The sequence below is a fragment of the Cervus elaphus genome, chromosome 33 (assembly GCF_910594005.1).
Source record: "Cervus elaphus chromosome 33, mCerEla1.1, whole genome shotgun sequence".
Taxonomy (NCBI): domain Eukaryota; kingdom Metazoa; phylum Chordata; class Mammalia; order Artiodactyla; family Cervidae; genus Cervus; species Cervus elaphus.
The window spans coordinates 6,635,458-6,922,665 of NC_057847.1; the positions used below are offsets into that span (position 1 = coordinate 6,635,458).

General features: G+C 46.5%; 5 protein-coding genes, 1 long non-coding RNA gene and 1 pseudogene across 15 annotated transcripts; 3 read left to right on the plus strand and 4 right to left on the minus strand.

Moving 5' to 3' along the window:
- Positions 1-13,075: 13,075 nt before the first annotated feature.
- LOC122688196 lies at positions 13,076-20,696 on the minus strand. The gene is made up of 3 exons (XR_006339388.1): positions 20,252-20,696; positions 13,897-13,964; positions 13,076-13,415 (listed from the first exon to the last, which is right to left on the minus strand). It is a non-coding gene; the product is annotated as an uncharacterized LOC122688196 (long non-coding RNA).
- Positions 14,149-57,789, plus strand: LIMS2 (LIM zinc finger domain containing 2). 5 transcript variants are annotated; one of them, XM_043894006.1, is made up of 10 exons: positions 14,149-14,297; positions 39,470-39,629; positions 41,681-41,747; positions 41,954-42,074; positions 54,016-54,165; positions 54,693-54,843; positions 55,682-55,774; positions 56,357-56,405; positions 56,567-56,642; positions 56,975-57,789. In XM_043894006.1, the coding sequence occupies exons 2-10, from the start codon at positions 39,474-39,476 to the stop codon at positions 57,120-57,122; spliced, it is 1,011 nt and encodes a 336-aa protein (XP_043749941.1). In that variant the 5' UTR covers positions 14,149-14,297; positions 39,470-39,473; the 3' UTR covers positions 57,123-57,789. The 5 variants fall into 5 exon arrangements, with proteins under 5 accessions (XP_043749941.1, XP_043749939.1, XP_043749938.1 ...); XM_043894004.1 differs by lacking the exon at positions 14,149-14,297 and adding an exon at positions 19,653-19,810; XM_043894003.1 differs by lacking the exon at positions 14,149-14,297 and adding an exon at positions 34,157-34,420.
- On the plus strand, positions 19,164-19,760 carry LOC122688195 (putative histone-lysine N-methyltransferase PRDM6). The gene is made up of 2 exons (XM_043894008.1): positions 19,164-19,182; positions 19,400-19,760. The coding sequence occupies exon 2, from the start codon at positions 19,407-19,409 to the stop codon at positions 19,758-19,760; it is 354 nt and encodes a 117-aa protein (XP_043749943.1). The 5' UTR covers positions 19,164-19,182; positions 19,400-19,406.
- GPR17 (G protein-coupled receptor 17) lies at positions 45,312-50,425 on the minus strand. The gene is made up of 2 exons (XM_043894007.1): positions 50,148-50,425; positions 45,312-46,466 (listed from the first exon to the last, which is right to left on the minus strand). The coding sequence occupies exon 2, from the start codon at positions 46,436-46,438 to the stop codon at positions 45,419-45,421; it is 1,020 nt and encodes a 339-aa protein (XP_043749942.1). The 5' UTR covers positions 46,439-46,466; positions 50,148-50,425; the 3' UTR covers positions 45,312-45,418.
- A 561-nt stretch (positions 57,790-58,350) lies between the features above and the next one.
- Positions 58,351-170,091, minus strand: MYO7B (myosin VIIB). Of its 2 annotated transcripts, XM_043893997.1 has the most exons (49): positions 169,855-170,091; positions 158,558-158,659; positions 135,693-135,734; positions 129,316-129,429; positions 128,104-128,256; positions 127,189-127,373; positions 120,401-120,522; positions 119,266-119,408; positions 116,997-117,110; positions 115,348-115,501; positions 112,878-112,954; positions 111,326-111,445; positions 110,893-111,035; positions 106,920-107,130; positions 106,205-106,340; positions 101,750-101,913; positions 99,731-99,868; positions 97,768-97,920; positions 97,106-97,204; positions 96,611-96,705; positions 92,741-92,825; positions 91,255-91,473; positions 90,020-90,190; positions 89,006-89,206; positions 88,705-88,872; positions 84,815-84,892; positions 84,539-84,666; positions 83,128-83,254; positions 81,566-81,685; positions 80,178-80,351; positions 79,323-79,550; positions 77,839-78,006; positions 68,491-68,608; positions 68,278-68,404; positions 66,827-66,993; positions 65,686-65,867; positions 64,630-64,760; positions 64,236-64,393; positions 63,887-64,040; positions 63,302-63,457; positions 62,647-62,752; positions 61,574-61,687; positions 61,299-61,386; positions 60,659-60,765; positions 60,016-60,201; positions 59,693-59,809; positions 59,427-59,510; positions 59,132-59,251; positions 58,351-58,721 (listed from the first exon to the last, which is right to left on the minus strand). In XM_043893997.1, exons 3-49 carry the CDS (start codon positions 135,708-135,710, stop codon positions 58,620-58,622), a joined length of 6,423 nt encoding a protein of 2,140 aa, XP_043749932.1. In that variant the 5' UTR covers positions 135,711-135,734; positions 158,558-158,659; positions 169,855-170,091; the 3' UTR covers positions 58,351-58,619. The 2 variants fall into 2 exon arrangements, with proteins under 2 accessions (XP_043749932.1, XP_043749931.1); XM_043893996.1 differs by lacking the exons at positions 158,558-158,659; positions 169,855-170,091 and adding an exon at positions 151,255-151,470.
- A 127-nt stretch (positions 170,092-170,218) lies between these two features.
- On the plus strand, positions 170,219-219,344 carry IWS1 (interacts with SUPT6H, CTD assembly factor 1). Of its 5 annotated transcripts, XM_043894000.1 has the most exons (15): positions 170,220-170,503; positions 172,960-173,078; positions 190,881-192,030; positions 193,049-193,238; positions 193,794-193,851; positions 199,144-199,241; positions 201,558-201,708; positions 203,574-203,656; positions 204,663-204,792; positions 205,682-205,799; positions 208,178-208,289; positions 208,863-208,919; positions 213,525-213,636; positions 214,100-214,258; positions 218,980-219,116. In XM_043894000.1, exons 1-14 carry the CDS (start codon positions 170,470-170,472, stop codon positions 214,226-214,228), a joined length of 2,541 nt encoding a protein of 846 aa, XP_043749935.1. In that variant the 5' UTR covers positions 170,220-170,469; the 3' UTR covers positions 214,229-214,258; positions 218,980-219,116. The 5 variants fall into 5 exon arrangements, 4 of the variants coding, with proteins under 4 accessions (XP_043749935.1, XP_043749936.1, XP_043749933.1 ...); XR_006339387.1 differs by lacking the exon at positions 218,980-219,116 and having other exon boundaries at positions 170,219-170,503; positions 208,178-208,303; positions 214,100-214,118; XM_043894001.1 differs by lacking the exon at positions 214,100-214,258 and having other exon boundaries at positions 193,052-193,238; positions 218,980-219,344.
- A 35,407-nt stretch (positions 219,345-254,751) lies between these two features.
- LOC122688782 lies at positions 254,752-254,870 on the minus strand (annotated as a pseudogene).
- Between the last annotated feature and the right edge of the window lie 32,338 nt (positions 254,871-287,208).

Genomic DNA, 287,208 nt, shown 5'->3' on the forward strand with positions numbered 1-287,208 from the left:
CTGCTCTGAAGTGCGGGGTGCGTGGCCTCTGCCCCGGCCTTCTGTGAGCAAGTGAAACTAGACTAAGCACAGATGGGGGAAGGCTCAGAAATTTGAACCCCTCTCATTGCTCTGCTGTGGTTATCATGTCCACATTCAGTACTGACCCCCTCAGTGTCTTCTGGCCTGTCCCCATCCTCACTGCCCTTGTTTGGGCACAGTGTCCGCTGCCAGAACAAACACATCACTCAGTAACTGCCCTTCCTTCCTCCTGGATGGTCCTGTCCAGTCCACCCTCCACAGACTTTGAAACTCTCCTGTCTGTTGCTCACTTGTCCTCCATGGTGTTTGTATCACTTATGATTAGGTTTGGCTGCTTGTTACAGAAAACCCTAAATCACAACTGCTCAGGCACTTCATTGCTGTCACTTTCAAGGAGTCCAGAAGCATCCATTCCAGGGATGCTGCCAGGCTCCATGGTCTGAGAAACCCAGGCTTTTTCTACATTATTGCCCTGCCACGTGTGACTCCTCATTGTCCAATATTGCTGCTCAAGTGCCAGCAGAATGTAGAATGTATCTACATTCCAGTCAGCAGGATGAAGGAAGGGGAAGACTCATTCCTTCCTTTAAAGACCCTCTCTAGAAATTGCACAGGCAACTTCCATGTATATCTTTCAGGCCAGAATTCAATCCATTGTCACACATAGCTGCAAAGGAGGCTAAAGCAGGTATAGCTTACCCCAAGCAAAGTATATAGCATGAAAGATGTGTGCATGTGTCTAGACTTGGGTCATCACATCCAAAACCGCGACAGAGACCCTCAGTGCCTTCACAGACTTCTTGTGTGGCTCCCAGTTTTGAGACCTCCCCCAGTTCTGCAAATTTTGACAAATCTGTACAGTCCTGTGGCCACCACCACAATCCAGACACGGAAGTTTCATTATCCCTGCTTCCCTTTGTGGCCCTTTGTGGTTGGCCCCTCCCCCACTCTCAGCTCCTGTCAACCACGGATATGTTTTCTGTTCCCCACGGTTTTATCTTATCTATTAAGTCATATAAATGGAATCATGTAGTTTGCAGGCTTTGTCACTGGCTCGTTCCACTCAGGGCAATGCCTTTGAGATTCATCCATGTTGTAGGAATCTCCATAGTTCAAACCTCTTCAGGGCAGAGTAGTGCTTCATTGTATAGTAATTCATTCTCCAAGTAAAGGACATTTGGAGTGCTTCAGGTTTTGGGTAATTATGAGAAAAACCACTTTAAGCATTGTGTGCAAGTTGAAGGAAACTAAGTGTTTGCTTTTCTTGGGTAAATTTCTGGGAGCGAGATTGCTGGGTCATAGGCTTCACTGCAAAATTGTTTTCCTTTTGTGACCCCTCCAATGATGTTGCTCTGCATCCTCATCAGCAGTTGGTCATGTCAATTTCTTATAAAAATTAGAGTCACTCTTAAGAATTCCCTGGTGGTCCAGTGGTTAGGACTCAGCGCTTTCACTGTGGTGGTTCCAAGTTCGATTCCTGGAGAGGGAGCTAGGATCACACTAAGCCTTGCAGTGCAGCAAAAAAAAAAAAAAAATTTTAGTCATTCTAATATGGTATTTTATTGTGGTTTTAAATTATCTTTTCCTAATGACTAACGATATTGAGACTCTTTTCATGTGCATATGTACCATCCAATATGTCTTTTAAAATGCTTGCCTGTTTAAAAATAGGAGGGCTGCCCTTGTGGCTCAGTGGTAAGGAGTCTGCCTGCCAACACAGGAGACAGGGGTTCGATCCCTGATCTGGAACCTCCCACATGCCAAGGGGCAACTAAGCCCACAGCTGCTCAGCCTGTGCTCCAGAGCCCAGGAGCCGCATGCCTGAGCCCGCGGCAGCCCTGTGCCTCGGAGCCTGTGCTCCTCAGCGGGAGAAGCACCGCGCGGAGAAACCAGTGCCCAGCAACTGGAGAAACGCCGGCACAGCAACAGAGACCTGGTGCAAGTAAATAAATAAACAAAACTATTAAAAAAAACTTTAGAAAAAGGAGTAGTTTGGATTTTCCTATTGCTGAGATCTGAGAGTTCTTTATAAGTTCCAGTTAAAGATCCTTTATCAGATGTATAATATTATAGTTATTTATTATAGTTATAGTTATTTTCTCCTAGTCTTTGGCTTGCCTTTTTACTCTCTAAACAGTGTCTTTTTTTAAAGGCTGCACTACACAGTATGTGAAATTTTCTCCAACCAGGAACTGAAGCCTCACCTCCTGCATTGGAAACTCAGAGTCTTAATCACTGGCTGCACTGCCAGGTAAGTCCCAACAGTGTCTTTTAAAGTGCATAAGTTCTTCATTTTGATGAAGTCCAGTTTGTCAAGGTTTTTTTTTTTTAATGGATTGTGCTTTTGGTGTCACATCTAAGAAATCTTTGTCTAATACAAGGTCCTCCAAATTTTTTCTGATGTTTAGTTCTAGAACTTGTATAGTTTTAGCACTTACATTTAAGTCTATGATCCATCTTGAGTTAGTTTTTGATTAATGTGTAAGGTAGTGACTTTATTTTGATGGTAGTAATACATGTACAGATTTGAAAACACCACGTCTTAAAATGAAAGGCAATTGCATGCCCTCACTCCACACTGTTCCTCTCAAAGGCAACCATTATCAACTCGTTTACCTTTTTCTTCCGGTGTTTATCTCCATATAACATGCTCATAACTTGATTTTTAACGTTAGACACTTTCTGAGTCCCTGTCATTGCAGATCAGGTTCTTTCTTACACTTCCCCACACATCCCCTCCCCGATCCCATCACAACCCCAGTGTAGCTGTGTAACAGTTCTGGTAATTATTCAGTTCAGTGCTGATTTCATAATGACTGTATACACACTACTCACAGCTAAGCAGACAGTGTGTTATGATGCCACCTCTCTTCTAAGATTCTTTTTTCTTTTCTAGTAACAGTTCATACATTTTCACTTGTTTGATTTTATAAGTGCTTTGTAAGTGCTAAGTTATCCCTGTGTTCTTTGACAAGTTCTGTTAGACCTCTCCACACAGTACGATAAAATCAGATCATCTCTTAAGTGTTTCTGCTTCTTGTTTCTTTAGATTTGCCTCTTGCTCCTTTGGACGGGCACCCTGCAGGCCTGCCCCTTACCTGCCCTCCTGGGGCTGCTACCCACCTGGGAGGGCCCTTCATGTCTCCTTTCTCAGACACTCGTCCTCCTCTTTCCTGGTTGGTTCCCTGGTTTGGGTGGATGCTTCACTTCCTCCAGAGCATCCTAAGGCAGTGCCCCTGGGACCCCATGTGACTGAAATGTCTTTATTCTGCTTTCACCCTTATGTAAAGTCTGGTTGCTGTACAGAAATCCAGTTTGGGTATCCTTTTTCCTCGAAATTTCAAACTTGTCGCCAGTGCTGTTGAGAAGTCTGAAGTCATTCTGATGGCAGATTCCTTGTGCATGTTTTCTCATTTTTTTCCCTCTGGAATCTTTTAGTGGACATGATGTGGATAAGGTGCAGACCCGCCAACCAGGGTTCTGGGAGCAGAGAGGGGGAAGGTGCTGGGGGTTTCATTTTTCACTCTCATAGTCTCTCATAAATTCCCCATCTTCTGCTGGGCCTCAGTGCCCTGTCCAGAGCCTCCTGGTTTATTTTGCCAGGTGCAGGGCTGCCTACAGATGAAATATGGGATGCTCTGGATGCTGGATTTGAATGTCAGATAAGCAATAATTAGTGTTTTGGAATAAGTATGTTCCATGCAATATTTGGGGCATACTTATATTAAAAGAATTGTTTGTTGTTTGTCTGAAATTAAAATTTGGTTTAGCTCTTTTCATTTTCTAAATATGGCCTTCCTATCCAAAATCAACTGTGTTTCTATAAACTAGCAAGAAACACTCTGTAAATTGTTACCCAACAATTACGTTTAAAGTAGCACAAAAATACTTTGGAATAAATTTAACCAAAGTGCAAGATACATGGAAAACTATAAAACTTCACTGAAATATTATCTAAACAAATGGAGAGGCAACTACGTTCATGGATTAGAAGACCTAATATTGTTAAAATGGCAATATTGCCCAAATTGATCTATAGATTCAATGCAATTCCCGTCAAAGCAAGAGCTGATTAATTTACCAAAATTGACAAAGCTGATTCTAAAATTTATATGGAAATCTGAGACCCAGAATAATCAAAATAACCTAGAAAAAGAACAACATTGGAAGATTCACACTTCCAAATTTCAGAACTTACTGTGATGCTACAGTAATTAAGAGTATGTTAAAAAAAAAAAAAAAAAAAAGAGTATGTTACTGGCATAAAGACAGACACATCAAAAGAACAGAACTAAGAACCCAGAAATAAACTCATACATTTGTGGTCAGGTGATTTTCAGCAAAGATGCCAAGATAACTCGATGGGGGAAATAAGAGTTTTTTCAACAAATGGTCCTGGGACCACCAGATGTCTGACAGCAAAAGAGTGTAGTTGGACCCCTCTCATACCGCATATAAAATTTAACTCAAGATGGATAAAGGACTGAAATGTAAGATCTAAAACTTTAAAGTTTTCTTAGAAGAAAACATAGGTGTAAATCTTCTTGAGCTTGGATTGGACAATGGTTCTTGGATATAACACCTAAAGCACACAAGAGAAAGCATAACAAGAGAAAAAAAATGATAAGGGACTTGTGTCTAGACTATATGAAGAACACTTAGACAAATAGTCCAATCTTAGAATGAAGTATTTGGGTAGATATCTCTCTAAAGAAGGTATATGAATGGCCAATAATTTCTTGAAAAGATGCTCATCCTCAGGAAAATGCAAATTAAAATCACAATGAGAGACTTCCTTGGTGGTCCAGTCATTAAGAATCTGCTTTGCAATGCAGGGGACATGGGTTTGATCCCTGGTCAGGAAACTGATGTCACATGCCAAGGAGCAACTAAGCCAGGGCACTGCAACATCTGAACCCACATGTTGCAATGAAGAATTCACATGCCACAACTAAGACCCTGTGCAACCAAATAAATAAGTAAATATTAAAAAAATAAATAAAAACAGGAGACACCACTTCCCACAGATTGTTGTTATCAGTCACTAAGTCATGTCTGACTCTTTGTGACCCTGTGAACTGTAGCACACTATGTTCCTTTGTCTTCCACTATCTCTGGGAGTTTGCTCAAATTCATGTCCATTGAGTCGGTGATGCTATCTAATCATCTCATCCTCTGCTCTCCTCTTCTCCTTTTGCCTTCAGTCTTTCCCAGAATCAGGGTCTTTTCCAATGAGTTGGCTCTTTGCATCAAGTGGCAAAAGTATTGAAGCTTTAGCTTCAGCATAAGTCTTTCCAATGAATGTTTAGGGTTGATTTCTTTAGGATTTTCTTTAGGATCTCCTTGCAGTCCAAGGGACTCTCAAGAGTCCAACACTACAATTCAAAAGCATCAGTTCTTTGGCACTCAACCTTTTTTATGGTCCAACTCTCACATCTGTCTGTATGTGACTACTGGAAAAATTATAGCTTTGACTAGATGGACCTTTGTTGGCAAAGTAACGTCTCTGCTTTTTAATACACTTTCTAGGTTTGTCATAGCTTTCCTTCCAAGGAGCAAGTGTCTTTTAATTTCATGGCTGCAATCACCATCTGCAGTGATTTTGGAGCCCAAGAAAATAAAGTCTGTCACTGTTTCCACTTTTCCCCCTCTATTTGCCATGAAGTGATGAGACTGGATGCCATGATCTTAGTTTTTTGAATGTTGAGTTTTAAGCCAGCTTTTTCACTCTCCTCTTTCACCAACATCAGGAGGCTCTTTAGTTCCTCTTCACCTTCTGCCATTAGAGTGGTATCATCTGCATATCTGAGGTGGTTGATATTTCTGCAGGCAATCTTGATTCCAGCTTGTGATTCATTCAGTCTGACATTTCCCATGATGTACTCTGCATGTAAGTTAAATAAGTAGGGTGACAATATACAGCCTTTCCCAATTTGGAACCAGTCGTTGTTTCATATCTGGTTCTAACTGTTGCTTCTTGACCTGCATACGGGTTTCTCAAGAGACAGATAAGGTGGTTTGGTACTCCCATCTCTTTAAGAGTTTCCTACAGTTTATTGTGATCCACACAGTCAAAGGCTTTAGTGTAGTCAATGAAGCAGAAGTAGATGTTTTTCTGGAACTCCTTTGCTTTCTCCATAATCCAAGGAATTTTGGCAGTTTGATCTCTGGTTCCTCTGCCTTTTCTATATCCAGTTTGTACATCTGGAAGTTTATGGTTCATGTACTGCTAAAGCCGAGCTTGAAGGATTTTGAGCATAATCTTACTAGCATGCGAAATGAGTGCAATTGTATGATAGTTTTAACATTCTTTGGCACTGCCCTTCTTTGGGATTGGAATGAAAACTGACCTTTTCCAGTCCTTGTGGCCACTGTTGAGTTTTCCAAATTTGCTGACTTATTGAGTGAAGAGCTTTATTTAATAGCATCATCTTTTAGGATTTTAAATAGCTCAGCTGGAATTCCATCACCTCCACTAGCTAAAGTGTGTGCAATTTCTGTTTTTCTAAGAAGTATGAGTAGGCTGATTTTATTTATTATTATTAATTTAATGGAATATAATTGCTTTACAATTTTGAGTTATTTTCTGCTGGACAGCAAAGTGAATCAGCCACATGTATACATGCTGCTGCTGCTAAGTCGCTTCATTCGTGTCCGACTCTGTGCGACCCCATAGACGGCAGCCCACCAGGCTCCCCTGTCCCTGGGATTCTCCAGGAATGAACACTGGAGTGGGTTGCCATTTCCTTCTCCAATGCATGAAAAGTGAAAAGTGAAAGTGAAGTCGCTCAGTTGTGTCCGACTCTTAGCAACCCCAAGGACTGCAGCCTACCAGGCTCCTCCGCCCATGGGATTTTCCAGGCAAGAGTACTGGAGTGGGGTGCCATGGCCTTCTCTGCATGTATACATATATGCCCTCTTTTTAAAATTTCTTTCCCATTTAGGTCACCACAGAGCACTGGGTTGGGTTCCCTGTGCTGTATAGTAGGTTCTCATTATGCACAAGTTAATTTTAGACAGTACCTATTTGTATCAGACAATGACAAGGAGGAGCTGAGATCTGTGATTAATTAATCAATTCTCTTCATCCAGATGTCACAGTCCCAAGTGTATTTACAAGTTATTTCCTCCTATCTTTGGGATTTCTTTTTGAGGTGATAAAATGTTCTAAACTTGGTCGTGGGGACTTCCTTGTTGGTCCAGTGGTTAAAACTCCATACTTCCAATGTAGGGGGCATGATTTCCATTCCTGGTTGGGGAACTAAGATCCCACATGCTACACAGTGGAGCCCAAAAGTAAAAATTAAAATAATTAATTAAAAAAAAATTGCTGTGGTGATGGCTGCACAGCTCTGAGTAGTATAGTATAAATAATTGAACTGTACATTTTAAGTGGGCGAACTTTATGGTATATGAATTTTATCTCAAAAAAGCTGCTATATGGCAAAAAACCACAAACAAACATAAACTACCCACAAAGGAAAACCCAGGACCAGAAGTTTCACAGGAGAATTCTACCAGATGTTTAAAGAAGACTTGGCACCAAAGCCTTTGCAAGTTCTTCCAAAAATAAAAGAGGAGGGAACACTTCCCACCTCCTACCACGAGATCAGGTACTTGGTACCAACACCAGAGAAAGACAGCACAGAGAAAACTATAGACCAATATCTCATGACTATATAAGGGCTTCCCTGGTATCTCAGTAAAGAATCCACCTGCAATGTAGCAGACCCGGGTTCCATCCCTGGATTGGGAAGATCCCCTGGATAAGGGAAAGGTCACCCACTCCAGTATTCTGGTCTGGAGAATTCCATGAGCCATATGAGGTCACAAAGAGTTGGACACGACTGAGCATACAAACAAATTCTCAATTGATTATTAGCAAACCAAATCCAGGAACATGTACAGTGGATTACACACCATAATTAAGTAGAATTTATCCAAGGAATGTAAGCTTGGAATAAAATATGAACATCAATGTAATGCACCACATTAATAGAATAAAGAACAAAAATCCTTTCAATAGATACAGGAAAAACATTTGACAAAATCCAACCACCCCTCTGTGATAAAACATAAACAACTAAAGATGGCACAGAAATTGCTCAACATGATAAAGGAGGTTTACATTAGCTTATAAGAGCTAATATATTTCATGGAGAAAGACTATACTTTCAGTCCAACAGCAAGAACAAACTTTCTATTCAGCAGTGTACTGGAGGTTCCAGTCAGAGAAAATAGGCGAGAAAAATAAAAAGCATCAAGATTGGAAGGGAAGAAGTAAAACCTTCTCTATTTGCAGATGACATCTAGTATGTGGAAAAACTTAAGACATCCCCTGTGAAAATTTGAGGATTAAAACACAAGTTCAACACCATTATAGGATACAAGATCAGTATACAAATCTTAATTGTATTTCTATACACTAACAATGAAATATCTGAAAAGGAAATTAAGAAGGCAATTGCATTTGCAATCATATCCAAAAGAACGAAATGCTTTGGAATAAACTAAAGAAGTGCAAGACTTGTTCACTGAAAACTATAAACACTGTTAAATGAAATTAAATAAAATCTAGATAAATGAAGACACAACTCATGCTAATTGATCAGAAAACTCCTTTACAGTCACACTTCAGTTCAGTTCAGTCGCTCAGTCATGTCCAACTCTTTGTGACCCCATGAACCGCAGCACACCAGGCCTCTCTCTCCATTACCAACTCCTGTAGTCCACTCTAACCCATGTCCATTAAGTCAGTGATGCCATCCAACCATCTCATCTTCTGTCAGCCCCTTCTCCTCCTGCCTGCAATCCCCGCCAGCATCAGGGTCTTTTCAAATGAGTTAGCTCTTCACATCAGGTGGCCAAAGTATTGGAGTTTCAGCTTCAGCATCAGTCCTTCCAATGAACACCCAGGACTGATCTCCTTTAGGATGGACTGGTTGGATCTCCTTGCAGTCCAAGGGACTCTCAAGAGTCTTCTCCAACACCACAGTTCAAAAGCATCAATTCTTCAGCGCTCAGCTTTATAGCCCAACTCTCACATCCATACATGACCACTGGAAAAACCATAGCCTTGACCAGATGGACCTTTGTTGGCAAAGTAATGTCTCTGCTTTTTAATATGCTGTCTAGGTTGGTCATAACCTTCCTTCTAAGGAGCAAGCATCTTTCAATTTCATGGCTGCAGTCACCATCTGCAGTGATTTTGGAGTCCAAAAAAATAAAGTCAGCCACTGTTTCCACTGTTTCCCCATCTATTTGCTGTGAAGTGATGGGACTGGATGCCATGATCTTAGTTTTCTAATGTTAAGCTTTAAGCCAACTTTTTCACTCTTCTCTTTCACTTTCATCAAGAGGCTCTTTAGTTCTTCTTCACTTTCTGCCATAAGGGTGGTGTCATCTGCATATCTGAGGTTATTGATATTTCTCCTGGCAATCTTGATTCCAGCTTGTGCTTCCTCCAGCCCAGCGTTTCTCATGATGTACTCTGCATAGAAGTGAAATAAGCAGGGTGACAATATACAGCCTTGATGTACTCCTTTTCCTATTTGGAACCAGTCTGTTGTTCCATGTCCAGTTCTAACTGTTTTTTCCTGACCTGCATACAGGTTTCTCAAGAGGCAGGTCAGGTGGTCTGGTATTCCCATCTCTTTCAGAATTTTCCACAGCTTATTGTGATTCACACAGTCGAAGGCTTTGGCATAGTCAATAAAGCAGAAATAGATGTTTTTCTGGAACTCTCTTGCTTTTTCAATGATCCAGCAGGTATTGGTAATTTGATCTCTGGTTCCTCTGCCTTTTCTAAAACCAGCTTGAACATCTGGAAGTTCACGGTTCACGTATTGCTGAAGCCTGGCTTGGAGAATTTTGAGCATTACTTTACTAGCGTGTGAGATGAGTGCAATTGTGTGGTAGTTTGAGCATTCTTTGGGATTGCCTTTCTTAGGGATTGGAATGAAAACTGACCTTTTCCAGTCCTGTGGCCACTGCTGAGTTTTCCAAATTTGCTGGCATATTGAGTGCAGCACTTTCACCACATCATCTTTCAGGATTTGAAATAGCTCAACTGGAATTCCATCACACCCACTAGCTTTGTTCATAGTGATGCTTTCTGAGGCCCACTTGACTTCACATTCCAGGGTGTCTGGCTCTAGGTGAGTGTGAGTGATCACACTGTCGTGATTTTCTGGGTTGTGAAGATCCTTTTTGTAGAGTTCTTCTGTGTACTCTTGCCAGCTCTTCTTAATGTCTTCTTCTTCTGTTAGATCCATACCATTTCTGTCCTTTATTGAGCCCATCTTTGCATGAAATGTTCCGTTGGTATCTCTAATTTTCTTGAAGAAATCTCTAGTCTTTCCATATACTCTCTCTCCAACCATTCCTAACGCTTGTTGTTATTGGTCAGTTGCTCAGTCCTGTCCAATTCTTTGAGACCCCATGTACTGCAATGAGCCAGACTTCCCTGTCCTTCACCGTCTCTTGAAGCTTGCTCAGACTCCTGTCCATTGAGTTGGTGATGCCATCCAACCATTTCATCCTCTGTTGTCCCCTTCTCCTCCCGCCTTCAATCTTTCCCAGCATCAGGGTCTTTTCCAATGAGTTGACTCCTCGCATCATGTGGCCAAAATACTGGAGCTTCATCTTCAGCATCAGTCCTTCCAATGAATATTCAGGGTTGATTTCCTTCAAGATTGACTGATTTGATCTCCTTGCAGTCCAATGGACTCGCAAGAGTCTTCTGTAACACCACAGTTCGAAAGCATCAATTGTTTGGTGCTCAGCTTTCCTTATGGTCCAACTCTCACATCCATACATGAGTACTGGAAAAACCATAGCTTTGATCATACAGACCTCTGTTGGCAAAGTAATGTTTCTGCTTTTTAATATGCTGTCTAGGTTTGTCATAGCTTTTATTTGCAATTTTTAATTTCAAATTTGTTATATGAATCACACAGTATGGCATCTTTTAAGACTGGCTTTTTTTCCCACTCAGAAAAATGCTCTTGAGATATGTCCAAATTGTGTATGTATCACTCCGTTTAATCATGCTTCTCTATGTAACCCTTGAATGTTTTTTTTAGAATTCCATGTTGCTTCATCTATAGTGTTTTTTGGTGTTATCTCTTTGTATAGATGTTTTAGTACTTGTATATACAACAAAAAGTTGTATATACATAACTTATCATGGTCTACTAGTGTCAGTATTTTACCATGTTGTGATAGTGTTACAGGCTCCTAGGGGGCTCTGCATTGTTGTCAGTGTAACTCTCCATGTTCAGTTTGGGTAGTTTACCCTCCTCCACCCTGGGATTTCTCAATCTGCCTGCTGGGAATAGGCAGTCCTCTTGGCCCCATGTGGGTGCCAGGCACTGTTTCTGTGTACTCTTTTGGGTGTTTCCCCTCCCCCCCAAAGGAGCTGTTCTCACATGCACGTGCTTGTCAGCACTCAGCTGGGTACTTGAGGGGGACCCTCTGACCTCGGAGTCCTCTGTCTGTGCAGCCTTCTCCTCCCCAGGGTCCAGCTCCCCTTGGGCTCTCCACTCCATCTCGACGGGAATCCTCGCGGCTCTGCCTGGGCTCCTCTTCTCCTGGCGTGGGTTTGGGAGCACTCTCCAGGCAATAACCTGGGGAAACCCCTGTCCACTGGTCTGTTCTCCTGTCCACTATGGATCACCATCCTTTGCTACCTGCTGTTCCGTTTCTGGAAAACAGTTGTTTCATATATTTGGTCTCTTGTTCTACATATTTTGCCTGGTTCCTGCTACTTCATCTTGGTTGAGCATAGATCTTAGTGATTATTCTTTGTCTTGGAAAACATAGTTTTTATAAACATATATTGTGTTAATATGTAATAATGTTCTTATTGATTTTAAATGAATTGGTAACTAATCACAAACTTTCATTTTCATTTTTAATATGGTAAATATGGATGGACATGACCCACATAAATAAAAGTATCCTTGCTATACCTTGGTATATCCAGGCTACCTAAGTATGTTTGGTATCCTCAATACTTTGGAGAATCACTTCCACATATGGGTTTATTTAATCCCCATGACATCTCTATCAGGATTATTGTTACTAACCCTGTTTATAGATGAGGAGACTGAGGCCCAGGGCAGGGAAGCAGTTGTCCATCATATGGCTAGTTAGTGCCAGACAGTATTTGAACCCATGTAGCCTGATTCTGTGGTCTGTACTCTTCAAGTCACTAAGCCACACTGCTCTTAAGAGCATGGATTTGTCCACTTGATACAACATTTCTAAGCTTCAGAGTAACCATTAGATGCAGGCTTTTCCCTACATCCTTTCCCTCCAGGTGTCTGCACCCTTCTTGCCCAGCAGAATCCTTGGGCTCCAAGTGTCTTCATATGAACATTTTTCGGGTGGCCCTAGGGAAAAAGATGTACAGTTGACTTCTGCTTTGCCCTCATGCTACCCCACATTAATGGACTCAAACCTAACTGATAGACGTGCAGGTGGAATTATAGTTTCTCTGCATGGCACTGGTCAGAGGCCTTGCCCCTCCCTGTAGCTGGTCAGTCCGTGAAGCAACATTAGTGCTGGTCAAAGTTACTGTGCCTTATTCAGAGGGGGGAAGGGGGGAGTGTCCCCAGACCTGCTTCTCCTGGGGCAAATCTCAGACCAGTGAACCGCTATGAAAATCCAGCATATGTAAGATGAATTTGAGCATCAACTGCATTTTCAAACAGATCCCAGTTTTTAAAAAATACTTTCTATCAAGACGTCTTCAAATTACAGATTCACTTAGGTGTAAGTACACTTTTTAATTTATACAAATTCAGTTCAGGAATTTATGTGTTGAGTAAAATGGTATCTGAGATGCTTCCAGCAACAGGAGTGTGATACGCAGTTTACAATTAGGCAGCTTATCATGTATGTACAAAACTTACCAAGAATATTTAAAATAGTGTTAATCTAACTACTGAGCAGCTTCTCTGAGTAGAACCCTGCCCTTGGTTCAAGGGATAGAGCAGTGAACAAGGCAGGAGTTTATCTTTGGAGAATTTACATTCTGGTGTATAGCACATTTATAGCATGAAGACAAGTCATTCTAAACAACACAGCAACACGGCATAACATCGCTGGTTCTAGTGAATAGCTGAGTGCCTGCTCTGTATCTAGCCAGCTCTCTGTTGGGTGCTGTGTTGTGTAAAAGTTAAATGGTTCCAACCTTGAGGTGTGTAACATTTGACTGGAAAATGAAAACCAGTTATCCTCATAAAAGTCGTGCACATAGCGCACATGAATGCTGGCCCACCCCTTGCAAGCAGCACAAGTCCAGGGAGATCCCAGGGCAGCATTTTTGTACCACACAGTGTGACGAATGCTCAGTGCCGGACAGCGGGGCAGCCAAACAGTGCAGACGTCTGCCATGAAGAAACAGAACGTGGGACTGGGAACACAAAAGGATCACAAAATAACTCTGCAAAAGGATCACAAAGTAACTGCAAAGGGATCACAAAATAATTCCACCCAAATAAGACTGGAACCAAAGTATCCTTCTCATCTTGGGTAATGCAGCTCAAGGTAAGTTTTCTTCTTCCTGCCTCTGGGCGGTTCCCGATACATGAAGTTTTTATAGCAGAAAATTATAATTAATTTGATGTGGTAGACCTAATCCTAAGAATTCCCTTCTTTGGGGACAACAATAACTGACACGGAGGTGTCTTAGTAACTTTTCTTAGGTTACTCCAAGTGATTGCAGATTCTCTCTTCTCATGTCCTCGAAGGGGGCAGCTTCAGGGAGTGTACCTGCTCTAAGTATCAGGCTTCCCAGGGGCTCATGAACCCAGTTTAGAGAACGCTCAGTTTAGTGGCTGCACGTGGAGGCCACCCTGGCTTCTGTACCTTTGCCGGCTCCTCCAATTTCAGAGGGCAGCTGTTGCTCCGTTTGTCCTGCAGCCCTGGCTCCTGGCCTGCAGGGGAATAGACTTTCAATGGCCCGCCCAGCAGGCACCTCCCCAGGGAGGCTGGCCCTTCCTTCCTTGGCTTCCTCCATCCTCTCTGGACCCTCGAAGGGCCTCTGGCTCCACCTCCAGCTCTAGCCCAGCCTCCTGTCCAGGGAGAGATGGGCCAAAATGCCTGGGTACCTGGTGGTGGCTGGACACTCCCAGCCGCTGCCCAGGCTTCTCCACGTGGCTGTGCCAAGAGGGCCGGGCAGCTGCTGTTCCCCAGAGAAGTGACTGGCAGCACTCCACTCGGGTCAGGAAGCAGCAGGAGGAGGCCGAGGGGCAACTCAGCCCTCTGAGGTAGGGACATTTCACAGTGCCCATTGAGTGGTGTTTGTCGCTCTCGAGATGTGCGTGGGGCCCAGTCCTGGTTCTCCCCGTCATTGTCTCTATGGCTTCTAAGTGGTCATGCTACTGTTGGGGTAAAGGACCAGCTGCAGCGGGGATGTCGAGCTCATCCTGGCTGGATGCTGGGCCTCCTGCAAGTCTGGACAGGTTGGGGGTGAGGGTGGAGAGCACCTGATCTTTGTTCTAGACACAGGCTGGAGATGCTCCAGTGGGAAGGTTAATGATTGGTTGTCCTCATGAGAAAGGGGAAGCAATGCGAACCTTAACGTGTGGAAGAAAGGTGGAAGCAGGGGAGGCTGGTGAAGAACTCTGTGGTCACTGTGCACAGGTGGCTTCTTGTTGGGTAACTGAGGCCAGGATGCTTTGAGGTGCAAAAATGTGGCTTTGCTGAATGCCAGCTAGAGGCCTTCTGGGTCCAAATTCGGCCACTCTTGGTCCAAACCTGGGGGTTGAGTGAAGTCTGTCCCAGAGCTAAGGTAAGAGTGAAATACATTTCTCTCTTCAAAGTTCAAGGCAGGCAGTCTTTGGAAAGGAAGCAGAGCCATGAGGGGTAAAGCTTCTTGGCTCAGCTCCACCCCTGAGTAAACCAGACTCTGAATAAAGGTCCTGTGTTCTCTTTACATTGAAAAACATCTCTGGGTCTCAGTGGTAAAGAATCTGCTCTGCCATTGCAGGAGACGTAAGAGATGTGGGTTTGATCCCTGGGTTGGAAAGATCCCCTGGGTCGAGAAGATCCCCTGGAGAAGGAAATGGCAACCCACTCCAGTATTCTTGCCTGGAAAATTCTATGGACAGAGGAGCCTGGTGGGCTATAGTCCATGGGGGTCACAAAAGAGTCCGACATGACTTAGCAACTAAGTAACTTTGTTTTTCTACAAGTGTTAAAAGAATTAGTGGGTTATGATACCACCAGCTTCTTTCACTGAGTTCTGCATGGTCCAAGAAGTAAGTAAGTACATTTTGTGCCGGTCAGCCGCTGTGTTCTGAGGGCATGCTCACATTTTAAAATAGAAAAACTTAGGAATTCCCTATGGTCAGAACTCCATACTTCCACTGCAGAAGGCGTGGGTTTGATCTCTGGCAGGGAAACTAAGATCCTGCATGCTGCGTGGCACAGCCAAAAAGAAATATGCATTTGTTAAAATGACAGATGTCCTGGTGTGTGTGGGTGCACAGAGGTGGGTGTGAGAAGTGGGTGTGCCGCCCACTGTTTGTTTCTCTGCCTGGGGAGAGGCTCCCGCTGGAACAGGCCAGGTGCTTCCCTGCCCTTCCCCAGGGATTCTCACAGGCCTCTTCAGAACAAACTTCAGGCTTGAGGCAGCTGGCTGATTTGAGTTATGCATCCCTACTCTACGAGGCTCAGTGTTGGACCATCCCCAACACCCTGACAGGGAAATGCCCAGACCAGTTCCAGGGAGGGGGAGCCGCTGGGGCCCTCACATCACATGGGCCACTGTTAAGTGGGCATGACACTGGTCCTGCCCGCTGGGAAGGCACTCTGCTCCTGAGGGGAACCTGAGACCTCCTCCTCCTCCACCCACACCAAACCCCCACGTGGCTCTGGGGAAAAGGCCGTTTGCTCAAGGCACCTGGAGGCCCCAGCTCTCACTGCTGCTGCCACGCTGGTCCAGGGCGGCCCAACCCCTCCTTTGGCCCCCAGGACCGCCTCCCTCTCCCCCTGCCACGGGACCTCCAGGGAACTGAGTTAGCTCTGCTGTGGCAGTGGGCGGGAGTGGGGAGCGAGAGGGTGGTGTGGGGCAGCCCAGGAAATCCTCTGGGATGGGGGTGCTCACAGAGAGCCTGAGACCCAGATGTCACGGGGCCTGCCCCTCCCGGTCTCCGCTAGGACAGCTGTCACGTCGTCCACTGCTTGCTCTGTGGCCCAGCCTCGACCTCTGACATCCCAGAGGCTCATCTGTCCTGCTCTGAATCATCACATGCAGTGGGTGATTCAATCCTCACTTCTGAGTGTCAGCAGCTCTCCCCCTGTCAAACCCCAGCCTCCGAACTGCACCCTTTCCTCCTCCCTCCCTCACAGGACAACTGCCCACTTCTCTGCTCTCTTCAGGGCAGGATTTCTCCAAGCAGTTATAAAATTCTCTGCCACCTCCACTGCCCGCATCGGCTGCGGTGTTCCCCACCCCAGGGAGCGCCATCCACAGGACCACAGGACCCTGGGAGAGGGCACTGCAAGGCCCTGCCTTACCCAGGTGGTGCTAGTGGTAAAGACCCTGCCTGCCAATGCAGGAGACAGAAGAGATTCGGGTTCAGTCCCGGGGTCAGGAAGATCTCCTGGAGGAGGGCATGGCAGCCCTCTCCAGTAACCTTGCCTGGAGAACCCCACGGACAGAGGAGCCCGGAGGACTACAGTCCATAGGGTCGCAAAGAGTCAGACACAACTGAAGCGACTTAGAACACACGCATGCCTTATCCTTCCAGCTTGTTTCCTCACTCCCATGGGTCTCCTCCTGACACCAAACCCAGGTCCCTCCCTGACCTGCACCCGAAGCAGCTTGCACAAGGGGGCAGAGAGTAGTCGTGCTCTCTGGGCTTCTGTGACACCTCACCCCCACCTTCACAACCTGGCTTCCCTCCTTTACTGGGACCCCTGACCTCTCATCCTTAGAGGGCTTCTGACTCAGCACAGACACCTTCAGTGACCTCATGAGCCCCAGGGTTGAAACCCTATCTGCACAAAACCGTCCACATCTTTGCAGAGATGGGACCTCGCTGAGTACCAGGTTCATGGCACCCTACTACCTTCCCTGGGATGCCCAAAAGGCTCTTCAGTGTTACATACCCCTCATCTGACCTACCCCAGCTGTCCTGCCACATTGCCAACAAGCAGGAGAGAAAGAAAACCTGGCAATCATCTGGACTCTAACAGAAATCACATCCACACCTGCCACAAACACCCCAGTCAAGCATTCAGCAAAGCTCAAAGAATTATACCACGAATGCTGAGATACCCGGTCTTCCCTGGTGATGTGGGTTCAATTCCTGAATGGGGAAGATCCCGTGGAGAAGGAAATGGCAACCAACTCTAGCATTTTTCCCGGAGAATTCCACCTGAGTCCACGGGGCCGCAGAGTCAGACTCCAGTGAGCGACTGACTACAGCAGAAAAACTAATCGGTGGTGGAAAAATTTGAGAATTGTGGCTACCTCAGGGAGCTTCAAATAATGCAACAGGCCTCTTTCGCTTAAGGCTTCTCTCCGAGTAATGTCTGGAGATTCACCCACGCTGGTGTCAGAGTGTTGTGTCCGGCGCTCAGACTCCGAGCCTGTGCTCCGTCCCCGCCCTCTCCCTTATTTCCGACGCCCCGCCCTCCTGTTCTCCTAATCACCTTCTTGATGACCTCAAGGCCCCCGCACTTGCTAACTTTTTTCCTCATTCAGTCGTCACCGCCACTTGCCTCTCCACTCTAAAGCAGCCCTGTACACTGCCTTTTCTTTGCGATACTGTTCCTGACTGAAACCGTATTTATTTATTGCTTGCCGTTTGTCCTGCACCCCAGCTAAACTCAGTGAGAACCCGGCCCAGGTCCTCTTGTTCACAGCTGAACCCCCAGTGCTCATAAACCATAAATAGTCTTGAATGAAGAAGTGATGAGTGATTCAACATCTGAATAACCATTGCCAGGCAACTGCCAGCTCTTTCCTGCAAATCTGACCTGTAGCAGCACTGTAGGAGGCTGGCAGACAGCTTCTTGAGGCTCCATCTCTCTAGCAGGGCTGAATGATGGCACAGTCGCCACCCAGTTCTTGCTGAGTTTGCCCTGGCCCAGGGAAGAGGCACTCTGAGTGACAGGTGAGCAGCAGAGAGCTCTGGTTTGGCCCCAGGTGGATCTCCTCCTGCTCAGTGAACATACGAAGCGGGGCCAGAAGGCTGGAGGGCAGGCATGGGATCCCCAGGTAGGGAGCAGGTCCCTTTAGTGTTCTGCTCTCTACTTTTCATCCCCTTTGGTTCCCACAAAACCCCAATATTGGATTAAGCATCCAGTCCATTGCTGCTGCACAACCTCCAACACATTTGCGTCTCTGTGTCGGCAATTACAAAAAGCATTTCTCTATCAACAGGCAGATGACCCAAGAAAGCATCCATACTTTTCACTTAATCATCAAATTGCAGTTAATCAGAATCAGCCAAGACACATTTGCAAAAAGAACTGCAAACTGCAATAGTTTCAAGATACCAGCACTTAGGAACAGGTGCCTTTTCCAAGCTTGCTCTGCAGGTATAATGCTGCACGTTACTATCAGTTCATCGTTCTGAATTCCACTGTTTATTTGTGGGTTGCTACTTGGCATGGCCATTTCTAGATAGTTTTTGTCTGTCTCCAAGAAGTAAGGCAATGTTCAGTTGGTTTAACAGACCAGGCTGCTCAGTTTCATCCCAGTCATGGTATTTGGGCTGCCTTGAACTATGAGCTACACTCCACTGCCTCGCTAGAAATTTCTGCCTTTAGGTGGAGTAAAGGTTTTGTTTATTTCACATTTTTATTCAGAATATGTTCCCTAAATTTTTATATTTCTACAGGTCAGTTTAATGACTCCTCTCTAGCTTTCCTTGGTTCTCCTCAACTTCTGCGTTTGGTTCATCTTTTTATAGAGTAACTTCTGCTAGGTTAGGGGGCTGCTCACAGACTCGGATGACTTGGGTATCTCCGGGGGAGGGCACTGGCCTTGTAAGTATGCAGAATCAGGCTCCTGACTCAAAGGGCGCGCCCCTCGACCTTGACTTTCCTGGAAGCCGGACTTCGTGGACTGGGAGTCCTCAGTGCCCCGGGAGGGAGTCGGTGTCCAGATACGTCTGTCTGCAGAATTAAAGCGTGAAGGTGACCCCTTCTCCTGCCCGGGGCCGCAGCGGGGACTCGGGGTTGGGGACCAGCGAGGAGGTGGCTTCAGCATCTCTCCCCCGTTGCTCCCTCCCCCGCACGTGTTCGCGTTCCAGGGCAGCCCGGGACAGCCGGGGCGGGGAAAGCTCCGGGCGGGGCGCCCCCGCGGGGCGAGGGGGCTTGTTCGTGTTTATTTTAACTTCACTCCCTTTTAAAGGAAAGCTATGCCGGGAATCCGGGAGGTGGCAAGCGAAGCCGGCGGGGAGGACGTGACCCGCGCGCTCCGCAGGCCGTGTTCGGGTGTCCCCAGAGGCGAGGCTGCGCGGGTGGCGCGGCGCCCCCTCCCCGCCCTCCAGCGCACTGTGCCCACCGCCTCGCCCCCGCCTCCCGCACCCCCACCTCCGGGGCACGGCGGGCCCACCCCCCGCTGCGCTCCAGAGCGAGCCCCCACCTCCGGCTCGGCGGGCTGGGCGGGGCGGGCGGCGGGCGGAGCGGCTCCTGCCTTTTTTGGGCGTCTCCTCGCTCTGGGCGCGGACCTGCCGGCGGGCGCTCGGCTAGCTGCGGCGGCGGCGGCTTAGGGGTCCCGAGGCGGCCCGGGTTCGGCGTGCGCAGCCATCATGACTGGAAGGTAACTGCCCCTCCCCGCGCCCCTGGGTGGTGGGCGCCGTGGGCCCGGGAGGGGGCGCCTGGGGTTCCAGGCTGGGCGGGGCTGCGGGACAGGACCCCGGCCAGCCCAGACCCCTGCGGGCACCCCGGCCTCACCAAGCCCCGGCCCCTCCACCTCTACCCCTCCCCGGGTGGCAGCGCTGGTCAGGTCAGGGACGCCCGCCCCGCTCCCGGGCGTCCAGCCCTCTGGCCGGCCCCGGGCAGCAGCAGGTGAAGGGTCTGTCCTTTCTCGGACGTTGGAGCCATTACCACACCCGCCCCCTGCTCCAGAGAACCAGCGCCCCGAGGGGCCAGGGACTTGCTCAAGGTCACTACCAACAGAAAGGCACGGCGTCAAAACCCAGGCGGTCGGCTCCCACCGGCTTCCCCGCCCGCTAGCTGGGTGATCCTGGTGACAGCTCACCTCTGGAGCCTCTGTTTCCTGCTCTGTAAGATGGGGGTGGTAAAAATGGTAAACGGTCGGTCTGGGGGCCTAGCCAGACCTGCCCCCAAACACAGGCTGCACAGGGATGGGTTGAACCCGAGAACCTCCCCCAGGCCTGGCCCGGTTTCCACTTTTATATCCCATGTGGCCATTTCACAGATGAGATGACTGACGCCCCATAGGCCAAGTGACTCACCAGGCCAGTCACACGTCCACCAGTGTCTGGCCAGTGCTGGCCCCGGCAACCCTTTCTGGAACCTGGCTGGGTACACATGCATGACTCAGGGGTGGGAGGGGCTGGTCTCTGAGGCCCACAGGCCCCCTTTTAGCCAAGCCCTTGGAGGAGGATGCTCTTCTTTATGACCCCTTTGGCTTGGGGCTGGAGGCTGGCGGGGACCCTGTGGCTTTGCTGGGGAAAGGAGCTTGGAGAGGCAGTACCCAGAAATGGGGAGCAGCCACAGAGGGCAGAGAGGTGGCCCCAAAACTTAGGTGATGTGCAGGGCAGTCACCCAGCCTTCAGGGTCACACAGATCACCATGAAGGCTATGGCCTGGAGTCCTAGGGCAGTCCCAGGAGCCAGCACAGATCCTGTTTTCTGGGGAATCCTGTGCTTCACATGCGGTTTACTGCCCACATCCCAGACCTCCCGCCCCAGCCCAGGTCTGCCGACAAAGCCCGCTCCCAGTGCTCACCCTCCCGAGTGTGCCCTTGCCTTCCTGTCCCTCGCAGGGCACCCCTGCCAGCTGCCTCATTCCCCACCCTGTAAGCTCCCGAGGAAAAAAGGGAGAGAGAACAGGGACAGAATCAGGAGTAGCGACAGAATCAGGAGCAGCGACAGACAGGTGTTGATGTGGGGCTGGGATGCGTGACAGGTGGTTTTCCAGGCACAGCGGAGATCGTGTAAGGCCAAGCTGCAGGCTGTCAGCTTCCATAGTAGCTTCAGCTCTGATGCCCTGGGGTGGGGAGAGGCAGAAACCCAGACGCAGCTCTGTTCCCTCAGCAGGAATTCTTTCCCCCCTGAAGCCCGGGGGTCTTCCAGGGAAAGGGGGGGATCAACTTGGCCAGAGGACAGCCCAGCAAGAGAAGCTGGGAATGCAGGCAAGGGTGGGAACAGGGGCCAGCCTGCTCCAGCTGCTGCCCAGCTCCAGTGGGCACCCTGAGCCCGAAAGATGCTAGTCATCAAATGACACAGGGACTGCAGTGAGCCTTGGAAAACACTGAGTTGGGTTAAAAGTAAAACTGCTCATCTTAGAGAGTTAGGGGCTCCCCTGGTGCCTTAGACAGTAAAGAATCTGCCTGCAATGTGGGAGATCCGGGTTCTATCCCTGGGTCAGGAAGATCCCCTGGAGAAGGGAGTGGCTATCCACTCCAGTATTCCTGCCTGAAGAATTCCCTGGACAGAGGAGCCTGGTGGGCTACAGTCCACTGAGGTTGCAAAGAGCTGGACACAATTGAGCAACTAATACTTTCATTCCCTCACTAGGAAAAACCCAGAAACAAAGAGAGAATAGAAACATTAAAAGAAAGAAAGGAAGAAAGAAAATAGCCTGTGGTTCCATTCTTCAGAAATGCCCTCAGTAACATTTTGGTGGTTTTCTTTTCTTGGGTATTCTTCTGCTCTTTTGTTTTTCAAGAGCTGTGAGTGGTCTGTGTGCCCATGTCCCCATCCTCCTTTGAAGCTGGCCTACCACAGGTAGCACCCATGCCAGGTCTGGCTGACCCCTCTTCCACACACAGGCACAGGGGCCAGCCTGGCAGAGGAATGGACACCCGACCAGTTGTTGGGGTGGGTGAGGTTTTTCCTGTCCCAGAAGCTGTGGAGTTTCATTTTCATTCTGTTTCATGACACCATTCCCTCTACACATCCACTACCCCCATGAGATGCCAGGGCAGTTCTCACACCTGGATGCTGGTCTTCCCCACATCATCCCTTACTGCCAAGACCAGACTGATTTTTGGAAATTACGCTCTCCTTGTGTATACCTCCTGCACCTTCTGGGCTCTCCCTGCCAACGGTGTAAAGCCCCGCCCTCCAAGCAGGCAAAACAAGAGGGAGGTCAGTGGGGGAGCCACTGAAGTGACCTGGAGTGACATGCGTGCCTGGGCACTTTGGAACTACTCCTCCAAGTACCGTTAGCAAAGGGGCTGCTGAGGAAGAGACAGGGAAGGAAACGAAGCCTCTCCTTGGCAGCCATGGGGCTAGAGAAGAGGAGGGGTATTCAGGGGGCCTGGGAGGGGCAGTTTGGACCCAGGGCAGGTGCCCAGTTTGTGGGGGCAGGTGTGGGAGCGGATACAGAGCTAGTTGGGCCATGAAGCATTTGGAGAGCAGTGGTGAGTCTTGGGGGAAACCCTGAGACTGGACGTGAGGGCCTATAGCCCAGGAGAGGGCTGAGCTAGGCCAGAAGAGTGAGTGAGCCTGGGACATGGGCGTGGTTATTTAGGGAGCCTCCATGCTGTGGGAAGAGGCTCAGCCCTGGCTGCAGCCCCAAGAACTCTGGACTTAAAAACACTGTGTCTTTGTCCCAGTTGAAGGGACCTTTGACGTCAATGTTTTCCACCCTTGGGCGGGTTACCTCCCCTGCCCAGGGACCTGACCTGTCAGTGGCTGTCCTCTGGAGGGAGCCTGGGGCACGGTGTGCACATCTGTGACTCGGTGGCTTGGCCTATTGGAGGGGAGTCCCACCTACCACATGACTGACACCCACAGAGGCTGCCAGCTCACAGCCGGGCCCATGCTTGGTACAGTGCAGAGTGGAGCTGCTGCATCCCTGTCCTCACACCTGGCAGCCCCCTCCCCCTGTCCACCACATCCCCCCACCTGTGCCCCCAGATGTTCCCCACCCTTCCCAGGAATATGCCCAGAGGAGCCTGCCAAGGAGCAGCTAGGGTGGCAGCCAGAGCCCCTGGGACAGCACAGGGGGCTGTGATGGACTCAGGGGTTTAAGCAAAGTGTGAAGCAGGTGACAGGGGATGTGCAGCTGGGCCCTGAGCCCCAGACTGGGCCTGATGGGGGTGCCCCGCCCAGGGCCCTCACCTCCTCCCTTTTCTTCTGGTGGAGACTCCCCTCTCTGGCTGGCCATGGGAGTGCTATGGGGCCTGATCTATAGGGTATGCGCAGTTCCGTGCTGTAACACCTCTTACTTGGGCTCACTTCAAGCTACCCAGGTGATGCGAACCAGTTCCTGGAATTTCTGAGAACTGAGCACTCAACACTTGTGAGCTGGCATACTGCTTGGGGAGGGACTGGGCTTTCGCTGCACAGCGGCTGACCTACCTCTCCAGTCACACGGCCACTCTCTGCTCCCACCGACTACGTGCAGTCACACTTAAACCATCCTTAGGGCTTCATTTCTGCTGGGGGCTGGGGGAGGGAGGGAGGGAGGGGAGCAGAGGGAGGCACCTGAACAGTCCTTCTTGTTCTGTTTATTCAGATCTTCTGAATTTTGGATGATGACTGTTTATTTGAGATGACCTAATAAGATGATCTTAATGAGATGCTAACGTGAGATGACTGTATCTCACTAAGATGAGATGTCTCATATATGTGTGTATAAAACCAAACATACATGCACAGTAAGAAAATACAATCACTCAAAATGTCCTGTGGGGTAAGAAGGTTGAAATTATCATTCATCTCAGCCATGCCAAAGGATCTGGGCGAGTTGTCTTCAGCCCCCCAGTGAGACTGGCTCTGGCAGAGAGGCTGTGGTGGTATCACTGGCTGCCTTGGGGATGGCACTCACCACCCAGAAAGAGATAGCAACCCCGCCTCCTAGCTTCCTGCTGCTTCTGGGGCCCTTGTCTCTTAGTAAGCAGCACATTCTTCCCTATGTGTGTGCTGCTTTAACATTTGAGATATGAATCCCGTACCATGAAATTCACTATCAGAGTGTGCAGGTCAGTGGTTTACAGTATATTTACCAGGTTGTGCAACCATCACCACTAATTCTGAATATTTTCATCACCCCCAAAAGAAATCCATTTGCAGCTAATCCCTTCTTCCCCCAGCCCCTGGCAATCACTAGTCTGCTTTCTGTCTCTACAGGTTTGCCTGTTCTGGATGTTTCATATAAATGGAGCCATACATTAGGTGGCCTCTTTTTTTTTTTTTTCTGCCTAGCTTCTTTCATTTAGCATAATGTTTTCAAGGTTCATTTACATTGTTGTATGAATCAGTACTTTGTTCCTTTTTTGACCAAATAATATGCCCTTATATGGATAAACCACATTTTATCTGTATAATTCATTTGTGGTGGAAATTTTGTTTCCACTTTTGGCTCTTATGAATAAATGCTGCTGTGAATAGTCCTACATATATTTTCTACTATCTGGAGAATATACCTAGCAGTGGAATTTTGGGGTCCTGTAATAACTTTATGTTAAACTGAGGAATTGTCAAGCTGTTTTCCAAGTAACTGCATCAATTTTACATTCACATCAAGAATGTCTGAGGGTTCCATTTTCTCCACTTATCGTTATCTGTTTTCGTAGGTGTAAAGTGATACCACATTATGGTTTTGACTTTTATTTCCCTAGTGACTTGTGATCTTGGACACTTTCTCGGGAGCTTATTGGCTCATGTTTATCTTATCTGGAGAAATGTCTAGTCAAATTCTGTGCCTGTTTTAAAATTGGGTTCTTTTTATTGCTGGATTGTAAGAGTTCATGTATTCTGGATACTAGATATTTATCAGATATATAATTTGCAAATATTTTCTGCTGTGGGTGGTCTTCATTTTCCTGGTAGTGTCCTTAAATACACAAAGGCTCTAAATTTTGGTGAAGTCCTATTTATTTATTTGGCTGCCTAGAGTCTTAATTGCAGCTCTGGGATCTTTTGCTGCTGTGTGTGAACTCTCTATTGTGGCTCATGGGTTTAGTTTCTCTGCAGCATGTGGGATCTTACTTCCCCTAACAGGGATGAAACCTGTGTTCCCCACATTGCAAGGCAGATGATTAACCAGCAAGTCCCTATTTATTTATTTTTGATTGCTTGAGTTTTTGGTGTCATATCTAGGAAACATACCTAATTTATAGATATTTACACATATGCTTTTTTCTCTGGAGTTTTTAGTGTTAACTCTTTAATATTTCAGTTTTCAGTACATGAGTCGGTTTTTATTTTTGTATTTTATGAGTCAGTTTTTATATATGACCTGTAGTAGAGGTTTAAAATCATTCTTTTGCATGTGACTATTCAGTGGTCATTTGTTGACAAGACTATTCTTTTATCATTGAATTGTCTTGTCAGGCTTGTCAAAAGTCAGTTGACCCATAATAAAAGCCATATATGATAAACCCAGAGCAAACATTATCCTCAATGGTGGAAAATTGAAAGCATTTCCCCTAAAGTCAGGAACAAGACCAGGGTGCCCACTCTCACCGCTACTATTCAACATATTTTTGGAAATTTTAGCCACAGCAATCAGAGAAAAAAAAGAAATAAAAGGACTCTGTATTGGAAAAGAAAAAGTAAAACTCTCACTGTTTGCAGCTGACATGATCCTCTACATAGAAAACCCTAAAGACACTACCATTGATTACTAGAGCTAATCAATGAATATAGTAAAGTTGCAGAATATAGAATTAACACACAGAAATCCCTTGCATTCCTCTACACTAACAATGAGAAAACAGAAAGATAAATTAAGGAAACAATCCCATTCACCATTGCAATGAAAATAATAAAATACTTAGGAATAAATCTACCTAAAGAAACAAAAGACCTATATATAGAAAACTATAAAAGACTGATGAAAGAAATCAAACATGACACAAATAGATGGAGAAATATACCACGTTTTTGGAGTGGAAACAATCAATATAGTGAAAATGAGTATACTACCCAAACCAATTTATAGATTCAATGCAACTGCTATCAAGCTACCAATGGTATTTTTCAGAGAACTAGAACAAATAATTTCATAATTTGTATGGAAATACAAAAAAAACCTCGAATAGCCAAAGCAATTGAGAAAGAAGAATGGAACTGGAGGAATCAACCTGCCTGACTTCAGACTATACTAAGAAGCTACAGTCATATAGACAGTATGGTACTGACACACAAAGACAGAAATATAGATCAACGGAACAAATAGAAAGTCCAGAGATAAATCCATGCACCTATGGATACCTTATCTTTGACAAAGGGGGCAAGAATATACAACAGAGAAAAGATAATCTCTTTAACAAGTGGTGCTGGGAAGGCTGGTCAACCACCTGTAAAAGAATGAAACTAGAACACTTTCTAACACCATACACAAAAATAAACTCAAAATAGATTAAAGATCTAAATGTAAGACCAGAAACTATAAAACTCCTAGAGGAAAACATAGGCAAAACACTCTCTGACACACAGGATACTCTATGTGGAATCACAGCAGGATACTCTATGACCCACCTCCCAGAGTAATGGAAATAAAAGCAAAAATAAACAAACGGGACCTAATTAAACTTAAAAGCTTTTGCACAGTGAAAGAAACTCGAAGCAAGGTGAAAAGGCAGCCTTAAGAATGGGAGAAAACAATAACAAATGAAGCAACTGACAAAGAATTAATCTCAAAAATATAGAAGCAGCTCATGCAGTTCAATACCAGAAAAATGAACAACCCAATCCAAAAAATGGGCCAAAGAACTAAACAGACATTTCTCCAAAGAAGACATACCGATGGTTAACAAACATATGAAAAGATGCTTAACATCACTCATTATCAGAGAAATGCAGATAAAAACCACAGTGAGGTACCATATCATGCCAGTCAGAATGGCTGCTATCTGAAAGTCTACAAACAATAAACGCTGGAGAGGGTGTGGAGAAAAGGGAACCCTCTTACACTGTTGGTGGGAATGCAAACTAGTACAGCCACTATGGAGAACACTGTGGAGATTCCTTAAAAAACTGGAAATAGAACTGTCATATGACCCAGCAATCCTACAGCTGGGCATACACACTGAGGAAACCAGAATTGAAAGAGACACGTGTACCCCAATGTTCATCACAGCACTGTTTAAAGTAACTAGGACATGGAAGCAACCTAGATGTCCATCAGCAGACAAATGGATAAGAAAGCTGTGGTGCATATACACCATGGAATATTACTCAGCTATTAAAAAGAACACATGTGAATCAGTTCTAATGAGGTGGATGAAACTGGAGCCTATTATACAGAGTGAAGTAAGTCAGAAATAAAAACACCAATACAGTATATTAACGCATATATATGGAATTTAGAAAAATAGTAATGATGACTCTATTTGTGAGACAGCAAAAGAGACACAGATGTAAAGAACAGACTTTTGGACTCTGTGGGAGAAGGCAAGGGTGGAATTTGAGAGAACAGCATTGAAACATGCATATAACCATATGTGAAATAGATGACCAGCCCAAGTTTGATGCATGAAACAGGGCACTCAAAGCCGGTGCACTGGGACAACCCTGAGGGATGGGATGGGGAGGGAGGTGGGAGAGGGTTTCAGGACGGGGGGCACATGTACACCCATGGCTGATTCATGTCAATGTATGGCAAAAACCACTACAATATTGTGAAGTAATTAGCCTCCAATTAAAATAAATAAATAAAATTAAAAAATCAGTTGACCATGGATGTGTGGGATTATTTCTGAATTCTCAATCCTATTCTATTGATCTGTCTGTCCTTATGCCAGTACCTTACTGTTTTGATTACTGTAACTCAGTAGTAAGTTAGAAGATTGGAAAACGTGAGTCCTCTGGTTTTGTTCTTCTTCAAGTTGTTTCCAATAACTATTCTGAGTTCCTTGCATTTATTTCCATGTGAATTTTAGGAATACCTTGTCCATTTCTGTTGTTTTCCTCTATTTCTTTGCATTGATCGCTGAGGAAGGCTTTCTTATCTCTCCTGGCTATTCTTTGGAACTCTGCATTCAAATGGGAATATCTTTCCTTTTCTCCTTTGCTTTTCGCTTCTCTTCTTTTCACAGCTATTTGTAAGGCCTCCTCAGTGCAAAGAAATAGAGGAAAAGAACAGAATGGGAAAGACTAGAGATCTCTTCAAGAAAATTAGAGATATCAAGGGAACATTTCAGGCAAAAATGGGCTCGATAAAGGACAGAAATGGTATGGACCTAACAGAAGCAGAAGATATTAAGAAGAGGTGGCAAGAATACACAGAACTGTACAAAAAAGATCTTCACGACACAGATAATCACAATGGTGTGATCACTGACCTAGAGTCAGACATCCTGGAATGTGAAGTCAAGTGGGCCTTAGAAAGCATCACTACAAACAAAGCTAGTGGATGTGATGGAATTCCAGTTGAGCTATTTCAAATCCTGAAAGATGATGCTGTGAAAGTGCTGCACTCAATATGCCAGCAAATTTGGAAAACTCAGCAGTGGCCACAGGACTGGAAAAGGTCAGTTTTCATTCCAATCCCTAAGAAAGGCAATCCCAAAGAATGCTCAAACTACTGCACAATTGCATTCATCTCACACACTAGTAAAGTAATGCTCAAAATTCTCCAAGCCAGGCTTCAGCAATACGTGAACCGAGAACTTCCGGATATTCAAGCTGGTTTTAGAAAAGGCAGAGGAACCAGAGATCAAATTGCCAACATCCACTGGATCATCAAAAAAGCAAGAGAGTTCCAGAAAAACATCTATTTCTGCTTTATTGACTATGCCAAAGCCTTCGACTGTGTGAATCACAATAAGCTGTGGAAAATTCTGAAAGAGATGGGAATACCAGACCACCTGACCTGCCTCTTGAGAAGCCTGTATGCAGGTTAGGAAGCAACAGTTAGAACTGGACATGGAACAACAGACTGGTTCCAAATAGGAAAAGGAGTACATCAAGGCTGTATATTGTCATCCTGCTTATTTCACTTCTATGTAGAGTACATCATGAGAAACGCTGGGCTGGAAGAAGCACAAGCTGGAATCAAGATTGCCAGGAGAAATATCAATAACCTCAGATATGCAGATGACACCACCCTTATGGCAGAAAGTAAAGAAGAACTAAAAAGCCTCTTGATGAAAGTGAAAGAGAAGAGTGAAAAAGTTGGCTTAAAGCTTAACATTCAGAAAACTAAGATCATGGCATCTAGTCCCATCACTTCATGGGAAATAGATGGGGAGACAGTGGAAACAGTGGCTGACTTTATTTTTTTGGACTCCAAAATCACTGCAGATGGTGACTGCAGCCATGAAATTAAAAGACGCTTACTCCTTGGAAGGAAAGTTATGACCAACCTAGATAGCATATTAAAAAGCAGAGACATTACTTTGTCAACAAAGGTCCATCTGGTCAAGGCTATGGTTTTTCCAGTGGTCATGTATGGATGTGAGAGTTGGACTGTGAAGAAAGCTGAGCACTGAAGAATTGATGCTTTTGAACTGTGGTGTTGGAGAAGACTCTTGAGAGTCCCTTGGACTGCAAGGAGATCCAACCAGTCCATCCTAAAGGAGATCAGTCCTGGGTATTCATTGGAAGGACTGATGCTGAAGCTGAAACTCCAGTACTTTGGCCACCTCATGCAAAGAGTTGCGATTCATGGGTTCGCAAGGAGTTGGACACGACTGAGCGACTGAACTGAACTGAGAGGTAGGTGGCAAGTGCCTATGGCAAGTGCCAAAATTTGTATTTGACAAAATCAATGTCTCCCAGCTTTTACTGAAGGCTCTGTATGTATTCTCAGGCACATTTCAATGTCCAACCAGGCGTTTTCCAACTCTGCCTTAGCTCTCACTTCCTGCTGCACAGAGCTAACAGGACCTGTCAGACGTGGGAGCTTAGGACCTTCTCAGGGCTCTGCTGGGCATACACAGCCCTGGGCATGTGCATGGCTTTCTGGATTCCCAGCGATATGTCAGTTCTTTTCAGAGCTCCTAAGCGCATCTAATTCCTTGGTTTTTCCTTTTAAGCTCTTTAGGTTAGTCATCTGTTTGCCCAACTGTTATCCACTCTCTGTGACGATGATACCATAGGTGTTTATGATCATAATATATTTGAAAAACTCTCCCTAGGTGAGGCTTTCAGCACTGGGTTGGTACAACTGAGGTCACATAAAGAAAAGCCTTCAAGTGTGATCTTCAAGGGAAGACCAGGTCATTCTTTTGGGAATGAAGCCTTGAAAGAATTTCAGCCCTCTTCTCCCCCATTACTGGGAATGTTGGCAGTTACTTTTCTGGGCAGCTATGGAGTTAGGAATTGGGGATTAAGGTACTAAGATAAATTAAAATACCATAAAAGTGTTCTTACCAAGATTCAGCTTTTTTTTTTTTTTTGCTTTTATTCCATCCCAGTTATTTTTTAGCTTATCTATTTTTATTGTGATATAATATTAATTTTAGAAAATTTGCAATATAATGATTTTATAATTGTATATATTGTGAATTGATCACCACAGTAAGTCTAGTTAGCACCTGACACCATAATTATAAAATATTTTTCCTTGTGATGAGGACTTTTAAGATTTATTCTCTTAGCAACTTTCAAATACAAAATACAGTATTATTAACTATAGTCACCCTGCTGTACATTACATCCCCATGACTTATTTATCTTACAAATGGAATTTTGTACTGTTGATTCCCTTCACCCATTTTGGCCCCCACCTCTGGTAGCCATCAATCTATTCTCTGTATCTGACCTGGGCTTTAATTTTTAAAATTCCATATGTAAAAATAAATAAATAAATAAATAAAATTCCACATGTAAGTGTGATCATGCAGTATTTTTCTTTCTCTGACTTATTTCACTTAGCATAATACCCTCAAGTTTCATCCATATTGTTGCATATGGCAAGATTTCATTCATTTTTTTTTTTTTTGCTGCACTGAGTCTTCATTGCTGCTCAGGGGCTTTCTCTCGTTTTGGGGAGAGAGGGGTGTTCTTCACTTCAGTGTGCAAGCTTCTTATTGTGGTGGCTTCTTGTTGCAGAGCATGGGTTCTAGGCCCAGGGGCTTCAGTAGTTGCAGCTCGAGGACTCAGTGGTTGTGGCGCGCAGGCTTACTTACTCTGCGGCATGTGGAATCCTCCTGGGCCAGGGATCAGACCTGTGCTCCCTGTGTTGGCAGGTGGATTCTTAACCGCTGAAGCACCAGGGAAGTCCCTTTGTTCTTTTTTATGGCCAAATAGTATTCCATTTCATTTATATACCACATCTGCTTTATGCATTCATCCATCAATGAACACTTTAGGTTGTTTCCATACCTTGGCTTTTGTAAATAATGCTGCAATGAACATAGGGGTGTGTATATCTTTTCAAATTAGTGTTTTTGTTTCCTTCAGGTAAATACCCAGAAGTGGAACTGCTGGATCAAATTGTAATTCTATTTTTATTTTTTTTTGAGGAAACTCTATACTGTTTCCATGGTGGCTGCATCAGTTTACATTCCCTTGAACAGTATGCAAAGGTTCCTTTTTTCCCACATCCTCACCAATACTTGTTATTTCTTGTCTTCTTGGTAATAGCCATTCTGACAGGTGAGAGGTGATATCTCATTGAGGTTTTGACTTGAATTTTCTTAATGATTATGATTATAATATATTGAGCATATTTTCATGTCATCCTTTTGGTCATCCATATGTCTTCTCAGCTGTTTTCTTTTCTTTTTTTTGCTGTCTGGTTACTGCAAGTCTTTTTGTTAATTTATAGAGTTCTGAAAAAGGTGGCTCTGACAGTTTTTGCTAGTTTTTTCATTGCTTTTGTTGTTGTTTAGTCCCTAAGTTGTGTCTGACACTTTGCGACCCCATGGACTGTAGCCTGCCAGGCTCCTCTGTCCATGGGATTTCTCAGACAAGGATACTGGAGTGGGTTGCCATTTCCTTCCCCAGGGGATTGTCCCAATCCAGGGATTGAAGCTCTGTCTCCTGCATTGGCCAGCGGATTCTTTACTGCTGAGCTACCAAGGAAATCCTTCATTGATTTTACAGAAGGACAGACTTTCAGAAGTCCTTATTCTGCCATTTTTGCTGACATCATTTTTGCTATGTTTTCGCAACTCTGTTCTCTGGAGCCAGAATGCTGGACAGGGAGGCCTGCATGCCTGGCACCCTCACCCTGCAAGAGAGGCTGCACAATTGGAAAACAAGGCTATGCAGAGATTTGGGATTTGGACTCATTCAGTCATTAAACTTCTCTCAATTTCTAGCCTCTGGTGCTCCTTTTACAGTAAATATTTGTTGAATCAATTAGTGTTTGGTAATCTTGGACTTGAACTTCATTTAAAATGATGATGTGCAAAACAGTTGTGGCTATAGCCTCCCTCCCAGGTCTATCCACCACTGTGGACGTGTTCCCTCACTAAATGTAACTGTGACTCTGAGAGCTCTGGGCTCTAGAGATCAGAATTTCCATACGGGTCAGGTTGAATGGAGGCTGGTAAGAGGGGCCTAGGCCCTGGGCCATCAACTTGAAGCTGCCCTAAGAAAACTCTATACCCTAGCTTTCTTAAGCATTCAGCTCTAAATCAGAAGGCAGGAGGTGATCCTTCTACTTGTTGGCTCCAGGCTCAGCTTCTCTATGCCTTTTTAGCCCCTGTTGCCACCTTTAAGAAAATATTTATTGAATTGATCAGTACTTGGTACCTTTGGAATCAAGGTGTATTGACAAACTGTACTGCACACAATGATTGTAGTCACCTGGCTGTGTTTGGGTGTTGACTCCCAGAGTGGTTAATGAGCACTTACTTCATTGAGTTTGAATTTAATGGGTGATGTTCGTTCTTGGATGTGTAGGCCTGGCATCTGAGTGCTGGTGGATCCCCTCTAAAGTCTCCTCCTTCCCCAGTGTCAGAAGACCAGCATCCTGCTGTCTGGAATGATGGAAGGCAGGGGAAGGTACTGCTCATGCTTTCTGACCTCACTAGAGAGGTTTTTCAGGGAAATGGAATCACTGTGATAGATTTCTGTGAGTGCTGTGGATCCTTATTAAATGCTGATCATAGCTCTTCCTTGGCTGTCAGTGGCCACAGTTCAGATGCTGGTCGTGGGTGTTTGCACATAGATCACAGTAGCCCCACCAATAAATACCTTTAGGTAGAAATGCATGGAAACCATGCCTTCCTGGGGGTTTTCCATCAGATCCTGCTGCTTCTGTGCTCCGTGAAGAGCTGGGGGACTGCATGCCCTCTAGGTTTTGGCTGTGTGAACTTCTTTTGGAGTGGATGGTTATTGGTTGGCCAGGTCCAGAGACTAGGCTGCCCTGGTCTGGGTCTCCTGTGCTGTGCCTAGTCGCTCAGTTGTGTCCAACTCTGCAACCATGGACTGTAGCCCACCAGGCTCCTCTGTCCGAGGGATTTCCCAGGCAAGAATACTGTAGGGGGTTGCCATGCTCTCCTCCAGAGGATCTTCCCAACCCAGGGGTCCAACCCAGGTCTGCCACATGGCAGGCAGATTCTTTGCCATCTGATCCATCAGGGAAGCCCAAGAACACTGGAGTAAGGAGCCCATCCCTTCTCCAGAGGATCTTTCTGATCCAGGAATTGAACTGGGGTCTCCTGCATTGCAGGCAGATTCTTTACCAGCTGAGCTATCAGGGAAGCTGGGTCTCCTGGGTCTCCTAGGTGGCTACACTTTCTCAGGGAAGGGACCAAGGCAGAAAGTGGGCACATGTGTGAATCCCTCATCAGCTTCTTGACTGCAGGATTCCTAAGCTGGCTCAGGTCCATACTGCCCTCCTCAGAGGAGGACATACCATCGTCAGCGCTTTCAGGGGGCCTAGGATTTCCTCGGAGACTCCTGGCAGCTCGGAATCTCTAGGCAGCCTGCCCTGCCACTGTGGACTCACCTCTATGCTGGTTGGGATCTTCCCAGCGTGTCGCCTCCCCAGCCCAGACCCAATCCTGCTAGCCTCAGCTTTCACTGCGCTGCCCCCGCGGCGGGAACAATATCCTTTCTATTTGGAGTTGACTCCGCTGCCCTTTGGAGATCGCAGTGCGTAACGTGAGCTCCGGTGCAGAGGGGTGGGTGCCTGGCCGCGGTGTCCGGTCGTTCGTGGCTGCCCGCGGCCGCACCTGCCCTCCAAGGCTGGGGTCCCTCGACCCGGCGGAGCGGGCGGCAGGAGGGAGGGAGGCCCGTGCCATGGCCACCCGGCTGGGCGCTCTCGCCGCGTCGGGGCTGTACCGGCGGCGCCAGCACCGGCAGAGCCCGCCGCCCGCGGCGCCAGGGTAGGTGGCCCGGGGGGCAGGGCAGGGGCACGGGGGACAATGGCCGGAAAGCTGCGGCCGCGGGCCTTTCCTCGGACACCCCGCCTGGCCCTTCCGACGGCGGCGGCCGCCCGGCTGCCCGCAGCCCGGGGCGTGGGGACAGCGCCTGGCTTGGCGGTCACAGTGCGGGCGAGGCGCGGCTTCATCCAGCCGGGGTTACTGATCTGGGATCAGCACTCGGGCAGGGCGCTGAGGATGGGGCGCTCAGATAAGTTGTCGAAGTAACCGCCACTACCGCTTTCAGGCTCCTCCAAACTTTTTGGCTGCTTTCTAGCGGATGGAACTGAGCGGTCAAGGAGCCTGTTGGACATCACTCATCTATAAAAGGGGCTAAGCAGTGACTTGAAGCCAGGTTGGACTGACTCAAAAGCCTGAACTGCTCTATCCTGGGGAGAAATGCTGGGCTAGACCAATGATGAACGCTTCCTTTGGCACTGGGAGCAGGAGCCTCTGGGGCTCAGGATGGACCTCAAGGTGTCTCTGAGGATGAGTTAATCTGGGGCGGAGAGAGTCTGAAGGGCACATAGATAGTGGAGCCCTCGGAGTGAGAGTGGGGCTGGGGGAGGGGGTCCTGGACTCCTTGATTTTGCAGCATCTCAGGGGCCACCTGGGTGGAAAGATCTGCTAGAAATTGGGGCAAGAGAGCAGTGGGGGCTGTGGGTTTGTTGTCTTTTGCATCAAAGCAGCAGGTGGGAACCCTGGGGTGTGGGCGCAGAGTGTGGGGGAGGACTTGAAAGTTGGGAGGAAGGGGGTAGGGATTTAGGGACGAGGCAGAGCAGCAGTCACAGAGGTGGGGTACCTGGAGGACCCGGGGAGAAGAGGAGGTTTAGAGGCTGATGCTCAGCGGTAACAACAGAGCACTTGGAGGTGCATGGGAGGGGAGTGAGCCCTCAGAGACATCTGGGGGTGAGAACGCGGCAAGCGGGAGGCTGTCGCCTGGGGCGTGGGAAGCAGAGGCTGCACAGATGCACCCGCACGACTCCTGCTGCAGCCGGACTTGTGTCTGCACCAGTGTCGCAGGGCTCTCACCAGGGGCCACACCAGGGCAGGAACTGGATAAGCCCACTGCTCCGGTGGGAACTCAGGGCTTGGGAGGCCAAGTGACGTCCCCGAGTGAACAGGAACCCTCACCGGTTGGTCTCTGGATGACCCTAGATGTGAGTGGAGGGAGCCATGGGGCAGGGAGTGGGTGACAGGGTGCTGATGGGCCTTTGTGGAGGCTGGTTTCATAGTATGAATGCAGCACAAGAACTTGGTCTAGAGGCAAGGAGGACAGGGCTGATTGTGAAGATCAGGCGTCAGGAATGGTCCACACATGCACGCATGCACGCATGTTCATATGCTAACCTCAACTTCCTATTGCCTTGAATTTCTGGCTTGTGACCTGGCCTCACAAACACTGACTCACCCTTGAGTGTGGAAAGTCCCCTATGGCTGGCCCTGCCTGCGCCCAGGCCCTTTCGCTGGCTTCCTAGGGTTGGGTGGGTGGGAGGCTGCAATGGAGGTTGGTCTGAGGTTGTAGGAAAAACAGAGTTTTGAATGGTCATGCCTGCGTGATGCCACCAGGAGCTGAGGGGACAAGAGAGCACAGATCCAATCCTGTGTGACTTCAGCAGGTTTCTGACCCTCTTGGTAGGTCACTTTCCTTATCTGGAACCAGCAACCTCCTCTCATGAGGACCTGGCTCAGAAAGGACTCCGCCCACCACACCCTAGGCTAGAGCTCCAGATGTCTTGCATCAAATTCTTTTATGTTGGGTATAAGACTGAGAGTGTTTGGGGATGCTGGGGAGGGTTGGAGAGGGGGACAGGGTGGGGTGAGCACCTACCTCTGGCCCCACTGGCTGCCCCAGCTCGTCTTAGGCAGTGTGCACATCTGTGGGTGAGTCTCCACGCCCGCCCCCTGCACCCTGCCCCCAGCAAGGGGGTTGGCTTCTAGGTGCTGGTGGGGTGGTGGTGTCTCCCTGATGTTAACTGAGCAGGCTGTGCTCCCCGCTCTCAGGCAGAATGTGAAGGAGGACATGGAATGCCTGCCTCCCTCCTTTGCCGTCTTGCAGGGAGCACTGCTGGGCTGGGCGGGAGGTCCCTGGGCTGCTGGAAACAACAGCTCTTTCATCCAGCGCTTGGCCCGCCTGGCCCTGTGCTCCGCGTGCTGTCTGCTGTAGGCAGCAAGTTCTTTACTTCAGTTCTGAGGGGCAGTTCCTGCTTCTCTGGCTACCTCCTCGCGGATGAGGAAACGAGGCCGCAGGGAGCTGGTACCTTTCTCCAGGGGCACAACTGGTGGCTAGAGCTGTCAGGATTTAAACACATGGGGTTGAGCCCGGAGCGACTGCCTCCTGCAGGGGACAGTTGACATCGTCTCTGATGGGGCTGTGATCCAGTTATAGGGCACATGGGCTTGTCTGTTCATCCCCCGTCTTTGGTCAGTGGGTTGGAGTGCTTTCTTCCCAAGCAAGGACTGTGGGGCTGCAGACATGGAAGTCTGGGGCAACCAGCGGGGCGGGAGGTAGGTGGTCTCCCCCATGCCCCACCTACCTGAGAGGCGCGTAGGGGACAGACGGCAAAATTGTTGACCTGAGCCTCCTAGGGCCCCAGCCAGGGTAGACCCAGGCACAGTGCAAAGCCAGCTGCTCTCTTAGGGGCTAGCTGCTGTGCCCATCATGTGGAGATGCTGTCTCCGAATGTCTGCCCTGGGGCAAGGCCGGGGCTCTGTAGGGGAAAACTTGTGATGGGCCTGCTGCGCACTCACTTGGTCAGGGTCCAGATGTCTGGAACAATCTGAAAGCCGGGGGCTGGACTTGAATACATGTTTTGGTTGCATTTTCTGAGTTCTTTGGGTGGGGAATTCCAGGCCCAGAGTCACAGGATTTCCTGTTGATTTCTGACTTCTCCAAGATCCGCCAAGGTCTTGTTCATGGCCAGGCACTGGAACTTCCTCCCAGCTACCTTGGGTGTATGTTTTGGGAAGACAAGGCCTCCAGGTTCACGGTGTCCTTGGGACAGGAAACTGTGCCTGTGTTGACAGAGTCCAGCCCAGCTCCTGGGGGCCTGGGTGATCAGTCCGTGCCCTGTCTGTTCCTGCATGGTGAGCAGCAGTGAGCCGGAAAGGAAGGTGGTGGCCGCTGCGTGCGGAGCCTCCCTGTCGACTTGGGCTCTGCCTTTGTCCTGCTTCCTCGCCCCTTTGGCCTAAATGTGGACATGGGAGGTGGTTTTGGTCCCCCAACTATACCTGAGGGCAGGCGGAGGTCTGCTTGCCTGACAGGGCTTGCTGAAGAGTCTTCTGGCCCTTCTCCTGCCGTGAGGGTCCCTCTGGCAGAGCAGAGAAGAAGTTCTGCCTGGATGCCCCAGCCCAGCTCCCCTTGTGTCTGTGGCAGCCACCTTTTGCTGGACCCACTGTCCACAGTCTACACCTGAGAGGCAGAGCCCTCACCCGCCTCCGGGCTCCTCCTTCCTGGGACTCCAGCACAAGCAGCGTCACTTGAGACTTCTGAGTGCTGGAGCCCTGAGAGAAGGGTGGGGTTCAGCAGGGCGGGAGGCGGAGCCGGCTGGAAAGACGTCCTCCAAAGACGGGCTGTGCCGCTGCACGAGTCTATATGACACGGCCGATTGGTTGCATCCTCCTTGCTGAGCCTGCCCTCCCTTCTGTGCCCACCCTTCCCGGCAGCCACCAACAATCCACCGGAGTTGACAAGAGACAAAGTCTGTTTGCTGCCTTGCAGTCAAGGTCGCGGGCATTAGGGTGCTGGGAATTTGTAGAGGCTCTTGTGGCTGACTGCCAGGTTCCTCCTCCTGTCTGAGCTGAGGCCCTAGGCTGGAGCCAGCGTGTGTCTCTGTGGTGATTTCCCCTGGAGTTCAGTTTGGCTTTCACGCCTCCCATAAGGACAGCCATCACTTGCCCCAGGGACAGCAGTTGCCCACATGGATGAGGAGAGTTGCTCCCCATCCTGCTCCCATTCCCAAACATTCACAGTCTCACCTTCTCCCTGGTAGGGTGGTTTTGTGTTTGGAGGGGGGTGGGGCAGGGATGAATCTAACTCCTGGCGCAGGGGAAAGAGCCATTGCAATCGGTTCAGCCTGAGTTCACATTTGGACTTTGTCACCTGCTCTGTGAGTTTGCTCAAGTTACTCAATCTCTCTGAGCCTTAGAAAAGCAGGGTGGCCTCGGGGATGAAATAAGGATGTGAATCCCAAGCTGCTCCCCTGTGCCTGGATGATGCTCTGTACCCGAGACACTCTGGTTCCCTGAGTGGGAGACAGGAGGCACAGGAGGGTTCCCGGATGTCCCTGATGCCTTGAGAGATGGCCCAGCACCCTGACTGAGTAGCTTGGGGGCCAGGTCAGTGACAATGACAACCACAGCACTGTCCTTTGCAAGCCTCCAGTGGGCCGCGCACCCTGCAGAGAGCTTGTGTGTCCGTCATCTAAAGGCCAGAACACACGGTCATGGCCATGATTAGGGTCCTTCTCTGGCTGGGCGCCTGGGCTTAGAGAGCGCGGGCCAGCCCCTGCTGCACCACGAGTGAGGGCCTGGACTGGACCCCTGGCTGCTCTGACCGGCATGAGCCCAGCGATGGCCTGCCCTGTGCCTGAGCCTCCACAGAGGGCACTGGGGGCTGCGGGATATGGGGAGAGATGGGGCTCCAGGGTGAGCGACTAGTTCTAATCTCGGCTTTGCCTCTGCCCACTGTGGCCCTCGGGGGGTCACTCTCTCCAGGCCTCTGCCTGTCCGTCTGTGAGCTGGAGACGCTGGGCAGGGGTGTCATCTGGGAAGGCCACTGCGTCTTGGCACACGCTGGCACCTGGCGTGTCCTCGGCACACGGTGGCCACAGGGGTGGGTGACAGCCACACGGGGTGACCCAAGCTGGTGTGGGGCAGCGTGGGCCGACTGCATGTTGAGTCTCCACGGTGCCAAGGCCAGCCTGGGGTGGGGATGGTGCTGTGCTCCGCCCCAGAAGGTGTGTCCCTCGAGTGCGGCCTGCGGGTCCTGACCTCTGTTCCTTTCTCCTGCAGTAACATGTCCAGCGCCTTGGCCAACGCCGTGTGCCAGCGCTGCCAGGCGCGCTTCGCCCCTGCCGAGCGGATCGTCAACAGCAACGGAGAGCTATACCACGAGCACTGCTTCGTGTGCGCCCAGTGCTTCCGGCCCTTCCCCGAGGGGCTCTTCTACGAGGTGAGCGTGCTCCCTGACCCTTGCCCCTGCTTCCCGGAGCCCAAGCCCCTGGCCCAGCTCAGGGTCTGCCCTCTGGCAGCCTGCGGGCCTCGCCTGGCCACGGTCCTCCAGTGACAGACGCAGACGTGCCGGGCCTTGGGCCGAGTGGTGCTCCTGCCAGCCCAGAACCTTGCTGGCCACCCCTCAGGGGCCCAGCCCTCACCTCCGTGAACAGTGCTTTCCTGGTGTGCGTGCTGCTGAAGGAGTCACTGTTCATCCTGTCATCTCTGGGAGCCCCCAAGGTCAGACAGTAAACATAACCAACATATACCTGATGCTGCTAAGTGCTCAGGTTATAAGGAATCCTGGGGGTGGGGGTGGGGGGGCCTGAGCAGGGAGGTAACGTTTGAGCAGACCTGAAGGAGGTGAGGGAGCATGTGTGTACCTGCAGGAAGAGCTCTCAGCAGAGGGGACAGCAAGCGCAAAGGCCCTGAGGTTGGGGTGTGTGGGTTTTGGAGCAGTAGGAGGCTGGTGTGATGGAAGCAGAGGAAATGAGAGGGGGCGGCAGAAGATGAGGGAGGGCAGGCAGAATTGTTTAACTCTGCAGGCCTTCATGGGGCCTTAGGCTTCATCCTGGGAGGGGCAGGACCCATACTGTCTGTCTGACAGTAGAAAAGGGCCTCTCTGGTTGCTATGTGGAGGAGAGACTGTGCAGGGGTGGGGACAGAAGCTAGGAGGACAGGTGGGACCAGAAGCCAGTTATTTCTTTGGTAATCCAGATGGAAGGGAAGGGCTGAGCTGCCCTCGGTCCCAAGAGCAGATTGTTAAATTTTCAGCGATCCTGCAGGCTGGTTGCTAAATACAGTCATTATTAAAAGTTGAATGATGTATACATACAATGAGATAAAAGTAGCAGATACTCAAAACTCATCACTTCCTAATTGTTTTATTCCATTTCACTACCTGTTACTGTGCTTGTGTGCTGGAAATGCAGTACCGTGGTGGCTGCTGACATCTCTTCTCAATTCCACGTCAGTGTCATTTTGGTAGCTTCAAATTGACCACGGTGGGAATATTTACACCACAGAAATTGGCAAATGCTGCCAGGCTGCCTCAGGGCACACCATGGCAATGCTCAGAGGCTGGCTAGATTTTGAAGCTGAGGGGATTGGCTGACAGACGGCTGGGAGGTGTGTGATCTGCCTGACTGAACAGGAGCTGCTGTTCCCCACGGTGCCTCCTGAGAATTGCTGGCCAGTGGTGGAGGTGGGGTGAAGGGGTGGAGTGGTACAGGGCTCTGTGGATGTGCCTATGATGATTTAAATTCCCACTGCCCCTGCTGGGTAGGGCTCTAGCCAGGTGCAGCTTAATAAGACACTCTTAGGGAACAGGGGAAAACCAGATAAAATCGTCAAGGGAGGAGAAGGCAGAGGTAGGTGTTGGCCACGCTTGGGGCCAGTGCAAGGGTCCTCCTTGCCCAGACAGATGGGGACATCATGCAGGACTCGGGGTGCTCTGTTGCACCCCATTCCTGTGCCTCTTCTTCTGGGTCCCTTCCCTAGATCTTTTGTGGCCCCTGGGGGAGTGGACCTCTCACACACGAAACAGGGCCAAGGGATACACAGAATTCAACCTTGATCCCTGGGCTTCCTGGCATTAACATCCACCCCGAGCCCTAAGCCTGCCCCTGGGACCAATAAGGCCAAGATCTTCAGCAGACAGCGGTGGCCCTTTGAGGGGCCAGCCTTGCCGAGTTGCCAGCTTCCTCGAGGTCCCTCACTCTGCACTCTCCCCAAGTCAGACAGGGCAATCCCGTCCCGCCCTCAGGCCTTGCGCTGACTGCTCCCTGTGTGGAAATCCCTCTTCTGAGGACCCCCATCCCCTTCCATCTTTCCACTCCTTATCACCTCCTCCAGGAAGTCCCCCACGCAATGCTTCCTGTGGTGGTAGCAGGTGTACAAAGTAGGGTGCTTATCCAGCCTCCCCGAGGGCAGGTCCTCACCCCACTGACCAGTGCAGCTCAGAGGATGACAGTGCCTTCCTTGTCCTTTCTCTGCTGGCCCCATTTGCAGTTCGAAGGTCGGAAGTACTGTGAGCATGACTTCCAGATGCTGTTTGCTCCGTGCTGCGGGTCCTGCGGTAAGGCTTCCACGATATGCCTGGGAAGCGGGGATGGGAGTGTAGGGAGCCCTGTCTCTCTGAGCAGTGGCCTTCGGACCCCTGTGCTCATCACCTTCCCAAGCTCTGGGGAGGGCGCCCTGGGGCCAGGCAGAGCCAGGTGGGCTCCAGTGTGGAGGAACTCTGGAGGGGGAGGGCACAAGGCCAGCAGGACCTCTCTCCTGCAGGCGAATTCATCATTGGCCGCGTCATCAAGGCCATGAACAACAACTGGCACCCTGGATGCTTCCGCTGTGAGCTGTGCGATGTGGAGCTGGCTGACCTGGGCTTTGTGAAGAATGCAGGCAGGTGAGACGGGCCTCACCACAGGCCCAGGCCCGGTCCAGGTGACTCGGGCTGCCAATGGGGCTGCCACCGCTGTCATCCCTGCGAGGTGGGCAGGAGAACTCTGTCTGGTTTACGGGTGAGGATGGGGGCTGGAGAGTGAGGGGTGAGGAATCGAGGCCACCCCAGGCTCAGGGCTGCTCTTGGGAGTTGGCTGACGGTAGACAGCCAGGAGGCAGGGGGCCGAAGTGGGAGCTCTTGGTGCAATGCGAAGATGAGGAGCTGTGAGTTAGGCTCCTGCCTGCCTGGCCACCCAGGCTGCAGCTGACCCCCCTGTCCTCAGACCCCACGTGTGCTGCTGGGGGGAAAGCACTCAGCTGGGACCCAAGGGTGCTCCAAAATTCAGGCCCGGGCTCCCTTAGCAGGCTAAGCTGTCACCTTCCACGAACACCTGCTCTTTTCTCCTCCCCCTCCCTGCCCCTCACTGTTCCAGCACCCCCACCCCCACAGCCAGGACCTCCCTTCCCCCTCCCTTGCCCTGACCTCCCCTGCCCTGCACCTGTGCTCCCCTCCCTTGTCACAGCGGGGGCTGTGTCCCTGAATCCAAAGCCCCGCTCACTCCCTGCTCCTCCAGCAGGGCTCACAGCTCTGGACCTCGCTGGTCCATTTCTAATGGCTCAGGCGTGGTGGCCCCCTGGTTCAAAGCACCCTGTCAGCCTTCGCTCCACGGTGACTCCCTGCAGCCCTTCCCAGCACCCAGCCGGCTCCTCCATCTACTCCCCACTGCCCAAGCTGCTCAGGGCTCCCGCAGCCTTCACTGCCACTCCCGCTTCTCTCCGGGTGCCTAGGAGCCCAGGTTCTGGTGGTCTCCTACCTCATGGCTGTGCTGTCCCTCTCCTGGCTCCATTCCCCTTCCTCCACCCGTCTCTCTATGGCGGGCTCCTTTGGGGCTTTGCATTTGGCCCAAATGGTGGGTCTTTGCTGGGCAATCCAGATGTAGGCCTCCACCCTAGACCTCTCCCTCGGAATACCCCATTGCCCACATGCCATCTCCACAGTGTCTGGCAGGCATCCCAAATGCCACAGAACCCACCCAGCCAACTTTGAGTTTCTCCTCTGCTGGCAATCAGGCCTCACGGAAGCACACACCTGCCTCGTTAGCAACACCTCAGCTGTCTGTCTGCCCCCTGCTTGCTCCCCTGTCTGGGCGCTGGTCACCATCTCTTGCTCTCTCGGAGCCCCACTTCCTAACGCCGCTGTAGTGACCTTGTCCGTCTGTCTTCTCCAGCAGAGACGTGTGCTGTTCATCCTGGTGTCTGCAGGGTGCTCACTAGGCGCCTGAGTGTTGAGTGCTGATATGAGGGGCCACGGGGGGCAGACAGTGCAGCAGGGGTCCCGAGCTGCTCCCTGAGGTCACCTGCCAGGTGTGGGCCTGGAGCTGCAGCTCACGCAGGGACTCCTGCTCTAGTGTTTGCTGGAAAAATCCAGAAAAGGCTGGACTTGCTCGGGAAAATAAGGTATTACTGTGGCGACAGCCAGGTGGGGCACCCTGCGGCCCAGGTTGGCACTCTGAAACCCACAAGGCAGAACGTCAGAGTCTGTGCGGGGTGGGCCGGCTGTGGGGCCAGCAGAAGCACAGTCCACGCTGCTGCCTGTGCCGCCACTTTGCCATTCTTGGGATGGAAGGAAGAGAAGTTCTGGGGAGGGAGTTGCATTAACCAAAGAGAATAACTTTCAGTTATTAAAGTACAGTTATGTTTATGATCAGTATGCATGCATGCTAAGTTGCTTCAGTTGTGTCCAACTCTTTGTGACCTGGACTGTAGCCTACCAGGTTCCTCTGTCCATGGGATTTCCCAGGCAAGAATCCTGGAGCGGGTTGCCATTTCTTTCTCCAGGGGATCTTCCTGACCCAAGAATCGAAGGCGGGTCTCCTACATTGCAGGCAGTCTTCTGCATTGCAAGCAGATTCTTTACCAACTGAGCCACCAGGGAAGCCCTTATGATCAGAATAACCAAGTACATAAAAGGACTCGTGAGGGGCATACAGGCCACCCTCTAAGCAAAACACCTCACAGCTTGGCCAGCCAGGTGAAGGCCTCTTGGGGAGGAGTAGGATCCTGCCCCTGCTGGGTTTGGGTTAGTGGGAGATAGATTCATGGGCCAGGCTGCGTGCCTCCCCAACCCAGCAGTGACAAAGCTGGGCTCCCTGTGATGGCCCACCCATGGTCTGTGCTCCCCCAGGACTCAGAAGGGACAGGGCAGCTGCCAAGAAGCACTGGGGATTGTCGGCACATGCAGGTCTGTGTGTGCCAGGAGGGACAGAGAGCTGATGTGTCCCACAAGCCCTGTGTTGCTGGCCGTCACCTGGAGATCACCCTGAAATGTGCTTACAGTGTTTGGCTCTCATGTACTGCCTGTGTCCCCTAAATGCAGGGGCCTTTGGGAAAGGTGCCACAAAGGGAACTCAAAGCACCTTGCACTTGAGAGGAAATCTTTAGACACCTTCTCCTGACCCTCCACCGAGCCCTGCCCCCACCCGTGCCCGCCTTCTGGCAGGCCGATCCCTTCTGTCTGTCTCCTGTGTTCTCTCTGCCAAGCTTCCCCGCCATGTGTTTCTGTTGTGAGAAGGAGGCCGAGAGCCTCGCAGGGGGCACTTTGGAGAGAAAGACGCTCATTGTTCGGGAATGTTCCTCTGGCCTCCTTGCCCATCACCGGGGGGAGGTGCGGAGGGGGCGGGGTCCAAGTCACTGAGTGTCTAGTGGCTGTGAATGAGCAGGATCAGTCCAGTACCCGCAGAGAAGTGGCCGTCTGGGCCCTTCGGCGCTGCCTCACCAGGGGCTGCTGACAGCCAAGACGGGACTCGGCACTGGGTGATGAGTTCGGGCCTGGAAGCGGGTCACGGTGACCGGCTGGGGTTTCGGTTCTTTTCTCAGGGGAGGTGGACTCCTCCTCGGTGGGTCTGCGGGGTGGTCCCTGTGGGGTTGGGAGGGGGTCCTCGGTGGGTCTGCGGGGTGGTCCCTGTGGGGTTGGGAGGGGGTCCTCGGTGGGTCTGCGGGGTGGTCCCTGTGGGGTTGGGAGGGGGTCCTCGGTGGGTCTGCGGGGTGGTCCCTGTGGGGTTGGGAGGGGGTCCTCGGTGGGTCTGCGGGGTGGTCCCTGTGGGGTTGGGAGGGGGTCCTCGGTGGGTCTGCGGGGTGGTCCCTGTGGGGTTGGGAGGGGGTCCTCGGTGGGTCTGCGGGGTGGTCCCTGTGGGGTTGGGAGGGGGTCCTCGGTGGGTCTGCGGGGTGGTCCCTGTGGGGTTGGGAGGGGGTCCTCGGTGGGTCTGCGGGGTGGTCCCTGTGGGGTTGGGGAGGGGCCGGGGCCCAGGCTCACAGCTCCGACCTGGCGCTCAGCGAGCTCTCGTTCGTCCTGCCGTCGGCACTGGGGGGTAGCCCTGGGAGCCGCTTGCCGCACAGCAGGCTGCGCAGGGCATCGCGGAACTTCTCGGCCACGAAGAAGTACATGACGGGGTCGAGCGCGCCGTTGAGGCTGGTGAGGCAGGAGGTGATGCGGTTGCCGAGCGCCAGCGCGCGCTGGGCGGCGCACGAGGTGCGCTGGCCGCGGTAGCGCAGCACGTAGACGGAGCGGTGGACGTGATAGGGCACGAAGCAGACCAGGAAGATGGCCAGCACCGCCGCGATCATGCGCACCGCCTTGTTCTTGAGGCGCCGCTCCACGCGCGGGCCCTGCCGCAGGCTGCGGATGATCAGCAGGTAGCAGGTGACCGTGGTGACGAATGGGAAGGTGAAGGCCACGGCCAGGGACGCCAGGGCATGCTGGGAAGCCTTTTCCCTGTAGAGCTGCAGGCAGACCACCGTGTGGTTGGTCCGTACGGTCTGCGGGCTCACCAGCAGCGGGGCCATGGCCACGGCCACCACCACCCAGAGGAAGGCGCAGGCCAGGTGGGCGTGGAGCGGCCTGCGGAGCTTGAGGGACTTGACGGGGTGCACGATGGCCAGGAAGCGGTCAGCGCTGATGCAGGTGAGGAAGTAGATGCTGGCATACATGTTGAGGTAGAAGAGGAAGCCCGTGAGCCGGCACGGAATCTCCCCAAAGGGCCAGTGATTCCCTGAGAAGTGGTAGACCAGGCGGGTGGGGAGGACCAGCACGCAGGACAGGTCGGCGACGGCCAGGTGCATCAGGAACACGTTGGCAGGGGTGCTGGACTTGTGATCCCGGATGAAGAGCCACAGGGCCAGGGCGTTGCCCACAAAAGCGAGGATGAAATCCAGGAGGTAGAAAGAGGCGAAGAGGACGTTTTCCAGGGGCGTCTCTTGGCCGCATTGCTCCACAGGGGCCAGGGAGGAGTTGGCCAGTATACCTGGGGAGGCCTCCTCAAGGCCATTCATGCTTCAGCCAGAGGCAGAGGCACTGAGCCTGGAGGGAACAAGCAGACAGGCCAGCTTCAGAGAGCCTGGGACAGGCAAGGCATCACCCTCTGCAGACATGAGCTCTTGGAAGCCTCTAGTACCTGCTGACCCCAACCATGCTCGGCATTGCCTCGGGGGCTACAGGGCACCTCCTGTGTCCAGCTGGGGTTGGGCAAGTGTCAGTCATGTCCAATTCTTTGCGATCCCATGGACTGTAGACAGAGTCCATGGAATTCTCCGGGCAAGAATACTGGAGTGGGTTGCCATGCCCTTCTCCAGGGGTTCTTCTCCACCCAGGGATGAAACTCTTTCTGTTTTATATTTTGATTGTTTTTTTTTTTTTTAAAACCTCAAGGCATGTGGGATCTTAGCTCCCTGACCAGCGACCGAACCTGCACCCCCTGCTTTGGAAGGCCACAGAAAGCAAAACCAAAACCAGGGCCCGGGTGCCAAACTATTACTGGGGTCGGCTCCCCACCATGCAGCTGTGTCCCTGTAAAGCATGGGGAAGTCTGGGCAGGGCCCTGGGGTCCTTGAAGGCCACCTCTCAGGCCTGGGGGATGGAGTCAGCATCGTAGGGAGAGAGAGCATGGTGACCTGTCTGTCTGTCTGAGGCCCTGGTGGGGGTGGGGGCTGAGGGAGGGGCCCGCATCTTCTGTCCCTCCCCGCTGTGTGCTGTCTGACCAGTGGGGTGCATGAGTCCCCAGAGCCTTGCTTCTCATGGGTGGGGCACCTCGTCCTGAGAGCCCAGTGTGGGGGGCTCGGCCGACTCCTCCTCAGCATCACGTGAACCCTGCTCAGCCTCCCTGACCCGCCTGTCCACTAGGTTCCCCAGTGCTCCCAGCACCAGCCACGGGAGGGCCTTACAAGGAATGCAGTGTCCTGTTCTGTCTACAGCACCCAAAGGCCGTCCGGGCCAGCGTCCCAAGGTCTTGAGCTTTTTGAACTCAGCCACCAGCTCTGCTTCGGGCGTGTTAGTGGGCAGAGACTTGTGTCTTAGAAAGCCTGTGGGCCCAGGCCTGCAGTGGGTGTTTTACTACCTGGAGTAGTTTAACTAGAGCTTCCGTGGTGGCTCAGACAGTAAAAGCATCTGCTTGCAATGCAGGAGACCCTGGTTCGATCCCTGGGTGGGGAAGATCCCCTGGAGAAGGAAATGGCAAACCACTCCAGTATTCTTGCCTGGAAAATTCCATGGATGGAGGAAGCACATAGGCTACAGTCCATGGGGTCACTTTAACTATCAGGAGGCAGATTCTTTTCCAGGAGAGGAAGAGCCATATGTCCCAGAGGTGGAGAGACTGGCCAGGGTATTCTGGCCAAGATCTGCAGCCCCAGAGAGACCAGGACCCAGGGAGGTGGCCTGTCTCTGCCCAGCCTTGCCCTCCTGGTTTACCCTCAGCATACACCAGGGGCCATGGCTCAGAGCCCTGCTGGCCTCAGAAACAAACTGTTTCTGTCTGGTGACCCCAGGTCTGAGTGGGTCACTGGTGGTCCCTCCCCAACAGACAGAGTGACAGATTTCCCATTTTGATTTTGGTTGACTCAGGAGATTCACAAAGGAGAGGAAAGGTCCGAACGCCCCGCCTCCCCCAGGCCTTGGACGGATGTGGGCAGGAGAAGGCAGACCCCACGCGGCCCGCAGCCCCATGGAGGGCTGGGGAGGCAGCTGCCAGTCTCTTCTCCTGGCCTGGGGTTTCAGCGTAGGGCACCTCTGCCTACAGTGCAGCTTCAGGAGCTCCCCTGGATCCCACCTCCCAGCAGCCCCACTCCCCGCCTGTGGGCTGCAGAGGGGGCAGGAGGGAGCGCTCACAGGAGCAGCAGGAATGGAGCGGGGAGCCGCAGTTGCACACACGAGCCACAGAGGACCTGGGGCACAGAGGACCTTCTTCTGTCCTGGGGTCCTCTCCTTTTAGTGACCAAGATAACAGTCCTGGCGGGGACTGACAGGTGCTCCTGGAGCATGGTGACGTTGGCACTGGCGGCCCCTGAGTGTGAGGCTGGGCGCCATCCCCAGGTGTGGGTTCCTGACGTAGACGGAGCAGGGCCAGCGGTTCAGACTTGGGCAGCTAGGAGGGCAGGAGGGCAGTGCGGGTGTGAGGAGCTGTCAGGCCAGGCAGCAGCTTGACCCTCTGCGTCATGCCTCATCAGCCACCACTGGGGTCCCTGGGCACCCCCAGGCACCCCCGCTGCCCCACAGCTGTCTGAGCAGGAGGAAGTCAGGGGCAGTGAGCATCTGGCCAGTCATTCTCAAGCCAGCGGAGGCTCTCGCCTGATCACGCCACCTTCTGATTATTGAAGGGATCCAGAGATGTCCCCCTGCCCAAATCTCTCCTGGACCCAGAGTGGTTCAGATTCCCTAAAATTCTAATACAGAGATTATTTTTTGTTGCTCCCAAGTGTGTGTGACCTGAGGCAATGGGGGAAGTGGGGGAGGCCTGGAGGCCAAGTAAGGGAGGGGTCTTGATGGGGCTGGGGAGGGGCTGAGCTGGGTACCCTCCACTCTGAGCTACCCTGACGCCCAGACTCTGCCCATCCCACTGGTGGTACAGTCATCACCCAGCCCCTCTATGAGGTCTGCTCACAGGTACTGACTATCTTCTCTGCCCAGCGTGAGGCAGGCCTGTCCGGGCACTGCCCACGAGTCCTCAGGGGCAGATGTCCGCTGCCTCATTTTACAGATGAGGACATGGAGGTTCAGCATCAGCTAACTTGTCCAGGGTCATTTGGCCAGGGCAATAGCCCAGGAGTAGGAAGCCAGATCCTGAAGACCCAGCAGTGACAGCCAATACCTCCGCCTGCTTTTCCTCCAGGGGCTGATGGGTCCCTGCTTCCAAGGCTTGTGTGGAGCTGTCTCCCAGGCTCAGCGCCTCTCCTGGGGGCCTGGCCCCAGGAACAGCGACACAGTTTGCACCACCCTTTGTTCAAGAAGCAAGACTTTCCAAATGGTGGCAGTCGAGCAGTGGACTGAGCGTGGCGCCCTACGTGTGCACAGGGGGCACCCTGTGGGCTGCCTGGCACCCGGCTTTCTGCTCCTGCCCAGGGCCTTCTGAACCCCACCACTAAAGGCCGCATGCACCATGCTCTCTCTGGGTGCAGACTTGATTTCAGAATGCTTTCAGGCTGTGTCAGGCTTGTTGCGGTTTCTCCACCCTGCCCCTGCATTACAAGTTTTGATGTCGGTTTTGCAGTGGGTCTGGGGGGGCTCCTGCTCCTCTCCACGTGTCCCTAGAAATGCCTGCTCTCACGGTCTCTCGACGTCTCACTGTGCTCGGGGCAGGGCGGCTGGGGGGCGTGGGGGCCCCGACCATGGAGCAGGTGCAGGGCTCGGCCTCTGGAGGGGACGTGGGTGGGCGTGCAGTGGGAGGAGGCTGAGGTGGCAGGCGGTCTGTCGGTGTCGCCGGCACCTGTCCCTCCTGCCTACTCGTTGGGCCCCTCCAGGTGCCCTGGCTAGAGGAGAAGAGTGCGGAGACTGTCGCTGCAGCCATGGGGCCACAGCCTGGGCACCCACTCTTCCTTTAAAAGCCCCCGCAGTGAGACAGGAGCACCGCCCACGGGCTGCTCTAATTCAGACCAGGGAGGCCTCGATAAGTAGGTTGAAGCGAGATGGCAGAGATTATCCCGTTCTGCCTCTGCTGGGCCCACGCTGGCTGCCCGCGCCCCCGACCCCGCTCCCCAGCCCTGCCCTTACCTCTCACAGCGGGTCTGGGGCAGCAGGTGGGCTGCAGCCTGTGGGTGGGTGGTGGCTCCGTGTGGCTGGGGTAGAGGCCGGCTGGCTATTTAAGGAGAGGCAGGGAGGCTGCACCCCCTCGGGCCCTGAAAGGCTGCTTCATTCCTGAGGGGTCCCCTGTGTGGCGGGCCACTCCTCTGGCTGCCTCTGCTGCCACTGGGCTGTGAATATTCCAGTGTGTCCCAGCTCCCCCTCCTCCTCGGCCCCCAGCTGGGTCGCCGAGCGTCACAGAGGCCGAGTGTGTGACTATCTACGAAGCCGTGGAGTGGGCGCCGGCTGGGTGGGGGTCTTGGCTGGGACCGACAGACAACAGGATGTTTCAGAACAGGGTAATTTCCTACCACTGGGAGGGGGCCAGGGAGGGGCTGGTTGCCATGACAACGGGCCTGGGTGCCCAAGCCTGCACTGGCCATCAGCAGAGCAGGGGGTCTTGTGAATGGGGAAGGGTGGGAGACCGAGGAGTCTTGTTTGGTCAAATGAGAGGGGATTCTTTCAGCACACTTGCTGTAGGGTCCTTGTGTCCTGCCCTGTATAATGAGGCCCCCTTTGGGTGTGCGGAATAAATCATGGCCTTTATCTCCAGCAGGGCCCAGCTGCAGGCTGCCTCATAATGGGGCGCTGTCTGTGCCTGTGGGGACCCGGAGGCCTGGCCCTCGTCTGTGGGGGCTCCTCCTCTGGACAGGAGGCCTGGGAAGAGAGCCACTGCTGCCTGCCCCCTACTGCTCCTCCAAGGCTCCTCCTGGGAGTCTGGGGGGTGGCTGTTTGGATGACGACAGTGGCTACTCCAGCAAAGTTGTTTCTCTCTGTCTTTCCCAAAATGATACACCCAGTAGCACAGGGCACCAGACCACTATTTCTAGTTTCAAAAGACTTTACAACTTTTTAGTTAAGATGTTTAAAGCTATACATGCTATCACTGGGAGGAACCTCCCACAGGTACTCTCTGAAATGTGCTCTTTCACACAGTCCTGTGCACTTGGGATTACTGCCCATTTTACAGATGAGGAAACTGAGGCTCAGAGAGGTGACCTGACTGGCCAGCCACAAACCAGTGAGCTAGGATTCGGACTCAAGCATGTGTCACTCTAAAACTTAGGCTGCATGTGTATGTGTTTTGTCTTGTTCTCTTCTGTTGCACCTCAGTGGTAGAATTCCTAGGTTCCATCTTCATTCTACCTTGGAAAAATTCTGCAGGTTGTCCTTAGATCTGGTGCTGGGATCAGGTCTGTTGAAAAGATATTTCTCATCTGGGGGTCCTGTGAGAGAGCAGGGTTCCTCAGTTCTGTCTTGACCCGGAGCTGGTGGGGTGTGAGGCTCCCTCCCCACTGTGGCCCAAGGTAGCTGTCTGGGAGAACTGGCTCATGGTGGCTTGAAGCACGGGAATCTGGCTGGCTTCCCTGAGTGCAGCTGTCGGTTGTTGGATGATTGATGACAGTGGTTTTAAGGGCACTGAGTGTTGCAACCAGATTTTGAGGAGTTGTGCTCATTTCGGTGAACTTTGAGGAGAAATCTTTCCATATGGGTTGAATGTTGTCCTGCTGCTAAGAGGAGGCATCAGAATTGGAGTGGAGCGGTGGGGAATAAACACTGTCTGAGACAGAGACATAGCAGGTGGCAGGTGTGGCGTGGGGAGGCTCTGCCATGGCAGGAGACCCGGGATGGGGCTGGGCACAGGGTGTCTTAGGGAGAGTGGGGTGGGGAGAGCCCACTGGGCTTCAGGGACCTTGCAGGGGAGGGGGGCAAAGCCTTGCCCAGGAGATGGAGACTAGAGCCCAGGCCACAACTGTGGGCCCTGGGCGGGTAGAGGGAGCCAGGGGTCCCAGGCCAGGAGATGGCCTAGTCTCAGTAGCCGTCAGGTCTGGGGGAGATGACACCTGCTGTCCTCCCCTTCCTGTTGTTCACAGTTGCTCATGTACTCACGCATCAGAAGATGCATCCTGAGCCTCTGCCTTGTGCGGGGCACCCAGGCTTCGGAGGAGTACAGCTGGGAGCCTGTTCACAGCTTAGAAGGTGGCTGCTGGGCACTCCTTTGGGCCCTTGTCCTTCAGCTCTGGGGAGATAAGACACACTCGGGGCAAGCAGAGGGCAGTCCAGACCCAAATGCAGTGGCCAATGCTACGGTCAAGGGCAGGGAGTTCGCTGCCCTGGCATCTAGGATCTGCCTACCACACCTGCCTGGCGGGGGTGTGGGGTGTGTGGGGTGGGAGCGGCGTGGTCCTGAGTCTGAGAGTTAATCTTTTAAGAAGACTCCCTGTGTGTGCTTAGATGCTCAGTTGTGTCAGACTCTTTGCGACCCCATGGACTGTAGCCCGCGAGGCTCCTGTGTCCATGGGATTTCCCAGACAAGAATACTGGAGTGGGTTGCCATTTCCTCCTCCAGGGGATCTTCCCAACCCAGGGATCGAACCCGAGTCTTCTACATCTCCTGCATTGGCAGGCAGATTCTTTACTTGATCTGCCCCTGAAAGAGGCCAACACTGGTATCAGGTGGGCATGAGGCTGGTGGGAGGGGTGGGGGCCTGGAAAAGGGAGGGCAGGAAGGCCCAGATGCCGACAGCACTGGCAGATCAGGTGGCAGGTGGGGGATGGGAGCAGGGCACTGGGGCCTTTGTATTAATGCATCTTTGCCCGGGACAGTGAATCTAAATTCCTGCCGCCTGTGAGGCCCAAGGAAACAGAAACCATGTTGATTTCTCTCAGTAGAGACCGCAGCTGTTGCCCAGAGGAGAAAGTACCATCAGAAATTACTCGGAGGTCTTTACAAAAAAGACTCTGTAATGACAGTTCCTAGGTCTGGGGGCTCCATCTGGCACAACCGTGCTTGTCTTTGGAGACAGAGCAAGCCTGTAGACGTCCGGGTTCCTCTGTGTTGGGAGGACCCCTGAGGAAGCAGGTCCTGAGTGCCCGACGGGCCTGGCACTCCTTGGCTCCTTGACTGGGCACAGTGGGCTGGTAACACACTGTACAGTTACTCCTATGTGTTGAAAGATATTTGAAAAATAAAGCGAATTTTTGAGCTGTTCTTGTCCACATGATGTCCTAGGCTCAGAAAAAGCATAAAGAAGAAAAACACCATGTTTGCCTTGCATCCAAAGACACCAGCACCAACTTGCCGCCGTGTTTCCTTCTGCTCTTTGTCCTGTGCTCCTCTTAGAGGGCTCACCTGTGGCCTTCCCAGCAGCAGATTGTTGGCTGGCTTTTCCGGGACACTGGGCTGAACCCCCAAGGCTTCCCGACATTTGTTCAGGCTGTAGGGGTGAGGGTGTTGTTGTTGTTCAGTCGCTCAGTCGTGTCCGACTCTTTGCGACCCCATGGACTGCAGCACGCCAGGCCTCCCTGCCCTTCACCAACTCCTGGAGCTTGCTCAAACTCATGTCCATCGAGTCGGTGATACCATCCAACCATCCCATTCTCTGTTGTCCTCTCCTCCTCCTGCCTTCAATCTTTCCCAGCATCAGGGTCTTTTCTAATGAGTCAGCTTTTCGCATCAGGTGGCCAAAGTATTGGAGCTTCAGCTTCAGCATCAGCATCAGCCCTTCCAATGTATTGATTTTCTTTAGGGTTGACTGGTTTGATCTCCTTGCAGTCCAAGGGACTCTGAAGAGTCTTCTCCAACACCACAGTTTGAAAGCATCAATTCTTTGGTGCTCAGCCTTCTTTATGGTCCAGCTCTCACATCCATACATGACCACTGGAAAAACCACAGCTCTGACTAGACGGACCTTTGTCTTCGGTGTTCGGGGATGTCTTCTCCAGGGAGGTGGCCCAGCTGCCTGGGGGCGCTGCGGAGGGTAGGCTGTGTTCCTCATACCCGCCTCACTCCCCACAGACACCTGTGCCGACCCTGCCACAACCGCGAGAAGGCCAAGGGCCTGGGCAAGTACATCTGTCAGCGCTGCCACCTGGTCATCGACGAGCAGCCCCTCATGTTCAAGAATGACGCCTACCACCCTGACCACTTCAGCTGCACCCACTGCGGGTAGGGGGAGAGCTGGGTGGAGGTGGGACAGCCCCCCAGGGCAGTGATGGGGCTGGAGAGGAGGACCAGGTGGGCAGAGGGGCAACGGGAGAGTGGGGTGCAGGGGCAGGTAGAATGGGGGCCCGAGGACATCCATGCAGGAGACTCCTCTCTTTGGGGCTCCGTTCAGGGAGGACTGGAGACTCAGAGGTGCCCGAGGGACGAGAGAGGAAGGAGAGGCTGCAGGGTCCCCCCGCCCCGCCGGGTCTGTCCCAGATGCCCAGTCTGATCTGGGGGCGGAGGGGCCGGGAACAGCTCTGTGCCAAACAGAGGCCTCCTTCTGCGAGGGCCGAGCCGGAATCCCATGCCCTGGGGCCTGTCTGGGGCACAGGAAGTCTCCAAAGAGAGCAGAGATGAAAGCAACGCCTGCCTGAGGGGCTCTGCAGGGACAGAACTGGGGTGGGGGGCTGTTCAGAAGCTGCTGCCTTGGGTCTGGAGGGGCGGGAGCTGGGCAGTGCCGTCACTGGGGGCTCTGCGCTGTCTTCCAGGAAGGAGCTGACCGCAGAGGCCCGGGAGCTGAAGGGCGAGCTCTACTGCCTGCCCTGCCACGACAAGATGGGGGTCCCCATCTGCGGGGCCTGCCGCCGGCCCATCGAGGGCCGGGTGGTCAATGCACTGGGCAAGCAGTGGCACGTGGAGGTGAGCGAGGCCGGTGTGGACAGCAGACTCGGGGGCCCAGCTCATGTTCACAGCCAAAGTCTGGCCCTGCTGCAACCCCTCCACACTCCCTCCCAGAACCGACCTTCCTCTTGGGGGCTGCCCTTCCTGGCCCCTGGCCGGGGGCGGCTCAGTCCATGGGACCCAGAGACCTGAGGGCACAGAGCAGGGCCAAGCAGGCACACCACCCCCAAGGCGTCCTTTCCTTCCTGGCCTTCTAGAGGATGCCAAAGTCCTGAGACACCCCCACCCTTCCTCCCTTTCCTGGGCTTCTAGAAGATTCCAAGGTCATGAGAACACCTGGGGGACATTGGTCTGGGGCGCCCTGTGGGATTGTGGCTGATGGAAGTGGGTCTCCGCTGGGGGCTCCGGCACTCACAGTCACTGCCTGGAAGAGAGGCATGCAAGCCTGTGGCCAGGCCAGCTCTGCGTCCCACAGGCTCTGCCTTGGGTGGCCCCTCCGTGAGGGTCCTGATGTGGCCCCTGACCCCCAGCCTCCCATGGGAAGGTGAGTCATCTCACCCAGAAGCCTCCCGAACGGGAAGACGTGTCCGGTGACTCTGGGCTTGTGGAGAGAGGAGTCCGCGGGAGTGCAGCCCTCTGTGCTGCAGGCGCCTCGCCGGCACCTGACCCCTTGGGCTGCAGGTGCCTAGCAGCGAGGAGTGAGGTCTGCTAAGCAGGGGCAACTCACGGAGGTGTCGGCCCCACGGCCCTCCTGTGGGTCCTGCGAGCCCCCGACCCCGTCAGCCTCTGGGCTGTCTCCTGGGGACGTGGCTGTTGCCTCAACTCTGCCATTGCCGCCCCTCGCCCCCCTCCCCAGCACTTTGTCTGCGCCAAGTGTGAGAAGCCGTTCCTGGGGCACCGGCACTATGAGAAGAAGGGTCTGGCCTACTGTGAGACCCACTACAACCAGGTGCGGGCTGAGGCAGGGCAGCGGGTGCCAGGCAGGGCGGGCTGGCCGGAGAGGGTATGGGACAGCCTCCTCCCCTGGGAGCCCCGTGGCGGGTGCTGAGTGGGGGCTGTGCCCCAGGCCTGTGAGCTGAGTGTCTCGGCACCTGGGCAGCCCCTGTGACCTCAGTGTCCCCGTTTGGGAAATGTGCCCCGTGGCCAGGCCTGTCGCAGGGACTGAGTGAGATGGCATGTGAAGTCCTGGGCTCTCGGGGTGACATGTGCCACAGCCCCCCTGCCTCCTACCAGGCCCAGCAAAACTGCGCAGAGAATGGGCTTCCGGCCCTGACCGCACTCCCCAGGACGCCAGGGCAGCAGAGGGGCCTTAGAGGGGGCAGCATCACCACCTCCATCTTGGGGGGCGGTGATTCTGACGAGCCCTCAGACCCCAGCCTGCCCTAGTCCAGGAGGCCTTGGAGGCCCTGGAGGCCCGAGAGGCCTGGGTAGATGTCAGGAACTGCCCTTTGGGGCGGGGTGGGGTGACCCCCCTGGCCAGGGCCGGAGGCATGAACGCCCGCACGTGTGTAACCCCCTGCTCTGTCCACAGCTCTTTGGGGATGTCTGCTACACTTGCAGCCACGTGATCGAGGGCGATGGTGAGGCCCCGTCCCTGTGCCCACTTCCTGCCCCAGCCTCTATCCCCTGCACGCTCTGGGCTTGTGGGCCCTGCAGCTGTGTGCCTGGCTGGCCCCCCCTGTGCACAGGGGGCCCTGTGGCTGACCTGTGGGGTCACTGAGCCTGCGTCTGCCCCTCACAGTGGTGTCAGCCCTCAACAAGGCCTGGTGCGTGCACTGCTTCTCCTGTTCCACCTGTAACAGCCGGCTCACCCTGAAGTAAGTGGTGCACCCACCCCTTACCACAGCGCCCCCTGCCCCCAGGCAGGAGAGGAGCCACAGTGGGTGGAGACCCACACAGTGTCCGCCTCCTCCCCTTCCAGCTCCTGGAGCCTGTTGGGGACTCCTGTTGGAGTTGGCTGTCTCTAGGCAGAAAGGGAGGCCTGGAGGCCTCCTACCTCGCATCTCCTACCTCCAGAGGTCTACCGTGACCTCTGGCCACAAAGTCACGCCCAGGGCAGGCGACAGGCTGCTGTGTGGGAAGGCGGTGTGCTCCAGGCTGGGGCCCAGAGGAGACCCCAGCCCTCCCGACCGCTGCCCGTCCTCCCCAGGAACAAGTTTGTGGAGTTCGACATGAAGCCCGTGTGTAAGCGGTGCTACGAGAAGTTCCCGCTGGAGCTGAAGAAACGGCTGAAGAAGCTGTCGGAGCTGGCTGCCCGCAGGGCGCAGCCCAAGTCCTCGGGCCTCCCCACTGCCTGAGAGGCCTGCCCCCGGGCCGCTTCCTGCGCGTTGCTCTTCTGCTGCCCGATGCTTCACTCCCCAGTTCAGCTCCCTGAACCTGCCGCATCTCGCTCCTGTCTCTCTGCTCAGCATCCCTCCTCCTCCCCTCCACCTTCGAGCATCCTCTTCTCCCTCCTTTCACGAGGCCGTGGGGCAGGGGCCTGGGTGTGGTGAGCCTATGACAGGTCCACATCCACAGTTTCGGCCCAAGGTCCTCCAGGGCCAGGAACAGATAGGGGCTGGTGTCACCTGACTCAGCCTGCCCTGACCTGTCCCATCCCTGCAGAGGCCTCATGGCAGCTTGGCCAGCCTCTGCCCCACATGGCACAGACGGAGCCCCCAGCCAGGCAGCCGCCCCGGGCCCTAGGCCACATGGGTGGGGGGGCCTCTGGTGAACCGTCCTTCTCTCCCCCACCACGTGCTCACTCAGCCAAGGAGGATCCCAGTACCCAGACCAGGCCGGCATGTCTTGCACTTCACCCTACACAGCAGCTGGAGGGGCCCGGCACACCCCACCTCTGGGGTGCGTGCTGATTCCCTGGGTGCAGTCTGGAGCCAGGAGGTGATGGGCTCCAGTGGGTGGCTCATTCCTGCCCTCCAAGAAGGACACTACACTCGCACAACGAATGAACGCTTCTTTACACCACCCCAGGGCCTGTGTGGTTTGTGGCATCAGGGTGGACATGCTGCTGCAGTGTGAGAAAGACAAAGACCAGACTGGACAGGCATCCCAGGGCCAGGCTGCAACACAGCCTGGAGAAAAGGTCAGCAGAGACCCTCAGTCCTTGAGGGCTGGCCCCGTGGGTGGAGTCGGGGGACAGGCCGGCTGGGGGTCCAGGGTAAGCCCAGGCCCCAAGGCCCTGCATGCTGATCCTCCCTCTGTGTGGGGAGAGGGGCCCATAGCTCTTCCAGCAGACCCCCCTGGCAGCCTCCCATGCCCAGTGTCCTGATGGGGAAGGAGGAAAGCTGTGCCAAGGGGCCCATAGGGAGTCCCTTCCCAGTCTGAGAAGCAGGAAGGGAAGGAGGTGGAAAGAAAGGTGAGACACGACGGAAGTCATCCTCTGAGGATGAAGCTGTCCTCCCTGTCCCTGGGGGGATCATAGTGCTTTTTGCTTTTAACAGAAGGAAATTTTCCTGGCCAGCACCTCCTGGATCTCTGGCCCATCTAACCCGCAACCCTCTTCTCTCACTGACACACACTCCCCAGTGCTCCATGAACTTTTATTGAACATTTCTAGGGGGTTCTCTCATCATCCACCCATCAGCTGTGAGGCCTACCACTCCCAGTGCCGCCCTGGGTGCCTGCCTTTGCCCCTTATAGTCAGCACCCAAGGGAGGGACCCACTGGGGTGCCAAAGGGTGGGAGGGGGCGTTCTGGGGAGAGGGCAGGCCTCGGGCCCAGAGGAGGGCCCTGGGTGAGCCTCACAGGGATCCCTGACCGTGGAGGGCGGCTGAGTGGGCCAGAGGACCCTGCTGCTACGGGTGGCTTGGGACTGAGCTGCGGGGCCCCCGCTGCCGGTTCACGGTGCTTATCAGCTGCTGCACGTACGAGGTCAGCAGATCATCCATCTTGTAGCCCTGCATTAGGGGAAGGTGGGGTACAGTTAGGCAGGGCGTGGACCAGGGCTTGGGGGCCCAGCTTCTGCCTCAGTGACACCCCAGGCAGACGTGGTGACGAGAGAAGCAGGACTGTGTCTGGGCCCTGAGTCCTCATCCCTCCTAGGACCACAGAGCTCCCTGCCAGGCCTTGATGCCCCTGAGTGACACGCCCCGCCCTCCCTGCACTGCACCTCCATCGAGTCCTCCACCAGCCCAGCCTGGCCTGTCCGTGCCAGGCGTGGGAGCTGGGCTCTCCCATGAGCAATTCACTCGGTGGCATCGGGGGTCAAGGTGTGGGAGGCCTAGTGTCCAGAGCCTCTGGGTGCTTTGCGTCTGGGCTGGGAAAGGGACCTGGGTCCCCCGGAAGGCCCCCTGGGCCTGGAGCTCACCAGAGAGGTCTCACACAGCAGGCGGCTGCCCCGGCCCAGGCCCCCCAGCACCATGTGGAAATAGGTACTGCCGCTGCTCCAGCTGGCGATCTTGGTGAAGGGGTAGGTGGTGAGCAGGTCCTGGGGCCACAGCAGGCAGGTGGGTCAGAGCCAGCCAAAGCCCAGGAGGCTTGAGGGGCCCCGGGTCTGAACTGCTGCCCGGGATCCTCCAGAGCCCAGGGCCGATGTATAGGAGGACGGGAGCCCAGCCTCCCTGCACGGGGGCCTCCCTGGCCCTGCCAGGGCCCTCTGCTACCTTGGTCTTGGGGTGGATGAGCAGGACCCCGTGCCGGTTGATGGCAATGAGGATGATGTCCGGGTGGGAGGGCTCCGAGGTTTGCTGGGGAGGGAGGGCGTCACAGAGATCACAGCCCCTCCTTGAGACACACGCATGCATACGTGCCCTCCCAGACCTGGCCGTGGCCCTGCCTGTGGCCTGTCTGCAGGAGAAGCTCAGGCTGCCGGGGCCAGAGCTGTGTGGGGCCTGATTGGCCAGGACAGTGGGTCTGGGGTGCAACCTACCTTCACCTCGAAGAAGGCAGACCCGAAGGTGGGCCACCGGCAGATCCACTTCAGGAAGGCCACCTTGGCCTCCTCCACCGTCTTGTCCTTGTGCTTGTTGCAGGCCAGGAGGATGTTCTAGGGAAAGCCAGGGCCAGTGGGGTCTCAGTGGAGACCACAGCCTGGCTGGGCCACCACATGAGGCCCTGAGGCTCCGGCCAGAACAACGGCTGCTGCCTGAGGCTGTGGGTGGCAGACCCAGTCCACCCTCCCGCAGCCACACGTGGGCAGGACCCCTACAGGGGCAGCAGCCAAGGGCCCCCTCTCCAGCCCCCAACAAGGACCTTCTTCCATTCCTCCGAGGACATTAGGCGTGTGAGGTTCTCAGGCACGAGTTCCCGCAGGATCTTGGGGATGCTGGCTAGCTGGGACTGGTCATCACCAAACCTGGCCTTGTAGATGAGGCCAGCCAAGTGGATGGCATCCTCCCTTGAACACTTGTGGAACCCACGCAGGTACTTGGGCAGCTCCTGGGTGAAGGAAAAGCTGGACTTTAGGCTCCTACCACCCCCAGCTTTGCACTCAGGTGGTAGCCCAGTAGAATCTAGGAAACAGAGCCTGCAGAGAAATAAGGTCCTCAGGGTTAGGTTTCCAGCAGAGGGAAGGTGACTGAGCGCGGGCAGGGCTCCCCAACACCTCGCTGCAGAGCTGGGCCTGCTCTACCCCTTCAGGGCAAGGCCTAGCACTTCACAGGCTCGGGACCCTCTGGGCGCTCCCCTCCCTGGCAGGCGTGTTGCAGGTGAGGGTACAGCTACTGTCTGCAGGTGCCACTGTCCCAAGGCACTGCTCTCCATTTGCTCCTGGCTCCAGAACCCTGACCAACCACGAGGCCCTGGGCGAGAGGTGGGTGGCCCTGGGCAAAGAGGCCATCCCCCACTCTGAGGGCAGGTGTGGCCCCAACACCCAGCAGGAGGGGCAGCCGGGTACCTGGTGGTAATGAAGGATGGTGTCTGCCTTCACATCTTTCCCAGGGGCCACGTTGAGCCACAGTTTCCGCATGAAATACACCTGATAGGGGATTGTCACAGGGGCCCCTGGGCAGGGGCAGCAGTGAGCACAGAGCCTGTCCCTGGCCAGGCAGGCTCTGAGGCCTTACACCCACTCTTACGCCCTGCTACGTGGCCCTCCCACATCGCTGCTGTGTCTGCTACCATGACCTCCCCTTTGGAAAGCCTCCATGCCTCTTTCTCCCTGGCCCCCAGCCCTTCCTCGGCCTTCAAGATGAATAGGCACTCCTGGATCTCCCTGTGGGGTCAGACTCCCTTCTGCCCCTGTGCACCCTTCATCACCCCAAAGTCCGGCCATGTGTTCCAGGCCTGCCCCATGCCCAGCCCCTGCCCGAGCTGGTAGAGTTCTCAGGGCAGGGCCTCACTGCCTGGCCCCAGGCCTGGCCATACCCATGAGCCAGGGGACCTGAGGAGAACGAATGAATGAATGGGCATGAGCGAGGGTCCAGGGGAGCTGTCTGACCCCGGCCCAGGAGGCAGACAAGTCCTGCTCTGCTCCACCTCAGATCCCAGCAACACCCTCCTTTGTGGCCCCAGCCTGGCTCCCAGAGCCTTCTCACCTTCCTTCTGGGGCTTGTTTTTCTTTACCCAGTCGGACACGTGCCACAAGGAGTCAAAGAAGAAGTCTCCCTCCTTCTGGCTGATGACCTGGGGTAGGTGGAGAGGAGGGGACAGGCAGGAAGGTGTGCAGGAGGCCAGGTGTCACACCGGGGCTCTGTGACCCCTCTCGCCTGTGTGCCTGTGTACCCCGGCGGGGGCTGGCCCAGTGCAGGTGGGAGACCCCCACCTGCTTTAACCGCCTTCCCTTCCGCCCCTTGGCCTGTGGGCCACACACCTTGTCTGCGATCTTGATGAAGAGGCTGCAGCCCTCCCAGGAGGCAAGCTGCAGCCGGGCGGCGATGCTGTCACAGGCGTCCCGCACCCGGGTGTTGGCACCCACCTCCAGCATCTGGGCAGAGGGGCAGCCTGTGACCACCTCAGGACTTGGCTCAGCTCTGGATAAGCCTCTGAACCCTGCTGGCTGAGGCTGGGCGTGCCCTGTCCTGAGAAGGGTGAGACTACCCCTCTAGAAACCTGGCCAGATGTGTGCACTGTTTTGTCACAGGGCTCACTGTCTCGAGGTACCCAAGAGGCCTGGCTTTTTCAACTTGCTCTGAGAGTCTGCAGCCAGACTGGGAACTTCCCATCATGGGCTCTGCCATCTCCAGGCCACAGTCCACTTGGGGAGGGCTGTGAGGTCACCATCCCCCACTTCCCCCCCCTCCACTGCTGCCATTTAGCCAAGGGTCTCCCGCTGGAGGCAGGGATGGCAACCCACTCCAGCACTCTTGCCTGGAGAATCCTTTGGACAGAGGAGCCTGGTAGGCTACAGTCCATGGGGTCGCAGAGTCAGACATGACTGAAGTGACTTAGCACACACACATGCACTGCCAACTCCCAGCTGTCTCTTCCGCTGTCCCCAACAGCCAACTGGGTTCCATCCATAAGCACCTCACGGGATCCCTGCTCACTGTGGCCCCGGGGCTGGGTGGAAGCCCCAAGGGGCCTCTAGGCCCTGGAATTCAGCCTTGTTGCCCAGCCTCCTGGCCTCCTCACTCCTGTGCCTGGAAGGCCCCCCATGCCTTTGGGACATCCCGACTCCCCACCATACTACAACCTCCCCAGGGCCAGCAGTCCCCTGCATGACCTGGAGCCCCTGAGGGTGCCCAGCGCTCAGTTCATGCTGGCGGGGGCCAGTGAGAACAGAGCTGTATTTTCACAGGAGAGGGGCTAGGAGAGCACAAAGGGGAGGCGGTCCATTCGCACTCACACAGCTGTGTCCGTAGGCGTCGCCCAGCTCTCCTAGAGTGGCCCCAGTGGGGAAGTAGCTTGCTCTGGCTGTGCTGGGGGTGGGGAGGGGAGGCTCACCTCGCTCGTGTTGTTGGGCAGGTAGACCTTGTGGCAGATGCGGGAGACGTTCTGCTCCGCGGCCTCCACCTCCACCTGGTGCGGCGGCTGCTTCCGGGGCCCTGTCCTGGAGCGAAGTGCACGCTGCCCGGGCCACCACCACCCACCCAGGCCTGGCCCTGCACCAGCCTTTGAGCTCAGCTACGTGCCATGCACGAGGAGCTGCCCTGAGGAGGTGCCGGGCACGTGGCCCATGGGAGGCGGCAGAGGCCAGCCTGGCCTCATCCCCCAGGAGCCCTGAGGTTCTGACAGCACATGTAGGGGGAGGACCAGGCTGGGCAGGGCACCAGCGGGCAGGGTGGGTCGCGTTCTCATTTTCATATAGCCAGGCACTGGGTATGGGCCTCTTCATGACCCAGGCGGCCACTCATGGCCAGGAACCCGCCAACCCCTCCAGTCTCCCTGCAGCCCTCCTGGGCCTCACTGTGTGTCTCCCTCCCTGGTGGCTGGGACCGGGCCCTGTCTCCCCAGATTGACACCACTTCAGAGAGGAAGCCGAGTCTGGCTCCTCTGGTGGGTGTGCCCACTGGAACACGATCCCGGGAGACTGGTGGGCCACACCCCCCGGCACTCCCAGAGAAATGTTCCGGGGGCACCTGGGAGTTGGCAGGCTCACCTCAGGACCCTCTGGATGCGGCGGCTGCAGTCGGGGGCCAGCACCTTCCTCCTCCGCGTGTCTATGAACTTCTGGGCGTGCGGCAGCAGCGCCTTGCCGGGTGGGAAGAGGCCGGTGCAGAGCCACAGCAGCTGCCAGCCCCGCTCCTCACTGTACCTGTGGATGGCAGCACAGGTCAGCCCAGGAGGGGCCCCTCCTGGAGGCCGAGCCCTCCAGCACTGCAGGGAGATGGGGCTCTTTGCAGGATTGTTCATGTGAGCAGAGACCTGCCTGAGGCCACGGGCGAGGAGGCCACTGCCCTGCTGTCAACACCATCAAAGCCTTCCCGCTCACAAGAAGGAGAGGGAGTGCTATCATGCCCCTTTTGTGGAGGAGAGCACTGAGGTTTAGAGAGGCCAGGTGACGAAGGACACAGGGTAGGAGCGGCACGGCCCAGGGCAAGAAGTCCCAACACCGCCCCCCCGCCCCAACCCCAGTGTTACAACGAAGGCTGCCTTTACGAGGTGGGGGCTGGGGACCCCCCGGCGGGGGGCCGAGGGGGCCTGTGCCTGCTGTGCCTTCCATCCCTCCCCGCTGCCCGCAGACCTCTTGGTGTTGTGCGTCAGCTGCTTCAGGATCTGGCAATAAACCTCGTCCTGCAGGGTGGCCTCCTGGAGGGCTGATGAGAAGATCTGGTCGGTGAGCTCCAGGGAGGTCCAGGCCTGCCGAGAGGGGTAGTCACCCATGTACCTGAGGATGGGTGCGGCTGTCAAGGAAGGAAGCGCCTGTCACCACTGACCCTGAGTCTGGCCTGGAGCTGATCCCCGCCACCCTGGGGCACCTCACTGACTCCGGAGCAGCCCCTGGCCCTGAGAGGGCTGGCCCTTGGGTGGGCCGGCCGTGGGGCCCCACAGGCTTGGCGTGGGGCTGGGGCAGGCCAGCTGGGAAAGGATATCGATGAAGATCTGACAGGCGGCATCCCGCAGCTCAGCATTGGCATGGACACGCCGGAGCAGCGGCTGCCTCAGGGGCTCGGCCGAGTGGGCCCACAGCTGCCCCCGGGTTCGAGCCAGGGGCAGCACGGCTCTGCTGATGGTCTCCTTCTCTGGGACCCTGTTGGGGATGGAGGTCAGGGTCAGGGTGTGTGCTGCTCCTGTGCCTACCCACCATGGGCCATGCACACAGTGCAGAGAGAGCCCAGGGCTCTGGGGTGGGCCCCCACGGGGATGCGCCCACAGCACTCCACTAAGAAACAGGTTGGTTATGTCAGGGTCAGAGGGTCCCCTCCCTGCCCAGGCAGCACAGAAGGGCTGGTTGGGGTGGGGCACGGGATGAAGCAGGGTGGGCACCTAAAAAATTCATAGGAGAATTCCTCCAGGGTGTGCAGGTTCTCCTCGGGATGCTCCTCGAGGGGAGCCTCTGCGGGCCTCCCCTCCTGGGCTGCCAGCTTCCGCTTCTCCGGTGACATGGCCAGCAAGCTCTGGGGGTGGAGTGGGGCATAGGTATGAGTGTCCAGAAGGCCCCACCCACGGGCCCCTCCTGGCCAGGTGTCCTCAGAGACTAGGGAGGGGCCAGGCCGCAGGGCTGGACAGGCTGGGACCTACCCCTCCTGTGTCACCTGCTGTGGAACCCAGGACCAGTGACTCAATGTTTCTGAACCTGTTTCCTTTTTCTTCAGGGGGTGCTCAGGCCCACCAGGCTCCCCTCTCCTGGGGCACTTCTCTTCAGGGCTATCTCTCACCCTGGCTCTGCTGGCCTGGCCCCCCCACCTCCTTCAGGCCTGGTCACGGAAGCGTCTGTCCCTCAGGGAAATCTTCCTGGACAGTGTAAGCCCCCATCCTAGAATTTGCTCCTGGAACAACCAGTGCTGCTTCTTGTGGCACTCTGTACCCCTGCCACCAAGTCATCATTTGTCCCAGTGCTCCTTGAGGGTGGAGATGCTACTGTGTTTGATACTGTATTGTGGTATACAGAGCACACAGTTGGCACTCAATACATGCATTTGGGAGGCCTGTCCTGTCTCCTTGGAGGGGCGGCACTGGTCTTGGGGGTTAGGGTGGAGTGGTTGTCAGGGGTAGGGAGACTTGAGCCCCCTTGGGTCAGGGTTTTTAAATGACATTGAGGCAAGACGGGTTTACCCCTAGGACGCTCCCTGGTGGGAGGGATGGAGGGACGCGCACTGATTGAGCACCTGCTGAGTGCCAGGTGACGCCCCAGCCACTCACTGCACAAGCACTTCCTGCCTCTCCCAGACGGGTGGCGGGGCTGGCAGGGCTGACATGATGCCCAGGCTTTCTGGGGAGTGGGGCCCGGGCGCCTGAGCTGGGACCCCAGGCCTGGCATCTCAGCCTCTTCCCCAGGTGCCCAGGGGTGCCCGGCTGAGGGCAGGTGAGCATGTGGGTTACCAGCAGCTGGGCTGAGGGCTTGGTGACTGTCGGGATGGCATATAGGCAGGAGGTAGGCACCAGCCCCGTCTTCTCGGTCCGGTCGTTCTGGGCCAGGGTCCAGTTCTCAGAGGCCAGCAGGCCCTGCTTCTTTGTCAGGATCAGCAAGTCCCCCTTCTTGAAGGGCAGGAGGGTGGAATCCTCTACGGTCACATGGACACACAAAGAGACAGAGAAGACAGTTTCCCCAGGGTTCAGTGGAGGCCAGAGGGCCTGCTAACATCCTGTGGGTGGTCCCCTCTGACAGGGGAGGAAACAGGGACACAGAGCAGGGGGCCCATGGCCACCCTGAGAGTGACTGGGGGTGGGATTCCCCGAGTTCAGGCACTCGGGGGGTCTGGACAGGCATAGCCGGGCAGGCAGAAGCTGGGGAGACCTGCTCAGAGGCCTGACCAGGAAGTGGCCAGGGAGCCGTGAGGCAGATGGACCAAGGGAACAGAGGACCGGCAGGCTGTTACCACGCCTGCCCAGGAGCTAAGTGACCTATCTGAGCCTGTTTCCTCAGCTATAAGATGGAGACGATCACCCCTCCCTCCTGGGGCGGTTGTGAGGATGGGATGGGCCATGGGGACAAAGCTTCTGCTGATGTTTCCAGTGCAGTTAAGACCCTGTGCACAGCCCTCCCCTGCTCCCCTACTTTCTGAAGCCTGATTTCCAGCTGTGCTGAGGGAAGCTGCGGCTGTCAACGAGACCACCAGGGCTCACACCGCCCCCATCCCCACCCACAAGCTATGTGGCCCTGGACAAGCTGCTTGCCTTCTCTGAGCCACCAGTCCTTGTCTGCAACACTGGATAAGAGGATGGCAGTGGGGATGATGTGTGCTGCATGGGCTGCTGACCTGGCTGGCTCTTCCCTTGCTTCCAGAAGAGGGACATCCCTCAGTGCCCTTCACTTTGGAGGGTTTGAGACCCCTCCTGAACGCCCTCATCTTGCCTTGCCCATGGATGACCCTGAGCACTTTGTGGTCTCTCTCCCTCTCTCTGCTCGAGTCCCTGCCCTCCGCCTGCTTTGTGACCACCAGCACCTGGCACAAACAAGCCGCCCTCCCACCGGCCACATAAGCGGCCCTTCACCGGGCCCCCTCCCCGCCTGGCTGGGCACCTGTGGCCTTCCTGTCCTGCAGGGCCATGGCGAACACGGACCTCTCCTTCAAGCCCTCCAGAAACATGGCCACCAGCTCGGCGACGGCCACGCTGCTGGGGGACCGGAACTCATATTCCTCTTCATGCAGCGTGGACAGCATCAGCCTCTGCCCACCCTGGGCCTCCCTGAGGGGGAAAGGGGGCAATGTGACCAGAGGCCTGTCCCACCCTCCCCCTGGATCAGCCCTCAACAGCCTCAGAGGGGTGACCTGCCCAAGTTACAGAGTTTGGAGTGCCAACCATTACACCATGAAGCCCTCTTACAGATGAGGAAACTCCAGTGTGTCTGGAGCCATACAGGGCCTGGGGCTGAGCATGGATCTGCCCTAGCCCCGGACTTTCTGTGTGCGTGGGCAGATGAGCCAAAGCTTAGGGTCCTGTTCTATGGGCTTCAAAGGCAGTGGTGGTGCCAAGCCTGTCTGTGGAGTCAGCTCTGGGCAGGCAAGGTGGTGGCTGGCATGCAGGGCCACCATGGGGCCACTGCAAAGAAAGTTGATGCTGAGATGGAGCACCAGCCTGGGTGAGTTTGGGTGAGCTACCCAGTCTCTGTGGGCTTCCCTGGTAGCTCAGCTGGTAAAGAATCCGCCAGCAATGCAGGAGACCCTGGTTTGATTCCTGGGTTTGGAAGATCCCCTGAAGGAGGGCATGGCCACCCACTCCAGTATTCTTGTCTGGGAAATCCCATGGACACAGGAGTCTGGTGGGCTACAGTCCATGGAGTCGCAAAGAGTCAGACACAACTGAGCAACTAAGCACCTACCCTCTGCATGCCTCTGCTTATTCATCTGCAGAGTGTGGGGGTAATGGGGGGACTTACTGGAATAGAAGAGAGCACCTAGCAAAGTCCGCCTCAGTAAGTGGTCCCTGCACACACTGGGAATGACCATAATGGTCATGCCACACTAGGGTGTGTTTGAACCAAGGAGGGGCTCTGGCAGGGCACAGGCAGGCCTTCCAAAAGGGCGTGAAGGCCTTCTCAGTAGATGAAAGCTGGAGGCGGGGTGTCTGGGGCACTTCTGGCATGCAAGGTGGTCCTCACTCTCTTCCATGCCCTGCACACACAGGCCTGTCCCTTGCTCCCTCTCACGGACTGCTGGCACCTCCATGTGAGCAGTACCCACCAGTGAGAAGAGAAGGAACCTATAAGTGAATGGAAGCCCTGAAGGCTGCAAGCTTATGTGCCTCTTTCCAGGGGAGCTGGGCTCTAGAGGAAGCTTGAGAGGGCAATCGGTGGTGTGCGGACCCATTGCTGGCCCCAGGACAGTGGATGGCGGGGCCTGAGCCAATGGCCATCATGCCACACATGTGATGCAGTGTGTGCCAGTCTCCCCCTCTCCCTGTCTCCCCTGGAGCCCCAAGGACTGAGATTGTGGGGAGACGGAGGTTTGGGGCTTTCCTTGGAGCACCCACCTGTTGGTGATCAGACTCATGACCTCGATGAAAGAGAGTTCCAGAAGCACCTTCTCCTTCTGGTCCAGGAAGTACAGCCCCTTCCAGTTAACAGCCAAGATCAGCTGAGTCTTGGGCAGTCGGGGGCCTGGCAGAAGGAAAGAGGAATGTGAAGTCGGGGCTGGTCCAGGGTGGGGGCCCACTGGCACCCTCTTACACATCAGACACCATTACCTGAGAGTGTGGTGACTTCAAAGAGCCGGGAGAAGAGCAGCGGCCACTTCAGGCAGGCAGTGTCCACCACCTGCTCCTGCACGGTCAGCGGCCTGGCCTGGTTCTGGGTGTAAGGTGCCTGCACGGAGGTTGTGATGATGAGTCACCTCCATCACTTATCCCTCAGCTAACTCCTCACCCGCTGCCCAGGGAGCTCATTTACTGGATCATTCTGTGAAGTCTCTGCCTAAAGCCAGGCCAGTGTCAGTGAGAGTCAGGTAAGGGACTCTGGTGGGCTGGGGAGGGCCCATCACTGGTGGTTCTGATCCCTTCTTTAGAATCAGAGCTCCCAGGGGCTGGAGGGCCAGGCTGCTGCTCGCTGCCTAAGCCTGGAAGACAATGAGGGGTGCGTGCAGGTGTCTGTGGGCTCTGACTGGCTCTCACCAACACTGGCCTCCTGAGGCTGCATGTTGCTCCGTGCTCAAGGCCTGCGCTGGTGTCTATGTCTGTGTGTTGTTTGTGCTGCACTCTGCCTCTCTTCTACGCATTTGGGAGGTGTCTCTCAGGGACCTTCACCTCAATCCTCATCCCCAGTCCTGTCTCACCTCCCTCCCTCCCTCACCCTTGGCTCTCTCTGACCTTCACCCTTTTCTCTTCCCATCTCCACAGATCTGTTAATATCCAACTGTAATATCACTGGCTGTAACATCCAATTGAGCTTTCCTGTTATGGTTTGTAGGATAAAATGTTATTTCTCTTGTTCCTTCTTTAAAAGGTGATTAGGTAACATTCATATACTGGATCAGGGGATGTAAACAGACACATCCTGAGATTTGGCCCTTTGCAACACATATCAAGGATTTTAGAACATTCATGCATGCTCATTCACTTTAGTCATGTCTGACTCTTTGCGACCCTATGGACTGTAGCCTGCCAGGCTCCTCTGTCCATGGAATTCTCCCGGCAAGAATATTGGAGTGGGTTGCCATGCCCTTCTCCAGGGAATCTTCCCAACCTAGGGATTGAATTCATGTCTCTTATGTCTCCTGCATTGGCAGGTGGGTTCTTTACCACTGGCACCACCTGGGAAACCCAACATTTGTACACTCTGAAATCCCTTTTCAAGAAATTGATCCTGATAAAATAACCATCAAGCATATAAAAGTTGTATCTACAAAGAGATTCACTTCATTGTTTTAACAGTGAAAATGGAACATGACCTTAAAATTCACCAGTGAATGAATTGTAGCTCATGAATACAGTATTATTCAGCCCTTAAAAACAGATTGGCTTTTTTTTCGGGAGAGACTCTCGTCCTACGCCCTTGTATTTAGCATTTCGTTTAGGATTCCAAATACAGCTGGATTTGAGGAGAGAAGAGGAGCCTCACCAATTTCTCAGTTAGCAAAGCTTTGGAGTCTTTCTTTAACAGGGAGATTAGTAAAATAAAACTTAATTCTCCAGCCAAGAATACTGGAGTGGAACCCATTCCTTTCTCCATGGGGATCTTCCTGACCCAGGGATTGAACCTAGATGCTACTGCATTGCAGGTAGATTCTTTACCTTCTGAAACACCAAGTAAAGTGAGTAATACATTAATTGAAGATAAGCCTAGGAGATTTGGAAGTGTATAGGTATAATATTTAACCCCTGGAACTGTACCTTAAAACCCAGCAGAGTTAGTGTTCTGTTGCCCAGGCATTTACTGAAATTTACAAGAAATGCCAGAGACCATGTGGGCAGGTCTTAGAGAGTATAGTGACCTGGAAGGCTCAAGAGACCTTTTCAGGTTTCCTATCGGGTGAAAACTTGATGTAATGACACTAAGATATTGACCTCTATCTATCAGTCTTAAAAGTGGAAAGTAGGTGCCCATGAGAATCTGCTGTCTTAAAGAAATCCATCAATTTCTAATGTAATTGTGAACTTTAATAAAGATGACTGTATATGTAAAAAAAAAAAAAAAAACAGATTGGTATTTAATGACACAGAAATAAGGGCCCAAACTATTAAGCGAAGTGAAGAAGCAGGTTGAAAACTGTCTAATGATGATCCCATTTTTATTTTTTAAAAAAGTGTGTTTCCTAACAATGAGCAAACAGAAAGAGAAATTAAGGAAACAATCCCATTCACCATTGCAATGAAAATAATAAAATACTTAGGAATAAATCTACCTAAAGAAACAAAAGACCTATATATAGAAAACTATGAAACATTGATGAAAGAAATCGAAGATGACACAAATAGATGGAGAAATATACCAGGTTCATGGATTGGGAGAAGCAATATCGTGAAAATGAGTATACTACCCAAAGCAATCTACAGATTCAATGCAATCCCTATCAAGCTACCAACAGTATTTTTCACAGAACTAGAATAAATAATTTCATAATTTGTATGGAAATACAAAAAAACCTCAAATAGCTAAAGCAATCTTGAGAAAGAAGGATGGAACTAGAATAATCAACCTGCCTGACTTCAGACTATACTACAAAGCTACAGTCATCAACACAGTATGGTACTGGCACAAAGACAGAAATATAGATCAACAGAACAAATAGAAAGCCCAGAGATGAATCCACGCACCTATGGACACCTTATCTTTGACAAAGGAGGCAAGAATATACAATGGAGAAAAGACAATCTCTTTAACAAGTGATGCTGGGAAAACTGGTCAACCACCTGTAAAAGAATGAAACTAGGACACTTCTGATACCATACACAAAAATAAACTCAAAATGGATGAAAGATCTCAATTTAAGACCAGAAACTATAAAACTTCTAGAGAAAAACATAGGCAAAACACTCTCTGACATAAGTCACAGCAAGATCCTCTATGACCCACCTCCCAGAGTAATGGAAATAAAAGCAAAAATAAACAAATGGGACCTAATTAAACTCAAAAGCTTTTGCACAATGAAAGAAACTATAAGTGAGGTGAAAAGACAGCCTTCAGAATGGGAGAAAATAATAGCAAATGAAGCAAATGACAAAGAATTAATCTCAAAAGCATACAAGAAGCTCATGCAGCTCAACATCAGAAAAATAAACGACCCAATCAAAAAATGGGCCAAAGAACTAAACAGACATTTCTCCAAAGAAGACATACAAGTGGCTAACAAACACATGAAAAGATGCTCAACATCACTCATTATCAGAGAAATGCCAATCAAAACCACAGTGAGGTACCATTTCATGCCAGTCAGAATGGCTGCTATCAAAAAGTCTACAAACAATAAATGCTGGGGAGGGTGTGGAGAAAAGGGAACCTTCTTACACTGTTGGTGGGAATGCAAACTAGTACAGCCACTATGGAGAACAGTGTGGAGATTCCTTAAAAACTGGAAATAGAACTGCCATCAGTTCAGTTCAGTCACTCAGTCGTGTCCAACTCTTTGTGACCACATGAACTGCAGCACGCCAGGCCTCCCTGTCCATCACCAACTCCTGGAGTTTACTCAAACTCATGCCCATAGAGTCGGTGATGCCATCCAGCCATCTCATCCTCTGTCGTCCCCTTCTCCTCCTGCCCCCATCTCTCCCAGCATCAAGGTCTTTTCCAATGAGTCAACTCTTCACATGAGGTGGCCAAAGTATTGGAGTTTCAGCTTCAGCGTCAGTCCTTCCAATGAACACCCAGGACTGATCTCCTTTAGGATGGACTGGTTGGATCTCCTTGCAGTCCAAGGGACTCTCAAGAGTCTTCTCCAACACCATAGTTCAAAAGCATCAATTTTTCAGTGCTCAGCTTTCTTCACAGTCCAACTCTCACATCCATACATGACCACTGGAAAATCCATAGCCTTGACCAGATGGGCCTTTGTTGGCAAAGTAATGTCTCTGCTTTTTAATATACTATCTAGGTTGGTCATAACTTTGCTTCCAAGGAGTAAGCGTCTTTTAATTTCATGGCTGCAATCACCATCTGCAGTGATTTTGGAGCCCCAAAAAATAAAGTCTGACACTGTTTCCACTGTCTCCCCATCTATTTCCCATGAGGTGATGGGACCAGCTGCCATGATCTTAGTTTTCTGAATGTTAAGCTTTAAGCCAACTTTTTCACTCTCCTCTTCACTTTCATCAAGAGGCTTTTTAGTTCTTCTTCCCTTTCTGCCATAAGGGTGGTGTCATCTGCATATCTGAGGTTATGGATATTTCTCCCGGCAATCTTGATTCCAGCTTGTGCTTCTTCCAGCGTTTCTCATGATGTACTCTGCATATAAGTTAAATAAGCAGGGTGACAATATACAGCCTTGATCTACTCCTTTTCCTATTTGGAAACAGTCTGTTGTTCCATGTACAGTTCTAACCGTTGCTTCCTGACCTGCATACAGATTTCTTAAGAGGCAGGTCAGGTGGTCTGGTATTCCCATCTCTTTCAGAATTTTCCACAGTTTATTGTAATCCACACTATCGAAGGCTTTGGCATTGTCAATAAAGCAGAAATAGATGTTTTTCTGGAACTCTCTTGCTTTTTAAATGATCCAGCAGATGTTGGCAATTTGATCTCTGGTTCCTCTGCCTTTTCTAAAACCAGCTTGAACATCTGAAAGTTCTCAGTTCACATATTGCTGAAGCCTGGCTAGGAGAATTTTGAGCATTACTTTACTAGTGTGAAGATGAGTGCAATTGTGCGGTAGTTTGAGCATTCTTTGGGATTGCCTTTCTTAGGGATTGGAATGAAAACTGACCTTTTCTAGTCCTCTGGCCACTGCTGAGTTTTCCAAATTTGCTGGCATATTGAGTGCAGCACTTTCACAGCATCATCTTTCAGGATTTGAAATAGCTCAACTGGAATTCCATCACACCCACTAGCTTTGTTCATAGTGATGCTTTCTGAGGCCCACTTGACTTCACATTCCAGGGTGTCTGGCTTTAGGTGAGTGATCACACCATTGTGATTATCTGGGTCATGAAGATCTTTTTTGTATAGTTCTTCTGTGTATTCTTGCCACCTCTTCTTAATATCTTCTGCTTCTGTTAGGTCCATACCATTTCTGTCCTTTATCGAACCCATTTTTGCCTGAAATGTTCCCTTGATATCTCCAATTTTCTTGAAGAGATCTCTAGACTTTCCCATTCTGTTGTTTTCCTCTATTTCTTTGCATTGATCACTGAGGAAGGCTTTCTTATTTCTCCTGGCTATTTGTTGGAACTCTGCATTCAAATGGGAATATCTATCCTTCTCTCCTTTGCTTTTCACTTCTCCTCTTTTCACAGCTATTTGTAAGGCCGCCTCAGACAACCATTTTGCCTTTTTGCATTTCTTTTCCATGGGGATGGTCTTGATTTCTGTCTCCTGTACAATGTCACGAACCTCCATCCATAGTTCATCAGGCTCTCTGTCTATCAGATCTAGTCCCTTAAATCTATTTCTCACTTCCACTGTATAGTCATAAGGGATTTGATTTAGGCGGCGGTCAAGAGGAGCTACCACACGCCTGAGGGCAGGGGCTGTGGCCGAGAGGAGCAACCCCACTTCCAAGGAGCGGCTGCTGCGGGGCGCAGGAGGGCTGAGATGAACTACTCCACATTCAAGGTCAGGAGGGGCGGCTGTGAGAAGATACCCCTCGTCCAAGGTAAGGAGCAGCAGCTGTGCTTTGCTGGAGCAGCTGTGAAGAGATCCCCCACGTCCGAGGTAAGAGAAACCCAAGTAAGACAGTAGGTGTTGCCAGAGGGCATCAGAGGGCAGACACGCTAAACCATAATCACAGAAAACTAGCCAGTCTGATCACAGGACCACAGTTGTGTCTAACTCAATGAAACTAAGCCATGCCGTGTGGGGCCACCCAAAACAGTAGGGTCATGGTGGAGTCTGACAGAATGTGGTCCACTGGAGAAGGGAATGGCAAACCACTTCAGTATTCTTGCCTTGAGAACCCCATGAACAGTATGAGAAGGCAAAATGATAGGATACTGAAAGAGGAACTCCCCAGGTCGGTAGGTGCCCAATATGCTAATGGAGATGAGTGGAGAAATAACTCCAGAAAGAATGAAGGGATGGAGCCAAGGCAAAAACAATACCCAGTTATGGATGTGACTGGTGATAGAAGCAAGGTCCGATGCTGTAAAGAGCAATATTGCATAGGAACCTGGAATGTTAGGTCCATGAATCAAGCAAATTGGAAGTGGTCAAACAGGAGATGGCAAGAGTGAATGTCGACATTCTAGGAATCAGCGAACTAAAATGGACTGGAATGGGTGACTTTAACTCAAATGACCATTATATCTACTACTGTGGGCAGGAAGCCCTTAGAAGAAATGGAGTAGCCATCATGGTCAACAAGAGAGTCCCAAATGCAGTACTTGGATGCAATCTCAAAAACGACAGAATGATCTCTGTTCGTTTCCAAGGCAAACCATTCATTATCATGGTAATCCAAGCCTGTGCCCCAACCAGTAATGCTGAAGAAGCTGAAGTTGAATGGTTCTATGAAGATCTATAAGACCTTTTAGAACTAACACCAAAAAAGATGTACTTTTCATTATAGGGGACTGGAATGCAAAAGTAGGAAGTCAAGAAACACCTGGAGTAACAGGCAAATTTGGCCTTGGCGTATGGAATGAAGCAGGGCAAAGGTTAATAGAGTTTTGCCAAGTCAACTCACTGGTCATAGCAAACACCCTCTTCCAACAACACAAGAGAAGACTCTACACATGGACATCACCAGATGGTCAACACCGAAATCAGATTGATTATATTCTTTGCAGTCAAAGATGGAGAAGCTCTATACAGTCAGCAAAAACAAGACCGGGAGCTGACTGTGGCTCAGATCATGAACTCCTTATTGCCAAATTCAGACTTAAATTGAAGAAAGTAGGGAAAACCACTAGACCATTCAGGTATGACCTAAATCAAATCAAATCCCTTATGACTAGAACTGCCATACGATCCAGCAATCCCACAGCTGGGCATACACACTGAGGAAACCAGAATTCAAAGAGACACATGTACCCCAATGTTCATTGCAGCACTGTTTACAATAGATAGGACATGGAGGCAACCTAGATGTCCATTGGCATATGAATGGATAAGAAAGCAGTGGTACATATACACAATTGAATATTACTCAGCTATTAAAAAGAACACACTTGAATCAGGTCTAATGAAGTGAATGAAACTGGAGCCTATTATACAGAGTGAAGTAAGTCAGAAAGAAAAACACCAATACAGTATTTTAATGCATATATATGGAATTTAGAAAGATGGTAACGATGACCCTATATGTGAGACAGCAAAACACAGACATAAAGAACAGACTTTTGGACTCTGGGAGAAGCCGAGGGTGGAATAATTTGAGAGAATAGCATTGAAACATGTATATTATCATATGTGAAATGGATGACCAGCCCAAGTTCAGTGCATGAAACAGGGCAGTCAAAGCCAATGCACTGGGATGACCCTGTGGGATGGGGAGGGAGGTGGGAGGGGGGTTCGGGATGGGGGACACATGTACACCCATGGCTGATTCATGTCAATGTATGGCAAAAACCACCACAATATTGTAAAGTAATTAGCCTCCAATTAAAATAAATTTTTTTAAAAAAAGCGTGTTTCTTGCCTTCCAATCATATGCACATGTCAATTGTATACATGTGAACAAAGCAGTCTAGAAGGATATGTACCACAGCATTAAGAGGGATGAGCTCTTTGATGTGATTCTATTGGTGATTTCCCTTTTTTCTTTCTGTTTGTCTTGTTTTCCAGTTTATTTGGTAATGTCCACATTTTAGTGTTTACTGAAAAAAAATCAGTGAAACTTATGCTCCCTTTGGAAAAAACAGTGGTGTAAATTTCCTAATTCTTTACTCTCACCCTATCTCCCCTTTCCCAAAATGATGATGCCACTTCTTCTCGTGTTCATTTGGGTTCATGTGCATCTCTTGTCTCCTCTGCCTCGTACTAGCCGTAAAAAGTCCATGGCCTCTCCCCTGTAAACACATCCACTCGGGCTGGGAAACGACAAAACTAATCCACAAGGTTTGCTTCCCCAAATTCCTGTTCAAGGACTGTCCCCAAGGGATGATAGTGACCTCTTTGGGGAACAAAGCTTCTGTGGTCAAGCTTGTATGAGGAATATTAGGTAGAACAATTGGGCTTCTGTCTTGCAGGGCTCCTTGGAGCCTTTCCTCAGGGCTGTGCACTCTGATTCCTGAAGAGCAGGACAAAGCAAGCTGCATTCCCCCACTGCAGACACGCACAGCACTCTGAGCACCTCCTTTCCTGTGACCAGAATGCAGACGGCATTGGTCATCCTCCCTGCCCCACTCTGAACACGGGCAACCCCTGCTACCTGAGCCATGCACCTAGGCCTCATCTCCTGCAGCTAGGCTGTCAACCCCTGACAAACCAGCACTGCACTGCCTTTGACTGCCCACTGCCTGTCATGCTGTTTCTTGGCTCCCAGTGCAACAGGGTAATTGAAGCCGGGGAAGGCTTCCCTGGGAGCTCAGATGGTACAGAATCTGCCTGCAAAGCGGGAGACCCAGCTTTGATCCCTGGGTGGGGAAGATCCCTTGGAGAAGAAAATGGCTACCCACTTCAGTATTATTGCCTGGAGAATTCCACGGACAGAGGAGTCTGGCGGGCTACAGTCCATAGGGTGTTAAAGAGTCGGACAAAACTGTGTGACTAACACACACACAAGCGTTCACCAAAGGGTTTTATCCTCCCCCTTCCACCCCCCTCACCCCATGCACAGCTCTCCTGCAGCAGCAGCTGTGGCACGGAGCCCACCAGCCCTCAGAGATGACTCTGCACCCTCAGGACCCATTGCAGAGCAAAGCAGCCTGTGAGGAGGGAGGCTCTGACGCAGGGGTGGTTTGGGACAGCCCTGTGGGGAGGGGAAAACAAGCGGGGGGACCACGTCACACAGCTGTCTTCTTGGGGAAGAGGCTGTGAGCCTCCAGGAACCACTTTCACTTGGCGCAGGCTGACCAAGCAGGGGTAGAGGAGGGGCGGCCCTCCCTGCTGTCCAGGCCAGCACCGGGCATTCAGGGCCCAGCAAGGGGACATGAAGGCCCAGGGCAGAACTGGGGCCAAGGTGAGGGTGTGCTCACGGCCAGCAGCTGAGGATGCCTTCTTGCACCCAAAAGCCAGGGCCCAGATTGACCCTGCAGTAGAGACCAGTGGAGGGCTGAGCTGCCCAGACCAGCCAAGACGCCACCTTGTGAGGGGGGAGGGGTGAACCTGAACGAGATGGTTTAAACCTGAAGACATAGGGCTATGCTGACCGGGAGGTTAGTCTCCATCCCCTCAGTGAGTAGGGACTCATAATGGAATCTCCAGTCCCTCTATACACCAAGGGGCCCACCACCATCCCCAAAAAGAGCTGCATCGCCGGAGTGCACAGGCTCTGGGAGGCTGACCTTGGCGTAGGCGGTGGTGACCAGGCTGGCCCACTTCTCAGGGGTCTTGGTCCGGTACAGCTTGGAGGGGACACAGCCGGGCAGCAGCTCCTGGATGGCCTGGCTCCCGGCCGAGGCGCCGAGCCGCACGTAGCAGTGCTGGGCCAGCAGCTCCACCAGCTCTTCCTCCTGCACCGCCCAGGGACACATGCGGGAGCTGGGGTGGGGTGTGCATGTGCGAGCCCACTCTCCCCCCGGAAGCCTGGCCCCTGCTGAGCTCTCACCCTCCCCCCGCCCCCGCCAGCAGAGGTGAGCAGCCACCTCTGCTAGGCAGGACCTGCCCCTCTCCCAACATGGCAAAGCCCCTGTGTGCCCCGACTGGGCCCAACATGGGCTGCGCTCCTGTTGGCAGGCTGGAGTTTCCCAGCAGCCCAGCCGGAGGACAACGGGGGTGTCTTGTATGCTCCTTGTTCAGCCCTCGTGAGCCAGTGAGTGTGTGGGATTGAGCTCTGGGGCCTAGGTGGAGCCCCAGCACTGCTGTCTGAGTAAGGTGAGTGTTGTTGTTCAGTCACTGAGCCGTGTCCGACTCTTTGTGACCCCGTGGACTGCAGGACACCAGGCTTCCCTGTCCTTCACATGTGGACAAGGCCTTTACCCTGTCTCCCCCAGTCCTCACTGAGCAAAGGTGACCTCCCTACCATTCCTGCAGAGCCTCTGCTGGGATTCCTGCGGGCGGGAGCCTGTGTAAGTCACTAGCATGCCCAGCACACAGAAGGTTCCCTGCTCCAGGAGCCCCACAGGGACCAGGCTGCCCTGTTCTTTCCCAGGAGACAAAACCTTGCCCAGCCATCTATTTGCCTGCCCTCTGACCCCACGCCCCCTTTGCCCCCACCTCTCCCTGCCCGCTGCCCTGCTCCAGGCAGGCCTCCAAGACTGCCACAGTTGTTTCCAGTCCCCAGCGTATCCTCTGGATTCAGGCCCAGGGAGGGCTGCACCCGCTAAACAGGCACAGCATTGCCCAGGAGGTCTCACAACCACACAGAAAGCTCTGGTGACTGCGCCTTCCAGAGGCTCAGAGAGGTGACCTAACGTTCCAAGGCCGTGTTCCTGACCCCCAGGCCCTGCTGCCCCATGAGCAGCTTCTGTGGTAAGGCTAGGTGGACCTGGGGCTGAAGAGGGGGGGTGGGCTTTGCTGCCGGTGGCAGGTGCCTCAAACCCCAGAAGCTTGAGTGAACCTGTGGCTAGAGGAGGAGATGCAGGCTACTGGGCAGGGAGAGCTGCTCCCAGAGGGCCTCAGGGACCTGTACTCGCAGATGCATCTGGGCCCACTCCTCTCCCTCAGCCTCCTGCCTTCCATGACCCACATGGCCTCCCCAGGGACATGCCTGGTGCCCACAGCCCAGCTGCCCTTGCTCTGTCCCAAAGTCCCTGCCCTGAAACAGGGCCCTTCCCCAGGCTGTCTGAGAGGTGGGTCTTTGGGGCCCTGAGAGCTGTGGTCCCCTCACCTTCTCGAAGGGGTACTCGCCAAACCAGACTCCATGGAGGACTTGGCGGTAAATGAGATGGGTGCTGACCGGGTCCTCCTGGGAATCATGCCACGGGGTGAAGAACTCCTTCCGGAAGTAGACGCGCCATGGTGCCTGGCGCTCACTCTCGCCCCTCTCCCGGGCCAGTTGCTCGCACTGGGCCAAGGCATCCATCACGTGGTCACGCCCGCTGCCCAGGGACCAGAACTGAGACCAGAATCAGGGCGGCAGGGGTGAGCGACTGCTGCGTGTCAGCTCCCCAGGGACACCTGCCTTTGCCATACCCATGTGGAGGTGTGGACATCAAAAGTACAGGAACCCTTCAGGCTCCTCCCCATTGGGCATGGCCTGTCATTCACCCCTAAACACCCCTGAACTCTCCCCCTGCCGGGCCCTCTCACAGGAGGCTCAAGCCCATGTGACTGGGTTAGAATGCCTTGATTCACTGGCATGTGTATACTTGGTTCTGAGCGTGGGAATCAGGGCGTCTGGGTGGGGCGATGATGTGGGGTTCAGGGTGGGGCAGTGCTGGTGTGACCTCCACATGGATGCATGGGATCCTGAGCTCCCCAGGGTGGGGGGCTTGGCGCAGGATGTAGGCACAGCAGGGGACCTTCCAGGTGTGTGTGTGAGATACTAGGCTGAGTGTGTGAGTGTTGGGCCAGGGGGGCAGGCTGCCTGGTTAGGAGGCACGTCTGTGAGTGGGAGTTTGTGTTCGCATCTGTGTTTGGCAGCTGGGAAGGTGAGTGGTGCCCAGGCTGCCATGATACAAGGTCCGGTGCTGCTCTGCATGTGTGAAGGAGGCGGGCGGTGGATGGGACCCCTGGCCAGTACCTTGTCATACACGGCGACCTGCAGAGAAAAGCCCAGGTGGTCGCTGAGGCCCTGCTTGCGGGCGATGTGCAGGCAGACTTCCCGAGACGTTGAGGCTGAGTCCACCATGACCGTCAGGTTCTCTCCAGTCGCCAAGGTGATATGGATTGGGATGTGCTTCTTGGACTTGACAGCCTGGGGACAGACGAAGACTCAGGTCCTCTGCCCAGGAGGCCCCTCGGCTCAGCTGTCTGCGCTGGAGCTCCTGGAACTCTGCAATGGGAGGCCGGCCCACCAGCCCCTCTTCCCAACCCACAGCCCCTGCTGGCGCATGCCCTTGGGCTCTGGGAGGCGGGGCCTTCTGAAGCCCCGCCCAGCTCGGCTAGCTCTTTAGGAAGTCCTGGCCAACAGACATCGCTGCTGAACTGAGGGGCCTGCCAGGGCAAGAGCTGTTTAAGCACCGGGCCGTGGGGTGGGCAGCCTGTACTGGAAGGCCCCGTTTTAACATGAGTTCCCTGAGCTTTGGCGACATTGGGTGACTCAGGATCACAGAAAATCAAACAGCTCTCGGAGGTGTCTGAGTCTTGCACTCTGGGACGTTCTGGGTCAGAGGAAGCCACTGTTACTCTCTGTGTGCAGCAGGGCTTGAGCACAGGCCACATAGCTGCAGCAAGGTCACTTTCAACTCCACGGCTTCTGGGCAGAGCAGGAAGATGAGGTAGAGGAGGGAAGTCCTGTGGATGTTGGTGGCAGAGTGAGAACAGGACAGGGTTGGTGGAAGGTGCTCTCTGTGTCCCGGTATAGGGCACCACAGGGCATAGAGCGTGAGTGCCTTCCAGGAGCCACGGGTACAGTGGGGGCCAGACCCTACCTGTGTCTGAAGTACCGTTCCTGAGGATCCTGCAAGAACTCACAGGTAACACAAACTAGAATGCCACCTAGGTAGACAACCTTGGATGACCATATAAAATGCAAGTGTCTTCGGGAGGGGTAAGCTTTAGGCAGTTAGCAGCCACTCACACCCTGCAACTAAGGAACTAAGACTGATTTTCCCCTTCAGTTAGAAGGGCCGTAAGTGAAAGAGAAAGTGTTAGTTACTCAGTCCTGTCTGACTCTTTGCAACCCCATGGATTGTAACCCGCCAAGCTCCTCTGTCTGTGAAATTCTCCAGGCAAGTATACTGGAGTGGGTAGCCATTCCCTTCTCCAGGGGATCTTCCCGACCCAGGGATTGCAACACAGGGCCTGGGGAGGCTGAACCCCAGGTGGGGCTCCCAGGGACCACTGGCCCAGAAGGGGAGGGGCCCAGAGCACATACTTCCTGTTGGCAGCCCCATGAGCTGTGCTGGAGGAGTCATGGGGGCCGCCTCCACCCCACACTGGCCGCCTCCCGTCCCCTCAAGCCCTTACCTGCAGCTCCAGCCAGGAGGGGGGCTCTGTGCGCACCCCATTGGCACAGGTGCGTCTCAGGCGCTCAGCGCAGAAGGGCCCATAGCCAACTGGTCCTTGACTGATGAAGTTCAGCAGATACTGGTGGATGAGGAAGGCAATGGCATGAAGATACTTAGAACGGAGGCCACTTTCTACTTACTGTCCAGATTCTAGAATATGATACTAATTGTAATTATGGATGATGGATGTACTACTTGGCAATCATTTTACAATATACACCTATATAAAATCACAACACTGTATACCCTACATTTGAACAATGTTATATGTTAATAATATCTCAATAAAACTGGAAAAAAGCTAACAATGATAATAGTTGTGGCAAAGGTGCATTAACATGGGGCTGTCACACTATGAGGAGTATCAGTTGCACAACATTTCTGAGGAGCCATTGTCAATATGTTTTAAATAGTACATAATTTTAAAATGTGTGTACTCTTTGACCTAATTTGGTAAAGGTAAAAATAATTTGGTAAAGGTAGATATATAGTTTTTAATCATAGTGGTGGTTATGGTGATGGGCAATTGGAAAATAGATCCTAAATGTCCATCAACAAGTGGAATATGCATTAGGAACACTAACAAATGGCATTAGTGCTGCCATTTGGGGACAGTTTATGACATGAGAAGACGCTTATAAGTGAAAGCTGCAGGAGAGCCGATGTTCAAAGTATGTTCGATGAGATGTTGAAACAAGGTGTTGAAAAGTTTTTCGTCTCTCAGAGAGATTCTTTGAGAAGATGCAGCCTGGAATGATTTACTGGTGTCAAGGGTGGCCCAGGACAGATGGCCAGGGTGATCAGACTTCCTGCTGTCCCTGGAGGCATGAGAGATAGTGAGATTGTTTTCTGTGTGATCACAAGTATGACTCTCTCACACCACAAAAGGTCAGAAACTGTAATGCAAGTTGCCTCTGGGTGTGAGGATGACTTTTGTTTTCTATTTAGACTTTTTACATTTCCTACACATTACTTTTTTTCCACCCTTGGCTGCAAGGCATGTGGGATCTTAGTTCCCCAACCAGAGACTGAACCTGTGCCCCCTGCAGTGGAAGAGCAGACTCCTAACTACTGGATCATCAGGGAAGTCCCCCCTACATATCACTTTTATATTCAGAAACAAAAGGTGTATTAAAGTCATGAAGCCTGGGGCCTCCAACACTTGGAAACACCTCTCTTGTTCGTTATAAGGCCTAGAGGGAGATGCTGCATCCAGCCTCTCGTTGGTGCCGATTCCTCAAACACTTTTGTCTTTTCAATGCCCATTTCATCCACCACCTCACTGTCTTTTGGTGACAGAGCCCAGGTGAGATGGCCCTGCAGATCCTGATCAGGGGCCAGAGGAGCATCCTCTTTCATAGACGTGAAACTGAGGCCCAAAGAAGGCCAGGCACTGCTGCCCATCCTGGCCTGCAGGAGCAGGAGAACCAGGCCACGGCCTGGGGCTTCTCCATCTGCTGCAGGGCCCGGGGCCGGCCCATGCTGCCCCCGCCCGCAGCTCCTGCCCTCGCCCTTCCCCACCTTCATGAACCTCTCGGAAGGCGGGAAGCAGCCCAGGCACAAGCCGAGCAGGATCCAACCCCGGGCCAGGCTGCTTGTTTTGTAGTTCTCTGAGAGCTGCTTGCAGATCTGGCAGTAAATTTCATCCCTGAAAGACACAGAGTGCTGGGAGTCCAGGCTGGCGGCTGGCTCTGGGGGAGTGGAGGAGCCCTATATTTTGTATATAAAATCTCCCTAAATCTCTGGCTCACCCCTGATCTACACATGTCTGAGGCAGACTCCAGGAAGCGCAGCAAAGGCTAAAATAACTGCACGGGGATTCCAGCTGCTGCTTACCACAGGGAGACAGAGTTTGAATCCAACCAAATTAATTGCCTGCCAAAATGAAAAGTCTTTGAAGGAATGTAACAGATTCCAGAGACTTCAAACATATCATCCCCAAATGTCTAAGATAACAACCCAAAAGTACTAGGCTACTGAGAAAATAATAATCAAGTATCAGACATCTGAGGAGACAGGAAAACATGACTATTCTCAAGAGAAAAGGCAGTCAATGGAAACTGACCCCAAGATGAACCAAATATTGATTTATCAGGAAAGGTTTTAAAATTTCCATAACTATGATCAAAGATATAAAGGACATTATGTTCATAGTGAATGAACAAACAGGAAATCTTGGCAAGGAAACAGAAACCATTTTTTAAAAAAAGAGTCAAGTGCAAACTCTAGAATTGAAAAATATAATATTTGAAATTTAAATATTGGATGGGTATAACAGCAGACTGGGGAAGACAAAAGAAAAATCAGTGAATATGAAGACAGATTAATAGAAAATATCTAACCTAAAGAACAGAAGGGGAAAAAAGAAAGCACAATGAACAGACCCTTAGGGATGTGACAGACAATATAAAAGTCTGCTATAGATTTAATTAGAGTTCAAAGGAAAAGAGAGAGAGTGAAGTAGAAAAAAAATTTGAAAAAAATAATGACTCAAATTCCTTGAATTTGGTTAAAAATATTAGTAATAACTTAAAATATGTGAACCCCTGAAATACAGTAGTCTATCTTTGTAAGCAGTATACATAGTTCTTAAAACTTGTATAAAAACACAATTTCTGTAAAGCAAATTGTATATAAAGCAAAACATGTATAGAATAAATGAGGAACTTGCCCATTTACACGGTCTTGAAGTAAAGCTGGTTGTAAGATAAATCAACAACCCATGATGAGTTTGTCTTCCTAAAACTGTGTTTTACCCAGGGGTTTTAATGCAGAGCATTAGAGAACCCCTGCCCCTGGTGGTTGTAACGTCTGCTGTCCTGAGAGCCAGCCTGCAGGCTCCAGGGTAGGGAGCAGATTAGGGATGGGGCCCTGGGCTGAGAGCTAGTGACCGGCTGTGTTCTCAGGGGGAGCGATGGGGGTGGGGACTGACCTGAGGCCAGGACGCAAGATGGCGTAGCCCACAATGAACTGCACCTTCTCCAGGTTGGACATGGGTCGGTCTGAGATGGGGCCGTCCTCTTCAAATGCCTCTTCTCCAACATTCAGCTGGCTGGCCACCTTGAAACCCAAAGGTGGCAGTCAGGACAGCTAAGATTGCTTCCATTTGCAAAGAAGGAAACTGGGTGAAAGCCTGGAACACTGAAGCAGGATGGCCAGTGGGCAGCAGAGCTGGGAGCAAGCCTGGGTCACCTGGCCCTGGGCTTACCTGGCCTGTAACCCAGGAGGATCGCTTCAGCTTCATGGAGGAGATGTCCTTGGTCCCTCTGTCCCTGCGGCTTGGCCTCTGTGGAGGGAGAGAGCCCCTGAGGGAAGGTGAAGCCTGGGCAGCACCTCCAAATCTAACCCAAGATCTGTCTGGTGTGGAGCTCGTCTCTAGCTCCCGAGCCTTTTCCCAACCTGACTTGTAAAGCACCGTGCATTCTCTCATGTCCACCAAGCCTGCGTCACTGATGGGTGTGCACCACCATCCTCACTGCTGGGCAGGGAAACAGGCGAGAGGGCGTGAGAACCTGGACAGGAGCCGCTCGGCCGGACCCCGGTCCTCTGGGAGGGCTCAGGACTGCTCTGCTTCCAAAGTCTGGACCTCTTACCAGCCAAGTGGGCTGGGTCTGAACACAGGTGCCCAGGACAGCCGCAGGCTACAGTCATTCTCTGTGACAACGTGGTGGATGAACCGGAATACACTCTGCCCACTGCAAGGTCAGAGTTTTGCTAGAGAATCAGAAGCCTAGACTTTGCAGCCCAGGCCCACTCCCAGCCATCAGGATCTGATGGTCTCCATAGGCAGGAATCACAGCCTGTCCTGATGGTGTCATGAGAACTTGCTGCCAAAATCAGAGCTCAGTCTGGGACTGGGCTTGGGCTGCAATGAGCCCAGGTCTGGGGCTGGGCACGGACTTGCGTGTGTGCATGCTATGTGCTCAGTTGCTGAGCTGTGTCCAACTCTTTGCCGCCCCATGGACTGTAGAGCCTGCCAGGCTTGTCTGTTCATGGAATTTTCCAGGCAAGGATACTGGAGGTGGCGTCATTTCCTCCTCCAGGGGATCTTCTCGACCCAGGGGTCGAACCTGTGCCTCTTACATCTCCTGCACTGGCAGGCAGATTCTTTGCCACTAGTGCCACCTGGGAAGTGGGCACTGGCTTCTGGCTGGGCTAAAACTGGTTTGCCACACAGGGACCAAGTTTAAAATACATTAGCTGGTAAGCGAGGGTGGGCAGGGCTCACTAAGCCCACTGCTCCTCCTTGGGGGCACACACACTTAATAAATGTGCAAGAAAAAAAAAATAAAAAAATAAAAAAATAAAAAAATAAAAAAAATAAATGTGCAAGAAGGAACACTTGAGATCTAACTCTGGGAAGCCAGTGCTCGCTGTGACCACCTTCCAGAGGTGCCGGTGGCTCGACCACCTCTTGATGTCCCCTCCCTGAGTGGTGGCCAGCCTCCAAGGTGACCCCCAGTGACCCTTGCTTCCTGACTTTCTCACCCACTATGGCACTCAGGCAATGAAGCTTCCTTCCTGCTTTCTCTCTTAAGTCACTCATCATGGAGGAAGCAAATGGTGAGAACACTCAGGCAGCCCGGTGGAGAGGCCGGGGTGCCAGAGCTCAGGTCTCCCACCAGCAGCTATGTGAGGGAGCCATTCGGAGGCAGATCTTGTGGACCCGGTCAAGCTTTAAGCGACAGTTTGGCTGCAACTTCATTAGAGACCTGGAGCCCGAACTAACGAACTAAGCCACTCCTGATCCTCAAAAAGTGTCTGAGGTAATGAATGTGGGCTGTCTCATGCCATCACATTTAGGGGTTCATTTGTAGCACAGCAATGGATGACCATTACACTAGGCAGAGTTCACATCTCTAGAGGTCAGGGAGTCAGGGCTTGAGTTTGGGTAACTTCCATGTAACCTCTGGACCAGATTTGACCTTGTGACTCCAGGCTGCAGACCCACTTAGATGTCTGTACAGTTGCTCTGCTATCTGAGCACCTGATGTTTGGGGGCCTGTGATATTTCAGTTTATAATAAGGAATAGATACTTGGTCTTTGTCCCCATTGCTGGCACAGAACTTCTAAAACCCTTGGAATCACCTGTGATAAAGATGTCTTTTTATGTTAATGAGGTGACTTTTAGAAAACCCTAAGGATGGGGGCAAAGCTTTGGTTTTTCCAGTAGTCATGTATGGATGTGAGAGTTGAACTATAAAGAAAGCTGAGCACTGAAGAATTGATGCTTTTGAACTGTGGTGTTGGAGAAGACTCTTGAGCATCCCTTGGACTGCAAGGAGATCCAACGAGTCCATCCCAAAGGAAATCTGTCCTGAATATTCATTGGAAGGACTGATGCTGAAGCTGAAACTCCAATATTTTGGCCATCTGAGGTGAAGAACTGACTCATTTGAAAAGACCCTGATGCTGGGAATGATTGAAGGTGGGAGGAGAAGGGGACAACAGAGGATGAGATGGCTGGATGGCATCACTGACTCAATGGACATGAGTTTGAGTAAGCTCCGGGAGTTGGTGACGGACAGGGAAGCCTGGCATGTTGCAGTCCACTGGGTGGCAAAGAGTCAGACACGACTGAGCGACTGAACTGAACTGAACTGAAGGATGGGGGCTGGTGGCTAGTGGTCAAGGGGAGGGGGAAGGGCATGAAACAGTTCAGCTGGCACCATGGCCAGTGATTTATTCAATCATATCTATGAAGTGAGGCCTCTGTAAAGACCCAAAAGGACAGGGATCAGAGAGTTTCCAGGCTGGTGAACACATGGAGATTTGGGAAGAGTGGGACCTGGAGAGGGCATGCAAGTTTCTTAATCTTTTTCATATCTTGTCCCTGTGCATTTCATGCCTTGTCTCTCATCTGGCTATAGTGACTTGTATCCTTTATAATAAACCAGTAGGCTAGTAAGTACAATGTTACTCTGAATTCTCTGAGCTGCTCTTGCAAATTAATCAAACCCAAGGAGGAGGTGTGAGAATGTCTGATTCAAGCCAGGTGGTCAGCAAATAAAGACCAGTCTGGACTTGCATTAAAGTGGGGGTAATCTAGAAGGACCGGGCCCTTCATCTGTGGAACTGGACACTATCTCCAGGCAGATAGTACCCAACCTGAGTTGAATTTTAGGACACCCAACTGGTGCTGAGAATTTTCAGTGAAAAAACCCATATACATTGGAACTGGTGTGAGAATTACAGGCCGCTGTGGGGCTCTTGTTGCTGGTGGGCCCAAGTGCTGTCACTGCTCTGTCATTCCTTTGAACTATTCTTGGTTAATTCCACTAAGATGACATCATGAAACTGAGGCCTTAGGAAGGACTTCTGACCAAAAATGGATGTAACAGCCTTTCATCAGAGGGCAGGGTAGAATACGGGTAAACAGCTGGGTCTTTGAATTCAGTGGAGTGGATTCAAAGCCCAGCTGTGTAACACGTATTCACTGTGATTTGGGGGCAAGTCACTTAACTTCTCAGTTTCTTCAGCTACAATAAATTTAATAATCCTACTTTGTAGGGATAGCTCATCTGGAAACTAAGTGAAGAAAAGCAACCGGCACACAGCATGTTGACAGTCGGTAACATTTGTTGTTATTATTCCTGGTCTACGCATTTGAATCCTGACGGGCTTCCCAGGTGGCTCAGACAGTAAAGAATCTGCCTGCAATGCAGGAGACCTGGGTTCCATCCCTGAGTTGGGAAGATCCCCTGGGGAAGGGAATGATTATCTACTCCAGTATTCTTACCCAGAGAATCCCATGGACAGAGGAACTTGACAGGCTACAGTCCATGGTGTCTCAAAGGGTCAGACACAGCTGAGTGACTAAGTACCAAGTTTGACTAAATCAAACCCAGTGTTCAGTGCCTGGGGGACCTTCTCCAATAATGACTGTATAATTCACAAAGCCCTGGGTATAATGCCTGACTCATGAGTTCCCAAGTGCAATTCAAGACTGAAAACCCTAAGGGTCCCTAGGGGACCCTAGGTCCAGGGAGTGATCCTCACTCCACATTGTGCCTCCCCTTTCTGGCCCAGCTTCTCCAGGCCCTGGGCCTGGGGACACTGGGAGGGTGTCTCCCCTTGGCACCGCCCTCATGGTGCACCTGTGCTGATCTGCTGTGCTGGGGAGGCTGGGTGCTGCTGTCCTTGCCCAGGGCATTGTGGATCTGCTGCATCACTGAGCCGCCACGCAGGGTGTTCCTCGTGAAGAGCACTGGCTCCGGAAGGTCGCCCATGAACCGTAGGATGATGCTCCATACAGCCAGGGCAGCCTGGGAAAACGGAGACAGAGCCCCCGCTTGGAACCAGCTCCATGCAGCATAGAACCCGTGGCGTCCTGCCCCTTTCTTGCTCCCGCTGAATCAGCGGGAGGCCTGAGCCACTAGGAAGCACGGGACCAGGTACCGAGCAGTCAGCGTCATCCTCATGGTAGAGCAGAGGGTATCGGAGGGGCCGCCGGATGTGTGTGTGGCTGGCTGATTTCTGGAAGTAGGTCACGGCGAACTTGGGGAAGGTGTACTCGGCCAGGTCATCCTCAGGCTCCTCCATCATGGGGACCATGTCTAGGTCAACCTCAGGCAGCTTCTGGGTCATCTCTTTCAGATCCTGGGACAGAGACAAGGGTCCACTCTCCACTCAGATGTGATCTGCCAGTGTGTGCATCTTGGGGGGCCAAAGAGCCCCAAGAAGGGCCTGCTTGGTTAGTGACAGGGTGCAGAATTACCCACTCCCCCTTGTGTTGGGGACCTCCCCCTGCCCACGCTCTCAGTGCATCCCTGGTGGGCTGCCAAGTGCTGGATGGGCCTTGGTGTGAGAGCCCCAGGTACCTGGCAGCTTGCCCTCAGAGCCCTCTTCCTGTAGACCTTGGCTCCCCAGACACCCCCACTCCTTGTTGCCTCCTGCCTCCTCCCTTAGGCGCTCCTCCAGGGGGGATGTGCCCAGCTGCCCCCACAACACAGATGGTTTGTGGGTGGGTGGAGCTTGGGGGAGCAGGCATGAGCACCTGGAAGGATGCAGTGAGAGTCAACAGGACCACCCTGGAGCTGGCCTCTCTGCCCAATCCTCCTGCTCTGCTCCCCACCCTCAATCCCGCAGGTCCCATTCTGCAGAGCAGCAGCCAATGAGATGCTCTGTGATGGCGGCCAGATACAGGTGGGAAACGCTGCCCAGTTGAAAGCCCAAGAACATTTGCACAGTAAAGGCTCTAGGAAGCCTCGCAGGTAAGACAGCTCCTTAACTTGAAAGGGTCTGACCACAGAGACCCTCCCTCCTCTTTTCTCTGCATTCTCGCCCACGACCATAGAACTCACTCCCCGAGCCAAGTGGTGGCTTTTCAGTAAAGCCTAGAGGTTGGCTGAGGGCTGGGACTGGGCAGGCACCCCACAAGATCCCACGCTGGGCTGCCAGGGCCCATCTTACCTCAATGTGTGGTGTAGCCTGGCCATCCTGCCCACCAGTCAGGGAAGGCAGGAAGCCAAACACCTGCTCCACCATCTCTGTGTCGGTGATGGTGTCGTAGATGGACTTACGCTTCCTTTTGGGCACAGTGCTTGGGCTCTTCTGCTCTTCAGCTGGGAGGACCAGAGGCACCTGCACAGACACCCCGTGGGGCCACAGTTACCACCAGCCCAGCTGGGGCAAGCCCCTTACAAAGCTGAATAAACCTGCTGCCATATTTGTCCAAATCAATACATTTCCCTTTAAAATCCTAGGTTTCAATAGCTAGAGGGACTGGAGATCAACCAGCCTGGGCTTCTTGTTTCAGAGATGTAAAGAAGGGAGATGCTTGCTTGTCCCCACATGGGACCACACCAAACCCCACAAGATTCCCAGAACCTAGCTGCAAAACCCACTCAGGCTGACATGGTCCCTTCACTAAAAGCAAGGAGGCTCCCCTGGGAGAGGGCCCTGGCCTGCCCGGTCTGTTGCTCGTCCAGGGTCATGTAGGTGTAGGAGCATCTGCTGACGTGTCTGAGGCTCTGCACTCTTTCTTGCTCTGGCCACTGTACCAGTACTGTGCTCAGAGGACCCGTATTATCTATGGAGCAGGAGAGAATTTCATCCTAGCCCCCCTTCTTTATCACCATTGCCAATGAGTGAGTTCTGAGGAGTGAGGCTGAGTCTTGGTTACTCTCTGGATGGAGGGAATGGGGCCACCCACGGGTGAAATGTCACAGTGCAGGGATATACATCTCAGTGCCATTTGTTTGCCCCCTGCCCTCCCATCTCTCCTGCCTCTTGGTATATCTCTGCCCTAAGCAATCAGGCCCGCCCAAGAATCAGGCACCTCCACCCTCCTCTGTGGAACTGTGGCCTCCCACAGCTCAGCTGACCCTGGTTTCCTGAGCCTTCCTGGGGGCGGATCAGTGCTGCTGAGAAATCATCCCAAAGCTAAAGGAAGGGGACCAAAGAGCTCAAGTTCCAGATTCCAGGGATAAGACTGAGATGATCCATCCCCCAGGCTGCATCCTCAGCACCCAGGGTATGAGCTGGGCGTGCCTCATGGTGGGGGCCCACTACAGTAGTAACTTTGGACCCAGAGGGGTCAGGAGTGTCTGATGATGGTCTTATGTTGCTGCCCACTCCTTCTGACTGCCCTCCCTCATCTGGGCCCAGCCATCTCCCACCTGCCCGAGAGGGCAGTGACCACCTACATTGACTTTCTGCTGCTTGAAGTTCCGTCGAGCAGCCATGCCCCTGGCATGTGCCTGGATGACCACCACAGCCCTCCTCTTGGCCTGGACTTGCTGGCGCACCAGGTAGCCCCTGCAGAGGGCCTGCAGCTTGACCATCCTCTGCCGCAGGGCCTGGTACTGCTTTGCCAGCTGATGGCTCCGGGCAATGGCCTGCAGACGCTCAAAACCCAGGAGGATCTGTGGAGGCAAGAAGGGTGTACATACTCAGAAGGGCCTGGGACTGGCAGGGCACAGAGTAGAGAAAGGCTTCCCGAGGGGACAGAGCGTGAGAGGCAAGGTGTTCTTGCAAATTAGCTTTATAGTTACATGCTTTTTGGCAAAGTGCTCGTGCTAAAATTTTGCACACTTATAAGCACAAGCAGATTAAATGAGTTATACTTGTAAAGCAGTTAGAACAGAGCCTGGCATGAAGTTGGTGCTAAAGAAGTACTTCAAAATGGCATAAATGGTAGAATGGTCTCCTGATGGCTAGTGATAGAGAATGGGGCTGGAAGTCACATGGTTGGCAGGACTGCAGAGGTCCTGCTTTTCACACCTGCAGCCAAGTACAGTTAGTTCTTGTGGGGCTGTGAACCTAGGTGGAGGCCTTTGGCCTGCTCCATCAAGCAAACCCCTCACAGGGAGCTTGAAAATAAAGAGGAAAAAATAAACTATGAGTACCCACTTCTATGCTGCAAACACACTCTGGGCCACAGAGGTCTCTGAGCCTCTGGGCCAACTTCTATTGGCTTTTCAAAGACCAACCCTGGTGCGTGCTGTCTGTGTGGGGTCGTGCTTCATTTTACAACCATCAAGTCACACAGACCTGAATCTCAGCTCCAGCTCTGCAGCTTACTGACTGCATGCTCTTGGGAAAATGACTTAATTTCTTTCTGTCTCAGATCCATGACATATAGTGTCGGTTTAATGATAAATAAAATGATGCACATAGAGCAACAGGCCCCATGTAGCCTTTCCATCTGCGTGTTTCAGCCACAGTCACGGCCATGACCAAGGCAAGCAGTCAAGGAGGCCCAGCAGGGCATGCTGCAGGTGCCTCTGGTTTGTTTGCTTAGCAGACACTCATTAGCAGTACCTGTGGTCAAGGAAAAAATTTGGAAGAAGTGCCTGAAACAGAGAATAATCAATCTGTTAACTTCTTTTGCTGCCTGCAAATTGGGGGAAGAAAAAGTAGCCACCATCTCATTTCAGAGCAGGACATCTCATTGTAGCTCTGGAGATGCCTCAAATCTTGCAGGAGGACACTTGAAACCCGCAAACATGTGACCTGACACTGCTAAGAAGAGTGTGGGGTGCTGAGGTTTGTGACCGGTGGTGCCCATTGCCCCAGCGCTCACATTCATAAATAAATGTCTCACACTCATAAACAAGTGTCCATGTTTGTTCTAACCGGACAGGTGTCCCCTGCTCCTGCAGGCTCCGCCTCCTACATGAGCTCTCTTACCAGCTTGAAGTTCCTCTGGCTGTGGTGGCCTCTCCACCAGGCCTGGAGGGTCACAGCTGCCCGCCTCTGCCTCAGGAACTCCTCCCTAGAAGGGGAAATGCAAATCAGTGGTGGGGGTGGGGGGAAACCGATTTTGAAGGGAAGAGAGAAAACAAAAATGAATACAAGTGATATTTCTTTTCCAGAAGACATTATAGGCTGAAAGATAGGTTAGGAACAAAAAAATCTACTGCGAACAAATAAATTTGTGAATAAGGACAGTCTAGTTTCTGTTATTTATTTATGAAATTTATCTTCTATCTTTTATTTATTCATTTATTTTTGCCATGCTATGCAGCAAGTGGGATCTTAGTTCCCTAACCAGGGATCAAACCTGTGCCCCCTGCAGTGGCCGTGTGCAGCTCTGACCCCTGGACTGCCAGGGAATTCCGAGGACAGTCCAGTTTTTAGAATGAGGAGGAATAATTTCCTCACTGCCCCCAAAGATCTATGAAGGTATAAAACCGGTTTCCAACTTTTTATTCCTTGCCCCCTCCTCTGGCCACTAGCCCAGGAGTCTACCGAAATCAGGTCAGAAATCTTAGTACCAGAGCGCCTCTCTGGGGGCAGGTCAAACCTAGGGCAGCACCTAGGCGCTGGCAGCCTGGCAAGGGCCATCTAACTGCTCCCTCCACAGGGAGGAAGTGCTAGTGCTAAGTCACTTAGTCGTGTCCGACTCTGTGCCACCCTGTGGACTGGAGCCCGCCAGGCTCCTCTGTTCGTGGTTTTCTCCAGGCAAGAATGCTGGAATGGGTTGCCACGCCCTCCTCCAACAGAAAGGGAAGTGAGCTGAAAACGGAGGGGTGATCTGAAACCTGGCCTCTGGAGAGTCAGAGGTGCATATGGATGTATCTTTCTTCCCACACTTAGCCGAGTTTTCTTATCACTTCTAATAATTTTTCAGGATATTTTCTTAGGTTTAGAACAGTAGATCTTGAGCATATTAAAAATCACTCTCGGGAAGTAGGGGCAGAGGGGTTTAGATGAAGGTGATCAAAATGTGCAAATTTCCAGTTATAACTAAGTGCTAGGGATGAAATTCACATGGTGACTAGAGTGAACACTGCTCTATGGTACATATGAGAGTTGTTAGAGCAAACCCTAAGAAGGATTTTCATCAAAAGGAAAAAAAGATTTCTTTTGTTTTTGTATCTATATGAGAAGATGGATACAATAATAACTCTGGTGACCCAGTGGTAAAGAATCTGCCTGCCAATGCAGGAGATGCGGGTTCAGTCTCTGGGTTGGAAAGATCCCCTGGAGAAGAAAATGGCAACCCACTCCAGGATTCTTGCCTGGGAGATCCCATAGACAGAGGAACCTGGCAGGCTGCAATCCATGGGGTTGTAAAAGAGTTGGATGTGACTTAGTGACTAAACAACAGCAACAATCTTACTGTGGTAATCGTTTCATGATGTAAGTCAAATCATTATGTTGTCGTTGTTCAGTTGCTCAGTCATGTCTGACTCTTTGCGATCCCATGGACTGCAGCACGCCAGGCCTCCGTATTATGTGGTACACCTTAAACCTATATGGTATTGTATGTCAATTACACCTTAATAAAGCTGGGAGACAAAAACAAGAAAAAAATCTCCTGAAGAACTTCAATATTTATTGATGTCTGGGTGCCACCCAGTCCAATTAAGTCAGAATCTTTGTTGGTGGGCAAAGAATATATGTCTGCACATATAATATTTTTAATGCATGTGCACACACACTTACATGATGATTCTAATAGAAGGCCAAAGTAAACAACTGAATAGTCTAAAGAAAATTTTGTCTCTTTTCTGACGTACCAGTAGTCCTCACCAGCTGGGGGTGATTCTGCTCCCCAGGCACATTTGGCAATGTCTAGACACATTTTTGGTTGCCATGACTGGGGCGTTGGGGAGGAGGATGCTACTGGCATCTTAGTAAGTAGAGTTTAGATGCTGCTAAACATCCCACCATGCCCAGGATAGCCCTCTATAACAAAAAGTTATCCAAGCAAAATGTCAGTAGTGGGTCTTCCCTGGGGTTCCAGTGGTTAAGAATCCATCTTGCAATGCAGGGGACATCAATTCAACCCCTGGTCTGGGAAGATTCCACATGCTGAGGGACAACTATGCCCATGTGCCACAACCACTGAGGCTGTGTTCTGGAGCCAGCAAACCACAGCCACTGAAGCTCATGCACCCTAGAGCCTGTGTTCCACAACAAGAGAAGCCAGTGCGATGAGAAGCCCTTGCACTGCAACCAGAGAGTAGCCCCTACTCACCACAACTAGAGAAAGTGTGTGTGTAGCAATGAAGATCCAGCACAGCCAAAAATAAGTAGATAAATAAAATAAATATCAATAGTATTGAAGTTGAGAAACCCTGATTTCTATTTCTATCTTTTAAAAAAATTTCTTGTCTAATTGCATTGGCCAGAACAGCAATAACACTGCAATTATCAATAGTGATCACTTCTGGGTAGATGGAGTAAATATACTTTTCCTTACCTCTCCTGCTAACTATGACTAAAAACCCTTAGACATTATACCTAAAACAAATATGAAGAAGACCCTGAAAGATGGAGGATGAGAAGGAAGACAAGCTAAGGATCTCAGACAGTGGTAACTTCTCTGAGCTTCTTTTTGTCTCATGAACCCCAGACTAGGAGCTGAAGAAGTAGAAAATCCAGAATGACAATGGGAACAGACCAAAAAACCCCAAGAAAAGCCTTCTCTCTCTAGTAAAAAGACCAGAAAAGGGACAGTTTAGCAAGACACAAAATTTTTAGATGATAACCAGTCTACTCCAGTGAAACACTATTTAAACAACTGTGGTTCTCACCTACAGTTACACCAGAAAATGCCCAGTGGAAAGCCTAGATTCCCACCCTCATCTGTATTGTGTCAGAAAAGGCTGAGCGGGAAGTCATCCTTGATGGGCAGTCCATCCCCCACAATGTCACTGGAGACCACTGGGGACTCTTGCACCTGTATGGCCTTCCAAGCCACACTGCCCTGCCTCATGACCCTTCTCACAGGTGCCCACAGCCTCTATTCCTGTGACTCAGCCACTTTCTCCTATTTTGTCCTATCTGGGTTTCCACGCCTTCCTGTGGTTGGTAACAGGCCAGTGGGACAGCAGGGAACAGCATCGTGGTATCTGTAGAGTCCTCTGAACATGGTAAGGGTCCCCTGGAGAAGGGACAGGCTACCCACTCCAGTATCCTTGGGCTTCCCTGATGGCTCAGCTGTTAAAGAATCTGCCTGCAATGCGGAAGACCTGGGTTTGACCCTTGGGTTGGGAATGTCCCCTGGAGAATGAAACAGCTACCCACTCCAGTATTCTGGCCTGGAGAATTGCATGGACTGTATAGTCCATGGGGTCGCAAAAAGTGGGACACGACTGAGCAACTTTCAGTTTCACTGGACATGGTGAGGGTAAGGGAGGCAGTAATATGGCTGATTTGCTGAACCTGGGCTGAAATTCAAGCATTACCTATTTACTGACCAGGGAATTGAGTCAAAGATGGTTCTTTTCTTCCCTCCAAAACCAACCACCTCATAAACCCAAATCCATATGTTTTCTAAGATAATTGAAGGAGAATCAAAATATGGTCGAGAACACACTGGTCGATTCTGCCCTTCACCCCTAAACATTCAAATCATGTATTAGAAATTCTCTGCCAACACAGACGGCAGTGTCCCTGGTCAGGAGGTTGCGAAAGCTCTTCTGCCTCAGTTACGCCCAGAGATAGATGAGAGGGAACATGTGACCCTGGTTTAAGGGGTACAGGCCTGCCCAGGGGACAGAGTGTGTGGATGTGTGGGTGGGGAGGGGCTTGGGGAAGGGCCTGCACCTGTATTTGTAGCCCCGCAGGACTCTCTGGATTCTGATGGCAGCCTCGTCCAGGGCCCGACTCCTCTGTACCTCCAGTAGGGTGTCCTGGTTTTCCTGGAACAGAAGAGTTCTCATCACATAACTGCCCCGCCGCACCCCCAAGCCCCTACCTGCAGCCAGGGCTCTGTCTCTAGAAGTCAGGATCTCTCAGATTCTTCCCGGGAGAGCGGGCAGGGGTTGAAAGACCTGCTCTCAAGTTGCCACTGATGTGGCTCTGAGCCCAGAGCTCAGTAGCTTGGAGGCAGCCCGTCTGTCTCCTTAGGTCTTGTCCTAAACATCCTCTCCTAAGAAGCCGCCCGGGCTTTCACAGGCTGGGCTGGGCTCTTTCGGTGACTCCTTGCCTCCCTTTCCCCTAGCATGGTTTTCTACGACCAGGGCTCCTTGAGGGCAGGGGCTAGGCATGGCGCAGGCGCCCATGGGCACCAGACCAGCCACACAGGCTTCAGGCCCTCACCTTCAGGAAGATCTTGGTCTTTCCCATTTTCCATTCTTTATCTGTCCCCAGCCACCTTTCGGCGATGCGCAGGGTCATTTGACGAAACTTGTTCCGGAGCTGCCAGGAAGAAACAGGAGTGGCTCGGTAGAGTCACACAGGAGGTGGAGGTCCCTCCTCAGGGGCTTCTGAGGGATCGGGGTCTCTCTGCTCCCACAGGAGTCACCGTCAGGGGCTGCTGGGCCAGGGCACAAGCACCCGGCGCCCTGGACCAAGGATGGGGTCCAGAGGATTACGAGACCACGATGCTTCCAAGGCCGTGGGGTCTCAGTGTGGCCCTTGGACACGGGCAGTCCAAACTTTGGGATGGCTGAGTGTTCGGGGGAAGGATAGGACGGACTTCCTGCTCCCTGGCCACACATCACCTCTGTGACATTCTGCCCTAAAAGGGAGTATTTGCTTTAAACTTTGGTTGCTCCTAGAAGCAAAATATTCAGCCGCGAGCCTCCTCCAGAGAAGGGAAGCAGAAACAGGGGTCATTTCAAAGCTTCGGCCCCTGGGCATCAAGAAGGGGCCCGAGCCCTCTTGAAACTGGGAGGTTGGGGGCGCCCTGAGGCGCCCGGGTTTCCAGGGTGTGCACGCTGTGTTTTGGGGCCTGCCGGCCAGGCTGCGGGGACACACACCTCCGCGTGCACGGCACTAGGCAGCAGGACCCGGAACCTCTGTGAGAACTCCTCGAATGAGTAGCGGATGGGGAAGCCGGTCTTGCGGATGTGCACGGTCTCCATCATCCCTGAGTAACGCAGCTGCCGGATGCACAGCTCACGGTCGAAGAGCTGCGGTTGCAGAGGAGAGGGGCTGATAGCACGGGCCGCCCCCTTCCCAACCACCTGCCACCACCTCTGCCGCTGTCCCCAAAGGCAGGGAACGAAGCAAACACTTGGTTTCATGAAAACTCTATTCTGAAGAGCTATTTGGTTGAAGTCGCTGAAAAGTCCTGGAAGTGTTTCCAAGGAAATAAAAGTCCATCACATACACACTAGGACATCCACAAGAAGAGCAAATATTTCCCTCATTTTAAAGACATGCAGAGTATGAGGAATAGAAAATTTTTTTGCATATGCCACATTTAAAATATTGTTAAATGCCCCCAAACAGTGATCCCAAAGAACACAGTTTCCTCCTGACCTTGCCAGTGTTGGGGTGACCACTGCCCCTGAGATCCTTCCGGTAGGGGCACCATTATGCCTCCCACTCTAGTGGAAGGAAGAAGTACATTTCCTACTTAGACTCAGAAAATATTGTAATCAATTTAGTCTCTGCATCCTCCAGAGATAGCTATTTGTAGAGGAGTTTGATCACAATGCTTTGCACAAGCGTATGGGGGCTCAGCCATGGCTGGCACCCTAGAGGGGCCCCCTCCATCTGGAGCCAGGAGTGTCTGGGGACTAGGGGCATGCCCTCCAATCTGGCAAGTCTACCAGCAGGCAGTCATCCACTTGGAAACATGGAGGGCCACCGAGGCAGCTGCTACTGGGGTCAAGGACCACCCAGCAGTTTTGGGCAACTAGTTAGCTTCCATTTGTCCAGTATTTCTGGTGGACCTGCTGTTTATCCTTTAATCTTTACAATAGCTCTACTTGGAGGGGGTACTTAGCTCCAATTTAAAGATGAGGTGCCTGAGCCTCAGAGACATATTCTTAAGTGGCAGAGCCAGATTTCCAACCTTGAGCCCACCTGGCCCCTCAGCCTGGGTTCCCCTATACCTGCACAGGAGCTGCCATCTCCCAGAGGTTTCAGCCAGGGGCACCCGCTAGACCTGAGCATGACCCTCAGGCCCTCACCTGTGGCAGAGGGCCTTTGGGAGCACAGTTACTATCTAACATCTGTGCATTGTGCCTTTAAAGAAGATGCATTTTGGATTTCCTGGGCCAGCCTGAATTTCATATAATTTTATACTTTCAAAAAAGGAATTTATTAATTAATATTTTTTTTTCTTATAAGACTTTTTTTCAGAATCATTTTATCTCCTTTCAGATGGCATCTTCTCATGTCTGGAAGCCTTTAAATTTGCAGTTTCTGAGTGGGATTGCCCAGCTGGAATCCAAGGCAGCAGGCTCCCACCCAGCACATAAGTAGATAAAGCCACTTTCCAAGGGTTTAATGGCCTCAGGTCTCAGTGACCAGTAGTTGGTGTCAGCCTCTAAAATCACAGTACTGGTTGCTGCCCTTATGGAGTGTGGTTTACTTATGCAGATATGGCACACACACACACACACACACACACACACACACAAAGTCATGTGCAACCCTTGCTGCTCCCCGCAGGCTGGCAGATCCAGAATTTATGGAAGAGAAAACTGAGGCTCACAGCTGGTGAGAAGCAGCACACTTGGCCAATGGCAAGCGAATGGCAGTGTGAAGACAGTTGAGGTCTGGGAGATCCAAAGCCTTGAAAGTCACCGACCTTCAAATGGTCTACACTGGCCACCTTGCCTCAGTGTCCCCAGCTGTAAAATGGGGGCAGATAGCTTTAAAGCTGCCCAGGCACTGGTGAAGGGAGTGACATGACTTCAGATGCTATCAGATTCATTCCATTAGATACCTCCCCTCGTCCTGTGCAGGTCCCCAGACTGCCCTCATTACCAGTGGCTTCTTGTAGTCATTAGGTTTGATGCAACGGACGAAGTAGGGCTGGCAATTGGTCAGGATTTTCATCAGCTGGTCCAGAGACTGCTTGAACTGGCCAGCCAAGGTGGAGGGCTGCTTGCTGGAGTCTACAGACTGTAGACAGAAGCACAGGGCACAAGTGGAGCTCAGTCCAGGGCACAGCTGACCCATGGCACAGAGAGGGCTTCTGCTGAGGTCCCACAGGTGGGCAGGGCTACGTTCATCCAGTCACTCATCCATTCGTTTAGCATAGGTTCCCCAAGTGCCTACTATGTGCAGAGACCCTGTAGATACTGGGAACCTGCAGTTCCCAGTAAAGTAAGTAAAGGTGGGCAAGTAAAGCTGGGCAAGCCTCCTGTCTAGGAGTGGGGACCCCAAAGTGAGATGCACCAGGGTGAGGAGACAATGTTAATTTTTACCTTGCCATTCTACATTTTTCAGTTTTTGTGTAGATTTTGTATGCTTGTTTTGAATGTTATGTACTGTACATTGTAAGCATTACTGTAAATGTATACAATTTTAAAAAAATGTATTAAAATAATGGATGCAAGAGAAAACAAAGAACCCAAGCCCCAGGCCAAGAGTGTGTAAGTGTGTGTTCAGTCATTTCAGTTGTGTCCAACTCTGTGAACCCATGGACTGTAGCCCACCAGGTTCCTCTGTCCATGGGATTTCCCAGGCAAGAATACTGGAGTGGGTGGCCATGCCCTCCTCCAGGGAATCTTCCCAACCTAGGGATCGAACCCAAGTCTCCTGTGTCTCCAGCATTGCAGGTGGATTCTTTATCACTAAGCCACCGGGAAAGCCTTGGGCTAAGAGTAGTGTGTGTTTTTGTTCCATACTGATCTTGGGTGTGCTCCTTGATCAAACTTTTTCCAAGGTCAAATGCGCTTGAGCAATTTGGCATATGTACTGCCAAATTGCATCAGTCTGGAGACTCGAATTCATGCTTTAATGCCTCTGAGAATAGGATGGAATCCCTGGCAGGTATAGTAACAATTGGCAGCATTCTCCTGGTTTTAAAATAATGCATTTTCCTCCTGTTCCTGCTCCCTGAAACCTGTGGACAAGCCTTGGAGGCCCCAGAGGGCCAGGACCAGGCTGTGCTCCGGCCTCAGCTGTGGAGTCCAGTGTGGGTCCATGAGGGCAGAGGGTCTGGCTCAGCTCCACCTGGTTCCAGACCTGGGTTGTTCCTACAAGCCTCATAGCTCCTTGGTGCCTCTCTGGCTGACTCTGCGTGTGGTCATGCTGTGGGCCCTGGGCACTAAAGTGTTAGGAGCTCCCGTGGAGGTGGGGGTGGGGCACCTCAGTGTGGCCAGAGCTGACTACAGCATGGATTAGGGGGCTGTGGGTTCCTATGCCTGCACCCACAGTTCCTGTGCCAGTGCGCCAGCCTCATCTCCTGGCCCAGGGGTAGGGGAGCTCCTCCTCAGATGACTCACAGGGATTTTCTGGAACAGTCACTGTTAAGGGGTGAAGGGAGACCCCCACCCTGCCATGATGTCCTAGGCTGCTCTGAGGAGTGCCAGGGGCTCTCTGCTCCCTCCTCCCTGATCAGATGGCCCAGGGCTGTTGCCATCACACCATACACACACACGCACACCCCATCTACACACTCACACACCCACAAAACACACATATACCCCACATATACCACACACACACACACACTCTACATACCACACACACATACTAGACACTGCACAAAGTACGCATATACCACATACTCCACACCCCCCATAAAACACACAGAGACCAATATAGACAGAAATAACATCAACAAACTCAGTGAGTCCTACAGAGACCACTACTCACTGGGAAGCAGGCAGAGTCCCGTGCTCCTGCCCCTGGCCACCACCCCCACAGCACCTCACCCCCTTTTCACTACCTCTGCACCCCAATTGAGAATCTCTGACCCCAGACCCCAGGCAGTGGGGCCTCTCCAGGCCTGTCTGCCCCCCAGGCCCTGGGCAGAGCAGGGCCACCAGAGCCCACCTTGAATTGCTGGCTGCCCGCCTTCACCCGGATGAGGCTCCCAGGGCCCCGCCTGCTTTCCTTGGACTCCAGCCCGAATATCTCCCGCAGGAACTTGTTTTGGGAGGAGTGGACCAAGGCGAGGATGTCCCTGTTCAGCACATCCCGATTCTTCTCCAGGAAGCCTGCGGGGAAGCAGAGCCCCCCAACCCCCGCCAGCTCAGACTGGGGAGGGGAGGGTGAGGTGCAGGCAGGAGGCCACCATGCCCGCCTCCATCTCCCCACGTCTTGGCAGCCAGTGCCTCCGCTCAGCGCCAAGTGGTGTCACATCCACACCCCGCAGCCCCCACAGCCCACCATCCCCACCCCAAACTCCCTCATCCAAGCTTGCACCCCACCCCAGGGGGTCTCCTCTCTCCCCTAGAACCTGTGCCCCGCCCCAGGGGTCTCCCCTCTCCTGACGGCCTATGGCCCCCAAGAGATCTCTGGGGAGTTCTTCCCTCCTAAGCCCTCCAGGATAATGCTGGCTTGTGCTTCAAGGACAGCTCAAGCATCATCTATTCCAGGAGGCCCTACTGACCCACACGTGGCTCCCATCTGCCCTGTGTGGCCCTTCACCTGGGCCCTGTCGTTCAGCTCAGGGAAGCCTGAGGCCTTCCCATCTGTTACATCAGCCGCAGCTCCCCAGGTGGACCAGAGGTGGGAGCGAGTCCCTTCCCCTCCCAGTCCCTGCCGTCACTGCCATGTCCACCTGGGAACCCACCAACAGCACAGCGGATGGAGTGTCCATTCAGACCTCCCCGAGGGTGGTGCCTGTGGATTCTCGTCAGGGCTCTGAATTTCTGGGGAACCCTGGGCAAGTCTGATTGAGCCAACTGCTTGTCTACATAAAGGAGCCAAAACAGAAGAGAAGGAAAAGGAGAAAGTGCAGAAGCCTGCCCACCCCCATAACTTCTGAAAATCTGGCAACCTGGCCACGTCCAGGGGGCTTGCAATCTGGACGGGAAGGCCTGGCCACTCCTGCTGGGAGGCCCGCCCTTGCCCAGCAGCCAGTCTATGCGGGGGCAGCTGCTTCACATGTCCCTGTGGAACCAGCAAGGGGGGGCAACAGCTGTTTTGCTCTTCCTAGAAGCCCAAAACGGGGAAGGAAAGAAATTAAACACCACTTGGCTTCCTGGCTTCAAGGATAGGGGGCAGGGGTAGGTGACTTGCTGATTATGAGGTCCTGAGACATATTTCTTTCCTCATTATAAGTATAAACTGCATTGGTCTTGGAATTGAACATGTGCCCACAGACAGTGTGTGCACATACACGTGAGCACTTGAGTGAACACACGTGTGCACACACATGCATGGGCCTGGACAGAGGAGGTTTGGGAATGAAGCATGTCTGTCGCTTATTAAGGAGACCCTGAGGGCCTGGGTGCCCCAGGGCCCTTCTACCAACCTTGCTCTGGGACCTTGGAACAACGTGCTAGAGCCAGAGGCCCCTGCAGCTTAAGGAGTGAGCCTCTAGAAGTTAGGGAGGGGGGCATGTGTGGGCTGAGCTGTTTGCTCCCCAAATCCATATGCTGAAGCCCTAACCCATAGTACCTTAGAATGTGTGTGGAGAGAGGGCCTTTGAGGAGGTAATGAAGGTAAAATGAGGCTGTTATGATGGGCCCTAATCCAGTCGGAGTGGTGTCCTACAAGAAGAGGAGATTAGGACACAGACATGCACGGGAACAAGAAAGATGCCAGAGAGAGACTTCAGAAGGAACCGGTCCTGCTGACATTTGTCTTGGACTCCGGCCTCTGGAACTGTGAGAAAATGCGTTCCTGTACCTCTCTGTGGAACTTTGCTATGGGAATGTTGGCCAGTGGACAGTGTGGGTCTGGGGGTGAGTGGACAGCACATCTCCCCTCCCGCCATGGGAGAGAGTGGACCTGCCTGAGGCAGGGCACAGAACTGCAAGAAGAAGGCGCTAGAGGACAGTTGCTTCTCAAAACCAGGCCAGACGATGACTGGGGGCCTGCTGAGGGCTGCACCTCACAAGCACCCGACTCTGACTTGTCTTCTCCCTTTAAGTCACCCCATTTTAGTGGGGTGCTCTGTGCATGCCTGCACAGCCTCGTGTGGGGTCTGGGAAGGCCATGTCAATGGTGGAAGAAGGAAGCTTGATTCCCTCTCTGCCGGCAGGTGCTGTCAGAGGAGAAGACTGGGCCAAGAGATCGAACCGAGCCGCCCTCACCACGCTGAGAGTGGTGAGAGCAAGCTTGCTTTGCCAGGCTCCAGGGCCACCTGAAGAGTAGGCTGGCACATAAGCCCCTCTCCCAGCCCTGTGCTGGAAGACTGCCTTCTGCAGATGGGGCGAGCAGGCACGTGATGTTACCTTGCGCCCTTCCAGGCTTAGACAGAGCCTCCCTGCCCCAGGTGCTTTTGGGGGGATGATTGAGGCACACCTGGGCTCAAACTTCCCCCCACCCCATCCCCGCCAAAAGACAGAGTAATAGGACTTAAGTCATGAAGATAGTAGGGCACTGAAAAAAACCCAGCAGGCTCAGTTTTAAGGAGCATTCACAGAATTTTGTACTCCAAAAGCCTAAAGAAACTACCTTAATCTTAGCATACATGGAAGTTTCAGATCACTTCAAAAACTAGAACTTGGCCTTGAGTAGCCCATGGAGGTTGATGTGCTCAGTGTCTTTGTGTTCTGGAATTCTGAAGTCCCACTAGCTCTGGTCTCCCAGCTTTTGGAAAAGCCCCAGAGCCAGGATCTGGTGGGAGTTATAAAGGAGCCCCCTTACCCACTCATTTCTCCAACAGAAATAATCCCCTGATCTCGGACACCTGCCTTCATCCGTGTGAAAACAGCAGCCACTCCCACTGCCTTGTCCCTCCACCTGAAGTGTACTTGGAGCATCCCTGACTCCAAGTTCCCAGTTAGACCACAGTAGCTCCTCAGTTCTCCTTACAAGCCACACAGAGTGACCTATGGCTTTCCACCTCATTTTCCCGATCGCAGCACACACTGGCCACCTCTCCCATTTTCCTAAGCACACCGGCAGCTTGACCGCCTCAGCCTCTTATTTCTCCAATCAAAACTATGCTTGGGACTTCCCTGGTGGCCAAGTGGTTAAGAATCCACCTGTCAATGCAGGAGACATGAGTTATATCCCTGGTCCAGAGAGATCCCACATGCTATGCAGCAATTAAACCCACGCGCCACAACTACCGGGGCTTGTGGGCTCTAGGGTCCACAGGCCACAGCCGCTGAGCCTGCGTGCTGCAACCACTGAAGCCCTTGCACCCTAAAGCCTGAGCTCTGCAACAAGAGAAGCCCCCACACTGAGACGCCCTCGCACCACGCCCCAAGGAGAGAGGACCCCCTGCTTGCCACAGCCAGAGAAAGCCCACGTGCAGCAGTGAAGACCCAGCACAGTCAACAGACAAATAAAGTCTTTAAAAACATGCCCAGCCTTCTCTCAGCATATACACTTTCACTACCAAGAGAGCGAAAAGATATCCCACAGAATAGGAGAAAATACTTGCAAATTCTGTATCTGATAAGGTAATTACAATAAAAAAAAAAGAAAACAATTAACATGTGTTGGTAAGGAGCTGTAGGAATTGGCAACTTCTTACATTGCTAATGGGAACGTAAAATGGTGCAACCACTTTGAAAAACAGTTTGGTGCTTATCCCAAAAGTTAAATAGAAATACCATATGACCCAGCAATTCCTCTCTTAGGTATGTGTCCAAAAGAAGTGAAAACATATGTCCACATAAGAACTTGTACATGAGTGTTAATAGCAGCATTACTCATAATGGCTAAAAGTATCCATCAGTTGATGAAGGGATAAACAAACAGTGGCATATCTGTGCTGTGGAAGGTGGTCCTGCAGTATGCAGAAACAAGCTCAGAAACATGCTGCAGTGTGAATGCACATTGAAAACACTATGTCAGGTGAGAGAAGCCAGTCACAAAGGCCACACGGCATATGATTCCATTTATGTGAAATGTCCAGAGCAGGCAAGTCCATAGAGACAGAAGTTAGTAGTTGCTGGGGTTGGGGAGAATTGGGGAGCAATGAGGAATGACTGCTAATAGGAGTTCCTTTTGTTTTTCTGAATGCAAGCCCCTGCATTAGAAGAATAGAGTCTTAACCTTTGGACTGCCAGGGAAGCCCCTAATGGGGATTTCTTTTGAGGGGTGATGTAAATGTTCTAAAATTGTGGCAACAGCTGCATAATTCTATGAATATACTAAAAAACCATTGAGTTGTAGACTTCAAATGAGTGAATTCTATGGTATGTGAGTTATCTCTCAGTAGAACTATTACCAACAAAATAAAACACAAACATACATGCCTGGTCCATTCCATTCCCTCTGTCCCATTGCTGGCTCTGCAAAATGACCTAGCCTTCTTTCCATGGCCTCCCTGGGGCGCTCCAGATTTGGAAGGAAGGGACTGTGGAGAGGAGCTTCACCTACCTTCTACATGATAGTGCACCTCGCCAGCAAAGTGGGCGATGCCAAACTGGGCATCGTGGATGTTCTTGGGCTGTAGGAAGCCCTTGTTGTTAGCGTGGACACTCTTCAGTTTTTGCAGCAAGGTGGTATCTGTCCCCTGGAAGAATGGATGCCTTATGGGCCGAGGACCCAGAGCCCAGCCACTGGGTACACCCCCAGGCCTCAGGGGCTCTCTCAAAGGGCAAAGCAACTGGGTTCAGAATGACTGAGAGCCTTTCTACAGACAGCAAGCAGATGTGTCGGGGGCAGGGGCTTGTTGCCTGAGTGCGGGCCAAGGCAGGAAAAGAGAATGCCAGCTCGCTGGCTGTAGCCTTCCCAGGGAGCAGAGCATCTCCCTTCTCTGGATCAGAGCTCTTACTGACTACGTGTGAGAGTCCATCTCCCCAGAGACATGCAGAGTCCCCCAAAGCAAGAAGGAAAGGGTTGCCTTGTCCTGCACTCCGTGCAGCCCTTGGCCCACAAGGCTCAACCAACCCTCTTTGGGGGTGTGTTCTTGAATCTAAATAATCTATGCTGAGGAGTAGAAGTGAGGGTGGACTCAGGAGGCGAGCCTTGAAGGAGAGGAAGGCTGAAAGGCTGGGGCTACTCTGTTAACCCCCAGGCAGAGGTTTCAGCAGCCGTGGAGTTTCCCAGGCATGGGGTCTCCCCCTGAGGGGTGGCGGGCCCAGGGGCACACCTGTGGGAAGCGGCTCTCTTCATCCAGGAGGGAGATGACGCTCATGGGCTTGAGGGCCAGCAGGTCCAGGGTCGGCCGGTTGTCGGTGTAGTGGATGTAGTCCCAGGCGATGCTCTCTGTGCGGTACTCCTCCTGCTCCACCATGAACACGTGCTGCACAAAGAGCTGCTGCAGGTGCTCGTTGGCCAGGTTGATGCAGAGCTGCTCGAAGCTGCAGGGGGCAAGGTTGGCGTGGTTGTCCCTGCAGCCAGCCCCTGGCACACAGCCCCACACATGTGCACCCACAGAGCACACCCCCAAACACCGTACATGCCGACAGACAGTCTCCCTCTTCCTCTGCCTCTGCCTCCCTCCCCTCCTCCATCCCACAGCAAACAGATTCAGAGAAATGAGGAGGCTCCACTTAGCATCAAGCCCCGACTTTGACTCCATAGGGTCCCCAGCAGGATCCTCTGCCAAGTTAGGCTGCCTTGACATGGAGACAATCTCTGGGGGACCAAGGGTCCAGTAGCTACCCTGCCCCGTGGGCAAGCGGCTTTGGTAGTAAGACGAGCTTCTGGAGACCCGTCATTGATGGCTGGGCTCCTTTGCATCAATCAGACACACTCCCCCAATCCTCCCACTTGCTCTTCCTCCTAGGCTCCATTTCACCTCCAGAAATGACCCCTCCACTCATCACCCCTGGCTCAGGTCAGAAACCAGGCCATCATAGCTGACACCTCTCCCTCCTCCCCAATTCCAATCAGTTGCCAAAGTCCAGTCTACGTTCTCTCCAACACAGCACCTGACCTGTTTACTTCTTTTCACTCCCACTGCTGCTCCTTTAATCCAGGTCACCCTTCTTTCCTACCTGGAGCACAGTAACAACCGCCTCGTGGCTCTGTCTGCCTCCAGCCTCACCCCTCCAACCACTCTCCATGGCCACTAGACAGAGCTTTCGGATCGCCACCCCCAGCCAGCTCTCCCCCTGCTTTGAATCCTTGTGGACCTGAGCTCCCATTATCTTCAGGATCCAGAAAGACAGTGATGCAGTAGAAAGCCTGCCCAACACTGCCAGGGAATGGACACAGGGAACTCTGTGAGTGATAGTCGCTCAGCCGTGTCTGACTCTTTGCGACCCCATGGACTGTAGCCTGCTAGGCTCCTCTAGTCCATGAAATTCTCCAGGCTAGAATACTGGAGTGAGTTGCCACCTCCTTCTCCAACAGGGCACCCTGCCCTTCTCTCATTCTAAGTCTTCACACATGGAGACCCTCCTTTCTCTGACCTGCTCTTTCGGTTTATCCTTTGGGTCTCACTTGGGCATTTCTTCCTCAGGATGGGTTTCCCATTTATGCAAAACCTTATGGCACCTCAGGCTGATTGTTCAGGTCTGCTAACCCACTGCCTGGACAGTGTGGAGGGATGTTGTAGCCGTCAGCGATTGCAGCCACCCCTGCAATGAGCCCTGAGGTAACTCAGGACGGAGACCAGGAATACTGGCCCACTAGCAGTCGTCAGACTGCCTGTGTGCTCAGTCACTCAGTCACGCCCAGCTCTTTGAGATCCTTTGGCCTGTAGCCTGCCAGGCTCCTCTGTCCATGGGATTTTCCAGACAAGAATACTGGAGTGGGCTGCCATTTCCTCCTCTAGGGGATCTTCCTGACCCAGGAATCGAACCCACGTCTCCTGCATGCAGGTGGATTCTTTACTGCTGAGCCATTGGGGAAGCCCCATCAGATTGCAGCCACTCACAGCTTGAAGAAACTCAGGATGTGAACACACAGAATGCTGGCCCCAGATATCTGAGATTCATGTCAAAGGAATGATTTCACTGAAATCATTGCAGACTCTTGCATCTTTCCATACACAGAAAAGTGCGAAATACCTTAACTTGAGATATCTAGTTTTCTTTTATTAACAATAATTTGTTGACGTTCTACCTTCCCTTTGTTGCAAAAAACTCCTATATATCCTGGCTCCACCCTCGCCTCCTCGGAGCATTTTTCTCAGAATTATTTGAGATGCTGTCCCCTGGGCTTGAAGTTCTAGGAATGTATGCTGAATAAAACATAAGTCTCAACTTTTAGGTCATGAACTTTTTTTCAGTTGACAAGAGTACTCGGTGCACCCTTGCAAAAGGCAGGTTGGGTGAGTGACTGGGTGCTGAGTGACATGGCCCTGCTCCTTCAGGTGGGCCCCAGACTGCAGCCCTGCCACAAACCCAGCTTGTGGCTCCTTCACAGGGGGTGGGGGGCTGGGAGAGTGTCCCTGAATAAATGGACAGATCCCCCAAAATAAACTACTCATCCACCTCCACAGTGGCCAAAGATATGCTCGGTCTGCTCAGCTGCCCCTCTCAGGGCCAGAAACCAATGATGGGAATCATTTTTTACTTTACTGTTCCTTAGAGCTTCCACCATGTTGGGCTGGGTTCTCCCAGCCCTGCCCCATCCCACCTGCCCACTGTGACCTGGTCCTAGGAGCCTGCAATCCCAATGTGCTTGCACTCAGAATGGCTTGCATCTTGACCAAGGGGCCTTCTCAGCCTTCAGTTGGTGATAGGACCTTGGGCAGGGGCATGGCAAGGTCAGGACAGCCCCTTGGCACCTCTGACAGTGCCCAGAGACCTCCACTTGGGACTGAAACCAAGTAGAACCCTGTGGGGCCCTCCTAGATACAAAACTCCCTCCTTGTCCCCCATTTGTAGCAAAAGGCTTTAGTCTCCTATGACCTCTCTGAGTTCTAAGAGCAGACTCAAGACCAATTAGGGAAGTGAAGCAATGCAGTCAAGAAACAGTAGTGCAGTGATAAAACAGAGTCCTAGTCCTTCCTCAAGAGATGTGCATATGACTTAATGGATCTTTTTGAGTTGTTTTGCAGAAACTAAGGCCCCTGTCCACGTGGAGTATGGTGACCACATGCTGGTCACAAGCATGTAGACCCCAGATTGGTTGGAACCAGAACGCTGATGATTAAGATTCCCTAAACATCACCCCATTACCTTACCACCAACCAATGAGAAGAAAGTCCACAAGCTGATCATGTACCCTGTGACTCTCACCCCTAAAATTGCCTTTAAAAAACTTTACTTGAAAGCCATCAAGGAATTTGGATTTTGAGCTGCCTGTTCTTCTTGGCCCTGCAATAAGTGCTATGCTTTACTTCACCACAACCTGGTGTCAGTAGACTGGCTTTGTTGTGCTTTGGGTGAGCAGACCTGAATTCCATTTGGTAGTAGAACTAGACTTAGGCTCTGTCTCACCCAGGGCTTTAAATGAACCAGGGTCACGTTGGTAAGCGAGGTTGCACATGTAGGATACTTCTTGCTTGCTTGTCCCCCGTCCTTTTTCCTCATCTGGCCCTTTGATGATACTTCCCCTGTCCTCATCTAGCTCCAGGGCCTGGCTCCCCTTGCTGCCTCTGTCTACTTCCACCCCAGTCTTCATTGCAGTCTTAGCTGGGAATTACTTTTCTGACCTGCTTCATTTCTCCAGCTCTTCAGCCTCCAGGCTGGGACACTGGGTCAGAAGTGTCCTGCCTCACCTTACCCTTGTTAGACTGAAAAATTGGGGATGGGCCACAAAGCCCCTGCCTTCCGCATCACCTACTATGATAGCCCACCTAAGGATGCGGTCACATTAGTGTTATTGATTTCCACTTTCACCTTAACCACACGTGATAGTTCATTCTAGTTTGTGAGAAGAGTGGATAGCTGGAGACGGGTGATGAATGCTGGAGTGTCAGCCTGACTCTCATGATGCTGTTAGCTACATGGCCTTTCCTAGACAGCTTGTGGATGCCAGGGGATGTGCGTGGACTGCCTCACTGAGGAAGGGCACAGTCTTGCTGAGGCACCCACCCCGGTGTCTGTGAGCGGAGTTGAGGCCCTGCTCCCAGCCAGTCTGGAGAGGAATGGCTGCCCTCCAGTTGGCTCAGGGAGGACTTAGCTCATCTCTCAGTTTTCTGAAAGCAGGTGCAGGGACCTCCATACCTATTTTTCTGGAAGTTTTCAAAACCAAATATGTCCAAGAGGCCGATTGTCCTTTGCACATTTTGGGGGTTCTGGGCAGGTGGGGTGAAAATTGCAGCATTGATCTTCTTGACAATCCACAGGAAGAGATGCCCATAGATGCCCTGTAGAGACATGGGGTAGAACCCACAGGCTTTGATGCATGAGAGGAAGGCTGCTGCTTTCTCCAAGTTTATCTGGGAAGGCCACAGGCACTGGACCTACTGAGGGAGATCACTCTTACTTTAAGGCAAGAAACCACCCTGGAGAGTCTGGGCAGCCCACGGTCACCAGACAGGGGACTGGCAGAGTCAGGACTTGCCCAGCTCTCTGCCCTTTCCTGCTGTCCACTCACCAGGCAAGGAGCTACACTCAACACATAGACATGTAGGCCCCTTCTCCCACAACTCTGCACCTTGACAAAGGCGTCCCTCCGGTCTGCAGCCTGAGTGATGTTCAGGGGCCTGGTGACAAACTCCCCGCGGATGGTGATGGAGTGCTTGATCAGACAGTCTCGGAGGGCCTGGTCCTTCACCTGGAAGGCAGGTAGGGGCTGGCATCACAGCTGATAGAGCAGGGCCTGGTGCCAACATGCTCTCTCATGACCAAACATCCCATGCCCAAAGCCTGAGGATGGGAGATGCCTGTGACTAGGACCAGAGTCAGGATGCTGGGCAGGACTGGTCCAGAGTCAGTCCGAGCACTGGGATATCAGTGTCAGGGAAGGATGCACCAGCTGGGTGGGCCCTGAGGATGCTGGCTGCTTGGTTGACCAGTCTTGTGCTGGCCTCCTGGTACTGGGCCCATCATCGGGTGGACCCTGGAAAACAGTGGGCATGGAGGGTTCTGAGGCCTGGCCACTGACATCTGAATACACCACAACCGAAGTCACTCCTGCCTGGAGTCTGGAGGCCCAAATGAACAAGAGTCTGGATGAAGTCCCTCCCACATGCAAAGAAGACTTGGCTGGCAAACCCCCAAGGTTTCTAAGAACCCTGCAACCACATGAAAAACATTAGCAGGAAAATGTACCTACCTATTGTGATGGCTTTTTTCCCCTTCTGATTCTATTAATTTCCCACTGAATCTGTTAGTGGGGTGTGATTACAAAGCCCCATCACTTGTCCTCCAAGTCAAGGCTCTATTTGATCTCTTTAATAATGTGCAGGGGAAACTTCCTGGTGGTCCAGCAGTTAAGACTCCATGCTTGCAATGCAAGGGACACAGGTTCCATCCCTCACTGGAGAACTAAGATCCCACATGCTGTGTGAGAGCGAAAGTGTCAGTCACTCAGTCATCTAACTCTTTGAAACCCCATGGACTATAGCCCACCAGGCTCTTCTGCCCATGGAATTCTCTAGGCAAGAATACTGGAGTAAGTTGCCATTTCCATCTCCAGGGGATCTTCCTGACCCAGGGATGGAAACTGAGCTTCCTGCATTGCAAGTTATATAGAAAGTACAAGTATCAGTGGTCACAGCCTAACTGCCTACAGGGCCAGCAGTGTGGCAAAGCCAAAAAATAACAACAGCAAAAATAACACACAGGGTGAGTGGTCTGAGTACATTCCATCAGCCCAGAAGAGCACAACTCATGGAGAAGCCCTGGGGACCAGGATATGGGGCAAGGATGTTTGGCTGTAAAGGCCTCAGATTGGCTGAATGGGGACAACCTGGGGAATGGGTGGGGTAGAAAGTTGAGTAAAGGCCGTGGAAGAGCAAGAAGGTCGGGGAAAGGGCAAGAAACACATGTTCAAGTCAAACTGAACATTTCCGGGACTTAGTTAATGATTAACTCCATGGGCCTGATTCCCACCCCTAGGGCCTGCAGTGCTCCGCAGGGGAGTTGGAGGGGAGAGGGTGAGTGAGAGCCTGGGAGGCAGGAACTGGAGACTGGGAAGGGCTCTCAGCCCAGGCCCTGGGGCTGCTCACAAAAAAAAGGAGGCTGGCGGACAGAAGAGCAGTTACCTCCAGTAACTTCATCACAGTGGGAAAGGCAGGGGTCTCCATCACGTCAGAGGAGTCCAGGTTCTCAAAGATCGCAGCTGCAGAGAGAAGCAATGACCCTGAGAGGCAAAGTGGCCTGAAGGGATGGGACAGAGGCCCCAGGGAGGCTGTCCCAGACGCATGCCTCAGAGACAACCATCCCTGGGTGAGGGGCACTGCATCTCCCAGGCCCCCTCTGAGAGTCGTGACCTCTCTGGGGACTATCAACATTTTGATTCTAACCACTGTTCATAGGGTATGTCCCCCTCTGCCCAGATTGAGATCCTGACTCAAAGGGGAGTTTGAAGCTGTTGGAGGGAGAAGTCTGGTGCTGGTGGGGCGGGTGGGGTCTATCAAGGGAGAGGATGACCCATTGGTCTCATTCCATCCGCTCTGCTGTCCTTAGAAACCTAGGTGTGTTCATTCATTCAGCAAAGGATGAAGCAGGGCCCAGCTCAGCAGGTCTCCTGACCCACCTACTGGTTCAATCCTTCCCCTTTGAGTCCCTCCCTTTAGGGCCGCTGAGCTGCAGGGAGGAAAGAAAGCTGTTTCTGTCATTTTTTTTTTTTCTTCTTTAGACTTAAAAATTGTAAACTAAAGCGTATGGATAAGAAATACATAAAACCCAAAGGTATGTTATAACGGATAATTATTATGTCAGCATTGTGAAGCAACCACTTAAGCCAAACCCAGAGCTTCACAAACACCTGGGACCTTTCTTGCTCAGACCAGCTCCTCCACTGAAGGCAATATTCTCCTGACCACCACAGAAACCACTTCCTTGGTTTTTCCTTATCTTTTTACTACCTAGATCTTGATCCCTGTTACTGTTCAGTCGCTCAGTCAAGTCTGACTCTTTGTGACTCCATGGACTACAGCATGCCAGGCCTCCCTGTCCCTCACTGATTTAATCACTAAACTGCATTTAATCTTACCTGTTTACTTATGTGTTATCTAAATAACTGCATTCCTCTGTAGCATTTAATTAAAAAACATTTATTTATCTCTTTTTTGTTGTGCCGGGTCTTGGTTGCTGCACTGGCTTTTCCCTAATTGCAGAGAGTGGAGGCTACTCTCCAGCTGCAGTGTGTGGGCTTCTGCTGCTGCTCTTCCTGGGCTTTGGGCACAAGCTCTATAGTTGTAGCTTAGTTGCTCCACAGCATGTGGGATCTTCCCAGATCGGGGATTGAACGTGAGTCTCCTGCTTTGGCAGGCAGATTCTTTACCACTGAGCCCCCAGCGAAGCCCTGTAGCATTTAATTTTATGTGTTTAGATTTTGTGTGTGAGCTCTCTGCCTTCTTTTGCCTGGTTTCATTCCTCAACATCACATTTGATAGTATTCCATGTCCCGAAGCCCTCTGCTTATCAGCACCCACTTTTTGCCGGCACAAGTGCCCGGTTTGGTCACCCGGCTACAGCTTGCTGGAGTAGATTTCCTTATATGATCTGAGATAGTGGTTCATGTTTTCTACATGAATACCCAATCGCCCTGGAACAGTTTATTGAAAAATCTGTCTTTTTTTCCACTGCTGTGTGAGTTGGTGTCTTTCATTAGATCTAGAGCCAGTCATAATGCCTTCAAGTGTTGTTTAAGTCCCAACCCTCTCTTTTCCTTTAGAACTCTAATTAAACGTATTCTACATCTTCTCAATCTATCTTTGAAGTCTCAACTCTGTCTTTTATATTTTCCATCTTTTAAAAAATATTTACTTATTTATTATTTGGCTGCGTTGGGTCTTTGTTACGGCATTCGGGTCCTTTGGTTGTGGCATGTGAACTCTTAGTTGCAGCATGTGAGATCTAGTTCTCTGACCCAGGATCGAACCCGGACACCCTGGATTGGTAACAGGGAGTCTTAGCCACTGGACCACTAGGGAAGTTCCTGTTTTCTATCTTTTTTGTCTTTCCCCACTGCACACACACTTTCTCTTTCCCTTTAGAACTCTAATTAAATGTATACTATATCTTCTCACTGTATCTTCTAGGTCTCCTATTTTCTCTTTTATATTTTCCATCTTTTTGTCTTTCTGTGTTGCTGTTGCTTTCTTCCAGAGAGGATTGTCAGTAATTTCTGTCAGGCACTTGGGGCAGTAACAAAACAGGCCAGGGCACTTGAGTCTCCAGACCAACTGGACGCTTAGAAATGGCTGGCGGGTTCATGCACGGCTTTGCTTACTCAACGTTCATGCACGGCTTTGCTTACCCTTTGGGTTTCCAGCCAAAAGTTTGGGATGATTGATCAATGTCTTCACCTTTGGAGGGCCCTAAGCTTTGGCATCTTCTGCCCTAACTCCACAAGACCTCTAAAATTACAGCTAAAATTCCTAATGTACTTTTCCAACACATTGTGACTCTGATGGGCCCTTTGGATGAGAACCCACAGGGATTTCTTCCTCCTCTAGTCTCCATTCTTCCTCCTCAGGGGTGTACTTTGGATGGAAACAGCATTACCCATGAACTCCACATTGCCCAGGTGGAGAATAGTGGCCAGCAGCTTGCTGAGGTCCCAGTTTTCAGAGTCAGAGAACATGAGGATCTTCATGGCCGAGCGGACATGGGCATAGTCCTTGGCATCATTGCGCCCCTCACAGGAAGTACAGTTCCCCTGAAAGATTGAACACATCAGCTTTTGGGGGCCTTCTCCATTGTAGGGCCAGCAAGGCAGGGATGTATTAGGGACTCAGCCAAAGGCCCCTGGTAAGTGGCCCCTGGTCATTGGCTCTGGGTGGGTCCCATGGGACCACCTGGAGGACCAAGCTCATAAAATACACAAAGGTATTTCCAAAGGCAGAATTATGGTGATATAGACCCAGAATTCTATGGTAGCTTGATAGCTGTGCGGCCATAGCTAAGTTATTCAGTTTCTCTGAGCCTCTTATTTGTCAGCCATCCAGGGTAATGCCTGCCTCAGTCTCTTGGGGGAATATCATGGGTTAATTCCTTTAACAAACACTTTCTAAGGCTCACTGTGTGTACCTACTGGGGTACTTACTGGGAATTCATTAATGGAGAGAGCTGGCCCTGCTCTGCATGCTGTTGCATCCAGGAGAAGAGGCAGAAAGATTATGTCATAGGCTTTTGCAGACGCTGAGACAAAAGGGGGCTTAGCCAGCCCTCCTGGGAACTGGGGAAAGGCTTCCTGGAGGAGGCACCTGAGCTGGTTCCACAGGTTGAGCTTTATGGCAGCACAGGGAGAGAGGGTTTTGGCAGATAAGAGCTTGAGCTAGGCTGTGAGATGGGAGGCAAGAAGGTTGCAAAGAAGCTGGGCTCATGTGGAGGAGGAGAGGCTGGCAGACGGTGGGATCTGGAGGGACTTGGAAACCTTGCCAAAGAGCCACAAGGAACTTCCAAAAAGCGGTGATCAGGAATACGGTCTGTCAGGCACCCTGTATGGGAGATCTGTGGGGTGGATGATAGATTGGGGGTCAAGTCTGCGGAGAAGGGGCACCCAGTAGGAAAGTAGCACCCTGGTTTAGGCAAGAGATGATGAAGGCCTCAGGCAGAGACAGGGGAGACAGGGGTTAGGCAGGAGAGAGTGTCAAGAGCTGGATCTCATTCATTCTCTTGTCAACAACACAAGCCCCACTTGTGAGACTGATTGTCTGGCAATGTTCCAGGCGTGGGGACACAACTGAGCAAGGCCTCTGCTCTCCTGGAGTTCAAGTTCTCCGGGTACCTAGGAGGACGGTGACCGGGATGAAATGAGGGGGAGCTACGGGGTGGCCAGGAGCCTTCTGTCCATTAGGACCAAAGGAAGGTGAGGCTTGTGTGGCAGGACTACAGGCTCTGTGGAAAACAAGGAAGCACATGGACAAGGGTAGGACTCTGATGGTCAAGAGTAATCCTCTGATGGTTGTAAAGTGGATGCCAAACACAGAAGGGTGGAGTGGAGGAGGGAAAAAGGGAGCCCCCTGTCCCCGCCCAGGGGCCTACCCAGAGTCTGGGCTTTCATGAGGCTGTAAACCAACGTTGAGCAAGAACTGGCCCTTCTTACTTCTTCCTCATTGTAAGAGGCAGGGCAGGGAGAGGTGGGAAGGGGAGGAGGGGTGGGGCAGGAGGGGACAGGGGAGGAGGGCCGGGGAGGGGGCAGACAGCCTCACCATGGTGAGGTAGTGGTACTCCGAGGGCGTCCCCAGGCACAGCAGCTTCTTCTCCTCGGCGCTCATCCCCATGAGCAGGCAGTAGAAGATGTGGTAGTTCCGCTCCTCCTCGGCCTGGCAGGGAGGGAGTTCCAGGAGCTTGTAAGCAGCTTCCCTGAGGCTGTGGGTCCTCAGAACTGTCTCCCGGCCCCAGCCCTGTCCCAGTTTCCTTCCTCCCCAGCCAGCAGGGCTCTGGCATTGACCCAAGGGATGAGCATGCCTGGTCACTGTCCTCATCCAAGGCTAGAATGTCACTCCCTGGCACTTTCCTGTAGCCTGACTGCCCCCCGCAGTCCAGAGTCACAGGCAAAGCAAGGTGTCAGGATTCAGATCCAGGCTCTCTGACTCAGAATTCCCGACTCTACAGTCTAGGTAAAGCCTTCACTGGTGGCTCAGTGGCAAGGAATCTATCTGCTAATGCAAGAGATGTGGGAGACACACGTTTAATCCTCCAGGAAGAGCCCCCGGAGAAGGAAATGGCAACCCACTTAGTATTCTTGCCGGGGAAATCCCATGGACAGAGGAGCCTAGTGGGGTCGCGAAAGAGTCAGACATGACTTAGCAACTGAGCAACAACGACGAGGAAGCCTTCCTATCACCTCGTGAACCCCAGGGACCTGACTTACACAGGTTTACCTAGCTGGGTCTTCTGCATTTTTAAACATTATTTATGAGCACATCTCTGTTGTGAAATTCAGGCAGTTCCAAGTACAGAGTGTTAAAGGGGGAGTTTCTCTTCCCCCACCTTCCCACTCCTCCGACGACCTCCTCTTCTCCCTCAGAACCATTGGGTGTCCTTTCTACACATCACTAGTACATTTACTGAGAGTGCGTGCATGCATGCTCCATTCAGTCGTGTCCGCCTCTGCGATCCCACTTACACGCCAAAAAATTTTTTTTGACATGAACCGTTTTAAAAGTATTGAATTTGTTACGATATTGCTTCTGTTATACGTTTTCTGGCCCCAAGGCATGTGAGATCTCTGACCAGGGATCAAACCTGCATGCCACGTATTGGAAGATGAAGTCCCAACCTTTGGACCACAAGGGAAGTTCCCCCCGCCCCCCCACCACCGCAAAATTTTTAATCTTATCATGGACAGGACTTGTCTCTGATCTGCTTTAGAAGTCTCCTGTTCATTCTGGGATGTCTCTATGAGGACCAAATTCTGTGAATTCACCAACCACTATGTGAAGAACTATAAACTTCTGGAGAGAGCACTTTGGAGTCTGAGAGATTCTACCTTCTACTAGTTCTGGGACCTAGATAAGTTACCCTGGACTCGGTTTCCTCATCTATACAATGGGGACAAAGAGACCTGTTTCTCTTGGTTGTTGTGAAGATCTAATGAGATAACACAGGGGAAACACCTGGCAGCAGGTAGGGGTCACTAAAGGTGAGCTTCCTCCTTCAGCTCACCACAGTGTCCAGGTGTCTGCCTGGTCTCATACACATCTCCAGCCCCTTCAGTGGCATGTCCCCATTCTGAAACTTCATGTGTGTATGTGCATGCATGCTTATGCACACTCACACATGTTAGGGGTTATACCATTACCTGAGTGGAGTATCCTACCCCCAACAAAGCTGTGTTAACTCTGCTGATATGGCTGTCATACTTTGGGGTCTTTGTCAGCTACAACTGTCTACTTGATCTGTGGGGCACGGTGCAAAATGAAAACATGGAGAATCTCTCTAAAAGTTATTAAGAATTTCGAGATGGTGACAACAGAGCATTAAACCAAATGTGGGCCCTTGTGAGTACGAGGCCCCATGTGACAATACAAACCATATGCCACCTCATTTCCTGGCCAGGTGGTCTTTTGGACAGTGTCATCTAGGTCCTTCTGACAGGGTCCCCAATACATCTGAAGATATACCCACCTCCAGTTGAGGACTTACCTGGCCTCAGAATTAACTCTAATAGAAGTGAGGAGTAGTAAACACCAAATAATGAAGACAATTATATAGATGGAAAATTCAAAACAAAAAATCCTATCATTTCCTTGAATATTGGGGAAGAACCATCATTATCCAATTTTAGGGGTCCCTGGCCCATCTCAGGCCAGGGCTCAATGGCAGTGAGATAAGGCCTGTGGGGGTCCCGGGAGGAGGGAGAGAGGTATGAGAGTGATGGAAGGGAACTCTCTTGGAAGCCTCCCCAGTCCCCGGATTCCCATCCTAGGGCAAGGGGAGGTTCCCCAGGACCAGGGTAGTAGTCAGAGGCCTTACCTGCCGGCAGACCCGGGATTTCTCCAGGAGAAACTGCTCGATGCGTGCCCCCTCGATCACCCCACTGGAGTTGAAGTAGATGTCAATGTACTTCCCGAAGCGGCTTGAGTTGTCATTTCGGATTGTCTTGGCATTTCCAAAGGCTAAGGGCCAGAGGATGATGCCGACGATGGGAGCAGAGAATAGAAATTTTATTTTTAGTGAGACCTTCTGGGAAGGTTTCTCAGAGGAGGTAGCTAAGTCCAGAACTGAAGGATGGGTAGGCTTATACCAGACAGTGGTGGCGGCCAAGGGTTTGCTAAGAGGAAGTCAAAGTGCAGCCAAAGGTTAGGAGGTCAGATAGCATGAAGTGTGCTTTCAGGAAGGGAAATTCGGCTGGACCATAGGATACAGGAGAAAAGCAGAGGAAGATGGATGGAACCATTCCCAGGTGGGGCCAAGTAGCAAAGAACCTTGAACAGGAAGCTAAGAAGTTCGAAATTAGTCCCACGGGCAATGAGGGAAGCAGGAACCCTCCTGAGGGAGTTTGGGTGCATTTGAGAAAGATTGCTCAGGCTGTGGGGCAGAGACCAGGCTAGAGAGGGCAGGCTTGCAAGGAGAGTGACAAGAGCTGGCACAAGCCAGGGTGTGGATAAGGAAGTTAGACCAGATGGCATTTGGGTTGCAATATGATCTGAAGTGCATTCCATAGAGCTGTTTGATGATGTGACTGCATAAAGAAAGATCTTTTTGTGCACACATCCTCACTTGTACAGGTAAATGAAAAAAATAGAGGGTCTGGCTACTTTTATTAGCATAATACATTTGGGATCCTTCTGTGTATCAATAATCCATTCCCAGAATTTCCCAAATTGATTTTATTTTGGATTCTTTTTTAAAGGAATGCTTAAGATCCTGTGTGTGGAAAACACACCTGTGAAAGCTAATAAGGCCATCAGTCTTTCTTTTTTGTGCTTCATGGGAGCTGAGACACTACCATCCACCCCATCCTTGTCTTTTGTGTCCTGGGGAATCCTGAGAAGTTGCTGAAAGTTTATGGCTTACCCTGTCCTTCTTCCCCACAAGCACTACCTGGCAGGAAGGTACCAGCCTGCAGAGCCTGGGAAGGAGGCTGGTATGGGGGGTGACTGCTTACCTTCCAGGATAGGGTTGGCTTCCAGGACCTGCTGCTCAATCCACGAATGCTGGCCGCTGATGGTGGCCAGGAACTGCAGGATGAGCTTGGTGGCCTCTGTTTTCCCTGCCCCAGACTCGCCACTGCAAAGAGGCATACAGGTATGTCAGTCAGTGAAACAACTATTTTTCAACATCTCTTGACTCTCCTGCAAACCCACCAGAGGTCCACTTTCTGGGCCAGTCTGAACAGAGATGCTCTCTCACTGTGCAGAAATCGCACTGCGTTCACCCTGACATCCCCTGCTAACTTTGTTAGTTATTGGTGTGTTCCTCTTTCCTCCTCTGCTCCACTGCACAGTCCTACTGATCTCTGGTTCATCTCAGGGTCACTGGCTCAGTATTTAGTCTCCGCAGATGAATGAACGAGACTGGGTGATGCCATGCCCTGATATAACATTGTCTCTGTGAGCAGCAAGGTCGTGCTGGACAGAAGGGAAATAGCATCAGTCCTTTGGGAAAGCAATCTGGCATAGTTGCAAACCCCTTCAGAATTATCCTGCCTTTAGTCTAAAGTAAGAATCTTAAAATCAGAAAAAGCTGTCTCCCCAAATGCTTCCTGCTCTTTAAAGCATTATTTTTTTGTCATTGCAATTGTGGAACATTGGAAGTAACATAAATGTGGGAAATTATGGTCCATCTAGTCAGAGAATATTGTGCAGCTGCTTAATCCAGGTCTGAACAGAGCAGTAACACAAGCAATGCTTACTAGTTAAGTGAAGTGCCAAATGTAGGTACTATTAAGTAAAATTTATCCAAGAGAGTGGAGGAAGACTTTTCTTCCAGAAATGTCTAGCAATTTTTTTCTGAGAATATTTGTTTTTCTGAAAATTTTGAAAATTTTCATGGTGAATATATATTAATTTAATAATAGTGAAACATGAAAAACAGTTTTAAAAATTACTTATGTCAGTGGACTAGCCAAGATGGTGATGTGTAAAGACCCAGAGCTCACCTCCTCCCATGAGCACATCAAAGTTACAAATATTTACAGAGAAATTATTGATGACAAAAACTGAAAGACTAACAGAAAAGAAATGTTTAAATAATACATAAAGAAAGAACCATAGCACGGAACTGTACTCAACATTCTATGATAACCTATATGAGAAAAGAATTGGAGAAAGAATGGAGAATTACTTCACTGTATACCTGAAGCTAACACAAGCTAACAGTAAGTCAACTGTACTCCAAGAAAGTTAAAAAACCAAAAACAACAACAACAAAAAAGCAAACAAAAGATGTTTACTTCATTGTCTCAGGACTAAACGTTACGTGGCATTATGTTTAAAGGATAAAATATATTTAACTCACAGTTAAAATATATCAACTTAAACAAAGAAAAACAACAGCAAAAAAGAAGGAGCCACAAGGAGACAGTCGGAGGAGGGGCAGAGATGCAGTGTAGTCGAGACACATACCCCCGGTAGGTGACCCACAAATGGGAGAAGAAGTGTAACCACACAGGTTCTCCCCAAGGAGTGAGGAAGCTTTGAGGGTCAGTGGGGCCTACCTTCAGGACAACCAGAGGGCTGTGGGAAATGGAGACTCCACTTGTAAATGGTCCACATAAAATCTCACATGCTCCAGGACCCAGGGCAGAAGCAGTGATTTGAAAGGAGCCTGGATCAGACCTGCCTGCTGGTCCTAGTGAGCATCCTGGAGACAGGAGGCAACTGCGTCTTGCCCTGGGACACAGACACTGCGGGCAGCCTTCTTGTGGAGCTTGTTGACCACATGGACACTGGTGCTCCAAAGTGCCAGGGTGGAATCCTCCCTCTAGCTTATTCAGCCTGGATTCAGCCCTGCCCACCAGCCTGTTGGTACCAGTGCTGGGACACCACATGCCAAGCAATGAGCAGGGCCAGGACACAGCTCCACCCATAGCAGGCCTGCTGCCTTAAGACCCCCAGAGCACACCGTTGGACAGGACCTGGCCCTGTCCACTAGAGGACCCAGCACACAGCCTCACCCTCCAGTGAGCTGGCACTACCCTCAGAACCCCCTGGACTCCAGTCCCCATCCACAATCAGGCCAACACCAACCTTGAAAACCCCTGGGTCCTGCCTACCAGCAGGTTGACACCAGCTCTGAGAGAGCTTGGAAATCCAGTTCTATCCACTGTGAGCCAGCACTAGCGCCAAGACACCCCAAGGCACAGCCCTACTCGTCAACAGGACAAAGCTAGATTGGGGACATGCCAGACCCTGCAGCTAGCCATGTCAGGAGCTGGCCCCGCCCATCAGTGGGCCAACACTGGGTCTGGGATTCCCAGGCCGGCAACTACCCATTCGAGAACTCTGCCCTGCTCACCACTAGCCCCAGGATCCCTCAGGGGCCTGCAGCCTTGTGACAAGGCCTCGCCAGCTGTCAGAAGCCTCCATATGAGGCAGGGCCTGGCAACAAACTGGACCAGGGGCCAGTGACACCTACTAGACCACCTTTGGTAATCAGCCCACCACAGTGGATGACCCAAGTCACTCACATAGGGGGCGCCACCAGAGCATAGAGCTCTGGTGATCAGAGTGTGCTGTCTCCTACAAAAGGTCACTTCTCCAAAGTCAGGAATTGTAACCAACCTAACAGATACATAGAAGTAAAAACATCAAATTAGACAAAAGGAGGCAGCAGAGGAATGTGTTCCGAACAGAAGAACAAGAAAAAATTCCAGAGGAGCGAAGTAAAGTGGAGACAAATAATCTGCCTGAGACAGAGCTCAAGGTAATGACTGTAAAGATGCTCAAAGAACTCAGAAAAAATGCATGAACACAGTAAGAAGTTTAATAGAGAGTTAGAGTGTATAAAGAAGACCAAACAGATCTGAGGAATACAATAACCAAATTAAAAAAATACAAGAGAGGGAAACAGCAGTAGATCAGATGATATATAGAAATGGACCAGCAAGCTGAAACTGCAGTGAAATTCACTGATGCTCAACAGAAAAAAAGAATGAAAAGAAATGAGGACAGGTTAAGAGACTCCTGGAACAACATCAAGAATACTAATGTTCACTTTATAGGGGTCCCAGAAAGAGAAGAGGGAGAGAAAGTGGGCAGAGAACATATTTGAAGGCATAATAGCTAAAAATTTTCCCAACCTCAGAAAGGAAACTGACATCCAAGTACAGAAACACAGAGAGTCCCAATCAAGATCAACCAATGAGAAGCTGTGGTACATATACACCATGGAATTTTACTCAGCCGTCAAAAAGAATTCATTTGAACCAGTCCTAATGAGATGGATGAAACTGGAGCCCCTTATACAGAGTGAAGTAAGCCAGAAAGATAAAGAACATTACAGCATACTAACACATATATATGGAATTTAGAAAGATGGTAACGATAACCCTATATGCAAAACAGAAAAAGAGACACAGAAATACAGAACAGACTTTTGAACTCTGTGGGAGAATGTGAGGGTGGGATGTTTCAAAAGAACAGCATGTATACTATCTATGGTGAAACAGATCACCAGCCCAGGTGGGATGCATGAGACAAGTGCTCCGGCCTGGTGCACTGGGAAGACCCAGAGGAATCGGGTGGAGAGGGAGGTGGGAGGGGGGATTGGGATGGGGAATAAGTGTAAATCTATGGCTGATTCATATCAATGTATGACAAAACCCACTGAAATGTTGTGAAGTAATTAGCCTCCAACTAATAAAAAAATTAAAAAAAAAAAAAAAAAAAAAGATCAACCAATGAGGACCCAACCAAGACAAATTGTAGTTAAAGTGGCAAGAATTAAAGACAAGGAGAAAATATTAAAAGCAGCAAGAGAAAAACAGTGACGTACGAGGGAACTCTTAAAAGGCTATCAGCTGACTTTTCAGCAGAAAGTCTGCAGGCCAGAAGGGAGTTGCACAATATATTTAAAGTAGTAGAAGGGAAAACATACAACACAAAATACTCTATCTAGCATTTATCATGTAAACTACAACATGATAAGTGTTATTAGCACATCACATACGAAAGTTGTTAAGAGAGAAAATCCTGAATTCTTATCACAAGGAAAAACATTTTTTTTTTGTTTCTTTAATTTTGTATCTGTAAGAGATGATGGATGCTCACTAAACTTCTTGTGATAATCATTCCATGATGTATGTCAATTCATTATGCTATACACCTTAAACTTAACTTATAATTAACTGTATATCAATTATATCTCAATAAAACTGGAAGAAAAAAAGCATTAATATATGCCATAAAATAGTAATCAGAAAAAATAGCCAAAACACTATGCTCACACAGAGTTTGGGAAAAAAACAAATAACCAAAAAATAGACAAAATATTACTACAAAATATAGCAAGGAAAAAAGCATTAATAGAAAAAATAGGGCATTACATAATAAAAGAAACCATTCCCTGAATATCAATATCACAAATTTGTATGCACCTAATAACACAGCCTGCAAATACACAAAGCCAACTTTGTGGAAACTAAAAGGAGGTTTTTGAAACTTTTTTTTATTGGAAATCTAAAGCATATATAAAAAGCACTAATAAACTTAAACTAATAATTATTTATAGACTCATGAGCTAACAAAGAACATATAAATGTCTTGAAGCTGACATAAAATAGTCACAGAGTTGACCAAGTAATAGGGCTGTAAAAGAAGTCAGTGTATTTCAGAGTAAATAACATATAGAACATATTAATCACAATGTGATTAAATTAGAAATCGAGTTAAAAGGTGGAAGTATTTTTATATTTAGAAATTACAGGCACTCTTCTAAAATATAATGAATTAAAGAGGAAACCAAAATAAAACTACATGCTTTAAACCTTAACAATAAAATAATTAATCAGTATAAAGATAAAAATTTCTTAGAGTGTTAAAATTGAAAAACACACTTATGTTTGGCACATAGCATACACTCAGGATTGCAGTAATTAACACTATTATTATTATAAAGGGAGAAACGTTGCTTTTATGAACATTTTTAAATTATAGAAAGTGTCAAATATCACAAATGAAGGCAGAATGCTGCAGTATGCTGCTAATAAAAGTATGGCCTAGATGCCAGCAGCGCCTGCTGCCTAATTGGAAATGCAAACGTCAAGGCTCCCTTGCTCTACTCAGCCAGAATCTGCATTTTCACAAGATCCCCAGGGGACTCCTGCACTTTACAGTTTTCTTAATGAACTCCTGGAGTCCCATTCCCAGCTGCAACTCCTGACCAATCTTGATTCCCATCCTGTACAATTTTTTCCCCCACACTGTGCAGGATGGTAGTTCCTTGACCAGGAATCACACCTGCAGCCCCTGCATTGAGAGCACAAATTCTAAACCACAGGACTGCCAGGGACATCCCTCTTGTACTATGCTGAAGCAAACTCCAGACAAACACGCTTTCATCTGAAAATATTAAGTTTTTAAGAAGTTTTGATCCAAGTGTTCCTCTTCCCTGACACAAGTGAAGGTGTGACATAAAGGGTGACGCTTCCCACGACGCCCCTGCATGGGAAGGTGACGCTGAGGGCAGAGGACTTGGGGGCCTCGCTCACGGCCCAGGTGCTCTGGGCTCTTCTGCGGCCCTGTGGTCCTGGGGGTGAAGCTTCCTGGCCAGGCCACCTCCCTGTCCCCTCTTCCAGAGCTCTGGGTTTCCAGCTCCTGCTTCAGGGCTGTGTCACTAGGAAAGAATATCAACCTCTCTGGTGGGAGGTCTCCCCAACAGGAATAGGAGTATCTACTTCAGAGAGTTGCTGAGAGCATGCAACAGGACAACCTACACTGTAGGACCTCGTTCTGATCTCTGTTCCAGTGGCCCCTCCTCAGAGAGGCGAACCCAATCTGCCCTTCCACCTAAGGCAGTGACCCCATTACTCTCTTTCCTCTTTCCTTGCAGTGTTTTTCTTCAAAGTTCTTATTATCTGCCAAAACAATTTGTCTATTTATTGCCTGTCTCCCCTTTTAGAATGTAAGCTCCACGAGGCAGGGATTTTAGTCCCTTTCCTTGGCCACTGTAGCCATCTTAGGACAGAGAAGGACACACAATCGGATCACACAGCAGAATCTTGACTGAATAAACAAATGAATGAAGAGATGACTTTACTAGAGCCCCAAGCAAGGAGCCCTGGAGCCAAATTTCCTCTCCCCCTTCCTTTCCTGCTCAGCCTCTCTTCCATGAGGACCAGGAGGGCAGGAGGCAGAGAAGCCAGGCCAGGCAGTGAGTCTCTCTCTGAGCTGGGATCAGCATCTGGACTGGAGAGGGACACATCCCTTCTGGGTCCAGCAGCCTGAGAGCCGTCCTCTCTGAGATCTGCCTAAAGTTGTTTCATTTTTGTTTTTTATTTCTGGCAGCAGCATGTGAGATCTTATTTCCCTAACCAGCAGCTGGATCCGATCCCCCTGCCTTAGAAGTCGGGGGTCTTAACCCCTGGACCACCAGGGAAGTCCTCCTGAGGTTGTTTTTGAGGGATCTCACCTGTTTGATCCTTGCACCCCAAGTGCCTATCCTGGGTCCCATTTCTAAACCAACCCACCACCACGCTTTCTTCCTTGTCTCAGAAAACATTCACAGAAGGCTGGGGCTGTTCAGTCCCTGATAATAGGAGAAGAGTAGGCTCTGAAGGAAGGACACCTCGGAGCGACCCTTCAGGCTGGAGGGGCCACAGGTGCCAGACGCAGGGGGAGCTCATTGATTCAGGGCCTCTAAGTCGCACGCTGGTCTGGAGAGGTTTGGGGAGAGGAGATGCTCCCTCCTTTACGAGATGCTCAGAAATGGTGGGTGGCCCACCCAGAACCTCACCTGATAATGCAACACTGGTCCCTCCTGTTCTTCTTCATGTTGAAGTAGCAGCTGTTGGCGATGGCAAAGATATGCGGCGGCAGCTCGCCCGCATGGTGCCTGTAGTACAGCTCTACCTGCTCCATGGTGTAGAGGGGCAGCGCCTGGAACGGGTTCACCGACACCAGGATGGAGCCTGTGTACGTCTGCGGGAGGGAGGACGTGGTTAGTGGCCCCTAGTCTGAGGATCGGTGCCGACTTCGGATGCCACTCTGCAAGGGCGCCAGGTATGGCTGACTCTGGCAGGGAGGCGGGGACTGATTCTGGGCTGAGAGATGAGACTCCTGGTAGCTCAGATCCTTCAGCTGGAAAGGATGCTCACCAAGAGCAAGAGCTCCTAGGTGAGGATGCCTTCACAGGAGCATTAAATGAGGTGGTTTCTGTTTAGCACTAACATTAACATTGTGGCTAATGTTTAGCGCTCTGTCTGGTATTTAGACCCTGATGCTGGGAAAGATTGAGGGCAGGAGGAGAAGGGGACGACAGAGGATGAGATGGTTGGATGGCATCACCGACTCCATGGACATGGGTTTGGGTGGACTCTGGGAGTTGGTGATGGACAGGGAGGCCTGGTGTGCTGCGGTTCATGGGGTCGCAGGAATTGGACATGACTGAGTGACTGAACTGAACTGAACTGAACTGGTATTTAGAAGAGGCTCAATGAAACTAGACTGAATGTATGAAGCAAGTCTTCAGCTGCCTCCCACAGGGGCCTCAGTGAGGCTGGGCCACCACCGTAGCCCTCAGAGTCCTCCTGGACCTTAGTTCAGGGTCACTTGCTCGTGTGGAGCATGGGCATGGTTTGCTTCCCGAGCCAGGTCAGCATGTGTGGCCCAAGCGTGCCGTGGGGGGCACACAAGGCCGAGGGAGACTCACGTAGATCTTGTGCTGCTGGTAGCGGATCAGGAGGTTGTGCACCATGCCTGCCTCATTCAGGTCCCCCAGGCGGATCATGTCATCCACGCCCTGAGCCGAATTGGGGTGCATGGAGCTGAGGGTGCCAAGGTCCTCTGCTTGGATCCAGTGTTCCTGGAACAAAGGGCACAGGCTCTCCTGAGAGGGCCAAACTCTCCTCCATGTCCTCAATGGACCAGCTGACCTGGTGGCCTGCACCTGGCCAGGGTTGGTCTGTGGTGAAGGTCAAAGGATTGAGTCAAGCCAAGCCTGGAGTCAGCACGTGTCTAGGGCTAGGGGTCAGTGTGTACTGGGGCTAAGCGTGAAGTTCAGACCAGGGTCAGAGGTGTGCAGAGCCAGGAGTTAGATATGGCTACAATTGGGATAGGGGCAGCTTGCAGCTGGGGTCTCACAGATGGCTGAAATAAAAATGTGCAAGTGTTTTTTTTTAATAATTGATGTTATGTCATTTTGCAAATAGGAGACATTATTGTTATTATTTGACTGGCTTCCATATGATAGGACTCACAGGTCACACTCTAGAATTTTCTCCCTGGAGGCCAAGACTCTATATGCTTCACTTTGCAGACCCTCAGCAAAGAGGGCTGCCGAGGGAGGACCTCAGTGACCAGCTGGAGGCCCCAGTCTGCAAGTCCTTCCCCTCTGCCCCTCCCCTGCTCCTCCCCAGCCTGACAGGTGACTGAGCTGGTTCCCCAACAGGTCATCCTGAGTTTCCTAGTCTCTTATCTGGGCTGCCTTGCTCATGTGAGATGGGTCTCCTTCTCCTCCTCATGTGCTGGGGGCCCCCCTCCAGGCATCTTTCTCATGCATCTCTCCCACCCTCGCTTCTCTTGTCCTTCCTGCTCACCTTGCATTACTTTGAAAACAAGCTTCTGGCCCTTCCCCTCTCTGCCCCAGCCCTTTTCCCACTCCACTCTCTCCTGCTCCCCTAATTGTCTGATTTTTCCATCTTCCAACCTGGTCCCTGCTTCTTCCCTATAGAGACAGTTCCCTAGACAGACACACAGTGCCCACCGTGACAGGACTCCCCTGTGGTCTCTCCTGCCACGTGGTTCCCAGACTTGGGTTCTAGAATCCCGGGTGTTGGGAGCAGCACCAGAGAAGGGAGGGGCTCAGGGTTCTGGACAGGAACTGAGAAGGCTGAGCCTCTGAGGAGTGTGTGGCCATACTCACCTTGCCCTCATCATCTTCAACCAAAACTTTGCCAGGCTTGGTCTCTTTGATGATGCCCCCGATTGCCACCCTGGTCTTGTCGGCAGAGGTGGGGTTCAGCCACACGTGGTCACCCTGGAGGGCAGAGAGGTCAGATCCATGTTCCACCTTCCCCTTCCTGCTCAAGACTTACCTCCCTGGGGGCTGTCCCTTCCAACCAAGAGATGCCAAGTGACTGGAATGTGCTCTCTCTCCCTTGTCCTCCCTGCTTCCCCTTCTCCTCCTTCTCCTGTTTCTTCTTCTTCCCTCTCTCCTACTCACCCCTCCCCAGTCCTTTCAAGTTCTTGTCAAGATGTTAATGGGTGATGGCAGGGGAAGCTTCGCTGGCCTGGTTTTTGCAGGAAAGTGTCCCCCATGAGGTGCAAAAAGAGAGTCTCTGCCGTTTGAATAGCCCTATAGTACCCAAATCCAGTGGCTAGGGGAAAGCAAAGACTAAAATCTCACTAGGTTTCTTCCTGGCCTGCAACATGGCATTAACCCACATGAACCTATTTCTGATCCAAGAAAGCTCACCCTACTCAAAGAGGAGTAATCCCAAAGGAAAAAGCACAGGTCTACACACAAAGATACTGAAATTTAAAAGGAGGAAAGGAGCAGGTGAATAACACTCACCAGGGGAAAACAAAATGCCACAGAACAGTGGAAAGTTGTAACCAAGTATTTCATCATGATTTCAAAAAATTTACTGAGCTCAGATATTAGATACTGAGGCAACTAAAAAGGATGAGACATGAATTGGCAGAGCTCAAAAGAGAAATGGAGGAAAACAAGTAAACATGGGCCAGAAGTGGAAGCAAACTGGAAACAACAACAGGGAAATAAGCACTGCTAAAATCAGGGTAAAAATCACAGGTGACAGGAGAAAAAAGTGAGCAAAATGACAAAGAAATTCAAAAAATTAGGATTAGGCAGAAAAGCATAGATATGGAAGGCAGGTGAAAATACAAATAATTTAAGTGCACAAAGAAGAAAAACGGGGGAAAAACACAGAAAAATCACTTAAAGACATAATTCAAGACAACTTTCCAGAAATTAATGAAGGTTTGAATCTATGGGTTGAAGACACACCATAATTTCTTTGAAATGATGACAAAGAAAAATCAACTCTAGGACGGATACTGATCCTAGAGTTAATTTTTTGAGGGGTAGGCAGATAAAAAGACAAATACTCTTATAAGGAAATAATTCAGGACAAATTCAAGTCATATATGAGGGCTGAACAACTCCTACAAAGACCTCAGGAAAAGAGGAATACAGCTATTAGAATGGCCATTATAAAAAGAACAGAAAACAACAAATGCTCCTGAGGATGCAGAGAAACCGGAACCCTTGTATCGTGGGTGGAAATGTAAAATGGTGACACCACTGGGGAAAACAGTATGAAGGTTCCTCAATACACTAAAAATAGAATTATGATCCAGCAATTCCACTTCTCGGTAAATTTCCAAAGAAATTCAAAGCAGGATCTCAAAGACATATTTGCATTTCTATGTTAATTGCAGCATTATTCATAATAGCCAAGAGGTGAAAGCAACCCAAATGTCCATTGGCGGATGAACAAATAAAAAATGTAAAATATACAGTCATCCTTCAGAATCCTCAGGGGATTGATTGCAGAAGCCCCTGCAGATACCAAATCCATAGATACTCAAATACCTTATGTGAAATGATATAGCACAGCAAACACTATACACTATGGAATATTAGTTCAGTTCAGTCACTCAGTCGTGTCTGACCCTTTGCGACCCCAAGAACCGCAGCACACCAGGCCTCCCTGTCCATCACCGACTCCCGGAGTTTACCCAAACCCATGTCCATTGAGTCAGTGATGCCATCCAACCATCTCATCCTGTTGTCCCCTTCTCCTCCCGCCTTCAATCTTTCCCTGCATCGGGGTCTTTTCAAATGAGTCAACTCTTCGCTTTGAGATTGCATGCAGCCTTAAAGAAGGAGGACATTCTCTCATATGCTACAATGTGGATGGACCTCAAAGATATTATACCAAGCAAGAGAAGCCAGCCACAGAAGGACAAATCTGTGTGATTCCATTCAGAGAAAGTGTCTAAAGCAGTTAAAAATCACACAAACAGAGAGTAGGAAGGCAGTTGCAGGGGCTAGAGGAAAACAGATGGAAAATCATGTTTAATTAGTGAAGAGCTTCAAGTGCACAAGATGGAAATGTTCTCATATTGTCACACAACACTGTGGATATATATAACAATATTGAACTGCATACTTAAAAATGGTTCAGATGGAAAATTGAATGTGATATTTTTTTACCACAATTAAAAAAATAGAAAAAAGAATCCAACAATTTTTTTTACCCAGCCCAATTGTCATTTCCATATAAAGATAATAAATATTTTTAAGATGAATATTTTCTCATAAGTCTTTTAGAAAAAATAATTAGGGGACAAATTTCAGTCAATAGTACCAAGAATGAATATAAGTCCATACCAACATACACAATCATGAAGTTTCAAAATATTTGGGATAGGGAAAAGATCACAAAAACTTTCAGACAGAAAAATTAAATTTCATACAAAAGCTCAAGAATTAGAAGGGTTTCCAACTTCTCCATAGCAATGCTGGAAATCGGAAGGAGTATATGTTTTCACAATTTTCAGGGAAAATTGTATCTAGTATGGAATCCTATGTACAGCTGATATTCAAATGTGAATACACATAGTTTTAGATGTCCAAGTTGTTAAAAATATTTACTTCATATGTACCCTATCTCAGGAAGCTATTACAGGTTGTGCTTGATCAAAACAAGGGAGTAAACCAAGAAGGAAAAAAGCTTGGGTCCAAGAAAAGGGACTCAGGTAAAGGAGAGGCAAAAGAAATGTCCGGGGCAGTTGTGAAGGAGACTGATCCTGAGACGTGTGCCTAAGGAGTAGAAGAGATGACTTTAGATATGGTGTCAGCAGCTCTGGGAGAAACCTTCTCCTGAGGATGGCAGTGACTGAACTCCCAGATGAATCACTTTACAAGGGTGTTGATGTACCTGGGAGAAAGCTGGGCCGGGGTAGGGTGAGGTGGTGGTTATGTTGTGATAAGTACATAGAAAACAAGGCAGATAGGGAACAAGATAATTACAGTCTAGCACTTAGAGTACATTTCAGGGCTCAACTGAGAGGAACATTTTCTTTTTTTTTTTAATAAAAAACATTTTCTTTCATATTGGAGTATAGTTGATTAACAATGTTGTATTAGTTTCAGATGTATCACAAAGTGATTCAGTTATACCTATACATGTATTTATTCTTTTTCAAATTCCTTTCCCATTTAGATTGTTACATAATATTGAGCAGAATTTTCTGTACTATACATCAGGTCCTTGCTGGTTATCCACTTGAAATATATCAGAGTGTACATGCCAATCCCAAACTCCCTAACTATCCCTCTCCCACCCTTCCCCAGAGAATCGTATGTTGGGTTTGAGAGGAGCATTTCCTTAGACAAAAGAAGTAAACCCTGTAAGCTGGATTTAACAATTTGGGGAGAAAGAGACACTGTGAGTGCTGTGGGCAAGGATAGGAGTGAGGAGCTAAGGCTCTTCTCACCCAGTAGGAAATCAGTAATAGATGATGCCTGGAATAAAAAACTCAAGTGGCCCTGTCCACATGGAGAGAAGCATCAGAGAATTAACTAGAAGGTCAGTTGTGGTCACCTCTCTGGGAGAGGAAGTGGGAGACTGATTCTTTAAACTGTGTGCCTATAACAACTGTATAAAACTGAAATCTAAATGAAAAAGAACAGCAAAAACAGTTGCTACAGGATATAGAAGACCAGCCTGAACAACATACTGGCTTTGGTGAACTAACTGAATCACAGCAGGAGCCTCAGAGACCTGGAGAAGTTTTCTTACAAGGATGAAATTCCAGTGTGAAAACTGCACTGCGCTGCTGCAACAGCTGCTGAAATCACCAAAGTGAGAAAATTATCAAAGACAGATGATGGGCATCTCATACAAGCTTGATACTAACCAGAGATGAAAAAGAGAGAGAGACCGTTTCCAATTCATACTGAATTTTAAGATGTCAGCCCAACATGAGCCGGAAGAATAACTAAAAGAGCTGTAATGGGACTTTCATTCACTCAATTTGGCCAAAGCTCTACTAGGAAATAAATGAGAAAGCAAGGAGCAGAAAGTAGAGCTTCTTTATGAACTCCACTGGAAGAAAAAGATGACTGTAGAAGCAGCTGAATCAGGGAAAGAATGAGCAAGAAGAGGTAAAGAAAAAGCTATCAGCTACAGGAAAAAAAAGTAAAGTCTATATGGAGAATCAAGAAATAAAGGATGGGACTTCCCTGGTGGCACAGTGATAAGAATCTACCTGCCACTGCAACAGGGTTCAACCCTTGGCCGGGGAAGATTCCACGTGCCTCAGGGCAACTAAGCCCCTGCAGCACAACTACTGAGCCCACACTCTAGAGTCCGCGTGCTGCAACCACTGAAGCCCCTGCCTAGAGCCTGTGCTCTGCACAAGAGAAGCCCCCACAATGGAAGCTCAAGCACCACAATGAAGAATAGCCTCTGCCCACCACAACTAGAGGGGGAAAAAGCCCGCACAAAGCAACGGAGACCCACGCAGCCAAAAATAAATGATAAATAAATAAATGACTTTTTAAAAAAAAGAAATAGAGCATGAGGGACTTCCCTGGTCGTCCACAAGTTAAGACTCCACGCTTCCAAAGGAGGGGGCCCAGGTTCCATCTCTGACCACGGAACTAGATCCCACACACTGTAACTAAGAGTCTGCATGACACAGGTAAAGATCCCACATGATGCAACAAAGATCTTGTGTGCCTCAACTAAGACCCAGTGCAGTCAAATAAATAAATAACATTTTTTAAAAAGAAATAGAGAATGAGTCACAGAAAGCAGAGGGATCTAGGTTTTCACTGCTCTTTGTGATAAGAAATACCTGACAACTGACTTCTGCCCATGATGCAGAAGAGCTCCTGCCCTAGCCTGAGACAGAAATCACTATGAGGAATCTCAAAGACACAAAGAATCCACTTCTAAGAGACATGATCCTCAGTCTTCCGAGATGGGTTGGCTATTTCAGCCATTGGCTGAAATGCGCACTATGCCTTGTCCCATGTGCCCACCCACCAGTCTTTTCTTCCCACAGGAGAAAAGATGGGTCTAGAAGTAGCTCTGGGCTGCCTTTATTTAGATAAATGGAGGAGTCAACAAATGAAAAATATTGTTGTCAAGATATTTTTTTCTAGGTTCTTTTATTTTTCATTTTATTTTTAAAAAATTTACTGAAATACATTTGATTTACAATGGTGTGTTAATTTCAGATGTGTAGCAAAGTGATTCAGTTACATGTACACACACACACACACACACACACATATATATATATTTGTGTACAGATGTGAGAACTGGACCATAAAGAAGGTAGAGCACCAAAGAACTGATGCTTTCAAACTGTGGTGCTGGAGAAGACTCTTGAGAGTCTGCAAGGAGATCAACCTAGTCGGTCTTAAAGGAAATCAACCCTAAATACTCATTGGAAGGACAGATGCTGAAGCTGAAGCTTCAATACTGTGGCCACCTGATGCAAACAGCTGACTCACTGGAAAAGACCCTGATGCTGAGAAAGACTGAAGGCAGAAGAAGAGGATGACAGAAGATGAGATGGTTGGATGGCATCACTGATTCAATGAACATGAACTTGGGCAAACTCTAGGAGATGGTGAGGGGCAGGGAAGCCTGGCGTGTTGCAGTCCATGGGGTCACAAAGAGTTGGACCAAATTGGTGACTGAACAACAACAATTCTTTTTTTACATTCTCTTCCATGATAGGTTATTACAAGATATTTAGTATCTTACTGTGCTATAGAGTACAACCTTGTGGAACACCTATTTTAAATATAGTAGTGGGTTTTGTCAAGACATTTTAAGCCCTGAGTATAAGTGAGGGATTACTCTTTGCACATGGCCATCCTGCCAAGGCCAAGTTTGGCCAAACTCATTTTCTTTAGGTAATACAATCTGTCTGGTGGTTCAGCTGGTAAAGAGTCTGCCTGTAATGTGGGAGACTTGGGTTCAATTCCTGGGTTGGGAAGATTCCCTGGAGAAGGGAACAGCTACCCACTCCAGTGTTCTGGCCTGGAGACTTCCATGGACTGTATAGTCCTTGGGATCGCAAAGAGTCAGACATGACTGAGCGACTTTGACTTTTCCCTCAAACTCCCTGTGTCCGGTATTTTCCTTCCAAGGTCACATTGCCTTACTTCTTCTTTCCTTGGGAGTGGTTTGAGTCAGCGTTTGGCAACTCCCATGAACAACCCCTTGATGGAAGAGATGCAATTCTTACCAGTCTCAACCCTGACATCCTGAAGCAGCCGCTCCCAACAGCCTGTGTGCAGAGAGAAAGCAAAATGTCAGTCTTCATGACCATGAGTTGGAGCCCTGGTGGGTAGGGGCCACAAGTGCTTATCAGTGTAGCCCTGAGTGCCTGGCATGGGGCCAAGAAAGGACTCCTGAAAGAATGGATGGGTGCATCATAGTCCCATGGCAAGTGCTAGAGGAGCCTCTCTCCGCTTCTTCAGTCCTATCTCATCTTTGAAGTGAAGTGAGAGTCACTCAGTCATGTTAGACTTTGTGACCCACCGGAATACTGCAGCGGGTAGCCTTTCCCTTCTCCGGGGTATCTTTCCAACCCAGGGATCGAACCTAGGTGTCCCGCACTGCGGGCGGATTCTTTACCAGCTGAGCCACAAGGGAAGCCCTATCTCATCTTTACTGAACGTCTGTTTAGCACTCCTCACTGGGCTCAACATAAGGAGTGGGGTGGTTCTGAACATCCTCAGAACAGCATCTCTGCCACCCAGAAACTCAAACTGTGTCTGGTCAGACATCTGTGAACATCCGTCATTACCATACGCCACACGGAGTGCTGAGGGAACCAGCCCCAGAATTTGAGACGCAACATACTTGATCTAAACCTCATGCACCCACAAGACACTGATACCCCCATTTCATTCATGGGACTCATTAATCAGTAGCATAGCTGAAAATTCAGTCTGGACCTGCCTCCTTTCAAACCTGTCTCAGCACCTGGCTGCTTCTGGTACCCAGGGAGCATCAGGCAGGCCTGAGTAGCTGCCCTGTAGTCGGGGAGGGAAGGCGGAGCCCTGATCTCAGGAGGACCCCTGCCCACCACCAGCCCTGTCCTCTCATCCTGACACAGAGGTTGGCTTTTTTGTTCATCACATACTCCCTTCTTGTAACACAGACCTGCCCCTGGGAGGAACTTAGGAAATATCTGTTCAGTGAAACAGAGAAGGAAGCCCTTGGAGAGGGTGTCCTTTGACATTGGCTTTGTCAGATGAGCAAGAATTCACAGTGGAAAGAAAGGGGCATTCTCTATGGATGCTGTAACTTTAGCAAAGGCAGAAGGAAAAGTACAGAGGATGCGAGGTCAGCATGTTTGGGTTGAGCAGACTGTGGGGAGGTGAGAGCAGTGTCCCGTTGCAGGCAGTGGGCAAATGTGACAGAGAGTCTTTGCCTCTTTGTTCTGCTGAACAAAGAATTTTCTCATTCCATTTTTTACTTAGTGCATGGGCATTAATATGTTTACGGCAATGTATACCTCCCAGCATTTGTTGAGCACCTAAAAAATAAAAGGCAATAATCAGACTGAGATTCCTTGAAAGAGGCTACAGCTCTTTCAAAGAGAGGCTGGTCTATCTTACCACCTCACATACCCCAGTGAGGTGGCAGGTGGGGAAGAGGCAGGGGGCATTTTCTACCTCTGACTCCCTACTGTGGCCCAGGCCCCTCTCTTCTCCCCCCAGCTAGGAATTTGAGGCCTACCTGTGTTCTTCAGCTCTGTCACCCTCTTCGCCCTCACCCACGCCACTGACCTCCATGGACATCATCCCTCTCCAGCCTCCAGGACCTGCCCCCAGGTGTCCCCACCAGTCCTGCCATCCCTGGGGGCTGAACCTGCCATGTGTCCTGGACTCCCAGACTCCACTGCCTCCACTTCCCACAACTTCCCCTGGTCTTCCCATGACCCAGAACTTCTCCACTCCAAAAGCCATGTCCTCCGAGGAGTTCCCTGGCAGTCTACTGGTTAGGACTCCATGCTTCCACTGCAGAGGCCACATCCTCCAACTGCCACTCCCCCGCCCCACCCCAGACCAGCACCAGGCTCTCTGCCCATGGCAACTGTTTACTCATTTCATCACAACTCCTTGGCTGTTGCTTTTCTTCCCAGTGTATCAACTATCCTAGCTTCATTTCTATCTCAACCAGCCTGGAAACTGAACTTAAATCTTTTTTGGAACAGAGTAGTTTTGTAAGTACCCATAAATGGAATACAAGCGGTACAAGGAGCTGCATACTCTGTGGTCCCCTCTGTCCACATCCACTCTTGTCCTGTGATTGTCGTTGTGTCCTTCTCTCACCTTGCAAAGTCTGAGCACTGAGCTGAGCATTCCAAGGATGGGTCACACCATCTTGACAATAGGGGCCAGGGAAATTTCCTGACCTGTACCTCCCCTAAGACTTTAGAAATGCTTAGGGATCCTTGAGTGGACTCTAGTCAGCTCTATCTGCAAAAAAAATACCTCCAAATTCAAGGCTCCCTCTCACTAATCACTCTGCAGAACTCCTTGATCTGCATCACTGAAAAAAGAAAGAAGTCACCCTCGGCTTCCAGCTCTGTTCAGTCCCTGCCTTTTCCCATACCTGTGAGCACCTAAGGGGTGCCCAGGGAAGGGGCCTCTGACAGCTCCACACTCACCCCTGCAGCCTGCCCTCTCTGGCCCCCTCCATCAGGGCTTTTGCTTTATCGATTATTGTGGTGATGAAAATATGCCATATGCCCACATATTCTTTGACTCTGCTCCCTTCCAAAGATGAAGACTCATTCGTTCTCCCTACCATGGGTGTGGACTTAGGGACTTCCTTCTAACAAATAGAATAAGATGGGAGTGATAGAGTATAGCTTCCAAGACTTGGGGCTTCCCCCTTGTTCTTTCTAAGATTGCTCAGCCTGGGGAAACTTGCTGCCATGTCATGAGAACACTCAAGCAGCCCCACGGAGGTCTCTAGTTAACAGCCAGTGATCTTGGAAGCATATCTTTCAGCCCTGATCAAGGCTTCAGATGACCAGAGCTCCAGCCAGTGTCCTGACTGCAACCTTGTTGAGTGTTGAATTGTGTCCACTCCCCCTCTCAAGTTCATAACTTGAAGTCCTAAGCCCAGCACCTCACAATGGGACTGTATTTGAAGATAAGGCCTTTAAAGAGGTGGTGAAATTAAATTGAAGTTGTTAGGGTGGGGTGTAATCCAATGTGACTGATATCCTTGTAAGAAGAAAAAGAGATACCAGAGCTGTGTGTGCAAAGGGATGATCATCTGAGGACAGAGTAGCAAGAGGGTAACTGCCTGCAGCCAAGGAGAGGGGCCTCGGGAAAAACCAACCCTCCCAGCATCTTTGGTTGGGGACTTCTAGTTCCAGAATTGTGAGGACAGAAATGTCTGTTGCTTGAGCTGCCTAGTCGGTGGCATTTTGTTATGGAAACCCCAGAAAACGAATACAAGTCTCATGAGGGAGCCTTCCCTGGAGGTCCAACAGCTAAGGCTCTGTGCTCTCAGTGCAGTGGGCCTGGTTTTATCCCTGTCAGGGAACTAGATCCCACATGTGGCAACTCAAAAAAAAAAAAAAAAAAAAAATCTTACATGCTGCAAATAAGACCCAGTGCAGCCAACAACAGCAAAAACCAACCAACCAAACAAAAAAAAACCTCATGAGGGTTCCTGGCTCAGAACCACCCATCTAAGCCACTCCTAGATTTCAGAAATTATGTGGGAAAATAAATATTTGTCATTTTAAGCTGCAAAATTTTGGAGTAATATGTTATGCAGCAGTAGACAACTAATACAATCACCCCTCTCTCTTACATCTTCTTTCTATTCTGACTTTTCCTTCCTACATAAAGATGCAAGTTTTGTCTATCTTTTTTTTTAGGCACAAAGGTGGAGTTTGTTTTTATTACAAAAGAAGAAACTCAGGAATCTTAGCCAAGGAAGGGAATATTTTGTACTCAGAGAATAGATACCAGAATACAAAATTACAAGTGTTTGGACTCCAGACCTGTTCCCATCTCCTCCAAGAGTAGAGATGGGAAGGAGACAGCTGAAGCAAACAAGCAATTCTGTAAAGCAAAACTTAGAACTCCTATAAATATGATTAAAATCTAAACTTCTGTTTTGCTTTAAAATTTTTTAATGAATCAAAAATCCTGTTTTAGTGACATGATAATTCCACCAGAAAATAAATACAGTACCCCCTTGTCAGCAACATTTTCAAGTTGAAGCTTTCATTATCTTAAAATGAATTTTCTTGGCCTCCTGACCCCCTCCAGATATTGCTTTCCTCTTGTTTCTAGTCCATAGCTGAACTGCCTGAAACTGTTGCCCTGCCTCCACTCTCCCACCCTTCACACCTTCCCAAGCCTTGGGTTGCATGTGCATACCCACCAACACTGCACTGATCCCTCCAGGGACAACGTTGCCCAAGTTAGTGCCAGGAATCTTTCAGCCAAGCCCTGTTGCCTGAGCTCGCCCCTGTGACTTCTGCAGGACTGCACTTCCCTGTCTTCTTTTTATTCTGGGGTTCCCTCAGTCTCCTCCCCGGGCTCTTTCCCCTCACTTTGATCTCTTGGTGTCTGAAGGAGATGCTGATGCTTTCAGTCTGCCTGATATGCTTTCCTCTATTTTCTTTTCAGGAAATTCTCCTACCTTTGCCCAAAGTGTTTCTGATAGGGACCATGAATCATGGTACCTCAGAGATGGGGTGTGATGCAAGCAAGGGCCAATCACAGGCTTTCCCTGGAATGATCTGAATTGGAACTGGGGATGGATTTTCCTCTCTAGTCACAAAGTTTTGAAATATGGTTCCAGAACTGCCAGGGGCTATGGTCCTAGTGTCCCAAAAATAGCTGATAAGAGAGAATAAAGTTGGCAGGCCAAGAGGGAATGAAGCAAAGACAGAAATTTTGTGTTTGCATTTTTGCAGTTTGTTATTTGATCAAAGCCATCTGGACTCTGTCATTGAAATCAAGGAATTCTATCAAACTGGTGGTCCTTATTCTGTTCTCTTTCAGTCTGCCCACTCCCCTTGTGCATGCCCACCCTTTCCCAGGGCCACTAACAGGATCAAAGCACTTGACTGAATTCAATGTCTCTAACCCTCATCTCTATCTGGAACTTTAGATCCACCAACACGCTAATCCCTGGACATCTCCAGCAGATAGGCCATGGGCACAACAAACTCAACATGAAGACACATCTCCTCTGTCTTCTAATCTGCTCTTTCCCTTTCATTTCTCATCTCAGTGAATGAAATTATCAATTGTTGAAGAAAACATTTGAGTCATCCTATAATCCTCATGTCTGAATGATTGCTAAGATCCAAAGATTTCATCTTTTAAAAGTGTGAGGCTTCCAACTACATGTTGTCTACAAGAAACTCACTATAAAGACCGAGATAGACTGAAGATAAACAGACAGAGAAAAAATATACCATGTTAAAACTAATCAAAAGAAAGTTGGAGTAGCTATACTCAATTAAGACAGTGTAGACTTCAGGGCAAGGACAATTATGAGGAATATAAACAGGAATAACATAAAAATAAAGTGGCCAACTCCCAAAGAAGATATAACATTACTTAACATGTATGTGCCTAATAACAGGGCATCATAATACATGTGGCAAAAACTGGTAAACCTACAAGTAGAAAAAGGTAAATCCAATATTATAGTTGGAGACTTCAACATGCTTTTATCAGTAATTAATGTATTTGGCAGGCATAAAATCAGCAAGGACATAGTTGAAATGAATAAGATTGTTAGTCAACTGGATCTAATTGAGATTTATAGAATACTTCATCTAATGAAAACAGAATATACCTTCTTCTCAAGTTCACGTGGAACATTCACCAAGATAGAACACCTTCTGGGTCATAAACATTCCTGATCAAATTTTAAAAATAAAACCCATATAATGTCTGCTCTTAGACCACAAAGAAATTAAACTATAAATCAAAATAGCTGGAAAATCCCCCAATATTTGGAGATTAAGAAACAAACAAATCAAAATCTCAAGAAAAATTCTTAAAGTGTTTTCAATTACATGAAAATGAAGACACAAAAGTTTATTAAAAGTTGTGGAATGCAGTGAGAACTTGCTTAGAAGGAAACTTATAATGCTGAAAGACTATATTAAAAAAGATGAGCGTCCAAATCAAGATGGCAGAGTAAACTCACCCCCCCCCCCCACGAACACACCAAAAATACATCTTTGTGTGGAAAAATTCTCACAGAAAACTAACTGGAGACTAACAGGAAGACCCCTGTATGAACAAGACTCTAAGAAAGACACAGAGTCTGTGAACTTCCAGATGTTCAAGCTGGTTTTAGAAAAGGCAGAGGAACCAGGGATCAAATTGCCAACATCTGCTGGATCATCGAAAAAGCAAGAGAGTTCCAGAAAAATATCTACTTCTGCTTCATTAACTATGCCAAATCCTTTGACTGTGTGGACCACAACAAACTGTGGAAAATTCTTCAAGAGATGGGCATACCAGACCACCTGACCTGCCTCTTGAGAAATCTGTAAGCAGGTCAGGAAGCAACAGTTAGAACTGGACAGGGAACAACAGACTGGTTCCAAATAGGAAAAGGAGTATGTCAAGGCTGTATATTGTCAGCCTGCTTATTTAACTTTATATGCAGAGTACATCATGAGAAACACTGGGCTGGATGAAGCTGGATCCAAGATTTCTAGGAGAAATATCAATAACCTCAGATATGCAGATGACACCACCCTTACGGCAGAAAGTGAAGAAGAACTAAAGAGCCTCTCGATGAAAGTGAAAGAGGAGAGTGAAAAGTTGGCTTAAAACTCAACATTCAGAAAACTAAGATCATGGCATCTGGTCCCATCACTTCACGGCAAATAGATGAGGAAACAGCATGACAGACTTTATTTTGGGGGGCTCCAAAATCACTGCAGATGGTGACTGCAGCCATGAAATCAAAAGATGCTTGCTCTTTGGAAGAAAAGTTATGACCAACCTAGACAGCATATTAAAAAGCAGAGACATTACTTTGCCAACAAAGATCTATATAGTCAAAGCTATGGTTTTTCCAGTAGTCATGTATGTGAGAGTTGGAACATAAAGAAAGCTGAGCACCAAAGAAGCGATGCTTTTGAACCGTGGTGTTGGAGAAGACCCTTGAGAGTCCCTTGGACTGCAAGATCAAACCAGTCAATCCTAAAGGAAATCAGTCCTGAATATTCATTGGAAGAACTGATGCTGAATCTGAAATTCCAATACTTTGGCCACCTGATACGAAAAACTGACTCATTGGAAAAGACCCTGATGCTGGGAAAGATTGAGGGCAGGAGGAGAAGGGGATGACAGAGGATGAGATGGTTGGATGTCATCACCAACTCAATGGACATGAGTTTGAGCAAGCTCTGGGAGATTGTGAAGGACAGGGAAGCCTGGGGTGCTACAGTCCATGGGGTTGCAAAGAATCAGACATTACTGAGGGATTGAACAACAACAACTATTATTGTATTGTCAGTTTCTCCTTTTATGTCTGTTAATACACAGAACTGGGTAGGAAGAATTGATGCTTTTGAACTGTGGTGTTGGAGAAGACTCTTGAGAGTTCTTTGGACTGCAAGGAGATCCAATTAGTCCATCCTAAAGGAGATCAGTCCTGGGTGTTCATTGGAAGGACTGATGTTGAAGCTGAAACTCCAATACTTTGGTCACCTGATGAGAAGAGCTGATTCATTTAAAAAGACCCTGATGTTGGGAAAGATGGAGGGCAGGAGGAGAAGGGGAAGTATAGTTCTTCTGTGTATTCTTGCCACTGCTTCTTAATATGTTCTGCTTCTATTAGGTTTATACCATTTCTGCCCTTTATTGTGTCCATCTTTGCATGAAGTGTTCCCTTGGTATCTCTAATTTTCTTGAAGAGATCTCTAGACTTTCCCACTCTATTGTTTTCCTCTATTTCCTTGCATTATTGCTGAGGAAGGCTTTCTTATCTCTCCTTGCTATTCTTTGGAACTCTGCATTCAAATGGGTATATCTTTCCTTTTCTCCTCTGCCTTTCGCTTCTCTTCTTTTCACAGCTATTTGTAAGGCCTTCTTAGACAATCATTTTGCCTTTCAGCATTTCTTTTCCTTGGGAATGGGCTTGATCCCTGCCTCCTGTACAATGTCATGAACCTCTGTCCATAGTTCCGTCTATCAGATTTAATCCCTTGAATCTATTTGTCATTTCACTGTATAATCGTAAGGGGTTTGAATTAGGTCATATCTGAATGGTCTAGTGTTTTCCCCTTCTTTCTTCAATTTAAGTCTGAATTTGGCAATAAGGAGTTCATAATCCAAGCCACAGTCAGCTCCCAGTCTTGTTTTTGCTGACTGTATAGAGCTTCTCCATCTTTGGCTGCAAAGAATATAATCAATCTGATTTCGGTGTTGACCATCTGGTGATGTCCATGTGTAGAGTCTTCTCTTGTGTTGTTGGAAGAGGGTGTTTGCTATGACCAGTGTGTTTTTTTGGCAAAACTCTATTAGCCTTTGCCCTGCTTCATTCCGTACTCCAAGGCCAAATTTGCCTGTTACTCCAGGTATTTGACTCCCTTGCATTCCAGTCCTCTACCATGAAAAGGACAGCTTTTTGGGGTGTTAGTTCTAGAAGGTCTTGTACGTCTTCATAGAATTGTTCAACTTCAGCTTCTTCAGCATTACTGGTCAGGACATAGACTTGAATTACTGTGATATTGAATGGTTTGCCTTGGAAACAAACAGAGATCATTCTGTCGTTTTTGAGATTGCATCCAAGTACTGCATTTCAGACTCTTTTGTTGACTATGATGGCTACTCCATTTCTTCTAAGGGATCCTTGCCCACAGTAGTAGATATAATGGTCATCTGAGTTAAATTCACCCGTTCCACTCCATTTTAGTTCACTGATTCCTAAAATATCGATATTCACTCTTGCCATCTCCTGTTTGACCGCTTCCAATTTGCCTTGATTCATGGACCTAACATTTCAGGTTCTTATGCAATATTGCTCTTTACAGCGTCAGACTTTACTTCCATCACTAGTCACATCCACAACTGGATGCTGTTTTTGCTTTGGCTCTGTCTCTTCATTCTTTCTGGAGTTATTTCTCCACTCATCTCCATTAGTATATTGGGCACCTATCGACCTGGGGAATTCATCTTTCAGTGTCCTATCTTTTTGCCTTTTCTAGTCAAGGCTATGGTTTTTCCAGTGGTCATGTATGGATTTGAGAGTTGGACTATAAAGAAGGCTGAATGCTGAAGAATTGATGCTGTTGAACTGTGGTTTTGGAGAAGATTCTTGAGAGTCCTGTGGACTGCAAGGAGATCCAACCAATCCATCCTAAAGGAGATCAGTCCTGAGTGTTCATTGGAAGGACTGATGTTGAAGCTGAAACTCCAATACTTTGGTCACCTGATGAGAAGAGCTGACTCATTTGAAAAACCCTGATGCTGGGAAAGATTGAGGACAGGAGGAGAAGGGGATGGCAGAGGATGAGATGGTTGAATGGCATCACTGACTCAATGGACATGGGTTTGGGTGGACTCCGGGAGGTGGTGGTGGACAGGGAGGCCTGGCGTGCTGCGATTCATGGGGTCACAAAGAGTCGGACACAACTGAGCAACTGAACTGAACTGAACTGAACTGTTCATGGGGTTCTCAAGGCAAGAATACTGAAGTGGTTTGCCATTCCCTTCTCCAGTGGACCACTTTTTGTCACAACTCTCCACCATGACCCGTCCATCTTGGATGGCCCTACACGGCATGGCTCATAGTTTCACTGAGTTAGACAAGGTTGTGGTCCATGTGATCAGATTGGTTAGTTTCCTGTGATTGTGGTTTTCAGTCTATCTGCCCTCTGATGAAGAAGGGTAAGAGGCTTATGGAAGCTTCCTGATGGGAAAGACTGACTGAGTCAAGTACCGTGTCTCTGTACTTGATTCAGAATGAGTTAGGAACACATAAACATGCACACATGTACTCACCCACAGGCACACACATCTCACATGCAGCAGCTCTTTCTGTATCATCACTTACTTCTGATTTTTGTGTCATTGTATGTGTTTCTCCCACATTTGTGAGATACTTAGGAGCAAAACCTTGCCTCACTCATTCCATAAAGAATTCACAAAATGTTTGCTGAGTGATGGATGGATGGATGGATGGGTAGATGTATGGATAAATGTGTGGATGAGTGGATGGATGGATGAAGAGATGGATGGAAGGAAGGATGGATGGGTGAATGGATGTATGGATAGATGTGAGTGGGTGGGTGGATGGATGGATGGGTGGGTGGATAAATAGCTACCAGGAGGATGGAAGCAGCCTGGCACCCATCCCAGGAAGGCAGGTAAGGGGTTTCCTATAAGGTGAAGCAGGAGTATTTGCAAGTCCCTGCCCTTTGGAAGTGAGATGTTTCTTCTTGGCTCAGGCCCCCTTGTCCAGCTCTGAGGCTGGTCAATATGAGACTGTGGGGATCTGTGTCCTGCACTGGACCCAGAGTCTGCCTAATCTTAAAAATCAGAATGGGGATGACTATAACTTGAGGGTAGAAGGATAAGCTGCTGGTTCCCAAAGACCTCTTCAGAGCTTTTGGAAGTCTAAAGCCACACCACCAACATGCATTTCTGGGGTATCATTGAACTGGTAAGAAATGCTAAAAGGTGAGTGGGAAGGTAGACCTGGGGAGAAAATCCAAGTGCTGAAGGGACCAAAAAGGACCAGAGTAGACAAGAGACTGTGTGCTAGGTGGTGTGGGGAGCATATTTCAGGAGATTGGGGTCTAAAAGGCAAAACCCAAATGGAGACTCTGTCTATGAGCTGCCAGTCCAGAAGGAGCCCTCTCCTGAAGGACTAAAAAGCATTGCCCAAGGCAGGGATGCCCGCATTTTGGGGGCAGAAAGGATTGTTTAACAGAATGAGAACCTTGGAAGGTATGCTATGCCACCAGCTAACTGCCTATTTTCCACTCCTCCCCCCCAACCCCAAGCCTAAGGTCCCTAGCATGGAATCCATCACTCCAAGGAAAACAAAGCCTTCATGGGCTGGTGAAAGCAGAAAGGGCCACTGCTCTGTGGAAGTCAGAACCATCCAGCAGGTGATAAGGAATATGGGCTGGACCACCCAGTCCAGACAGTTAAGAAAGTCAAATATTAGCAGTTTCATATGGTTCCATCTACATACATACTGATATACGACTGTGTAATAAAAACAAGCTATATTTTATACAATTATGCCATTTTTGCCATGGACTTCCCAGATGGCTCAGTAGTAGAGTCCACCTGTCAATGCAGGAGACGCAGGCAGCTTGGGTTTGATCCCTGGGTCGGAAGATCCCCTGGAGGAGGAAATGGCAACCCACTCCAATATTCTTGCCTGGAAAATCCCTTGGACAGAAGAGCCTGGTGGGCTGCAGTCCATAGGGTCACAAAGAATCGGACATGACTGAGCATGAGCACAAGACTGCCATTTTTGTTTTAAAATATAAGATATATTTTGGGAAGATGCATCCTTTTTAGAGGTAATTACGTTAAGCCATTGACAGTGGTTTTTTCCTGGAAGCGGAATTGGGATAGGGAGCAGAGAGATATGGGCTTTTCCATATCCAGAGATCGCTTTTGTTATTTATTTTACTGTTCACAGGATTGTCCATGGGCCTGAAATCAATTCCTCCCCTTTCCCACAGTGATGACTACCTGCAAAGATCAGCCACCAAGCTCAGTGACAGAGGGGCGTGGAGGAGCTGATGGAAGGATGCCAGGAATACCTGTGACTGGCCACCCAGGTGTATGGAGGTGCCCCGACCTGGAGACACGATACTCCTGGGTCCTTTTTAGGGCCCTTTCTCTTCTGCCCAGGTGGCTCAGGGTGAAGATATAAAGTTTCAGTCCTCTTTCCCATCTTCCTCTAGTGGGCACAGGGGCTGGCCACTCCCACTGCCAAAGCCCTTGCAGTGTGAGACAATGCAAGAACTGGCTCCCCCAGAGGCTGGGTCCTGTTCCCTCCCAGGAAGTCAGAGATGGTAGGCTGACTCTGCTGAAGGGTCGCTCTCAGGGGAATCTCTCTTCCCAGCAGGGCTCTGCTCCCACTCTTGAGGGCCAATGCACTTGTGGGGAACTCACCAAGCCTGCCAGTCCTCTGCAAAGTCATGAATCAGTGAATTAAACCACGTTTATAGAGAGGGAGGTGGGAGGGGGGATTGGGATGGGGAATACATGTAAAACCATAAAAAAAAAAAAACAAAAAAAACAAAACACGTTTATCCCATCCCCTCTCACACCTGGGTTCAGGTGCTTTCTGGTTCCCTGCAGGTATAGGTGAAGTCCCTGCCTCTCCAGCCCACTCTTCCAGATCTGGCTTAAAAGTCTCCTTGCAGATAGTTAAGGACTTTGAGAAGGTCATGTACATATTGCTGTATTTAAAACGGATAACCAACAAAAACCTATTGTATAGCACAAGGAACTCTGTTCAATGTGCCGGTTATGTGCCAGTCTGGATGGTAGGGAGGTTTGGGGGTGAATGGATACATGTATATGTATGACTGAGTCCCTTCACTGTCCACCTGAAACTATCACAATATTGTTAATCGGCTATACCCCAATACAAAATATTTTAGGTGTTAAAAATAATATTAAAAAAAAAGAGTCCCCTTGCAGCCTCCCTGATGCTGTTCTCAGCCACCCTACCTATTATCTGTCTCTCTCTGGTCCCAGAAGACCCTGGCCAGCCCTCAGGAAGGGCATTCACCACCCTGAATTGAAACCCATTGTTTATACCTGTCCAGAGAACATTTCTTTTCTTGAGATTCACTTTGGCAAGGTGCTGTCAGCCTGCCTGGAGATATCTTAACAGGGTTGGCCCTTGAGAAGCCCTCCTGAATTTACCTTTTTTTTTTTTTTACCAATAGCATTTCCTCATTTGATATCCCCTTCCTGGTATCCCATCAGTGCTTCTTCTCAGAAATGGTCATGTTCTTAACTTGAGGACATTATTATTCTTGTCACTGTTTGTATTTTATTTTTGATCATCTGCCAGAAAGCCCAGAATACATTTGGTAGCTTTGTCTAGCAAATAGACGGGAACTTTTTATGAAACTTTTTCCAGCTGCATCATATTTACCTTAATTTTCCTTCATCTTGGTTTCTCATTTCAATTTTGATTCCTCTGTATTACAAGTATCTCTGTAAGCTATCTCAAAAGGCTCTTGTTTACCTTTTGAATAAGGCAGGAGATGGATGAGAGAGAAGTTGACAGATGCATCCATATGTACATGTCAGTACCCCACTGTGCCATGGCCCCTCTCTGTACCCCCTCAGCACTCCATCCCTGGCCCCCAAAACAGAGTAGGGGCTCATAATATACTTACTTAGAGTTTTTAAATAGTAGTTCATCAGTTTAATCTATACAGTAATGCTGCAAGGTAAGTGAAGCTGAGGCTTCAGGTGCCACCCTTGGTACGTGGCCGCGTCAGGATTTGAACCCACGCTTGTTTGGCTCTGTTTGTTTATTACATTTCACCTCTCTCCCAAGTCTGACATGCTCTGCTCTCTAGACCTGTGAGGTCCACAATGGTAGCCACTAGCCACATGTGGTGCAGTGGTAAAGAATCTATCTGCTAATGCAAGAGATGCAAGAGACACGGGTTCTATCCCTAGGTTGAGAAGATCCCCTAGCGTAGGAAATGGCAACCCAGTCCAGTCTTCTTGCCTGGAGAATCTCATGGACAGAGGAGCCTGGCAGGCTACAGTGCATGGGATTGCAAAGAGTCAGACACTTTGAACACAGCGCAGCACACAGCCACACGTGGCCACTGAAATTTAAATTAGTCTTAGTTAAAATTAAAAATTCCCCAGGCATGCTGGCTGCACTCTCAGGGCCCTGTAGCCCTGTGTGGCCAGTGGCTACTGTATCAGTATGGAAGAGAACGCCATTCTCAGCACAGAAAGAGCATTTCCTGCAGCCTCCTTACACCTGCACTAGGGTCCTGCCAGGAGCCAGGAGTGCCCAGGCTGGACTTGTACTTTCTTTCCTCTGCATCTTCAGGATATTCTTTTCTCAGCCTGGGCATCCTAGCCCTCCAGCATCATCATCAAGCCATCCTTGCCTTCGCAGCCTGCTTCAGTCCCTCCCCCTTCCGTACCCGTCCTAGGCCCCAGAAATCTCCACCTCTGACTTCCTGATGCCTGAGGTCTGTGCCTCCAGGTGGGTGACTTTTCTTTGGCACAGCCTCAACTCACCCACCCAACAGTATAGAAAGGAGACACATGCTGCTTGATTAATTGAGGGGGAAGACAAGAGAGTGTAACATGAAAATCGACTATAAAACATGACTTTGTTCCAACCTCTATTTGTCACTCATGACTCCACTCCTCCATACAGCTCTCTGCCCAGGGCCTCCTCTGCTCCAGGGGCAAGAGAAACTGTGAGCAGGTCCCACCTGTGCCCTCAAGGTGGTCATATCCAGTGGCTTTGGGCGAAGGATTTACCCTTCATCTCAATGTCCTCTGTTGTGAAAAATGTCCTATAATTCCTGCTGTTCTTCCCTGGAGTGCTTGTCACCGGGACTGAGAATGTAGAAGCAAGGGCCTTCATATGACATGAAAAGATCTCAATTATAAGAAAGTAGCTGGGAAACTGGGAAATGTGCACCCCTGCTCTGTCACCCTTACATAGAGCTGTAACTCCCACCCCCACTGTAAGCCGTTTTGAAGTGGGGGTGCAGCAGGGCCCAAGACCCACAAGGACAGCTTCCCGGGAGAAGGCAGCGAGGGCCAGCGTTCAGCTCCCAGTGGGCTCAGAGAGGCAGGGATGACACTGAACTGAGCGGCTGTGAGCAAAGTTTCCTTGGGGGCTTGTGCTCCAGGTCAATAGCTGCACACAGAGTTTTGGTTTTCTTCAAAAGAAAACCCTGAATGGAGTTCAGGTTGGAACAACATTTAAGTCCAGAGTTAAAGAGTGGAGACTGAGGGGAAGGCCTGGCTGTGGGGCTAGGAGGTTCAGGATGGGCCCCATCCCAGCCTGTGTCCGTGTCAGTTTCCCTCCTGTGAGAAGTGAGGACGGTGCCCACAGCCCTGACAGCTCGAGGGAGAGCCAGGGAGTGTTCCTCCTCTCAGAACGCCGTCCTGCCACAGCCCAGCACCCCACCCAGGGGAGGCTTTGAGACCTAGCAGGCAGGATCCTGCCTTGCTCTGGGGCCCAAGCTAATCAGAGGTAACGAACACGCTGGTCCACAATTGTCCAAGAAGGTAGGTGGTAGCTCAGGTCAGCCTGGGCCTGGGCGTCAAGTCCCCCTTTGCTTCTTCCTGTGGGCACTTCATCTCGCATGGACGTCAGTTTCCTCGTCCATGAAACAGAGGCAATAACACCCCAAGTGCGGGTAAAAGGCACATATGACATGGCTGACACACCATGACTCCACACCTCCTGAGGCCCCCTGAGGCCCCCCTGCTGGGAGAAGGCAGCCCCCACACCTGCCACCCCCTCTACTCTTGGGCCTACCTTCCTAGAGCAGAGGCCCACCACACCCCCTCCTCCTGCTCAGGCCCCAGCAGCCCTGCAGCTGCTGGGATGGATCTCTGGGCTGGGGTTCCAGGCTCTGGAAAGGGCTCTCACGCTCCCTCCTCTTCATCTTGTTCCCTGCCGTGCTTTCCCAAGGCTGTGACTCCCAATCCACCCCCTGTGCAAAGGCCCTCCTCCCACCCTCCCAGCTGGCAGAACGCAGGCTCGGGGCAACCAGCCCACAGAGAAGGCCCCGGAAGTGCCCTTACCTTGTCAGGGTAGGGGTCTTGTTGCTTGCCTTCCTTTCCACCCAGGCCCTCTGAAAGAAGCTGGGCAGAAGGCAGTGCCAGGGCTCTGGGTGTGTCGGAGCGCACAAGAGAGGAGGAAGAGGAGGAAGGGCCCCAAGAGGAAATGGCTGAGTCCTCTGGGCCCGCGTAATTTATGACAGGACTTTGTCCTTGAGCTCCAGGCACACCCACTCCCACGGGGCTCCTGCGGCCCCAGCTAGCAGAGCCTCAGAGCAGTCCAATCTTTAACCCTGGCCTCTTCGTCAGTCTCTGTGGGCCATGAGAACTTGATTCTGTGCACCTGTTGCTACAGCCAGACAAATCCCCTGGTGCCCATCCATCCAAGGAGCTGAGCATCTTTCCAGGTATCACAGGAACTCCAAGGCTGCCTATGCAGGAGTTCTACTCCCAAACCCCCTGTCCTAGTTGGGAGCACACACAGGAGAGGCCAGAGAGCTTTGCACCAGAGCTAAAGGCCACTGGGGCACCTAGATTCCCAGTACAGTCCCTGGGAGCAGAGGGGGCTGACTTGTGCTGGGACTTGAATAAAGGGGGATTTTTGTGATAAGGCAAATACAGATCCTTTGGAAGGAAAAAGCATGCAGCAGTGCACCCTGGGAGAGGCCAGGTTGGAGGGGACAGGCAGTCCCTGGAAGTGACAGTGAGGTCTTTGAAGGTGGGTAGGAAATGAGTCCATGGGAGATGCCTGCTGACTGCAACACTCCCTGGGTGAGGAGAGGCCTCAGGGGTACTCATCATTGACCCAGCAGGAGCCCATTGGGTTCCTTCCCTTTCCCAGGACTTGGCAGGCAGAGGTGTGGGAACTAACTGTCATATTTATTTGTTTATTTGGCTGCATTCAATCTTAGTTGTAGGGTGTGGGATCCTTAGTTACAGCATATGGGATCTAGTTCCCTGACCAGGGATGGAATCCGGGCGCCCTGCATTGGGAGCACATAGTCTTAGCCACTGGACCGCCAAGGAAGTCCCTATCATCTTCTAAATAGGACTGAGGCCAACCCTGACCTTGAGCCTCTTTGAGAGATGGGAACCAAATGCTGGTGGAAGGGAAAAGATAAAGTTGAAGAGCCATGGAGTAGACATCATGTAGCCCTGGAGAGAGGCAGTGGCCCCTGCTATCTGAGCTTTCTGTGGGTTCTCCTGTGGGCTCCAAGAAGCCCAGCTTCCTACTGCTATACACTCCATTGTTGAGACAGCTTGAAGGAGTTTCTGTTCCTTACAACCAACCAGCCCAGGACAAAGGTTCAGTCTCTCATTTGTGTCTGACTCTTTGAGCCCCGTGGACTGAGGCATGACAGGCTTCCGTGTTCTTCACCATCTTCTAGAGCTGGCTCAAACTCATGTCCACTGAGTTGGAGATGCCAAAGGTAGGAAAGTGAATTGGGAGGTGACTTAGGAAGGGCCATTTGGAGGAAGCACGGGCTCTGAGGCATCCAGTCAACTTCCCACCCACTCCCCAAACGTGCTGTGCTCAAGTTCTGTCCGGCTCCGGATAGCTTCCTGGCCCCTAAAACCTCATCCAGTTTCTGGGTCAACACTTGCTTTGGGAGGGTTTCTCATGGCAGGTGGCTTTTCTGGTTTAGAAAGGAAACATTTCACTCCCACAGGATGGGTGCTGCTAATCCTGGCAGCTCCTGGAAATGATGAGCCCCCTACTTTGGGGCTCCTGAGACCAGACTGGGTCCTTTGTGGCCTTCATTCCACTGTCTTCTTCCAAAAAAATAGTGGAACAGAGTATTTGTGTAGAACAATATGATTCATAAGACTTTTTTATTCCAGAGCCTGTCTTAAAATTTGATAGAAACATATTTTGGATACTTACAGACTTGTCTTCTGCTTTTTAAAAAAACATAGTTTGACATTAAATCATAAGTATTTTCTTACACTATAGCAAATATTAACATGAGTCTTCAAGTCAGCATGGTCAAAGACAAATATCGTATGACACTGCTTATATGTAGAATCTAAAAAACATGGTACAAATGAACTTATTTACAAAACAGAAATAGAGTCACAGATGTAGAAAACAAACGTACAGTTTTTAAGGGATAAATGAAAGTCAAAGTGTTGGTTGCTCAGTGGTCGCTCTTTGTGACCCCATGGACTATGGCCCGCCAGGCTCTTCTGTCCATGGGATTCTCCAGACAAGAATACTGGGGTGGGTTGTCATTCCCTTCTCCAGAAGATCTTCCCAACCCAGGGATCAAACCCAGGTCTCCTGCATTGCAGGCAGATTTTTTTCCGGCTGAGCCACCAGGCAAAGAGAGGGGGCATTAAGTTGGGAGACTGGAATTGACATACTTCATGGGTGCTAAGTTGCTTCAGTCATGTTTAACTATTTTTGACCCTATGGACTGTAGCATGCCAAGCTCCTCTGTCCATGGGATTTCCCAGGCAAAAATACCGGAGTGGGTGGCCATTTTTTTCTCCAGGGGAACTTCCCCACCCAGGGATCAAACTCACGTCTCCTGCACTGGCAGGTGGATTCTTTACCACTGAGCCACCTGGGAAGCCCCACTTTGCTGTATAGAAGAAACAATTACAACATTGTAAATCAACTATTCAGTTCAGTTCAGCTAAGTTGCTCAGTTGTATCCGAGGAGGTGAATCCCATAGCATCAGAAAGTGCATTACAGAGATATAGTTTAATACAAGCAACTTCAGTTGAACTTCAGTTCAGTTCAGTCATTCAGTCATGTCCGACTCTTTGCGACCCCATGAACCGCAGCACGCCAGGCCTCCCTGTCCATCACCACCTCCCGGAGTTTACCCAAACCCATGTCCATTGAGTCGGTGATACCATCCAACTATCTCATCCTCTGTCTTCCCCTTCTCATCCTGCCCTCCATCTTTCCCAACATCAGGGTCTTTTTAAAATGAATCAGCTCTTTGCATCAAGTGGCCAAAGTATTGGAGTTTCAGCTTCAACATCAGTCCTTCCAATGAACACCCAAGACTGATCTCCTTTAGGATGGACTAGTTGGATCTCCTTGCAGTCCAAGGAACTCTCAAGAGTCTTCTCCAACACCACAGTTCAAAAGTATCAATTCTTCGGTGCTCAGCTTTCTTTATAGTCCAACTCTCCCATCCATACATGACCACTGGAAAAACCATAGCCTTGACTAGACGGACCTTTGTTGGCAAAGTAATGTCTCTGCTTTTTAATATACTGTCTAGGTTGGTCATAACTTTCCTTCCAAGGAGTAAGCATCTTTCAATTTCATGGCTGCAATCACCATTTGCAGTGATTTTGGAGCCCAGAAAAAAAAAGTCAGCCACTGTTTCCCCATCTATCTGCCATGAAGTGATGGGACCGGATGCCATGATCTTAGTTTTCTGGATGTTGAGCTCTAAACCAACTTTTTCACTCTCCTCTTTCACTTTCATCAGGAGGCTCTTTAGTTCTTCTTCACTTTCTGCCATAAGGGTGGTGTCATCTGCATATCTGAGGTTATTGATATTTCTCCCGGCAATCTTGATTCCAGCTTGTGCTTCCTCCAGCCCAGCGTTTCTCATGATGTACTCTGCATATAAGTTAAATAAGCAGAGTGTCAATATACAGCCTTGATGTACTCCTTTTCCTATTTGGAACCAGTCTGTTGTTCCATGTCCAGTTCTAACTGTTGCTTCCTGACCTGCAGATAGGTTTCTCAAGAGGCAGGTCAGGTGGTCTGGTATGCCCATCTCTCTGAGAATTTTCCACAGTTTATGTGATCCACACAGTCAAAGGCTTTGGCATAGTCAATAAAGCAGAAATCAACTATACTCCAATAAAAATTAATTTTTAAAAAAGGCAACATGGTGGTCCATGCTATAAATGTGCCATCATTTGTGTAACCATCATCCCTGGATGGACATGGGGTGGCATCACTACCACCCAGAACACTGCAGTGTACGAACCTGTGCTCACAGCTTTGTTTGCAATATGTCATCACAGGGAGATTCCAGAAGGGAACTTACTGAAACAAGGGGCCTGAATGCTTGGCCACTAACCTTTCTCGAGCAGCACATCAAGTGGTCCCTCCCAGCAGACAGTGTCCAGGAAACTTCAAGGACCTGGCCTGACTGCCGCATCAGTTGGTAGAGCTCAAGGGGAACTCCTGAGGGGCAGTCCTCTGAGAGCCTCGGGTTTTCTGTTGCTGAGGGCACCCCAAGTCCTGGGAATCAAGGAAAGTCTGGGAACTCAGCCTGCCGCAGCCTAAGGACTCTTACCTGTCACACATGTGGCCAGACTTGACTGTCCCACAGCCTACTGTTACTTCCACAATTCTCCTCAAGATGCAGAGTCTGCTAACCTTGAAAAATGTGTTTCTGACTTGAACCAAAAGGCTTCCATGAGACAACCTGTGTTCCATTCCATTCTGTCCAAAGGTCAAGCCCATTGTAGTATCTGCGTAGCAACTAAAAAGAGAGCGCAGTGAGCATTGCTTTTTTTCTTTTTTTTTTTTTTAATAAACTTTTTATTTTGTATTGGGGCACAGCCAACTAACAATGTTGTAATTAAAAAAAACAATGTTGTAATAGTTTTAGGTGAACAGTGAAGAGATTCAGCCATAGGTATACATGTCCATATCCATGTCCAGCTGTCATGTGACTCTGAGCAGATATGAGAGTTCCATGTACAGAGGGTATTTGATTTCAGCTCTGCCAAACCCATCATAGAGCGACCTGAAGCAGCTTGTTTCCTAGTGGCCCCAATCTTCCCATCCAGCCTACCGAAGCCAAAGTTATCCATTAACACTAAAAAATAGCACAACTGTAAGCACAGACGTCTGTGACTGAGTTACTGTTTACAGAGTTTTACAATTCTCCGTCTCAAAGAAAATGAGCATTTATAACTGCTTTCTACGTAATGGGTTCATGGCATATGCCACTCATTCAACTTTCATCAAAACCCTACAAATTAGAGGTGCTTATCTAACTCTTTTCACAGTAAGGAAATTAAAACCAAAGAAGTTAAGAAACTTGCTTAAGTCATGTGGCTAAAAGTGGTGGGGGCAAGATTTGAATGGAGGTCTGCCTGACTCCAGGGCTAGGGCTCACTGCACTATATTACACCACACCAACCTTCAAACAACCCTGGACTCCCTCAAGTTTGAATAAGACATCCATTTTTAGAGATTTTCAGGGAAGGTGCTTCTCCAATTTGCTCATCCTAGCCTAGGATCCAAACAGAATTTATCCTTTAATTTCTGTGATCACCAATGTCCTAGGACAAAATTATCTGAGAAGAAACCAAGCCTAAATGCTTCCCTGGAAACAGCTGTGCATAGTATGGAAAACATTCTATCTGTGTGGTTCAGACTTTCTTGACTTTGGCATTATTGACACTTCGAACTATATTATTGTTGGGAGGAGCTGTCCTGGGCACTGTGGTATTTTTTTAGCAGCATCCCTGGCCTCTACTCACTATGTGCACTCCCCCAGTGGTGCAATTAATTGCTTCCAAGTATTACCAAATGTCTCCTAGAGGGGAAAATCTTCTCCCATTGAGAACTAATACATAGCTCATAGGTTCGAGTACAATTAAGGCTGGGAGAAAGAGGAGGACAGCAAGGGCTAGATGGAATGGCTTCTTGGAAGAAGTGATGCCAAAATTGGCCTCCTTGAATGACAAAAAGATACAGCTCAGAAGATACAGGGGGTAGAGGGAAGGGGCTGGTGCTCCCTAGAGGATCTTCGTTCTGACACACCAAGAAAATGCCTATATCAACAGAGAAGTCTTAGTGCAGCATCCTCCCTGGATCAGCACCGTCACTAGACTGGGCAAATCTCAGAACCCAAGTCCTGATGGGCTGGAGGTGGGTGGGGGGTGTCCATTAACTCTATCCAGGAGGAATGACTCATTCTGATTGGGCTTTTTCATAACCCATCTGAAGGACCCACCCAGAGGTTTGTCCAAAGGTTGGGGTTAGGGTTAGGCAATAGGAGGGACACAGTTGTGTTATAACCTGCTCTAAGGCCCACACTTGCCTGGCTTTAAGACCAAAGAAAGAGCTTGGAGTCAGTGAGAGCGATATCAGTGGTTTAATGGATGACAGAGTCAGAGCGAGGTCCTTGAGCGACACCCCCCACTGGATGTGGCTAACAGTAGGCAGGACACGACAGCCAGTTATGGGGTGAAATTGACATCAGTTTGACTTATTAGTTACCAGGGAAACCAGCAGAGGGACACGCCTCTCGTTGCCTCTTTGATAAAAGCAATCACTAGCCAGGGCCTGTGGCAAATATGTAGGAAGGTGAGTCCTGTGAGTAGGATGTAGGTGAAGGAGGCCCTGGTCCAGCAGGGGATGTACAGAGAGCAAGAAAACAGTCGTCTTGAGTAACCTGACCACAAGGGCACAAAATATGTCATTTTCTCCTCTCTGGAAAACCATGGCAGTCCAGTGAATAAATCTCGGTCTTGGGCCCTGGAACTTAAAGTCCAGCTACTGATCATAAACAGGGGGACCTCTGCCCCATGACCAGAGTCAATAGCATCCCGATGACTAATATGATTGCCCTGGGGAGTTGAAGTAGTGGAAGGAACAGCAAAATCTGATTACGTGGCAACTCAATAAACCAGCTAAATGATGCTGATGATGCTGATTGTGATAATGATGATAACACTTTGTCCAGCTCTTGGAAAAGGTTAAGGGTGAGAGGCCCATTGTTAAAAGCTTTATTTCTAAAGAAAAAAAGCAGCAGCAGCAGCAGCATTAGGATGGATTTCTTACCACTGATTGGAATGCTCTGTGTACACCAAGGTTAGTTTCTTTTCCTCCTGGTTCCACAGCTGGAATACTGTTTTCAGCCTCACTCATGATTAGGATCAACCATGGAATGAGGGTGAGTAATATGCTTCACTTCCCAGCCTCCCCATTTAAACCTCCTGCGCTAGCCTGCACAGTGTCTCTTTTCCTCTCTGTTGGTGGCATGAGGGGCATCCAAGAGTGGATTCTGGGGCCCTAGGGGGTGGTGGGGCCACAATATGGAAAAACCTTGGGTTCCTGAATGACTCTGGGGTGCAGAGTTCCACCACTGACCCCAGTACCCCTTTACAAGGACAAGAAATAAATTTTTTATTTCAAGTCATTGAAATTTGTTGTTGTTATAACAGTTAATCTACCATCTTCAAAACATGATCCCACTGCCGTCCAAATCTGCCTTTGTCTTTCAAACACCAGCACAAGCACTCTTCCCAGGAACTTGGCCCTGACTGCCACTCTAGCCTTGCCCCCCTTTTAATTTCTAAGGCACTCATTACACACATCACATAACTTACCTGTTAGCATGTATTTTTTTTTTCAGAGTAGGACTTCCTGATTGATGGTATGTTTCTCAAGGCAAGAATCATATGTTACAGTTGTCTGTATCTTCACAATTCCTAATAATAACAATGATAATAATTAATATATATATTATGTCCCAGGAATTGTTATTTATACATAAACACATTTCATTCCATAACAACTTTATGAGATGAATATCACTATTATCCCCAGCTTATAGATGATGTTTAGGCACAGAGAGGTTAAGCACTTTGTGCAAGGTCATCATAAGTTAGAAAGTGACAGAGCTAGGATTCACACCTAGAAACCTGAGTACTCAGTGAGTGCCCAATAATTATACCATCTTAACCATAAATGTTAAAGGACTGTGAGCTTGTATGTCCAGTTAAATTGCAGCCTGCTTTGGACAGGGAACCTTGGTATTGATCTTATTTGTTCTTGTACGTGAAGCTGGCCAGGTGCAGAGGAATTGTCATCCCCCACCACTGCAGGCCAGCTGGAAGCCAGCTCTGTGGGCAGGGCAGGGCAGGGCAGGGTTTGCTCTTAGTGCTGTCTGCCTTTACCACCCGGAGCCCTGGAAAAGGTGTCAAATAATTCAGGAAAACTCACTGCTACTTTAAACCAGTTTTGGAAAAAAAACAACTAACCTTTTTTCCTGCATAGTCCCAAAAGCAGAGACTACAACTTTTAGCAACTTCTCCTAAATTTTTTTTAAATATAATTAACTTTCCAGCTTTGTATCTCCTCTTAAATCCTGACTTTTAGAGCCAAATGGAAGTCTAGGGTCTCGAGGTAGCCCATTATGGAACTGCATTTGGAGATAGGACCTTTAAAGAAGTAATAATTAAGGTTGTGTGTGTGTGTGCATGCACACTCAGTTGTGTCCAACTTTCTGCAGCCCCATGGACTGTAACTACCAGGTTCCTCTTTCCATGGAATTTTCCAGGCAAGAATACTAGTAATTAAGGTTAAACAAGGTCATTAGGGTAGAGCCTTACTTAGTCCAATCTGACTGATGTCCTTAGGAGATTAAGACATAGAGGTGAAGAGGGACGAAGCAGTGACAGAGGGGAAGGGCAGCTGCCTACAAGCCAGGGAGAGAATCCTTAGAAGAAACCAGCCCTGCTGCCACATTGATCTTGAACTTCCCACTTCCAAAACTGTGATAGAATAAATCCCTGTTGTTTAAACTGCCCAATCTGCGGTATTTGTGCAGCATCCCTATCAAACTAATATACCAAGTGATCAAGTTTATCATTTCCTGTGATACATCACATGCACAGTCTGTGATGAGAGAACAGTAGCTCATCTCTGTGGTGCTCTTCCCCCAAACTCACAATCCCAGTCTAATCATGAGAAAAACATCAGACAAACCAAACTGAAGGACATTCTACAAAATATTTTTCCAGGATGCCTCAAAACTGTCAACATCATGAAAAACAAGAGAAGTTTGAGAAGCTGTCATAGACCAGGGGGGACTAAGGAGGCCATACAATACTGTATCCTGGTTGGGGTCCTAGGACAAAGAGAAGACACTAGTAGAAAAACTGCTGATATCTAAATAAAGTCTTCTTGTGTTGTTCTTTAGTCGCTAGGTCATGTCCAGCTCTTTTGCAACCCCATGGATTGTAGCCTACCAGGATCCTCTGTCCATGAAATTTCTCACTAGAGTTTAATTAAGAATATGTATGTATCAGTGTTAGTTTCTGGCTTTTGAGAAAAGTAATGGCAAATGGTAAGGTAGGTTGTTAATATTAGGGGGAACTGGATGAGGGATACATGGAAATTAAACTTCTTTGCAAATTTTCTGTAAATCTAAAATTATTCCAAAATCTAAAATGTATTAAAAGACAAAGAGTCTGTTTGAGTTTCTGCTTTCAATTCTTTGGTATCCATACCAAGGAGTAGATTTGTTGGGTCATATGGTAATCTTACGCTTAACTTTTTGAGGAATGGCCAAACTTTTTCACAGTGGATGCACAAGTCCCACTAGCAAGTGTACAAAGATTTCAATTTCACTATATCCTCACCAACACTTGTTAGTTTCTGTTATTTTGATTACAGCCATTTTAGCTGATGTGACATGGTGTCCCACTGTGGTTTTGATTTGTGTTTTTCTAATGACCAGCGATGCTGAGCATCTTTTCATGTGCTTATTGGCTACTTGCATATCTTTGGAGTAATGTCTATTCAAGTCCTTTGCCTGTTTTTAAATTGGGCTGTTTGTCTTCTTGTTGCTGAACTGTAGGAGTTCTTCATATGTCCTAAATATTAAGCAATTATCAGCTATATGATTTGCAAAAATGTTCTCTTCTATGGATCATCTTTCTACTCTCTTGGTTGTGCTCCTTTGATGTACAGATCTTTTTCATTTTATGAAGTCCACTTTATTATTCTTGTTACCTACGCCTTTGGTGTCATATTTAAGAAACTATCACTAACTCTAAGGTACGTAGATTTGCTTGTATGCTTACTTCTAAAAGTTTTATAGCTTTAGCTCTTACATCTAGATCTGTGATCCATTTTGAATTAATTCTTGTATATGTTGTTAAGATAAGGGTCCAGTGTTTTGATATGTTGATGCCCAGTTTTCTGTCACCATTTGTTGAAGGGACTGTTCTTTCTCCACTGAATGGTCTTGGCATCCTAGTCAAGATCAGTTGACCGTAGATGTGAAGATTTATTTCTGGATTCTCAGTTCTATTCAATTGGTCTATATGTCTGTCCTAATGCCAGTACCACACTGCTTTGATTAATGAAGGTCTGTAGTAAAATTTGAAATCAGAAAGTGAAAGTCTCCCAACTTTTTCTTATTCAAAGTTGTTTTGACTCTTCAGGATTTCCTTGTGATTGCATATGAATTTTAGGACAGGTTTTTCCATTTCTGGAAAAAAAAAAGTACTATTGGGGTTATGATAGGGATTGCATTGAATCCGTAGATCGTTTTGGGGCAGTGTTACCACTGTAAGTCTCCCAGTCCATGTATGTGAGGGATCTTTTTATTTACATATTCTGTGTTTTTATAGATGTTTGTATTTTCAGTGCACAAGTCTTTCACTTCTTTGGTTAACTTTATTCCTAAGTATTTAATTCTTTTTGATGCTCTGATAAATAGAATTGCTTTCTTAATTTCTTTTCAGATTGTTCATTACTAGTGTACAGAAAAAAACTAATCTTTGTGTGCCGATTTTGTATGGCAACTTTGGTCTGCATAGAAGTATTATTCACAGTAGCCAAAAGGTGGCAAATATGCAAGTGTTCATCAACAGAAGAATGGATAAACAAAGTATATCTGTGCTTTGTATATATGGATAAATATGGATATACATATATATATGTACAATTGAATATTATTTAACCCTTAAAAATGAAGTTCTGACACATTCTACAACATGGATGAACCCTGAAAATATGCTAAGTGAAATAAACCAGTTACAAAAGGGCAGACATGGTATGCAATATATAGAATAGGCAAATTCATCGAGAAAACAGATTAGAAGTTACCAGGGGCTGTGAGTAAGGGAAAATGAGGCATTACTGCTTAATGGGTGCAGAGTTTCTGTTTGGGATGATGAAAATTTTTTGAAATAGTGGTGACAGCTATATAACATTATAAATATAATGAATTGTACACTTAAAATGGCAAGTTTTATGTTATATATATTTTAACAGTATTAAAAAATAGCTTAAAAAAAGACTGTGAAGTTCACTTGGTCCAACCATGATTTCACAGCTGAACCCCTTTATGACATAGTGATGGTTTCAGCTCCCACATTTCCAAAGAGGTGGTGCTCATCACAAACCAAAACCAAAGTCAACTAAAACAAAACAAAAACAAAGAGTCATTTTGTAACTTAAAAAATAATTCTTTTAAGTTGATTAAGTCTTTATTTATTTATTTTGACTGCATGGCATGTGGAATTTCCTGACCAGGGGTTCAACCCGCAGCTTCTACATTGGGAGAGCACAGCCTTAACCACTGGACCTTCAGGGACGTCCTTCCTTTTGTAATTTGAATAATTACTCAGCAACATACATAATTGTGTGTTGAAGAGGCTGTGCTCAGGATAGGGCACACATCTACACAAAGACGGTTTCTATACAAAGCAAGACCAGAATCCATGAAGATATCTCTGCCTGATCGTTGGGCCTAGAGATGGGGCCCAAGCATAGCAAATTGATCTGGGTAGCTTCCACATCATGATCAACTAGAGACTGGCACTTCTGGTTTTCAGGTTATGAGTAGTAAGCTCATTAGTGGGGTGTGAAGTCAATTTGATATGCTGACCTAAAACAATCGGTTATTTTTACCAGCAAAAAAGGTTTATTCAGAAACAGCAAAGAATTGCAGTTCACGACATGCAATCTATGGTGAACTGCAGATATATCCAGAGAACAAAAGGGAGGACCATTTTCTTTGTAGAGGAGGGGGCACTGGGAGAGGCTGTTAAACAGAGTCCACTGAATGAAACTTCTAATTTGCAGTGTAGTGGCTTTTCGTTGGCTGAGTTGTAATAGCTTCTCACTGGCTGTTGGTTGCCAGCCCAGGAAAAATTCTTCCTAGCTCCTGCTGGGTAGTAGAGCAGTAATCTTCTTCCTGTTGGAGATGTAAAGATACTTCTCTCTCTGTTGGGTCTGTAACCGATGTGAAGCGGTAGAGCATTAGCGCTCCCCTTTCTGACCTACTGACTCCATTGAGGCTTCTGCTTATCCACTTCACAGGTATAATATGACAAAATCAGAGCTGAGTAGAAGTTATCATGTGGAACAAGACTACATGTTTCATGTTTTTAACAACCTTAGAAGCTTATGTGCACCATTTTCCCTTGTCCTCCCTTCCCTCAACAGAAAACCAATGTTTTGTTTCTTATACAATCTCAAATTAAAAAAACATAGTTAAAAGCAACAACAAATATATGTACTCTTCCCCTTTTCACAAGAGATAGCATACTCTGTTCTGCACTTTGCCTTTTTTCACAGTTTAGAAATCTTTTTATGTATCAGTAAGAGAGTTTCTTTGCTTTTCATTATGGCTATGTAACATACCATTGTACAGATGTATCATAATTTTGTGATCATTCCTGATTGGATATTTAGGTTATTTCCAGCATTTTTCAATTAGTGCTGCAATAAGTAATTTTGTAGATACATCATTTGTACATAGCCACGTGTATTTGTAGGATACATTTTCTGAAGTTCAATTACTAGGCTAAGGGCATATGCATTTGTAATTTTTATAAATATTGCCGGCTTACTTTCTGGCAAGTAGTAAGAAAGTAAAGGCTGCTGTAATAAACTTCCACCAGTATCCTGGGAGAGGGGCTCTTCTTCCATGGCCTCACCAGTGGAATGCTCTCAGATTTTTGCAATCTGAGAAGTGAAAAATAATATCTCAATACAATTTTAATTTGCTTTGATCTTGTTTTAGGATATCTTTTATGAATTTTAGAACCCTTAATATTTTCTCTTTTGTGGATTGTCATATCTTTTGTCCATTTTTTTTTACTGGCTTATTAGTCTTTTTCTATTGAGTTATTGATTTCTAGGGTCTCTATATTCATAAAGGAGATTAACCTTTTGTTCTATAAATTTTTTAAAGATTTTTTTTAATGTGGACCATTTTCTTAATTTTATTTTTTTATTGAAGTATAGCTGATTTAGTTGTACCAATCTCTGCTGTAGAACAAAGTGACTCAGTTATAAACATATAGACATTCTTTTTTTAATATTTTTTTCCATTATGGTTTATCACAAGATCCTGAATATAGTTCCTGGTGCTACACTGTAGGACCTTATTTATCATAAGACATTTAAATTCAACAGCCTGAGGCCTGACTTTGACCTGGTCCTTGCTCAGCACAAGTGGAAATGTTAAACATCATCCTTAGTAATAGATCTGTTGATGTTTACGACTAAGTGAATTGTACTGTACTGTACTGTTAGTAATAGAGCAGAACAGTACTGAAGACCTGAGCCAGGAAATTCCCTTTTATCAAATGACACAAAGTCTACCCTCTGGTTTAAAAGTTTCAGGTAACAAAATGGAAAATAAATTCATATTTAAAATGTAGCCCACCAGGCTCCTCTGTCTATGGGATTTCCCAGGCAAGAATATTGGAGTGTGTTGCCATTTTGTTCTCCAGTGTAATGTGGACCATTTTTAAAGTTTTTATTGAATTTGTTACAATATTGCTTCTGTTTCATGTTTTGGTTTTTTGGCCAGGAGGCATGTGGGATCTTAGTTGCATGACCAGGGATGGAACTTCACCTAGAAAGTGAAGTCTTAATCACTTCTCTTAACCACATAGAGAAGGCTCTATGATAGTTGAATAAAAAATGTTTAAATTCTTAGTCATTTGTCTTTTGGCTTTGTTAATGGTGTGTTGTTTCTGCCAGCATATGTTTTTACAGTTGTTTTACTATTATGTTTAATTTTTTGTGTGTAGTCAACATTTTCAGACTTTTATGGCTTTTGGCTTTTCGATCTTTGTCTGAAAGTTTTTTTTTTTCCCTCTATTTTTATTAGGGAATTCTTAGGCGGGGTTTTGGTTGTTCACATAAAGTTTTGCCATTTACAGTACTCTATGACTATTTTGTTAATTTCATATATTCTGGCCATCCTTCCATGAGAGGGCTAAAGTTTCAATTAAATTGTATTAGTGGCGGTGTGGTGTGCCATGGTATTGATATTTAATGATTCATTATCCACTACTCGTGGGCTTTCAAGTGGGTCCAACTTTTCAGTATTCTGAGCGATGTGGCAGGACAAATCTTGCATGTGTCTTAGGGAGTGGTGAGTCTGGGATGGGAGAACACTGCAGAGAGCGGGAAAGCAGGCTTAGAATGCACTTGTTTCATTTGTTTCTTTACCTGCAGGGACCCCTAGTGGCTCAAGCACAAGAAGGCAGGTCAGACTTGGAGACGGCTTCTCTCACAGAGAATAATAAAATAATAATGAAACAGAGAATAATGAAAATAGTGGTCACTCACCTAGAGCTAGACATTCTGGAGTGTGAAGTCAGGTGGGCCTTAGGAAGCATTACTACGAACAAAGCTAGTGGAGGTGATGGAATTCCAGCTGAGTTATTTCAAATCCAAAGATGGTGCTCTTAAAATACAATATGTCAGCAAATTTGGAAAACTCAGCAGTGGCCACAGGACTGGAAAAGGTCAGTTTTCATTCCAATCTCAAAGAAAGGCAGTGTCAAAGAATGCTCAAACTACTACACATCTGTGCTCATTCCACATCCTAGCAAGGTAATGTTTAAATTCCTTTCAGCTAGGCTTCAGCAGAATGTGAACTAAGAATTTCCAGATGTAGTAGCTGGATTTAGAAAAGGTGGAGGAATCCATGATCAAATTACCTACATTGATTGGATAAGAGAGAAAGTAAGGGAATTCTAAAAAAGATCTGCTTCACTGACTATGCTTAAGCCTTTGACTGTGTGGATCACAACAAACTGTGGAAAATTCTTAAAAAGGTGGACATACTGAACCACCTTATCTGTTTCCTGAGAAATCTGTATGCACGTCAAGAAGCAATAGTTAGAACTAGACATGGAACAATGGACTGGTTCAAAATTGGGAAAGGATTACGTCAAGGGTATATATTGCCACCCTGCTTATTTAACTTCTATGCAGAATATGCCATTAAAATACAGTTGGATGACTCACAAGCTGGAATCAAGATTGCCAGGAGAAATATCAACAACCTCGGATATGCAGATGACACCACTCTTGTGGCAGAAAGTGAAGAGAAGCTAAAGAGCCTCTTGATGAGGGCGAGAGAGGAAAATGAAAAAGCTGGCTTAAAAACTCAATACTCAAAAAACTAAGAGCAAGGCATCCAGTCCCATCACTTCATGGCAAATAAAAGGGGGAAAAGTGAAAACAGTGACAGATATCTTCTTGGGCTCCAAAATCACTGTGGACAGTGACTGCAGCCACGAAATTAAGACACTTGCTCATTGGAAGGAAAGCTTTGACAAACCTAGACAGTGTATTAAAAAGCACTTTGCTAGCAAATGTCCGTATAGTCAAAGCTATAGTTTTTCCAGGACTTATATGTGGATGTGACAGTTGGACCATAAAGAAGGCTGAGTGTCAAAGAGTTGACGCTTTCAAATTGTGGCACTGGAGAAGACTCTTGAGAGTCTCTTGGACAGCAAGGAGATCAAACCAGTCAATCCTAAAGGAAATCAACCCTGAATATTCATTGGAAGGACTGATGTTGAAGCTCCAATACTTTGGCCACCTGATGGGAGGGCAGGAGGAAAGGGGGGCAACAGAAAATGAGATGGTTGGATAGCATCACCGACTTAATGGAGATGAGTTGGAGCAAACTCTGGGAGATAGTGAAGGACAGGGAAAGCTGGCATGCTACAGTCCATGGGGTTGCAAAGAGTCAGACATGACTTAGCGACTGAACAACAACAACAACAAGGGGACTTGAAATCTGATTCAACTCCCTCATCTAACACAATAAGCTCAGAGCTTGACACAGAACCCAGATTTCTGATCCCCAAGCCTGAAGTTCTGCCACTGCCAGGCTGCTCTTGATATTGTATGACTTTTCACTCCCAGAAATATTCAGCAAGTCGCAGTGTCTCAAAAGGCTGGAAGGATAATTCTTGCATGGTTATCAGTCAAGGGAAACAGAGTTCAGGACTGCCACAAGCTCATTTCTCCCATGTCTCTCATGTCTCTTCTCTATCTTTAGTATACTTAGAGAGAAAAAACAGCCTCCCTGCTGAGTGGCCTCTCTACTACCAGCTGTGCTGGGACTGGAACGAGGAGTGGAGAGAGATGGTGGTCTTCAAAATGCAAGGCAGCCAAGACTCAGAAAGCCTATCTGTTCTGCTCCAAGATCTGTCCTTTGGAGGCTCTGAAAGACAGCCACCTGGTGGAAAGGGGCTCTGGAAAACTCTCCTGGAGCTGTGTTTGCATTTGCAAGCACAATGCTTTAACTAAGACTCTTATGTTTGTTTCAAAAAGCCTGTCCTATCTTACTAAGTTAATGGCTTCTTGAGTATAAAACATAGATCTGACACTTTCCTTACAGCCTTCTGACTCTCTGCACATTATGCTGTGTTAAGTCTGCTTCTACTTCTCCATTCTCTAAACCATCAGGACAGTTAGAATTTTTATGTTAAAATTCAGTCATTATCCTTTTGTAATTGCATTGCTTAGCCCAATTACTTTCATAGCTGTTGGTTGTATACCTTTGGTGAAACTACAAGATCTTTATTGACAGGATTTGCAGTGGGTTCTCTTCTTGGATTTCTGCCCTATTCACTCACCTTATTACACAGGTACAACCTCTTAGAAGAGAGGTTGATCTCTTTGGAAGAGAGGTGGATCCTGGGCACTTTTCTACTAAATGGAAGGAAATGAACTTTTAAATTTTCTACCTTTAGTTCCAGGCACTGTTAATTCCTTGCTATTATGATTCTCACAATAGCTTAAGAAGATGTCATTCCTACAGCTGAAGGGGTAGACTGGGACTTCAAAGCTATTTTCCACTGTATGTACGACTGCCTATGAACTTTCTTGCAAGAAAATGGTAATTTCTAGAGAAACCATCCCTCTCTCTTCCTTTCCATGTCCTTTTCTGTAGCCTAGAACTGGGTTTTGCCAAAGTAATCTGACTGGTTAACAATGGTTCCAGGATTATCAAAGCTGGGATGTGGCTTCACTAATGACATTCTGAGAGTTCATAGCATAGCTGCTGCTGCTGCTGCTGCTAAGCCACTTCAGTTGTGTCCGACTCTGTGCGACCCCATAGATGGCAGCCCACCAGGCTCCTCTGTCGCTGGGATTCTCCAGGCAAGAACACTGGAGTGGGTTGCCATTTCCTTCTCCAATGCATGAAAGTGAGAAGTGAAAGAGAAGTTGCTCAGTTGTGTCCAACTTGTAGCAACCCCATGGACTGCTCCCAGGCTGCTCCCCGTGGACTGCAACCCCATGGGCTGCTCCCAGGCTTCTCCATCCATGGGATTTTCCAGGCAAGAGTACTGGAGTGAGTTGCCATTGCCTTGTCCGCATAACATAGCTAACATCATAAAATTCATAAATCTGAACTCCAAGGTAGAATGTGGACTTTTCAGGGCACCACATGGGTCCTTATAGCGGGCTAGGTATGCCTAGAAATCCAGTCCAAGATGTATGCTTTGCCAACTAACGAAAGGCCCTATTTCTGCAAGGCTACACCTCCTCAGGAATATTTCCTATACTTCCTCCAATCTAAAGGCAGTGATGTTGTCTTCTCCATTTAAGACAAAAATAAGCAAGAAAATCGACTTTATTCAGAGTATTGCAATAGGGAGAGTACACCAGATATGAAGATCAGAGTATCTAGTACAGGGGAGATGGGGTTGTCTAGACTTTCCTAGGAAGGAATGTGTGATGATTTATAGTTGTGATTGATTTGCAATCAGAAGTTTCAAACAGTAACGAGAACAGAAAAATGCTTATTCCAGCATCTATTTATTTGGGGACTTCCCTGGTAGCTCAGCTAGAAAAAAATCTGCATGCAATGCAGGAGACTTCTGTTCAATTCCTGGGTCATGAAGTTCCCCTAGAGAAGGGATAGGCTACCCACTCCAGTATTCTTGGGCTTCCCTGGTGGTTCAGACGGTAAAGAATCCACTAGCACACCTGGGTTCCATCCCTGGGCTGGGAAGATCCCCTAGAGGAGGGCATGGCAACCCATCCCAGTATTCTTGTCTGGAGAATCCCCATGGACAGAGGAGCCTGGAGTCTCAAAGAGTCAGACACGACTGAGCGACTAAGCACAGCACAGCACTAGTTTTAGAGGGGCAAAGACAGGAACAGAAAGTTGCAAGATCTGAGCAGGTTCAGAAGAAAGGGGAAAGGTCTTCTGCCTTGTCATGGGTAAACTAGGCGGTCATCTCTAAGTCTTACAGGTCTCATGAAAAAGAGCGGAGAATAACCTTTACTTGAGAGATAGGAAGAGGCATGGTTCTTTACAGTCAGCGTTCTGACATGTTAGTTTCTCAACCATTGTTGTTTCTCACAAGCATGTAGGGCTCAAGTGAAGTTCAATAATGTCACTTCAGCAAGATTTCATCCGGGAACCCTTCTGGAAGCAAAAACCTGTACTTCCTATTGTAAACCAAATGGTTTCTTAAGATGGAAATTAAGTCGTAATTTTTAAAAAGAAAGGACTAAAAATGCCTTGAAAAGAGGCTCTTTTGATCAGGCCACTTATTAACACATCAGAGCTCGCTGGCTTCGAACTACAAGTCCCAGAAGAAAATGCGCCACTTACCGTACTAAGGGCGGGAATCAAGCGCCTCCCTGCATGATGGGAATGATAGTTAATTTCCGTATGATGGAAAATTTAATTTTAGCGAGTCTTCATTTTTCGGAACAATACTCCACAAGGTACTCAAACAAAGCACGGGCGGAGAACCCATAAAGTAATACTATCATCTCCATAGGGAACAGACCAGGTTCCTCCAAGAAGATTTTAATTGCAGTCGGGGTTCCCGCTCAATTTCCCCACAAGTTTCCTTTCCGGCCTTGCCGTGCGTCATACCGTTGAGTCTTCTCATTGGCCAGATGTCATGTGACGGCGCCTGCGCACTGCATTCTTTTGAGGGTCGGGGGGCAGACGCCATTTTGGCTCAGAGGTGCTTCTGGGAAGTAGCTCACTGACCCGCGCGCCTTGGTCGCCAGCAGGGTACGGCCTTTTCTGCCGGCGTTTGTAGGTCCAAGTGTGCGCGTCTGCCGCCGTTGCTGCCTTACTCTCCGCAGTCTCCCAAAACTCCAGTTGGGCGGGAGCCTCTGAGCCCCGGGCCGCGCTATCGGTGGTCACAGCGCCGGCAAGGAAGTGACGGGGGCGGCGCGGGGCCCAGACACTCCCCGCCGAGAGCCGCCTGCCATGGACTCGGAGTATTACAGCGGCGACCAGTCAGGTGAGGCAGGGACGTAGGGGACAGGGCTGGGGGGCGGTGCGGTTACCCGACCGGGCTTGGCCACGCACTCCCGCGGGGAAGAGAAGGAAGCCCCAGAAACCTTCTCTCCCGGGACTGGGTCTGATGTTGACTGAGGCGTAGCGGGGAGAGCTGGCAGCCCGGCTGCGGACCCAGAAGTTAGAACCTTGGAGAGGGAATTCTGGACGGAAAGCCGTCTTCCAGATCGGCGAAGGATGTTGCTGAAGTGGGAGCCCCTTGTGTATATCAAATGCTTACTGTGTGCAAAGTACTAGGAATGGCCTCTCTTGATAGGGAATTTCTTTGAGCAGTTGAGAGTGATTTTTGAGAATCCCGGGGAGCTAGCTGTTCAGTGGGGGTGCAGGATCTTACCTAGACTTTTCACTTGAAGTTGAAACTGGTTTGACTACGCCTGCAAACTAGTTTCTCCTATTAAAGAAAACATCGGAGTTGAGTTGTATACGTATTTTAGAATAAGGTGTGTACCTCTGGGGCTTACTAGGGATTTTTGTGCCTTTCCTTCAACTTGAGATCTTTCCCCTTTCTCCTCCCTTAAGTTCTTTCTTTTTCTGTTTATAAACACGGGGCCCCACTCTGTTAACACAGTGCTGGGCACTGGGGAACCCAAGACGAATAAGGCAGAACCTCATGGGGAATAAAAACATTACTTTTGCTTTCCTATTGTGTTCTAGTTCCAGTGAGTATTATCTGTCAGAAGTGCTTAAATAAATTTCTAAGCATTAACTACCTTCTTTTCTGTTTTGCGTTCACATAGATTCTAATATATGACGACGAATAGCAGTGACTGCAAACACGTTTCCAAACATATTCTGCTGTTTCGCTTTAAACGTTTTCCTGATGTTTTCAAAATAGTCAGTTCATTTATGTTTTTAAATTTAATATGCTGAAAGACATGAGAAATTAGCAATTTCCTGACTTTTTTTTTTAGCCGTTTTTTTTGATGTTTATCCCCGTATTCCTAACTTATGCTATCTTGTTGCATCATTTTTAGGCATTCTGTAATTATTTCCTATTATGCTAGGACAGGGTTTTAACCTCTTCTGACCCTCCTCACCCCAATTCTGACCGTTGAAGCATAACTTTTCATTATACTTCAAATTTTTTTTTATTCAGTTCAGTTGTTCAGTCGTGTCTGACTCTTTGCGACCCCATGAATGGCAGCACGCCAGGCCTCCCTGTCCATCACCAACTCCTGGAGTTTACTCAAACTCATGTCCCTTGAGTCCGTGATGCCATCCAATCATCTCATCCTCTGTTGTCCCCTTCTCCTCCTGCCCCCAATCCCTCCCAACATCAGGGTCTTTTCCAGTGAGTCAGCTCTTCACATCAGGTGGCCAAAGTATTGGAGTTTCAGCTTCAGCATCAGTCCTTCCAATGAACACCCAGGACTGATCTCCTTTAGGATGGACTGGTTGAATCTCCTTGCAGTCCAAGGGACTCTCAAGAGTCTTCTCCAACACCACAGTTCAAAAGCATCGATTTTTTGGCACTCAGCTTTCTTCACAGTCTAACTCTCACATCCATACATGACCACTGGAAAATCCATAGCCTTGACCAGATGGACCTTTGTTGGCAAAGTAATGTCTCTGCTTTTTAATATGCTATATAATAAAAAGGTTAAATATATGTATATTCAATACTCCTTAGCTGAGTAGAATAGTTCACTAGTATGATAGTGATTTCATTCTTAAACTCTTTTTGTTTTTTGGTTTCCCTGTAGTTAGCTGGTTCATATTTAAAATTTTGTTATTATTAAACTTTTAACCAAGACTTCCTGTATCCTCCAACAGCTCTAAATTCCTCTCAGTACAATTTTTCTTTGTATTTTTAAAGTATTGGTTAAAGATAGGTAGCAATTTGTTTTATAATAGTATAGTGGTATATACTTTTACTTCCAGGAGTTTACACTATTTCTGGAATGGAATGCTGTATGCTCTTCATTCGTAAACAAATACTATACCAGGTAGTGTTCTCCACTCCAGGGATTCATCAGTGAACTAGAATCTCTGCTCTTTTGGCACTTTTATTCAAGTGAGGAAAGAATCACATTAAACAAAATTAACTTGGAAACTCATGTAGTCCATTAGTAGGTGGTAAGTAAGTGCTGTGGAGAAAATAGACTTCATTATTTTAACAAAGTTGAAAGTGCACACAGTTATTTAGAATTTGTTGACTTGGTTCTTAGTGGCATTTCTTAAGCTTCACGTTCCTTTAATGATATATTTTCACTGCCACATGTGTCAACAGTACAGGTTATGACTGTTAGTATTTATGTACGTATTGTACTTGTTCACAAATTAGTTATGCTTCATCAGTGGTGACCTTTGCTCTTACCTTATTCTTGATTTATTGTGTTCATTTCAGTTGAGGATGTCATCCATCTTACTCCTTAAGTGGGTTTTTGTTTTATTTTTAAGCAGATGATGGTGGCGCTACCCCAGTACAGGATGAACGGGATTCAGGGTCAGACGTTGAGGATGATGTAAATGAGCAACACTCTGGATCAGACACTGGAAGTGTAGAACGTCATTCAGAGGTATTGGCTAAACAACATCTTTGGGGAGGCTTTTCCCTTGCTTATTCTATGAGACTTGTTTTATTTAGGAGATGTAGAGACCCTGTCACAGGGTCTAGGCTGCAAACCCTTCAAAAATAATAGAGAACTGCTTTAAAAACAAATAGGGCTAGTCTGGTTACTTATGAAATCATAGGGAGTAAGTACTGATTGAGTCTCATTTTGGATATTAGGCAGTCTCAACTGTGCTTATTGATTGAGAAAATAGGTCAGGTGTTTGATATTTGACTAGGCTTCCTCATTCCCAGAATGATGTCTTAATGGGACAGTGAGGATTTGCACTCTGAAGAAATACCAATGGAAACAAAGTTATGGGGGTTATCACCTATTACCTTTGTGTCATTTTAATTTGCTTGCCTGGTTATGCAGTCTGTACTGCACAATGTTACCAAAATAAAATTGAGGATTTTTTAAAAATTCAGCTGTAAGTTTTCAGTAAAACACAAACTGAAGTGTAGGAATGGTAAAGATGGCCAATATGCTATATATTTTGCTTAACTACACATGCACAGAAAATTGCCCAGTTTTATGTTATTACATGCAATAATAGATGCAATTGTTAGAGATTGTATTGTTGACTCTGTCCTTTGATATGTCTCTAGTGTAGCCATATATCCAACAAATATTTATTGAGCAACTGCTATGTGTCAGGCTCTTTTGACATATGAGTGACTTAATGAGGTTCCACTGCCACGAAAATCCTTCTTTTTTTTCTTGTTTTCCAGTAGCAGAAGAAAGACATTAAACAATATACTTTAAAAAAAGAAAATTCTATAGTTTGTTAGAAGATGATAACTGCTGTGGAGAAGGAAGAAAGAAAGAATGAGTGAAGGGTGCTGGGATGCAGGGCAGGCTTTAGTGTTAAATAGGGAGGTACATGTAGGCCTTATTAAGAAAGTGACATTTGAATCAAGATGTGAAAGGAGGTGAAGGAATAGCTACATGGCTATGTAGTGAATGAACACTCCCAACAAAGATCTAAGGTGGAAGCCATTGTGGCTACAGTAGAATAAATACAGGGCAGATGAGATCAGAAGTGGGAGGAGGGCTTATCTTTTAGTTATTTTGGTGTCATTTTGGTTTTTTGTATACTATTAAGCATTTAGACTAAATTCTAATTAATATATAATTGATAGGTAGAAATTACTTGATAATGTAAACATTGTTATAGTATATTTAGTGTGTAACATCTTAATTTCCCATTTTGGAAAACAGCATGAGGAGACTGACTCATGGCTTCATGCTTCAGTTATAAGTGTGTTATAAATGTAGTGTTGACTTTCTTTTTTTCAACTACTTTTTTTTAATGAGATGGATTCTAAATAAATGTGCATGTTGTAAATTTAGAGATTATATGAAAGTTTAAAAAAGAAAGTCAACATACTCCTGTCACAGAAATGACTATTAACTTTTTTATTTTATTTCTCCTGCAGTTTTATTCTTATATAGAATGTATGTATATGTTTTAAGTTACTTGAAATATATATATATATTACATGTCTGTATAACATTTTTATCTCTTCACTTAAGATTTTAAATACTTAAATATTTCCCCATGTCATTAAAGATTCTCACTAAGTGTAATTTTTAATGGCTGCTTAATATTTCATAACATGGATAAACTATTACTTATTCAACAGTTTCCTAATTGTTAATATTTAGATTGTCTAGCTATTGTCAGTGAACTCTGCCGTGAACATACTTTTGTGCTTTTCATAGATTTTCCCCTCCAGAAGGGTTATCCTAATTACTAGTAGTTTTGAGTGGCAGTTGTACCCTTGAAAAAGTATTATATGGAGAGGTGGAGATTATAGCCCCATAATTTGAAAGATGTGTATTAGTTTCCTAGTGCTGCCATAACAACCGGATTCAAATTTAGTGGCTAAAAATAACCCGAGATTTGTTTCTTAAAATTCCAGAGGTCAGAAGTCCAAAGTGGATCTCACTGGGTTAAAATAGGGTGTCACTAGAGCTGTGTTCTTTCTCTGAGGGAGAATCTGCTTCCTTGCCTTCTCCAGCTCTATGGGACACTTGCACTGGTTGGCATATGGCTGCTTCCATCTTCAAAGCTAGAACTGTAGCATCTTCAGATCTCTCAGACCTTTGCTTACTTCCTCATATGTCTGTTTCTCTGACTTTCCTCCCTCCCCTGCATAAGGATCTTTATAATTAATAATATATTGGGCCTACTCAGGTAATCCAGGATAATCTCCCTATCCTTAATTACATCTGTACTTTGCTTTTGCATATTTACTCCTTCTGTGGTCATCTTTTGTGGGGCATTATTTTGCCTGGTGCAAGATGGTACTCACAACTTGATTTTCCAAATAATATTTTTCCCATTTGGTTTTGGAGTTTTACAGGCAAGGTTTTGTTTGTTTTTTAGTTCATTTTACCTGTAGTACTCACTCTGCATGTGTTTCTTTAGATCTCTAAGGAAAGTGTTGAAAAAGATCAAGATAATATTTTAAAACTTAAAGTTAATACAATCAGTATGATGAAAAAAATAGCAAAATCTTAAAGTCAGGATTAGTAACAGTGCTTTAATGGTCCATATTGGAGCCTGAAGCAAAGAAAAAATAAGTAATACATATCCCAGTGTTTAAATTTTGATACTTTGTTCATCATGGATTTTTTTTATATGTCAAATTTGACCTTTAAAAATAACACCTTTTTTTCTACACAGCTTTATTGAGGTAAACTTACATGCCATACAATTCACCCATTTAAAGTGTGCAATTCAGTGATCTTTAGTATATTCACAGCAGTACAACCATCAACATAGTCATTTTTAGAATATTTTAATCACATCAAAAGCTGTTACCTCTTTAGCTGTTACCTCTTTACCACTCCCACCTTCCAGTTAGTCAGTCAGTTCAGTTGCTCAGTCGTGTCCGACTCTGTGACCCCATGGACTGCAGCACACCAGGCTTCCCTGTCCATCACTGACTCCCGGAGTTTACTCAAACTCATGTCCATTGAGTCGGTGATGCCATCCAACCATCTCATTCTCTTGTCGTCCCCTTCTCCGCTGCCTTCAATCTTTCCCAACATCAGGGTCTTTTCCAATGAGTCAGTTCTTTGCATCAGGTGGCCAAAGTATTGGAGTTTCAGCTTCAACATCAGTCCTTCCAATGAACACCCAGGACTGATCTCCTTCAGGATGGACTGGTTGGATCTCCTTGCAGTCCAAGGGACTCTCAAGAGTCTTCTCCAACACCACAGTTCAAAAGCATCAATTCTTCTGCACTCAGCTTTCTTTATAGTCCAACTCTCACATCCATACATGACCACTGGAAAAACCATAGCCTTGACTAGACGGACCTTTGTTGGCAAAGTAATGCCTCTGCTTTTTAATATGCTGTCTAGGTTGGTCATAACTTTTCTTCCAAGGAGTAGCTGTCTTTTTATTTCATGGCTGCAGTCACCATCTGCGGTGATTTTGGAGCCCAAGAAAATAAAGTCAGCCACTGTTTCCACTTTCTCCATCTATTTGCCATAAAGTGATGGGACTGGATGTCATGATGTTAGTTTTCTGAATGTTGAGCTTTAAGCCAACTTTTTCACCTCTCCTCTTTTACTTTCATCAAGAGGCTCTTTAGTTCTTCTCACTGCCATAGGGTGGTGTCATCTGAGGTTATTGGTATTTCCCCCAGCAATCTTGATTCCAGCTTGTGCTCCCACCCCCCAGCCCCTCCTTATTTTGAACATTTCATATGAATAGAATTATATAACATGTGGTCTTTTATGACCGGCTTCTTTCACTTAGTACTTTCAGTGTTTATCCAAGCTGTAGCATGTGTTAGTATTTCTTTTCGTCTTGTGATCAGTAGTAGTCTATTCTTTGGATAAACCACATTTTGTTTATCCTTTTGTCAGTTAATGGAATTTAAATTGTTTCCCCTGTTTTTTTCACAGTTGCTGCACCAGTTGACATTCCTACCAACAGTGCAGAGGTGTTCCCTTTCCTCCACATCTTTGCCAACGCTTGTTATTTCTTGTCTTTTTGCTAAGAGCCGTTCTGACAGGTGTGAGGTGATACTACTGATACTGTGGTTTTGATGTGCATTTCTCTGATGATGAGTGGTCTTTTCATGTGTCTGTTGGCCATCTGTATATCTTCTTTGGACAAATAGCTATTTAGATCCTCTGCACATTTTGTTGTTGGGTTATTTGTTTTCTTAATGTTGAGTTGTGTGAATTCTTTGTGTATATTGGAAATTAATCCCTTAACAGATATGTTTTTTGCAAATATTTTGTCCCATTAAGTAGGCAGTCTTTTTGTTTTGTTGATAGTTTCTTTTGCTGTGCAAAAGCTTTTTAGTTTGGTATAGTTCCATTTGTTTATTTTTGTCTTTGTTTCCCTTCCCTGAGGAGATGTGTCCAAAAAAATATTGCTAAGACTGGCGTCAGGAGTGCACTACATATGTTTTCTTCTAGGAGTTTTGTGGATTTAGGTTTTACATTTAAGTTTTTAATCCATTTTTAGAATATTACTGTATATGGTGTGAAAGTAATCCAGTTTGATTCTTTTGCATGTAGCTATTCAGTTTTCTCAACACCATTCATTGAAGAGACTGTTCTTTCTCACTGTATGTTCTTGACCCCTTTGTTGTAGATTACTTGACCATAGGTGCTTTGGTTAATTTCTGGGCTCTCTATTCTGTTGTGTCGATCTGTGTGTCTGTTTTTTATGCCAGTACCATACTGTTCTGACTGTTGTAGCATTATAATATAGTTTGAGATCAGGGCATATGATATCTCCAGCTTTGTTCTTTCTCAGGGTTTTGACCATTCAGGTTCTTTTGTGGTTTATTTTAGGATTATTTTTTCCTAGTTATGTTAAAAATGCCATTGCAGTTTTGAACGGGATTGCATTGACCCTGTAGCTTGCTTTGGGTAATATGGTCATTTTAACAATATCAATGTTTCCAGTCCATGAGCATAGACTAGCTTTCTTTTTATTTGCGTCCTCAGTTTCTTTCATCAGTGTCATAGTTTTCAGTGTACTCTCCTTGTCGGTTGAGTTTATTCCTAGATTTTTCATTCTTTTGGATGCAGTTATAAATGGGATTTCTTTCTTAATCTTTTCTGTTTTATAGTTCATTTTTAATGTAAAGAAATGCAACATTTTTTGTATGTTGATTTGTACCATGCAACTTTACCAAATTCACTGATTAGTTCTAGCAGTTTTCTGGTGAGTCGTTAGGGTTCTCTTTATATATTATGTCATCTGCAAATAATGACACTGTTGCTTCTTTCTGTTTTGGATGCCTTTTATTTCTTTTTCTTGCCCAGTTACTAAGACTTCCAATACAGCGTTGTATAACAGTGGTGAGGGATGGCGTTTTTGTCTTTTCCTGATCTTAGAGGGAAAACTTACAGCTCTGCACCATTGAGTGTGATGTTGGCTGTGGGCTTGTCACATGGTCTTATTATGTTGAGATACATTCTCTGTTTACCCAGTTTGTTGAGACTTTTTGTCATTAATCGATGTAAGATTTTTTCTGCTTTTTTTTTCTTTTTCTGCAGCCATTGAGATGATCATGTGATTTTTAGTTTTCATTTTGTTAATATTGTGTGTCACATTAATTTGTGGATCTTGAGCCATCCTTACATCCATGGAAAAAATCCCATTTGATCATAGTGTATGATTCTTTTAATGTCTTGCTGAATTTAGTTTGCTAATAATTTTTTGAGAATTTTCACATGTATGTTCATCAGGGATATTGGCCTGTGATGTTCTTTTCTTGTGTCCTTGTCTGGTTTTGGTATCAGGGTAATGCTGGTTTCATAAAATGATTTTGGAAATGTTCCCTCCTCTTCATTTGGCACCATTTGAGAAGGACTGGTATTAATTCTTCTAAATGTCAGGTAGAATTCATCAGTGAAGCCATCTGATCTTGAACTTTCCCATGTTGGGAAATTTTTCATTACTGACTCAGTCTCTTCATGGTAATCCATCTGTTTAGATTTTCTGTTTCTTCTTGATGCAGTCTTAGTTTGAATGTGTCTAGGAATTTGTTTCTTATAGATTGTCCAATTTCTTGGCATACAGTTCTTTAGTTTTTATGATCCTTTGCATTTGTGTGGTGTCAACTGTAGTGTTGACACCTTTTCTTTCCTTTATAGTTTAACTTCTTTCCATCCTCTTTTTTTTCCCCCCTTGCTTGGTAAGTCTGGCTAAAAGTTTGCCTATTTATCTTTTTAAAAAACAAGTCTTAATTTTATTGATCTTTCTGTTGTCTTTTTAGTCTGTATTTCATTTATCTTTGCTCTAATCTTTCTTACTTCTTTTCTTCTAATAACTTTGGGCTTAGTTTATTCTTTTTTTCCAGTTCCTTGAGGTGTAAAGTTGTTGTTTAAGCTATTTCTTTTTGCTTAATGTAGGCATATATTGTTGTAACCTTCTTTCTTAGAACTACTCTACTGTTTTCCATAAGTTTTGGCATATTGTATTTCCATTTTCATTTGTCTCAAAGATATTTTTTGATTTCTACTTTGGCTCACTGGTTGTTCAGTAACATGATGTTTGATCTCCACATATTTGTGAAATTTTCTATTTTCTTCTCATAATTGATTGCTACTTTCATACCATTGTGGTCCGAAAAGATGTTTAGTATGATTTCAGTCTTCTTGAATTTATTAGGACTTGTTTTGTGGCCTAACATCTGATCTATACTGGAGTTTGTTCTATGTACACTTGAGAAAAATGTGTATGCTGCTTCTGTTGAGTGAAATGTTCTATAAATGTCTCTTCAGTGCATTTGGTCTAACGTGTGGTTTAAGCCCAGTACTTCCTTATTGATTTTCTGTCTGATCTGTCCATTATTGGAAGTGAGAGGTTGAAGTTCCCTACAATTATTGCATTGATATCTTATTTCTTCATTCAGGTCTATTAATATTTAGGTGCTGTGATGTTGGGTGCATAAATATTTACAAATGTTAAATTCTCTTGTTGGAGTAACTCTTTTATCATTATATACTGATTTCCTTTGTATCTTATTATAGTTTTTGCTAAAAGTCTATTTTCTCTTATTATAAATATAGCTAATATAGCTACATTTGCTTTCACTTGGTTTCCATTTGCATGGAATATCTTTTTCCATCTCTTTTTTTCCTCAGCCTGCATGTGTCCTAAAACCTTAAGTGTCTCGTGTAGACAGCACGTAGCTCAGTTTGTTTTTCCTATCCATTCAGCCACTCTGTCTTTTGGTTGGAGAACTGAGTCCATTTATCTTTAAAGTAAATGTTGATAGTTAGGGGCTTATTATTGCAGTTTTGTTCATTGTTCTCTTACTGTTTTGTCATTCCTTTTTTCTTTCTCCTGCTCTCTTCCTTTGTGGTTTGATGATTTTCTGTAGTAGTATGCTAAGATTACGTACACCTTTTTGCTTTGTGGCTTACTGTGAGGCTTATGTAAAATATCTTATACCAGTCTCTTTTAAGCTGATAACTTCAAGTACATGCTAAAGTTTTTCCTTAATGTAATACAACTTTGTTCCCATCCACCTTCTTTACTCCGTCATTGGAAAATGCACATTATATTCTTATATGTTGCAGGTTCAGCAATACAATATATACATATTTATGCACTGTTGTTTCAATCAGTTACATCAAGAAAGGAAAAAATACAGATTTTATAATCACACAGTTACCTTTACTGGTGGTTATTATTTTTTTCATGTGGATTCACTGAGGTCACTTGCTTTCAGCCTGAAGAACTTCATTTAGCAGTTGTACGGTAGGTCTGCTAGACAGATTCTTTCCTCTTTTGGTCATCTGGAAAAGTTTTCTTTTTTTTTTTTTTGGTGTTAACTTGTTTTTGAAAGATACTCAGTTTTTCTTTGAGCTCTTTGAATATGTTATCCCACTGCTTTCTGGCCTCCATTGTCTCCATTGAGGAGTCAGTTGTTAATCTTATTGTGTTGTTATTTTAAGTGATCAAATTTCTGTTTCTGTATATATTGTGTACTTGATATGATATTGTCATCATGCCTTTTATTTCTTTAAGCATGTTTACAGATGGCCACTTTGAAGTCTTTTTTGATAAATCCGGTATCTGGTTGCTGTCACAGGCAGTTTCTGTTGTCTGTTTTTTCCTGGTTATGGGTCAACTTTCCAGTTTCTTTGCATGCCTTTTCATTTATTGTTGGAAACTGGATGTTTTGAATTGTTTAATGACTGGCTGGATTATTTTTCCTCACCCACAGCTTTAAATCTCTGATGTTGCATCCTCGGATGTGCAATTTGGGACATGCTGACTTGTCACCTGGGATGATAGTAGTATTAATAGGGCTCTTTTTTCCCTTTTTCTGTGACCATCATCAGCTATTAAAACTCCAGTAATGGCTCTATTTTTTTCAGCATTGCCCTATGGCACAAATTGCTCAACAAGTTAGTCTGGCTCCTCCCAGCTATATTATTATCTTATCTGCTTATCTCCTGCAAACTAGCTGGCCTGCAGTTTATATTTTGAATCTCCTCCTAAGTGCATTTCACCACAACTTCCAGTGGAAGTGCCTTAGCCTGAACTTCCCCAAGCTTGGCTACAGATGCAGTTGGTTTCTTTGGGGAAAAATTAGAAGCTATCTGGTTTACTGCCTGCTTTTTATTATTTATGTATTTATTTGGCTGTGCTGGGTCTTCATCTCTGCATGTAGGCTTTCTCTAGTTGGGGCAAGTGGTGGCTACTCTCTAGTTGCAGTGCATGGACTTCTCATTGTGGTGGCTTGCATCTCGTTGCAGAGCATGGGCTCTAGGCACACAGGCTCAGTAGTTGTGTCCGGGCTTAGTTGTCCCACAGCATGTGGAATCTTCCCAGGCCAGGAATCAAACCTGTGTCCCCAGCATTGGTGGGCCAATTCCTTTTTTTTTTTTTTTTTTTAATTCATTTCTTAAATCGACAATTTTACAATCAATCAGACTGCTAAATAATTGGAAGGATTTTTTTACATTAGGTTTGCTTTTTGGTTTTTTTTCATGTATTTTTATTAGTTGGAGGCTAATTACTTCACAACATTGCAGTGGGTTTTGTCATACATTGACATGAATCAGCCATGGAGTTACATGTATTTCCCATCCCGATCCCCCCTCCCACCTCCCTGTCCACCCGATTCCTCTGGGTCTTCCCAGTGCACCAGGCCTGAGCACTTGTCTCATGCATCCCACCTGGGCTGGTGATCTGTTTCACTATAGATAATATACATGCTGTTCTCTCGAAACATGCCACCCTTGCCTTCTCCCAGAGAGTCCAAAAGTCTGTTCTGTACATCTGTGTCTCTTTTTCTGTTTTGCATATAGGGTTATTATTACCATCTTTCTAAATTCCATATGTATGTGTTTGTATGCTGTAATGTTCTTTATCTTTCTGGCTTACTTCACTCTGTATAATGGGCTCCAGTTTCATCCATCTTATTAGAACTGATTCAAATGAATTCTTTTTAACGGCTGAGTAATATTCCATGGTGTATATGTACCACAGCTTCCTCATCCATTCGTCTGTTGATGGGCATCTAGGTTGCTTCCATGTCCTGGCTATTATAAACAGTGCTGCGATGAACATTGGGGTGCATGTGTCTCTTTCAGATCTGGTTTCCTCAGTGTGTATGCCCAGAAGTGGTATTGCTAGGTCATATGGCAGTTCTATTTCCAGTTTTTTAAGAAATCTCCACACTGTTCTCCATAGTGGCTGTACTAGTTTGCATTCGGTGGGCCAATTCTTAAACCCCTGGACCACCAGAGAAGTCCTACTGCCTGTTTTTACCCCAAGCAAAATCTCTGAGCCAGGGATCTGGAGTTTGGGGAGGGAAAGGGCGATGGCAAGTTTCTCTCTGAGTGACATCCCAGTTCTAGAAGCTGAACTCTCAGTGTGGGGTGGGAATTGGATAGCAACCTGAAGTGCTCCTGGCTTGCCTCTCTTGGCATGGAACCACTGTGGGACAAATTCGGGCAAAGGTGTTGAGGGCTCTGGTATTCTTAGTGTGCTCTGCCCCCAGTAGAGCCTTCTTACTGTGATTGAGAGCCGCCAGTTTCAGCTGCACTTGCTGGGAACTTACCTACAGCAACTGGTAGCTGGAGGCAAAATGAGAAGCACTGGCATCATGCTTCTCCTGGGAAGAAGCCCCACCCTCGGGAGCTAGAGGAAGAGAGTACCCTATTTTTGACTGTAGCAGCCTGGAGTAGAATCATTTTCTTGCTGATCTCTGAGGGTGGAAGTAAGGAGTAGTATTGGTTCAAATACCAGATGTTTTTGCCTTTCTTAGCAAATTTTTGTAGACCTTCTTGGATAGATGCTTCTTTATCTTTAGTACCATTTCCAGAGGCTTTGAATGGTTGTTTTTATTTTTTTTATTTACACTTCAAGGTATGTCTTTTTATTTCCTCTCAAGTTTTCTTTTTTTTTTTGGCCACACCCCATGGCATACAGGATATTAGTTCCCTGCCCGGGGATCAAACCCTCACCTACTGCAGTGGAAGTGCTGAGTCTTAACCACTGGACCCCCGGGGAAGTCCTTGAATGGTTGTTTTTAAATACTTCTAACCGGTTTCACTGTAGAGTGGGTCAGCAGAGCTTTTCATTTTCATACCAGAAGTTTTCACTTAGCTTCATTTTTCTCTCTCTTTACTAGTTGGTTGAAGCTATGTTTCCCGGTTCACATTCCAGAAGAAGCCAGGATGCTTTACTTGTTACTCTATTAACACAGTCTCTACTGGGCCCTTTGGCTCTTTCATCTCATTGGTTCTCCTGCCTGTGTGTGGGTGTGGCCTCCCCTGCACGGAGAGCTGCCCAGTGCTAAACATGATGACTAGTAATGTTATTAGTAATTAGATAATTAGTAATTAGATGATTCTGAGTAAGCCAGCTGTTGGCATTTAGAGGCAGTCCTTTATATTGCAGGACATTTAGTATCTTGGTTCCAAAGCATTAAATAAAATGGTAGTAACATATGCTCTCCAGTCATTGCCAACCAAAGGGCCTTTGCATTCACAAATGCCTCCTTAGGGGAAGACTCAGAACCACCCTCAGGTTGAGAACACTGAAATGGACAAATGAGGCTAGAAAACATAAGAAAGGAAGCAATAAGTAGCCAACAAAATGAAAGTGAAAGTGAAGTCGCTCAGTCCCGTCAGACTCTTTGCAACCCCGTGGACTGTAGCCCACCAGTTAGTAATTAAACTATAAAGAGAACATTTCTAAGAATGGCAGTGCAACCATTAAAGTTGTTTCCAAAAAAATATTTTGTGAAATGGGAGAAGTCAGTGTGATTCTAGATCCTTATTTACTATTTTAAAGTAAATTCACACAGAGAAGAGATTGGGAGGAAATTCCTTGTAAAAAATGTGAATAATGGTGATCTTTGGGTTGTGCTGTTAAAGGCGATTTTAATATACTTTTCTGTGTTTGCACATTAATATTTGAAATCAAAGGACAATACCTAGAATAACCGTCCCATCATTTTATATAGTTACCTGTTTTTATTAGCATGCATCAAATAACTAAATATATTTAAAAATCACATAAAGGGCACATAAAAAGGACTGTAGGAGGATGGGAGGGTGGGCTAAGTAGACTCTGAGGAATGACTGACATTACCAGATGGAGAAGCCAGTTAGAGATGATGGTGATAATCCTAGCTGGAGAGAACCACAGGTTCAAAGGCCTAGAACTGAGAAGGACTTGTGTTTCAGGAGTGAGTATTATGGCTGGAAAGTAGGTTTACTTCTAGGTGTTTCATTCTTTTTGATGCAGTGGTAAATAGAATCACTGCTTGAGGTTTCTCTTTCTGATCTTTCATTCTTATGTATAGAAATGCAACAGATTTTCTGAGTATTAATTTTGTAACCTGCAAATTTACCACATTCACTGATGAGTTCTAGTAGTTTTCTGGTAGCATCTTTAGAATCTTCATGTCATCTGCAAACAGTGACAGTTTAACTTCTTTATAAACACAATTTTTAAAATAAAGCAATTTGAGCATGAATGCACCCTAGTTATAACTAGTTGCCAGTTCTAATTTTTGTTGTTTTATTTGAATATTCTCTTGAGCAGCATGAAATTAGTTGTGGATTATGATCAGCTGGTTTTTGTTTCACAGAAAATAAATGGAAAGTAATGTGCATTTTAGAATCCAGTTTAAAGGTTTTATCTACATAGAAAAGTAATGTTCCCCTGTAGAGTGTCTCACAGGAAAAAATAGTGTATGGGGCTATTGAGAAAGAGGTTGTTTGGAAATGGTGCCTGGCTTCTCCTTTTTTGCTGACTGTAGGCAGAAGCTAGTGGGTACAAGTATCCATCTTTGGTTGAAGTTGGTGACAGCCCCATTAGCCCCAGCTTTACTTTGCATTGAGAAGAGATAGCAGTCTGCAATCATTTGGGTCTTTCCACAGAAAGGTGGTGCTAATATAAGGAAAGCATTCCTATGAGGAGTACATTGAAGCCAGTATAAGGTTCTTTTTAGACATTGCTCTCCCTGTTTACCCTATTTGTTAGCACTTCTTTCGATTCCATTTGCATGTCCTTTCTTTGTGTTAGGTTTCAGCCTTTATCTTTGAGTCTACCAAAGTAATGAGAAAAACATTTTGCTTTGGTTCTTTTTTGTTAAGTATTATCTTGTGGGGTTTGTTTTATTTGTATACTGAAGGTGAAAGATAGGTTTTGGGTTACTTTTCTTAAATGGTCTCTTATCTTAAGGTCATTTGTTCATTCATATTATGAAGATAAATGTAAATAAATCACCTTTGAGTGAGGTAGCTGCACAGGATGCTCTGGTGACATGAAAGGAGGAATGACTGACCAGCTCAGCCTGCATAGATGATATATTTGAGCTCTGTCTTCAAGGGTGAATGTCTTATAATTAATAATTAATATTTGGTTATGGATGATTAGCAACATACAGTGAGTGCTCACAGGCACATGCTAATTGCTTTACATGCATTTGGTCCTCTGAATAGGCTGACCTCTAAGTTATAAATACTATTTCTGACTCTGTCAAATTGAGGACTTTGGGAAATTAAGATAATTTCCCTAAATTTTACAGTAGAAGATGACCACGAGCCTAGATGGTCTAGATCTTAATAGACTCTAAAGTCCACATTGTGAACTGTCACATTATATTGCACAAAATCCATTCTACCTAAGAGAGAAGGATGAAAGAGGCTTCAGGAAGGGGGTATTTTTACCTTGTATTGAGATATGAAAAGGACAAGGTGAGGTGAAAACATGGAGTAATGTAGTGAAGTCTATAGTTCCATGTGTCTGCAGTAAAATTTTAATGTGTAGTTAGAGTCACTTGGATTAGATGTCAAAATGCAGATTCTTTGACCCCTTCCCCAGATTTACTGTCTAAATACCTGGAGATGAGAAGCACAAAAATCTGTGTTTTCACCAAAGCTTCCCAGGTGATTCTTAATGCAAGAGTTTGGGAACTGCTGGTGCAATGCATAGAGTTGATGCTGGTGAAAGGGCAGAAGCGAGTCTGGAGAGGTAGGTGGGAGTTTGCTTCATCATTATAAACTTTTTATTTTTATTTATTTATTTATTTGTTTTTGGCTGTGCTGGGTCTTTGTTGCTACATGGACTTTTCTCTAGTTGTGGCCAGCAGGGGCTACTTTCTAGTTGGAGTGTGCAGGCTTCTTATCACACTGACTTCTCTTGTGGAGTACGGGCTCTGGGGGGTGCCGGCTTCTGGGGGTGTGGCTCCCAGGCTTTAGAGCAGAGACTCAGTAGTTGTACACAGGCTTAGTTGCTCTGAGGCATATGGAATCCTCCCAGACCAGGGATCAAACCTGTGTCTCCTGCATTGGCAGGTAGATTTTTACCATTGAGTCACCAGGAAAATCCCATCATTATAAACTCCTAAACTTTGTGTAGACATTTTCTTTTTCTAGTACCCAGAAGAAGTGTTTTTGTTTTTGACTGATTCTAAGATCAACCAGCTTTTGACAAAAGACACTCAGGTGTATATCTTCATTTCATTATGTGTGTGATTGCTGTAAAGCTGGAGTTTCACAAAGTCAAAAGCCTTGCAGCCCTTCGGGAGTAACACTGGATTAACAGCATTGTGTAATAAAAACTGGATTTCTCAGATCCTTCCTTATACTCTTACAGTGATATGTATTGTCAAAGCTCCACGATGAGGATTTAAAATTTATCTTCTTGAACTGAGATCCAGTGAAATATGTTTTGGAGAATGTTCCTGTAAATACTTCCTTATGGAATTTACTATGTGACTTGGTGTTGAATGTTTTACCAATTTGTGATGAAGGGTTAGTTTGCAAGTTCAACTGTTTTGAGTTTAATTCTTTTAATTAATAAGGAGGAAACAGTTGTCCTCAGTTTTTTTTTGGTTCTTTTCAAGGACTTCTATTTGACATTCTTATACTTCTTTGAAATTTACAAATTGATACTTGCTTTATATCATTTTAATTAATTAATTATTTTAAATTTAGAACGTTAATTACCTCTGCATATTGTGGCCCTGGTCGTTGAGGAATCTGTTACCATTGACTGAGATGAACGACCAGGTCATTCATTATGGGTAACCAGTAGTTGTTTATAACTACAGTGTGAATGATTTTAAGAGCAGGATATGAGGTGTTACAGACATCTCTAAAGCATCTAAGGACTGTCAGAGAGCTCAGTTTCTCTGAGAGTTAAAATTGGGGATTCTTTTTATATTAAGAAATAGTGTTTAAATGGCGCGTGTGTGCACTGAGTTGCTCAGTCATGTCTGACTCTGCGACTCTATGGACTGTAGCCCATTAGGCTTCTCTGTCAGTGGGATTCTCCAGGCAAGAATACTGTAGTAGGTTGCCATTTCCTGTTCCAGGGGATCTTCCAGACCCAGGGATTGAAGCCGTGTCTCTGTGTCTCCTGCATTGGCAGGTGGATTCTTTACCACTGTGCCACCTGGGAATCCCACTGTTTATTTGTTGATATCAAATATGACTTTTAAAAAGCACTTTTTGGTTTTTTTTTTTTTTTAACTTTACAATTTAAACTAATTGCTGAAACCAGTCTAAAGTTTTTCTAATATTGTTTTGATAACTTCTAAGTTTTACCATATAATTTCTAATATACTTTTCCCAAGACTTATAATGTATTCACCAAAGTACATTGTCTAACTTGAGTCTATCAATCAGTACTTTCTTACTGCAGTGATTTCCTGCTTTTCCTCCATTGTGCCACACCTGATGGGTAGATACTCAGGTTCTTATAAATCTCCTCAAAAATTGATGAGAATTCATATAACTTTCTCAGTTGTTATTACATGTCATGTCCTTGGTTGGGAGGTCCAGGGTAAAGTGTAATAGGTCCGTTTTGGAATGACTGCTCAGTTCATGGCGTCTCTTCTTTCTTTGGGAGTGTCTCCCAGCGCTGCGCCTCTGCTTTGGCTATAACCCGTTGAGCCACAGAGTCAGGACATCCTCTATTGCCATGACCTGTTGGATCATGTCTTCTGGGAACTTAAAATTGAGGTCCAAGGCACCAGAATTTATCAATGGTGAGAGCTAAGTCTCTAGTGAAAGGTCCTTGAGTTTCCTTTCTGAGCTCTCTGAACTGCCCTGGTTCCTACCCTTCTAAAGCTTTTAACCATTCATCCCACGATGATTCTGGAAAGATTGTTCTGGAGTTAGCCTGAAATGATTTGTGTTGTTTGCAGCTGAAATAAATTGAGTCATAAGATCATGTTGTTAGAGTTACGTCTTAAGTATGTTATGGAAAGCATTCCAAAAGGCAGTTAACAATTTTCCCTTTTGCCTCCTGCTTTAGTTACCTCTGCTGGTACCTGTATGTTTTGCCTTCCATCCTCAATAATGTAGTTAACTTCTTAATTCTGTCATCACAGATTAATTAAATACCTGTTGTCTGCACACCTTTTATGGCTTAGTTTCATATAAATCACTTCCTAGCTTTCAGAATATCACCTTTGTAATAGTGTGTATTATACTATTGTTATGATATATTTGGCCAACTCACTAGATAATATTTCCTTAAGGTCAGGCACTGAGACAGGTTCAGCCTTGATTCTTAGCACCTTGTACATAGTAGACTTGAAGCAAATACTTGTTGAGTAATTATTCCTCACTTTAAATTATTAACATTTAATTCTTACTATTCATTCAACGAATTCTTACTATGATTTTGGGTATACCAGATACCCCTCTGTGCTCTGAAGCACAGAGTGTGCCTTCTCAGTGAAGACAACAGGCCAAAAAACGCCTGCCTTCTTAGGCGTCACACTCTAGATAGTTAATTTTTTCATCTATATTCTTTTAAAATATAAAAAATTAAATTATGAAGTACAGCCAAAAGTAAGCTTCTAGCAATATATGGAGTACTATATCTTGTATGGTATGAAAAAAATTCTGTTATTTTTCTCCTGTCCTAATTTAATAGATAAATGCCAGTTTTATTGGGGTAACAGGGTGTATGACTGACAAGGAATACAGTGCTATGATGTGAGTGACCCATGATAATAAAAGGAAAATAGCTTTGGGAAATTTGAAAAGTTTATGATTTTAAAAAATTTCTTGAATAGTGTTATATTTGAATGAATATATTTGTAGCAGTTACTATATCTTCGGAACTCTACTGTCAAGATGGCAGTGAAATACAGAGGGAGAAAAGCCCTCAAATTTTTATATTATAAGCTTATTTTATGAGCCTTTTATCTTGTCACTGAATTGTCTTGCTACTTAATTATTTCATCACATGATATGGTGGGCTTATGCTTTGTTTCTTTGCTGCTTGAGAGTTGATCTGTGCTAAAGTAAGTCCAGGTAATGTTCGTCATATATTATAAAGAAAAATACTGGCTCAACATTTTTAAGGAGGAAAACTCAAACACAGAAGTACTTTACTTTTTAAGCCAGAATATTAATTACCATATTAGTGAGAGTTCAGATACTAGAAGGGAAAAAATTCCCCACATTCTAGTTGTTGGTATTTTGATATGTTTAGTTTTATATATTTTTCTCTGCATTTAAGAAAGCACAGCCATAATATACTTGTATCACCTTTGTACCCTAGGGTTTTCAGATTACTTCACGTGATGTTATGTTAGTATTGTTGGGTTAGTCAGTGTTTTCCCTAAAACTTAAAATTTTTGTGCCAGGGTAACTTGGATGTATGACCAAGACTGCTCTAAACCTCAATTTTCTTATCATGAAAAAACCCTGTTCTGAGGAGTGAACCATCAGGAGAGAACCTAAGACTTGATATTTGGCTCTGTGAGCTACTTGCTCCCCATTTATTCAGATTGACTTGGGAGAATGTGCTCTATGTACAGTCTGGCCCTTTAAGCAAAGTTTTATAATTCTTTTCTTTAAAATAGCTTTAACCTTATAAAACCAAAGAATGTTTCTTTTTAAAAAAGAACTTGGGTGTATGTTTGCCTGTATTTATTTAAAGAATTTATTTAGGAGCTAGAATTATATGAGAAAGTTAAGGTTTGTTTTTTGTCGCTGTTTTTTAATCTAGCTTTTCAAAATATAATTGTGCTGTAGAGTAGGTATGCGTTACAGATTTCATGAAGTCAGATTGTCTTTCCTCATTTTGATATCTAAACCGTGTTAGCCATTTCACAGATCAGTGGGCTTCTTTTAAAGTGGGATGTTTCTATATAGGTATAGTACAAGAATTCTACATTTAAGCAGGCATACTCCTACCTTTTTTAAAAAATAGCTGAAAAATTGAACATTTTTACTACCAAACTTTTTTGTTTTACTTTTCTAATTTTTTCTCCCTTGATTTTTCAGAATGAACCTAGTGATCGAGAAGATAGCCTCAACAAAAGACATCAGGTGACAGACTCTGACAATGATGACCCCTCAAATCTTAATGCCAGTGACTCTGAAAGTGAGGAACTCCAGAGACAAAAGGACAGTGACTCTGAATCTGAAGAGCATGCAGAGCCTCCTGCCAGTGATTCTGAAAATGAAGATGTCAATCACCATGGGAGTGACTCCGAAAGTGAGGAGACCAGGAAATTACCTGTGAGTGACTCTGAAAATGAGGAACTGCTTAATGGGCATGCAAGTGACTCAGAAAATGAAGATGTTAGGAAGCCTCCTGCCAGTGATTCAGAAGTTGAAGAGCTCCCCAAAAGTCCTGTCACTGACTCGGAAACAGAAGGTGCTCCCAAACCTCAAGTCAGTGACTCAGAGAGTGAGGAACCTCCGAGGCACCAAGCCAGTGACTCTGAAAATGAAGAGCTCCCTAAACCTCGAATTAGTGATTCTGAAAGTGAGGAGCTTCCCAAGCCTCGGATCAGTGACTCAGAAAGTGAGGAACCTCAGAGGACTCAGGCCAGTGACTCTGAAAACGAGGAGCTTCCCAAACCCCGAATCAGTGACTCAGAAAGTGAGGACCCGCCAAGACACCAAGCCAGCGACTCGGAAAATGAAGAGCTTCCCAAACCCCGAATAAGCGATTCGGAAAGTGAGGATCCCCCACGGCACCAAGCCAGTGACTCGGAAAATGAGGAGCTTCCCAAACCCCGAATAAGTGATTCGGAAAGTGAGGACCCCCCAAGGAACCAGGCCAGTGATTCTGAAAATGAGGAGCTTCCCAAACCCCGAATCAGTGACTCTGAGAGTGAGGAGCCTCAGAAGGGACCTGCCAGTGATTCAGAAACTGAGGATGCCTCCAGACACAAACAGAAACCAGAGTCTGATGAGGACAGTGATGGGGAGAATAAGGGAGAGGATACAGAAGTGCAGAATGACTCCCTTCCTGCAGATGCCCATGTAGACAGGAAGCGCTTCAACAGTTCCGACAGTGAGGAGGAAGAACCTAAAAGGGCCAAAATTGACAGTGATGAGGATGAAGAAAAAGAAGGGGAGGAGGAGAAAGTAGCAAAGCGAAAAGCAGCTGTGCTTTCTGATAGTGATGATGAAGAGAAAGCATGTAAGGAATTATTTTAGGCTGTTTATCAGTAGTTTTACTTACTGTCTAAACTTATAACTATGAAGCATAGTTCTGGCTTATGGGATCTTAGGTCCCTGACTAGGGATTGAACTCAGGCCCTTGGCAATGAAAGTGCAGCATCTTAACCACTGGACACCAGGAAATTCCCTCATTGGCAAGTCTTAATATTAAATTTCCTTTGAATTGTTTTAGCAGTATTTGTTAAGTTCTGACTGCTTCAAGTTGATAAGATAGACTGCATGACAATGGCAATATGAAAGATTTACATGAAAATTTTTTGTTTGTTTTTTACTAGAAAGGGTAATGTTCAAGGAAATATGTTTACATGAAAACTCAACTGTATCCAGACTTAGCTGTGGGTCTCTTTTGACAGCTAATGCCCTACATCCCATCCATACAGTGACTGAGCTCCCACGGGTACCTGTCTTCATTTGTTAAACATCATTGAATGCCGGGAAGTTTGTGAGGTACTCTTATTTAGAGACTCAGTGTCTCCACGGAGTATTCCAATCTTTACTACTTGATTACTTTTTTATGAAATATCTTCTTTGGAAAAGACATTCCCTTATAACCTGACAGTTATTAAAGGAGAAGGGAAAAGAGCAACATACGCGCATTTTGAAATTCCAGATTGAGCAGTGATGGATAATTGAGGAACGGGGATTCCACAAAAGAATATCCAAGCCTTAAGAGTTCTGCTAATACTAGGCAGCATGGAAGAGATTCTAGTCTTATTTTCTTTGTTCCCCCAAAGGAAAGGTAGTTATTGATGTCCACTTTATTTTGATGAAAAACTTCATCTCTTTGCCTCTTTTTCCTAACATCTTTGTAATTGTAAGATGACTCTTGAGTGAATCTTTAAGTTTTTTTAAATTCTAAACTGTGTGTTATAAGACCTTTGATTTTTGCCACATACTGCCATTTTAGAGCACCTGTTGTACTTAGTAACACAGTGACCATGGTGAATAAGATTAATGATGGTTTTCTTTTTCAACAGCAGCAAAGAAGAGTCGTGTTGTCTCTGATGCAGATGACTCTGACAGTGATGTTATATCGGACAAATCGGGCAAAAGAGAGAAGACGATAGCATCTGACAGTGACGAAGAAGCGGGGAAAGAACTGTCTGATAAGAAAAATGAAGAGAAGGACCTGTTTGGGAGTGACAGTGAGTCAGGGAATGAAGAAGAGTAAGTGACAGTGTAACCTAAACTTCCCAGGGTTCATATAAGGTGGTAGTGAGGAGTTTGTCTTTCAGGTTTTTTAAACTTACATTAAAATTCTGTGTTGAAGCGTAATACAGTATACCCTGCCTAATTGCATGGCTGTGGGAGATGTAGGATTTTAATTCCTCAGCTACTGCTGCATGCTACAGCATGGTTGAGTCTCAGAAATACTATCTTAAAAGTGAAAGACATGTAGGGGATATGTTATCTAATTCCACTTATGTGAAGTGCAAGAACAGGCAAAACTAATCTGATGGTAGATAGAGTGGTGGTTGCCTCTGGGATATTTATATATTGTACTCACTACAAAGGGTCACAAAGGAACTTTCTGGGAGATGGAGTTGTTCTATTAAGATAATGGTTATATAAATGTGTGCTTTTGTCAAAACCCATTGAAGTGGACACATGAGACCTACTTATTTTAACTATATGTAAATTATACCCTAGTAGAAAACGATTTCTTGATTCCTGTGCAAATGAGAAGAAAACAAATGAAAATTGTTTATATTTCTTTTCTAGAAATCTTATTGCAGACATATTTGGAGAATCTGGTGATGAGGAGGAGGAAGAATTTACAGTAAGTATAAGATGGAAATATTTCCTCTTTATGTTTTTTTTTTTTGTTTTTATGGCAGTGGGAATCTATTAAGAGATTCCAGTAAGTAAGAACAAACAACTCTGACGTATCCAGCAGAATAATGTAGAAAAAAGGTATTCAGAAAGTGAAATGAAAGGGTCTACAAAGACATAAAAGGAATATAACAGGCAAAATTGTATTAAGGGCAAGAAGGAACACATTAAAGTACAATGAAAGGCACTTTATAATGCTAAAGATAGGATTCACAGTAGTTATGGAACTTCTAATTATAGCAATGGCAGGCAATGTAATTTGTCTTTCTGCTATTGACAACTACAAAAGCTAGAAAAAATGTTTCAAAAAGTTGCTCATCATCATAAAAATAGGAAAAACCCAGCAAAAGGTAGAAACCTTAAAGAGGTAAGCTCAGCATTTAGAATTGCTTTCTCTGGGCTATTGATCTAGTTAGGCTGAAAGGGTAAGTTTATTTTCAGTTGCCTCAAGACTCAAGAGACAAAACTTTGAGGTCAGGGCCTGCTGAGGTTAGGTGACCCTGAAAACCCCATGGTCTGGATTGAGATTCCTAAGATTAGGGGTGAACTGGAAGTTAAAATAGCCTTTGCTCAGATTTTAAGCTACATTTGAGTCATCTAGCACATGGAGAACCTCAGTCTCAGAAGTTTGATTACAGTGATTAGCCCATTGGCTGGCTCTCAGGAACCTGATATATTCAAACAGAAGAAATCCTTTCAGAACAGGGGCTTCCCTGGCAGTCCAGTGATTAAGACTGTGTTTCCACCACACGAGACTTGGATTTTATCCCTGGTCAGGGAACTAAGATCCCTCATGCCAAAACGTTAAAAAAAAAAAACAAAAAAACACCTTTCAGGACAAAGTTAACATAATCATAGACCTCAGATTATTTCTGTAGTTTTTCAAATACATAATACACACATAACAAGTTAAAAGCAAACAGTAGTAGCAACAGACAGTAGAAATAGACCTAAGGGCTCTAGATATAGAAATTTTTGATAGTACCTATGTTCAGCAAGATAAAAAATTAAAAAGTTTCTTAGAGCAAATAGTTGTGTGTGTGTTTTTAAAAAATATTTGGAAAAGAATCAAGTAGAAATTCTGGGGACCTTCCTGGCGGTCCACTGGTTAACCTTACAGTGCAGGGGATGAGGGTTCGATCCCTTTTCAGGGAACTGGGATCCCACATACCGCAGAGCAGCTAAAGCCCGTGTGCCGCAACTACTGAGCCCGCCCACTCTGGAGGCCATACACCACTACTGGAGAGTCAGTGGGCTGAAAGGAGAGATCCTGCGTGATGCAGCAAGGATCCCATGAACCACACTGGGACCCAGTGTGGTTAAATTAATTAATTAATTAATTTAAAAAAAAACAACTCTGAAACTGTGAAAATACAATAACTGAAATTTAAAACTTGGTGGATGAGTTTAACAAATGAGTAGACATATTTGACAAGAAAATGAGTGAATTGGAAGGTAAGTTAGAAGGAACTATGTAGAATGAAATACTGAGATATTAGTGTAGATAATGTAAAAAGCATAATGAGAAGGTTTAACAGGGTGAATTGGAATCCTCGGAGGAGAAAGGAAAAATGTATGTATATCAGAAGCAGTATTTAAAGAAACAATTGATAAATCATAGAGTCTAGAAGGTCTGCAGATTACAAGTAGGATAAATACAAACCAATCTGCCCCTAAATACATCACAATAAAATTGCAGGAAAGTCTTGAAAGCAGCCAAAGGGCAATAAACAGGTACATTCAGAGACGAGTGGGTTGCCATGCCCTTCTCCAGGGGATCTTCCCAATCCACGTCTCCTGCATTGCAGGCAGATTCTCTACTGTCTGAGCCACCAGGGAAGCCCTCAGAGAGGCACAAGTTATTTTAATACCTGACTTGTCAGTGGAAGTAATACGATCCAGTAACTAAAACTTAAGGATTCTTTTGTATTCTACAAAAATGAAGAGTCCCTCCTTATTTCATCTTATCAAAATGCCAACTGAAAGAAATAGTAAACGCAGAAAGAATATCTCAGGCAGAAAGTCAGGGATGCAGGAAGGAAAAAAGGAACAAAAGCATGTGGCTCAGTCTAAATGGGTAGTGATCATGCAAGCCAAAGTCACGTTTGGTATGGTTTAAAATGTGTTTAAAATTAAAACATGATAGCAGTAACAAATTGGGCATTTACATGAAATTGAAATGTTCACAGGTCTTTGCAAAGGTATGTAAAAATACATTAGTAGTCTTTGGTAAGTCAGGATGTACATTTTAATCTCTAAAAATACTATTGGAATATGTAACTTTCAACCTAATAGAAAGGAAAAATGAAATAATGAAAGCTAGTCAATCCAAAAGAAGGCAAAAAAGAAAAATAAAGGAAATATGAAACAGGGGGACAGTTAGAAAGTAGTAAATGGTAAGATAGCAGAGATGATCTTTGATAATATCACACTGAAATGTATTAAGTGCTCCAGTTAAAGAACAAATTTTAAAAGACTAGATTTTTAAAAGGAGCATATATATACTTATTTCAAAATTTATCCAAAACAGAAGATAAAGAAACAATGAAAATAAAAGAATGGAAAAGGATACTGTCTCTGAACACTAACCACAAGAAAGCCGATGTAACTATATAAATATCAAAGAGGTATAATCTAAGGCAAAACCCATTGTTCGAGATAAAGAGGGTCACTTTATATTGGAAAAAGGTTTTAAAATTGTACCTAGCCATGTACTTAGTAACATGGCTTTAAATACATATAATGTATGCAAAGCAAAAATTGACAACTGCACAATTCTATAAGTGAAATGTAAACAGTAGAACCATCAGACCAAAAAATACCACCAAAGATAGAAGAGAGTCTCTTTTAAAATTTAAAATTTTTTTGTCCTGGACCTCCGTTACTGTATGGGGGCTTTCTCTCATTGCAGAGAACAGGGGCTACTCTAGTTGTGGTTTGTGGGCTTCTCAGCGCAGTGGCTTCTCTTGTTGGGGAGCACAGGCTCTAGGCACATAGGCTTCAGTCATTGCAGCATTCAGGCTCAGCAGTTATGGTGCATGGGCTTAGCTGCTCTGTGGCATGTGGAATCTTCCCAGACCAGGGACTGAACCCATGTCCCCTGCATTGGCAGGCGGATTCTTACCTTCTCTACCACCAGGGAAGTCTGAGAAGTTTCTCTATTTATATAATCCAGATATAGAAACCCTTCAGATATTATAAAAGATAAAAATATCTTCCATTCAGTGGCTTGCCTTTTCACTTTCTTAATGGAGTCTTTAATGAGCAAAAGTTTTTTAGTGTAAATCGCTTTACCAATCTTTTGCTTTATGTTGAAAGTTTTTCGAATTATAGGAAAATTTTGCCTGTTCACAGGGTTATAAAAACATTCTTGTGAGTAATTCTTCAGAATCTTGCTTAACTTCTCATTTAATTTTTATAGTCTATCTAGAATGAGTTTTTATGTGCAGTATGTGGGCTTTCTTGGTGGTTCAGTGGTAAAGAATCTGCCTGTGGATGCAGGAGACACACGTTAGATCCCTGGTTCAGGAAGAGCCCCTGGAGAAGGAACTGGCAACCCACTCCAGTGTTTTTGCCTGGAAAATCCCATGGACGGAGGTGCCTGGTGGGCTGCAGTCCATGGAGTTGCAAGGGTCAGACAGGACTCAGTGACTAAAAAACAAACAAGTTCAATATGTATGAGATAGTCAAGATTTCTGCGCCCCCCACCCCAGTTGACCCAGATTATTCTCTTCCACTGCTTTGTAGTGACATCTTTGTCGTAAATCAAGTGCGTATATATATCTTCTAGTCTTTTTCTGAATTATCTTTTCTGTTCCATTGGTCTGTCCTTGTACTGTTAACGCATAACTCATGATATTTGGTTTTTTATGCCCTTCAAGTTTGTTTTTCTCAAAGGTTGCCTTGACTTTTCTTGGTTCTTTGCATTTGCAAATAAAATTTAAACTTTTGCCGAACATAGAAACCATAGCCAGCATTTTCTGAATGCAGTGAAATTAAAAGTCAGAAACAAAATTAGCAAATAAAACACCCTTGTCATCCAGAGAAAATTAAAACTTACTTGTTAAACAATTCTTATGTTGAAAAAGAAGTCAGTACTTTCATTACTAAAGCTAGAGAGAATGAAAGTAGATGAATTTAGAGTATAGTTCAAGATGGTAGAAAAATAGCAAATCCAAAGAAAAACAGAAAAGAATTCACTCAATGAATATTACCCTGTATGCCAGAGATTGTTTGGGCATTGCCCTCATGGGGCTTATACTCAACATTAAGCCACATTTACAAGGACAAGATACATTTTTCTAGTGTGGAGAATGGACGTCAGTTGGATTATAGGTTCAGTTCAGTGAGAAAAACAGCATACTGGGGAAAGCATTGGAAAGGCCTTTCTAAGTATTATATGAAAGTTACAAGCTATGAAGAAAAGACTGGCCATTTAAGTTAAAAAATTGTGCCTGGAAAACATTATCATAAACAAAATCAAACTGTATTTGCAAAACTGTACAGGTGTGAGGATTGTGCTGTTCCTGTCACATAATAAGTGCTGATTTCCCTAATTTTTAAAGAGATTTTTTATACCAGTAAGACAAAGATCCAGTGGGAAGATGGCCACAAAAGAGTTCACAAAGAAATAATAACAGATAGCTTTGAAACCTGAAAAATGCCCAGCCTTACTCATAATAAGTGGATGCAGAGAAAACTACAGAGATGTCTTGTTTTTTTTAGTGCAGAGATTGCTAATGTCAATGCTTGATAACCTGCTGTAGTCATGAGAAGGTGAGGAAACAGGTTCAGTTGTGCTTTGCTGGAAGGAGAGTTAATGGTATAATCAATTTGCAGACAGTTTGCAGATATTTCTCAAGATTTCAAGTACACATACCTAAGTGTCAATAGGGAAATATTTAAATTATGTCTGTAATGGTTTGATGAAATCATCTAAAGCCTTAAAAACTTAAAAGGTAGTTTATATCAATATCAGTTTGACTCCAGATTCTTTTGTTAGATGTGAAATGTGCACAACAGTATTCTGTACTCAGTGTGTATAATAAAAGAATGTAGTAAGTAGAAGTGCTTTTGTAAGCATAAGTGTTTCTGGAAGGAGACAAGAAAACCAGTAACACTAATGGCTAGAGTGGGAGGGAGCTTTTTTGCTATATGTTTTTTGGTGTCCAAGAGCAGACAGTTACATGGAAGAGTCTATAATGAGGTACTGATAACTGACTAACTTACCTGCATTTAGGGTTTTAACCAAGAAGATTTGGAAGAAGAAAAAAGTGAAACACAGGTAAAAGAAGCAGAAGATTCAGATTCTGATGATAACATAAAGAGAGGAAAACAGTAAGTTTATTTGTTTTTTAAAGGACTTTGTTAAAGAGAAGTTTTAAAATGAGATGAAGACTAACAAACTTTGTTTTTCTTATTTTGGTTCCTGATTAAGTGTAGGAAAGAATCTTCCATTTTTGTTCTCCCGTCTACTTCTCTATATACAGTTGCTATCTGAAAATTATTTGCACTTGTTATTTTTCTTTCATTTGCCCTGTGCTCAGCTATTTTTGTGGAGCTATTTGGTTGTCAGGCTTTTTAAATTCATGTCTCAACTTACTTTTCAGTCTGAAAAGTAGCCCAGTAAAAAGTTCGTTGAGAAAGAGAAAGCTGATTCGGGAGTCCCGGGGTAGGGGGTTGGGGTGGGGGGGGGCACAGTTTTAGATACAGAATACTGCTTGATTGTATTTCACATACTTTTGTTGAGATGATTGGAATCTGTGCAGAAAAATCTGGTGTCTTGAAAGGTGCCAAACATAGAAAGACTTGTTAGTTACTGTTAGGGTTATAAAGATGATACTGTAATATCAGTATCACGATATTAAATGATAGTTTTCTTCTTAATTCCTAGTGACATGTAAGAATTAAGCTGAGAGAGTTTCCAATACCTTTAGAAATTAAATTATATAAACCGTATCATTTTACTTCAGTTACTCAATCGTGTCTGACTCTTTGCGACTCCATGAACCACAGCACGCCAGGCCTCCCTGTTCATCACCAACTCCCGGAGTCCACACAAACCCATGTCCATTGAGTCAGTGATGCCGTCCAACCATCTCATCCTCTGTCATCCTCTTTTCCTCCTGCCCTCAATCTTTCCCAGCATCAGGGCAGAGAGCATGTTAGCTCCCTTGTTAAGTGTAAAGATTCAGTTGAATGCTGGGAAGACTTTTTGAGGCTCTTAGCAGATTTGTATATTTCCATCTTTATCCACCTGACCTGCCTCTTGAGAAACCTGTATGCAGGTCAGGAAGCAGCAGTTAGAACTGGACACGGAATAACAGACTGGTTCCACACAGGAAAAGGAGTACGTCAAGGCTGTATATTGTCACTCTGCTTATTTAACTTATATGCAGAGTACATCATGAGAAATGCTGGGCTGGAGGAAGCACAAGATTCCCGGGAGAAATATCAATAACCTCAGATATGCAAATGACACCACCCAGAAAGTGAAGAAGAACTAAAGAGCCTCTTGATGAAAGTGAAAGAGGAGAGTGAAAAAGTTGGCTTAAAGCTCAACATTCAGAAAACTAAGATCATGGCATCTAGTCCCATCACTTCATGGCAAATAGATGAGACAGTGGAAACAGTGGCAGACTTTATTTTTTGGGCTCCAAAATCACTGCAGATGGTGATTGCAGCCATGAAATTAAGAGACGCTTACCCCTTGGAAGGAAAGTTATGACCCACCTAGACAGCATATTAAAAAGCAGAGGCATTACTTTGCCAACAAAGGTCTGTCTAGTCAAGGCTATGGTTTTTCCAGTGGTCATGTATGGATGTGAGAGTTGAACTATAAAGAAAGCTGAGCGCCGAAGAATTGATGCTTTTGAACTGTGGTGTTGGAGAAGACTCTTGAGAGTCTCTTGGACTGCAGGGAGATCAACCAGTCCATCCTAAAGGAGATCAGTCCTGGGTATTCATTGGAAGGACTGATGCTGAAGCTAAAGCTCCAATACTTTGGCCACCTGTTGAGAAGAGCTGACTCATTGGAAAAGACCCTGATGCTGGGAGATTAAGGGTAGGAGGAGAAGGGGACGACAGAGGATGAGATGGTTGGATGGCATCACCAACTCAATGGACATGGGTTTGGGTGGACTCCGGGAGTTGGTGATAGACGGGGAAGCCTGGAGTGCTGCAGTTCATGGGGTCGCAAAGAGTCGGACATGACTGAGTAACTGAACTGAACTGATCTTTATCTCAATCATATTATGTTTTGAGAGAAGTACACATTATGTACTTGTTGTTACTAAGAAACAGCAGTTTTTTTCCCTAGTTATTCCCATATAAGACAGAAGTATTTAGATGATTGAACACCACTCTTTCCCTTCCTCCAAAAGGCAGTGCAGTTAAAACTAAACCATGGAGTGACAGGTAAAACTTGAAATTTGAAATGTGTTTTATGTGTAACAGTTGGGATAGTAGAAAAATTGAGCATAAAATTTATGAGCACTTGTTCTGTTAAAAACAATTTTAAAAGTACTTGTACTTTAAAAAAAAGTAGCACTTCATTGAGTTAGAGTTTTAAAAATTGGTGGTTCTTAACTCATAAAAGAAGATGTGTATTTAAAAGCAAATTTATATTTTACTTGATTTTGTGTTACTGCTTAGCATGGACTTTCTGTCAGACTTTGAGATGATGTTACAGCGGAAAAAGAGCATGAGTGGCAAGCGCAGACGTAACCGTGATGGTGGTACTTTTATTAGTGATGCTGACGATGTTGTGAGTGCCATGATTGTCAAGATGAATGAAGCTGCTGAGGTGAGTCACTTCCAGCTTCATCCTTCTTTCTCTCACATAATTGGTTATATAGCCTGTTTTGTTTTTTGGCCACACTTTGTGGCTTGCAGGATCTGAGTTCCCCAACCAGGGATTGAACTTATGTCCTTGGCAGTGAAAGCACCAAGTCCAAGCCACTTGACCACCAGGGAATTCCTGCTTTAAAAAAAAAAAAAAAAAGCTTAATTCTTGCTTAATTTACATTTACATTAGATATATAAGTATCTACTTAATTTTTTTAAGATAAGCATTTAATGTTTTAAATGTTAAGCATGGAAAATTTTAGTAGTATGTTTTAGGGGAAAAAAATGAAGACTTGAGTATTTAGTAAAATGGGCCTTTTTGGCTGAATTGGTTTGCCTTTTTCATAATATTTTGCTATTTTATTTATTTATTTGGCCACACAATATGTAATTCCTCAACCAGGATTCAAACCTGCACCCTCTGCATTGGAAGTATGGCATGTTAACATCTGGACTGCTAGGGAAGTCCCTGGTTTGCTGTTTTTATTGGAGGAATGATTTTGCTCTCAGGTTTGGCTAGTTTACCACAAAGTGATGCTTCTTCACATACAAAAAAATTATAAACTTATGCCTAGTAGGTTTTAACTCGTGTCATGCTTTTGTCTCTGATTAAGAGATTACATTTAATTCATTGCATTTTAAAATTGTGCTCAAACTGTAAAAATTGGCCAAATACAGTGATGAAAAACAAATCCTGCTCTTTTAGAGGCACTTGCTGAGGTGTTTTGCTATGTGTGTAGGATTTGTTCCAGAATAATTCAAGGGTGAAGGGGAAAGCAGCTAGAGAGATGAGTAAGCAAGGTTGGTCATGTGTGTTTAATTGTTGAAATGTGTGTGTCAGGAGTGTATAATTTTGTTTTCTGTGTTTGTAGAATTTAAATTTTCTACAGTTAAAAAAGCAGAGGAAATTCCTTGGTGGTCCAGTGGTTAGGATACCAAGATTTTGTTGCCAAGGGCCTGGGTTTCAGTCCCTGTTCATGAAGCTTTAGATTCCCATAAGCCTTGCAATGCGGCCAAAAAAAAAGTAGGGAAAAAAACCCCAAATATCAAAGACTAAAAGTTTTTAATAACATATTCTTTTCTTACAAACCGCATAGCCAGAATATTATTTTTGATGATAAACTAAATTTTTCCATGTATGATTTGTACATTGAATGAACTCTGAAAATCTGACAGTTGTGCCAGTATTTTAAATTAAAATTGTTACTCTCGATTTGTAGTTGTTAAAACTACTTATTCTAACAATTTTGTGGGTTTTGGCTCTACAAAATACCTCTACTATATTTCTTGTAGGAAAACCTCTAGTGTCTCAGAGAAATTGCTACTTTGTTATATCTAAAGCTTAGAATTATAGTGTTAATAATTTGCTATTAGCAATTGTTCTCTGACAAATATGGTATATTAACACATATATATGGAATCTAAAAAGATGGTACCGATGAATCTATCTGCAGGGCAGCAGCTGAGACAGAGAAGAGGCTTATGGGCATGGAGGGAAGGAGAGGGTGGGACAAATTGAGAGAGTAGTATTAAAACATACACATTACCATATGCAAAATCAGATAGCCAGTGGAAATTTGCTGTATTACTCAGGGAGCTCAAATCCAGTGTTCTGTGACAACCTAGAGAGACAGGATAGGGTGGGAAGAGGGCGGGGACATATGTATATCTATGGCTGATTGATGTTCATATATAGCAGAAACCAACAAAATGTTGTAAAGTAGTTTTCCTCCAATTAAAAATAATTTTTTTTTTAAAAGTGAAAAAGAAAAAGCCATTGCTTTCTTTTTACTTTTTTTTAGAAAAATCTTTTTCTTCCTATAGGAAGACAGACAGTTGAATAATCAAAAAAAACCAGCACTGAAAAAATTAACATTATTACCTACTGTGGTCATGCACCTTAAGAAGTAAGTATTCTCTTTTCTTAAAAAAAAGCTTTCCTTTTAATGGAATGATATCCAAGCTATGTATTGGTGTTCTAGAGACATTAAAGAATGATTGTCTTCTATCAATTTACAGAAAAATAGTAATGAATAGAATCTCCTAAATTATTACTTTCTCACAGATATTTCTTAAACTTTTATGCCTGATAGAAACAGAACAAATAGCAAGCTGATGTTAATGAAAGAAAACTTGAAAACTACTGATTTTTTCTTTATACACTACAAATTGGGTCTGTTTTTCCAGAATGATTGAGAGCAGAGCAAATCCTGGAAGACTACTCGAAGGATGTATTGAACAAGACTCCTTCGACCTGTTATATCATGAATTTTATCTTTGTATTAGTACACCAATTAGCCAGACACATGGTCTAGGACTTTCTACTAGAAAATTGGCACCTCTATGCCAACAGAGAAAATTATCTGTGCCAGACTTCATATATATGATATCATGTTCCCTGTTAACATAATTGATCTGGTACATAAAATGGAATTTGAATAGTAATCAGTATTTCATAGTGATTTTTTTTCTGCTGGGAGAGTGGTGGTATTCCTGCCTGCAAATTCTGGGTTCTCTATTACTTGAAACAGTTTAAGGATCACTATTCTCATAGGTTCAACATAATTTTTCTAAGTGTGATAATTGAAGCTCATTATTCTTATTGTCTGCACCATTCATATCAACATTAGCCTACCCTCATGTAATTTGGTGTGTTTTTGGGGGGGTTGGGGGTGACGGGTTATCTTTAACAAATCATCTTTCCTTGCGTATCATGTCTGTTTCTTGAAAATAGGAACTAAATTTCATAGAGCTGTTGAAATCTATGAACAGGTGCCCAGTAAATAAATGCGTAATTTTTTTTTTAAGCAGTTTTTTGAAACATCACTAAATATATAAGAAAATCAAAGGAAGCTACAGTAGAACCAGCATTCATAGACTTGACCTTCTTTTCTTTTATTGTTATTATTTTAGGCAGGACCTTAAAGAAACATTTATTGACAGTGGCGTGATGTCCGCCATCAAAGAATGGCTCTCCCCTCTACCAGATAGGAGTTTGCCAGCACTGAAGATTCGAGAAGAGCTGCTGAGGATTCTGCAAGAGGTGATAGGCAGATAATCTGACTTGTTTGCTCTTCATTGATTATTTTACATGGCTTGTATTATCATAACCTCTGCATTTTACTGTGTATTTGTGTATCCTGTCTGCCATAGCCTATCAGAAGAGTTGTATTAGGTATGTTTATTAGGAGCATACCAAGTAAAATGAACTTAAAAGGAAGGCCTTTTAAAACTTCTTGTGACTATGGTATTGAAGAAAAAAGATCTTGGAGTAGCTCTGGTTTATCTGAGAAGAGTAGTATGGTAGTGGGTGTGTTTTAGGGAGGCACTTGAAGTAGAAGGGGCACCGACTTCAGCCTCAGATGTGCCTTTAAATCTTGATCTGAGCCACCTTTATGTGGCTGTGACACCTTGAGCAAGCTGCTTAACTTCTGAAGGAATTCCCGAGGAACCTGCTATGTGCTAGGTGTCTTTTAAACGTATGGGTTCATTTATTCCTCACAGCAAACCTGCAGGATAGATGTATTATCTCCATTTTACAGATGAGGAAATTAAGACTCAGAGAAATTCAATGACTTGTCTAAGGTCACAAAACTAGCAAGTGGCTGTGGGTTCAGACGTAGGTCTGTTTAGTTCAGAGACCTGAGAGGACCCTCGATTTGTTAAACTGCCAACCAACCTCTGAGGATGCTTTGTTTACACTTTCTCACACTGTTAAGTTTTAATTCAGCTCAGTGGTAGTACTGAACTCTGAACTCCTTATGGGAACACAGAATGTCTTTGTGTTCAATGACTATAGATACTGAAAATAGAACTTTTTTGTCGTTTGTTCTCCTGTGAATGAACCAGGTGTTGCAGGCCCACTAGAGTAGATTGACAGGACTCCCAGCTTCTTAATGATTAATATGTGTGTATGTGTTTATGTTCCCCAGCTACCTAGTGTGAGCCAGGAGACCCTGAAGCATAGTGGGATTGGACGAGCAGTGATGTATCTCTATAAACACCCCAAGGAATCAAGGTCCAACAAGGACATGGCAGGGAAATTAATCAGTATGTACATTTTACTTTTTGTTTCTTGTGTTTATGTTTATAGAGAGACATGTATATATATAAACTAACTATATTTTTACCAGTATTCTTTTAAAATGAGTCTGAAATGAAGTAGAAAAATTTTTGATAACTTCCTATAGATACCAAGCCTTTTATCCTTAGACTTAAAATGCTTCTCAGTATATTTAAGTATGCTATCCCAGTATATAACAAAAAAAAAAATAATGCATTTGCTAATTATGGATCAAGAGCATGTAGAGAGAGGGAGATTGGAATATAGGCCCTAGAGTCAGTCATACCTGGGTTTCCGTTTACCACCTGCCTTACTGCATATCCTTGGGCTAGTGATTTAAGCTGTAAATCAGGTTTCCTCCTCTGTAAAACAGAGAACTGTGTATTTAGTTTAGTTTGTCTTAAAGATTAAACAAGATGTATATAAGGTATGGTGCCTAGAATACAGTAAATCCTCAAGAAATGTTAGCTGCTGCTGCTGCTGTTGTCACTTTTATAACGATCTCCAAAGCCTTTTGTGAGTTATTGCTTAATGATACCAGAGAAGTCCTGAGAAGTCTTAACTGAAATTCATCTGATCAGTCGCTGTATTGAACACCACGTGTGTCTTCATCCCCCTCCTTAATTCTTCCTGTGCTTTGTGTTGGGAAGATTTTTAAACTTTTAAGACTAGATTGAAATAGTAATTACTTTTATATCTGAATTGGAGAAGGAAATGGCAACCCACTCCAGTACTCTTGCCTGGAAAATTCCATGGATGGAGGAGCCTGGTGGGCTACAGTCCATGGGGTCACAAAGAATCGGACAGGACTGAGCAACTTCACTTTCACTTTTACTTTATATCTGAATACAGTAGTTACTTGCCTATTGCTATTTTAAGATTATCAAAAACTTTTAGAAGAAATTTAATTTTTTTAATAAACTAGAGGAGTATTAACATCTTGTTATTAACCTGCAGTTTACTGCCTATTAAATAATAAGCTTTTGATGCTTTGATGCAGTGGTTTTCAACCTTTTTGCCCTAGGCAGAGGGAAGCAGGCTGTTCCTACTGATACCTATGATGTATTACAAGTGATTCTAAATCCAGAGATGGGGAAGGCATGTCAGTTTTTAAAGAGATATAGACCCCCTGAGACTCCTTGCTTCCTTCTTAGTTTGATGACACCTGTGTTCTGTCTGTAAAGGTCCTTTATTGTTTTGATAGTGTATACAGGGGAACCAGATCAGACAGCAGGAGGTGAGCAACTGGCGAGCAAACAAAACTTCATTTGTGTTGACAGCTGCTCCCTATCGCTTGCATTACCACCTGAGCTCTACCTCCTGTCAGATTAGCAGTGGCACAATAAATGCAATGCACTTTAAACCATCCCAAAGCCATCACACGCACATACATGTCCATGGAAGAATTGTCTTCCACAAAGCTGGTCCCTGGTGCCAAAAAGATTGGGGACCGCTAGCATATAGAGTCGGAGAAGGCAATGGCACCCCACTGCAGTACTCTTGCCTGGAAAATCCCATGGACGGAGGAACCTGGTAGGCTGCAGTCCATGGGGTCGCAAAGAGTCAGACACAACTGAGCAACTTCACTTCCACTTTTCACTTTCCTGCATCGGAGAAGGAAGTGGCAACCCACTCCATTGTTCTTGCCTGGAGAATCCCCGGGACGGCGGAGCCTGGTAGGCTGCCGTCTATGGGGTCATATAGAGTTAGACACAACTGAAGTGACTTAGCAGCAGCAGCAGCATATGGAGTGGATAGCCACTCCCTTCTCCAGGGGATCTTCCTGACCCAGGGATGGAACCCAGGTCTCCTGCATTGCAGGTAGATTCTTTACTCTCCGAGCCACCACGGAGGTCCATATAATGCAGCAGTAAAAGAACAAAAACGTCAAAGGGCACCTCTGGCCTTTTGCTGGCTAAACAGTGTGCATGTAGGACATCTTCGTGTGTGCACTTTCGTTAACAGCTTTCTTAGGCTTGAATATAGGTTCGACTTCTGCACTATTGAAAGGTAATTTTTAAAGGTTTAAACCACTTTGACAACTAAGTAATAAAGGAGCTTGTTTTTGGTTAGAATAAGAACATAGAGAATTTCAAGATTTTCTGTTTTCAGTATTTGTAAACAATGTGATCAACAAGGCTTAATATCCAGAATATACAAACACTTAATACTACTCAGTATTTAAAAAAAAATCAGAAAATGGGCAGAAGACTTAAATAGGCATTTATCCTATAAATGGTCCTGAAATAATGGTGTCTTTAAGGAGAGAATATTCTGAATGCCTAGACTATGACATTACCATAGGGTGTGATTATTTCAAGAATGCCACTCTGTTGACTAAATAATTAATTTCCCTTTGTTGTAGATGAATGGTCTCGGCCTATATTTGGTCTTACCTCAAACTACAAAGGAATGACAAGAGAAGAAAGGGAGCAGAGAGACCTAGAACAGATGCCCCAAAGGCGAAGAATGAACAGGTATGAGGGAACAGGTATGAGTAAGTGAAGTAAATACTATTGCTCTGATAACTCAGGGTTTTTGTTGTTGTTTTTTCTTTTTGTAAATAAAGATGATTAAGAAACCCATAAGATGATAAGAGTTTGTCTTTCCGCTTGCTATCTCTTGTTCATAATACCATTTAAGTTTAAATGTGGGTAGTGTCTAGTGAAGCTTGTCACCTGCTCCCCCCAAGACTTTTCTGGTTGCATCTGACGTCTGCCACCGTTTTGGAGGTTGCTTCTGTTGTTGCAACCACTTACAGGAACAACTTTCTTAGTCCCATTTCCAGATTCTTAGGGGGGAAAGATATTACTGGTTAAATTTGTATCCATAAACTGGATACAGTTGCATCTAGCAAGATCATTACAGGTGAGTGAAACCTGATGTGCAAATGATAACTGAAATAAATAGTACTAAGATTAGGAATTATTTTCTCTGATCCAATATAAAGGACCTAATTGTGATCTGAGTTTGATATTTCACTTTGCTATTTTTCCCTTAATTGTAAAGTTCTAACATTCCTAATATCTCATCAATTGCTTTTTTCCCAGCACTGGTGGTCAGACACCCCGAAGAGATTTGGAAAAGGTGCTGACAGGAGAGGAAAAGTAAGATTTTTTTGTACTGATTTACTTCTTAGACGATATTGTGAATGTTCTTGCTGCCTTAAGAAAAATAGCAAATGAAATGATGGTTCAGAGGGGTGGGGGGGATGATTTCTAGTGTAGCATTTATTGGATATCTACACTGTATTGGTGCTCTGGAGACTACAAGAAGATTGAAAAATAGTTTGACTAAAGATTTTGTTGCCACTTGCTATATAATAAACTGTTAGGCTCCAGAAATACAGAATCATATTAAAAGTAGTCCATTCTCTCAAAGTCTTTAGAGGAATCAGAGGCAAAGGGGAGAGCTTAAGCAAAAATATAGGGTAAGCACTCAAGGCCTATTTTAGGGATGGTTAGTAGCCGAAATCAGATTGATTCTATTCTTTGCAGCCAAAGATGGAGAAACTCTATACAGCCAGCAAAAACAAGACGGGAGCTGACTGTGGCTCAGATCATGAACTCCTTATTGCCAAATTCAGACTTAAATTGAAGAAAGTAGGGAAAAGCACTATATCATTCAGGTGTGACCTGAATCAGATCCCTTTCGATTATACAGTGGAAGTGACAAATAGATTCAAGGGATTAGATATCATAGACAGAGTGCCGGTAGAACTATGGATGGAGGTTCATGACATTGTACAGGAGGCAGTGATCAAGACCATCCCAAAAAAAAGAAATGCCAAAAGGGAAAATGGTTGTCTGAGGAGGCCTTACAAATAGCTGATCAAAGAAGAGAAGCTAAAGGCAAAGGAAAAAAGGAAAGATATACCCATTTGAATGCAGAGTTCCAAAGAATAGCAAGGAGAGAGAAAAAAGCTTTCCTCAGTGATCAGTACAGAGAAATAGAGGAAAATAACAGTCTTTCCAGACTAGAGAAAATTAGAGATATCAAGGGAACATTTCATACAAATATGGGCACAGTAAAGGACAGAAATGCTATGGACTTAACAGAAGCAGAAGATATTAAGAAGAGGTGGCAAGGATACACAGAAGTATACAAAAAAGATCTTCATGACCCAGATAACCATGATGGTGTAATCACTCACCTAGAGCCAGACATCCTGAAATGCAAAGTCAAGTGGGCCTTAGGAAGCATCACTAGGAACAAAACTAGTGGAGGTGATGGAATTCCAGTTGAGCTATTTCAAATCCTAAAAGATGGTGCTATGAAAGTGCTATACTCAATATGCCAGCAAATTTGGAAAACTCAGCAGTGGCCACAGGACTGGAAAAGGTCAGTTTTCATTCCAATCCTGAAGAAAGACAGTGCTAAAGAGTGTTCAGACTACTGCACAATTGCACTCATCTCATGTACTAGCAAAGTAATGCTCAAAATTCTCCAAGCCAGGCTTCAACAGTACGTGAACTTCCAGATATTCAAGCTGGATTTAGAAAAGGCAGAGGAACCAGAGATCAAATTGCCAACATCCTCTGGATAATCGAAAAAGCAAGAGAGTGCCAGAAAAACATCTGCTTCATTGACTATGCCAAAGTGTTTGACTGTGTGGATCACTCCAAACTGTGGAAGATTCTTCAAGAGATGGGAATACCAGACCACCTGACCTGCCTTCTGGGAAACCTGTATGCAGGTCAGGAAACAACCGTTAGAACTGGACATGGAACAACAGACTGGTTCCAAATAGGGAAAGGAGTATGTCAAGGCTGTATATTGTCACCCTACTCATTTAACTTATATGCAGAGTACATCATGAGAAACCCTGGGCTGGATGAAGCACAAGCTGGAATCAAGATCACTGGGAGAAGTATCATTAACCTCAGCTATGCAGATGACACCACCCTTATGGCAGAAAGTGAAGAACTGAAGAGCCTCTTGATGAAAGGGAAAGAGGAGAGTGAAAAAGTTGGCCCAAAGCTCAACATTCAGAAAACTAAGATCATGGCATCTAGTCCCATCACTTCATGGCAAACAGATGGGGACACCATGGAAACAGGGAGAGACTTTATTTTCTTGGGCTCCAAAATCACTGCAGATGGTGACTGCAGCCATGAAATTAAAAGACACTTCCTCCTTGGAAGAAAAGCTATGACCAACCTAGACAGCATATTAAAAAGTAGAGACATTACTTTGCCCACAAAGGTCCATCTAGTCAAAGCCATGGTTTTTCCAGTAGTCATGAATGGATGTGAGAGTTGGACTATAAAGAAAGGTGAGTACCAAAGTATTGATGCTTTTGAACTGTGGTGCTGGAGAAGACTCTTGAGAGTCCTTTGGACTGCAGGGAGATCCAACCAGTCCATCCTAAAGGAAATCAGTTCTGAATATTCATTGGAAGGACTGATGTTGAAGCTGAAACTCCAATACTTTGGCCACCTGATGCGAAGGACTGACTCATTTGAAAAGACCTTGATGCTGGGAGAAATTGAGGGCGGGAGGAGAAGGGGACGACAGAGGATGAGATGGTTGGATGGCGTCACCAACTCGATGGGCATGAGTTTGAGTAAGCTCCAGGAGTTGGTGATGGACAGGGAAGCCTGGTGTGCTGCAGTCCATGGGGTCACAAAGAGTCGGATGCAACAGCAACTGAACTGAACTGAGTAGGCCGAAGTGATCAGGCAGTAACTGTGGTGCCTGAAGTGGTGGAAGATAAGGTTGGAAATGCAGATATTGACCAAACTCTGAAGTGCTTTAAATCAAGATGAGGGATGTTTACTTCTCTGGTTTCCTAGAAAGTTTTTTGAGCATGGATGTGAAGTTAAATTTGATTTGGAATGCACTGCTGGTGGCATGCTGTGGGATGGGTTGCAGAGCAGAAGAGCTGAAGATAGTGATACAGGTCAACTGAAACTGTAATGGAGAAGCAGAAAGTTGAGGAGAATTCGCAGGCACAAAACTGCCAGGAGTTGACTTGGTGGGTGATGAGCTGGCTAGAGTTGATGATACCAACCATAATTTTAAACTTAAGTAACTGAGATGATGGTGTTACCCTTCACTAGAGTGGAGAGGAGTTGATGTGAAGTCATAGGTGAGTTTTTTCTTGAACATATTAAATAGAAGGTGAATGAGGTAGTCCTGTAAATATCCTGGGTCTAGAGCTGGAATTTGAGCTAGAGACATTGATATTTATCTCCCTAGAAAAGATTGCTGAATCATGAAATTAACAGAGTGAAAAATAAACTGAACAGGGAATTCCCTGGTGGTCCAGTAGTTGGGACTCGGTGCTTTCACTGCAGTGGCCTGGGTTCAGTCCCTGGTTGGGGAACTAAGATCTTGCAAGCTGCACCGTACAATAAAACAAAACAAAAAAACCCACCAAATGCAGTAAAAAACAAACTGAATGCTTTGAAAAGGGGTGTAGCCACCGAAGGCCAGTGAGGAGCTGTGATCCTACACATTGGAAGAGAACCTAGAGAAGGACACGGCTGCCCCGGAGGGCGCTGTGGTGGAGAGTAGACCTCAGAGGGGCTGTGCAGTGAGTGCTGGCAGTTACGCAGCACCCACGTCACAAAAGGAAAACAGGAAATGAGTTGGAGGGAGCACGTGTCATTTGCTTGTGGATAGGTTTGCCGATAGTGGCTTTAGGGGGGAAATAAGAGTTGTGGGAAATTTTCTAGTCAGTTGATCTATTCACATATATGAAAGTTATAGAAGCTTGATATTTAAGAATAGAGCAAACCATACAAGGGAATAGAAACAGTTTAGAATCTTTTAGCCTTCTCTTCCACCCCCCACCCCAACATACACACATATCCAATCTCCATTTACCAGTGGAGATAGTTATCTAAAAGTTGAGTGATTCGAATTCCCAGACACTGAATAAGCTTTACTTTTGAAGGATGGCAGTCTTACTTTAGTCTAGCATGGTAGTTCTCAAATTTGTATGTGAAAGTTACTGTATGTGACACCATTAAATGCTGACAAGGATCAGAAAACCTAGATCACTCATCCACTGCTGCAGGTAAAATGGTACAGCCACTCTGGAAAATAGTGTGGTGGTTTCTTATGAAGAAACACATACACAGAGATTAGTGAGTGCAAGTAAAACTGGGGAAAGTAAAGTTGATGGGTGACAGCAACATCAATATCCTGCTTGTGATAGTGTGCTGTAGTGATTTACATGTTGTTTTTTGAGAGAGGCACTGGATCTCTGTATTAATTCTTAAAACTGCATGTGAATCTGTATCTCAAGTTTTTTTGTTTTTTTTTTTAACAAAACAGGAAATAGACCAAAAGATTACTGTATGAGTTGCATATGCACAACCATGTAAACCGCTTTATGGGCATACTCAGTTTGGGAGGTCATTTTGACTGCCTGACTTTTCATCTCACAAGTGAACGCAAGTGACTCTATTAGACCAGAGAAATTGAGATTCAGAGTCCTCATGGAGGAGCCAGCCTTAGAAAGGAGAGAGGCACGATTATATCTGAAGCTGAGAAGAGGGGATAAGGAATCCTGCAGAGGAAGTTTTGGGGAAAGTTGAGCAATTGATAGAGCAGTATGACTGATGATGAAGCCATCTAAGACGGCAGGACGTGGATGGGGTGACTTCGGTGAGGGCAGAGGAGGTTTGACACAGATGTGCAGATGAGTGGCATGGGCCCAGCTAAGGCTGGCTGCATAAGCAGTGTGCTCTTCCCATTCTTAGGGCTCTCAGACCTGGAGATCCTGGATTCTGCGCCCGGGCAAGGGTCCCCATGCCCTCGAACAAGGACTATGTTGTCAGGCCCAAGTGGAATGTGGAAATGGAATCATCCAGGGTAAGTAATCAGCCCAGGGACAGCAAGGTGGATCTAAAATGCAGATTACTGTCTTTTACTTCATGTTTGAGAACCCTTAAGCAGCTCTTGAAGTTTATCTAATTTGAAGAGAGCTATTTTCTCTTTTATCTAGCCAGATAAAGACCATTATTACTGGTGAGCATTACTTCAGATTTTAAGAAACTATCAGTTGGGAAGTTTCTTCATATTAACTCCTTTTATTTCAACTGAACCTTGAAGGCTAGAGTGTTTTGGTATAGTCTTTTTTTTTTTTAGAACCCTGAGAAACGGAACTCACCTGCTTTTGCAGCCTACCCCTCCCTTCCTGTTTAGCTGTTTTTAAGTCAGTCTGTTATGAAGTGTTTAGGGTAGACACTGTCACCATCGCTGTAAATACTACTCGGTGATCCTCATTGCTGCTCAGTAATCTTTCTTTATTTTCCATTCAAACTACTCTTTCTAGCCTGGTATTCTTAAAAAGGGCCTAAGCCGATTGGAAAAGCATAAGAGGAGATTTGCAGAACAGAAACGACTCAGCAAAGTGCACCGTGCTGTCAAGTTCAGCATTGAAGGCAACAGGATGCCCCTGTAGGCCGGGCCCTGCCAGAGCGTTACCTGGGAGGTATCCCCAAGGAAGCATGCTCTGCATGGGCTTGAGCAGCTAGAGTGGAAACAAGTGTGTGCGTGCTTTCCTAACCAGAAAAGGCCAGGACCTCTTTAGTTCTGAAATAATGACCGTGCCAGGCACCCAGTGACATTCTAGTCGTCCTGAATATTTAGAAATTGATCTGAGGTTCCCTTCCTTTATCAGTCGGAGAAGGCAATGGCACCCCACTCCAGTACTCTTGCCTGGCAAATCCCATGGATGGAGGAGCCTTGTAGGCTGCAGTCCATGGGGTCGCTGAGTTGGACACGACTGAGCGACTTCACTTCACTTTCCTTTATCAATACCCCAGTACATAATTACCTCACTGATAGATATTTTGGTCTTTCTGCCTGGTACCCTTTTTATTAAAAAGGTTTTTGTCAGGGCCCAGAATCAGAGTGGCTGGTCTGCCTTACAGGCATATAAGCTGGTTAGTAACATCCAGGTGGAAGGGAGGTGGCTTCCTGTTGTCAGTGGCTCAGTAACCTGCCTTTGAGGGCTCATTGCATAAATCCTGACACTGAATACTGAGGAGATAAATTTAACTGATATACAGTTGGTCCATGGCTGGAAATGAAGACGACCTTGGGACATTCACAAAGCCAGACCCGCTGACCTGCTGTGCTCCCGGGTTACCAGCAGCACTCTGCTGCAGTGAACAGTTGACAGTCTGCCCTCTGTGACCCCTGCTTGGGCAGCTGTTTCCACAGACACACTCACTTTCCTGCAGGTTCACTTTGCTACTGTCAAGACCAAGCACACAGTCTTATTTGTTGAGAATAAATAAAGGGCAGAAGAGCACTGGTTCTGTGCTAAGAATTCCTTCATCTCTGCTTCCTTTCCTGTTTTCTCCCCACTACCCCTCCTTTTGGTCATACCTTGTGGCTTGTGGGGTCTCAGTTCTCTGACCAGGAATTGAACCCGAGCAGTGAAAACCTGTGGAGAAGGCAATGGCAACCCACTCCAGTACTCTTACCTGGAAAATTGCATGGGCAGAGGAGCCTGGTGGGCTGCAGTCCATGGGGTCACGAAGAGTCAGACACGACTGAGCGACTTCACTTTCACTTTTCACTTTAATGCACTGAGAAGGAAATGGCAGCCCACTCCAGTATTCTTGCCTGGAGAATCCGAGGGACAGCGGAGCCTAGTGGGCTGCTGTCTAAGGGGTCGCACAGAGTCAGAGGCGACTGAAGCGACTTAGCAGCAGCAGTGAACACCTGAAGTCCTAACCATAAGACCACCAGGGACGTCCCCTCCTTCCCTTTTCTCTTTTGTCTATTTCTGTTTCCCTTGATATCCCTCCTTCCCCTCCCCACCACCCCTGTTTTTCTTTACCTTTACTATTCTCACTGTCTGTTCCTTTCTTTTATTCTTCTCTTTCATACTATATTTTCTTCCCCAGCACACTTATTTTAGAAAATCAGGATCTACAATAGGGCAGAGAAAAATGTAATAAAAAATCGTAGTGGCCAGTCTTTTTTGGAAGGGCATGTGCCTGTCTGCTCGTGTTGATAGTTTGGATCCCACCCTCCCTGTAGGTGTTGGGGAGGTGGGAAGAGGTGGCCCGGCCTCCTGCTAGACTGAGACATGACCAGCATGAGGAGAGGGAAGTTCAGAGTTCTCCTTTGTCCAACATTCCCAAGATCAAAATGGACTGTTACTTATCTTGGCCTGTCTGGCTTATACAGCTCTGTCCGAAAAATAATAATAAGGCATGTTTTGGGAGCTGGTCTCGTAGCTCAGTTGTTAAAGGATCTGCCTGGAATGCAAGTGACCCGGGTTCAATTCCTAGGTTGGGAAGATCCCCTGGAGAAGGAAATGGCAACCCACTCCAGTATTCTTGCCTGGAGAATCCCATGGACAGAGGAGCCTGGCAGGCTACTGTCCATGGGGTTGCAAGAGTCGGACACAACTTAGCGACTAAACTACAAACCATCACATCCCATGTTATATTTCAGTAAATTGTCCTGACACTGTTTCTCTATTAAGATTCTTTACATATTCCCTTAAGGCTCTCACATTGTACAGACACTAATGAGTATTACTGGAAAACATGCTTCCTAAGAGAAAACTGGAGTGAATTAATGGCTTTCACATGAAATTCTTTTTGTTTTAAGTGTAATTTTATTTTTGAAATTACATGAGTAAATATACTGTAGAATAAACCCCCTTCCCCAAAGTTCTATTCTTCCTCCATGTAAAGCACCACTGTTAATAATTTTGATGTATTAAATGTATTTTCAGTAATGTTTTAAACTTAGTTTTTCCTGCTTATAATTGTAGAAAATTTTGAGATTATAAAAAGGAAAATCACTCACCACTCAAAAGCAATTTGACAAAAATTTTGCCTTGTTTTCTATTGATATTTTAATATAATTAAAATTATATTTATATAATTTTGATCACTTCCTCACATTAAACCACCTTATATATTTATCATTTGTAATGGCTGCATAAATCTATCATGTAAAAATATATTAATAATTTGTTCATTCTTCTATGGTTTCTGATTTTTCACTTCTAAATCAATAACCTGCACTACATTGTATGTTTATATGCTAATTTATTCCATGGAATGCTTTTAAAATAACATTTAAATGACAAAGCAGTGCATGTTTTTATATAAATCTTTAAATACAAAAAGCGCAAATAAAAAGTGTCACTTGTAATCCCACCACACCTTATATTAACATTCTGGGTTATTTCTTTAATCCTTTATATATGAGTGCATAAACATATTATTTACTGGCTTGGGGTTTCTTTTGTTGTGGTGGTAGTGTTTTAACTTTTAAACAAAATTGTGATCATTTTCTTTTATACCTTTTTAGGTTTGTGTTTTACTTGGTAAAAATTCATTTGAGTAAACCTTCAGTGACTAAATATTGTATTATAATATGATTGTACCATATTTTTTAAAGCAAACCCATCTTGCTAATCTTTTAGGCTACTTTTGATTTTTCACTGATAAAGTGGTGCAGCAATTCAGTTTTACTGTCCTAGGGTGTAGGGTTAAGAAATCAAGAGAGAAGTTACTGAATTTGACATGCTATGTACTCAGTTTTGTGTGTTTTCAGACTTGGGGTAACCAGGCATTTGCCAGCTATGGATCTCATGATCTATAACAAGGGGTAGATCAGTGCAGCCTTGGCGTGTCCCAGTTTCTGAGGTTAGAGGGCTCAAATTCTTACGGAATGTGCTGGGAGTGGATAAGAAGTCCAGGGTGATGTGTAGAGCTGCTGGGGGTTGGGCAGTGGGCAGAGATCTGAGCAGGTAAGGCTTCCAGTGTGCACTGACTGCATATACTAAAAATTGGGGCACATTGTCTGAAAGGAAGTCAGATACTTGGGACTGTCCAGAAATCTGGGGTATTGCATAGGGCGATAGTTCTTTCTCATCTGATAATGAATTTTTACACCCCCTCACAGGGCTAGTGCCAAATACTAAAATTGATGTTAATATAATATTTGTAATTGGGATGTACATAGAAAATCTAGGATGGATATCAATGTAGCTCTTATTCAAGAATGATTTATTAGAGATCCTTGCTTATATCTGAGGTAGAAGCTGAATCTAAAGGTGAGATAAGACTAGGAGGGGTTCCCCAACTCAAAAGAACTTCACGACACTAGTACCAGCCCTAAACTATTTCCTAGTCTCTACCTTATTTTAGCATTCTTTGGATTAAGCTTCACAGGCGATTCAGTAGTAAATTTCTGGGGGAAAGAACTAAAAGAACTCATCTCTTTTTAACTACTCAACATTCATGAAGATTGGGATTGCTGGCATTACTGTAGCAAACAAGAAGAGTTTGCCCTGATCCATCATAAATGGCAGACCTTTTCAGCATTTCCTAAAGGTGTCAATTTCTTGGAGACCACACTTTTTCAAGACCTAACAATCTTTTCAAAATACAGAAGAAATTACCTAACAACAAATCTTTAACCATAAAGGGCAAGTAGAAAGAGAATGCAAGAAGTAGTAAGCCCCTTGGATCAAGAGACTTAATTTACTTTTCTTTTTGTGTCAAACTGATTGCAAAGTAGTAGTAATAGTAGTAGTAGCTGATGTTTATTTTGAGCCCTGATTGTGTGCTTGTGTTTGTTATTATTACCTGATTCACTTCTCCCAGCAGTCCCAAAAGTCATTCAGACAAGGGGCATCATTTGCACAGGGTTATAGAACCCTGACTATTTCTAATCTGAAACTAGAGCTCCAGCAAGCACTTAGCAGTTCTGATCTCATTCGTTACACTTAGGGTTTTTTGTCGATGACTTTCCTTGCTTTAGAAGATCATAATTTTTTATGCCAACACTGTTTGAACTTGTGTATGTCAAATGGTCACCTCCATATGTGGTCTTTGAAAGGGAAAAGCATACAGTCAAAATGTAATCTGATGAATTAGTTTCATTCCTCCCCCGTTTCTCTCTCCTAGCAAATTTCTGTGGACTTGAGGCAAAACTTAAAAATACAGCACAGATAACAACAAAATTATTCTTCTCTGAGAGAGCTTAATATGCATTTCTGACACTGCTGTGTATACTTGCTCTGTTGTTCCTGAGGTCACCAAAGCTTATTCTGGTTATTCCAGAGCTGGGAACTCTTCAGTCTGATGACTTTCAGATAAAAGAAGATTAAAGACAAAACTAAATGTATGTATGTATCAGTAATTTGCTGTTTAACTTTTACCCCACTCTTAGTTTCAGGGGACCTCCAAGAAGGGTATCAGTCGACTGGATAAACAGATGAGAAAGTTCACAGACATCAGGAAAAAAAGCAGATCTGCACACGCAGTAAAAATCAGCATCGAGGGCAATAAAATGCCCTTGTGACTGCCTGGGAGGTTCCCCATCGCTACTCTTAGGAAATGCGCAATGGACTCTTTGGAGAAAGATGATATTTTAAAAACTTTTTTAGTGTACCTGTAAATGATTCAGCTTGTATCAAATGTCATAGGATTCGCATTTCTCTCAGTTATATTTAAAACCATTTGTTGTGCACTTTGTACAGAAGAATAGTAGTCATACTTCTATAAACTTTACACAATAAAATTCCATTCTGGTTTTGGGGGGCTGTCTCTTCATTGTCTTCAAGGGTGCATTCTCTACTGGGGTGAAAATTGGTTCTTGGTGAGTGAAGAAAAATTGCAGCTGTTACAGAGGTTTGACCCTTCAAAGCTCAACCTTCCAACTCCGGTATGGTGTGGCCTCCGTCCTTGTTCCTCACCGTGCGCTTCTTAAGACCCTTGGGACTTCCTGGGTACTAGGAATGTCTTTGTGTCGCTAATGAGGCGAGTCATGGTAGACCCCTGGATAACTAGGATGGGGGCTGGTCACCAGGAAGGACCTACCACAGAGGGCTGGAATTTGGGGCAGGCCCCATGGTGGGTGGGTGGGGACCCTGGAGATTGACCTGACCTAGTTGTAATGCCCCATGTTGTAACCAGTCGTGCCCAAATAATGAAGCCTCAGTTAAAAACTCGAGACACTGAGGCTCAGTGGAGCTTCCTGACTAGTGAACACTGATGTGCTGCAGTGGCGATGTGCCTTGATTCCACAAAGAAAGGGTGCAGAAGCTCTGCGTTTCCTCCCAGACCTTACCGCATCTTCCACGTGTCTTCATTTGGTTGATCCTCATTTGAATCCTTTATATTAAAACTCATTATAAGGACTTCCCTGGTGGCTCAGACGGTGAAAGCGTCTACCTACAATGCAGGAGACCCGGGTTTGATCCCTGGGTCGGGAAGATCGCCTGGAGAAGGAAATGGCAACCCACTCTAGTACTCTTGCCTGGAAAATCCCATGGACGGAGGAGCCTGGTGGGCTACAGTCCATGGGGTCGCAAAGATTCGGACATGACTGAGCGACTTCACCTTCACTTTCACTTCCAATTATAAGGGCAGTGCTTTCCAGAGTTCTGGGAATCATTTTGGCAAATTCTTGAAAGTGCAGGAATTATGGGAACCCCCAGATTTGTAAGTAGTCAGAAGTTGGGAGGGACTCCACTTTCAGACATCATCTCAAATGGGGGTAGCGTGTGGAGGACAGACCCTAAACCTGTGGAGTCCGATTCTGACTCCAGGTGGTCAGTGTCAGAATCAAATGGCAATGTCTTAGTGGGGATTGAAACAAAATACTGACAAAGTCATCTTAGTATTTCTCTTGTTAAGGAAATTTTTAATGACTTGATTTCAGTTAGTTTAAATTTGTTTGCTCCTTGGGAGGGCAGGGGTGGGGGTGGGTCCTAACAATTTGAAAAAAGGTTAAGAAGTACTCTCTGAGAGGAGACATGGACACAGTGGAACTCGCTGTAATTGCTGATGAGCAGCCAGGCCATTGAGACGGGGAACAGTATAGCTTACAGCCGTGTGGCTCCATTTTTGTGAACTTTAAGGGCATTTTTATAGTCTCTGCAGACTTATTTGTGAGAAATCTCATTAATCAAGATGACTAAGTCCAAGAATAAATAATTGATTTTAATTATAGAAATCTTATGTTACAAATTGGGGAAGGGTTATCTGACTGTTGATATTCAGAAACACATGAGATTGTTGATAAAAGTCTTTGAACAACCAAAATACGAAGTTTGTGCACTTACAAAAGAATCTCTCAGGATCTCTTTACCCTTACTTTCAATAAATTTAAAAGTACAAATGTGATCATTGTAAAAAGAAGGTAGGTAAAATAGAGGTAATAACTAACCACTAGGTGGAGGTAGAAGAACAGCTATTATCTGCAGCATCATTTTTGTATCATACTCTGAAACACTTGTGAGAACAAGCACAGCCATCTACTGAAGCAAATGTTGATGACCTTGATCATTAAAAATTCTAAACAAGAAAAGTAAAGTAGCACTTTAAAAAGACTTCAAAGCTATTGACGCACCATTCTAGCATTTAAAGTGTTAAGTCCCAGTCATCTAGAAATTTCACCTATTTAGGGTTAAAATTCGTGTGGTGCCAGGTGTTAATGTGATAATCATACCTGAGAAATTTTAAATGTCAAAAAAATACTATTTTCTGTATAAAATGGCCATTGCTGCATGGTTTATTTTAGTCTCAAAACTGGCCAAGAATAGCCTTGTTTTCTAAATTGGAAATAGTTCCAATTTACAATAATGCTGCAAGAATGGTGAGATAAACCCCATATGCATTTCACCTCTGTACAGCAAGTGCTAACGTTCTGCCACGTTTGCTTTATCACAGAAGTGTAACTTGCTTACAGCTTGCCTCTTGATCCCCAAATACTTAAGCAGATTTCTTTCCAAAACAAGGACCTTTAGTTTGTCCCGGTGTCGGTGGTGGTAACTTTGACCACATGGATGCAGTGATGCAGAATCACATTTATTTTTTCAGTTAACAAGTTTTAATTGTTGATTAATTTTAACATGGGGAAGTTGTGTGTGAATATGTAAAATACCCGTAAAATTTGCCATCAGAGAGGACAGTTTTTAAGTATGCAGTTGGTGGCAATGCAGTATTCACTTCGTTGTGCAGTAATCACTACTTTCCATCTCCAGAAATCTCAGCTTGCAAAACTGAAACTACCCTTTGGACAGTCACTCCTTTCTCCCCTCTCCCCTTAGCCTGGCAAGCGCCATTCCACTTTGTCTCCAGTTTTGGCTGCTCTGGGTATCTCATGTAAGTGGAATCATACATTACCTTTTTTGACTTGATCACTTAGCATACTGTTCTCAAGGATCATCCATGTTGTACCATTCATTTTAAGGTTGAAGAATAATCTATGGTCTGTATATACCACCTTTTGTCAATTCATTTTGTTGACAGACACTTGGGTTGCTTCCACCTTTTGGCCATTGTGAATAATACTGACATGAACATGAGTATACAAATACTTCTTTTGAGACCCTACTTTCAGTTTTTTCAAGTGTATACCCAGAAGTGGAAATGGTGGATCATATGGTAATTCTATGTTTAATTTTTTGAAGAACTGCCATACTGTTTTCCATAATGGCTATATCGTTTTACATTCTCACCAACAGGACCAGTTTGTCCACATCCTCACCAACGCTTATTTTCTGTTTTTTTGATAGTAGCCATCCTAATAGATGTGAGATTATATTATATTGTAGTTTTGATTTGTATTTCCCTAATAATTAGTAGTACTGAACATTTGTATTCTTTTGGGGGCTTTGGATATCTTCTTTGAAGAAATGTCTTTTCAGATCCTTTGCCCATTTTAAAAGTAAGTTTTTCCTTGTTGAGTTGTCAGAGTTCTCTATGTATTCTGGATAACTTTATTAGATTTGCAATTTTTTCCCCATTTCTTGGGTTGCAGTTTCACTGTTGTACCCTCTGACACATAATTGATTTTAATTTTGATATAGTTCAGTTTATTTGTGTCCTCTTTAATTGCCAGTTCTTCTGTGGTGTCCGAGAAATAATTGTCAGATCCAATGTCATGAAGCTTTTCTTACATTTTTTATAAGAGTTTTATCTCTTGTATTTAGGTCTTTGATCCATTTTGAGTTAACTTGCATTTGATTTAAGGTAAGCATACACCTTTTTTTTTTTTTCCCCCACATGTGAATATCTAGTTTTTAAAACACCATTTGTTGGGAATATTGTCCATTCCCATTGAATGATCTTGGCACCCTTGTCAACAATTATTTGACCATGTGTGTCTGTTATGTCTTTTTCTGGACTCTTATCAGTATGCCTGTCTTTGTGCCAGTACACCACTTTGACTACTGTAGCTTTGTATTAAAATTTTAAATCAGAAAATGTGGGTCCTTAATTCTTTTTTTAGACTGTTTTGGCTATTTGGGGGTCATTTGAAATTTTGTTTGAATTTTAGAATGAACTATATTTTTCTGTAATCATCATCATTGGGGTTTTGATAGGGATTGTATTGGTTTGGTAGATCACTTTGGGTAGTATTGACATCTTAAGAATCTTCCAATTTATGGACGGACACATAACGTCTTTATGTTGTCTTCTGTAACTTCTTTCATCAACTTTGTGTAGTTTCCAGTGCACAAGTCTTTCTTTCACCTTCTTGGTTAACTGTAGTCCTAAGTATTTTATTCTTTTTGACACAGTTGTAAATGGAATTGTTTTCTTAATTCCCTTTTAGGATTTTTCATTGTTAACATGTAGAAATACAACAGATTTTTACATATTAATTTTATATCATTCAACTTTGCTAAATTTGTTAATTCTAACGTGTGGGTATGGGGTGTAGAGTCTTCTGGCACATCTACGTATAAGATTATGTCTACCAATAGATTTTGTTTATTTCCAATTTGGTTAACTTTTTTTTCTCTTAGGTAATTGCCCTGGCTAGGACTTCTAGTACTGTTTGATTAGAAGTCTCAAAAACAGGCATCCTGGGACTTCCCTGGTGGTCCAGTGGTTAAGAATCCGCCTGCAATGCAGGGGATGTGGGGTTGATTGCTGGTCGGGGAGCTAAGACCTCACATGCCACAGAGCAACAAAGCCTGTGCACTACAGCGAAAGATCCTGCCTGCTGCCACTAAGACCGGAAGCAGCCACATCAGTCAATCCAATAAATATTTTTTAAGTGGGCATCCTTAATTTTTCCTGATCTTAGAGGAAGAGCTTCTGATTTTCCACCACAGAGTATGATGTTATCTGTGGGCTTGTCATGTATGGCCTTTATTATCTTGTTATAGTTTCCTTCCGTTCAGTTTGTTGAATGTTTTTTTATCATGAAAAGATGTTGAATTTTGTCAAACACTTTTTCTGCATCAATTAAGATGGTCATGTGGTTTTTACCCATTCTGTTAATGTTGTGATGTATTACACTAATTGATACTTGTGTTTTGAACCACAAAGTACATAATTCTTTTATGTACTGTTGAATTTTGTTGGCTAAGATTTTGTTGAGGATTTTTTAAAAAAAAGTTTACTATGGAAAACACCATGATTTTGTTGCTGTCATTAACATTAGTCACAAGGTGATTAAAATTTTTGTTTACCTCTATATTAATGAGAGTCGGACTGTGAAGAAAGCTGAGTGCCGAAAAATTGATGCTTTTGAACTGTGGTGTTGGAGAAGACTCTTGAGAATCCTTTGGACTTCAAGGAGACCCAACCAGTCCATCCTAAAGGAGATCAGTCCTGGGTGTTCATTGGAAGGACTGATGCTGAAGCTGAAACTCCAATACTTTGGCCACCTCATGTGAAGAGCTGACTCATTGGAAAAGACCCTGATGCTGCGAGGGATTGGGGGCAGGAGGAGAAGGGGACGACAGAGGATGAGCTGGCTGGATGGCATCACCAACTCGATGGGCATGAGTTTGAGTAAACTTTGGGAGTTGGTGATGGACAGGGAGGCCTGGCGTGCTGTGATTCACGGGGTCGCAGAGAGTTGGAGACGACTGAGCGACTGAACTGAACTGAACTGAAATTAATCGAATACTCTCTTGTTTTAACTGTTGGAAGCATTGAATACCTGTGATACCTAATGAACGTACACTCTTGTTTATATTGTATGCTGTAGTCATATGATTCCTAGACGATGGCCTTGCTCTTACTGCTCATTGATAGTTCTTACCTAACAAAAAGCAACTTGTATTTTAACTTTAAAGTTAACATTACTTTTCTAGCTATTCTGGCAGTGTGGCCTAATTCAACTGCTTAAGTTGGTGCAATACACAATGGTATTATATGTGGCAAGAGAATTATTATAACATGTTGACTGTTACCCTCCTCTACTGGTAAGAATAAAGGGTTAATTAACAAAATACCTGTAATGGAGACAATTCAGAATTTTAAGGGCAATCTCTAATTACTCTGTTTTAACATTCAATTTGATACAAGTTCTTTATTTTTGAAAATGTGGTAATATATAGTTTATCCATATATAAAGTTCTCTCTTAACTAAAGTGAACGTTGAGATAATTGTTTAGTATCTATGTAACTTTTTTATTGCTAAGAGCTTTTTTTTGTAGTCATAATACATTTTCGAAAATAATTCAAAGACACTATCTTTTTAGCTTAATAAATTTTATTTTCTTAGAGTGAAAATAAAAGGCTATCAACTTATGCAGAAATTGAATTTAACCAACATTTATGTTTAGATCATGATACTTAACGATATAGGGAATCTCAAAGGGTGGAAGGTATGAACCCAACTTCAGGAAGTTTATAACCTTGGAAATAATTAGAAATGATAATTTCACTCTAATGATAATCAGTAATAATTATCACTCTAAAGAAGTGATATATTTCCTTAAGCTGAATTGTGACAATGCAGGGGGCGGTGCAGAGGGGTGACTGACTACAATTAAAGGTTATTTTCAAATAGATCTTTTAATATTACAGTCCGAAGCAGTGTTTTTTTGTTTTCATTGAGATATAATTGACATGCAACATTCTATTAGTTTCACATGTACAACATGATTCAGTCTTTATTTTGTAAAATCACTGCAATAAGTCTAGTTAATATCCATCACCATACATAGTTCAGATTTTTTTCTTGTGATGAGAACTTATTAAAATTTACTCCCTTAGCAACTTTAAAATATGCAATACAGTATTATTAACTACAGTTGGTGTGTTTGCTGTACATTACATCCCTATGACTTAACTATCCTGGGAATTTGTACCTTTTGATCCCCTTCAATCCATTCTGGTTTTGGGGGGCTGTCTCTTCATTGTCTTCAAGGGTGCATTCTCTACCGGGATGAAAATTGGTTCTTGGTGAGTGAAGAAAAATTGCAGCTGTTACAGAGGTTTGACCCTTCAAAGCTCAACCTTCCAACTCCGGTATGGTGTGGCCTCCGTCCTTGTTCCTCACCGTGCGCTTCTTAAGACCCTTGGGACTTCCTGGGTACTAGGAATGTCTTTGTGTCGCTAATGAGGCGAGTCGTGGTAGACCCCTGGATAACTAGGATGGGGGCTGGTCACCAGGAAGGACCTACCACAGAGGGTTGGAATTTGGGGCAGGCCCCATGGTGGGTGGGTGGGGACCCTGGAGATTGACCTGACCTCGTTGTAATGCCCCATGTTGTAATCAGTCGTGCCCAAATAATGAAGCCTCAGTTAAAAACTCGAGACACTGAGGCTCAGTGGAGCTTCCTGACTAGTGAACACTGATGTGCTGCAGTGGCGAGGTGCCTTGATTCCACAAAGAAAGGGTGAAGAAGCTCTGCGTTTCCTCCCAGACCTTACCGCATCTTCCATGTGTCTTTTGGTTGATCCTCATTTGAATCCTTTATATTAAAACTCATTATAAGGACTTCCCTGGTGGCTCAGACGGTAAAAGCATCTACCTACAATGCGGGAGACCCGGGTTCAATCCCTGGGTCGGGAAGATCGCCTGGAGAAGGAAATGGCAACCCACTCCAGTCCCCATGCCTGGAAAATCCCATGGACGGAGGAGCCTGGTGGGCTACAGTCCATGAGGTCGCAAAGAGTTGTACACAACTGAGCGACTTCACCTTCACTTCACCCATAGCCCACCCCTTGTTTGTTGAGAATTTTTGAATCTGTATACTTTAAGCATATTGGTCTGTAGTTTTTCTTGTCCTGTGCAATCTTTCTCTGTTTTTGGCATCAAGATAATGCTGGCCTCAGAATCTGGAGTTTGGAAGTGTTCCCTCCTCTTCAGTTTACATTGGAATCATTTGAGGAAGATTCATGTTAATTGTTTTCATGTTTGATAGAATCCACTGGTGAAGCCATCTTGTCATGGGCTTTTCTTTGTTGGGTGTTTTTTCAAAATTACCATTTCAATCTCTTTACTAATTACAGGTCTATTCATATTTCTGTTTTTTCATATTTCTATTTTGGCCCATTGTGTTTCTAGGAATTTGTCCATTTTTATCTAGGTTATCCTGTTTTGACATACAGTTCATAGTACTCCCTCATAATTCTTTTTATTTCTGTAAAGTTAATAGTAATATCCCTTCCTTGATTCTGATTTTACTTAGTCTTTTTTTTTAAAGTCAGTCTAACTAAAGTTCATTTTGTTGATCTTTTCAATGAACCAACTCTTTGTTTTGCTGTTTTTTTCTTTTTTTTTTTCTATTCTAAGTTTTATCTCTGCTCTAGTCTTCATCATTGCTTTTGCTCTAGGTTTAGTTTGTCATTCTTTTTCTAGTTTTTTAAGGTGTAAAGTTAGGTTACTGACTTAATATTTTTTAATTAAAAATTTACAACTATAAATTTATCTCAGCATTACTTTTGCTGAGTCTCATAAGTTTCCATATGTTGTGTTTTCATTTTCATTTATCTCAAGGTATTTTCTAACTTTGCATGTGATTTCTTTGACCCATTGGTTGTTTAAGGATGTACTGTGTAAATTCCTCATACTTGTGGAGCTTCCAGTTTTCTTCTTGCTATTGATTTCTTTAGTTTTATCCATTATGATTAGAATAGATGCTTTGTACGGTTTCAGTCTTAAAAGTTTATTAGGACTTGTTTGTGGCAGCCTTACCTGTCATCTACCCCAGAGAATATTCCATATGCACTTTAGAGCTACTGTTTGGTAACACATTTCTGTATATGTCTGCTAGGTCTAATTGGACTCTAGTGTTATTCAAGGCCTCCATTCCCTTATTGATCTTCTATCTTGCTGTTCTATCCATTATTGAAAGGGGGTTTTGAAGTTTTCTTCTATCTTTATAAATGTATTTCTCCCTTTAATTTTGCCAATGAGAAATTATTGCTTCACACATTAGGAGCTCTGATGTTTGGTACATATATGTTTATAAATGTTTTATCTTCTTGGTGAATTAACCTTTTTATCATTATATAATGTCCTTCTCTGTCTCTTATGACAGATTTTGACTTAAAAGTCTACTTTGTGTATGAAGTGTGTGAAGGTTCCCTTTTCTCTGTATCCTTGCCAACACTTGTTATTTGTTGTGTTTTTGATAATAGCTTTTCAGGTGTGAGGTGGTGATATCTCACTGCGGTTTTTATTTGCATGTACCTGATGATTAGTGGCATTGAGGATCTTTTTGTGTGACTGTTGGCCAGCATGGTGTTTTCTTGGCAAAAGTGTCTATTCAGGTCTTCTGCTTGTTTTTTAATCACTGTTTTTTTTTTTGGTTTAAAAAAATCAATAAATTGAACTTCTTCAAAACAACTTTTGATCTTTAAAAAACATCATTAGTTTTCAACCTGGCATGTAAGGAGTTTGAAAGTCATCATTGCTGACTTCAAGAAAAAAATGTAAACAAACTGAAAATCAACAACTGTTCTCAGATCCAGCAGTTTCGAGATCACGACCTCTGCCCACAAAATTAAAGCGACAGGCAGATACAGAGAATCGTAACTTATAGGAGCTGAATCTCTAAAGAATTAACATCAGGGCAGGAAAAGCTAAACTGTAATTGGTTTGCTGGAGGCTAAGTGAAAACAGTTTGAGAATTACCACCCACCCACCCCACCAGTTTTTTGAGGCTCTTCTCCAGAAAACTTACCAAGCCCTCAGAGAAAAAAAAACCCCCTCATGCTTCTGGCAGGCAGAGGGAAAATGACCATTTTGCACTTGATATTGGTCGAAAGGACGAGAAGCAATGAAAATGGCCATTTTGAAGTATGCAGAGAGCCCTCTGTCCTAAGAAGGCCTGCCCTCCAGAGAAAGTGGTTTAGCAGAGCTCAGCTGACCTGGAGGAAGGGAAATACCTAACCACAGCCTCCTCTAAGCTTCTGTCTGGGTGAGGAAGAATACCCAACTTCAGCCCCCTCCAGCCTTCCTGTCTCTCCTAACAGAGAAAAAAGCGACTGGAAAGCACTTGTGAAGATCACAGTCCAGGATCACAAGCCCATTAAGAGGCTGACACGTAATCACAGCCCTATAGGACACTCCCCTCTTTCCACACTGTACAACCACGTCAATAGAGATCCTGTTTAATGACAGGGAATACAACTAAAAGAAGTGGGTCCCAGATGTAACCTAAGACGGCTCCCAGGAAACCCAAAGGCAACTGGCGAGACAAAGCAAAGACTCCAGAGGGAGTTTTATCCTCTGACACTTACGTCTGTGTGTGTGTGCGCTCAGTTGCATCTGACTCTTTGTGACCCTGTGGACTGCAGCCTGCCAGGCTTCTCTGTCCATGGGATTTCCCAGGCAAGAGTCCTGGAGGGGGTTGCCATTTCCTTCTCCAGGGGATCTTCCCCACCCAGGGATCAAACCTGAGTCTTTTGCTTCTCCTGCATTAGCAGGCAGATTTTTTACCACTGCGCCATACAGCCTAACCCATAAGTAGATAAACAAAGCCTCACATAAAAGCCCATTTACTTCATTTTTACCCAGTACCTTACACTGACCTTCAACAAAAAATTACAAATCATACTAAAAGACAGGAAACACATTTTGAAGAGACAGAGTAAGCATCAGAATAAAATTTGGATATGACAGAGATGTTGAAATTACCAGGCTGGAAAGTTTTTTCAAAATTTGATTCATATGCTAAGGATTCCAATGAGAAAAGGGCACATGCAAGAACAGATATGCAATATAAGCAGAAAAATGGAAACTAAGAAAGAATCAAGTGGAAATACTTGGAATCCAAAAATCTGTAACAGAAGTGAAGAATGCTTCTGACGAACTTATCAATAAACTGTACTAGCCCAGGAAGGAACCCAGAGCTTAAAGATTTGTCACTAGAAATTTCCAAAACTGAAAAGCAAGGAGAAAAAATAATGGAACAGAATATCCAAGAAAGATGAAACAGTTTCAAAAGGTGTAGCATGTGTAATTGGAATACCAGAAGAAGAAAGAAAGAGAAGAAATATTGGAATTAACAATGACTGAGAATTTTCAAAATTAATTTCAGACAACAAATCACAGATACAGGAAGCCTAGAAAACACCAAGTATGATAAATACTGGAAAAAAAAACAAACAAAAACAACCCTACATCTATGTATAGTATATTCAAACTACAGAAATCAAAGGCAAAGAGAAAAGTTGAAAATCCAAAGGGGGAAAATACATTACCAATAGAGGAACAAGGATGAAAAATTACATCAAAATTCTCTTCAGATACCATGTGGGCAAGAAGAGAGTGATGTAAAATATTTAAAGTATTGAAAGAAAAGCCTAGAAAAACCACCAACCTAGAATTCTGTATCCAGAAAATTATCATTGAAAAGTGAAGGGGAAAAAAAGACTTTCTCAGGGAAAAAGAGAGAGAGAGGGCTTCCCTGGAGGCTCAGTGGTAAAGAATCTGCCTGCCAATGCAGGAGACACGGTTTCAATCCCTGGCTGGGAAAATCCCGCGTGCTGTGGAGGAACTCACCAGGCGCAGCACAGCCATCGAGCCTGTGCCCTGGAGCCTGGGAGCAGCAACCACAGCCCACGTGCCACAGCTGCTGAAGCCTGTGCTCCAAGCCAGAGAGGCCACGCAACGAGAAGCCCATGCGTTGCAACAGGGAGCAGTTCCCACTTGCCACAACTAGAGCAGTGAAGGCCCAGCACAGCCATAATTAATTAATAAAGTTGAGGGAAACTGTTGCCAGGAGATCGGCCTTGTAGGAAATGTGAGAAACAAATTTTTCAAAGACAAGCAAATGTATATACAGGTCAAAAACTCATATCTGGGACTTCCCTGGGGGGTCCAGCGGCTAAGACTCCATGCTCCTAATGCAGGAGGCCAGGTTCGATCCCTGGTCAGGGAACTAGAACCTACATGCCATAACTAAGAGTTCATATGCTGCAACTAAGACCTGGCACAGCCAAGTAAATAAACAAATACAAATATTTTAAAAACTTATATCTGCAAAAGGAAGAGAAGAAATAAAGCTAAATTAAAATATTTGAGTTTTCTTTTTTAATTGATCTAACATTTTGTTCCAAATAGTAATAGTGATTATTGATTATGGATAAGTGAAGTGAATGACTGCAGTGTTATAAAAGATGGAGAGAGAAATCAGGAACACCCTATTATATTTACTTGCACTATCGATGAACTGGTATAGTGTTAACTTGAAAGAAGACTTAGATTGGATGTAAATGTATATTGCAAACTCAAGGGAAACAAAAATTCTAATTTGTTTCAAAAGCATAGTTGATATGCTAAGTGGGGAGAAGAAGAAGAATATAACAGTTAAGACCAGAGAAGTAAGAAAATGTTGGAAGAAAATAAATAACAAGGACAATGAATAGAAAACAGGAGTCTGCATAAAACATTAAGATACAGATAGATTAAAGGAATGGAGAAAAATACACCACACTAACACTAATCAAAAGAAAGTTGGAATAGTTATATGAATTTTAGACAATACAGACTTCAGACCAAGAAAAAAATATCATGCTTATTGTGAATGAAAACTAGTATCGCTACTTTGGGAAGACAGCTTTGCAGTTTCTTACAAACTAAACATAATCATACCATACAATCCAGCAGTCATGTTCTTTGGTATTTTTCCAAATGTTAATTTATGTTACCATAATTTGAAAACTTACATTCCTACAAAAACCTGCACACAGATGTTTACAGCAACTTTATTCATAATTGCCAAAACCTACAAGCAATCAAGAGGTCATTCAATACAGAAATAGATAAATCATGGAACATCCAGACAATGACATATTATTCAGCAATAAAAAGAAATGATCTCTCAAGACATGAAAAGACGGGAAGGAAACTTAAATGTATGTTGTCTAGTGAAAGAAGAAAATCACAAAAGGTTCCATACTGTATGACATTCTGGAAAAAAAGCAAAACTATGGAGATAGTAAAAAGATCAGTGGTTGCTAGGAGCTTGGAGGAAGGGAGAGAAAGATGAGTATGTGGACCATGGGATTTTTAAAACAATGAAAATATTTTGTATGATGTTGTAATGTTGGATACATTTCATTATATGTTTGTCAGAACCCATACAAAGCAAAACACAAAGATTGAGCCCTAATGTGAGTTATAGACTTCAGTTAATAATGGGCTGCCCTGGCGGCTCAGATGGTAAAGAATCTGCCTGCAATGCGGGAGACCTGGGTTAATTAATAATAATGTGTCAGTGTCAACTCATTAGTTATAACAAACATATCACACCAAAGCAAGTTGTTAACAATAGGGGAAACTGGTGGTGGTGGGGGTATGGGGGAAATACGTGGGAACTCTGTACCTTCCATTCAATTTTTCTGCAAAACTAAAACTGTTCCTTAAAACAGCTATTAAAATTGTAAGTGTAGCAGCCATTCTGCCCCTACCCCAGCTCCCACCCCAATGAATTTGCTGATTAAAGAGACTAGATCTGTTCTGTTACTCAGTCGTGTCCAACTCTTTGTGACCTCATGGACTGCAGACGCCAGGCTTCCCTGTCCATCACCAACTCCCAGAGCCTGCTCAAACTTATGTCCATCGAGTCGGTGATGCCATCCAACCATCTCATCCTCTGTCGTCCCCTTCTCCTCCCACCTTCAATCTGTCCCAGCATCAGGGTCTTTTCCAATTAGTCAGTTCTTTGATCAGGTGGCCAAAGCTTCAGCTTCAGCATCAGTCCTTCCAATGAGTATTCAGGACTGATTTCCTTTAGGATTGATTGGTTTGATCTCCTTGCAATTCAAGGGACTGTCAAGAGTTTTCTCCAACCCCATAGTTCAAAAGCGTTGATTCTTTGGTGTTCAGCTTTCGTTATAGTCCAACTCTCACATCAATATATGACTACTGGAAAAGCCATAGCTTTGACTATATGGATCTTTGTTGGCAAAGTAATGTCTCTGCTTTTTAAAGATTAAAGAGACTAGTGGGGTTCTAAATAGTGGAGCATAGACTCCGTTAGTCTTAGGTATCTAGGAGACAAACTTCTAACCAGAAAAAGCACCTGCCTCTAACAAGCTTCCAGTCTTCTTCTCAAGATTTTTGCTAAATTTGGAAGGAACATTGGTGGGAGTAGCAGTGGGGAGAGGACTGAAGAGAAATTTAAAATTGCCAAAGGGAACAATAACCTCCTGCATCTTTGGGGTGGACAAGACAGACCTGTCAGGCTCTCAGTCCAAAGCTGAGAGTGTCTCCCTAGGAAGTATTTGAAATCTGATGGGCTCTGATTTTAACTAAAGTTGCTGTCCAACTTCATCACAGCTTAGTTCTTCCTGCTCCTCTTCTTTATTTTATTGAAGTATAGTTGATTTACAATGTGTTAATTTTTGCTTTTTAGCAAAGTGATTCAGCTAGATAGATACATTCTTTTTCATATTATATTCCATTATGGTTTATCACAGGATATTGAATATAATTCCCTGTGCTATAGAACAAGTAGGACCTTGCTGTTTATCCATCCTATAATAATAGTTTGCATCTTCAGCTTAGTTATTGATTGACTAGAAACGGAAAAGATTTTCTGATAGGAAAAAATAAATTCTTCAGTTGCTTGTTCCTTTACAAACAGTTTTCAGCATAATATTAAAAATTATGAGACAGGCAAAGAAACAGGAAATTGTAACCAATAATCAAGAGGAAAAAAGCCAATATATGTAGACTCATCAATGACCCAATGTTGGAATAGATGACAATGATTTAGTGTGATTATAATAATCTAAGAAAAAAATTAGTGAAAAGAAGGAAAATTTTTTCAGAGAGATGTAATATACAAAGAAAATTATACAGATGTTCTAGAATGGAAAACTTTGTTATCTGACATTAATAGCTCATTGAATAGTTTTCACAATGATTGGACACAGGAGAAGACAGAATTAATGACCATGAAGAAAGAATAATAAAATCTACTCAAATCAGCACAGAGGGGGAAAAAGGAGTAAATGAGGAATTGGATGGCAGACAATGACGGCTCACGCTAAGCCTGTGGTACTACTTGCTTGTTTAATCATGTGCATGTATGATTTTGTTTTTTTTTTTTAGCATGTGTGACAGCATGTGCAACATGCTCCTGCCTGAGGAAAGGTCCTGTGGGACCTCAGTGCCCACATAATGTCTTTGCAAGGATGGCAAAGGGAAGGGGAGATACACGGCCCTGCCTCTGGCACTTTGGTCCTCGGAGCAGAACTGGAGGTCTCCTGTTGTATAAGGGAACACGTTCCTTCCAAATAGAGGCTTGCAAACACACACCAGGTGGCTGCCTCTTCTTTCCTGAAGGAGGCGCGCTTTCCCCGCATCCTGCGAACTCCGCGTCCCAGCTTGCTGGAAAAGGGCTTCTTGGAGGTCCTTTCTCAGGGGCAGTTTCCTCTGAGACTGGGGCCGTAGGGAGGGGCCCCACACTCACAGGGAAAGGCAGAGCCACCTCCACATATCTGTTCCATCCCCTTTGCTCTGAAAACAGCTCTAGTGAGTTTAGGACTGTCAGGAAAAGTCTTGGCTCCTACGGGGACACACCCTGTGTGTGAACCTGCATACCAGGCCTAGGGGCCACAGGGCGCCTGTTTCTCTCGGGGGCGCCTGAAGTGGTGTGGCCTAGGAACAGCTAGTGAGCCTAGGTCTGTCTGGAACATTCTTGGATCATGCGGGGATAACACCCTGTGCACACCCCTGGATACTGGACCTAGGGGCCAAAATTTGCATGTCCCTCTGGGGAGCCCTAACACGGTGTGACCTACCAACTGCTTGAAAATCCATCCCATTGCTGTTTTCCTCCTTCTGACAGAGCTAGCTTTGCTCCTCGCTTTGGGATATCTCCAGCAAGGGGCTGGTCCGTAACTCCTTGCCTGGGAACCATTTGATGTGCAAGGTGCCCTCGACCAGGTGACCCCATCATGGCACCCGGCCCCCTCAGACACACTCCTGCAGCCTCCTTCCTCATGGGCAGCACCGCTCTGACCCAGGAATGTGTTTGCAAGGCTCGGAATGTGCAGGGAGACACACGGCCCTGACTCTGGAATTGAGGCCCTTGGAGCAGGCCTGCAGGTCTGACATCTGAGAAGCAAAACACTTGCTACAAATAGAGGCCTGAAAACACACTCTCTGTGGATGCCTTTCCTTCCTCCAAGGAAGATAGCTTTCCCAGTCTCCTGCGTGCTGAGTGTCACAAAGCTGGAATGCGCTTGTGTGGAGGTCATGATTCAGTGGCAATGACCCCTGAGGCCCTGTGTCCAGGTAGGGCTCCCACACTCACAGGCAAATCAAAGCAACTTCCAAATGAGTATTGGAGTTTCAGGTTCAATATTAGTCTTTCCAATGTATATTCAGACCTGATTTCCTTTAGGATGGAGTGGTTGGGTCTCCTGGTAGTCTAAGCAACCTTCGAGCATCTTCTTCAACACCACAGTTCAAAAGCATCAAATCTTCGGCTGTCAACTTTCTTTATAGTCCATCTTTCACATCCATACATGACATATGGAAAACCATAGCCTTGACTAGATGGATCTTTGTTGGCAAAGCAACGTCTCAACTTTTTAATATACTGTCTAGTTTGCTCATCACTTTCCTTCCAAGTCGCAAGCATCTTTTAATTTCATGGCTGCAGTCACCATCTGCAGTGATTTCCGAGCCCCCAAAATAAAGTCTGCCACTGTTTCCACTGTTTTCCCATCTATTTGCCATGAAGTGATGAGACTGGAAGCAATGATCCTAGTTTTCTGAATGCTGAGCTTTAAGCTAACTTTTTCACTCTCCTCTTTCACTTTCATCAAGAGGCTCTTTAGTTCTTCACTTTCTGTCATAAGGGTGGTGTCATCTGCATATCTGAAGTTATTGATATTTCTCCTGGCAATCTTGATTCCAGCCTGTGCTTCTTCCAGCCCAGCGTTTCTCACAATGTACTCTGTATATAAGTTAAATAAGCAGGGTACCAATATACAGCCTTGACATAGTCCTTTTCCTATTTGGAACCAGTCTGTTGTTCCAGGTTCAGTTCTAACTGTTTCTTCCTGACCTGTATACAGGTTTCTCAAGAGGCAGGTCAGGTGGTCTGGTATGCCCATCTCTTTCAGAATTTTCCCCAGTTTATTGTGCTACACACAGTCAAAGGCTTTGGCATAGTCAATAAAGCAGAAATTAAGTGTTTTTCTGGAACTCTCTTGCTTTTTCGATGATCCAGCGGATGTTGGCAATTTGATCTCTGATTCCTCTGCCTTTCCTAAATCTATCTTGAACATTTGGAAGTTCACGGTTGATGTATTGCTGAAGCCTGGCTTGGAGAATTTTGAGCATTACTTTACTAGTGTGTGAGATGAGTCCAATTGTGTGGCAGTTCGAACATTCTTTGTCATTGACTTTCTTTGGGACTGGAATGAAAACTGACCTAACAACCTAGATGTTTTCAATTGCATATTCTAAAAGAACTGGCTTTGCAGTTTCCAAGGAAAAAAAGTTTTAACCAATTTTCTCTGAAGTCTGGGGCACCTGACCCAGCAACACGGAGGCAGCATCGCCAGAGACACATAGATATTAAACATAAAACACATGCGGCCTAGTCACATTTAAAAGCTTTCACACAGCAAAGGAAGACATAAAAATTAAAAAAAAAAATGAAAAGGCTACCTGCAGAAGGAGAGAAAATATCTTCAAATAATGCAGCCAACAGGGTGCTATCATGGAACATATAAAAAGAGCTCATACAACTCAGTATTAAAGAAAGAAACAACCCAGCCAAGAAGTAGGCAGAAAACCTAAACAGACGTTTCTCCAAAGAAGACGTACAGGTGGACAACAGCACATGAAAAATGCTCAGTGTGGCTAATTTTTAGAGAGACATCAATCAAAACTACAGTGAAGTATCCCCTCACACCTGTCAAAATGGCCAGTTTCAAAAAGTCGCCAAATAATAAATGCTGGTGAAAGTATAGAGAAAAGAGAACCTTCCTACACTGTTGGTGGGAATGTAAACTGGTCAGCTTCTATGGGAAACATTCTGGTGGTTCCTTGGAAAACTAAAAATAGGGTTACTGTATGATTTCAAATCCTAAAAGAAAATGCTGTACTGCACTCAATATGAAAGAAAAAACTCAGCAGTGGCCACAGGACTGGAAAAGGTCAGTTTTCATTCCAGTCCCAAAGAAGGGCAATGCCAAAGAATGTTCCAACTACTGCACTCATTTCACATGCTAGCAAGGTTATGCTCAAAGTCCTTCAAGCTAAGCTTCAACAGTGTGTGAACCGAACACTTCCAGATGTTCAAGATGGATTTTAAAAAGGCAGAGGAACCAGAGATCACATTGCCAACATCCATTGGATCATAGAGAAAGCAAGAGGATTCCAGAAAAACATCTACTTCTGCTTCATTCACTATGCTAAAGTCTTTGACTGTGAGGATCACAACAAACTGTGGAAAATTCTTAAAGGGATGGGGTTACCAGAACAACTTACCTGTCTCCTGAGTAACCTGTATGCAAGTCAAGAAGCAGTAGTTAGAACTAGACATGGAACAACAAACTGATTAAAAATTGGGAAAGGGGTATGTCAAAGCTATCTTTGCCACCCTGCTTATTTAACTTTTATGCAGAACACATCATGCAAAATCGCAGGCTGGATGAAGATCAAGCTGGAACTAAGGTTGCCGGGAGAAATGTCAATAACCGCAGATGTGCGGATGACACCACCCATGGCAGAGAGTGAGGAGGAACTCAAGAGCCTCTTGATGAGGGTGAAAGATGAGAATGAAAAAGCTGACTTCAAACTCAACATTCAAAAAACTAGGATCATGGCATCCGGTCCCATCACCTCGTGGCAAATGTTGTTGTTCAGCTTGCTCAAACTCATGTCCATGGAGTCGGTGATGCCATCCAACTATCCCATCCTCTGTCATCCCCTTCCCCTCTTGCCTTCAATCTTTCCCAGCATCAGGGTCTTTTCTAATGAGTCATCTCTTCGCCCCAGGCGGCCAAGATACTGGAGCTTCAGTTTCAACCTCAGTTCTTCCAGTGAATGTACAGGTTTGGTTTCCTTTAGGATTGACTGGTTTGATCTCCTTACAGTACAAGGGACTCTCAAGAGTCTCCTCCAACAGGACAGTTCAAAAGCATCAGGTTGTTGGCACTGAGTCTTCTTTATGGTCCAACTCTCACATCCGTACATGATCACTGGAAAAACCATAACTTTGACTGTACAGACCTTTGTCAGCAAAGTAATGTCTCAGCTTTTTAATACACGGTCTATGTTTGTCACCAGTAAAGAATCTGCCTGCAATGCTGGAGACCCCGGGGTTCAATCCCTAGGTCAGGAAGATCCCCTGGAGAAGGACATGACAGCTCCCTCCAGTATTCTTGCCTGGAGAATTCCATGGACAGAGAGGCCTGGTGGGCTACAGTCCATGGAGTCGCAAAGAGTTGGGCACCACTGAGCGATTATCACAACAGGTTTGTCAAAGCTTTCCTTCCAAGGAGCAAGCGTCTTTTAATTTCATGGCTGCAGTCACCATCTTGCAGTGATTTTGGAGCCCAAGAAAATAAAGTCTGTCACTGTTTCCATTGTTTCCACATCTATTTGCAATGAAGTGATGGGACTGCATGCCATGATCTTAGTTTTCTGAATGCTGAGTTTTAAGCCAGCTTTTTCATTCTCCTCTTTCACCTTCATTAAGAGGCTCTGAGTTCCTCTTCGCTCTCTGCCATAAGGGTGTTGTCATCTGCATATCTGAGGTTATTGATATTTCTCCTGGCAGTCTTGATTGCAGCTTGTGCTTGATCCAGCCCATTATTTAGCCTGACAGATGGGGGTAAAGTGGAAACAGTAGCAAATAGATGGGAAAATGGTGGAAAGTGGAAACAGTGACAAACTTTATCTTTGGGTTCCAAAATCTCTGTGGATGGTGACTGCAGCCATGAAATTAAAGGACGCTTGCTACTTGAAAGAAAAGATGTGACAAACCTAGATACCATATTTAAAAGCAGAGACATCACTTTGCTGACAAAGGTCTGTACAGCCAAAATTATGGATTTTCCAGTAATCATTGGAAGTATGGATATGAGAGTTGGACCATAAAGAAGACTGAGTGCCAAAGTATTAATGCTTTTGAACTGTGGTGCTGGAGAAGATGCTTAAGAGTGCCTTGGACGGCAGGGACATCAAACGAGTCAATCCTAAGGGAAACCAATCTTGAATATTCATTGGAACAACTAATGCTGAAGCTGAAACTCCAGTATTTCGGCTCCTTGATTTTAAGAGCCAATTCACTGGAAAAGACGCTGATGCTGGGAAAGTTTGAAGGTTGGAGGAGAAGGGGGTGACAGAGGATGAGACAGTTGGTTGGCATCATCGATTCAATGGACATGAATTTGAGGAAACTCCAGGAGATGGTGAATAACAGGAGCCTGGCATGCTGCAGTCCATGTCTCAAGGAGCTAGACATAACTAGAGAATATTGCTGCTACTGCTAAGTCACTTCAGTCGTGTCCAACTCTGTGCGACCCCACAGACAGCTGTCCACCAGGCTCCCCCGTCCCTGGGATTCTCCAGGCAAGAATACTGGAGTGGGCTGCCATTTCCTTCTCCAGTGCATGAAAGTGAAAAATGAAAGTGAAATCGCTCAGTCGTGTCTGACTCTTAGTGACCACAGGGACTGCAGCCTAGCAGGCTCCTCTGTCCCTGGGATTTTCCAGGCAAGAGTACTGGAGTGGGGTGCCATTGCCTTCTCCAGAGAATATTACACCTGTTGAAATCAGTCAGGCAGAGTAAGGCAAATACTATTATGATCTTACGTACATGTAATGTAAGTAGTTAGAAGTTTTGGATTAGCAGATACAACCACTGTGCATAAAACAGATTAGCAACAAGGACCTACCTCATAGTCAGTATTTTAGAAATTACAGTCAGTATTTTGTAATAACCTCTAGTGGAAAAGAATCTGAAAAAATAACTGGGTCACTATGATGTATACCTGAAATTAGCACAGTACTATACTTCAATTAAATGTATATACGTTTGTGCGTCTGTCTGTCTGTGTCTCTTAGGATCAGCAGGCCAGCACCACACTGGGGTGACCACCCTTACCTGGCCTCCCTACTCATCTGTACAGATTCACTCACTTTACTCAGAAGATAGTTACCAACTGGAGCCCCTTATACAGAGTGAAGTAAGCCAGGAAGATAAAGAACATTACAGCATACTAACACATATATATGGAATTTAGAAAGATGGTAATGATAACCCTATATGCAAAACAGAAAAAGAGACACAGAAATACAGAACAGACTTTTGAACTCTGTGGGAGAAGGTGAGGGTGGGATATTTCAAAAGAACAGCATGTATACTATCTATGGTGAAACAGATCACCAGCCCAGGTGGGATGCATGAGACAAGTGCTCCGACCTGGTGCACTGGGAAGACCCAGAGGAATCGGGTGGAGAGGGAGGTGGGAGGGGGGATCGGGATGGGGAATACGTGTAAATCTATGGCTGATTCATATCAATGTATGACAAAACCCACTGAAATGTTGTGAAGTAATTAGCCTCCAACTAATTAAAAAAAAAAAAAAAAAAAAGAAGATAGTTACCAATGGCTCCTAACAAGAGACTCCTCCTATTTTCAATGCTATCTCTTAGTGGTTGTGTGATATGTTAATATTAGAGAAGCTGAATGGAGGCTATATTGGAATTCTCTATATTATCTTTTCAACTTTTTTTTTTTAATCTAAAGTTAATACAAAGTTGGGCCATGAAATAGGTGACCATTATGTCAACTGTCTCCTGTAAACTCCTGAGACTTTTGTAAGGGGAAAATGGAATTTATTTAGTTCAGTTTGCATCAGTTTAACCTAAGGGAGCAAAAGAAAGCTGTTAATAATTTCTCACTTTCATGTTCAAGTAAACAAGACAGTAATGATTCCATTATTTTAGGTCATGAGAAGGAAAACTGCTAAAAATTACAGGTTTAGACCAGAGACTTTTGAGAGAAAAGTAGTGGAGTGGTGGTCTATGAAGCCAGATTTTAAAATGAGTGAGGACATGCGAACATTGAATACAAATAACATTTGTATCTAAATAATGGTGTCTTTCAGTGAGTCTGCATGGCTGAGAGAACACTATTTATAGATGCAGAAATCTGCATATGCCCTTAGGATCTGGAGGAAAATCCAATAATAAGACATCTGGGATGCCAGAAATAGAAGACAATGCTATCTGATACTTTGCTAAAGGAAGCAGGGGTAGGTAAATTAAACACCACGCAGGTGAAGAGCTTAACTGTGACTCAGAGGCAGGAAACAGAATGCACAGTGATCATCATGCATTCATCACAGATTCAGCAGTTCCTGAATTGGTTTCATCTATGCCCCTGCCCGCTTGCGCCCTCCCACACTGTTTCTGAAGCGAGCTTCAACAGGTATAATGTCATTCATGTATGCTTTAGTATGTATCTCTAAAAGATCCCCTTTAAAAAATAACCACCAGCAGTTTCATCCCCAACAATAGTGATAATCTTTAATCTCATCAAATACCCAGTTTCTTTTCAAAACTCCAATTAGTTCATATATGTAATAAATGATTTTATTTTCTTCCAGTTTGTTTGGAGCAAGATATAAAGAAATTCAAACCATTATAATTAGACAGTGTCTTTTAAGTGTTTATAATAGACTTTGCCCCTTGAAATTTATGTATTTAAAAATCTAGATCATTTGCCTTAGTTCTGAGTGTTATCACAAAATACCTTACTGGATGGCTTAAACAGTGAACACTTCTGGATTCTGGGAGGTCCACATCAAGAGGCAGCATAAATCTACGATTTACTAGTTGTGTGCTGCCTGTCAACCCTTTGAAACTCTTCTGAGCATCGGGCACGTGTAACATGAGGCGGCCTTGACGGCAGCTTCTGGAGATGGGCGCTGCTGCCCCTGTCAGGACGCTGGCCGCCCTGCTCACACCCTCTCAGCTGTGTTACCGTGATCTTCAGGGGGAGCCTCTGTCAGTGTCTCCCAGGGCTGTTGATTTTTCCCCATCAGCAACATAGGAAGTCAAATAGTATAGAAGCAGTACAATACACGTATTATATAACATGTACACGTGTTAAACTAACATGTACAGTGTACATACATGCTAGTTTAGGGGCAGAGGGCTGATATTTCATTTGTTTAGAGTCTAGAAAAAAGGTATAGACCCACAACTTCCCTTATGTCCCAACTTGATTACAGGTTCATTTCTGAAATAGGTCAGACACATAGTGATTAATTTTGAAAATGGATGGACCAGGGATAGTTAGCAATATATGGAGGACTCTTATCTACTGCTAACATCTGTGTCCAAAAACTCTAACATGAAACCTGAAGAGAACTCCTGTTGGTGCCTGAGGACTTGAGTCCTCTTGTTAATAGTAACTGCCTGAATGAAATCAGCCTTTGGACGGAGAAAGAATACCCCATATTGGAAAGTAATTATAGCGTTTATAAGTGTGTGTGTGTGTGTGTGTGTGTGTGCGCGCGCGCGTGCGCTTTCACAGCTTTTTGGAGACTACTGCCTATTTCTCCATGAGACCAAAAATTGGAGAGAAGGAAGTGTCCCCAAACGTTTTCTTCGGTATCTGACATGAATTCAGCTCTCACTTTAAAGACTTTTGGAAGCAAGAGAACAAACTTATTCCACAAGGAAGGTGGTTGTTTTTCATTTACAGTGGCATTTAAAACTGGTGTTTTCTCAGGCATGACCTGTTAGGGGCTGCTAGGTCCTCGCTCTGGGGTTTCCAGTCTAAGAGAGTGCCGAGGTTGGGCAGTACTTGGGGTTCAAGTAAGAAGAGTCAGCACAATGGCTGTGATGCTGCAAAGAGCAGCTGGGGTGATGGTTTGCCAGGACCACTGTCTGGTAGACCAGATGATGTGGTGAGGAAGCCCCACAGAAGCAGACAGGTAAGAAGAGGAGTAAAAGAACCCTGCTGAGATGACAGGCCCACTCATTTCCAAAAAAACTTAAGAAGGTAAGATGAATCAGTTTGGCTTAACTTTTGCTCAGTTCATGGGATATTGTCTAAAATATCACCATTCATAGCAAAATTTCTCCCAGGTGTCACCGAGAAAAAAATGATGAATATTTTTAAGAGAGATTTTCAAGACTCTTCTCAGATCGTATCTCATTTCCTTTAAGTATATCTTCAGAAATGAAGGGAAATTTCCCTTCTTAAGTACATGGAATAGAGTCTCTGTCCCTTGATTCTGAAGCTTACACAAGTGCATTGTTACCAAGTTGGGAAGCATGTCCCCAAATTGTGGGGTCTGAAGGGAGAATAAAAGGGAAACCAAACCCTAATCCTGAGCCTACTAGTGCGTTCCCACACCCTGACCCTAACAAGGGCTTTGCTTCAGAAAACGTACCTCTTAAGGGACTTTATTCATCATAGTACAAAGTTTCACAATTTTTTTTCTTATCGTCTTCATTTTGGTTTTGCTTATATACAAAACCAAGCTGGCTCACCTAGTTTTCACTTGTAAGTAGGTTTCGATCAGTCTTTAAACCAGGTGAGATTAATTGCTGACACTTGCTGAGCATGTGGACTGTTCTTGCTAATAGAATTACCTACCTAGAGCCCGCGACTCCATCAGAGCAGGAAGTCTGCCTCAGTGACCAGTGGATGGAAAGAGAGCAGTCTGAAAGGAAGGGAAACACTGTGAACATCTACTTGTAGATAGTGAACTGGTTCTACCTCAAGATGCATCACCCAGGTTAATGTAAAGGACATTTGCCAGGAGTCCAGGTCGGTGAGGCAGGAGAGAGAACTGAGTGAACATGGGCCTGTCTGGACCACTGTTCAGACGTGATGTTTCCAGCTTTTCACCGAGCAAGGCGTGCTGGACTTGGAAAATGGGGAGGAGGAAACTGTTTTGAACTTTGGCATGTCGCAGACAGCCTCCCTTCCTGGTGCTCCCTGCTTCCACGCATGCCTCCGTTCAGCTCTGACCTAAGCCTGGGAAGGGCCTGGGGCTCAGGCACACTGGGAAGCAATATGGAAAGACCAGTGTTTCACTTTGCACAGCAGCAGGGATGATGCTGATCTCGGAAGGGGAGATCCTGGGTCCCTGCCTGGGAATTGAACCTGGGGAGCCTGGGTGAAAACCAAGAGTCCTAGCCGCTAGACCACCAGGGACTAGAGGTGAGATGCAGAAGTGGCCCGGGCTCTTGGCCCTGTTTGTAAGCAGGACTGTGTCAAGGAGGCAACAGCTGTAAAAGCAGGTCCAGCATCGATGATTAGATGCCTAGCACAACGCATGGGAGAGCACACAGGACGCAGTTTGCTCACCCCGCTCAGAAGGAGGGCAGAGACACATGCCTGGAGAGGGGTGCGGATGTCCTGCGTGAGGAGGAGCACAGTCTGGACGTGTGTGAATCACTCACACAGGGCAGCCCTGCTAGGTTTTGTTTACCTTTGGCCAATTGTCTCGTTCCTTTCTTCACACCTGACTGGTCCACGCACCTTCCCAAAGGTGTGTGTGTGACTTTCTCCTAAGATGTATCCCTCCATAGAGGCCTATGGGTGCATGTCCACACTTCTTATGGGGCGGGGTCCCTTCCCTTTTCAACCCCAGAGAGGACTTCCTGAACATGTGCAGACAGGGAAGTCTTCCTTGACCTCAGGAGTGGGCACCTTTTCTCTTGGCTTTAGCAGAATTCAGCTTTTACCACCAGCTTTGTCCTTGGAGCGTCTGGGTGAGAACAAAGCTTGAATTTTACTCCACTTGACAAATACCAGGTGTCTGGCCCAGAGGCCCGCTATCTCCTACCTCAGTACTGACAGAGTGGAAATGGCGAGAGGTAGGCCCGGACAGAGCAGGAGCAGCGAGGCCTGAGGACACATAAGTGAGCGAGGGATTCTTAGCTAAGGGCCTGGCCTGAGATCGCAGGGGGTCTCTCTTCCAAGCTGTCTTCACCACGTGGCCTGTCCAGAAGTGCTGAGCGGCTCCCATGGAGATGATGTTGGCCCGAGCAAGTCATTCACTGTCAGGAATGGTGAAGGCCTTGTCCCTGACATAGAGCTGGGTTTCCAGGCAACACTGTTGACAACAGTTCACTCTTTGAGAGACCTTAGGCACTGGACTTGCTCGCTGACTATCTCATACAATCAACCCGGTCCTTTTCTTATACTTCCTCCTGTGCTCTAAGAAACCCAGTGGGCTTTCTGACTCCCTGGAGGTGACTGCATTTCATCTCGGTGGTGATGTTCACAGGCAGGTGCCAGGGAATGTCCAGTGCACGCTCCTTGTTTGCTCTTAAGAGAGGACTGAGGAGGAGCAGGGGCAGGGGAGAAAGCTCCTTAGCCCTCCAGAGGACAGGACGGAAGGTGTCTGTGGATGCCTCACTGCAGAAATGCCAACTGCAGCCTGGGGTTGGGTGGGGGCGTTGGTCACGTGTGTCCGTACCTGCCACCCTCCACCTGTCTTTTCAGTGTCCTCTCCTCCTCCCGTCCTCCCTCTTCTCCTCTCTTTCTCTCTCTCATCTGCACTCTCACCTCTCGCCTTTCAACTCACTCCCTCCAATCGCTCTGTGCTTTAGCACAATTTCCAGGCCAGGCTGTTTCTTTAAGGGTGGCCCCCTGGCCAGAGACTCCTTTAGTATGCCTAAAAATACAAATGTGCTTCTGTCCTACTCCATTCAGCCTTCTTTGAGTCCAAGTTAAGAGCCACTGGATGAATCCACCTCGAGCTCTATTAGGTTTCTAAATCAATATCAGGTGACATTCCTGTGTGTGTGGTATTATCTTCCTCTAATAAATCAAATCCTTCATGATACTTGCTCACCTCGTATAGATGGACTGTAGTGATCTTTGTAAGTCTTTGTTTATATCATGTGTTTTCTCCCCACTAGAGTAAAAGAAGTTGAAGAGATGTGCAGGCAGAAAAAGGGAAAGTCACTTATAAAATAAAATCAAGACATGACTGGAACTGTAAGTATTTATTCTGTTTTTTGATTTGTGGTTTTCTCTGGCTTTTAAACACTCTTTTCTCAGAATATAGAAATCCACCTAATAATATTTTAATCATCTTCCTCTTAAGTTTGAACAAATAGTGAACTTCCGACTTAGAGAATCTCCTTTTCCTTCTGCCTGTAATCAGGTAGCAGAGGCTAAAAGAATCTCGGTGTTCAGCATTTAACGCCTAACCATCAGGATAGATCCACTGAGGGGGTGCATATATGTGGGGGGCTGCTGGTGGAGTCTGGGGCCAATTTCACTCTCCTCATCATACACGGGTCACAGCACAGCTGTTGTAATCCCATGAGCACCCTTGGGGCCTAACACAGGGAGTGCCAGGCGCAGCATTGTTCTTTGCTCAGACCAGAGGCTCAGGCTGCACGGGGGCTACCAGTAGCTGTCAGCCCACAGCCAAGTGTAACAAGCCAAGCTGTTTCTTTGCTCGTTTCTCCCTTCAAAATACAACACCAGGTTTTGCACCAGGAAGGGAAGGGTTTGGTGGATGTGATGAGTCCATGTGATACTGTCTTAAGTTTTGTTGAATGTTTGAGGGATTATCACTTGGCACTACAGAGTAAGAAAATGCTATTTTAACTGAAAAGGTGGGTTAGACCTTAAAATAGCATTTTGAATTGAGTTAGTCTCAGTTCAGTTCAGATCAGTCACTCAGTTGTATCCGACTGTTTGCGACCCCATGAATCACAGCACGCCAGGCCTCCCTGTCCATCACAGACTCCCGGAGTTTACTCAAACCCATGTCCATCAAGTCAGTGATGCCATCCAGCCATCTCATCCTCTGTCATCCCCTTCTCCTCCTGCCCCAAATCCCTCCCAGCATCAGAGTCTTTTCCAGTGAGTCAACTCTTCGCATCAGGTGGCCCAAGTACTGGAGTTTCAGCTTCAGCGTCAGTCCTTCCAATGAACACCCAGGACTGATCTCCTTTAGGATGGACTGGTTGGATCGCCTTGCAGTCCAAGGGACTCTCAAGAGTCTTCCCCAATACCACAGTTCAAAAGCATCAATTTTTTTGTGCTCAGCTTTCTTCGTAGTCTAACTCTCACATCCATACATGACCACTGGAAAAACCAGAGCCTTGACCAGACGGACCTTTGTTGGCAAAGTAATGTCTCTGCTTTTTAATATGCTGTCTTGGTGGGTCATAACTTTCCTTCCAAGGAGTAAGCATCTTTTAATTTCATGGCTGCAATCACCATCTGCAGTGATTTTGGAGCCCCAAAAATAAAGTCTGCCACTGTCTCCCCATCTATTTCCCATGAAGTGATGGGACCAGATGCCATGATCTACGTTTTCCGAATGTTAAGCTTTAAGCCAACTTTTTCACTCTCCTCTTTCACTTTCATCAAGAGGCTTTTTAGTTCTTTTTCACTTCTGCCATAAGGGTGGTGTCATCTGCATATCTAAGGTTATTGATATTTCTCCTGGCAATCTTGATTCCAGCTTGTGCTTCTTCCAGCCCAGCGTTTCTCATGATATACTCTGCATATAAGTTAAATAAGCAGGGTGACAATATACAGCCTTGACGTACTCATTTTCCTATTTGGAACCAGTCTGTTGTTCCATGTCCGGTTCTAACTTTTGCTTCCTGACCTGCATATAGGTTTCTCAGGAGGCAGGTCAGGTGGTCTGGTATCCCTATCTCTTTCAGAATTTTCCACAGTTTATTGTGATCCACACAGTCGAAGGCTTTGGCATAGTCTAATATAGTGTAAATGGAAGATATTCAAATAACCCAAATTGGGTCACAATTAAACAGCTTTATTCAGAAAAAGTTAGAAATTATATCTGCATTTGAAAGATATTTTCCCTTCTGTTTCTCTGTATCAAAATCCTATTGAATTCTATATATATTAAAAAAAACAAAATCCTATTGAACAACAAATATTCTATTATGGTTTGGTTTACATTCTGTCTTTTTGATGAAAGTGAATCTTCAAGTACATGTATAGAATGAGAAGGAATAGTTATTTACGAACCACAATTATGCTGTTATAAGGATAGAAGAGAATTAAATCACATTACCTATGAGATGAAAGTGTGTTAGTCCCTCAGTTGTGTCTGACTCTTTGCCACCCCGTGGACTGTAGGCTGCCAAGCTGCTCTGTCCATGGAATTCCCCGGGCAAGAGTACCGGAGCAGGTCACCATTCCACTCTCCAGGGGATCTTCCCGACCCAGGGATCGAAGTCAGGTCTCCCGAATTGTGGGCAGATTCTTTACCATCTGAGTCACAGAAGAGAATGAAATCACATTAACAGTGAGATGAAGCCTCGGTTCAATTTTCATATTTATGTGTTGGTACATAAGACTGAAAATGAGAAAGGTGAGCTGATACTCTTTCACATCGATTAGAAGCTAAGTGTTTAAACCTTCTTTTCCCTCAAAAACATTAGTGAACATTCTAAGAGATAAATCGATTTTACTTATATCTTTTTTATTTTATGAGCTTGTGGCTTTTTAACCTTTTCTCAAAGAAGTTGATCCAAATGAAAATGCTATTCTACACTCCATACATTCTTTACAGTTATTCCTTCTACCTACTTCTCTCACCTGGTGCATTTATTTCAGAAAGCAAAAATACGCAGGAAAACCTGACCAGTGAAAAGCAGAACAAAAATGAGTCGCTGCAGCTGCTGCCACAGAATTCAGCTGGCCTGAGGGCAGGAAGGAAACTCATCATTTTGATCACCTTTCTTCTTGGCTTCTTGCATAGTCTTTATGTTTTCCAGTTTCCTGATTGTTGAACTCTACACTGTATTCATATAAAAATGCAAACGCAGTAGGCCAGTGGAGAATGTGACACCTTTTCTTTTTGTAAAAGTGTATGGCATTTTCCCAATAGACCAAAACAGCATGTGTAAGAGGCAGTATCTGCATTAATTCTGAACATGCTAAACAGTAACCTCCAACTTACTGTTGTGAGAATATTCCCTGTCACAGCAAAACCCTCTATCTCCTGACGACCAGCACTCCTACAACACTGCATTTAGATTGATGGTTAACATGATATTGCTAGTGACTTGTTTGTATCAGTTTCACATGTATGCATAAATTTTCTATTTTAAAATTGAGGTACCATTTATATATGTCATAGATAAGGCTTTCCCAGCTCTTGGGTTGGTCTCTGTAACTATATATTTGTGAAAGAAGATTATCATTTTTGTTTTAACTCATCACACAATGAATAGAAAAAAACTATAGCAAAAGGAATACCCTTTCTACACATCATATAATATAGGCAGGAATCATAAAGGCCCTCAGTTAACTTAAAATTATCACCCATGTCCTTTAGGACCTACATAAAGCCAGTTTGCAGCAAAGGTCACTTAAACCAAAGTTGTGCCTCTCTGTAACTTTTACCGTTGCCCTTTTCAAAGAAAATGACACAGTGCTTTAAATGATCCTCATAATTTCCATATATATGCGTTAGTATACTGTATTGGTCTTTATCTTTCTGGCTTACTTCACTCTGTATAATGGGCTCCAATTTCATCCATGTCACGAGAACTGATTCAAATGTATTCTTTTTAATGGCTGAGTAATATTCCATTGTGTATATGTACCACAGCTTCCTTATCCATTCGTCTGCTGATGGGCATCTAGGTTGTTTCCATGTCCTGGCTATTATAAACAGTGCTGCGATGAACATTGGGGTGCACGTGTCTCTTTCAGATCTGGTTTCCTCAGTGTGTATGCCCAAGAGCAAGATTGCTAGGTCATATGGCAGTTCTATTTCCAGTTTTTTAAGGAGTCTCCACACTGTTCTCCATAGTGGCTGTACTAGTTTGCATTCCCACCAACAGTGTAAGAGGGTTCCCTTTTCTCCATACCCTCTCCAGCATTTATTGCTTGCAGCCTTTTGATTAGGAGCCATTCTGACAGGTGTAATAGTACCTCATTGTGGTTTTGATTTGCATTTCTCTGCTAATGAGTGATGCTGAGCATCTTTTCATGTGTTTATTAGCCATCTGTATGTCTTCTTTGGAGAAATGTCTGTTTAGTTCTTTGGCCCATTTTTTGACTGGGTCATTTATTTTTCTGGAATTGAGCTGCAGGAGTTGCTTGTATATTTTTGAGATTAATCCTTTGTCTGTTTCTTCATTTGCTATTATTTTCTCCCATTCTGAAGGCTGTCTTTTTACCTTGCTTACAGTTTCCTTTGTTGTGCAAATGCTTTTAAATGATAATGATATACCTATATGCAAGAAGGAAAGACACAGATGTATAGAACAGACTGTTGGACTCTGTGGGAGAAGGTGAGGGTGGGATGATCTGAGAGAATAGCATTGAAACATGTATATTATCAAGTGTGAAACAGATCGCCAGCCCAGGTTGGATGCATGAGACAAGTGCTCAGGGCTGGGAAGACCCAGAGGTGGGATGGGGAGGGAGGTAGGAGGGGGGTTCAGGATGGGGAACACATGTAAATCCAGGGCTGATTCATGCCAATATATGGCAAAAACCACTACAATACTGTAAAGTAATTAGCTTCAAACTGATAAAAATAAATGAAAAAAAAAACTATTAAAATAAACTGATCTTCATAAAATTGCCGAAGATGACTGTTAGCAAAAAAAAAAAAAAAAAAGAGTAACTTTTAGATAGATTGATATCTACCTAGGACTTGTTTATTAAACCCACCTGCCTGAGTATTGTGACTTGACTGGAGTTTTCTTTAAGTCACTCCTGAAGCATTGTGATGGCTTTGTCTGACATTAATAGATATTTAAAAATGATATATGTTGGGGTATGGCTATGAAAAAAGGGGACAATCTGTTGCTATTGCAAACCAATTATGCAGGCAACTTAAAAAGGAAATCTGAATTGTAACTATGTTTCTATTTATGTAAAATACTGTCCTTACCTTGCAGTCTGTAGTTGATGTGCACAGACACAGCAGTGGCTCTCGGGTTGCTCTTCTGCCATCTTCCCGTCTCCTTCAGTCCTTCCATGTGTATATGAACTTCAAATATACAATGGGGCATTTAACAGAGATTGCTCTGTGCAATACTGTATTTAGTGTTTCTATTTTAAATTTTCTAGGATGTTAATTTATATGCAAATGAAGTACATAGTAAAAGAGTTCTGTGCCTATTGTGTATATATAACCTAAAAGTAAATGCAAAGTATTTATCCCAGAGGGAAATTAAGTTAGAGCGTCTGTGTTCAAAGATTTTTGAAAGTTCTTATTTCAGGCTGAACCGTTGTTGGTGACCCGTGAAAGTCGCTCAGTCATGTCTGACTCTGCGAACGCAGGGACTATACAGTCCATGGAATTCTCCAGGCCCGAATACTAGAGTGGGTAGCCGTTCCCTTCTCCAGGGGGTCTCTGCAACCCAGGGATCGAACCCAGGTCTCCTGCATGCCAGGTGGATTCTTCACCAGCTGAGCCACCAGGGAAGCATGAACAGTTATTAGCAGTTAAGGATTTCACAAATGCTGGATTGTAAAGGTAAAATAATAATTCTGCTACATTAAAACATATTTTCTTAAGTTCAAATTTTCTCAATGCAGTTTTAGGGAAGAAGTATTTCCCCCTTATGGGAATATCAGTATGTTAATACCTAAGAAGTCCTTTTTCTAAAAGTTACAAATTAGTTGCAAAAATTCATATGGTGTAGATGAAATGGTGATAAAAATTGAGTTGATCTCAGTGAGGCAGCAGTGAGTGGTGGCGTGAAGTGAGATCTAATTCCCTGCCCAGGAACTGAACCTGGGTAGCCTGAACGAAAACCAGGAATCCTAGCCACCAGACCAGCAAGGGCTAGAGGCTAGAAGCGAATTTTCCCTGGATCTCTGACCAGTGAAAAATGCATTTATCATGGAGGCAGAATCGGTAAATGCAGTTACAACGTTGATTATTAGAGACGCAGCGCAGCAACACGTGGGAAAGAACAGGGAGAAACAGTCGGTCTAGTTAAGACAGAGGCAAAGCAGAGCTGGCTACACACCCGGAGAGAAAGGCCATGGGCGCCCGCTCGTGAGAAGGAGCACAGTAACCACAAGGCGGTTAAGTCCTCTATATGGGCCAGTTCTTCTGGGTCTTTCGTCTTCCTTCCTGCCAAGTTTCTGGTTTCTTTCTTCACATCTGACCTATCCGGGGACTCTCCCCTGGTGTGCACACACCCCTCAGCTAAGATGGATCTCCAAGTGGAGGCTTCTGGGAGAAGCAAGGCTCATTATGGTCTGGCATTTTCACGGGACTTTTCACCCACAAGGAGCCTTTCTGCACAAGTGTAGAGTTTCCCTTGTCCCAAAAGGGGGGTGGGGGGAGGGGAGATCTCTTAATCCTTGACTCAAGCAGGATTTTGTCCCTCTTTGCCCTTGCCATGACTATTAAAGTGTTCATAAGAGACAGACACTGGCTATTTACCCTCTTTCTGTTGTTACCTTCCATTTCAGAGGGCAAGCAGGACACTGATTGGAAAGGCTCAACTGGAGCCCAACCATCTCTTGCCTCAGGAAATGTAAACAGGCTAGATGTAAATGCCTAACCTGGAGTCCATCTGTCTCCTACAGCAGCATTATGGGAAGACAAAAGGCGGAAAATTATGCCAATAAGGCACCACATTATGGTGCAAAAAGATGGATATAGACAAGGAAAGAAGGAATAAAAACTAAGCATTATGCTAATGGGAAACCATCATGCAAGTTAATTCGGGGGGGGGGGGAGGGGGAACCTAATGGAAAACCCTTGCTTCTAGGCCATAAACCATCTTTGAATTCAGGTTTCATTGAATTTTTCACGAGAAACGTTTCATCACCTATACGTTGGCTTGTCGTCTACTTTGCGCAAAAGCCTGGAGCTCCTAACTACTAGGGGGTCTCCCATCCAAGTACTAACTAACCCTGCTTAGTTTCCCAGATCAGAAGACATCTGGCCCGTTCAGGGTGGTATGATCTTATCAGAGGGAGGCGGCTGCAGCCAGGAGCCTTCAAAGCCCTGCGCTGCGCCTCCCTCTCGCTCTGACGTGCCGGTCGAGCCAGCCCGGGCCGCACCTTTCCACGGGGCGCGCGCTGCCCTTGAGCCGCACGACCAGCGACCGAACTCGGGCCGGCCAGGCCCGGCAGCCCGGCCGACGCCGCCCCGTCCCCGCACACCGCCACCCTGGCAAGCAAGCCTGGCCCGGCCCGGGGGCCCGGAGGGTTGCCGGGACCACGAGCGGCCGGCCGGTCGGGCGTGCAGGCCTGGGCTGGGGTTGGGGTGAGGGGCGCGGAGGTCTCGGCGCCCACCCACCCTGGGCCTCTCCAGGCCCGCCCCCCGCTCGGGTCCCCCACCCACCCCTCCGGATCGCTGCTCAGGCCCAAGGGGCCCCGGAGGTGTCTGGCTTGCGGGCGGGCCGGCCGCCGCCGGCGACTGGAGCGCGGCAGCCCCGCCCCTTCGCCCGACCGCGGCCCCCCCTTGTCCCCACGCCGCCCGCCAAGCACAGGACCTTCCTGAGAGAGCGGACGAGCGACAGGCAGGGGCACGGGCACGGACACACACACACACACTCGCACCCACCCAGGCCAAGGGAGACAGCCGGCCGGCGCAAGCTCCTCAGCCAGAGCCAGACCCACAGCGCCTGTGAGAGGCCGGGGGTCAGGAGACTCAGAGGCAGAAAGAGATGAAGGTTCAGAGACAGGCTCCCAGACGGCGAGAGGGAGATGAAGACAGACACGCGCGCGGACACACACACACACACACACACACACACACACACACACACACAGGTGGAGACAGACAGAGGGAGACAGACCGACTGACAGAAGGCAGACGGGAGACAGACACGGGAGAGAGGATGGCATCCGATCCGAGACAGACACACTGGCACAACCGTGACCACCCCAGAGAGAGGCCCTGCGGAAGAAGCCGCTTCCCCAAGGGAGGGGGCGTTCCCTTGGGGCGGCCCAGGCTGGACGCGGTGCCCCGGGGCTGGCAGTCCCCCGTGGGGTCCCCAAGACTTCCTCGAGGCCGAAGTCTCAAAGGTCCCCTTCAGCTTGGCTCCCTAAGGCAAGACCCAGCCCCCGCCCCCAGACCAGAGGGTGAGTGTGTGAGAGTGTGTGTGTGAGTGTGTCGGTGGGCGAGGCTGTGGTCAGGCCGACTGGGGGCCGGGTGCATACCCACGATGGACGGGGGAGGGTGTGGAGGCGTGGGGGTGGGGCTGGGGGTGGGGAATCTGTGTGGTCCTCTTGCTGTCTCTCTCTCCCTCTTTCTGAGTCTCCCTTACCTGTGCTCTCCAGCTCTTCACCTGTCCGGGGCGGGGTGTGTCTGTGTGTCTTTGTATGTGTGTCTGTGTGTGTGTGTGTGTGTGTCTTTGTGTGTCTTTGTGTGTCTCTGTCTCTGTGTGTCTGTGTCTTTGTGTGTGTTTGTGTGTGTGTGTGTCTGTGTGCGTGTGTGTGCCCGCGGTCGCCTGGGAGTACTGGGCTGGGGCTCGGGGTCGGGCAGCCCCCGGGATTGCCTGAGGCATGCCAAGGGAGCCCCAGATGGAGACCCGACTGTCATCTGGTTTCCTGGAAGCCAAATCCGGAGGCAACCCACGCCTGCGGCGGGAGTCGGGGTCCCGGCCACCCACCGGGGGAGGGGCTGGGGCTGCGGGGACCCAAGAGTTGGGCCGCTGCTGTCTTAGAGGGCCGCCGGCAGGCCGACTGGAAGGCAGGCGATGGCTCTGAGCACGCCGGGTGCGAGGGGCCAGGGGCCGGTGGGGCTCGGGGCGCCAACCGCGCCGGGGGGGCCAGGGCTAAAGGACAGGGGAGGCAGGAAGCCTACAGCACCCGGTATTCCCAGGCAGTCTCCCACCCAAGTACTAACCAGGCCAGACCCTGCTTCGCTTCCCAGATCAGACAAGATCTGGCACGTTCAGGGTGGTATGGCCCTAGACGGAGGTGGCTGCAGCCAGGCGCCTTAAGAACCCTGCATTGCGCCTCCCTTTCGCTCTGAGTTGCCTGATGGTCAGGCCAGCCGGCCACACCTCTCCAAGGGCCGCGGGCTGCACTTGAGCCGCACGACCTGTGACCAGACTCCGGTAGGCCAGGGCGGGTAGCCCGGCGGCTGTCCGATGCCGCCCCGCCTCTGCACACCGCCAACCCCGGCCAGAACCCGCCTGGCCCGGCCTGGGGTTTGCTTAAATACAGCAAAACTCTACACATTTTCATATCTCTTAGCATCTGTCTGAGGTAAAGCTTGACCTAATACATGAGGTATTTTAAAGTGTATTTGTGTAATGCAAACCAGAGCATCTCCAAATCTTCCAAATATTATTTCCTATCAAAAGTGAAAGTGAATCTCTCAGTCGTGTCTGACTCCTTGTGACCCCCATGTCCTATACAGTGTGTGGAATTCTCCAGGCCAGAACACTGCCGTGGGTAGCCTTTCCCTTCTCCAGGGGATCTTCCCAACCCAGGGATCAAACCCAGGTCTCCTGCATTGCAGGCGGATTCTTTACCAGCTGAGCCACAAGGGAAGCCCAAGAATACTGGAGTGGGTAGCCTATCCCTTCTCCAGGGGATCTTCCTGACCCAGGAATCGAACCGGGGTCTCCTGCATTGTAGGCAGATTCTTTACCAACTGAGCTATCAGGGAAACCATTATTGGCTATTGGTGATGTGCAAAATAGTTATTCCAGCATGGTTTAAATCAATATGATTTCCCGTTCTTGCTTTTGAGCTGTGTGTAATACCCTCTAGAGGGACTTCTCTGGCAATCCAGTGGCTAGGATTCTGAGCTTCCATTGTAGTGGGGCAGAGGTTAATTCCTGCTCAGGGAACTCAGATCCCACACGCCAGATAAACTATAAGACTCTCTGAAATGCAGTAATTTTACATAAAAATGGTAGTTCTTATTCAGAAATTAATCAAATTAAATCTGGAAGGAATTTGATCCGAAAACTGTTATAAGATTTTTAAAACAAAAAGTGCCTATTTACCTATTGCAATCATTGTCTATGCCTATCTGCTTTGGGAGAAAGAAAAGTACAGTTGAATTATTAAGTCATGCAACAAAAATAAAAGATTTTGATTCTCCTGAATTTTCTTTTTCATTCAAAAATAGCTCCAGGCTTCTTTTCTTCCCAAGTGTCTTCTTTTATCCTTGAAACTCTCAAGCTAAAACTTAGTAATTCTAAATTTGTGTATTTATGGGAGAGGATTCTCTACATTTTAACAGAAGGTAGAGAACTTTATAGGCTGACCAAAACACAAACTTATGCTTTATGGAGAATCTGGATGATTTTGATTTTAATGTCTCTATCATTCACAGGGATGTTTCGAAACAGCCTAAATACTTCATTGCCTAAGTGTATGAAGAAATTTGAGTAGATCACCCTATCTTGGATTTGAGTCTAGTCCTCAGAAGGGAAAATCCCTTCAAGATTATTTGTTGTTTACACAGAAAAGCAGCCCAGCCAAAAACTGCTGGACATGACAGAACCTGATCAACTTTTAAGTGAAGGGATGGTTCTGTTTTGAACTCACGGATTATTCTGAAAGGCAGGCATTTCTCTTGATGGGATTAACTAGCAAAGACTAGTTCCTCCAAGAAAACTTCTTTTAGCAGGGAAAGTTGATTTGATGACAGACTGGCCAATCTTGACGGTTTGATAAATTTTGCTTTTGGAATATGATGTGACAGAAGAATACTGACAGGTAAAGCTACACCATCTGCTGCAAAGCCTGCCTCGCCCACCTCAACCCCTACTATAACCAGGCTCTCTCCAGAACAACACAGAACCTTGTATTTGCTCTGGATTGTGCCACACATACCACCATGACTTACTGGTGATGCGCAGACATGTTGACAACTTCTGCAAGAGACGGGCCACGCCCTGTGCATCTCTGTGGTCCTGGTGACCAGTCTGACTCATGATGTGCTCAGGCGTCTGCATCCTGGGCTCCGAATTCAAGGATTCAACCAAATGCAGATCCAAACTGTTTGGGGGAAAGTTCCATAAAGTTCCCAAAGGTAAACTAGAATTCCCTCACTCCAGCAGTCACTGACACAGCACGTCTGTCACATGAGGCGTTTTAAGTCCCTGAGGTGATTAAAAGTGCACAGGAGGGCAGGGTGGGGTGTTCTATGCAAGAACTGTGTCATTTTATTTAAGGGACTTCGACACCTTTTTTGCATCAATGCTCCCTCGTGCCCCCCTCCCTGCAGCTATCCAGGGATGACTACATAGCTGTTGCTCAGTTGCTAAACCGTCCCCGCCTCTCTGCGACCCATGGACTGCAGTATGTCAGGCTTCCTTCACTATCACCCTGAGTTTGCTTACACTCATGTCCACTGAGTCAGTGATACCATCCAACCATCTCATCCTATGTCGCCCTCTTCTCCTCTTGCCCTCAGTTTTTCCTACCATCAGGGTCTTTTCCAAAGAGTCAGCTCTTCACATCAAGGGGTCAAAGTACTGGAGCTTCAGCTTCAGCATCAGTCCTTCCAATGAACATTCAGGGTTGATTTCCCTTATGATTGACTGGTTTGATCTCCTTGCATTTCAAGGGATTTTCAAGAGTCTTCTCTAGCACCACAATTCAAAAGCTTCAATTCTTTAGCACTCACCTTTCTTTACAGTCCATCTCTCACATCCATACAGGACTACTGGAAAAACCATTGCTTTGAGTAGATGGACCTTTGTTGGCAAAGTCATGTCTCTGCTTTTTAATATGCTGTCAAGGTTTGTCACAGCTTTTCTTCCAAGGAGCAAGCATCTTTTAGTTCTGTGGCTACAGTCACTGTCTACAGTGATTTTGGAGCCCAAGAGAGAATATCTGTCACAGTTCCCACTTTTCCCCCATCAATTTGCCATGAAGTGATGGGACCAGATGCCATGATATTTGTTTTTTTAAATGTTGAGCTTTAAGCCAGCTTTTTCACCCTCCTCTTTCACCTTCATCAAGAGGTTCTTTAGTTCCTCTTTGCTTTCTGCCATTAAAGTGCTATCATCTGCAGATTTGAGATGGTTGAATTTCTCCTGGCAATCTTGATTCCAGCTTGTGATTCAGCCAGCCCAGCATTTCGCATGATATACTCTGCATAAAGTGCTTCCCAGATGGCACTAGTGGTAAAGAACATGCCTGCCAATGCAGGTAATATGTAAGAGATATGGGTTTGATCCCTGGGAAGGGAAGATCCCCTGGAGGAGGGCATAGCATCCCACTCCAGTATTCTTGCCGGAGGAGAATCCATGGACAGAGGAGCCTGGCAAGCTGCAGTCCACAGGATCACACAGAGCTGGACACGACTGAAGTGACTTAGCATGCATGTGTGCACTCTGCATATAAGCTAAATAAGCAGGGTGACAATATGCAGCCTTGACATACTACTTAGCAGGTAGGAAATTCTTAAAATGCTGAAAAGTTAAATCAGTAATTCAACAGGAAGACAGAAGGCCTCCAAGTCCAGAGAGAAGACAGAGGTCAAAGGAGGAAAGATAATGACAGGACACTGGAAACAAGAAATAATGAGGATGCAATGACATGCAGAACACGCCAGCTGTCTACCATCACCTGAAGAGCACAGTGAGAGTCCATGTGAGGTAATGCCAATCCAAAACAGACACCTAAGCATGCATGAGGCAGAGCTAGTTATTTCACGTGTTAGGACACAAACAAGTAGATGAAGAAGTAAGACAGTTACACTCAGCAAAAGCACCTGTGAATTCACTCATCTGTGTATTCATTCAATATCACTCTCTCATGTAGGAATCATCAATGTGTTACTCAGGAGTATGAGTATAAAGGTGTAAGAAGCAGGACTAAAAGGGATGCCCAGGTGGCACAGCGGTAAAGAATCTGCTTGCTAATGCAGGTGATGCAAGAGATGTGGGTTCAATCTCTGAGTTGGGAAGATCCCCTGAAGTAGGAAATGGCAACCGACTCCAGTATTCTTGCCTGGAAAATTCCACAGAAACAGAAGCCTGGCAGACTACAAGTCCACAGTGCAGCAAAGAATCAGACATGACTGAGCGTGAGCGTGTGCGCTAAACACCACAGATTTTTAAGCCGTATTCATCAAATCTACACATTTTACTATTCATCAGTACACTAAGACCAACTGCTTCTTCTAGCCCATAATGTCAGTTTTCTCCTTGCAAACTTGTGCAAAACTTGTAAAACAAGAGTCAGTTATTTTCTACCTTAAGGCCCCAAATTCTTTTTCTTATCGGCAACCATCAACTATGTCAGACTAGTGACTACCAATCCGTACAGGAACCTAAAGTTCATCCGGATAATTCTGACTCTGTTTGGCCCACAAAGTGAAGTTAGTCTCAAGGGTTCTTCGCTGGTCCATCAGTTTAAAGTCAGGTTTTAAAAAGGACGAGTATTAGGGATTTATTCATCCACCCTTTCAATCAAAGGCTGACTGATTACTATACACCAGATACTGGAGATGAAAATATACATACTGGGCTTCACGTTCAAGGAAAATCCCACCACACAGCATTCCATGCTGCTCATAACACCATTCTTATTTGCTCAACCCTGCTACAGCGATCTTCCACTGCTTTTAAAACTGTATGTAACTCTTTCTATATACGAAGGAGGTGCTAGTGAGCTCACTATCATTCCACAGTTTCTGCCGAAATAGGTTCTTTTCACCAAACATATGGACAATGCAACCAAACATTCACATATCAGTTAACCACATAAAAGAATTTCCAAGTTTCAAACATTCGAATAACAAGCCCTCCCTCTCCCAGCCTCACAAGACCAAATTGTTTCCGTCTCCAGCACAGGGAATGCGTACCCCTTCCCACTCCCACCCCAATTATCTGCAGGTTTCTACCAGAATTTCCTTTTCCCATGATTCCCCATCTGCCTAAAAATGAAATAGACCCAGTGCTGCTCAGGGAGAGGCTCTCACTCACCGCTCATGAGTGTCACTAGTGTTCGCCTCGCTCCTCCCTGAGACTCACGGCACCTAACACCCCAGACAGAGCTCTCACCCACCCGCTGGCCAGAGCAGAGGGCATTCCTGGCTGCCACGGGTCACCACGTATTTTGACCTCCATGGGCCGAAACCAACATACCCTGCAACTGATGGCTGCTCCTCCAGCTCCTGAGAGAAACTGTAGCTCCCAGAGAGGAGAGGCTTGGGAGCAGGCGATGCAGAGGGAGGGGAGGCTGTCGAGAGAGACCGTGGGCTTTTCTGTGGCCAAGTCTGTTGACAGTGCTCAACCAGTGTTTCTCAAGTGGGGTTCCAGGGTCCTGAGATTCATTAAGAATTGCTGGGTGGTACATACTATAGTAATAAGGGGGTTCCAAGGTAGCTCAGTGGGAAAGAATCCGCCTGTAATGCAGGAGACATGGGTTCAATCCCTGGGTTGGGAGGATCCCCTGGAGAAGAAAATGGCAACTCGCCCTTGTATCCTTGCCTGGTGAATCCCACAGACAGAGGAGCCTGGCAGGTGGGGTAGCAAGAGAGTCAGCCACGACTTAGTGACTAGACAATGCCACGCTAAATAAATACTTCCAGAAGTTATGCTGTTGAAAGAGCTATGTCATTTTGACAGCAATTCTCATAATCAACTGAATATAAAACAAGTGTGTGTGTCAGAAAGAGACAGAGCAGATGTGATACAAACACTCCTGAAGAGCCAGGGTTCCCAGGGATGCAAGTGGAAACACTGTGCGAGCCAGACTTTCACCAGCTCCCTCAGTCAGCCTCGACCGTCCCCGCAGGATTTTATACTCAATCTCATCTGCAGACCTTTGCCTTGATCCTCAAAGGGCATCAACTCTCGCCCTCGTGTCTGCCACATGGCATTGCTTCCTGTCATCACAGCATCACACCCTCTGTCCCTGGACTTCCCCTCACCTGACCCGCACCCACCCAACCACCCGGGACAAATGTCTTCAGCCTGTGTTTCTGTGATCAGCTCTGGTTTTCCCTCCACATCCACACAGGCAACTACTCCCTAGACATTTTCATCTGGACACTGCAGAAGCATCTTGGACCAAAACACTCTAAAGATACATCTTGCTCATGTCTTCTTCCGTGGTCCTGATGACAGTAAAGCAGGAATGAGTCGCCCAGCTGCGAGCTGATGGACGGCCGAGCCTTGGAACTGCTCACCATCCTCCACCCCCACTGCTCTGCCCTCTCCATCCCCACGTGTGGAGCCTCCGTCTGTCCACGACGCGGGGGTCCATCTGGTCCCCATCATATCCAAGGCTCGGATACCTGTCCTAAATGGTGGGCCGCTCGGCTGTAAAGGTGTGGATCTACGCCTGTGCTCCCATCGTCCCCACTCATACCTGTGTCACAGTATCCTGTGGACGATATCAGTATCCTCACTCTTGGACCCACACAGAGACCCTGGGCCCCTCCTAAGCTCCCAGGGCCTGGCCCCCTTCCCCACCCCCTTGTCTGTGTCCTGCCCACTCCCGCTGAGCAAGTCTGTCCTCACCAGCTTCCCTTCGGTTCCTCATCCACAAATGCCGCATCCTTTATCTAGAACATCCCCCACACCTCTCACCCTGGCCACACCCACAGCCACCTGGCTTCAGCTCCAGCCTCTCTGCTCTGGGGAGGCCTCCTTCACCCTCCACCAGCCGCATCCCCCTGTATCATGGCAGCACTGGAGGAATGCACGTTTCCTTCAAGCACACGTCACAGCCGTGAACAGATACACGAGGCCCAGTGCCCAGAGCATAAAGAAACCGACATAAGCACATGGATAACGTCAATTTTCTCCTCACTGAAATAAAGCAGATGGTTAATAAACACGAGATGAAGTAATAATAAAAGAGTGACGCTTACTATACATGTAAATCACTGTGAACTCACTCTTTTCTTTCTAACCTCCTGTCTCCTTGTTCAGTCTCTTTTCTCTTCTTTACGCAGTGGAAACAGTGACCACCAGGAGTGGAGGCAGTGGCTGTCTGATTCTGGGGAAGCACAGGTCACAGGCCGCGGAGACGTCGGTCAGGAACGCAGTCCTGCGCTGGATGGGGGCTGAGGGAGCCTGCCCTGGCCTCCGGGGCAGCGTTCCCGTCTCTGCCCCTGTGCTCCCCTGACAGCACCAGCGGCACGGCCCTCTCCCTGTGATTTACCTGCACGCCTCCCCTCTCTCCGCTCCCCTCAGCTCCTCCTCCTGTCCTGCCTGAGCTCCAGGCTTCCTTCTCCCTCCTTCACAGGGCTCTCTCTCCTTCTCCAGCTCAGAATCTCAGAGGCAAACTGACTTCCCTCACCGAGTGCTTGGTGTTGGAATCCCCATCATCTGGCTTTTGTTCTCCCACTAAGCTCAGAAATGACCTTCTGGAGCCAAGAGTCTCACCTATAGGAGAACAAGAGCTGCTGTCTGTTGCGCCCTTAGGAACAGGCAGGCGCCTGCAAGGTGTCCTGTGTGTACAGTGTCACGGAGCCCTGACAGACAGGCGTCATCACCAAGAGGCTCACCCCCAGTGTATGAAGAAAACGCAGATCTCGGGCCTCGTCCAGTGAGGTCCAGGCCCTCACCCATCACCTCCTGACGTCAAGGGCCAACACCAATGTCTCTCCACAGGAGCTCTACTGAGCCCCAGGCTAACTAACAAAGGGGTCTGGGGCCTTAGACACCAGCACATACAGGAAAACTATGAAAAATGCAGGGAAGGGGACCAGGCAGGAACGTCACAACCTGAGGAATGATGTAAGCTCCTGGGTTTTCTTTCTTTCTTCATCCCTGATGGGGTGCTAGAGAGGCCTGGACCCAGGACCAGCTCTACACAAAGGACTGGGGAAAGGATGTCTGGTAGGAAAAAACCTCATTTTTAATCCTTGTTGATCAACCAAATATGAAAAGAAAAACTGACCCCTCTTGCAATCAGTGTGGCCAAGTGGAGAACCGAACATTCCCCTTGACCTGCAGGGATGTGCTAAAGCTGGTTGGCAGGAGGATGTGCAACCCAGAAACCCACTGCCCCAACCTCCTCCCTGGTGTCTGAGCAGGGGGCAGATGGCACTCCTACCCCCCACCCCAGCAGCAACAAGGCAGAATGAGGTGGCGCAGAGGAGTGACAGTGAGCCTACTATCTAACAAGAAAATGGGCAAAAGACAGAGACTTCACTGAGAGAACACACAGAAGATAAACACATGCTAAGATGGTCATTTTCTCCAGTGGTCATGCATGGTTGTGAGACTTGGACTAGAAAGAAAGCCGAGCGCAGAAGAATTGATGCTTTTGAACTGTGGTGTTGGAGAAGATTCTTGAGAGTCCCTTGGACTGTGAGGAGATCCAACCAGTCCATCTTAAAGGAGATCAGTCCTGGGTGTTCATTGGAAGGACTGATGCTGAAGCTGAAACTACAATAGTTTGGCCAACTGATGCGAAGAACTGACTCATTGGAAAAGACGCTGATGCTGGGAAAGACTGGGGGCAGGAGGAGAAGGGGATGACAGAGGATGAGATGGTTGGATGGCATCACCGACTCAATGGACATGGGTTTGGGCGGACTCTGGGAGTTGGTGATGGACAGAGAGGCCAGACGTGCTGCAGTTCATGGGGTCGCAAAGACTTGGACCTGACTGAGCAACTGAACTGAACTGAAGATGGTCATTTACCATTAGAAAATTGCCCATTACAATGATGAAGAGATATTGCCATACATCCATCTATTACAACAGCTAAAAATTTTTAAATGGTGACAGTAGCAAGGATGTAGCAAACTTAGATCTCTCACGTATTGCCTCTGAGAATATTAAAACGGTACAGCCATTCTGTGGCTTTCAGTCTGTTTGCCCTGTGATGGACAAGGATAAGCGGCTTATGAAGGCTTCCTGATGGGATAGACTGACTATGGGGGATACTGGGTCATGTTCTGATGGGCGGGGCCATGTTCAGTAAATCTTTAATCCAACTTTCTGTTGATAGGTGGAGTTGTGCTTCCTCCTTGCTATTTCAGTTCAGTTCAGTTCAGTCGCTCAGTTGTGTCCCACTCTTTGCAACCCCATGAATCACAGCACTCAAGGCCTCCCTGCCCATCACAGACTCCCAGAGCTTCCTCAAACACATGTCCATTGAGTCGCTGATGCCATCCAGCCATCTCATCCTCTGTCGTCCCCTTCTCCTCCTGCCCCCAGTCCCTCCCAGCATCAGGGCCTTTCCCAATAAGTCAACCCGTCACACGAGGTGGCCAAAGTACTGGAGTTTCAGCTTCAGCATCAGACCTTCCAATCAACACCCAGGACCGATCTCCTTTAGGATGGACTGGTTGGATCTCCTTGCAGTCCAAGGGACTCTCCAGAGTCTCCTCTAACACCACAGTTCAAAAGCATCAATTTTTTGGCGCTCAGCTTTCTTCACAGTCCAACTCTCACGTCCATACATGACCAATGGAAAAACAAGAGCCTTGAGTAGATGGACGTTTGTTGGCAAAGTAATGTCTCTGCTTTTTAATATGCTATCTAGGTTGGGCATAACTTTCCTTCCAAGCCATAAGCATCTTTCAATTTCATGGCTGAAATCACCATCTGCAGTGATTTTGGAGCCCCCCAAAATCAAGTCTGACACTGTTTCCACTGTTTCCCCATCTATGTCCCACGAAGTGATGGGACCAGATGCCATGCCCTTAGTTTTCTGAATGCTGAGCTTTAAGCCAACATTTTCACCCTCCTCTTTCACTTTCATCAAGAAGCTTTTTAGTTCCTCTTCGCTTTCTTCCATAAGGGTGGTGTCATCTGCATATCTGAGTTTATTGATATTTCTCCCGGCAATCTTGATTCCAGCTTGGGCTTCATCCAGCCCAGCGTTTCTCATGATGTACTCTGTATATAAGTTAAATAAGCAGGGTGACAATATACAACCTTGACCTACTCTTTTTCTTATTTGGAACCAGTCTGCTGTTCCATGCCTAGTTCTAACTTTTGCTTCCTGACCCGCATATAGGTTTCTCAAGAGGCAGGTCAGATGGTCTGGTACTCCCATCTCTTTCAGAATTTTCTGCAGTTAATTATGATCCACACAGTCAAAGGCTTTGGCATAGTCAATAAAGCAGAAATAGATGTTTTTCTGGAACTCTCTTGCTTTTTCGATGATCCAGTGGATGTTGGCAATTAGATCTCTGGTTCCTCTGCCTTTTCTAAAACCAGCTTGAACATCTGGAAGTTCACGGTTCATGTATTGCTGAAGCCTGGCTTGGAGAATTTTGAGCATTACTTTACTAGCAAGTCAGATGAGTGCAATTGTGCAGTAGTTTGAGCATTCGTTGGGACTGCCTTTCTTTGGGATTGGAATGAAAACCGACCTTTTCCAGTCCTGTGGCCACTGCTGAGTTTTCCAAATTTGCTGGCATATTGAGTGTAGCACTTTCACAGCATCATCTTTCAGGATTTGAAACAGCTCAACTGGAATTCCATCACACCCACTAGCTTTGTTCATAGTGATGCTTTCTAAGGCCTCCTTGACTTCACATTCCAGGATGTCTGGCTCTAGGTGAGTGATCACACCATCATGATTATCTGGGTCGTGAAGATCTTTTTTGTACAGTTCTTCTGTGTATTCTTGCCACCTCTTCTTAATATCTTCTGCTTCTGTTAGGTCCATACTATTTCTGTCCTTTACCAAACCCATCTTTGCAAGAAATGTTCTCTTGTTATCTCTCATTTTCTTCAAGAGATCTCTAGTCTTTCCCTTTCTGTTGTTTTCCTCTATCTTCACACTGATTGCTGAGGAAGGCTTTCTTATCTCTCCTTGGAACTCTGCATTCAAATGGGAATATCTTTCCTTTTGTCCTTTGCTGTTCACTTCTCTTCTTTTCACAGCTATTTGTAAGGCCTCCTCAGACAACCATTTTGCCTTTTTGCATTTCTTTTCCATGGGGATGGTCTTGATCCCTGTCTCCTGTGCAATGCCGCAAACCTCCGTTCACAGTTCCTCAGGCACTCTATCAGATCTAGTCCCTTAAATCTATTTCTCACTTCCACTGTACAGTCATAAGGCATTTGATCTATGCCAGACCTGAATGGTCTACTGGTTTTCCCTACTTTGTTCAATTTAAGTCTGAGTTTGGCAATGAGGAGTTCAAGATCTGAGCCACAGTCAGCTCCCGGTCTTGTTTTTACTGACTGTAGAGTGCTTCTCCATCTTTGGCCGCAAAGATTATAATCAATCTGATTTTGGTGTTGACCATCTGGTGATGTTTGTGTGTAGAGTCTTCTCTTGTGTTGTTGGAAGAGGGTGTTTCCTAGGACCAGTGCGTTCTCTTGGCAAAACTCTATTAGCCTTTGCCCTGCTTCCTTCCGTACTCCAAGGCCAAATTTGCCTGTTACTCCAGCTATTTACCTGGGACCAAACTATGGTGGAGTTAATGAATGGATGGATCACATCACTGACTCAATGGACATGAGTATGAATAAACTCTCGGAGTTGGTGATGGACAGGGAGGCCTGGCGTGCTGCAGTCCATGGGGTCGCAAAGAGTCGGACAGGACTGAGTGACTGAACAGAACTGAACTGAATGAAGAGAACGGTGACCTCCCTCAAAAGATCCCATGCATGTACTGCTACAGTCCGTGCCCCCAACACCGCAGGAGGCCACCACCAACCCACGCCTTTGTCGCAGACTCCTGGACATCCTAGGCAACTCTCCTGTGGGGTCACTGTTTCTTTCTCCTGGGTCCTGGTGCTGATGTCACCAACTGAACTGAACTGAGCAGCAATTCTGGAAAATAGTCTGGCACCTTCTTAAAAATACATTCTAAACATACATTTAACATATGCTGGGCATTTCTCTCAAAAGGAGGAAACTGATCAGTTTAGTTCACTTCAGTCGCTCAGTCATGCCTGCCTTTTGATGACCCCATGGACTGCAGCACGCCAGGCTTCCCTGTCCAACACCGACACCGGAGCTTGCTCAGACCCATGTCCATCGAGTCAGTGATGCCATCCAACCAGCTGATCCTCTGCTATCCCTTTGTCCTCTTGTCGTCAATCTTTCCCAGCATCAGGGTCTTTTCCAATGAGTCAGTTTTTCACACCAGGTGGCCAAAGTAGTGGAGCTTCAGTTTAAGCATCAGTCTTTCCAATGAAAATTCAGGATTGATTTCCTTTAGGATTCACAGGTTGGATCTCCTTGCAATCCAAGGGACTCTCAAGAATCTTCTCTAACACCACAGTTCACATCAACTCTCCAATGCTCTGCTTTCTTTATGGTCCAACTCTCACATCTATACACGACTATCAGAAAACCCATAGCTCTGACTAGACAGAACTTTCTCAGCAAAGTAATGTCTCTGCTTTTTTGTCTAGGTTTTGTCCTGTGAAACCTAGGTTTGTCATAGATTTTCTTCCAAGGAGCAAGGGACTTTTAATATCATGGCTGCAGTCACCATATGCAGTGATTTTGGAGCCAAGGAAAATAAAGTCTGTCACTGTTTCCATTGTGTCCCCATCGATTTGCCTTGAAGTGATGGGACCGGATGTCATGATTTTAGTTTTTTCAATGATGAATTTTAAGCCAGCTTTTTCACTCTCCTCTAGCACTTCCATCAAGAGGCTCTTTAGTCCCTCTTCACTTTCTGCCATAAGGGTGGTATCATCTGCATATCTGAGGTTACTGATATTTCTTCAGGCAACCTTGATTCCAGCTGTACTTCATCCAGCCCAGCATTTTGCACCCTGCATATAAGTTAAATAAGCAGGGGGACAATATACAGCCTTGACATACTCCTTTCCCAATTTGGAAAGGAGTCCATTGTTCCATGTTCAGTTCTAAGTGTTGCTTCTTGACCTATATACAGATTTCTCAGGAGGCAGGTAAGGTGGTCTGGTATTTCCACCTCTTTAAGAACTTTCCACAGTTTGTTGTGATCCATACAGTCAAAGGCTTTGGCACAGTCAAGAAAGTAGATGTTTTTCTGGAACTCTCTTGATTTTACCATGATTCAACGGATGGAGGCAATTTGATCTCTTGTTCCTCCGCCTTTTCTAAATACAGCTTGAACATCTGCAAGTTCACGGTTCAAATATTGTTGAAGCCTGCCTTGGAGACTTTGGAGCATTATTTTGCTAGCATGTGAGAAGAGTGCAATCGTCCAGTAGTTTGAATATTCTTTAGCATTGCCTTTCTTTGGGATTGGAATGAAAACCGACCTTTTCCAGTCCTGTGGCCACTGTTGAGTTTTCCAAATTTCCTGGCACATTGAGTGCAACACTTTCACAGCATCATCTTTTAGGGTTTGAAATGGCTCAACTGGAATTCCATCACCTCCACTAGCTTTGTCTGTAGTGATGCTTCCTAAGGCCCATTTGACTTCACACTCTAGGATGTCTGATTCTAGATGAGGGATCACACCATCATGGTTCTCTGGCTTATGAAGATCTTTTTTTGCATAGGTTGTCTGTGCATTTTTGCCACCTCTTCTTAATATCTTCTGCTTCTATTACGTCCAAACCATTTCTGGCCTTTATTGTGCTCATCTTTGCATGAAATGTTCCCCTGGTATTTCTGATTTTCTTGAAGAGATCTCTAGTCTTTCCCATTCTGTTGTTTTTGTCTATTTCTTTGCAATGTTCACTGAGGAAGGTTTTCTTATCTCTCCTTGCTCTTCTTTGGAACTCTGCATTCAGATGGGTATATCTTTGCTTTTCTCCTTTGCCTTTAGCTTCGCTTCATTTTCAGCTATTTGTAAGGCCTCCTTAGATGGCCATTTTGCTTTTTGCATTTCTTTTTCTTGGGGATGGTCTTGATCACTGCCTCCTGGACAATATCATGAACCTACGTCCATAGTTCTTCAGGCACTCTGTCTATCAGATCTACTCCCTTGAATCTGTTTGTCACTTCCACTGAATAATCATAAGGGATTTGATTTAGGTCATACCTGAATGGTCTCCAACTGTTTGTGACACCACGGACGGTCATCTGCCAGGATCCTCTGTCCATGGGATTCTCCAGGCAAGAATACTGCAGTGGGTTGCCATTCCCCTCTCCAGGGCATCTTCCTGACCTAGGCATCGAATCCAGGTCTCCTGAATTGTAGGCAGATTCAGGGGTTTTCCCTACTTTCTTCAATTTAAGTCTGAACTTGGCCATAAGGAGCTCATGATCTGAGCCACAGTGAGCTCCTGGTCTTATTTTTGCTGACTGTATAGAGCCTCTCCATCTTTGACTGCAAATGATATAATCAATCTGATTCAGTATTGAGCATCTGGTGATGTCCATGTATACAGTCATCCCTTGTGTTGTTGGAAGAGGCTGTTTCCTATGACCAGTGCTTTCTCTTGGCAAAACTCTGTTAGCCTTTGCCCTGCTTCATTTCGTACTCCAAGGCCTATTACTCTTCTATTTTCCATCTCTTTAATTTTGTCATTTTGAAAGTGTTATATAAATGGAATCATATAGTATGTAACCCATAGCCTTTTGATACTGACTTATTTTCACTCAGTATAATTGTGTTGCAATACTGCCAAGTGTTGAGTGTATTGAAAGCTCATTTCTTTCCATTGCTGAATAGTAATCCATGCTGTGAATGCCCCATGTCCAAGGGCAAAGGAGAAGCCCCAACAAGAGGATAGGAAGGGCGAAATCATGTTTAGAATCAAACCCCATACCCACCAGAGATGCTCAGATGGCTCAAACAAAGCCTTGTGCACACCAGGACCCAGAGACCCCACAGAGACTGAGCCAGGCCTGCCTTTGAGTGTCTGAGTGTCTCCTGCAGAGGCCTGGGTCAGCAGTGGCCAGCCATGGGGTCATGGGCTCTGGCTGCAGCAGACCTGGGTCATGCAGCGTGTGGCATAAGCCCTCATGGAGGAGGTCACCGTTTCCACCACCACAGAGCCGCCGAGCAGATGACCCACAAACCATACAATTATACCAAAGAAATTCTCACGCTGTTAAGAAAGTTCTAGGACCCACAACAGATTTCCCAACCTGGGGATCCAGCAGGAGGACTTAGAACCCCCAGGGAATTCTCTTTGGAGGCCAGTGAGATTTGGTTACAGAACTTCCACAGGACCGGGGACACAGATTTGGAGTACATGTTTGTTTGTGCAAACACAGTACAAGACTTTGTGCACACCAGGAGCCAAGAGAGGAGCAGTGTCCCCACAAGAGACTGAGCCGGACTTTCCTCCGAGTGTCCAGGAGTCTCTGGTGGAGGCACGGGTCGACAGTGGCCTGCTGCGGGGTCCAGGCGCTGAACACAACACTGTGAGCACACTTCCTTTTGAAGGTCACCATTACCACAATTACCCGGCCACAGGGACCACAGTTTGCCTCAGGGCAAACAACGGGGAGAGAACACAGCCCCGCCCATCAACAGAGAGTCAGATTCAAGATTTACTGAGCATGGCTCCGCCCACCAGAATAAGACCTAGTTTCCCCCACAGTCAGTCTCTCCCATGAGGAAGCTTCCACAAGCCTCTTATTCTTATCCATCAGAGGGCAGACAGAATGAAAACCACAGTCACAGAGAACTAACCAAACTGATCACAGGGATCACAGCCTTGTCTAACTCAATGAAACTATGAGCCATGCCATGTAGGCCCACCCAAGAGGGACGGATCATGGTGGAGAGTTCTGACAAAACGTGGTCCACAGGAGAAGGGAGTGGTAAACCACTTCAGTATTCTTGCCTTGAGAAACCCACGAACAGTAGGAGAAAACTTATATCAGCACAAAAAATATGCACATACCTATGGCTGATTCATGTTGAGGTTTGACAGAAAACAGGAAAATTCTGTAAAGCAATTATTCTTCATTAAAAAAAAAAAAACTTAATGCTCTGCTAGGGGTAATTGTAGTAATGGCAACCTCCTTCAACAGGCCTTGTGCCCGCACTGTTGTATTCAGGGCCTCTGACCCCCAGCAGGGCACTGTCGACCCATGCCTCCGCCAGACTCCTGGACACTCACAAGCAGGTATGGCTCAGTCCCGTGTGAGGACACTGCTCCTATTTCCTGGCTCCTCGTGCTCACAAGGTTTTGTCTGTGCCCTCTAAGAGTCTGTTGGAGGAAGTCCTGTGGAAGTTCCATAATCAAATTACAGAATTGGGCAGCAAATAGCTCAATCCTGAAAGCAACCCAAAGGTCCCACAATGTATAAACAAATGTTAGAGCATTCATACCATGGAATATTATTCAGCAGTGCAAAGAAATGAGCTTTAGATACACTCAACACTTGGCTGGATTGCAACAGAATTAATACTGAGTGAAAATAGCCAGTATCAAAGGCTATGGGTTACATACTACATGATTCCATTTATATAACACTTTCACAATGACAAAACTAAGAGATGGAAATCAGAATAGAAACTGTCAGGGATTAGTAAAGGGGAAAGGGATCTTTGCAGAGGTGGAACAATTGTGTATCTTTTTTGTCAGTTGGCTGCATGACTTGCAGGATCGGTCCCTATCAGGGATTGAACCTGGGCCCCAGAACTGAAAGCTCTGCATCCGAACCACTGGACCACCAGGGAATTTCCAACAATTCTGTCTCTTGATTGTAGTGACAGTTAGACAAACCAGCACATGTGATAAAACTGCCTAGAACTACACACACAAACATGCATGCACATACACTCATTCACATACACACACAAGTGCATGTGAAACTGGCAAAACTGAAAAAAGGTCCATAAAAAATACCCATGTCAGTTTTCGGGTTTTAACATTGTGCTATACTTCTGTGAGATGTCATCATTGGGGAAAACTGGGGAAAGGCTACACAGGACCTTTGGGTACTATGGATGCTGTTTCTTGTGAATCTGGAATTATTTCAAAGTAAAAACTTAAAAGAAAAAACAAATCAACAGGGCCCATTGGTCATCTGTTCCTTAATTTCCCCAAACATCTACCTCCTTTGAATACCCAACATTGGCATATGGCCATCTGCTCCGGACACCCAGGAAAGAAGCTGACTTCAGTCTCTCCCTGCCCGCATCCAGTTAGGTACCACTTCCTAGCTCAGTCAGCCCTGATAAAAATCTCAGGAGCAGATTTCCCCCTCTCTTATCACTGCCACCCCAGAGCCATCTGAACATATCCATCCCTGTCAGTCTCGGCTTCACCCAAATCCAATTTCAACTTTCCTGTGAGTCAATTTCACCAACACAGAATGCCTCACCCCAAATATTGTCATGTTTTCCACATCTGTGCCTTTCAGCAAACTTTCTCCCACCTGCTGGGAAAGTCCTCATATCCTCTCTCAAGCTTATATGAACTTGTACAAATGGCCTCAAATCTTGCCTCATGATGAAGGTTACTCCAGGTCCCCCAAGACCAAGTAATTGTCGCCTCTTCAGCAACTACCCTGTTCTTCCCACAGAATTCTGTCCTAGCACTTGTCACCTTACCCTGTAATTATTTAAATGTGTGTTTGAAACCCACCTCCTAATTTTACAATCATCCATCTGGTGGTTAGTTTCTCTCATCTTACTTGAATAGAAAATCTGCATGTTGGCCTTCCTGATGGTCTAGGGGTTAAGAATCCACCTGCCAATGCAGAAGACAGAGGGTGGGTCCCTGGTCTGGGAAGACTGCACATGCCGTGGGGCAACTAAATGCACGAGCCACAACTACTGAAGCCCATGCACCCTGGAGCCTGTACTCCACAGCAAGAGAAGCCACTGCAATGGAGCCCGAGCACTGAAACTAGAGGGTAGACCTGCCTGCTGTCATTAGAAAAAGCCCACGCAAAGCAACGAAGACTCAGTGCAGCCAAGATTTTAAAAATAATAAAAAATTTAAAACTATGCATGTTAAGTATATTAGGAATGGAACAGCATTTTCTGGGTTGAACTGAGGATGTCTCAGCAGTTTCAAGCAAAAATCCTTCTGTATTATTAAATGACTACTTAAATAGACCTTTAATACATCATACATCTCAGAGTTTATGGGTGGTCTCTATACTACTTGTAGGCCTGTATTTCCTCTAAACTTGAAAACCAGCTTTTCAAGAGATGTATTCTTCACAGTCCACAGACCAAGATACCACAGTCCCACAAATCTTTCCTCCCCAGGTAAAATGAACAACTGGAATGTTGTTAAATGCCAAGGGCTGAGGGGAATTTGCAAAATGGTAGTCATGTACACACAGCAATGGTGAACACAGACACACAGCAATGGAGACACAGACAATAGCTGTGGTGGACACATGCACACAGCAATAGCGGACAGACCCATAGTGATGGTGGACGCTGACACACAGCAATCTCAAACTGAATGGCTATTCAGGGCCCCTGAAAATATCACAACCACATGTTGGCAATACTTTGTATATTGGTGAGTAAACAAAAAGTTCAGAACCAAGTACAGATCTAGAATCATTCAATTTCCTAAATAAGTTATTGACTTGGAAAAAAAAAAAGCACAACCTAAAAGTTGAGAATTATGTTTCATTTGGGGACCTTACTGAGAACTATAGCCTGGGAGACAGCATCTCAGAGAGCTATGAGGGAGAGAGCTCAAAGAGGGAAGGGAGGAGCCAGGATGTACAGAAGAAGTCTTTGCTGGCAAAACAAAATAAAAATCATGTAGTCAAAGATCAAGATTACTGCTAATCACAAATAAGCCGACATGTCAAGTTAATGATTATAGTTGCCTTTCTGTGAATGGGCAGATGTAAGAGTCTGGGCTCACTGAAATCATTCCTTTGATGTGCATGTTAAAGGGGTCCTGTCTGGGGCCTGCATCCTGCTTCTCTCCACCCCAATCCCTTCAGGTACACCATCAGGGGCAGCTGCAGTGACCAAGAGCTTAATGGCAAGCAACATTCCTTGTTTACTAAAATGGCAGGCAACACTTTTTTGTCCAACGTTCAATGAAGGAAAATATAGGAATTTTATATCCTCATAAAGACATTTGACTATTCCTTTAATTGACTAATTGTCCAGCTAAAGATGAGTTGTTGCAATCAAGGGAGACAAGGAGGGGAAGGGTGGATGATGCATCTGTCAAGAAGAATGTTACAACCATCAAATGCTATTCCTGTTCATGAATGTTCACGCTATACCTGTCAGGACCTCACTCTGGTAGTTGCTAAAGCCCTTAGCAGGTACCTGCAACCATCAACACTTGACACCACTGAAATACCTCTGTCTTATTCACAAGAAAACCCAGATGGTCTTCCACATGAACTGTTACTCTCCTGTATCATCAGCAGAATGGTGGTGGTGGAGGTGTAGCCACTAAGTCGTGTCTGACCCTTGCAGCCCCATGAACTATAGCCCGCCAGGTTCCTCTGTCCATGGAATTTCTCAGGCAAGAATGCTGGGGTGGGTTGCCATTTTCTTCTCCAGGGGATATTCCTAACCCAAGATTTAAGCCAAGTCTCCTGTACTGCAGGTAGATTCTTTACAAACTGAGCCACCGGGAGAGCTTTAAAGGGATTTAAAGAAGGTGTCGTGAACGTGCGTGGCACAAGCTTGGAAGCACTCATCTTACCTGCTAGCACCATTCCTCTAGTGTCTGCCCGCCAGCATAGACAATCACTGGGAAGGTTCAGTACACGTACGTCAGGAGAGACTGTCTGCCCAGGAGAGCTGGAGGTAGTTATTAAATAGGGGAGGACAGAAGGCACTTCCTGTACTCCACCATTCGTGAATGTTCCCAGACAGAGAAACTAGAGGTAGATCACACAACAGAATTTGTATACAAACAGTCACTGGCAGAAACAGACACGAATTCTAAACAACTCAGCACTACACACGAGGATGTGCGATTTGTGTTCCTGCAAGGGGAGACTTCCAGAGGGACAGAAAGAAACTGCAAGGAAAGCAGAAGCAAACAAGAGCTCCCAGCATCAAATACAGTTTAGGTTTAAAACTAAGCCATCAGGAAAAAGCACAGTGGGGATCAAAGCCAGTGTCAAACCAACATAAAAATCACTCCAAATTTTAAAAAATTTATCAAGGATTCATTCTCCATGGACTCTTAAAAATTTACGATCATACTGCTCATTTTATTTATTCCCTACTTTGAGAAAAGTGATTATAATTTCCCCAAACCTTCCTCTTTTCTAACTGAAGTAGCTGACTCATAAGGTCGTGTGAGTCTCAGGTGTGCAGCAAAGTGATTGAGTCACACACGTGTGTGTATACCTATTCCTTTTCAGATTCTTTTCCCATATAGGCTATTACAGAATATTGGGAAGAGTTCCCTGTGCTACACAGTAGGTCCCTGAAGATAATCTATTTTATATATAGTAGTGAAAAGAAAGGGAAGTCACTCAGTTGTGTCTGACTCGTGGCGACCCCATGGACTGTAACCTACCAGGTTCCTCGGTCCATGGGATCTTCCCATATATGGTAGTGTGTACGTGCTAATCCCAAACCCCTAATTTGCCTCTCCCCCTTTCCCCTTTGATAACCATTAGTTTGTTTTCGAGGTCTGTAAGTCTATTTCTGTTTTCTAAATAAGTGAATCTGTAGCCTTTTTTAGATTCCACATATAAGTGAAGAATTTGAGGACAGCAGTATTAGCAGATCTTTTTTCTTCTCTCTTTTGAGAAACCTTGGGTACTTTGTTCCAGGCGAGTACATAGTAAAAGACAGCCCTGTGATTTATAAACAGGTCTGTGGTTGGAGCAGAATTTCTCAGGGAAGTGTGAACACTGGAAAGGCACAACACAGCAACCCTCCCTCCATTCCGACCTTTCAAGCAATGTCTGTGCTCCCAGCTCTAGACGGATGCCACACATCCCCTCCACAGACCGACTGCCTTCACCATCTACTCCTTGTGTTAAGGGGATGGGACTTAGAGTGCACTATGATATATTCTGTGTCAAATTATTATCGCATTGAATTGTGATCTCATTGGAATACTTTCATGATTATTAAAAATTTATGCATAAAAATTAATGCATATTTACTCCCCCCAAATATATTCTCTTTGCTGGGGTTGGAGGGCAGACACAGGCATCCAGCATATTTCCTAGAAGCATTCTATAGACAAAGCATAAATTGGAAAAGAAAACGTGTAAGCATAAATTATTTTTCAAAGCATTAATACTGTTGTTGTTCAGTCACCAAATCGTGTCCAACTCTTTGGGAGACCGTGGACTGCAGCACGTCAGGCTCCCCTTTCCTTCGCTATCTCTGAGTTTGCTCAAACTCACGTCCATTGAGTTGGTGATGCCATCTGACCATCTCATCCTCTGCCACTCCTTTCTCCTCCTGCCCTCAATTTCTTCCAGCATCAGGGTCTTTTCCAATGAGTCGAGTGTTCACATCCAGTGGTCAAAGTGTTGGAGCTTCAGCTTCAGCAACAGTCCTTCCAATGAATATATAGGGTTGACTTCCTTTAGGATTGACTAGTTTCATCTCCTTGCTCTCCAAGGGACTCTCTAGAGTCTTCTCCAGCACCACAATTCCAAAGCATCAATTCTTCAGTGCTCAGCCTTCTTTATGGCCCTACTCTCACATCTGTACGTGACTGCTGGAAAAGCCATAGCTGTGATTAGATGGACCACTGTTAGCAAATCATGTCTCTGCTTTTCAATATTCTGTCTAGGCTTGTCATAGTATATACTTACTATTTCCATATATATTATCTTAAACATTTCATTAAATATCCAACACTATATTTTAACATGCATAATATACACAACTTTCCAGAAATGGAATTACCAGTCACATCTAAGGAAAATCTTACTTCAACTTTACCAAGTGTTCATCATTTTGGAAAACCCTATTAGTGGTAATAAAGGTAATTTTTGCTGCTGTTATAAATAAAAGAACAAATACTGATTGCCTTCATCATACTTTCTGGTTCAATAATTTACATGCATTGATGAAATTAAATGTACCAGGGTACTGAGTTGTTTCTGCTTTAAAGTATAGACATCAGAGCTTTAAAGGTATAAGTGTAGCTAGGCTTTTGTCTATTAATTTCTTTTCAGAATGGTAAAGGAAATGTGAACGAAGAATGTTGATGCCATTTCAGTAAACAAAGGATGCTGCTGCCTCCAGCCACTACAGCCGCCTCCTCTGTGAGCCCTGAGAGGATACAGGAGGGAGTCAAACAGGACACTGGCCCTAAGTAGTTAAGGTGTACATCAAAGGCATGTTTCAGTGAACCCAGACTCTTGCATCTTCCTATACACAGAAAAGCACTGAGGGCATTAACTTGAGATGTCTGTTTTTGGGAGTAGCAGTCACCTTTTGATGTTCAACTACATGTTTTTTCCTTTTATATATCCTGACCTCTTCGGGACAGTCACTCAGAGCTCTCTGAGAGGCTCTATCCCAGGCTTACATCCTCAGAATGTCTGCCAGGTAAAACATAGTTCTCAACTTTCAGGCTGTCCATATTTTTCAGTCAACAATAACATATTTGTTAGGAAAAGGAGGCACTGAATGGATAGGATTGAGAATTAGCAGTCTGGTCTAAGGATTATCCATCTGGGATGCCTCATCCTTCTGCAGGAAGCTCACTCAATAAAGAGACTCGAAATGGAAAGGAAAGGGTAACACTGGAGCTTCAGAAGCAAATGGTGCAACATGGAATGATGCAGTCATTGTCCTGGGATTAATTCCTGTGGGTGCCTGGTCATTGGAAATGAGAGAGGGCGGGAGGGGAAGAGGAGAAGGTCTGGAGCAGAAGAAAGCTCCATAGAGCCATGAGTGCAGTCTCTCTTCAGGCTCCTTGGGGACTCACAAGGAAGCCAGTGATTGTGACCCACTGGAGAAACACAGGAGGTCAACCCAGGCAGCTCTCAGCTGTGCTTTATGCGGGGGACACAGTGCCCGAGACCTGACTTCCTGTCACGATTATGAGAAAGTGAGAGTCTTTATTTCATGTGTCAAAGTAAAAACAGTCACTCAGAGCTCAGAGTTAATCCTCAGATTAACTTTGTGGAACATCTGATCACAGTGCCTCTTTCTCCTTAAAATATATGTCATCACTTAAAGTCACGATCAAAAGCTTGATGGTTGTAAAAACATTCTATTTAAGGGAACGTGTCAAAGCTACTGTTATGTTTACTATAAGTAAGTGCATTTATTTGGTAAATATTCCTTTGGGATGCTTCGTGGGTTCCCAGTGGGAATACACTACTAAGGAAAAGCAGCAGACACGGAACTTCCATGATGTTGGAGGAGATGGACAGTGAATGCTGGGGCTGTGTGTGCAACATCCGGGCTACGTGCTCTGTGCTGTCTGAGGGGTAACTGTGTATGTTACACATTCTGTTTATCTATTGCCCACTGATGAACGTTTGGGTTGCATCTCCCTGTTGTCTGTTGTGAATGGTGCTGGTGTGAATATTCATGTACAAGTATCTGTTGGAGTCCCTCCTGGCAATTCTTCGGGTTTAGACCTAGGAGTACTCTTGCCAGCTTAGAGGTCCGTTTTCACTTTCTGAGGGTGTGTGAACTGTTTTACACAGTGGCCACATCATGTTCCATTCTCCCCAGCAAGATGCAGGGTTCCAGCGTCTCCACGTCCTCCCACCACTTGTTAATCCTGTGCACTCTTGTTATATTCTGTTGTTTCCGATCTTTACATTGAAGCTATCTTAGATGCGAGATTGTTTCTCCTTGTGGTTTTAAATTGCATTTCTCTAGTGACAAATCATGTTAAGTATTGCTTCATGAACTTACTATAATCTACATGCAATAAAACTTAATTTAAAGATATAGTTTTATGATTTCTGACAGATAAATACACCCACATACAGCCACCACAGACAAGATACAGAATGTTTCCATCAACACAAATCTTCTCTTGTCCTTTTCCCAACCACTCTGATGTGCACCAGGCGGCAAATGATTTGCTGGTTTCGAGAGATTAGATCTATTGTCTAGGATTTCATAAAAACCGGATCATGGGTTTGCATTTGTGTCTGACTTCTTTTGTTTCACATAACAGGTTTTCTTCCGTTGCTTTTTGTTTGTTTTTCAATTTCCGTCATTTATTTCTAATAACCCTCAGGCCTTTTCCTGAGAAGGAGATGTCCCCATTTTTATAGCACTTATCAGAAGTACATGGACACTATTTTAGCTTTCATGCTGTCTGTGGTATTCCCAGTTTCATTGGTTCTTACTTGGCTGCTCTGGGTCTCAGTTGTGCTATGTGCGACACCGCTCCCTGCCTACGAATCACGTCTGGGCTCCCTGCTTCGGGAGCGCAGAGGCGCAGCCCCAGGACCACCTAGTTGTTGTCTCTCTCTCTTTTTTAGTTGTGTGATAGTCATTTTACAATGGTACATTATTCTCTGCTGTACAAGGAAGTGAATCATTTATATGTATACATCAATCCACTCCCCTTTGAGCTTCCCACCCATCCCCTTATTCCTCTTCTTTAGGTCAAGGGAGAGCACCAAGCTGAGCTCCGTATGCTACACAGCCGCTTTCCACTAGCTCTCGTTTTAAAGACCTGAGGACTGTTAGAAATAAATAAAGGACGTTTAAAAACAAACAGAGAGCAACAACAGGAAACACGCCAGCACTGCATGCGTGTCAGCGCTCCTCTCTCAGCTCGGCCCCCCTCCCCGCCCCCTGGGGTCCTCCAGTCCCTCCTCTGTATCTGTGCCTCTGTCTGAGCTCTGGAGATGAGCTCATCGGTCCCGTTTCTCTACATACGCAGGGCTTAGTTGCTCAGTCCTGTCCATTCTGTAGCCTGCAAGGCTCCTCTGGCAATGGACCGCGTCCTTCAGGCTCCTCTGCCCAAGGGGAGTCTCCACACAAGTATACAAGAGTCAGTTGCCATGCCCTTTCCCAGGGTATCTGCCCAAACCAGGGACCAAACTCAGGTTTCCCACATTGCAGGCAGATTCTTTACCGTCTGAGCCACAAGGGAAGCTCAACAATAGTGGAATGGGTAGCTTATCCTTTCTTAGGGCATCTTGTCAATCCAGGAATTGAACTGGGGCCCCATGCATTACAGGAGGATTCTTCACCAGCTGAGCTACCATGGAAGCCTCTCTCTCTATGGGTGTGTGTATATATATATACATGTATAGATTCGTATATACAAACATATATACGTGTGTGTATATATATACACGAATACACAATATTGTTTTTGATTTTCTGTCTCATTTCACTTCATGACTGACTGTCCATCCACATCTCTTCAGAGAACCCACTTTCATTTCTTTAATGGCTACACAACATTACACCGTACATATGCAGTGCCGGGAGCCAGCACACGAGATCCCACCCATGACAAGGGCATGAGGAGAAGGCCTGCCAAGCACGGCAGATCAGGACTTCAGGGATTTCGAAAAGCTGTCCGGCGCTCACATTAAAGATGATCTCTGTCTTTCTGATGCTTGCTGTGTTAGACTACTCCCCAATTTCTGTGACACAGGTAGAAGGCCTTCCCCGATTTCTCTCCAAACAGAGTCAACTTAGAACTTTAATCAACATGTCCCCCGGACGGCGGTATCCTGTAAGATTATCCAGGATGAAAAGAGTGTTTCAATTCAGACCCCTTTGCTGGCATTCTAGCCTGCTTGGCAAATGCGTATTAATGTAACACAAAAATATTATTTTAAAAGTGGTTAGAATTGTTCAGTTTAACCAGGAATGCTAAACAGGGGCTGCCTCACTGGAGCTGCAGAGTCTTTGTGTTGTAAACCTTTTAGATAAATTCAACTAATAACTTCTGCAAAAGGACTAACCTTTGTGTTCATTAAAGAATAGATTACAGGAAAACAGCTTTTCATTCACCTAGGTCATAAAATGTCAATAGGACCCGAGGCCAGAAGATAATGTATAAGACACTCACAAAGAACTTACTGGAAACAACCTGGTTTCCTGAGGGACAAGATGATGTAATGCTAAACTTTCTTCCCCTAAAAAATGTACTAACTTAGGGTATAAAAGCTATGGTAAAAAAAATAAAGCATTGCCAGACTCTGCCAGACCCTGCAAACACCCCCGTCTGGTCATTCTCTCTCTCTCTCTCTCTCCCTCGCGGACTTGGCCCTATCAAGGCTGGTCTCACTTCTCTCTCTCGCCGACGCCGTTCATCCTGAGGGTACCCCTGGATCCTGCTGAGGCTGGACCCCGGCAATGCAGCACCTTTCCCTACCCAGTTCTCTGTTGACGGACATTTAGGGTGATTCCATGTCCTGCTGCTGCTGCTAAGTCGCTTCAGTCGTGTCCGATTCTGTGCAACCCCATAGATGGCAGCCCACCAGGCTCCTCTGTCCCTGGGATTCTCCAGGCAAGAAAACTGGAGTGGGCTCCCATTTCCTTCTCCAATGCATGAAAGTGAAAAGTGAAAGTGAAGTCGCTCAGTCCTGTCCAACTCTTCTTGACCCCATGGACTGTAATCTACCAGGGTCCTCCGTCCATGGGATTTTCCAGGCAAGAGTACTGGAGTGGGTTGCCAGTTTCTTCTCCAATAGCTAGGAATAAACCTACCTAAACAGACGAAACATATGTATGCAGAAAGACAGGCTGTATGATGGAAGATACAAAGATGAAACAAACAGATAGAAAGATATGCCATGTTCTTGACTTGAAGGAAATCAATGTTGTGAAAATGACTCTACTACTCAAGGCAATCTGTAGATTCAATTCACCCCTATCAAACAACCAAAGACAGTTTTTAAAGAACTAGGACTAATAATTTTACAATGTATATGGCAGAAGAAAAGACCCAGAAGGGCCAAAGCAACCTTGGAAAGAAATGCAGAACTGGAGAAATCAACCTTTCTGACTTCAGACTATACGACCAAGCTAGAGTCATCAAGACACTATGGTACAGGCACAAAAATAGCAACATAGAGCAATGGACCAAGATGCAAAGTGGAGGGGTAAACCCACACTCCTACAGGCACCTTCCCTTTGACAAGGGAGGCAAGAATGCACAATGGAGAAAGGACAGAAAAGAGTGCCTCCTCTCGAAGTGGTGCTGGGAAACTGGACAACTACAAGGAAAAGAATGAAATTAGTACACTGCTTCACACTATACACAAAAATGAATTCCCAATGGATTGAAGACCAACAGTATGGCCAGGAACTATAAAATTGTTAGAGGAAAAAATAGGCAGAACACTCGTTGACATCTATCACAGCAAGATCCTCTTTGATCCACCTCTGAGAATGACTGAGATAAAAAAACCAAAATTTTAAAAATGGCATCTAGAGAAACTGCAAATTATTTAAGCAGCAAAGAAAACTATAAACAAGATGAGAAGACAACCCTCAGAACAGGAGAAAATAATTGTAAAACAAGGAATTGGCAAAGGATTATCTACAAAGTACACAAGTAGATCATCGAGCCTAATATCAGAAAAAAAGCAACCAATTGAAAAGTTGAGCAGAAGACATGAACAAATTTCTCCAAAGAAGACATTAAGAAGGCCACCAAACATATGAAAAGATGCTCCACATCGCTCATTATTATGGAAATGCTAATCAAAACGACATGAGGTATCACCTCACACCAGTCAGAATGGCCATCATCAACAATTCTACAAATAATAAATGCTGGACAGGACATGGAAGAAAGGGAACCCTCTTGCACTGTTGGCAGACATGGAAATGGATGCAGCCACTATGGAGAAGGAGTGTAGGTTTCTTAAAAACGTAGGAAGAAAACTACCATAGCATGCAACAATCCTCTACTGGCCATATACCCTAGAAAACCATACCTCTAAAAAGACATATGTACCCCAATGTCCATTGCAGAACTATTTAAAATAGCCAGGGCATGGAAGCAACCTAGTGTCTATCAAGAGAACAATGGATAAAGACGTTGTGGAACATATACACAATGGAATATTACTCAGCCGGGAAAAGGAACAGCTATGAGTCAGTTTAACTGAGGTGGATGAACCTAGAAACTGTGATACAGAGGGTAGTAAGTCAGAAAGAGAAAAACAAACATACTATATTAATGCATACACATGGAATCTTGTAAAAGGGTACTGGTGAATATTTTAAGGGCAGAAGTAAATGCACAGATGTAGAGGAAGGACTTGTGAACTCAGCTGGAGAAGGAGAAGGTGGAACAAATTGAGAGACTAGCATTGAAACATCACCACTACCATATGTAAAATAGCTAGCTAGTGGGAAGTTCCTATATAACATACGGAGCCCAGGATGGTGGCCTGTGATGACCTAGAGGGTGGGATGGCGGGAAGTGGGAGGCAAGCTCACCAAAGAGTGGACAATGTACTTCTGGCCTATTCGTGTTGGTGCATGAGGAAAACCAACCACACATTGTAAAACAGTTATCCATCAACTAAAAAGAAATAAATACAATCTGAAAACTATCATTCAATACATCTGTACAGTCATCTAAAGCTATATGGGATCATCTTCTATCCCTAGCTATTTTTCCACTACAAGTGCTTATAAATGTCATTACGGGTTTTGAAAATATGATTTTACTAGCTACACAGTATTGCTTAATATCTCATACAGAAATAATAAAACTTCACTCTCAACATAGAAACATAATACCAAAAAGGGTTCCATTTTAAATTAAGGCTTGCATTTTCATTCAGTTTCATAAGAATTCCTCTGAAGATCTAAAATTCTTACGAAAAATAAATCATGTGGAGTCTTTCTTGCTTTCATCTGTTCTGCCTTATTGTCATTTACTTCTAAGGACTCTTGGATTTTGACATTTTTGCCTTAGACTGTAATTTTTGCCTGAGATAAAATCTTAAATTTAGATATTAAGAATGTCAAGAAGCACTCTTGTAAGTGTGCGTCACTCAGTCATGTCCAGTTATTCGTGACCCATGGACTGTAGCCCACCAGATCCTCTGTCCACAGAATTTTCTAGGCAAGAATATTGGAGTGGGTAGCCATTCCTTTCTTGAGGGGCTCTTCCTGACCCAGGGGTCAAACCCAGGTCTCCCACATTGCAGACAGATTCGTTACCAAACAAACCACCAGAGAACCCTGACCCTGGTGTACACGCATGTAAAAATCCTCAAAAGAATATTAGCAAACCAAATTGAAGATACATTAAAAGAAGCATACACGATGATCAAATGGAATTGATTCTGTGCCTGCAAGCATGATTTGTTATCTGCACATCAATCCCTGTGATACACAATATGAGCAAAACTAAGAATGAAATCATGTGATCTTCTCAACGATTGCAGAAAAAGCTTTCAACAAAGTGTAACATCAAAAAAAAAAAAAAAAAACCAACAAAGTGTAACATCAATTTGGCTACAATGTCTCAATATAGTGGCTATACATGGAACATCCTAAAGGGTATATAAGACAAGCCCACAGCTAACATCCAACTCAGTGGTAAAGAGGTGAAAGATTTTCCTAAAAGATCAGGAATAGTACAAGGATGCCCACTCTTATCACTCTTGTTCAACACAGAGGGGGAAGTGTCCTACCCAGCATAACTAGGCAAGAAAGGGAAATAAAAAGCATCCCCATAGGAACAGATGAAGTTACACTGCCACTATTCGATTATGACAGGATTTATATGACACCCTAAAAACTCCACCAAGTAACAAGCTTTAAAACTAATAAATTCATCAATAGAGCAGGATATGAAACATCAGAGAGAGAACAGAACAGTCCCATATACAAATGCATCAAAAAAAAAAAATAACCAAACCTTAAATAAATTGAATCGAGGAGCAGAAACACCTGTACAGTCATGGGCTCCAAGAGAAAGAGTCTGGGTTCAAATCCTACCTTACTCACTGACCTGCAGAGTGACTCAGGGCAAATCACACAGTGAACTGAGGCTCAACATATTCAACTGAAAAATGGACACAAATCCAGTATCTCTTCCCAGGGCTGTGAAACTCCAAGGAAATACTTACTTAGGCCCGGGGGTTGGAGTGTCTCCGGGAGCCTCTCCTTGTATGGAATTCGTCTAGAAATGGGCTCTCCTGATCCTGTGGGTGAGGGTCAAGTGTAGAGCCTGGGAGACAAATGGGACTGGACAAGGATGAGGAAAAAAAAAAGACAAAAAAACTAGTTCTGTGTCAGGGAGGGAAGCCACCTCCTTTCCAGATCTCAGAGCAGGGCCTGCACCGAGGGCCCGGGGGATGCACAATCAGATGTGAACTCCAAACCCCCCACAGCTGGCATGGAGCCTTCCTGGCAAGAACCATCTCTCTGGTCCAGGCTCCATTGCGATGTGGTGCTGCTCCCTGAGTGCTCCATGTCCCCACCAGGCAAAGAGGAGCTCTTGGGGGTTGGGGGTCTATTAAACCACAGGTGCCTGAGAGTCAGAATGACACAAGGACTAACAACATTGAAATTAGCTACATTTAAAAAAAAATGACAGAAGCACAGATGAGGCAGGGGATGAGAAGCAGAAGGATTGACTACCTCTCAAGTCTTTAGCAGAAATATCTCCACACCAGCTCAGCAGAGCCCACAGGAGGAAAATATAATGGCAAAGCAGGCTATGGGTATATCTCTACACTGTTGGACCCAGGGACCCACGTCCCAATCCACCAACATCACTTTGTGTATCCAGAGATGAAGAGGAAGAAACACAGAGCTTGCCTGAGGAAGTCTCAGCCAGACTTAATAGTGGGGTTGCTGAGCATGGTCACATGGTCACTATGGACTCAGCCCGTCCTCCGTGCTCACATCCTCTGTCCTCACAGAAACATACATGGTTCACTACAGAGAACCCTCTGAGGGTACTTGTGTACACTAGAAACTGGCAAAGGTGAAATGCGAAGCGAAGACACAGACATGGAAACGTGCCTCTGGGGTGCTGTACAAATTACCAAAGAACTGACGTTTTTGATACTTGGCATTTTTAAAACAGCTTCTTAATGTGTAAACGCAGAAAGGACACTTCCAGGAGAAAGGACAAAGGAATCGTCCCATTGGGACAACTTGGTATCCATGTGGGAAGGTACCTCGAAAAACACCACCAAACCAATTAGACACCTACTAACAACCAACAATTGAAGAAAAAACTTCACAAAATTCTGAACCATTTTTCATGAGGGAATATCTTTTCTTAAAATGAGGTGTTGTTAATTTACAATAAACTGCCTGTTTCAGGTGTAGAGCAAAGCGATTCAGTGATTCACCTCTCAGGTGCTCCCTTGGACAAAACTCATTCCCTTTGGGAGGCCCCGGGGCCTTGCCCTCTCCTCAGAACAGCTAAGAATCCTGAACAGGCAAAGCAGCATGTGGTGGTGTGCGTGGGGGTTTTAAACTGAATACATTATTCTCAGATGGTACAAGAAAGAAGCCCAGAGGTTAAGAGAGGGAAGCTCTCCAAACCTACCTTTGAACAGGAGGTCTTGCTCCCTTGAAAGTGGGTGCGTGAAACAGCGCTTCGGAAGGGAAGAGGTGCGTCATGACTATTCCGTCTGCGGTGTGTAGAGAGGACTGGCAGGCACTCCCAGGACTCTCAGGCTCCCAGAACACTGAGCACACGCACACAGTGACGGGACTCTTAGCCCTGCTCTGGGGGCATCGCAGTCTCCACCCCTGACACAGGGTGAGCGGCTCAGGCGTGTCCTGGAGGGGATGGTCACATGACCTGGACCTGGCCAATCTGTGTGTTCCATCCTCCGTGGCCACCGTGATTGGCTCAGGACTGGGGCGGTGACCAATCAGGGCCCAGGGCCGGGCCTCACGCTGGCCTCAAGGGAGGACGAGCGCTGGTTCCGCCGGAAGGGGTGGGGCCGCGTGAGGTCAGGCTACAGCAGTGGGAGGGGCGTGAGGTCAGCCTGGGGCGGTTGGGGTGGCCTTCCCGCGCCCGTCGGGGCAGAGCCGCCGGCCTGAGACGGAGGGCGCTGCTGAGCCCAGGGGTTGAGAGTCCTGGTTCCTGCTGTGGTCCCGGAGCTCCGCCTGAGACCGGAGGGAAGCCGTCTGCCCGTGAGTCCTCTCCTGCTTGTCTGTCAACTTGTTTGAACGCGCTGGGTTTTCTGTCCAGCTGGCTGAGCGGAGACCTGTGGAAATGCACCTGTGTGGGTTTTGGCCGGCCTCAGGGAAGAAATGCCGGATGACACTGGGAGGCTCCAGTTTAACCTGGATTCAGGTCATATCCCTTGAAAGTGAAGTGGAAGTCCCTCAGCCGTGTCCAAGTCTTGGCGACCCCATGGGCTATACAGTCCATGGAATTCTCCAGGCCAGAATACTGGAGTGGGTAGCCTTTCCCTTCACCAGGGGATCGTCCCAGTCTCGGGATTGAACCGAATTGTCCCGCATTGCAGGCAGGTTCTTTCCCAGCTGAGCTACAAGAGAAGTCCAAGAGTACTGGAGTGGGTAGCCTGTCCCTGTGTAGCGGATCAGCATTCCTGACCCAGGAAGCAAACCGGGGTCTCCTGCATGGCAGGAGGATTCTTTACCAGCTGAGCTGTCGGGGAAGCCCAATATCTCTTAAG

Excerpts from the sequence above, each read along its gene's own strand:
- IWS1 (XM_043893998.1), top strand. The coding sequence starts at position 170,470 with ATGGACTCGGAGTATTACAGCGGCGACCAGTCAG. Across the intron at positions 170,504-172,959 it reads TTACAGCGGCGACCAGTCAG|CAGATGATGGTGGCGCTACC; the intron begins GTGAGGCAGGGA and ends TTTATTTTTAAG. Across the intron at positions 192,031-193,048 it reads TGATGATGAAGAGAAAGCAT|CAGCAAAGAAGAGTCGTGTT; the intron begins GTAAGGAATTAT and ends CTTTTTCAACAG.
- GPR17 (XM_043894007.1), bottom strand. The coding sequence starts at position 46,438 with ATGAATGGCCTTGAGGAGGCCTCCCCAGGTATACTGGCCAACTCCTCC.
- LOC122688195 (XM_043894008.1), top strand. The coding sequence starts at position 19,407 with ATGCCGGGAATCCGGGAGGTGGCAAGCGAAGCCGGCGGGGAGGACGTG.
- LIMS2 (XM_043894003.1), top strand. The coding sequence starts at position 34,335 with ATGGCCACCCGGCTGGGCGCTCTCGCCGCGTCGGGGCTGTACCGGCGG. Across the intron at positions 34,421-39,469 it reads CCGCCGCCCGCGGCGCCAGG|TAACATGTCCAGCGCCTTGG; the intron begins GTAGGTGGCCCG and ends TTTCTCCTGCAG. Across the intron at positions 54,166-54,692 it reads TTCAGCTGCACCCACTGCGG|GAAGGAGCTGACCGCAGAGG; the intron begins GTAGGGGGAGAG and ends GCTGTCTTCCAG.
- MYO7B (XM_043893997.1), bottom strand. Across the intron at positions 111,446-112,877 it reads CTGTGATGAAGTTACTGGAG|GTGAAGGACCAGGCCCTCCG; the intron begins GTAACTGCTCTT and ends CCTGCCTTCCAG. Across the intron at positions 58,722-59,131 it reads TGCTGTGTGAGACCTCTCTG|GGCTACAAGATGGATGATCT; the intron begins GTGAGCTCCAGG and ends CCCCTAATGCAG.